This window comes from Notamacropus eugenii, chromosome 2 (assembly GCF_028372415.1).
Source record: "Notamacropus eugenii isolate mMacEug1 chromosome 2, mMacEug1.pri_v2, whole genome shotgun sequence".
Lineage (NCBI taxonomy): Eukaryota > Metazoa > Chordata > Mammalia > Diprotodontia > Macropodidae > Notamacropus > Notamacropus eugenii.
In genome coordinates this window covers 473,546,305-473,834,662 of record NC_092873.1, presented here as the reverse complement: position 1 = coordinate 473,834,662, position 288,358 = coordinate 473,546,305, and the positions used below count along the sequence as shown (strand labels likewise).

The 288,358-nt window shown below is 38.3% G+C and overlaps 2 protein-coding genes and 2 pseudogenes across 8 annotated transcripts; all 4 read left to right on the top strand.

The window, feature by feature from the left end:
- Positions 1 to 7,243: 7,243 nt before the first annotated feature.
- LOC140523192 (NEDD4-binding protein 1-like) lies at positions 7,244 to 7,965 on the top strand (annotated as a pseudogene).
- A 10,088-nt stretch (positions 7,966 to 18,053) lies between these two features.
- LOC140523191 (NEDD4-binding protein 1-like) lies at positions 18,054 to 20,293 on the top strand (annotated as a pseudogene).
- A 38,962-nt stretch (positions 20,294 to 59,255) lies between these two features.
- SUCO (SUN domain containing ossification factor) lies at positions 59,256 to 146,071 on the top strand. Of its 7 annotated transcripts, none has more exons than XR_011975662.1 (24): positions 59,256 to 59,736; positions 82,824 to 82,932; positions 84,779 to 84,889; positions 95,838 to 95,992; positions 97,652 to 97,828; positions 97,975 to 98,119; positions 101,688 to 101,796; positions 102,512 to 102,636; positions 104,303 to 104,370; positions 110,908 to 111,015; positions 112,004 to 112,109; positions 114,379 to 114,399; positions 114,670 to 114,725; positions 115,245 to 115,336; positions 117,455 to 117,520; positions 120,781 to 120,855; positions 123,124 to 123,208; positions 124,470 to 125,648; positions 129,220 to 129,307; positions 135,107 to 135,211; positions 137,006 to 137,160; positions 141,282 to 141,373; positions 142,250 to 142,335; positions 143,466 to 143,521. XR_011975662.1 is itself a non-coding variant. In XM_072648601.1 (24 exons), exons 1-24 carry the CDS (start codon positions 59,675 to 59,677, stop codon positions 144,428 to 144,430), a joined length of 3,789 nt encoding a protein of 1,262 aa, XP_072504702.1. In that variant the 5' UTR covers positions 59,256 to 59,674; the 3' UTR covers positions 144,431 to 146,071. The 7 variants fall into 7 exon arrangements, 5 of the variants coding, with proteins under 5 accessions (XP_072504702.1, XP_072504703.1, XP_072504704.1 ...); XR_011975663.1 differs by having other exon boundaries at positions 142,250 to 142,347; XM_072648601.1 differs by lacking the exon at positions 142,250 to 142,335 and adding an exon at positions 143,987 to 146,071.
- Positions 146,072 to 146,199: 128 nt separating this feature from the next.
- On the top strand, positions 146,200 to 175,615 carry FASLG (Fas ligand). The gene is made up of 8 exons (XM_072648606.1): positions 146,200 to 155,423; positions 156,057 to 156,232; positions 160,482 to 160,626; positions 166,003 to 166,139; positions 166,948 to 167,420; positions 168,062 to 168,107; positions 173,418 to 173,471; positions 174,851 to 175,615. The coding sequence occupies exons 5-8, from the start codon at positions 167,064 to 167,066 to the stop codon at positions 175,243 to 175,245; spliced, it is 852 nt and encodes a 283-aa protein (XP_072504707.1). The 5' UTR covers positions 146,200 to 155,423; positions 156,057 to 156,232; positions 160,482 to 160,626; positions 166,003 to 166,139; positions 166,948 to 167,063; the 3' UTR covers positions 175,246 to 175,615.
- The last annotated feature ends 112,743 nt before the right edge of the window (positions 175,616 to 288,358 follow it).

The following is a 288,358-nucleotide window of genomic DNA, read 5'->3' as shown; positions in this document are numbered from 1 at the left end:
TTTCAAACACAAGAATCAAGAGAAACATGAAAAAGTAAACAGGAAAGAGAAATCACAAGGGACTTACTAAAGTTGAACTGTTTCCATTCCTACATGGAAAGATAATATTTGTAGCTCTTGAAGCTTTTCTCAGTATTTGGGTCTATACATACACACACACACATATATATATACATGCATAGACACAGACATATATATATATACATATATATACATAGATACGGACACACACACACACACACACACATATATATAGACAGGGTGAGTTGAATACGAAGAGATGATATCTAAAAAAATAAAATTAAGGGGTGAGAAAGGAATATCTTGGGAAGAGAAAGGGAGAAATGGAATGGGGGAAATTATCTCTCATAAAAGAGGCAAGTAAAAGCTTTTTCAATGGAGGGGAAAAGGGAGGAGGTGAGAGGGAAGAAGTGAAATTTACTCTCATCACATTTGGCTTAAGGAAGGAATAACATGCACCCTCAATTTGGTATGAAAATCTATTTTACACTACAGGAATGTAGGGGAAAATGAGATTAGTGGGGTGGTGGGGGATGATAGACGGGAGGGCAAATGCGAGGAGGGAGCAATTAGAAGTAAACACTTTTGGGGAGAGACAAGGTCAAAAGAGGGAATAGAATAAATGGGGGGCAGGATAGGATGGAGGGAAATATAGGTAGTCTTACACAACATGACTATTATGGAAGTCATTTGCAAAACTACACATATATAGCCTATATTGAATTGCTTAACTTCTCAGTGGGTATGGGTGGGAAGGGAAGAAGGGAGAGAAGTTGGGAACTCAAAGTTTTAGGAAAAAATGTTGAGAATTGTTTTTGCGTACAACTGGGAAATAAGAAATACAGATAATGGGGTATAGCAATTTATCTTGCCCTACTAGACAAGAGAGAAGATGGGGATAAGGGAAGGGAGGGGTGTGATAGAAGGGAGGGCAGATTGGTGGAAGGGGTAATCAGAATGCAGGATGTTTTGGGGTCTAGGGAGGGAAGAGATGGGGAGAAAATTTGAAACTCAATATTTTGTGGAAAATAATGTTGAAAACTAAAAATAAATAAATAAACTTTAAAAAAATTCAGAAGGACTAAGAGTTACTTGATGGAACAAGGTCTCAGTTCCGCATCTGGGGCCCAGAGTAACAAATATAATCCCTCTTTCTGTATCCTAGTCTTTCAGATGCTTAAAGTTCTTATCATGCCCCCAATATCACTGCCAGTCTTTTTGTCCTCAAGGTAAACACTCTGTTCTTTTAACTGATCTTCAAGTTACATAGACACAAAGGCCCTCACCATTAGGGTTGTCTTCCAGTTTTATCAATATCTTTCCTAAAATATGGTCACCAGAGCAATGCTTCTTTTTTTTTTTTTTTTTTTGAAAAATCATTCCTTTCACAGTCTCAAAACAAATAAAGAAGCAAAAACCCATTTCATACACCTGTTATGCACTTAACATTTTTTTCTCCCAGAAAATAACCATATATTTCCCTGTAAGCATAATGCTGGTACCAAATAGCCTAAATAAATATGTTAAATAAAATTAAATAATTAAAATAAATAACTAAATAAATGTTGGGAGTTAAGAGACTCTGATCAGGTCATTTAACTTCTCACTTTAGGAGGTAATTCCCTAGAATATATATTTACTGAATCAAATACTGGTGGAGGGAGTTTCCACACTGGGATTCTGCTTTTTAAAAATAATATTTAATTTTTTTCCAATTACATGTAAAACAATTTTTAACATTCATTTTTTAAATATTTTGAGTTCTCAATTCTCTCCCTCTCTCTCTCCTCTCCACTGTCTCTGAGAGGATAAGTTATTTGATATAGATTATCCCTTCTTATGCCCTTAACAAGTTCTAGCTGATAGTAGTTATTTCTGTGAGAGCCTTGCCTCCTCTGCTGGACTCTAAGTTCCTTGGGGGACCTGATCTTTCCACTGGACCCAGATGGCTCAGGAAGAGAAAGTAAGGCTGGTGGCTTTGCACAGCCCTCCTTCACTTAAATCCAATTCACTTGCAAGTCATGGCATCATCTTCCTGATGTCATGGTCCTCTTTCAGAATGAAAGACAAACAGCAAGCAGCAGCAGCAAGTTCCTTGAGAGCAGGAATCATGTCAAAGTTATTTTTCTGTCTCTTCTACTCTGTATCAGTGTACTTTTTCTAAGGTACATTAAAATGCTTGCAGATTTTGCCTTGAATACTTCCTCAGAAACTGAGGCAAGGTGCTATTAGAAGATTGGCTCAAAGGTTAGGCAGTTGTAGAATTGAAAATAGGAAACGAATCTTCTGACTGTCCATCTCAGTACTGAATCATTTTGACTCTGGAGAGGGACATTTTGTAAGTATAATTGTTCACAGATTTTACCTTTTTATTCAATATGTGTTATTTGACAAGGAACTCGTTTTTCTGGACGTCCTGTCCAGGCTCAGTTACCCTCATTTTGAAAAGAAAACATGATTACAATGTTGTCTCTAGCTAGCTTGTCTTTGCTTGCTAAAAGGCCTGCCTTCATCTGGATTAATCATGATGTACTTACCTCCAGCAAGATGCTAAGTGAACTGTGGAAGGACAGCATTCAGCCCCACCCTCTCTGCTGACACAAGCCCTAGAGCCATTATTTATTTTTCATGACACAGCTGAGATGAGGGTTGTTCCTTTGGCATCACTGAACTTATAAGAGATACAGAATTTTTGGTTCAATTTAATTCAAAGAATGTTAGATGCCCACTATCTCCTAGGCACTTGCCTAAGGATACCAACATGAAATGAGACCTACTGCCTAGGAAGCTAGCAAACCTGGGAGTACATATATAATTAACATAAGTACATAAATAATAATAATATAATTACATATGATATAGAATATGTAAATATATAAAACACAAAAGAGTCATAATTGCATGGTAGATAAACTACTGGTCTCAAATCCTGCCTCTTGACATTTAACTAGTTGCAAGTCACTTGGCCCCTTTGAGACTCAGGCAACTCCCTAGAAGTTAACATACTAAGTCTACTTGTGACTTAGTGGACTACTTTTGTGATTTTTTTTTTTGCATAATTCCAAAACAGATGGACCAATATACACCTGTACCAGCAAAGCATGATTGTACCTGTTTTTTACATTCCCCAAAACATTTTCTCCTTACCTATTTGATAGTTGTGACATAATACTTTGTAACTATTTTAATTTACTTTTCTGATTATCAATAATTTTCATCAATTTATACAATGGTTATTTGTAGTTTATATAATTTCTTTAGAAAAATGCTTGTTCTTATTCTTTAACCACTTAGTTGTTGAGATCACTCTTAATCTCAATTTGTGTTCTATGTAAAGTTTGGTTGTTGTATTTTTATCAGAAATGTTTTGGGCAAATATTTTTTTCTGAGTCCATATCTTTTATTTTTATTTTTCTAGTTGCATTATTCTATTTATGTAATATTTTTACTTTTGTCTTTTATAATATTCCCTATACTGTGGTTGATTGTAAATTCATCCTTTTTCCACACTTTGAGAGATATAACTAACCTCTAACATTCTAAATTATACAACTTTTTATATTTAGCTCAATAATTTATTTGGAACTTATTTTGGTATATGGTATATGATGTTGATTTAGATCTCTTTTCTGCCAAACTGTTTCCATTTTTTCAGCATGAAGTAAGGGCCAAGTTGAAATTAGTGACATAATTGTTTTCATGATCCAAGTTGGCATCATTTATAACTTTTTCTAGCACTGTTCAGCAGCTTAGGGAAAGGAAGGAAAAAAAAGAAAATGATAGAAATGATTCAGGATTGAAAATGGTAGAATATGAATAGCCAAAATAAAGAAGGAAAGGAAATCAAAGATGGAGAACAATGAATTGGATAAGAAGGTAAAGGAAAGAAAGTGAGACTAGAACAGGGAGAATGGATTGAAGATCAGAGAGAGATGGGACTGTAGATCATGGGGGACAAAGAAGTTCAAGAGGAATGAGGCTGAAGAAGAAATGGAAGGATGGAAGTTTATGATCAGAAAGAGGAAATTTTGGAGTTCAAAATCATATTGGTGGTATAGTTTGGGGAATGGTTGAAGCTAAGATGTGACCATTGATATGAGTGACTGACATAGAATAAAAACAATTATCAGAGGAGTTGAGATTGAATTGGGAAGCCAAGGTATTTGAAGGGTCACTAATATGAAGAATCATGTCCCTAAGAATGAAGGAAATAGTTGGGGTGGAGAAAGATTGTGAATCAGATGCTAAATTCCTTGGGAGGGAGAGTCTAGAAGTGGCAGCAGTGTCCTAGGAGTATGTTCATTTCTCTTCCTGGCCTAGTGTGCCTTGGTTGGGAGTAAAAGGGGGTGGGCTTGGGAAGAAGGTAGGGTAGAGATATGAGAGCAGTCAGAACTCCCAGAGTTGCAAGGAATGAGATAGGCTCCTTGAGTTTAACAAGATGGAGAGAGTGTGAAAGCACAGAGTTCAAGGATGAAAGGGATTGTCAATCATTGCGGAAGGGTGATTCCAAAAGACATGGATGAAGGAGAGATCAAAAGAGGATATGGATTTACTGAACCAGACAGGACTGGAATTCAGAGAAGAGGTAGCAAGAGATGTGATTTTCAATCTTGGCAAATGATTCTGAATCACAAGAACTAGAGGATCAAGAAGTCCCCTGCTCACCAAAGGACTGGGAAGTCTAACTAATCAAACAACTTAGGTGATCAGAGGATGATAGGATGGTCTATGACAATAGCAGCTGGGAAGGCTAGTGGTACTAATTCTTGGCAATGTAGTGCAGGGGCAGTTACTTTACTTTCCATTGCTCTCCATCCTAATCTTGTAAAGGTTTAGAGGTAGAGCATAATAGGGAGGCATAGGGAGTAGTGGTGAAAGGGACCCTTAGTCCCAGGTAGCAAGTGATAGAGGCAGGTTTTTTTTCCCTATCCTGCTTCAGAAGACTGAAAGAAAGAAAAAATGTAAGAGACAGAATGGGAAGAAATACCAATAAGGCATTAGAACTTCTAAAATAGGATGATGACTAGAGTGAAGGAAAAGAGAATTGGATCATAGGAGCACAAGTTCAGTGCTGCTAGGAACTTTAGGGACTATCTAGGCCAATCCTCTAATTTTACAGATGAGAAGACTGAGACCCAACATCACCTAGGTGGTAAGTAGAAGAAATGGGATCTGAGCTTGCGTGGTGTTTTGGTGGGTTGAAGGTAGGGGTTTCAGAATTAATTCATCAATTACCAAGAATTAATTAAATGCTAGGAACTCTATTAAGTACTATGGATATAAGTACAAATTATAAAACAATCCCTATTCTCGCAAAGCTGCCACTCTGTGGTGCAGTAAGGGGGAGACAGCAAGTGCATATGTAAGTATATACAGAATAAACACAAGCTAGAGAGAGAAGGATACTAACAATTGGGACATGACAGCTTGGGAAAGGCTCTTCTGGAAGATAAAGTTTGAACTGTGTACTGAAGGAAGAGAGGGATTCTATGACCTAGAGGGGAGAAAGGAGTGCATTCTAGTCATGGAGGACATTAGAGGGTGAAAAGCCATATATGAGAAGTAGAGAGAAAGCTAGATTGACTGAATCATAGAGTACAGTATAAGAAGAATATTGCACGATGAGGTTAAAGATAAGTTAAAGCTAGGTTATGAAAGGGTTCAAAGGCTAAAAAGAGTTTATATTTTGTCCCAGAGGCAATAGTATATCACTGGAATTTATTAAGCAGTAAAACAACATGGTCAGATATGGGCTTAAGGAAAAGCTCTTTGGAAACTAGTTGTGTAGAAGTTACCATAGAATGGAGTGGGGAGTTTTCAAGATTTGAAGCAGGGAGACCAATTGCTGTTTTGATCATTGAGATGACAGGTTAAGGATCTGAACTAAAATAGTAGCTGTATGAATAGACAGAAGGGGTTAGATACAGGCAATGTTGTGGATATAGAAACAACAAAATTTGTCAAATGATGGGATATGTTGGGTGAGACCAAGCAAGACATCAAGGTTATGGATCAAGGCAAACAAGGGTATGGATCAAGGCAACCAAGCTTATGGATCTAGTAAACTTGAAGAATGGTGGTGCCTTCAACAAAGAGAGAGAAGTTTAGAAGAGGGTTGGATATGAAGAGAAAACTATATAAAAATTCATTTTTAGATATGTTGGGTTTAAGATGAATCCAGTTCATCCAATTTTAAATGTCCAAACTGATACAATAGTTGATGAGAGGAAGCTGGAGCTCAGGGGAGGTATTGAGTCTGGATATAGAAATTGATGAGTCATTTTCATAGAGGTGATAATTAAACCCAATGGGAGATTTATAAGGTCACCAAGAGAGAGTTGCAAAAGCATTGAAATGAGAGATGAAATGTTCTGTACATGGAACAGCAAGTAGTACAACTTGGTTAGCAAAAAGAGTATGTGAAGAAAATGAGGAATATTTGTATAAAACAAACTAGGAACCAATGGAAGCATAGTGGAAAATATTTGGATAAGGATCAAGGGAGGTAGAAACAGAAGGAGAAAATTATGAGTTTGAAAAGAGATCACAAATTGTTCAAAGAGGTTTATTATAGTAGTAATCATGGATTTCAAATATTTGAACATCTCCTAGAGTTTTCCTTTTGCTGAAAGTAGAACAGCTAATGAATACTTGACTGGGCTTAATTTTATTCTTCAAAAGGTGGTAGAAGCTGTGAGGGGGGATTGCTGGTCTGGATCTAATTTTCCATAACAAGGAGGAGCTGATTGTCAAGGAAGATGTAATAAGGAAGAAATGATCATTTCATTTTAAGATTATTATTGATAAGGAGGGGAAAACAGATATCTGCTGACGTATATTTTTTATTTATGGAAGGGCAGATTTCAAATACTTTAGGGAAAGGATTGACAAGATCACTTACCCTAAAATTTTGCAGGTCAGCCTGGCCTGAGAGAAAGTTTTAACAAATACAATTTTGATGGCATGAGCGTGAATTATTCCAATTAAAAAGAGAAGGGGAGAACAGCATCCTTGGATAAATGGGGAACTAACTTTTCAATCAACTTAAATGTTTAAAAGATATTTGGAGAATCTGAAAGCAAAGAGAAGTACGTAGGGATAAATACAAGAGTGGCATGGTTTCATAAGAGTTGTGTCACAATTAAAAATAGGCTGATGTGTCCATTCTGGATACTGGAGGTTGTGAAAACACTGTTGCTATAGTCAGAAGCGTGCACAGTGATTTGTGAAGCTCTTTGAAAATGATGAGTCTACCAAGCACTCAGAATGCAATTTAAACAATTTGATGAATCACATGAAGATATACAATGGACTTGTTGATTTTATCCAGTTCATTGAAGAAATAACCTCTAAAACTTATCCTTGTCAAGATTCATATGGAAAAGATAATGCTGATAATGATAATGTCATTGATCTAACAGATTGTACACTAGGATTTACCCACAATGGCATCCAAGAACTGAGCATGTATAATGACGGGCATGTTTTATAGGAGAATGAAAGCAAGCAAGCAGGGATCCCGGGTTCTGAGCTTATAATGTTTTCTGAATCCACAGTTCTTTTGGTTCCAATAAATGGCATAACTCCACAGGAAGAAACTATTTCTAAAGAGAAGATATATCACAAAAGGAGGTCTTCTGATACTGAAGAAAGACACATGAAGAAACAGTTTTATTTGAAAATATTTGAGAGGATAGACCTTCATCTGCTACTGAGAGATCAGCTGCAGGCATAATTATTAACCTGCTATCTGATTCTTCTGTGATCTCTAAAGATTTATGCATGACACTATTGAGGAAGTAGAAAATAATGTACTAGAAAATTTTTTTAATGATGGGATATTCCAAGAAAACTGTAGGAATTATTAAAGAGCACAGGCTATCTAAAGAACCATTTGTACTCTCAGAAGAAAGTGAGGGGGGTGGAGCCAAGATGACAGAGTAGAAAGATTCACATACGGGGGCTCTCCCTACACAGTCCATAAAATACCCATAGAGAGGGACTCTCAACAAATTTTGGAGCAGCAAAAGTGGAGAACAACAGAGTGGAGGAGATTTCCGTCCAGGGTGACCTGAAAGGCCCACTGGAAATGTTGGTTGCACAGCACCCAGAGCGGAGCCCAGCCCAGCCTTGGCCGCACTGCATGGCATGACTCTGGGATGAGGACACATGGGGGCAGAGTATCCAGTCACAGTAGCAGTGAATCCCCAGTCCCAGCAGCAGCGGTCCACAGATCCCTCAACCCACAGGTGCCAAAGGGCAGTGATGGGGGTTTTTTCAGCTGGCAGAGAAAGGAGAAGGGCCTTCCCATAGCTCTGGCAGCAGGCAGTGGCCACAGAGGCCACACAGCAGCCCATACAGCCACCTGCAACCATTGTTGGAGCATAAAAACCCCTGGGGGTGCTGAGGAGCTGAATATTATCTCAGCCCTGTGTAGAGGCCTTGAGGGAGCTGGTCTTTGTCTCGTACTGAATGGCAACCCTGCCCCCACAGCTTAACTGAAAATCAGTCCCCAGTGCTGACTTGGTGGAACTGGAGACCAGGTAGTTGTGGAGAGGTAACTGCTGAGATTATGGGCACAAAAATCTCTTCCTGCTCCCAGAACAGTGTACATACTTGATTGTGCCACCTTGGAGGAACTGAGATCTTACAGATTCCCAGAGTATACCCCACTTTTGACAAAGGACCCAAAAGTCAAGTAACTGGTTGGGAAAATGCCCCAAAAAAGGGGAAAAAAATAAGACTATAGAAGGTTACTTTCTTGGTGAACAGATATCTTCTCCCATCCTTTCAGATGAAGAAGAACAATGCTTACCATCAGGGAAAGACATAAAAGTCAAGGCTTCTGTATCTCAAATATCCAAAATAAATATTCAAGGGTCTCAGGCCATGGAAGAGCTCAAAAAGGATTTTGAAAATCAAATAAGAGAGGTGGAGGAAAAAGTGGGAAGAGAAATGAGAGAGATGCAAGAAAAGCATGAAAAGTGGGTCAACACCTTACTAAAGGAGACCCAAAAAATGCTGAAGAAAATAACACCTTGAAAAATAGGCTAACTCAATTGACAAAAGAGGTTCAAAAAGCCAACGAGGAGAAGAATGCTTTCAAAAGCAGAATTAGCCAAATGGAAAAGGAGGTTCAAAAGATCACTGAAGAAAACACTTCTTTAAAAATTAGAATGGGGGCGGAGCCAAGATGACGGAGTGAAAGCAATGACTCACCTAAGCTCCTGGAAAAACTCCTCTGGATATCTCTGGGGGGAGAGTCTGACCAGACTTTGGAGGTGTAGAATCCAGTGGGTGACGGACTTTGACGGATTCGGAGCCCAGGTTGGACTGGAGGGTCCACGGGAGGGATCTGTTCCGCGGGGGTAAGACCCTGGCGCACAGCGCAGCGCAGTCGGCACGGCAGGGCGGAGGGGACCTGAGGGGCCCGAGAGTGGCGGGTGAGATCAGCGGAGCAGGAGATAAGCCAGGCCGAGCCAATGAGAGCCGCTGAGCGCCAGATATCAGCGCAGCAGCCCTTGAAACCTTCAGCCTGAAGACTGGACTTCGGTGGGTCAACTACTTGAACTTCCAGGAGCTGGGATGGCGGAGTGATCAGTAAGTGCTCTGTCCTCCCCGCTGATGACCGTGAGGGAACCATAAAATTCTTCCCCAGATTAATCCTGGATCAGCGGGAACAGCAGAAGGGGGCGGGTGGTCTCATAACACCAGAGGCTGGAAAAGTGGCAAGGGGGGATTCTTCCTACTGTGGCGGAGGCGATCTGGAGGGACAGATGACCCAGGGCAGAGAAAATTCACACTGAGACCCAGGCAAGCCTCAGCGCTGGGAGACGAGCCCCAGGAGGGGCGGGAACTCGCATTAGCTTCTAGGCGTGCCCCAGCCCTCCAGGGGAAAAGGGAAGACAATAGGGAAGCTGGGATCACCATCCCCTGACCTTGCCTTTGCCTCAAGTCAGCTGAGGAGATCTCCTGAGACCAGACCACCCCTCCCACACACCTAACAAGCTAACGCCAGGGTTGATCTGGGAAACAACAACAACAAAAAAAAAACCTGCTTTTAGCCTAGACACACATCAACTCAACTTAAAAGATCTGTATCTTCTGACTGAAAGAACCAAAAGCTACAACACTCAGCCAACATCATGAATCGGAAAAAGCAGACGAAAAGTGAAAAAACCATAGAATCTTTCTATGGGGATAAGGACCAAAACACAAACACCAAAGAGGTCAGAGCTGAGAGTGTACTTCCATCTGAAACCTCAGATGGGACTATGAATTTCTCACAAGCACAACTAGATTACCTGGAACATCTGAAGAAGGATATAAAAGAAAAACTGGCCAATGATTTTAAAATTATAAAAAAAGAATTCACTGATGAGAACATCACTCTGAGAAAGAAAATTGAAGAAATGGAAAAGGAAGTTCAAAAATTAACTGGAGAGAATAATTCCCTAAAAGGAAGAGTTAATCAAACGGAAAAGGAAACCCAAAACCTAATTGGGAAAATTGATCAGATGGAAAAGGAAACCCAAAACCTCACTGGGAAAATTGGTCGAATGGAAAAAGAAGTACAAAAATTAAATGGAGAAAATAGCTCCTTAAAGGGAAAAATTGGTCAGATGGAAAAGGAGATGGAAAAGCTAACTGAAGAAAACACTACGATGAAGATTAGAATTGGGCAAGTAGAAACTAATGACTCAATGAGGCAACAAGAATCAGTCAAACAAAATCTAAAGAATGAAAAGATAGAAGAAAATGTAAAATATTTAATTGGAAAAACAACTGACCTGGAAAATAGATCCAGGAGAGAAAATTTAAGAATTATTGGCCTGCCAGAAACCCATGATGAAGAAAAGAGTCTGGACAATATCTTCCAGGAAATCATCAAGGAAAACTGCCCAGAAGTACTAGACTCAGAGGGCAAAAGAGTCATCGAAAGAATCCACCGTTCCCCCGAAAGGGATCCCAAACTCAAAACCCCAAGAAATATAGTTGCCAAATTCCAGAGCTATCAAGTGAAGGAGAAAATACTACAAGCAGCCAGAAAGAAACAATTCAAATATCAAGGACACACAGTCAGGATCACACAGGACCTTGCAGCTTCTACATTAAAAGATTGAAAGAATTGGAACCCAATATTCCATAAAGCAAAGGAGTTGGGACGTCAACCAAGGATCAACTACCCAGCAAAGTTCAGCATAACATTTCAGGCAAGGAGAAAGTCATTCAACGAAATAAGGGATTTCCAGAGCTTCCTGACCAAAACACCAGAACTCAATAGACAATTTGATCTTCAAATGCAGGTCTCCAGAGAATCATAAAAAGGTAAACAGAGGGGAAAAAACAAAAACAAAAACTTGCTACTCAATTAGGGCAAACTGTTTACCTCCCTATAAGGGAAGATGATACCTGTTAATCTTGAGAACTGTGCAGCTATTATGATAAAAGGGATATATGTAGAGGGAACGGGCATAAAGTAAATGATGTCATGTCAAAAATATGATTTAAGTATGAGAAGGGAATGTAATAGGAGGTGTGGAAAGGGGGAAGCAGAAAATGGCAAATTATATCACAGGAGGAAGTACAAAACTATAGTAGAGGGAAGGAGGGGAGGGAGATGAGCATTGTTTGAGAGGTACTCTCATCTGATTTGTTCAAAGGAGGGAACAATAATCTTAAGTAGATAATCCTAACAAGCTCTATAGGTAGTAGGAGGGGAAGGGGGAAGAAAGGGGAGGGTGGCTAAAAGGGAGGAAAGAAGCAATAAGAGTAAAGGGGAGTAAAAGGGAGGGGGGCTAAAAGAAGGAGGGGAAGGCTGCAGGAGGAGGGGGAGAAAAGTGAATACTATTGAGGAGGGGAAGGGAGACGGGAGAGCTAAAAGTACAAATGGTGGGAAAGAGGTTGGAGGGAAATACACAGATTGTAATCATAACTGTGAATGTGAATGGAATGAACTCTCCCATAAAACAGAGACGGATAGCAGAACGGATTAAAAGCCATAATCCAACAATATGCTGCTTACAAGAAACACATTTGAAATGGAGGGATACACATAGGATAAAGGTCAAAGGATGGAGCAGAATATATTGTGCTTCAGCTCATGTAAGAAAAGCAGGAGTAGCAATCCTAATCTCAGACAAAGCGAAAGCAGAAATAGATCTAATCAAAAGGGATAAGGATGGAAACTATATCCTGCTAAAAGGCACCATAGACAATGAAGCAATATCATTACTAAACATGTATGCTCCAAGTGGTATAGCATCCAGATTCTTAGAGGAGAGGTTGGGGGAGTTGAAGGAAGAAATTGATAGCAAAACTATACTAGTGGGGGACCTCAACCTCCCCCTCTCTGAACTCGATAAATCCAACCTCAAAATAAACAAGAAAGAGGTTAAGGAGGTAAATAAAACTCTTGATAAGGTAGATATGATAGATCTTTGGAGAAAATTAAATGGGAATAGAAAGGAATATACCTTTTTCTCAGCGGTACATGGAACATTTACAAAAATGGACCATGTACTAGGACATAAAAATCTCACAATCCAGTGCAGAAAGGTAGAGATAATCAATGCATCCTTTTCAGATCATAATGCATTAAAAATTACATGTAATAAAAGGCCATGGAAAGAGAAACCAAAAATCAATTGGAAACTAAATAATCTAATTCTAAAGAAGGGTTGGGTTAAAGAAGAAATCATAGAAACAATCAACAATTTCATTCAAGAGAATGACAATAGTGAGACAACATACCAAAACTTATGGGATACTGCAAAAGCAGTTATTAGGGGAAGTTTTATATCTTTGAATGCTTACATAAATAAAATAGAGAAAGAGGAGATCAATGATTTAGGCTTGCAGTTGAAAAAGCTAGAAAAAGAACAAATTGAAAATCCTCAAGTAAATACCAAATTAGAAATACTGAAAACCAAAGGAGAGATTAATCAAATTGAAATTAAGAAAACTATTGAATTAATAAATAAAACCAATAGTTGGTTTTATGAAAAAACTAATAAAATTGATAAACCTTTGGTCAATCTGATTAAAAAAAAGAAAGAAGAAAACCAAATTACTAATATTAAAAATGAAAGGGGTGAACTCACCTCCAATGAGGAGGAAATTAAAACAATAATTAGAAACTACTTTGCCCAACTTTATGCCCACAAATTCGATAATCTAAACGAGATGGATGAATATTTTAAAAAATACAAATTGCCCAGATTAACAGAAGAGGAAGTTGAATACTTAAACAACCCCATCTCAGAAAAAGAAATTGAACAAGCCATCAATGAACTCCCTAGGAAAAAATCTCCAGGGCCAGATGGATTCACAAGTGAATTCTATCAAACATTTAAAGAACAGTTAATTCCAATACTACATACACTATTTTTGAAAATTGGGGAAGAAGGAGTCCTCCCAAATTCTTTCTATGATACAAATATGGTTTTGATACCCAAACCAGGAAGAGACAAAACAGAGAAAGAAAATTATAGACCAATTTCCCTAATGAATATAGATGCAAAAATTTTAAATAAGATTTTAGCAAAACGAATACAGCATCTTATCACGAGATTAATACAATATGATCAGGTAGGATTCATACCAGGACTACAGGGCTGGTTCAATATTAGGAAAACTATTAGCATTATCGATCACATCAACAACAAAGCTAACAAAAACCACATGATTATCTCAATAGATGCAGAAAAAGCTTTTGACAAAATACAACATCCATTCCTACTAAAAACATTGGAGAACGTAGGAATAAAGGGAACTTTCCATAAAATAATAAGCAGTATCTATCTAAAACCTTCAGCAAGCATTATATGCAATGGGGATAAGCTAGATGCATTCCCAATAAGATCAGGGGTGAAACAAGGTTGTCCATTATCACCACTATTATTCAATATGGTACTAGAAATGTTAGCTGTAGCAATTAGACAAGATAAAGATATTCAAGGAATTAGAATAGCCAAAGAAGAAACTAAGTTATCACTCTTTGCAGATGATATGATGATTTACCTAGAGAATCCAAGAGATTCAAGTAAAAAATTACTTGAATTAATAAACAACTTTGGCAAAGTTGCAGGGTACAAAATAAACCCACACAAATCTTCTGCATTCCTATATATTAGCAACAAAGTCCAATAGCAAGAGATAGAAAGAGAAATCTCATTTAAAGCTAGGGTAGACAGTATAAAATACTTAGGAGTCTACCTGCCAAAACAAACCCAGGGATTATATGAACACAATTACAAGACACTTTTTGCACAAATAAAGTCAGATTTAAGTAAGTGGAAAAACATTAGTTGCTCATGGGTAGGCCGAGCTAATATAATAAAAATGACAATTCTACCCAAATTAATATACTTATTTAGTGCCATACCAATTAAACTATCAGACAATTACTTTCTAGAGCTGGATAAAATAATATCAAAATTCATTTGGAAAAACAAAAGGTCCAGAATATCAAAGGGACTAATGAAAAGAAATGCTTTGGAAGGTGGCCTAGCGCTACCAGATCTCAAACTCTACTATAAAGCAGCAATTATCAAAACCACTTGGTATTGGCTAAGAAACAGAAAAGTAGACAAGTGGAATAGACGTGGCACTCAAGATGTAGTAGGCAAGGAATATAGCAACCTTCTGTTTGATAAACTCAAGGACCCCAGCTTCTGGGATAAGAACTCATTGTTTGACAAAAATTGCTGGGAAAACTGGATAACAGTGTGGTGGAAATTAGGCATAGACCCATACCTGACACCGTACACAAGAATAAAGTCCAAATGGGTACATGATTTAGGTATAACGATTGATACCATGAATAAACTGGAGAAGCAAGCAATAGTGTATTTATCAGATCTATGGAGAAGGGAAGAATTCTTTACTAAAGGAGAGATAGAAAGCATTATGAAATGCAAAATGGATAACTTTGATTACATTAAACTGAGAAGTTTTTGCACAACCAAACCCAATGCAACCAAAATCCGGAGGGATGTAGTAAATTGGGAAAGAATTTTTACAGCTAAGCTTGGGGATAAAGGCCTCATTTCTAGAATATATAGAGAACTGACCCAAATGTATAATCATACAAGTCATTCCCCAATTGATAAATGGTCAAAGGATATGAACAGGCAATTTTCAGAGGAAGAAATTAAAGCTATCTATAATCATATGAAAAAATGCTCTAAATCACTATTGGTTAGAGAGATGCAAATCAAAACAACTCTGAGGTACCACATCACACCTATAAGATTGGCAAACATGACAGAACAAGAAAATGATAAATGCTGGAGAGGATGTGGGAGAGTTGGAACACTAATTCATTGTTGGTGGAGCTGCGAGCGCATCCAACCATTCTGGAGAGCAATTTGGAACTATGCCCAAAGGGCTACAAAAATGGGCATACCCTTTGACCCAGCAATATCGCTACTAGGACTATATCCCCAAGAGATCATAAAAATGGGAAAGGGTCCCACATGTACAAAAATATTTATAGCAGCACTCTATGTAGTTGCCAAAAACTGGAAGTCAAGGGGATGTCCATCAATTGGGGAATGGCTGAATAAATTATGGTATATGAATGTAATGGAGTACTATTGTGCCATAAGAAATGATGAACAAGAAGACTTCAGAGAGGCCTGGAAGGACTTATATGACCTGATGCTGAGTGAAAGGAGCAGAACCAGGAGAACTTTATGCACAGCAACGACCACAGTGTGTGAGAGTTTTTTCTCATAGACTTAGATTTTTGTAATAACACAAGAACTTCTTACAAAAAAAAAAAAATCCCAATGGTGGATCTCAAGGCAAAATGCCTTACACACTCAGAGAGAGAAATATGGAAGTCACTCACATAATGTAGCAGATCATGTTTGTGTATGTGTATGTGTTTGTGTATCATGTTCTGATTTGTTATATGATTTCTTTCATTTATCTTAGTCTGACTACATAGCATGACTATAGTGAAAATATACTCAATAGGAAAGCATATATAGAATCTATACAGAATTGTATGCAGTCGTGGGGAGGGAGGGGGGTAGTGGGGAGTAGGTGGGGGCGGATAAAATCGCAATTGTATGGCAGTAATTGTTAAACATTAAAAAATAAAAAAAAAATAAAAAAATTAGAATGGAACAGATGGAGGCTAATGACTTTATGAGAAACCAAGAAATCACAAAACAAAACCAAAAGAATGAAAAAATGGAAGATAATGTGAAATATCTCATTGGAAAAACAACTGACTTGGAAAATAGATCCAGGAGAAACAATTTAAAAATTATGGGACTACCTGAAAGCCATGATCAAAAAAAGAGCCTAGACATCATCTTTCATGAAATTATCAAGGAAAACTACCCTGAGATTCCAGAACCAGAGGGCAAAATAAGTATTCAAGGAATCCACCAATCACCACCTGAAAGAGATCCAAAAAGAGAAACTCCTAGGAACATTGTGGCCAAATGCCAGAGTTCCCAGGTCAAGGAGAAAATATTGCAAGCAGCTAGAAAGAAATAATTCAAGTATTGTGGAAATACAATCAGGATAACACAAGATCTAGCAGCTTCCACATTAAGGGATCAAAGGACATGGAATAGGATATTCCAGAAGTCAAAGGAACTAGGACTAAAACCAAGAATCACCTACCCAGCAAAACTGAGTATAACACTTCAGGGGGAAAATGGTCTTTCAATGAAATCGAGGACTTTCAAGCATTCTTGATGAAAACACCAGAGCTGAAAAGAAAATTTGACCTTCAAACATAAGAATGAAGAGAAGCATGAAAAGGTAAACAGCAAAGAGAAGTCATAAGGGACTTACTAATGTTGAACTGTTTACATTCCTACATGGAAAGACAATATTTGTAACTCTTGAAACTTTTCAGTATCTGGGTAGTTGGTGGGATTACACACACACACACACACACACACACACACACACACACACACACACATGCACACACACATACACACACACACAGAGTGCAGAGTGAATTGAACAGGATGGGATCACATCTTAAAAAAATGAAATTAAGGGATGAGAGAGAAGTATATTGAGAGGAGAAAGGGAGAAATGGAATGGGGCACATTATCTCTCATAAAAGAGGCAAGTAAATGACTTTTCAATAGAGGGAAAAGTGGGGAGGTGAGAGAAAAAACTTGAAGCTTACTCTCATCACATTCAACTAAAGGAAGAAATAAAATGCACACTCATTTTGGTATGAAAACCTATCTTACAATACAGGAGAGTGGGGGAGAAGGGGATAAGCAGGGTGGTGGGGGATGATGGAAAGAAGGGCAATGGGAGGAGGGAGTAATTAGAAGTCAACACTCTTGGGGAGGGACAGGGTCAAAAGAGAGAGCAGAAGAAATGGGGGGCAGGATAGGATGAAGGGAAATATAGTTAGTCTTACACAACACGACTATTATGGAAGTCATTTGCAAAACAACATAGATATGGCCTATATTGAATTGCTTGCCTTCCCAAAGGGAATGGGTGGGGAGGGAGGGAGGAGGAGAAGTTGAAACTCAAAGTTTTAGGAACAACTGTTGAGTGTTGTTCTTACAACTGGGAAATAAGAAATTTAGGTAATGGGGTATAGAAAGTTAACTTGCCCTACAGGACAAAAGAGAAGATGGGGATAAGGAAAGGGAGAGATGTTAGAAGGGAGAGCAGATTGGTGATAGAGGCAATTAGAATGCTTGGCATTTTGAGGTGGGGGGAGGGGAGAAATGGGGAGAAAATTTGGAATCCAAAATTTTGTGGAAATGAATGTTGAAAACAAATAAATGAATTTAATTTAAAAAAATAAATAAAATAATAATAAAAAAGAAGAAAGTGAAAAAGCTTTACTAAAAGACATTTTCCTTAGGATTTCAGTTATTGTCCTAATGGTCATTGTTTGCAATCATCAAGATGAATTTAAAGCAAATTTTTCTCCAAAAGAAACAAGGATCATATGGAGTAAAACATAGCAGAAAAATCTCAAGTCATCTCTGAGAATAAAAGAAAACCCAGGTACCTGAAAAGGCAAAATGAAAACTGTCAGTTCCATTCCAAAAGAAGAGAAAACAGAAAATTGGAATTCTACCCAGTCACATTCCCAACACAGATGTAGAAAAGGATGGCTCTTCACCTTCTGTTCCTCTTTAAAGAAGCTCTTGAATGGTGAGAGAGTACTTACAGAGGTGGATTTTGTTGCCAGAGGAACTCTGAGTCACTAGCCAAAAATACCAGTTATTCCTGAAAATATTTTGTATCAAAAAGTTGGATCGAAATTCCAAAGAATATTCTTAACCTTATATATGAAAACCAGCATGTTGAAACACTTCCCATATGGAGTCAAATAGCCAACCCCTCTCTCTGATGCCTTTTTTTTTTTAATCTACCCTAGCTACTGTCTTCAATTACTAGCATTAAGCTAGCAGGGTCATCCAATCATTGTACTGATTCCTCATTTACTAGTGTCCAAAGATTCTGGGATACTCTTAAAAATATCATTTGGGCTGGAATTTAAAAACGAACCAGGGAGATCAGATCCAAAGCACATTGTCATAGATGGGAACAATGTTACAATTGCCCATGATATGCGCAAGTGTTTTTACTGTTGAGAGACTGCAATAACCTTTGAATACTTTTGGAAACTTGGCCACAGAGACATTAGAGTGTTTGTTCCTCAGTGGAGAACAAGGCGTAATCCTTGTAACAATTGAAATTAAGATAAACTAAGAGATAAAGTTCTAAGCACAATCAATTTATTAGTTAGACTAGCAGTAACTAATAAACTGGGTCAATGATTTCTCTCGATGACCAAAGATCCTGAGTAAAGGCTGACAGGATCCTTTTTTATAACTATGAGTAAGATGACATGGCAAAATCTTGAGCAACACAAGGGTGTCTTGTTCTGATTGGCTAGCGATGACATAGTCAGAATTGTGATTACATCATTTGAACCCCCTTCTGAAAACCCCCTAACCACAGCCAAGACATCTGATGTGAGGCACAAAATAAATGTTCCCAGGCAATAGAAGTAGTCTTCGGGTAACAAGAGTTGCTATAATAGATGTTCAGGGAGAACTAGTATCTCTGGTGCGAAGACTTGTTGAGCTCTTTTCAGGATGACTCATCTACCTTTGGTATCCACCTTTCACCCAGCTCTCACCTGTGGTTTCAAGAAGCTGTAGCATGTGCAGTGGCCACAACCCAATAAAACTGTCTTTGGCAGTTGGGCTAAAGCAGACTGAGGTAAGCAATATTGATGAGTTAGAGGGATGTCTACCCCAAGCATGTGAAGACTTCCCCCAGTGGAATGGGTGGATCAGAACAATATGTTCCAATGGCCATAACAGTAGCTGAAGCAGGTGCTGTGGAAGTCTTAGAGCTTGGTCAGATGTCGAAGATGCCGTGGTCACCTGCTACATTCTAGGCCACTGCCAATCATCTTGACTTTTATCCTACTACTGGACTTCTATGACTGGAAGAGAGAGTAAAGCTGATGACTTTGTGCAACTCTTGCCTCGTTAAAATCCAATTCCTGTGCAAGTCAAGACATCATCCGGTGGTGTCATTGTGATGTCACTGGTCCTCTCCTAAAAGGAAGGACAAACAATGGTTCAAATTGATGAGATTTGACCTTTAGGTTAACCAAGTTTCTCCAGAAAGTGGGTGTAAAAGATGGAGGTAATTACAAGACAAAAGCTTAAACTTTAGGCAAGTTTCTCCAAGATGTGATTGGTGGGTGAGTTTACAAGGAAAAAGAGCCTCAAAAGTGAATATTAAATCTAGTTTGATTAAGTCTTAGCAAAAATAGAATTAAAATCAATTTTCAATTTTGCATTGTAGCATCAAAGAGCAGCACTTTTTAATTCAGTTCCAGGACCTCAGAATATTATCTTTTTACCCCAACATGGATGGTCTTTGCAGCAAGAATTTCTTCTCATGATGATAGGTTTCTGTTGTACCTAACTGACAAAACTGATGGAATCATTGTAACTAATAATAATTTCAGAGAATTTGTGACTAAATCAGTATCTTGGAGAGAAATTATTTTATAAAGGTTAATTCAGTATACATTTGTGGAGACATATTTATGGTTCTTGATGATCTTTTGGGAGGAAATAAGCCTAGATTAGAGGAATTTCTTCATAAAAATTCTTCCTTGGGAAAAAAAAATTTCCTTAGGGATTTTCTACCTCCCTCCAGAACTCTGCCAAGTGGAGGACTTCAAGAAATTGTTTTCGGGGTCCTTAATGCCATAGTGCCTATCACTATCTGACAACCCACAATAGGGATACAGTGAATTCTTCTAAGTGGGTTCCTCAGAAATCTGACCTCTCAGTACTACAACACCCAACCAAGACTGGTGATTCTATCACAGAGATCCCCAGAAGAAACCAAATATTTGAAAGAAGCCTCCTGAAGATATTCTTAGACTCTGAGCAAAGAAAGAAAATGGTTTAGATGCTGACAGCACATCTGTATCTGAGAGAATGGAATGTACTGTCAGTCATGATATTAAAGGTACAGTGGGGAAGTTTGCAATCACAGCTGACTGATAAAACCTTCAGGTAAATATACACATGTTGGGAATTAAAATAATTCAATCAATTTGCCACTAAAAACCCTATATGACCAAAACAGAATCAATATTTTGTATAAAAGAGATTTGTTTTCAAAACTGGCCTGTAGATAATAGGTGTGTGTGTGTGTGTGTGTGTGTGTGTGTGTGTGTGTATGCGTATTGTGAAATTACTCCTGAGATTACTGTCTGTTTTATATGAGTTACCTTACCAGGTAGATGTATTAGACACAGAGTAAGCCTGTTTGCTAAAAGGAGCCAGTCAGGAGTCTACAGTGAGCCAAAGTCTTCCTTGCTCCCAGATACCTTTGCTGGTATTCACTGCCTGATCTTGCTGAGTTGTGCCCCACCCCACCTCCCATTCCCTGCAAACTGGCCCAAACCAGCCTTGTGGTCAACCATTCATGCAAAACATCTTCGTTCTATGTCTACCTGTTCCTGGGAAAGATTGTCCATTCTTTTCCCCACCCCTCCCTTAACTTCCCCTTTGTGGTTTTCCAGTATAAATCTCCCCTGTCTCTCCTGGACTAGGGGCTCCTTTATATCTTATATGGGGGTGGGGGGAACCTCAGCACTAGTATCTGATTTTTCTTCTAATAAAACTTCTGCTTTCAACCCAACTTGGACTCCTTTGCATTTTGAGGAGTGGGTTTCACCCAGCTGACATTTCTAATGTCAGAAGTGGAATTCATCATGGTGAGAGGCTTCTTCATGACCACTGGAAAGGGTGATGGTGGTGGTGATCCAGGTGCTTTGGTACCAGCTCCAACATTTTGCTGTCCAGCCTACCATCTCCCCCTTGGGGGTCTGGTAAGTGCCTTCCTGCTTGAATCCTGAATTCCCATCTCTTTTGACTGAGTTCATTTATTAGGGAAAAAAGGGGTTTGCATACCTCAAGGGTATCAAGGTGGGGAAAGCCCTGGCAGGGGTAACGATGATCAACAACTGAGACTGAAAGGTCTCAGAGGTTAATGGACATAGGTGGAAAACCTGGCTTGGGCTCCACAGGGTGATGACCCTGGTTTATGCTGTGCAGGGTGGAGACACTGGGGTGAGCAACACAGGGAAGGTATACCACTGGTGAGGAACCAGTGAAGACCCTGCAGGCATAGACTGGTAAAAATCTGCAGGTTGAATGGAAGAGTCCCAGGTTTTACAACTTAGGAACTGATTTTCAAAAAGTCCCAGTCTTTAGTTCAGGTAGTCCACATTACTTGGCAAAAAAGGGGAAAATTCCAGAACAAAGTAAGATCTTGGCCAACTTCGCATGGGTAACCAAACTTCCTAAGACACTGAAGCAACCCCACCCCCACCCCAAAGGGATAGCAACTGGCTATATGTTTCTACATTATGGGCCCCAAATCTGCAGATATTTAACTAATTGTCAGAAACTGACCTAAGACAACCCATATCATCATTAGTCAACATAAGGTTCTTTTGATTAGGATAAAATGAATTACCCTAAGAAATGTTTTGATGAAGCTGGCAAGAAAAATAAAATATTCCAAGTGGTATGCTTTTAATAAATAGCTACTCAAAGATACCAAATGAGAAACCTCTTGTAACTTGGATTCCTTTAAGGAAACCTTAGAGTTAAAAAGAATGGGGAAAGAGCAGAAGAGAAGATTTGCACCCTCCAGAATGATAGTCAGAATTCTATTGCTCAATTAAAATGGTAAGTCAGGGATTTATGGGTGTGTAAAACCAAGTCACCTAAGATTTATCCACCCCTCCCTGAGAAAGATTCATCCTCCTCCCTCTCAGGATGAGAAAGGGAAGGTGACAGCCCTAATACAACAGTTCCCTTTTAAAATCAAGGAGGAGCCTGGGGTCAGTAGTCTGCCTTATTCCTCTTAGTTGAATTATGTGACTTCTAACATAAATTTGTAAGAGATTTAACTGGTAATTTGTGTTGGTCCTAACCTGGCTCAACATTATTACAAATTAAAGAAATTAAGAGTAGTCATTTAAAATGATCAGATGAACTTTTGGTTTTGCTGGGCAGCTTTAAGAGATGGTCTCTGGCCACCTCCTCCTAAAAGGGGTTACTTCTTTATATTCTATGTGTCTGTCTTATTATTTTGTCTGTATTTGTATCTTTGTAAAATGTAGGAAAATCTTTGTATTGTGTTGTGTTTGTGTTCTTTGTAGATTCTGTTACCTTGAAAGAAAACACAGCCAGCCAGAAAAACTACTAAGGTCTGTAACCAAAGAGTTAAGAACACTAAGAAAAATTAATGAACATTCATACTTGAAGCAATTGTCCCAGTAAGCAGGACTAACTTCCACTTTAGGCTTTCCATGGGAGATTAGTTTATAGGAATAGAAAAAATAAAGAAAAAAACTTCAAAACAGTTTTTTTCCTGTCATTGCAATACTGGTCACACTGGAATTACAGAAATAAAATCAGTAAATCAAAGTCTGTAGAACTGCTAAAAACATTTTTGTAGATTTTGGAGGTTTGGAGATGAATCATTAAAGAGTCTGAAGATTTATCTTTTTTAAAATTTAAATTAAAAAAAGCATTTTAGTTTAGGGGCAGCTAGGAGGTGTGGTGAATGGAGCACTAACCCTGGAGTCAGAAGAACCTGGATTCAAATCCAGCCTCAAACACTTGACACTTACTAGCTGTGTGACCTTGGACAAGTCACTTAACACAATTGCCTTGCCTTCCTACCTCCAAAAAAAATCAAACCAACAAACAAAAAAAACCATTTTTATTTAAAGTTTTGAGTTCCAAATTCTATCTCTTCCTCTCTTACCCCCTTTCTTAGATGGTAAGCAATCAGATATAGTTTAGATCTGTGCAATTATATAAAACATTTCCACGTTAGTCATTTTGTACAAGAAGACTCAGATAAAAGAAAGAAAATGAATGAAAGTGAAAAATAACATGTGTCAGTCTGTATTCAATCACTATCTGTTCTTTCTCTGGATATGGATAGTATGCTTCATCATTAGTCTTTTGGGATTGTCTTGGATCATTGCATTGTTGAGAATAGCTAAGTCATTCACAGTTCTTTGTTGAACAATATTGCTATTACTATGTACAACATTCTCTTCCTTCTGTTCACTATGCATTAGCTCATGTAAGTCTTTCCAAGTTTTTCTGAAACCATCCTTTGTATTTCCAGAGTACCAAAGGAACTAATAAAAAAGTGTGATGGAAGAAGCTTTCGTAGTATCAGATCTTAAACCCTATTATAAGACAGTAATCATCAAAACTATCTGGTGCTGGCTAAGAAATACAAAAGTAGCTTATAATTTTTTTTAAAGATTCTCATATCAGGTACATGATTTAGATAAGAACAGAAACAGCAAATGGTATGTAAACTGAAATTCTCTGAAGTTTCCATATTGGAGAACCAAACTTAAGTGATTGTACTCAATTGTACTGGCTTGTTACTAGCAGAATTATCTAGGATTTGGAACCAGAGAAGAGCTATCCTAAAGCTTTTGGTTCAAGAGAAGCTATCTAAGGACCAGATCACTACATGAGACATCTGGGACTCAAAATGTGCTGATTAAATAGACATGGGAATAGAGAATGGGTTACTAGGATACAAGGAGACTTGATCTTAGTTAATATTGGTGATAATTATTGTATTGCTTTAGTCTTTTGTTTCATGGTGTTTATATTTAAATTTTCTTGGTTGCCTTGGTGTCATGTAAATCTCCCTTCTCAAAACTAGTCCACTGTGAGCTCTCTCAGTAGTTTGTTCTGTAACCTGACATTAATGAAATCTGACAATGTAATTATGATCATGACTTTATGAAAAACTTTATTGCATTTTTTGAACTTATCCCTGTGTGACTGGGAAACTGGACTCTCTCTACCTGCTATTTAGAGACCCTTACAGTCACATCCAAAGACTGATGCAACAAGTTTTCTCACAATTGAACATCTCAAGCAACCCATGTATGTTATTTGAAAACTGGCCCTGTACTGATCAATCAATGATTGTATCTAAGGGCCGATACCAGGTCCTTCTGACTATTCTTATAGCTCCCAAATTTGAGGTAGTGGACTCCTGGATCATTTGAAGAGGGCTCCCATTCCCAAGTGGACTGCCAAGGGCCACTTCAAGTGGGTCATGAAGTAATCTGCATTTAGAGGAGACCACTCCCCCAAGACTCTGAACATGGGCTGAGTACCAGGCACTTTATTTGGGGTTTTCTTTTGTTCCTGATTTTTACTGTTTGTTTGTGCTTCACCATTTCACTGTCTTAGCTCCCCCTCTCCACCTGCTCCCTTTTTTCTTTCTTTCTGTCTTCTTCATTGCTAAAGGAAGGGAGGGAACCCAACATCCCCTCAAAAGTCTGTTTCAAGCCCTAGCAAAAACTGACTACCTCAGGTCTTGTTAGATTTGTGCAAAGGGAAACCACACAGGGTGGCTAAAGATCATGCCTCCTTGGTCAGCAGCAGGCCTGTGGCCACCTTGACCAAAACAGGAGAAGTGAAGTGACCCTGAGTTTAATATGTTTGTTTTCTGTGAGTTACCTTACCAGGCAGATGCACCGGACACAGAGAAAGCCTGTTTGCTGAAAGGAGCCAATCAGGAGCCTGCAGTGAGTCAAAATCTTGCTCATTCCCAGATACCCTTGCTGGTTTTTGCTGGCTGACTTTGCTGAGCTGCGCCCCACCCACCCCCACACCACGCAAACTGGCCCAAACCAGCCTTGTGGTGAACCGTTCATGCAAAATATCCTGCTTCTTTGTCCACTTGTTTCTGGGAAAGATTGTCCATTCTTTTCCCCAACGCCTCCCTGAATCTCCCCTCCTGGGCTGGGGCTCCTTTGTACTTTTCAGAGTGATTGTGGGGGTGGGGATGCGGGTGCCCAGACAATGGCACTAGTGTCTGATTTTCCTCCTAATAAAACTTTTCTGCTTTCAACCCAGCTTGGATTCCTCTGCATTTTGAGGGATGGTCTTCACCTGGTTGATTATATATAGATAGATAGATAGATAGATAGATAGATAGATAGATAGATAGATAGATAGATAGATAGATATATACATATATGTGTGTGTGTGTGTGTGTGTGTACGTGTATATGTATGGATATATGAATAAATTATACTGTTATTATAGCTTTAATATGAATATTTTCTGTGAAAGGAAAGGCTACAGTTTCTGCCTGTTTACACCTGTTTTGTAGCTTCATTTATTCCTGGTTTCATTTATTCTAGTATATTAATATTTTTATGTATTTTAAAAAATATTTCCCTCAGAGATGAAAATGTTGGTGAAATGTTACATAATTAGCCCTATTAAAATAAAGAGTAGGTTTCTTAAGGGAAAAAAATGCTTAATAGGGACTTAAAACCCAAGATAAAGAATAATGTAGAATAATAATGTTATTATGTAGATACATAATAATATATTTGTATATATGTATTATACATATATGTATAATATAATATATATGTATTATACATAATGATATATCTGTATTCTATCAATGAGTTCAAGTCATCAGTTCCAAATGGACTCTGTATATTCCAGGGTACTCAAATAATTTGTGAGTGTGATTCTTTAACCACTTTTGATTATCTTTCAAAATCATGGTGAATAGGAGAGCCACTATAGGACTTGAGAAAGGAAAATATTTTTTAAAATTTTAAGAAAATTTTAAGAAAAGGGAAGAGGGTAGAATCTTCAAACTCTAAGCCAGTGAGATTGACTTTGATTCCAAGTAAAATTCTAAAATAGATTATTACATGGATGATTTATGAACATTTAGAAAGGGAAGTAGTAATCATTAAGAGACATCATTGATTGAGCAAGAACAAGTCATGCCAGATTAACCTCATTTCATTATTCTTTAAACAGGGAGTGGGAGGCCACTTACAGCCTGTGCACATTACTTGGGTGTGAGTGACACTATGACATAGATGAATTTCAAGAGAAAGTCCCTAAGCTATGTTGAAAATAGGGTTACAGGCTTCATGGGAATTAGGGGATGCTGCTGAACAGCAGTCCTTGCCACATATGCAGCTAAAGTAGAAGAGTTTTTTTGTTTTAGGCATATTAAAAGACTTTTTTCTAGTGACAAGGGTCTCTGGCATTCCCAGTAGCAGAAAAGTCAACCACCTATGAAGCTTCCAGATTCTTCAGACCTGTCAGATTGTCAGCTACCCAATGGGTTACACCATCACCACTCAAATATCATCTTCATGGAGTCAAAAGGAAACAAAGGGAAGGTCTTGGCACTCAATCAAACAGAACCCAAACTTTCAACACATATCTTTGTCCTGGCTTTGATAAATGTATACTTATAAGTTAAGCAAATGTTTTTTTATACCCATTTGCCTCTGTTGGCGTAGTCCCACCATTCAATATCTGCCAAAATCTGCCAATATCCTTATCAATAAGATAAGGTTACCTACCAGACGACAAGATCAGGGGAGTGCATTTCAGCAACTCAATTGACTGAGACATGATATCCTGGTGGACAAAATGAAGAGATGTAGCCTGGTTGATAACACAAGTGAGTGGGTTCCAAACTAGTAAATGAGTGGATTAAGAGGAGTAATTAATAGATCAACTTAAGCCTGGAGGGAGGTCTCCAAACAGAATGCCCTAGAAATCTTCCTGGACTCCACTGTTCAGTTCAATATTTTTTTAATGGGGATGGGAGAGATTTCTTTAGTGTAGAGGACTACCTAGGAGAAATTGCCCTTTAATAATGCAGATTTGAAAGTGCTTTGCAATTTAGGGTTCTGAAGAGTTTCCTGGGGGCATTGAAAGGTCTGTTCAACATTTTATGAATGTCTTATATCTGAGGTGTCAAACTCTCTGTCCATAAACTGCCAGCCAAACTGCTGAACCAGATTAAAATGTAATTGGGAAATGTTTGACAAAATAAATTAAAACGTAATAGAGCACAGATAATGTTAATTATCTATTAACTTGCAGGGTTAACCACAGGTCTGCTGCTGAGATATGTTTCTATTTGAGTTTGACATCACTGATGCAGCTTATCAAGTGAAGTAATATTTGTAGAAGTGCTTACCATCAGCTGCCTGGCAAGTAGTAGGTGCTTAAAAAATGTTTGTCCCCTTCCCCTTCTCCCTAGATGAAGACATAGATTGAATACTTAGTCAATTTACAGATGACACAGAGCTGGGTGGGATGGATAGTTTAGTTGAGCAACAGTCAAAAAATCCAGACATTTTAGAAATCTGGGCCAAATCTAATAAGATTATATTTGACAGGGATAAATATGAAATCTCCATCGGGGATAAAAAGAAAGCTGTGAAACAGGAATAGGTGAGAGTGATGTCTGGATAACAGGTAATGTGAGAAATATTGGGGGATTTCAAACTCAGTATGAATCAGCATGCTGACATGACTAATAGGAATTCCTTAAGCTAAATGGGGCAGCTAGGTGGCACAGCGGAGAGAGGGTGGGACCTGGGGCATGGAAGACTCATCTTCTGATTTCAAATCTGGTCTCTGACACTTAATAGCTACGTGACCCTGGGCAAGTCACTTAACCCTGTTTGCCTGTTTCGTCAGCTATAAAAGGAGCTTGAGACGGAAATGGCAAACCACTCCAGTATCTTTGCCAAGAAAACCCCAAATGGGGTCACAAAGAGTAGTACACAACTAAAAGTGACCGAATTGAAAGCTAAATGAAAAGAAATGTAACCTCCATTTAGAGAGAGTAGAGCAAAGTGATTAGTTCCCTATTTCTACCGAGGGCACTATTATCCTCTTAGCGCCCAAGCTCACGAACCAGGTATCATTCATGACTCCTTGATCTGTCACCTGCCATACCCAATCTGTTGCCAGAGTCTGTTATCCTTCCTTCATAATATGTCTTGAATACACCCCTTCTGTCTTCCAACATTGCCACCTGTCCAGTGCAGACACTTAGCGCCTCATGCCTGGATTATTGCAATAGCCCACTAGTAAATTTGCCTTCCTTGAGTTTCTCCCCACTCCAATTCATTCTCCATTTACCTCTCGAGGTCATCTTCCTAAAGATCAAGTCTTATCTTGTCATTCCCCTACTCAATAAGCTTCAGTGGCTCCCTATCACCTCCAGGATTAAATGCAAAACCCTTGCAACAAATAAGCATAATGAAGTATAACAAATTTCCTAATTGGCCATATCTCCAAATATGTGTCACATTCTGTGTTATCACCCATTATCTCTCTCTCAAGACATAGTGATGATGACTGGAAAGGGTGTGAGACCTCCACAAAGACTGGGGTACCAGGGGCAGGTCATCTGGAGAAGAATTCATGAACTCAAGCATTGTTGAAGTCAAGGTAAAGATTTATTAAGTTTTTCAGGGGGCAAGAGTTCTTAGAGAACCTGCAACCTTAAAGGGATACAGAGAAAGTTTATATAGGATATTCTATAGCATCACTTGTGCCAAATATGCTAACCAGGTGTTTTGAGGTGGGATTAGGGAGTGGTTAAGGAGTGGTCAGTTCTTAAAGGAACATGCACATTTGGTATCTATTGCACAGGTATTTTACCCAAAATTTATTGGTAAATAGCCCAAGTGGGGGCTACCTGGAGGTGTGGTTTTAGGCCTGAAACATCACTAAGTCAACCAACCTGGTCAGTCAGGGCTGACCAGGAAAAATCAGGCTTCTCTCCAATGTTTTGTTAGACAAGATTAACATAAGGGAGTATAGGTATGTCTAAGTCTAAGATCCATATGATTGGTCAGTGAGTAGTTAATGTCGTTATGACCCAGGACACAACCAGTTCAGTACACAGCTGCTTCAAACTAATGAGTTCTGTAGATGCGCCTGGCTCCTATAGCAGGAAGGGAGGTAACAGTTGTTGCTAGGGCAGGCTGTGTCTTTGAGGGAGAAACTGCCTGAGATAGTATTTTGAGACTGCGGAGAAATGTGATTTTTAAAGAGAAACAGAATTTTAGAATTGGGGCCCAAGTACCATGCAACCAAGTAGCATTCTTTATCACGGGTCCTCTGGAACCACGATTCATCATTGTGTTGATCAGATTTCTTAAGTATTTCAAAACAACATTTATAGGGTTGTGAAGCAATATCTCATCTTTTCTTATTGCATAATATAATTCCATTATGCTATTTCCCACGTGATGGGCATTCCCTTAGTTTCTACATCTTTGTCTCCACAAAGTCTATCACTACCTTCATTTTTTTTTTAAAGTTTTCTATGATCGTATTAGCTTTTATAACTGCTTGTCACACTGTTAACTTCTCATCTAAATCATGTGAAAGAAGAAAATTGATGGTAACGAAGTAAAGATCATAAATGTAAATGATTCCCACTCTTTCTAGGAATTTGGCAAAGAAAGGGAAGGAGATAGAGTTTTCATCTATAATAGTGTTGAAATAAAGGTATATTTGTAGAGGGAAACATTAGAAAAAGAAGGACTGAAAATGAGAAAATGATGAATTAGCAAGGTCCTAGGCCACAAAGATAGGGAAACTGTGGCCTTGAGGCCACATGTGACACTCTAGGTCTTTAAGTGAGGCCCTTTGAATCTAGATTTCACAGAACAAATCCCCTTAATAAAGTGATTTCTTCTGCAAAACTTGGACTCAGTCAAAATGTTGCACCTAAGGACTCAAAAAGCCACAGCTTCTGCACCCTTTCTCCCTTCCCCCCCTTCTAGGGGGAAAGGAGATAATAAATGGAAGAGTTAGCTTAGGAAATGAGAGAGGATACCCCAGTCACCAAGAGAAAAGAGGAAAAGAAGAGAAAAGTGAATACTTGGAAGGTGTTTTACGTGTGGAGATGGGAAGTAAAGGAATCAGTCAGGTCTTAGCATAACGTAATAGAGAAGGTCTAGCTTTGAGATGCGTTCATACCCTGATGCTGAAACTTGTTACATGTATGACCTTGGAAAAATTATTTAATCTCCATGGCTTTTGGCTTCTTCAGCCACAAAATTAGGAGGCTTAGTTAGGTGATCCTGAAGGTCTTTACTAGTTGTAAGTCTAAGATCCAATGACTTTTTCAATAAAGTAATAGGGAATGTTTGAAAGAGAAGATGAGAGGTGAATTTGACTGTACAAGGAGAATAGAGAAGCTTTGAAATACAGTCACAATGTTGTTGAGTGTGATGGAATCAATGGGACATGAATATGGGAGTGGTAAAGTCAGGGGAAAAAGGTACAAGGGGTCAAGAGAGTCAGTGGTTGCATAGAGAATGGTTTTGAAATGGTTTAACATTGGATCAAGACAAGTCAGGAAGGAAGATAAAGCCAGAATAGGTGTGATAGATTGCACCCCCCCCCCCAAAATGTAGGGATAAAGAAAATATAGGTCCTGATGAGAGCAAAGAGATTTAAAAAGATGGGAGTGGGAGAGTCAGAAAGACAAGAATCTTGAAAGATAATAGAATCTGAAAGTTTGAGATCTTGGAGAAACAGAAGTTTTGAGATATATTGAAGTCTACAATGTGACTCCCAGTGAGCTGGTAAATTCAAATGGAGACAGAGGTCATGGGAGGTGAATAGGTCAAGAAACTGTGAGGCCAGGACACATGAAGGACTATCCAGATGAATGCTGAAATAATTGAGACTGATAGGTGATAGGATAGTGAGGCAGGCCATCAACCAGGTGGGATGGTTGACAACACTTCATTGACATTACAATGTCGGGGAAAAGTTGCAAAGTATCCTAGAGGTTGAGATGATGTTACAATTGGGAAGGATGAAATACAAAGAAAAGGAGGTTGTTTAGTGAAGATTCCAGAGCATAGCTTTAAATGTACCAGGAAAGACCAATGAAGATATCAACTCCATCCACCCACTGAAAGCCAGAGGGGAAATGAAAGAAATGACCTGCACTGATGAGAGTGGCAACAGAAATAAAATATTTAGAAGGAAGCCAAGTTTTAATTAATGAGATGTTGTGGAAAAGGAAGTAAGAACATAGGAAAGAAGAGATATTTATTTACAATAAAATGAGGCTTCTAAAAGCCAAAAGGGAAATGATATGTAGGAGAAATAGGGTGTAGAAAAGAGTTTCTGCCTACTGATCACAGAGACAACTGAGAAGCAAAAGGTAAAGGGATAAATTTGAGGGACAACATAGCTGAGTAGGGAGAGTTAATGGAGAAATTTATGGAATGAATCCACCCAAAGGTTCTAGTTAGAATAGTGATATTGAATGACCATATATGCTTTCACAGACGTCAGAGCCCAAATGAATTTTCCCCTAGCTTGGCGATCAAGTTCCTGTAGGAGAGAGAAAGTGTTCTCATCCAGAACACATATGAGAGGGAGGGAATGTATTTGAAAAAAAGTGAAAGCAAGCATTTCCTCCAACTTCTGGATGATCTGAGGATTTATAATATACAAACTTCAAGGCTAAGTTGTTTTTCATTAATGAGAGGGACTTGCAAGAGGAAAAGGAATAAATGTTTGTGATCATAGATTTAGAGCTGAAGAAAACCCTCAAATCCATTTAATCCATCCCCCTCATTTTACAGATGAGGAAACTGAGGTTGCTAGTGGTTAAGTGGCTTGCCCAGTGTCACACAGTGACAGAAGGGGGATTTGAATCCTGTGCTCTTTTCACTGTACCATAATACTTCTCAATGAGTACAAAATGAAGAAGTGATCATACATAAGCTATTGGCATAGTGAATAGAGCCCTAGTCCTGGAGTCAGGAAGATTTGAGTTCAAATCTGGCTTCAGATACTGACAAGTTGTATGACCAGGGTAAATCACTTAACCTCTCTTTATTTCAGTTTCCTTAACTCTAAAATGGGGGTAATAAAAGCATCTACCTCCCAGGGTTGTTGTGAGGATCAAGTGAGTTCATATTTGTAGAGTATTTAGCAGAGTCTCTGCTAGGTCCTTAATAAATGCTTGTTTTCTTCATTGTGCTAAAGAAGAGACCTGAACAATAAGTATACATAAAAAGCAGGCAATATAAGTTTGAGAAAAAGCTCTAGTAATACCGATTTACATCTTGTTGTGTGCAGAACAGTGTGCTTCATTTTTCTCTAACAATGATGATAATAGATAGATCATATGTATCTTTTAGGAGGGCATTTCTGAAGATTTATGTTGTTCTACCATGTCCGACTCTTTGTGACCCGCTTTGGGGTTTTCTTGACAAGAATACTGAAATGGTTTCCATTTCCTACTCCAGCTCATTTTTACAGATGAAGAAACTGAGGCAGAGTTAAGTGGCTTTCCCAGGGTCACACACTGTTAATAAGTGTCTGAAACTGTTTTTGAACTCAGATTTGCCTAACTCCGGACCCCATGCTTTACCTACTACACCAACCCAGCTGCCCTATTTTTGAAGATATTTTTTCAGAAAAGCCAAGAAATGGAAAGGCTACTATTGTCAAATAAGCAATGCTCCCACTTGTCATTGCTGATAAATACAAGACATTGGAGGAAGGAGTGGATGTAGACAAAACAATGGGTACAGTATTATTATTTCCAAAAATGTATTAATTTGGTAGAATTGACCATTAAGTTTCATTAATACTAATACAGATATATAAAAACAGAAACATCCTTCCATCATTAAATCAAATATGTATATATTCATATGATCATGGATTCAGAAGTAAAAGAAATCTTAAAAGTTCATCAAGCCTAATCCTATATTTCACAGGTAAGGAAACAGGTCCTGAGAGACTTAAGTGACTTGCCCAGAGTCTCAAAGCTAGTGTCTTAAAAAAGATTCAAACCCAAGTTTTCTACACTAATTTCCAAACTCTATCCATGATGCCACACTACTAGTCCATAGGTATCAGACTCAAATGAGGATGCAACTCAGCTAACTCCATGGATAATCAAAGCATCCATTAAGTACTCAGTGTTTCTGATACGTGTGCAATGAATGCCCAAAAGAAGTTCATTTCACTAGATTCTCTTTATGCTTAGCAGTATTATGAGATTAATTTCTTCATCTGTCATCTCTTCTAAGACCAGTGATGACAGGAAACTGGAGATAACTCTCTTTAAAGCTTTTCACCCATCCCATAGAATAGTCTCATTGTTCAGCCTCTCATGACTAGGATAGCTCTAGAAAGGAAATGGGAAGGAAAGAGAAATCCTTTCCATTCCCAAACTGCTGTCTCTTATCTCCACCACTCAATAACTCTTACAGTAGGCTCTAATTTCGCAAACTAAAGAGTGCACCAGCTCCATCACAAGTGACAGAGAAAACACCTCATTTTAGGTCTGCTAGAAACTCATGTGCTCATCTTTTTCTCCACATTGTGGATTGTGAACTTGCCCAAGCAAGCTGGCCAGCTTAGGGGAAAATATAACATACAAGAGACAGCACATTTAAAGTACAGGGTAAATGTGTTCAGGCTCATGGCAGGCACTACCACAGGAGGAATTTTAATTACTCGATGAATATCATGTCTAGTATGTGCTCAGAAAGAGCCCTAGCTTCAAAGAGGAGATGACGTACTACTGATATGATGCCTCAGGCACAAGTGTCATACTTGCTGGAGAAAACTTGCTCAGCTAACCTTGTAAGTGTGTGTGAGTTAGAGATAAGGGCCCCTCCTGCACACCTGGTTTTGGTCAATAAGACATTTGACAGCTCTCCAGACTGGGGCTTTCAGGATAACACAGAGGCTTCCTTGGAGAAGAAGAACAATGTGGAAAAATAGTATCTTGGAAAATGCTGAAGTAGATTTTTCTCAGAGTGAAAGAAACTAGCAACATAGTTTTCTTAACAGGGAGAGTTGTGTTGTATGGGCTTTTCGCACCTATTTTGAACTCTTGCTAATTTATAAGAGTTGATATGCTGGATCTTATCTCAGATTCTCTTTTGACTACAGTCAGCTGCATGATGGTATGCTTTCTGTCTGTATTGTATATGTTTACTGTCATGGTCTTTGTTGTTCAGTCTTTTCAATCATGTATGACTTTTTGTGATCCCATTTAGGGTTTTCTGGCAAAGATACTGGAGTGGTTTGCCATTTCCTTCTCTAGCTCATTTTAAAGATGAGGAAACTGAGGCAAACAGGGCTAAGTGACTTGCCCAGAGTTACACAGCTAGTAAGTGTCCAAGGTCATATTTGAACTCAGGTCTTCCTGACTCCAGACCCAATACTCTATCCACTGCCCTATATGGTATATATATGTTCCAAAAATGAGTGAACAAATGAACAAATGAATGAATTAAAGGCATTTATTAAGCACTTACTATGTGCTAAGCAAAACAAAGACAATCTCTTCTGTTGAGGAGTTTATATTCCATTGAAGGAGAAAATGCATACATTAATAGCAAAGGAGGGCCATTTTGGTCTAGAAAGTTACCAGAGTAGTGAGTGAAACCATAGGAGGAGCAGTCAGTTACTAAAATCAAATTTGATTACTATTTGGAGTGGCATCTCCCCATGTGGAGAGACTGGGGAGCCTGCTTCCAGGAGAGTTATAACAACCTATGATGGATATGCCTTGGAGAGACACTCAAGCATGTGTAGACATTCTGTAACCAGCTCTGGCCTGCTAACCAAGTGGGGAGAAGAAGCCTTTTTGATTACCTCTAGTTGTAGAATTAGAACCAAAAAGGACTAAGTTGGTCTAATTCTCTTCAGCTGTTCTCTCTTGGCTTGACTTGTTTGCTGAAGGTGTCTGATGAGATACAATGCTTTAAGAGGAGAGGTCCTCTTCCTTCTCAGGCTGAGGTATGGCCCCATGTCTTTCCCTCTGTCTTTTACATTTTAGGTGACAGAGCTTAATTTGGAGGGCCCCCATCTTGTGAGTTTCCAAAGATTAGGAGAAGGAACCTCAAGGAGACTGAGAGTCCTAGTCCATGACAGGTTTTTTTGGCCAGCCTAGTATTGATGCCCAGAGAAGCAAAGAGTTACCTGTGGGAGTGACTTTTGGGACTTAGTTCAGTAGTAGCTGAGACCAGGACTCTGGCATTATGCTAAATTTGGATGTGAATTTGGTGGGATCAATGTCTTTTAAAAACTGTGGTAAGACTGAATCTACTCTCCCTAAAGATAAAACTTGCGTGCGGGAGAGTTTACCACCACTTTCCCCACTCTCTCACAAGAGTATGTGTATAGGCAGAGAGAATATTTGTACTTTTGTACTTGCTATGACTTTGAAATAAATATACCTAGGTGAAAGCTAATTGAGGTGAAGTGGATTTTGGAACTGGGGCCTTCCTTGTTGGTGACTGACAGTGGAGAAATACAACCTATTGGGGCTCATGCTGATGGCATTAAAGGACATCTCTAACCCCTGGAACCATAAGAAAAGAGCTGGCTTTGGGAGAGTGAACCACAGCATATTCTCTATCTACTAAAAACATTCGATCACACACACACACACACACACACACACACACACACAAAATGCCAGGAATGATTATCCCCTAACTCTGTTTCCTCCTCTAACAAAGTATGAAAATGTTAGAAAAAGCTTCCTGGATCCTGGATGTTTGATTTCTTATGAAAAGTCAAATTAGCCAGAGGCTATTTCAGGCTTCCTTATCAACACAAGGCACATACTATATCATTTTTCAGCAGTTGTTTTTACATGACTGTGTGCCTTATTTCATATTTCATGCCTGATTTTACAGCTCTAGATAAGAAAGAGAGTAGATATTGTCTCCATTTAGCATATGAAAGTAGAAATAAAAATAAGGAAAAACTGTTGTCAAAGTTAAAAATGATCTAGAAACTATTTGATTATTGATGGCTATCTAGGAAGATGGATAATGCAACTGCATAAGCGATTTTTTAAAATCTCCTTTGAGTGAATATCTTACAGTCCTTACAATGAAGTTTTTCCTGAGAGCAAGTAGTGGAGTGTGGTTGTTGCTGTGTTCATCCTTCATTGCCAAAGAAGACCATGCCATCAGAGAGATGAAAACATGACTTGCACTTAACTTGTTTTTGAGTGAGAAAGCGCTGTGCAAGGTCACCAGCCTCACTTCTCCTCTGGAGCCATCTGAACCCAGTGACCAGATATTTATCAGGATGACTGGAGATGGCCCAGGGTAGTGGAATGTGGTAGTATAGTCTTCTATCATGAAAACAGAGATAGGAGGTATTACTGATAGAATGCTGGATCTGTTCTCAGGAAGACCTGGGTTGAAATCCCAACTCTGATACTTACTTAGCTATGGACGTGTTACATGGACATGTTACTTAACCTCTGAAGGTCTAATTTTCCCTGTCTATGAAATAGTGATAATGTTCCCTGTAGTATTTCACTCAGAGAACTGTTGTGAGGTTCAAATGATGTGACACCTGTAAGTGCTTTGCAAATTTTAAAACACTGTATGTCAGTTACTATTAGTAAGACTCAGGAATTTTAGATACTCTCTGCAAATGTGCTAGGCACTGAATTTATAACCTTGGATATAGCTATATTTCCCATTCTTACCTCTGAGTTCATGTATAAAATGGCAGCAATCTTCCTATACTTACAGTCATATACTATACCGCTACCCATAGTGCTGAAATCAAGCATGTATTAAAAGACCCAATATCTTTGCTTTCTTTCTTTTTTTAATGCAGACAGGAAGAAAGGAAATGCATTTCCTTTATTTGGCTGGGTTTACTAATCCTTGCAGATTTTTGAGATTAAGAAATACTGCCTGGCAAGTTCTTACCTCATCTAAAGGTGATTTTTGATTTCCTTGTTTTTTGGTGAATAACTCATCTTTGGGAATAAACTAGTCATCTTCTTCAACACTTCTGGAACCTGTAATTTCTTTAGGGTGGCACTCCTTTTACCAAAGAAGAATACAACCTTTCCATGACTCAACAGAAAGCCTTTAAATGGTCCTCCATTTATGCCAATCAATCAACAAGTATTAGTTAAATATCTGCTATGTTTCAGGCACTTTTCTAGGTGCTAGGAATAGAAAGACAAAAATTAAAGTCTCAGACCTCAAGGAGTTTACGTTCTACAGGGAATAGCATTAGGATGACATTAGGCTAATTGCAAGCATGGTAAAGCATGTGATGACTTGCCTTGAAAGCAGCATAAAGATAGCATTGAGAAATGCATAATCAAAAAGGAGGAGGCTCATTGAGGGAGAGAAAATGAAAGGCTACATAAGAACAATTCAAAGGCTACACTAGTATCAAGGTTTTTGCATCGGAAAGATGCTCTAGCAAGGATTTATGGAAAAACACGGACAAAATGAAGGAAGAGTTTGGGTCCTGGGGCTCTGGTCTACATTGAGATGGAGTCCTCAGGCAGACTAAATCACATATCTATCAATATAAAGAACCTGGATAGTTCTAGAGGGGATGACAAGATGGGAAAAGAAACTGACAAGCCAAGCAATCAGGAAAGGGAGATGCACATGGTTCTCTTGACAGGACCTACTGCTACCTTGATGCTCCATTTTCACTTCTGCAAAGTCTTGTTGGCTTTCCTATCACTCCCCTCAGCACCCTGTCATTCACTGTTATTGGCTGTCATTTCCACATTGGAAACTCATCCCAAACCCTTAGCAAAATGTCAGATTTGTGGAAATCATATCATATCATATTCACAGTTACATAATAGAGCATAAAGGTACACTTCACCAGCTCAATCCCTTTGCCTACTGCTTTTAGCTATTAATATCTTCTCCTAGAACTAGAAATCTGGGGCTCCAAATTCCCCAAAGATCTTAGAAGCTATGATTATTGTACACACAAGCAATGAAACATCTGTTGTATTAAGTCAGAAATCCAAATAATTGTATCTATTAACAATCGTTCCCTCTATATGCCATTCCCTTTAAATAAAATTTGAATAAAAAATGGCAATTCTAATCTTCACTTAGTTGAAAGAACAGATTTCCTATATACTTAAGTATATGTATTCTAACATTTTTGGATGGAACTAGCAAAAGTATGAAACTTACAGTGCTTTTATCATAAGCAGTCCTAAAGAGAATAATTAAAATATAAGGAATTAAAATATAAGGAAATGGATAATAAGAACGAATCTTATTATGACTACTACTTTTAAAAGATCTAGTTTAAGAACTATCATTTCCTGAATCTTGCTTATATCATCTGTACAATGACTCTCCTGTAATATAAAAACTCCAACACTCAATATTAGAAAACTATTCAAACTAATGCAGAGTAACATACACAATGACTACAATGATGTATGTAACTACTGGTGTACTACCTCCCTTGCATGTGGGGTGCCCAGAATAGTAACTCCAAGCTCAAGGTACTAAGGTACTATGGTGCTCAAGGTACTTATGTGGATAAACATCAGCTCCAAAAATAATAGCTGATAATTCCCCACCAACGTGTTTACTTTTTTTGTGTCGAAGGACACAGTTTATAAGAAAAAGCATAAAGTGACACCATACCAAGAAGATGGGAGATAGAAAATTCTTCCTATGAACCTAGGGGATAGCATTAGGATGCTGCTTTCCACAAAATAGTCACAACACCATTAGAGAAAGTGAATATGCACAGAGATTACAAAGTTCTAGCCTGTCAAGATCTTTTTGAGCCCTAAAGTTTGTTATCCAGTGTGATAACTATCAATTCACAAAGATATATTCATTGTTTACTTGTAACAGTAACTGTGATCAACTCTAGGGATACAAAGAAAGGTGAAAGCAGTCCCTTCCCTTCAGGAAGTCACATTATAATGTGGTTGTCTTTTATACCTCAGTGTCTTATGCAAATTTGATGTGTGCCTTTATCTAAGCCATTGATAAAAAATGTTAAATATCATAGCAACTTGCAGAGATCACTTACGTACTCAGGGGTACCTTTTGTAAATTAGGCTCTTTTGATCTTCGGGATGATTTGTACTGTATGTGGCATCCAGGTACCCCTTTGTAATCTTATTTCCTGCTATCGCCCTTTTATTTTGACTACTTTGAAATGAATTGTACTGAATAGAAGGGAAGGAGTTAGTCAGGGGGACCAGAACAAGATACAATTTTAACATCATTCCATGGTGTCTCCTCCAATACATTGCCCCACTCTGTCATCCCTAGTATATCACTTATTTTCACTTTCTCCTTGTCTACTGGTTCATTCCCTGCTACCTGCAAACATGCTCACGTCTCCCCCATTCTGAAAAAACCTTCACTTAATCCTTCCATCCCCACTATCATTCTATATCTTTTCTGCCTTTTGTAGCTAAACCAGAAAAGGCTCGCTACAATATGTCTCCACTTTTCTCAATTCCCACTCTTCTTAAATCCTTACAAGTTATCTCTGAACTTTTATCATTTCACTAAAACGGCTCTGTCCAAAGTTACCACTGATCTCTTAGTTGCCAAATCCAATGGCCTTTTCTCAGTCCACATTCTCCTTGACCTCTTTGCAGCCTTTGACACTATTGATTACTACCCTCTCCTCGATGCTTTTTTCTCTCTAGGTTTGCAGGATACCACTTTCTCCTGGCTCTCCTCCTACCTATCTGACTGCTCCTTCTCTGCCTCCTTTGCTAGATCCTCCTCCCTTTGAAGATTAAAATTATCATGAAAGTGACTAAAGAAATGCTCTGTTCTGTTTTTTCAATGCATTTGAGTAGATGGATGGATAATCGAAGTCTCTCATCTCTGCTGTCTCACAACTCTGTACCACGCTTGTGATTTAATGCTTGAACTTATCTATTTTACCTCTCTATGTGTTCTAAACAACAATACCAACCAAATGTCCACCGCAATGATATTGACCAAGCTGGGCCCCAGAGAAAAATTGAAAAAATGCATCTACCTTCTTCTCTTTATTCCAGAGGGGGTGGTATAGGTTAATGGGGCCAATTTCAAGAGCTGGAGAAGTGATCAGGTTCTTCTGTCCATTACCCCCATCCTGCTAAAAGGTGAAAACAAATCCAAACAATGCACTTGTGCTCCTGCTGAACATATTAAGGATGTGAATTGTAGCCAGTTCCTCTCAGATGAAAAGTGAATTCAGGGAGTATCAATGCTGCCAGGTTCTCATTGAGTGTTTCTAGATGCAAGGCACACTCCTTTGGGACTGGTAAATTTCTCATTTTCCATTAGCTTTCTCCATGTTGATATATGTACAAGAATTTCAGGATGAACAGTGTGATTTGAGGATGGATTACTCTTTACATATTCTTAAAAATTCAGGCATCCTAATTGGTCAGGCTTCACAGGCTTGTGATTGTAAATAGTCTTTTCTGACGGCTAATTGGTCAGGATGCACAAGTCTTGCTTATGGACAATTTTTTCTGCATTCATGGATTAATCTTTCAGGAAATTCAATCTGGGCACATATTCAAGGCACACATTGCTCTTAGATGTAGGCATGTTTGCTTATGGGGAAATCTATGATGTGATGGCTCTTATAATTAACCTAAAGATGATATACATTGTTTAGTCATGTCCAAATCTCCATGATCCCATGGAGCATGCTGTCCAGAGGGTTTTCTTGTCAAAGATAATGGAGTGGTTTGCCATTTTCTTATCCAGTGGATTAAAACAAACAGAGGTTAAGCAGATTGTACAGTTCACACAGCTAGTAAATGTCTGAGATCAGATTTGAACTCAGGTCTTTCTGACTCCATACCTAGCACCCTATCCACTGGGCCACCTGGCTGCCTCAATGATAACATACAGGAGGTGATATCAGGAAGGGAGTCATCTTAGGATAGTCAGTCTTCTCAGGTGGGATACTAATAAATATCTAAGGATATTTATCCTTAGATAAATGAGAATGATGTTGACAGAAGTAACTGTTTTCTTGGTGGATGGGAAGGAAATCTTTTGCAGATGTCATGAGAAAAGAAATAAAGGAAAATCTATTGAACTTTTAGCATGCAAACTTATGAAGCTACTGGTAAACATGTTCCAAAGATGACTGTTAATATGCAAGAGAGGTTGTAATAATTCATTCTTCATGCAAAAATTTTTTAAGGAGGATATTTCCCTAAATGGAGGCTGGATTTGTATTTTTAGTAGACAATAAATAACAGCAAAAAAAATATTTACAATGATAATAACAACGACTCAACCCTCAACTTACAAATTCAAATATAGTAGTGCTGGATCCATGACATGGGCAAAGGAAGACACTGACAAGTGAACAAGCCCCTCCAAGGCACTAGGAAAGTATGAGTGTGGAACGTTGCCGATGCTGCCACACATTGTTGATATGTAGGTTGATTTTACAATTTTGTTTTTATTCTTTGCTTGTACTTTTAAAATATTTGTCACAAGGGAAGATTTACTAGGTAAAGGAGCAGGGGAATGAAATATTTGGAAATAAATGTGTTGTCAAAACAAAAGGCATAGCAAAACAGTTTATAAAAGAAAAGTCTTAATTCACTCCACAGGTAGTTGCTACGTGCCTGGTATCACTCTAAGTGCTATGGGGAAAGCAAAGAAGATTAACATGTGATTCTTACCTTCAAGCAGCTTACAACCTAGTTAAAGCAACAAGACAAATGGGTGAAATGTTATGTGGGTAAAGAAAAGACTAGCTTCCAAGACCGGGGGCCACCTGGGTTGCAGGAATTTATTTAGACAGCTATGATCTGGAATGTCTCACTTTATACTTTCAGTCAAGAAGGTGATTTTCCTCTTTCTGGAGAGTAGAACAGCTGTGATTGGGCAACCACTTCTTTGTTCTCCTATCTTCAAGGGGATTTGGGGGCTAGACTTATATCTATTACATTTCAGGTAACCATGATAGAGTATACAATGCTTTTTGGGGGGGTTCAACTAGGTAGCACAGTAGATAGTGTTGGATCTGGAACTTGGAAGGAAAGGAAGCAAGCATTTATTAATACAAGCAAAAAGAAAGCTAATCCCTGCCTTTGAGGAGCCCGTATTCTAAGAGAAGTCAACATACAGAAGGGAGGATGAGTGGGGCAGTAGTGAAAGTTCCTAGTGTAGAGGAATGATTATGAAGTCCAGAAAGTCAGGAACAGGGCCAGGAGGGGTAGAAAAGCAAGCCAGCCTACGCCCCTCTACAAAATGAAGGTTCCAGAAGGTATTAACCAATGGGAGGAGAGCCTGACTTTTTGGAGGAATAATCCAGGATGAACCAGTGAACATTCCAGGATGAGAGAGCAGTAGAGACATGGTTTTGCATTCCAAGAACACCTGAGTTCAAATCATCCCTCAGACAGTTGCTATCTGTATGACTCTGGGCAAACCATGTAACTCCTTTCTGCCTTGGTGTCCTCATTTGTAAAATGGAGATAATTATAGTACCTACCTTCCAGGGTTTTCGTGAAAATAAAATGAAATAATATTTGTAAAATGCTTTGCAAACCCTAAAGGTTATATAAATGCACATCATTATCACATTGGTATGTTCCAGATGGAGAGTAGTCCCAACCCAGGCCAAAAAGATAATAATTAGTTTAATCTTAGCTGGTTTAGTTCAAAAGCTTGCTACACAAAAGACCATCATGGATACCAAGCAAACATATTTATTGAAACAAGTGGCAAAACATAAGGAAAGTCATATGGATTGATCTAGAAGTTAGACTGCAGAAGAGTAAAGAGGTCTCTGTGGCTCAGGAGCAGGATGACATCTTAACTTAGGACAATCTCTGTCAAGAAGTTCACTCCTAGATTAAAAAAAAAGGGGAGGGGTGTTGAGGGCCAGGATGGAGTGCAGTTGACAGGTTCAGGATACACCTTTGGGGAAACTGTTCTTTGAAACTGTGCTCATTATCATTCAGAATGACTCTCCCTGCCCCCCCACCATGTTGCTGTCTCCGTGAGACAAACTAGAGAACTACAGAATACAAGGGATATGTAAAATAGATGCCCTCTAGGCTAACAGCCTTTAAGACAATAAGACTGACCAAATAACTAGGACAGGAGACGATCAGAATGTCACGTAGATTTGCAGTTTTTGTCTATATATACCCTGACCCTCAGATCAATAAATGGAGTTGGTCTAAGTTCTCCTGCCTCCCATGTCTTTCTTCTTCACCACATCACCGAGCCATGCAGGGATGCAGGACGTCCGCTACAGAGGGGAAGGACCTATTTGTCCAAAAATATTTACAGCAGCTTTTTTTGTGGTGGCTAAGAATTAGAGATCAAAGAGATGCTTATCAATCAGATAATGACCGCACAAATTGTGGTATATGCTTGTGATAGAATATTGTTGTACTCTAAGAAATGACAGGCAGGATGGTATCAGAAAACCTGGAAATACTTCCATGAACTGAAGCACAGTGAAGTAAGCAGAACCAGGAGAACATTGTACACAATAACGGCAATATTGTATGAGGAAGAACTATGAATGACAACAATTCTCAGCAATATAATGATCCAAGACAATCTCGAAGGACTCATAATGAAAAATGCTATCCATCTCCAGAGAAAGAACAGATACTGTATGAATACAGACTGAAACATACTGTTTTTCTCTTCCTTCCTTCCTTCCCTTTTCTTCCCTTCCTTCCTTCTCTTCTTTTTTCAGTCATCAGAAGAAGTTCACTCCTAGCAGTATGTCAGAGTACAAGTGCTAGGAATGAAGGGACATGTGGGTTCCCATTTTCCAAGTCTACACCTTGCTTCTTTTCTTCTCCCTTTCTGTCCCTCCCTTCCTCCTCCTCCTTTTCCTTCTCTCTTTCTTTCCCTTCCCTTCTCTTTCCCTGTCTCTTCTTCTCCCTTTCCACAGAAATCCCTCTCTAATGAGAAGTCACATCTTCTTCTGTGTACAGTAGGATCTAGTATCCTTTGAGAGTCCTTCAGACAAACTAGATAAGAATTCAAGAGTTAAGTATTAAACAATAAAAAAATACCATCTCAAGGCTGTTGTTATTTGTCCTTTGTTCTTGAAAAGAATCCTGACATCAGGGAGGTGATGCCATGACATACAAGTGAATTGGATTTAAGCGAGTGAGGACTGTGCAAAGTCACCAGCTTCACTTTCTCCTCTGGAACCATCTGGATCCAGCGACAATATAGAGATCAGGACGACTGGAGATGGCCTTAGATGCAGATGAAGACCTTAGCCTTTTTAAAGCTAAAGTCTTTAACCGGTTTCAGTTTGACAAAGGCAACACCCATTCATTGATTAAGGCTAGGAAAGAAATGAGGCAGAGAATAACCTCTTTACCTAGTTAAAAAAATACACATTCATTTGGGCAGAGCAGAGAGAGAGAGAGAGAGAGAGAGAGAGAGAGAGAGAGAGAGAGAGAGAGAGAGGAAAGCAGGAAACAAAGGAAGAAAGGAAGAAGCTGTGTTGCCCAACTGGCCAATTCCAGTTGAGTCCCCATTAGGGCAGCTCTTGCTACTATTCACAGAGGTTGTTGCTGACCATTCTCTGCCTCATTCTTACCTAGCCTTAATCACTGAATGGGCTCTGCCTCAAACTGAGACCAAGGTCTCCCACTGCATTCAGGACCATCTCCAGTCCTTCTGATCTATATATTATCACCGACCCAGATGGCTCTGGAGGAGAAAGTGAGACTGGTGACTTTGCACAGCCCTCCCTCCTTTAAATCGAATTCACTTGCATGTCATGGCATCACCTCCCTGATGTCTTGGTCCTCTTTGAGAATGAAGGACATATAACCTCTGTGTGTAGAAAAAGGATCTACCTCACTGTGGACCCAGTTGTAATTGGACAATTGGATAACAGAGCTCTTTTCTTTTCCCTTCTTTTCTTTATCTTTTCTCTGTCCAAATAGGGTATTATACCCTTACCTGTGGGTACTCTGCCCAAAGGAATATAAATTTTGATCTCTGAAACTTCTTTTTCCTTAAAAACCATGTTTTAAACCCAAATTACTCTGGTTGTCATTGATTGGTCAATAATAGGTCCCAGGTCAAGCCTTGGTCATTGTTTGTGCCCTGATTGGTTTAGAGTGAATGTAAATAGCAACTGTTTCCATTTTGGCCAGAAGGCCTGAGGGTCTTCACCTCTCAAATTAATTTTTTTTTTTTTTGGACTAGGTAAAGAGGCCTTTCTCTGCCTCATTTCTTACCCAGCCTTAATCACTGAATGGCTGTTGCCTCAGTGAAGCTGAGACCTGTTAAAGACCTTAGCTTAAAAAATGCCAAGGTCTCCCACTGCATCTAGGGTCATCTCCAGTCATCCTGATCTATATCTTGCTACTGGACCCAGATGGCCCTGGAGGAGAAAGTGAGGCTAGTGACTTTGCACAGTCCTCCTTCACTTAAATCCAATTCACTTGAATGTCATAGCATTACTTCCCTGATGTCATGGTCCTTATCTCAGGGTAAAATATGACCAAATGCCAAATAAATTGTAGATGATAAGGGCTGATTTCAGTGTAGAAATGAGAGAGATCACTTTGAATTAGACTGGTTAAGCATAATTTTATGGAAAAGATAGCACTTGAGCTGGGCCTTAATTGATGGGGAGAATCTGTATAGACAGAAAGGAGGAAGAAAGACATTCTAGGTGGCTGAATACAGGGGTGAAAAAGCAATTGGATTATGAGTTGCACAGTCTGTCAATCTGCCATCATGCAAGCAATCTACCCCATGAAAAACCAGTATCCTCTCTCTCTCTCTCTCCCCCTCTCTTATTTCATAGTTTAATACAACAGGATTGGGCTATCCTTTCCCTTTCTCCAAAGTGTGTGACTAAAGTTGGTTTATCCATGTGAAAGATTATTTATTTAATTAATAGGTAGTCAGTGTGTCCTCTTGCCTCTGGGTCCCTTTGATCTAATTCCCATTTTTACTCTTTCTCCTACAATTAAATCTACTTTAACTAGCCTCCACTGGGAAAACTCTGATGAGTCAAAGTCTTTCTAACTCAGTCCCTATTTCAAATAGCAGGGAAAGGTCCCTTTGTCCTATAAAATCAAAGATTCCAAGTTGCTTCTCAATGGGTAACAAAGCCCACAGCCTCATCTAAGTAATGACTCTCACTTTATAGGCTAGAGCAGCCAATTATATTTATTAGTGTACTGTACCTGTGTGGGCATAGAGCTACCTGCTGACTGATACTCCATGGCACAGTAAACTCCAAGTTTCACTTAATCATAGAAATGTGAAGTTGCTGTATGGAAAATAAGGATAAAATAAAATCTACAGAATTCCTAGGGAAGACGTTAGAAGAAGAAATCATTAAATCAAGTGATGTAAAAGAAGTATGGTGATGATTGCTTTATAAAGCAGGAAGGCCATGAATGAGGGAGGCTGTGAAAAATTCTGAAGAGAACATACCTAGGAGATGAAGCCTGACTCATGATCTGCCCTAAGACAAATCACTTTACATAATTTGACAAGTGTTTATTAAGTGCTACATGTTTATGTTTGTCTGTGGGGAAGGCAAAGGATATACAAAAATTTTCTTTCCCTTAACAGCATGTATGGCCTTATTGGGAAAGTAACTGCAATGCAATCCAATCATTATTTATTAAGCACCTAATGTGTGCTAAGATCTGTGGATACAAAAGCAACATCAAAAACCGTCTCTGGCCTCAAGGAGCTGCATTCTATAATGATACACACATAGTATTTCAGTTTTCCAGACTGTACAATGGGAGACCATAAAATGGGTTATAGATTAATCAGAGACTGTAGGGCAATGGCATTAACAGAAGTTAGTAAAAATATAAGTGGGGGCACTTGGTCTTGATAGTTTTAAGTTTGTGTCCCTATTTCTGATAAGTTTGGCATCTAGAATCACAGATTTTTTGAGCTAAAAAGGATTATAAGACATCCATCTATTCAACCCCCTCATTTGGTAGATAAGATAGTGAAACAGCTTTGACTCAGTTTTGTGGCAAGAATTAGTATTAAAGGACCTAGGGGTGGGAGGAGGAAATAAGTTAAGGGTAGGTGCAAGTAACTAAAGGTAAAATGAAAACACAAAATAGCATGTAAGTGAAGGGGAAAACTAGGAGGAGATACTTGCTAATTGTGGTGTGCTCCTCCATAGGATAACAGCTACCATTTATACAGCACTTCATGTTTTCCACAGCATTTTACATAGTGTCCCCAAAGTCTTAGTGCATTAAAAATTTATACTACACTAGGACTTTTGGGATACCCTGTATTTTATTTAATTTGATCCTTTCAACAATCCTGTGAGGTATATGCAACTACGTATTTTACAAATGAGGATGCTGAGGCTGAAAAAGGTTTATGTGCCCAGAGTCACATACCTAGGAGGGATATCAAATAAGATTTTGAACTCAGGACTTCCAGTTAAAACTATAAGCAACTTAACCAACAATAGAAAAAGTCATGGTGGGTGTAAGTAGGATGCAGCATATGACCAACAGGTAAGCTGAACAAATCAATTCATGACCCTACTACACTTAGCTTTGATAGATTTATCAATTGAGAACACACATCTCAAATGAACCAATTGAAGGCATAATCTAGCTATACAAAACATTTGGACAGTTCCCACTGAATGAATTAGTAATAACAATAATAATAGCTAGCAGTTTTATAGCACTTTACAAATATTGTTTCATTTACTCCTCACAACAGTCCTGGTGCTATTCTTATCCCCTTTTTACCTATGAGGAAATTGAGGAAGACAGAGGTTAGGTGATTTGCCCAGGGTCACACAGCTGGGAGGTGTTTCAGGGTAAATTGGAATTCAGGTCTACTTGAGTTCAGCACTCTACCACTCTATCCACCAGGGCAACTAGGTGGTGCAGTGGAGAGAGCACCAGTGCAGGAATCAGGAGGACCTGAGTTCAAATCTCACCTCAGACACTTGACACTTACTAGCTGTGTGATCTTGGGCAAGTCACTTAACCCCAACTGCCTCATCCTGGGTCATCTCCAGTCATCCTGATGAATATTTGGTCACTGGATTCAGATGGCTCTGGAGGATAAATGAGGCTGGTGACCTGCACAGCCCTCCCTCACTCAAAGTCAAGTGCAAGTCATGTCATTATTTCTCTGATGGCATGGTCTTCTTTGGCAACGAAGGACAAACACATACTCTATCCACCATGCCACTAAGCCGACAGGAAATCTGTTTAGATTGGTTGAGGTACTTGGTCATTTCTTATGAGATTTATATAAAACTATCTGCCTAGTTTGGAATCAGAAATTCCAGCATCAGCTTCTTGATGGAAGCCTTTCAGTCAAACCCTGAGAAATAATCACTTGTTAGGGAGGAGACAAATCAGTGTTCCAGCCTTGGTCTTTATCTTGGTCTCAGTATTCTAACTCTTTGGCTAGAAGAGGAACTTTTGGGCTTTGAAGGGTTCAGAGGATTTTGGATTTCCCACTGGCATTGTATAGGAGTCCTTAGAATGGTGAATGGCACTGTCTTCATAGGAAGCTAAGAAGAGTCTGGACAAGAACGGGAAAAGTTCTCTAAGGAGTGAGCACAAAAGCAACACCATGCTTAAGGAGAACATCTGGAAGATTCCAACAAAGGAACTGGGTTATCCCTTTACCACACGGAATCTCTAAACTTGCAGGCTCTGTATGTACTTATGGGAAAGTATTTCACAGATTTTGAGGGGTTATTTTATAATAGTTTTAACATCATAGTGCTTTCTAAAGGTTGTCTGATTAATTTATGTCAATCAGTAATCACTAGGGGAAGCATACCAATGGGGGCATATGAGCACTGACACTACAAACAAAATCCCCAACTTTCCCAGGATATATTTCTAGGGAATTCGGAAGAGACTAGTAGCAGCTGCCCTCTGGGGAGCCAGCCCACCAGTGTGAGTGGGGTTTAGAACAGTCAACCCAGAGCCTGCCTAGGATATAGTTTTCCTCCCTTAAATTAGTCTTCCCTACACAAAATGTCACATGGGACAGAAATATGGTGACAATAGCTTTCCTAGGTGCTGTCACAATTGTCTCCAAATCAACCACAGAATCAAACAATATTGATCAAGTGCCTACTATGTGCTAGGAAACCTGAAAGGATTAAATGGTAGGAGGTCATTTTTTGATAGATGGAGTAAATGTTCATGTAATGTTTTTTCTTAATTAGTAAAAGAAATGAGGTGATTAACATATACATATTGAATAGGTTTCCATGATCAACTGCAATTATATTTTGAGGTTATGTCTCACCAAGTTCAAAGACTTGAGGATAAATAACTAAATGAAAACCAAATGAGCAGGATCAATTAGAATGAAAGTTCAATAAAAATCTATTTTGAATAGCTTCTTTCATAAGTGTTATAATGTTTTATACAATAAAAGATTTGCTAATGTCATTCCCATTTGACAAATGGAGTGGAGAAATGAGATACTTCCCTAATTAGCTGCCTTCAAGTAACATGGACTACAACATAGAAGACTTCATTATTAGACTTGTTTTGTTTGGCCCCAAGAAGATAGTGTGGTATATGAAATACTCTGGATTGAGAGGATGTGGACTCTAATCCTGACTTGGCTACTTAGCATTTTTGAGACCTTGGATGAGTTACTTAGCTTTTCTGGGCCCCAGTCTTCTCATCTTTGAAATGGGGAAGGGGGAGCCTAAATGGTCTCTGAGGTTCCTTCCAACTCTGAACTTCTATGATTGTGTGATAATACAATCTCCAAACCATCCAATTAGAGTACTTGTTAAGTTAAAGTTATTTAATTTAAAGTTTGTTAAATTAAAACATTTATTAAGTACTCACTATGTACCAGGCACTGTTCTAATTGCTGAGGATATAAAGAAAGGTAGAAGACAGTCTCTGCTCTCAAGGAACTCAAAGTCCAATAAGAGAGACAACATTCAAACAACTTTGTTCGAACAAGCTATAGATAGAATAAACTGGAAATAATCAAAAGAAGAAAGGACTAGTATTAGGGGGAATTAGGAAAGGCTTCTCATGGAAAGTGGGATTTTAACTGGGACTAGAAGGAACTCAGGGAAACCAGGATGCAAAGATGAAGAGAATATTCCAGGCAGGGGTAACAGTCAGTGAAAATGCCCAGTCTGGAGATGAAGCATCTTCTTTAAGGAACAGCAAAGAGGTCAGTGTCACTGAATTGCAGAGTACTCGAGGATGTCGATAGGGATGGGTAGGTGGAGTAAAACTGGAAAGGCATGAGGGGGCTGGGTTATGAAAGAATTGAATGACGAACAGGATTTTATATTAGATCCAGTGGTGAGAAGTGCCACTGGAGTCCAATGAATGGGGAGGGGGAATCACTCATTTTCTTTCCCCCTCTAATAGATCCATGACTTCATTTCCACCAAGGCAGACTACAGTCCTTAAATGTCTTTATTTCCTTTGCTTCAAGTCCAAGCTTTCTTCCCAACCTCACCTTAATATCATTGCCAGTTCCTCAGATAGTATTTCAGAAGGTGATAAGCCCATCGACTGGGTTCCACTATTGTCACCAACGCAAAAAGAATCAATATTTCTGTTCCATTTCACGTTTATGTTGTCCTCTTTCCACTTCCTTCTTCATTTAAATATCATTGGGATGATCAGGCTGAGATGGATTTCACACCAAGCTTTTGCAGGCTCTACTGAGATAATGTATGTAAAGATCTTTGATAACGTTAAAGCCAGTTATTATTTTTTCAACTGATTTTTATTGTTTTGTGATTAGATTTTAATTATCCACCATCTTTCTCAGTAATATTTTGCAATTGAGTTCTCATCTATGGTGTTATATCCTTAACTGTATTTCCCTTGGCTGTAATGTTTCTTCACTTGGCAAGATGAATTATTTGCAAGATTCAGTGCTTCCTCTTTAGGATTCCTTCTTATGAATACTACTTTGAGTCAGTTAAACTTCCCTAAAAATAGTTATGTTCCAAATCAATGCCTTTCTTGTGTCTATTTCCATTTTTTATTTATATCTCCCTCTCTCCCTTCCTTCTGCCCTCCCTCCCTTCCTCCTTTTTATTCCTTTCTTCCTTTCTCCCTCCCTTTCTCCCTCCTTGCCACCTCCATTCTTTCCTTCTTTCCAGATAAGCTACATTATCTTCACAGTAATCTTGCTTTCTTTTATTATGAGTAGTGCAAGGCAAGATGATCAAGTGTTCCATGAAGCCATATTTCTTGTTGCTTGTGATTGATCCTTGTGATTTGGCTCCAAATTCTTTATGCTGTGTGTCTAGATTTAAACTGAGGATGTCAATGTGGATATGGTTCAATCCATCAAAGTGGAGGATTGAGAGACCATAAGAGAGCAAAGTTCACAATTCACCTAAAAAAATAGAAATGTTGAGAGAAAAGGAATACTGCTGGAAATCCCAAAAGAAAATTTGTTTGTTTGTTTCTTTGTTTTCAGGTTAGAGTTGAAATTAATATAAGAGATGAACAAGCAAAAGAAGAGCTCTGACAAGACAAAAAAAATGCTATGTTCAAAAAATTAGAGGCCAAAATGTTAGGGGAAAATATACTCAAACAATACCAACAGAAGTAATAAAAACAAAATATTTTTTTCTCAAGATACAAGAAAACACCAAATATACATATGAAAGGATGACACAAAATTGATAAAAGTATTTCCCCTACTCAGCAAACCTTATCCTGCAATAAAGATTGAAGAAAAAAAAGTTTGACTGAAAACCAACCATCATATCAGCTGTTTCTGACAGTATATTTAACATATAATAGACATAATTCTTCATCTCTTCAATTTTTTAAATTAAATTAAAAATAAAAGCATTTATTTTCTCTCCCTTCCATCTCCACTTCCACAGAAAGAGAATAAAAATAAAGCCCTTATAACAACTATATTAGCCCATAGCATCCTCATGTCCCATTTTCCCTTCTCCTGTTTCTCTTCCCTTACATATTTCATTTTAAAGTCTTTTGATTAGATTTGCAATATACCAAGTAAAGGTATTTTTACCAAACTTTGATATTTCAGCCATAGTCCAAAAATCCTGATATCTAGGTACAACCTTAATACCACCTTCTTAGCTAACTGTTTGCTTCCCAGATCAGTTTTTTCTTCTACATCCCTTGCCTTCCATAAGCATCAATGAAGAAAAAACAAATCCTTTGTTCTGTGAAGTTTGAATTCAGTCAAAGATCTGCACTTGAGGACCTAGAGGTGCCACATGTGGCCTTGAGGCTACAGGTTCCCCACCCCTGGTCTAGGAGATATGATCAGGTTCCTTCTAATTTCTTATTGCTTTGTCATCCTCATTGAGGGGAAGGGTAACCCAAGAATTATATCTAAGGCTTGACTACTTTCCCACCACATGGCCCACAAAACACACATAACAGAGAGCAAAGTAACTTATTTATCCAAATCATAACAAAACAAAAAATCAGAAAAGGTATATTCAGGAGAATATATGCCAGACAATACAAAATGAAGGAGTTCTCCCATTGGGGAGATAACACAGCTCAACCAAGAGGCAGTGTCTTGGATCCCACCAAAGATGAAACACCCCAAAGTCTCTGCTGTAGCTAGTTGGGATAGGGACATAATGGAGACTGCTAGCTCTTCTCAAGTCTTCTCAGAGTCTTTTCCTTTATCAACCTAAAATAGGATTAGTCTCTTCCATATTCATTCTAGAAGCTAGAAGTCAGAAGCCCCTGAAGTGACTCTGCTTGAAGAGTAACTGACTACATGAAGCTTTAAAAGAGGACTCACGCTTGAAGATTCCTAATAAAGGCAGGAGCTCTAGTACTGTCCCCTTTCCCACCCCTCACATAGGGAGAAGGCATTCATCTCCACCAATAAGGAGAGAGACCTATGCCAGAGTTACAAATACAATGAAAACAGAGGAGTATTATCAACTGGAAGAATAAGGAAAGGACTTTAAGGGGGTATTGGTTAAGGTGAACTTAAAAGGAAATTAAAGATTCTAAGAAATGAAGTCTATATCTGCAATTTCATTGGTAGAGTTGTTGACATTGTTGTGTTTGTCCTTCATTCCTGAAGAGGACCATGCCATCAGAGAAATGATGACATGACTAATTCAGATATAGCTTATTGTCTTAAAGTGTTTCCTGGAATACAGAGTTAAGTGGCATGCCTAGGGTCACATAATTAGAAAGTATATAAGGCCATATTTGAAGACAGGTCTTCCTGACTCAATGTGTAAAGTAATATACAAAAATCTGGAAAGGTAGGTTACAGACACGTTAGGAAGGACTTTAAATATCAAATAGGAAAATTTAAATTTCATACTAGAGATAATAGGGAGTCACTGGAATTTCTTGTGTAGGAGAATGACATGGTTACATTTGTAACATTAGGAATACATTAGGAATATCACATTGGCAGATGGATGGGTGGTGGATTAGAGAAGGGAAATTAATAGGAAGTCTATTTCAATAGTCCCTGCAGAGGTGGTGAGACCATGAACTAAGGTGGTAGTCACATGAGTAGAGAGGAACAAAGAACTGTTATGGAGGCAGAATCACCAAAAAAAACCTTGGCAACTGTTAGAATAAGTGAATTGAGGGTAAGTGAGGTGTCAGGAATAACTCCATGAGTGCAAACCTGAGTGACTGGATAGATGGGATTATCCTCAACAGAAATATGAAAGTTAGGAAGAAAGGTAGATGTAGGTGCTAAAGACAATGACTTCTGTGTTTGGACCTAGTTTTGAACTGTCCATGAGACATTTGGGTAGAAATGTCCAGCAGGTAGTGGGCAATGTATTACATCTATAAGTTGACAGTTATCAAATTATCTGTCAGCTCTCTAGGGAAAAAATGTACACATGACATGCTTTTAAGTCTAATTTACCTTATTAAGATTTTCTCCATCACTTTCTTAAGCCTGGACAATCAACAAAATGACATATCAAGTTCTGATTTGTGTCTTTTGCTGATTACCAATGTATAAATGTTCATGTTAAAAATTTAACAATTGTTTTTCCTGAACAACTGGCTCCAGGACTTTCTCTCTCTCTCTCTCTCTCTGTCTCTCTCTCTCTGTCTCTCTCTCTGTCTGTCTCTCTGTATACTACAGCCTCTTTTGAGCTACAATCAGGCATCATGAGGCCTCACTGGAATTCGCTGTCTAAAACCGAACTCACTGTGTTTTGCTCCAAATCTGTTTTTCTCCCTCCCCAGCTTCCTGTGAGAGTTTGGATAGGGAGGTTGGGAACTTCTGGGTCCTCTCAGTGGGCTCCAACTGCATTTAGGAAGTGACTCCTGGCAATGACTCTAGCAATTACTGGAGATGGCCACTGGCTACAGGATGAGGCCAAGCCTTGCCCTGGTTTGCCAGAAGGCATGGTTGTGGAAGGAAATATTTGGACAGTTAAGTATTGAAGTAACAGTTAAATGTCTGTTCAGCAGTCTTGCAAACTGTTTCATGGATAAAGTCTTTGCAGTGGGCACCATGCAAATGTCCCATGAGAAAATGGAATGTCCCATGAGAATATAAAGGCCCGTTTGCCCATATGACAGAGAACAAAAAATAAAAATGCTCAGAAAAGGATGCTGAAACCAATAAAATGATTGTTCATCTTTTTATTCTTAACTTACACATTTTTGCTAAAAAAAGAAATTGTAAATAGGGAAAGTTTATAATTTGTTGAATCTTTAAAATTCTTATATCTATATTTGAATGTTTCTTTTTGGTGATGGCTGTCTATATGGTTCATTTCTTCTAGTGTGTCACCACGTTAGTCACTGGACAATCTCATGTTACAAGTACCAATAGTAAAGTTGTCTGCAGATGGCTTAAGAAAGATGTTTTTTATCTTTCTCTATGCCAGACTAGTCAGCCTTCATTCCACTCTTGGCTTTACTTCTGTTTTTTGGACAGTAACACCATGATGATGACTACTCCAGCACCTGGGACCTTCTAAAACATCTTTCATTCCCTTTAAACTTCTCTTCCTGTAACATTCCTCTTCCTTTTCTTCCCACACCCCAGCCCCACTCCCTACTTCTCCTATTTTCGAGCTCCTCCTGGGGCTGCCATTTTGAGGAAGAACTCTTGCTAGGCATCCTTTCTTCTGTTTCAGGTCTTTCTTCTTTTGAAGTTTCATACCATGCCCTTAATGTGGCCTCCATCCCTATCATTCACCTAAAATTCACCATTATTGCTATGGAAGTAGAAGGGGAAATATAGGTTTATATATATATATGTACATATATACATATATACACACATACATATATTATATGTGTGTATATATACATATTTTAATGATAATCACTAAATATATATACATGTGTGTATATATACATACATACATACATATATAATATTACTGCATCCGTAGAATTTGGCAGAGCTTGGACTGTGCTGGGATAGCATTAATATGGCATTAAGGTAGTATTATAGTAACTGCAGTGTTATTTCAGTATTGGTCCCAGAAGAGTGCTTCTCTCTCCCAGAAATCTTGTAGGCTAAGTGTTATTTTTCTTGTTCTACAAATGAAGAAACTGAGGATCAGGTTATAGGTGACATGCGTGGTCACACAGTTGGGAAGCTGAAGAGTTGGGACTTAAGCCCAGTTTCCTGATTTAGCCCAGGATCCCCAACAGTATTGCCATGTGACCATAATTTACCCCTCTCCAGTCCTACCCATCAAAGTTCTAGCCATCCCTCCAGCTTGAACTCAAATCATGCTTTTTTACATAACAAAGTCTTCTACAATCGCCGTGGTAGTAGGACTTAGTTAATCTCTCTTCTGAACTCTTAGGGAATTTGCCATCTATCCCTCTTATAGGACACTTATCTTGATTAAAGCTGGTAAGGTACAAAGTGGATAGAATTCAGGACTTAACAGTCGGGAAGACCTGAGTTCCAATCTGTGTGATCCTGGGCATGTCACTTAACTTTTGTCTGCCTCAGTTTCCTCATCTGCAAAATGGGGATGATAGCAAAGCCTACCTCCCAGGTTTGTTGTGAGGATGAAAAGAGACTGGTACAAATACTATCTAAATACTAGCTATTGTTATGATTATTATGACATCTTAGATGGCATTTATTCGGGAACAGCTTCCCTCTCCAACTTGACTGTAAATACTTGGTGGGCATCTCTTCCCCTCCCCGCCCTCAGTAAGCATCTCTTGAATGAATCAATGGCCAAATTTGCTCCAGGGTAATGAGAGCTCAGGAAAACCTAGTTGCTATCTGTATCTAGTCCCTCCATTATCTACATTAAGGGTGTTGGAACCTCACTTGGGTCAGGTATCTGTTCCAAATCATGCTCAATAGCTCCCATTTCCATTGAAACCCATCCAAACAAGATTAAAAAAAACAACCTGTGACATCATAGTTAGGCACAGGCCATTAAAACAAAAGGCAAAGTGAACAACAAAGAGCTAAGTCAAGCAGCAAATCTATCCATCCACACCACACACTTCTTAAGTTACCACTTCTCAAACCTAGAAGGAAATGCAAGAGATTTTACTTGTCTTCTTTATTGCCCACAATGCCTTGCCAGCCTTCAGCAAAGGGGTCTTAACTTGCATGTGGGATGAACCCTGGAATCCCATTGTCTGTAAAATAAGGCTATGCATTCCAGTGCTATAGCCTTAATTGCCTGGAAGGTATATTTGCTGAAGCACTACGTACTTGTTGCTTCCTCTCAGGAATGGAAGAGAAATTTTTCTTGTTACTGTTTCTACCACAACATAGGGAACCTCTGAGTCATATGTGGCTGAACCTCAGTTTCCCCATAGAGACTAGATGATTTCTAAAGTTCCTATTCACCCTAAATCTATGATATAATTTTGTTAATATTTAATATACAATATTTTAGGATGAAAATGCTGTTTATCCTTATACTTTCCCCAAAGGACTCTCATTTCTTTTACATGAAATGGTTTGGAAAATGTTGACCTAGTTAAAAACAGCAAAAAATAAAAATCCCCCTAACACTTTGTAGGGCTATTTCTATCCAAAGTGCCAGTATTAGTTATCATATGAATCTCTCCTTTGGGAAGCATTGATGACAAAACAACTAGGTGCTCTCCAAATTTACCTTCATACTTGCTAGTATTTAAGGAATTTAGATAGAGATAGGAGATAATCAAGTCCATCTCCCTTATTTTGCAGAGGGAATGAGATCCTGAGAATGTTTAGCTAGCTGAATTGCACAACTGAACCCAGGTCAGCTGTCTTGCTTAGGTTACAAAACTGATGGCCTATTCCATTCTACCACCTTTTTAATCACACTCTCAACTGTATCTTTACATTTAATTCAAAGCAATCCCTCTTTCATGTGCTTTAAATCTCCATCTTCTTCCACTGTCTATCTTACCTGTACCACTTCTCCACTTTTTTGTAGAACTACTTTCCATAAGATGTTAGGTCATGGAGCTCTTCTAGATTCTAAATTGCTTGAGAGCAGAGATTTTTTTAAACTTTCTTTGAATCTTCAGCACACCTGGCACATAGCAAGTACTTAATAAATAGCACATAGCTCTTAATAAATGCTAATTGACTGACTTCAGCTCCCAAGTTAGAGTTCTAAGGGAACTATTGGAGAATATATCTATTTCATTGACTCTTAAAGGTCCAAAGGGACCTTAAAAATATTCCTGTCTGTTTTACGCATGGAAATTGTCGCACCGAGTTGTCATTAACCACCCTAAAGTGAAGGTCCAGAAAAGAAAACTTAGGTCTTTTGATTTCTGAGTTTAGAGTTTTTTTTGACAACATCAAAGGGTGTTTCCAAAAGTGGGTGTGGATTTCCCCACAGAAAATACCCACCTCTTCAGGTGGGTGCCCTCAAGAAAAACAAAAAATTTCGGAGCAAGGCAGGGGTCCTTTTTAGCTCTCTTGGGAAATGACATCTCAGGACTCTCTTGTTTTACCAAGGAGGAAATTGACACTTTGGGGACTTAGGTGACTCCCCCAAGGTCACAGAATTCGAAAGCCGGAGTCCTCGGGACACGCAATCCAATACTCCCGTTCTCACTGTGCCACCCCGCAGAAAGGGGCTTGGAAGAAAAAAGGCCCCCTCTCTTCTAGCACCCCAACTTGGGGGGAGCGTCATTCCAGGGTCCCACGTCCAGGATCCCATGGATGATAACAGTTCCTCTACGGTCTCAGTAGAAAGCCAGAGAGAGAGGACAGAGAGCCAGAGAGAGACACACAGACAGAGACACAGAGAGACACACAGACAGTGGAGTGGAGTGGAGAAGGCCGTCTCCAAGGCCCCACAAGCTCCGGTCCAACCAGCAACCGAAACTCTCCGCAGTTGGACTGGGACTGGGATTGGGGAAATCCTCCTAGGGGGCAGGCGAAGGCAGGGGCTTTTCCATCTACCCAATCAGGATAGGACAGTCCCGTGTGACGTATGCCTCTGACAGCCAATCAAGTCTCAGCCCGATGGACTTGCCCTTCTGCGTACTTTAATTTTTAGAAATAAACAGTAATTAGCTTTTCGAGTTGAACTTGGTATTCCTGTTGATCTCACAGCTTCTTGTGAAATTTTAAAAAAAGATCAGAAATGTATTAGTAAAATGGAAATGATATCTGTCAAGTTCTTATTCTTTGGGGATGAAAGAATAAAAAGCGGGACGCCGAAACCGTGCATTCCAGCCGCTAGGAAATGGAGCGAAGGTGTGAAGGGTGAGGGGGAAGGCGAAAACTGCAACTTCCAGCAGGCCTTGCGCGGAATCCGAAAGGAAACGAGCGCCTGGTCCGAGGGTTCCGGGATTTCCTGAGGGTGAACCAATAAGAGGAGGCGACGGGGGGGGGAGGCGGAGCTACTGTTAACGTTTCCGACTCGGCTCTTTGTTCCCTCCCCCGCTCCGCCCCCTGTCTGGGCGGAGCGGTAGACGTAAGGAGGGGCGTGGCTTCTGCTGAAGGTGGTGGAGGTGGGAGGGAGGCGAGTGACGCGTCGGCTTCCAGCTCAGCGGCGCGTGAGGTGTCACGGCCGCGCTGGCGATTGGCTGCTGCGAGTGGCTTACGGAGCAGCCGTTGGTCGCGAGCAGCACGGAGCGAGACTCTGGGCGGGCGGGGGGGATATGGGGCAGCGGCGGCGGCGGCGGCGGCGGTGGCGGCGGTGGCGGCGGCTGGAGGAGGCGGGCGCGAGTGAGCTGGCCACCCGAGGCTCAGCAGCAGCAGCAGCCGCAGCCCCCCGGCGCCCCCAGCCCTGAGCAGCCCCTCACCCCGTGCCTGTCACTCCTCGGGAGAGGGCGGCGCGGGCGCAGCCCCCTCCCGCCTCTCCCCGCCGCTCGCGGCGTCGCCGCCCTCGGCACTCTCGGTCCCTTCCTCGGGCTCCTGCCCCTGCTCCTGCTCCGGCTGGGGCTCGGGCTCCTCCATCTTGGCCCCGGCAGCCGCGGCTGCGGGGACGATGTGCCGCCTTCCGGCCGGGGGAAGAAGGAGGAGAAGATGAAGAAGTACCGGCGGGCCTTGGCCCTGGTTTCCTGCCTCTTCCTCTGCTCCCTGGTCTGGTGAGTGGCCCCGGCCTCAGCTCTCTGCCGGCCAGTCCCCCGTGCCCGCGCCTCGGCGTGCCCCCGGAGCCCCCGAGCCGTCCGCTCCCTCAGAGCTGCCCCGGGTGCCCGGGGGCGGGCGTGTTGGGGCGGCGGGGGGTGGGGGGCAGGTCCCTGGGGAGCTCGCGTGTGCCCAGGGTGGCACTCCAGAACGGCACGCGCACGTTGCCGGGCTCCCCCATCCCGGGGCGCTTGATGGAGTTGGGAGGCCACTTCAGAAAGCGCCCTCCTGGCGCGTGGTTTCGGCCCTGGGCACGGTGCCTGGCACACAGCAGGCACCTCGTCGGTGGGTTGTGTTGACTGGACAGCACTGGGGACCCGAGGTCTGGAGAGCAGAGTGCTGCCGGCGTTAGCTGCGAGGCAGCCGGTGACTGACTGGAGAACCTTGGTTAGAGAGCTTTTCATTAGGTTCTTAAGAGCCTTTTGGGGGGATAGGAAGGGTCTGCGCCCAGTAGTCCCTCAGCTTCCTTTTTTGTGGCTTTACGTTTGCACGGGTTGTATCTGAAGGCTCGAAGTGTATTCAAGACTTGTTCTGGCTCCTGTTACTCATACTCCTTTCTGTGGTGTGTGTGTGTTTTGATCGAAGGAAGGAAACTTCCAGTTGTCGTCAGCTCATCCAGCCCCCTCAGTTTACAGCGGAGGAAGCAGAGACCCCAGGATTTTAAGTGACTTCCCCAGGGTCCTTGTTCCGTCGCTTTCCGCCCTGTCAGACTCTTCGTGACCCCATTTGGGGTTTTCTTGGCAAAGATGCTGGAGTGGTTTGTCATTTGCTTCTCCAGCTCATTTGATAGAGGAGGAAACTGAGGCACGCTGGGTTAAGTGACTTGTCCAGGGTCACACAGATTTGAATTCAGGAAGATGCGTCTTCCTCCAGGCCCAATGTTCCATCCGCTGTATCAGTAGCTACTCATGCCCAAGGTCACATAGGAATTAAATGGCAGAGCTGGGATACGAACCCAGCCACTTTGACCCTGTCCCCAGCACTTCCCCCCAATGTAATGTTGTGTTTGAATACTTCAGTGGGCCTGGGATCTCATTTCCCAGGAGGTGAAGATCACAACTCAGCCATAACCTTGTCACTGTAGAGCATCATTGGAAATATTGGTGATGGAAGATGAAATGAGGGATCTGGGCATCATTGAGGGGATTGTGCAGTTTCCCTAATAACAGTTTGCTGTTGCTTTTTTCCTCTTCAGTTCCCCACCCAGCTTTTACAGCTGTCCAGAACATTTTCACTAATAGATTTCATTCAGTGCTCTGCCAATCACAGAGCATCTCAATGTGGGCAATAGCCGTTATCTATCATCCACTTAGTGTTTTCTGTGTAGATTCTTAGACTGATCTCTTTAGAGTGACTACAGATCTTATTGAAAAATCTTATGGTAAGAAATGCTTTCACCTTTATTTTTGTGTTGCCATCACCTAGCATAGTGTCTAACACATAATAGGTGTTTAATAATGAATAAATGCCTGTTGATTTCTAGGGTTTTATGTACAGCACTTTATTTAAATGTTCTTGGAAGTTTTGTTCTGTGCTTTTACCCCTCCCCAGAGAATCCAGAATGAGAGAGGGAGAGAGAGAGAGAGAGAGATCGATTGATCTCGGTGAATGTGCAAGGTATTCCATAATATGTTTCTCAGTAATAATGTTAGGTAAAAATACCCCTACTTGGATTGTTTATTTTAAAAAAGCGTCATACGGTTTCCAAAAGACTCATGCATTTGTAAATTCCTAATATTATTTGGATTCTGAATATATTGAAGACTTAATGGGTACAGGAAGTAAAACATAAAGAAAAATTTTGGGGGGGAAAAAGGGGGATTCCAATTTAGAAGCTAAAGAAAGAGTAGGGAGTTACCTTCTACTCCAACCCTTCAATTATAATTTTTTCTTAAAGTTTTAGTTCTGTACCTAAAAGTGTGCACAAGGGGCATCACTTCCCATTTTAGATAGTAAATTGAATTCTCACTTAATAGCCAATCCAGTAATTTCATGGGCTTTGTTACCTAGTTTGTGGGTTGTATAGTTAGTCCCTTTATTTCCTAACAATTTGCTACTCATCACTACCTTCTAAAGTAGGTGCCTAGAAGAAGAGTTGAAATTCAATTATCAGTTTTGATACATGCTAATAGCTTCAAAGAAAAAAAGCTTGAATAGTGGAAAAAGTTATAAGTAGAAGCCAAGATGTTTCCAATCCCCTTCATATTTAAATTAATCATGCTGTCATTATCATGGATAATCTAGAGTTGAATAAAATCTTTTTTTTTTGCCCAATTTATTTCCCAAGTACACAAAAACTATGGTGCGAAAAGAGCTAGCTTGCTAGATAATGGGAGAAAGTTAGCCTAGTATTGCAGAGCCGACTGAGTTTTTCAATAGTGAAGTTATTCATATTTCTGAAGTTTCCATTCAGCTATAAAAGATAATAGGTTTGAATTAAAATTTAAGTGAAGAAATAAGAAATTTATTGGCATGAGTGAGGGGTACTGGATTTTAGTGTCTGAAGACTTGTGTTATTATAGGAAAATTACTTAGTTTTCTACTTGTCTCACAGTAATTGTTAGGAAGGAATTTTGTAAACCCACAAGGCATTATATAAATGTGAGCTGTTATGATAATCTAACTTTTTTTCCCTCTTTTTTTCTCTTATAGAAGGATATCGGGCCAGTTTTCTACAGTGACTTGAACTTTCCTAGGACTTGATTGATTACACTCAGAGAATCTTCTGTGTGTGTTTGTGTATGTGTGATCCTTGAAAATATTTTTGCCTTTCGATTTTTGTGTGTAAGTCAGTTAGTTGGTTGTTGAGCAAAATATATATATCACCTGCAATCTCATAGTGATTCCTTTTTTTTAATGGACTTGGTTAGGCTTTTTGAAAAGCCTAAGTTGATTATATCCCCAAATTTCAGTTATTTGCGTACTTCCTGCCTTTGGTAACTCCAATAAACTAACCAAACATCAAGATGTGAAATCATAGGGAAAAATAGCTAGAAAATTAAAACAAAAAATCTTTTTTTTAAAATGAATTTTTCTTGGCTTTAAAAAAAAACCCCAAATCAGCATAATTGTGACTAGGATGCCAAAAAAGAAGGATGTTGAAACTTTTTAAAAAATGCATCAAAGAAGACAAAAGGAAGATCAGATGGAAGCAAAGACAAACAGTACAGTTTTGGAAGTAACATATAGAATTTGTTATATAATTTAATAAAAGCAAGCAGTGTGTAATGGAGATTCCTACTTGCATGGAGAATCCTCTTTTTGTCTTCTAAGTATGTTTTGGTGTTTTAAGTTTGGAATAAGATTCTTTTATTTTTTTTTAAGAGTTTCTTTCTCTAGTCCTGGTGAAAGGTGTTAAGAGCCCAGACTAGATTGGTGGCTGTGTGAGTAAAGAGGAGATGGATGTGAGAGCTGTTGTAGAAGTAGAATGGACAAGACTTGGCAAATGATTGGTCTGACTGAATACTGGTTGAGGAAGAGTCAGGAGTGGAGCATGAATTGAAGATTGTGTATCTGAATAACTGGAAGGAGATGGTGTTCTACTTGACCACTTTCCAGGTTTCTTATAGTTTACTCTCCCTTTCACATAGTCTTTTGATCCAGGAGGCCGAATCATAATAGTACTGACCTTCTCACTGTTGCTTGAACTCATCACTCCATGTCTAGACTCAAGTGCATTTTCACTGGCTTTTGTCCACGTGTGGAAGGCCGTCCCTCATCTCCTTCATCTCCTGGCTTTCCTAACTTCCTTCAAGTCTCAGCTAAGATTCTTTCTTCTGTAAGAATCCTTTCTTGATTTCCCCCTTAGGGAAGGCACTAGCTTTCCTTCTGAGATTATGTGTAACACACGCACATACACACACACACAGACACACACACACACACCCCTTGTTTGTACATAGTTGTTTCCCCTGTTAGATTTTTCAGCCCTTTGAAGGTGAGTCTCTTTTGCTTTTCTTTCTATCCCCAGTGCTAGCATGGTGCCTGGCACATAGTGTGCACTTAAATGCTTCTTGACTTGACAATACCCGGGAAGTTTAAAACAGGAATTTTACTTTCGGAGAAAGGTCAGTGAGTCCAGTTTAGGTAATGTTAAGTTGAAGATACTTACTATCTAGTGGAAAATGGCCAACATGCAGTTGGTGATGTAGTACTACAGCTCAAAATAGGGACTAGGTAGGGCTGGATATGTAGATCCAATAGTATTCTTTATAGAGATTAATAATTGAACCAATGGGAGTTGATGAGCTCACCAAGAGAGAAGGAAAGGCTACCATTAAGCACCTACTTGTTGTTAGGCACTGTGCTAATAAATGTTGGAGATTAAAAAAAAAAGAGGCTCTTCTCCAGGAGAGCTCATAGTCTATTGAGGGAGACAATATGTAAACAAGTATGTACAAACAAGGTATATACAGGATAAGTGGAAAATTCAGCAGAGAAGTCACTAAAATTAAGGGAGAGAAGAAGGAACTGGGAAAAAGCTTCTTATAGAAGGTAATTTTAGTTGCACTGGAAAAGTAGTGGGGACAGGTTATTAAGGTTCAAAGGGTTTCAGACTTGTCAGGATTTTATATTTGATCCTGGAGCTAAGTAGAGTTTTTATGATTGGGGGGACATAGTGAGACCTATAATTTATGAAGATCACTTTGACAATTGAGTGACGGAAAGACTGCAATGAAGACAGACTTGTGACAGGGGGACCAATCAGCAGGCTCTTGAAGTAGACCAGGAAACAGGTAATGAGGGTGGTGGAAGTATCAGAAGAGAGAAGGGGTTATATGTGAGAGATTTTAAAAAGGTTCACCAAAATGGATATGAGGAGTGAGGGAGAGTGATGACTCAGGGATGCCATCTTGGTTGTGATCTTGTGACTGGAGGATAATGGTACCCTCAGTAGCAGTAGGGAAGTTAGGAAGAGGATGAGGGTTTGGTTGAGGGGAAAGAATGAATTCATTTTGAAAGTGTTGTGTTTGAGATGTCCATTATACAGTTGGAGATGGGAGACTGGAATTCAGCAGAGAGGTTAGCACTGGTTAAGTATATTTGAGAAGCATAGACATGATAATTGAATCCACTAGTGATCATGAGATCATCAACTGAAATAGTGTAGAGGCAAAAGAGAAGAGGACCCAAAACAGCCATGGTTATTGGGCATGACTTGGATGAAGATCAGTAAAGGAAACTGAGAAGGAACTGTCAGGAGAACCAGGACAGAGAAGAAAATTTAGAGGTAAAAGAGTAGCAAGAAGGGGTTGATTGACAGTGTTAAAGGCTCAAAGAAGACTGAATATTGAAAAAAGGTTATTGGATTTGGCAAATAAGAGATCCTTGGTCACTTTGGAGGACAGTTTCATTTGGGTGGTGAAGTTGGAAGAGTTTGCAGAAGACTGAGAATTGAGAGATATTCATTAATTGAAGAATGACTAAACAAATTGTAGTGTATGAATATGATGGAATACTATTACACCATAAAAAATTTTAAATGTTGCAAATTTAGAGAAACTCCTAGATGGCTTGAATGAACTGATGCAGAATGCAATAAAAGAACTGCAACAATTTGCACATTAACCAAAATATAAAGGAAAGCAGTATTGAAAGACTGTGAGAACTCTTACTCGTACAGCAATTGACCTTTCATGAACTTATAAGACTAATGATCAAGGTTGCCATTAGTTACTTGGCAGAAAGGTGATAGATTAGAGATATGTAGGAGACATATATTTTTAGATATGGCCAATGTGTTGATTTGTTTTGCTTGATTATTTTTGTTACAAGAAGAGGCTTCTATTTTGGGAGTGGAAGGTTTGAATTAGAGTTAGTGATAGTAATGCTAAAAAAAAAAAAGCATCAATAAAACATTTAAAAAGGACTCAGAACAGAAATTCAGAAAACTGTTTATTCAAGCTGGGTTACCTTGTCACTATTGTATTAAATATAATGTATGTGTTGTAAAAAAAATAAACTGTAACAGGTTTACAGTTTCATTATACAGCCTGTGCTCTTTGTATATTGAAATGTTCATGTTTAAGTTCATAATAAAAATAAAATGTAAATTTAAAAATTGTGAGAGGAGAAGGAGACAAAAAGGATTGATCCTTTTTCTAGAGTTTTGGTTGTAGAAAAGAGGAGGAATAGATTATATAGGATGATAGCTTGAGAACATGATAAAGTCTAGTGAGTATTTTTTTTTTTTTTTAAGAATGAAGGAAAACCAGGGAATGTTTGTAGGCAGTGGAGAATGAACCATTAAATGCATGTGTTTGTCCTTTATTGTCAAAGAAGACCATGCTGTCAGAGAAATAATGATATGACTTGCACTTGACCTTGTTTTGAGTGAGAGAGGGTTGTGCAGGTCACCAGCCTCACTTCTTCTCCAGAGCCATCTGAATCTAGTGACCAGATATTCATCAGGATGACTGGAAATGACCCAGAATGAGGCAGTTGGGGTTAAGTGACTTGCCCAAGGTCACACATCTAGTGAGTGTCAAGTGTCTGAGGTGAGATTTGAACTCAGGTCCTCCTGACTCCTGCACTGGTGCTCTATCCACTGTACCACCTAGCTGCCTGTAACCATTAGATAAGGGAGAGAATGAAGATTAAATGGAGAGGGGATGATTGTGTGTACATGGAGGGGTGGAGGTGGCCTAGGCAGGGTGTAGATTTTTAAAGGATTGTACAAGTTTTACTTATTGGCTGGGTTGCATAACCACAGTGCAGAGCTGCATGAAATGTTTTTGTGTCAATAGTAATAGTTTGACTTCCTATTTGATAGCTGACATTTATAGAGTGCTTTAGCATGTTTGAATTGCTTTACATTTCATAGCTACACCGAGGCAGTTGCTGTTACTTCCATTTTTCAGATGAGGAAACTGGCTATCAGAGGTGAAATGACTTTCCTGTGGTCACATGGTCAGTAATTGGAGCAAAGACTGGAACTCAGATTTTCTGATTTCACGTTCATTGCCTGAAGTCATCCTTAGCATGGTTCTTGTTATTAATGTACCTATTCACTTTGCACAAGGAGGGTAAGATTGGAAACTCACGGGATAATTGGGATAATTGTTCTAGAGCCGGAAGGAATCTTAGTGTCACGTGGTCCAACCTTTTCATTTTAGAGAGAAGAAAACTGAGGTCGGGGAGGACTGTGTCTTGCCTAAGATCATACAGGTAATAAGAAGGGTTTGAATGAACCAAGGTCACCTGACTCCAGGGTCAGTGTTCATGCATAGTATTACACTGGTTATCAAACTAGTAGTTTGTATTTCTATAACATGTTAAGGCTTGCAAAACACTTTACACACATTTGTTTTCAGTACCATTTTTTGGATCGCCATGTGTTATTTTTTAGGATCATAAGATTTAGAGTAGGTGGGGACCTTGGAGATCGTCTAGTCCCATCCACTCATTTTATAGATAATAGAGAAAGAAACTTTCTCCTCTCTTCCACACCTTAGAACAGATGTTAGTACATAAACTATAATTTTTCTTATGTGAGATGCTTGCTTATTAAGGGCATCATTAACAGGATAAGGAGAGATGATCATGTGTCCCATGAAAATGATGATTATTGTTATCTTTTTGTGCATGGGGGAAGAAAACTGAGCTTTCTCTTCTTCGAAAACCTTTGAATTCTTCTTACGTTTTAATTTTAAGTAAGCAGCAAACATTTGTTAACACCTGTGAGGTAGCAGACACTTTGCTATGTACTGGAGATAAAAAGACAAAAATGGTGGATCAGACAATACGTGCATATGTAAGTGTAGTGTGTATATTCTGGCCCCATTCCTTGAGTTAGGCCTGCTATATTGCCCCATATTGTGCCACAAGGGCACCCTGAGGATTTAGAGTGTTTCTGTTACCATCAGCTTAGGTCTTCAACCCCATTTGTTAGGCAAGCCATGACCAGCACTCCAGTTCTATTTAACCACTTAACATCAGGTAACTTTTAGGAAAGGATATTCAAGAAATATCTAGGTGGCACAGTGGAGACAGTGCTGGACCTGGAGTCAGGAAGTCATGTATTCATTAGCTGTGTGACCTTGGGCAAGTCACTTAACCCTTTTTGCCTCAGCTTCCTCATCTGTAAAATGAGCTGGAGAAGGAAATGACAAACTACTCCTGTATCTTTGCCAAGAAATTCCCAAATGAGGCTGTGAAGAATTGGACACACCTGAAAAATGGCTGAACACCAAAAATCCAGAAAGAAATATAGTAAGAATAATTATATAATACAAACATTTCCCCCATCGCCTCTGGGTCACATTCTCCTCCATACCACCTTGGTTGGGGGAAGGGGGAGAGGAGATAGTAGTTTTAAAATTTAGTTCAGTTCCTGCATAGCATCAGTCCCTCTAAGTTCCTGTTCAGATGAAGCATGACTGTCAGGTGAGTCCCTGAGTTGGGTTACTGGAAGATTCTTTCTTACTCCTCCAACTGAATAATCTGGCCTGGATTCTTATTCTTAGTTTTCTATAGCTTACTTTCTCAGTCAGGGTTGGGGACTTCATTCCTTTTACCTAGAATGGAAAAACAAACAAAGGCCAAGGCCTGAGCCTTTTTTCTTGAGGACCCTGGCTTTCAAGGCCTTTCTCTTTCTAAAATAGCCTCTCATGGGATGGGATCAATAGAAAGCTTTGTATTGTGTCATAACCCACTAGTATCATGGTTGTATTGCTAGAGTGGTCCCAAGAGGTTCCATAGCCCAGTGTCCTCATTTTATATGTGAGGAAACTGAGAGCCAGGAGGGTAAGTGACAAGCACCAAACAGATGGTGAAGAGGCAAAATTTGAACCCAAGGCCTCTGGCTTCAAAGTGGATACTCTTTTCATTGTATCCTTCTGTCTTAACTTCACATTGTCAATATGTATGGGATTCGGATCCTCCATAAATGGATTAACTTGGTGGTAATTGGACAGAGATAAAATTGAGCTCCAGCCACTAATGTTTCCAGATAGAACATTATGAGTATTAATACAGTTTCCTCCTTTATCTTTCTCTCCTCCATTGCCATGTGGAAGGACAAAGGGACTCTGCAAAACTAAGAATCATATTTTGGGTTTTTCTCTCTTTCATGGGTCACCATGGACAAAGTACTTGTCGGATATTCTGTTCTTTTGTAGTAATAATAGTAATACTCCTAATAGCAAGAACTTTGAATTTGGAGTCAGTTAGAAAGCATTTGTTAAACCCTTAATACCTGCCAGGTGCTGTGCTACACTCTGGGGATACAAAGAAAGGCTTCCTTAAGGAGTTTGCATTTTTTGTTTACTTTCAAAAATTGATTTTTATTATTTTTTTAAAATTGCATAGTTTACTGTTTTCCTTATTCTCCCAGAGAGCCATCCCTTATAACAAAACTTTTTTTTAAAGAAAAAGAAGTAACAGAAAAAATTAACAAAACTGATTAATACACAAAAAAATCTAACATTATGTGTTATGTGTTATGTTTCACACTTATGGACCTCTCAAAGGAGGGAAGGGAATGAGGTATCTTCCAGTAACTTGTCTTTAGGGCCACACGTGTTTTTTATAGTTTTGTTAACATTCATCTTTGATTGTTTTGTAGTGCCTTTACGTAAATGTAGACATTATACATATTGTTTTAATAGCTTTGTTTTTACCACTTTCCTTTAATTCTTGTTAAGGCACACCATGTGTCTTCACGTTCATCTTTTCTTGCAGCACAGTGATGGTCTTTTACATTCAGTAACCACAGTCTGTTTAGCCATTTTTCTTTAGGTGGACATCTGTTTTGTTTCCTTTTCTTTGCTACTACAAAAAGTACTGTCATAAATATTTTACCACTGTTGATCACCCTCTTCTGGATGCTTTCTCCTCATTAGGTTTTTGTGATACTGCTCTCTTGTGGTGCTCGTCCTATCTGACTGTGCGGTCTTAGTCTCCTGTTCTGGAGATTCGGCTTGCTTATAGCAGGTCTTCCCCCCAGGCCTCTTTCTCTTTTCTTCTGTACAATACTTGGTGACCATTTTCAAGTATTTTGGATTCAATGATCTTAGAAGATATTTCTCAGATCTATTTGTCCAGCCATAACGTTTCTCTGTTTCCAGTCTCTCATCTCCAGCTGTGTATTTGACATTTTGAACTGGATGTCTCAGACATCTTAAACTTAACATGTTCAAAACAGAATTTGTTATTTTTTCCCCCAACCCCATCCCTCTTCCTCCTAGACAGTTGGGTGCCCAACCTAGGTATCATCCTCAACTCCTGATTCTCATGCGTTCACATATTCAATCTTTTGCAAAGTCTTACCATTTAATTGATTTAGTATTTTGCATTTTACAGTCTCTATACATTTACAGCCTCTCTCTTGGCCCCTTCATCACTTCACATTACCTCACACCTGAATTTAGCCTTCTTCAAGTCCCCTTCTGTTCCAGTCAGCTGCCAAATTGAACTTTCTAAAGTTTAGGTCTGATCATATCACCCCAAATCAATAAACTCCAGTGGCTCCCTGTTACTTCTATGATGAAATATAATATCTTTTGTTTGGCTTTTAAAGCCCTTCGCAGTCTGGCCTCTTCCCACTTTTCCATTCTTCTTACGCAGTAATCCCCTCTACATATCTACCACACTGGCCTTTTTGTCTGTTCTTTACACTTGCTGCTCCACCTGTTGACTCTGCCTTCCCTTTTACCCTTTTGCATCTTGTTTGTGCATAATTGTTTTTATGTTGCCTCTCCTGTTAGAATTCAAGTTCCCTGAAGGCAGGAGCCTTGCTTTGCCTTTCTTTCTGCCCTTGGCCTTTAGCCCAGTACTTGCACAGTCCTCATATGCACTGAATCTTAGACTTACTTGTTGATTGATGGGCTGGTAGAGGCTTTTCTTTTTTGTCGTTGACCTTTGGATACGTGCCTAGCAGTAGACTCTCTGGGTCAAAGGGGATGATCATATTAGTCTCTTTATTTGCATAATTCTTGCAACAGTGTCCATCTTTCTATATTATCTCAAACCTTGACAATTCGCATCTTTTCTCATCTTTGTCAGGTCTGAGGTAAAACCTCAGGATTGTTCTGATTTGCTTTTTTCTTATTATTAGTGATCTGTAGAAGCTTAAAATGGGAGTCAGGAGGCATTGGGTTCTACCACGATGAAAGGGTTTTAGGAATGGTTCAAGTGACAAATTATATTTATCCTAGCCATGATGAGGCCTAGGATTTCTATGGAATAAGTAACTATTTAGGCTTTACTTAAAAATCATCAGATTTTCTGTTTAGTCCAAATCTACCTATTCCATTTGGCCCATTATGTTCTGTATTACTTATAAATCTTTTGGTTTCCAGTACAATATTTAAAGTATATCTTAACAGTATTAGATTCTAGTAAGCTATTTATGCAGTGTTTTTACTCCAGACTTAGAAATTATTCCATTGCTCCCCATCCCCCAATACTCAGCCTGTTTTATCACTTAAAGTTTATTTTCTACAGAGAAGAATCCTGTTTACTTATTGTATAATAGTAAGAAACAACAGCTTGTATTGATTTAGCACTTTACAGTTTAGAAAAGTACTTCAGTTTCCTCCTATATAAAGTAGGAATAGTAATACTTATAAAACGCCTTTGCAAAACTTGGAGGGAATTAATCTAGAGCAGAGACATCCTTAAGTAAAACCTAGACCTGTAAAACAGAGGAAACCTTCTGGATTGTATAGAAATAAAAATAGATATTTATTACCTAATTATGTTAAATCAGTAGGACAGTGAGTGATTACTTTTTTTTTGTTTTTTTATTCATTCATTCACTTATTTCTTTTCAGTTTTCAACATTTACTTTTATAAGATTTTGAGTTCTAAAGTTTATCCCTCTACTTCCCCTCCCTCTTCCCCCTCCCCAAGGCAGCATGCAATCTGATATAGACTATACATGTGCCATCATGTTAAACATATTTCTACATTAGTCATGTTGTAAAGAAGAATTACAATCAAAGGAAAAAACCATGAGAAAGAAGAAACAAAAGAAAAAGAGAATATAGTGTACTTTGATCTTCACTCAGATGTAGATAGCATTTTCCATCATGAGCTTTTTGAAATTGTTTTAGATCCTTTCATTCCCAAAAGGAGCTAAGTCTACCAAAGTTGGTCATCACACAGTATCACAATTGTGATGTTCTTCTGGTTCTGCTCACTTCACTCAGCATCAGTTTATGCAAGTCTTTCCAAGTTTTTTGGAAGTCCACCTGCTCATTATCTCTTATGGAACAAAAGTTTTCCATTACATTCATATAACACAATTTGTTCTGCCATTTCCCAATTGATGGGCATCCCCTCAATGTCCAATTCTTGGCCACCACAAAAAGAGCTTATGATATTTTTGTATATATGGATCCTTTCCCCATTTTTATGATCTCTTTGGGATACAGACCTAGAAGTGGTATTGCTAGATCAAAGGTTAATGCACAGTGTTATAGCACCTTTGGGCATAGTTCCAATGTGCTCTACAGAATGGTTGGATCAATTCACAACTCTACCAGCAGTTGCATTAGTGTTTCAATTTTCCCACATCTTCTCCAGTGTTTATCATTTTCCCTTTTTGTCATGCTAGTCAGTCTGATAGGTGTGATATACCTCAGAGTTGTTCTAATTTGCATTTCTCTAGGCAAATTGGAAACATTTTGAAGGAAAAAATTATTGGATTTGGTGATAAAGGGGAGGAGATAATTGTGCGATCAGTATAATGAATTGGGAATTAGGAGACCTAGGTTCTGGTCATCATAGTCATCTTCTGAGTTTCCTCTCTCCCTCCTCCTTGCCGTCCTCTTCCTCTGTAACTTCAAATTTTAGTGATATCTTTAACTTTGTATATCACAGTCATTTCTAGATACTTTTTCCTGCCCCCTGAATTGAACTCTGACAATGTATGGAACATTCTGACCTTTTCTGATTGATATTGATTAATTATGAAAATCTGAGAAAGCATTCAATCTCTTTTCCTTGGTTTCTTTATCTATAAAGTAAGGAAATGGGATTGGAACTAGATGATCTTTAATGTTTGTTTCAGTTCAATATTCCGGTGATTTTATACTTTAAGAGATGGAAAGGGATTAGTAAATGATGCCAGGGTTTCTAGCCTGTGAGACAACACAGAAAGAAATGTGGTAGGTAGGAAGGGGAACCAATGGAGATACTCTAGGAAATTTCTGTAGGAAATTTTGTACTCTGCAGGGTAGGTGAGAGTTAAGAACTAGTGATGTAAATTTGCAAGTCTTCTCCAGATTTGTGATAATTAAAGCCATGACAATATAAGCCTTTGCTGAGTATGAGAGAGTATAGAAAGATTAAAGCAGAATACCTATATTTAAGAAGTAGGGAGGAGAGGTTAGAAAAGAGGGGATGTAAAGGAGATGGAGGTGAGGGGATAAAAGTACGGTGTGATTTAGGCCTAGGTAGGAGTTTCAAGAAGACTTTAATAGTCATTACAAGTATTAAGTGTCTACTATGTGTTAAGAATTGCGTGGTAGGGATACAAGTACAAAGAATGAAACAATCCTGAGTCACTAAGAGTTTATATTCTAATAAATAGAGAAGTACATATACAAATAATTTATAGCATAAATATAAAGAAAAATATACAAATAAAGTTGAAGTAGTTAAATACAAAGTAGCTTGGAAAGGAGGGACCGAGCAATTGGGAGGATCAGGCAAGTTTTCATACAGTGTGATACTTGAACTTTATACTTAGAGGAAAAGAAAGACACTCCAATGTGCAAATGAATAAGTGAATGTGTTCTAGGCACATGGGAAGGCCAGGGCAATGTCTCAGAGATGGAGGGAGTCAAAGTGGAGATGAAATATTATGTCTAAGACCAGAGAAGGTCAGGAAAGAGAGGTAGGGGTCTGGTTCTGTAGGAGTTAAAAAAAGTTTATATTTATCCAAAAGGCAAAAAGAAACCACTGGAGTTCATTGAGTAGAGAGGGAATAAACGTTTATTAAGCACCTATTATATGCCAGACACTGTGATAAGCACTTTACAAATATTCTCTCTTTTGATCTTCACAGCAACCCTGAGAGGTAGGTGTTATTTCCCCCATTATATAGTTGAGGAAACTAAGATAGGTGACATGACTTGCCCAAGGGTCACACAGCTGGTAAGTTTCTGAGGCTGGATTTGGACCCAGATCTTCCTGACTCCAGGATCAATGCTCCATCTGCTGTGCCACACCACCTCACTAGAGGAGTGACATAGTGAAATGTATGCTTGCTAAAAATCATGGCAGCCATGTGGAGGATGAATTGGAATGAAGGTAGCCTTGAGGCAGGGAGACCAATTGCAAAAAATTGCAATTAGTGTTATAATCTAGGCTTGAACCATGACAGCATCTGTGCAAGTGAAGAGAAGGGATCAGATGGGAGAGAAGATGATTTTATTCAGAAATCTGATAATATTGTGTAAGTATGCTGATATGTACTTCTCTATGTAGATTTAACTGAAATTTTTTTAAGAATTCAGTTTTACTGATATTAGCTTAAATGTTTTTGTTATTTATACCTAGGAAAAGCCAATGGAGGCTTATTTTAACTATATAACTATTTATACTTTTTATTTTTTTCTTTTCCTTATTATCTGACTTATTTGAACAGCAGATATATATAATGCAGACAGCCAATGAAGCTATGATTTCAAGTTTTTCTTTTCTTTGTGGATTTTCAGTGGTTCATATTAAAAATAATTAATAACCAATACAAAAATTAATTAAAATATTAATACAAATACAAAGTCACTAAGAGATGAGACTGTTGTATATAAGTATCATATATAAGCATTAGTGGATTCTGAGAAAACACCATTGTAACCAAAACTTAAAGTGGGGAGGTTTAGTTTAGTACATGATTTATTAAATAACCTTTTATGTACAAGGCACTGTGCTAGAACTACGAAGAAAAATGTTCACGTGTAAAGGAGTTTCTATTCTCCTAGAGGAATTCAAAGTGTTGTAACTAGATAAGTAAAAAAAAAAAAAAAAGATAATTTTATGGAAGAAATAGTAGCAAAAAGTAGGACAAGAGTGGAGAACCTGTTGCATCTAGACCACGTGTGGCCTTTTCAGTTCATGTTTTACAAAACAAATCCTTTCATTAAGGGGATTTGTTCTGTGAAGTTCTGATTCAGTCAGAGGGGGGCCACGCTTGAGGACCTTGAGGCCACAGGTTCCCTCCACCTGGACCAGGACAACAGGAAATGCTCCATGGATGAATGAGTTGAGTTCTTGAAGGAATTTAGTATTCTAAAAAAGATGAATGAGGAGGGAGTACATTCTAATTGTGGGAATTCTATTTCCCACTTCCTGGGCAAGGACATGGAAGGAAGAAGTGAAATGCAGAGTTTAGGGGACCAGTTGGTCAGTTGTCAGTAGAGTATGTGAGAGTGAAGGGGCTAATAGGAAAAGTCTTGACATGGTAGACTAGAGACATTGTGAAAGGTTTTAAGTGCCTCACCCAGGAATTTGTATTTTTATCCTAAGGGCATTCCAGAGCCTTTGGAGAATTCTTTTTTTCATCAGGAAATGACATGGACAGATCTATTCTTTGGGAAGATTATCTTGATTTCTGAGAGGGGAGGGATCAGGGACCAGATACAGAGAATTCAGTTACTCTGTTGCAGTATCCCAGGTGTCAGTAAGTAATAAAGGTGGCATCTGTAATGGCTATGTGAATGGAGAGAAGGGAATGATTTAAAAAAAAAAATGTATCAGTGGACTTGTTCAGTCATTTTTTTTTTTCAGTCATGTCTAACTTTTCATGACCCCATTTGGGGTTGTCTTGGCAGAGATGGAGTGATTTGCCATTTCTTTCTCCAAGAACTGGACGTAGCGAAGTTAGTTGCATATGCAGAGTGAATGGGAGGGAAAAAGTCAAGGATGAAGCTGAGGTTGTGAACCTGGGTGACTGAAAGTATGGGTGGTAGGCTCAACAGAAAAAAGACAAATTTTGGAAGATAATCAGTTCTTTTTGGAAATGTTGAACCTATGGAGCATCTAGCTGGAGATGTTTGGCAGGCAGGTAGGTAGTAGTAAGGAACTAGATTTCAGTGGCAACTCTAGGGATGGATATGTAGATATGGGAGTCATCTGTAAGAGCTAATTGAATTTGTGAAAGCTGATGAAGTCATCAAGAGAGAAGGTATATTAGAAAAGAAAAAGGATTAGGGCACAGTCTTAGGGGACCCCATGGATAGGGAAAAGGATGAAGATGATGAGGAGTGGTCAGACAGGTAACCTGAAGGTCAGGAGAGAACACATCATGAAAATTGAGAGAGGTGAGAATTCAGAAAGAAGGAGAGAACTCAGAAAGGAGGAGAATTCAGTAGTCATTAAACATTTATTAAGTGGCTGTATGACAGGCAATAATGTTAAAGGTTGGGGGATACCGATAGAAAAAAAGAAGGATATTGCATGCCCTCATGGACCTTACAGTCTAATGGGGAAAGACAGTAACAAAAAAAAAATACTGAAAAGGGGTGTGGGTGGGGGTTAGATCCCAAATTGGGTGCTAGTGGAGAAGTCAGAGAAGTCTTAGAGTAGTGCGGCCAGATGAAATAGAAGGATGTTCAGGCTTTAGTACTTCTGCCGATTCTTCCCAGGTTGTACAGTGCTTTTGTATTCATCTTCTCTCTTCTAAGAGTGTTTGTGTGTATCTTCATCCAGTGATTCAGAATTACTGAGGGATCATCTTTCTTCTCGGTAAATACACACCTACCATAAGTATATTGCAAGCAGTTTCATCTTTTCTATGCTATTAGACAGTAAGACAAAGCAATACCACATCTGGGTCCCCCAACCCTTGCTGAGAAAAAGTGCACTGAACCATTTCAGAGGAAAAAGAATTTGGCTTCCTCTGAAGGGACAAGGATCTTGAGGCCATGGCATCCTTTTACAGGGGTAGGAATAAGGAAGGGCCAAAGAGGGATCAACCAGAAATATATCCAAACAATCCATTTTTATCAGGTAATCCAACCACTGGAAAAGAGAACCCTTCTCCTTTCCAGGGTAGCGTTGATTTGCCACAGACAAGTCTTGGGAGGTTGGATGCTTGGTAAAGGCAGTCAGATGCATAATGATGCCGTTATTCAGTAGTAGGTACAGAACCTCTTGCTCTTAGATGAGAGTGCCATTTTTCCATTTAAGGTTACTTGCATTAGAAATAGCTGCTTTGTCCTTAGTGAGGAAGATCATATGGTCCTATGCCCAGCACAGCATGGTATCACCACTCAAATGTCCAAATTGACACTGGACCCACTCTCCAACATCTGCTATTCTTGTAACAGTTCCAATTTGATTGTTTAGCTTATATTTCTGATGGTTACCGACATGTCCCACAAACAGCTGTGTAGTAGGAGGCATCGGCAGAATGCCTCCACTGGTCCTGACCCAAAAGGGAAGAGCTTTTGACTGTCTAGTCCTGTGCTTTCCAGGCCAAGACACTTAGCCAGACCTCTGGCCACTGCCCAGGAACTAATATAGTTGAAGATCTTCATCCCTCAAGGCTATCTCATATGGCCAGCTAGGTATCCTGGAGCTCAGCCAGTTGGAAGTGCCTGCCAGTACCCCTGCTCCCCAGGGTATCTGCTATTACTCGATTAGTGGCTGCTGAAGTCCAGTTGCAGATGCAGCCATCTGTCAGCCAGGCAAAATGACATTTCTAATGAGCCAAGTCCTTGGGGTTGGGAAGCCACTGATCCAGCAGAAGAGGCAGGGTTCTAAGCTCTGGCCTGGAGACCTCTAGCACAGTCACCACCTGTTTCTGAAGAGCACTACCACCAGAGGGACCCAGGCAAACATGATTTTTTATCTTCCTGTAGTATAGCCTGTTCTGGGCTCCACTTGTAAGATTCTGACTTGTGAGTGACCATGTAAATGATGGCCATCAGGATATCCAGGATATACGGGAAATGTGTATTCTTCCAAACCTAAAGAATCTAAGTCTCTGTGTTTCCTTACATTGTGGAGAAGCAAGTGTCAGTAGCTTATTCTGCTTGAAATTCTTTGGGTTTTCTCTACCCACTGTATTCTCCAAAATTCAACTGAGCAGGGTGGACTGTAGATTTTCTCAGAGCTGATTTCCTACCTCTCATCCCTCGCATGGGCTACTCTGATCTAGGACCTCTGCCATTGTGGTCTCACCTGGCCCAGTCAACACTATGTTATCACTGTAGTGGTGTATACTATATCCTTCAGAGAGTGAGGTTTCTGCCCACCATAATGTGGCCATATGAAGAATTTAGGTGGCCTTGGTGAAGAACGGTAAAAGTATGTTGGATTCTTTCACAGGTGAAAGCAAAACTCTTCCTGACTAGTCTCAGTCGCAGCTGTTGAGAAAAAAAAAGCGTTGGCAAAGTTGATATCCCTATACTACTTAACCTGGCCTGGGCAGCCTGATCCATAACACTGACCAGATCAAGAATATCTGTAGAGATAAGCATAGTGGCTTTGCTCAGCTTTATGTAGTCCACTGCAAACTGCCAGGTACCTTCCTCACTGGTAACAAAGAGCTTCTTCCATTTCTAGAAAATAATTATCTTTTCTTTCTATGGCAGGCTTTGGGGGTTGGGGATTGGAGAGGTCACCTAAGTCTAATCTATCAAACACATTTTCTTTAGAAAATTTACCTTCTCTGATCCCTATCTGCATGCTGGCTACAAGGGGAATTTATCTTTACTCCCCACCTTGGCCGCTGAAAAAGGGGAAAAGATCATTCCCCTTTTGGGGCTCCTGTATATCTCTGTAAAAGGAGTACTTAGCTTTCCCTCAGGTTTTGGAAGTCCATGGTAGAGACACTGTGAGCATTGGCTCCATTAGATCAGACTCTGTTGAGCCATTGCTTTTGGGACTCCTCAGATTTCCCTAAAACCACCTCAGCTCCTTGGTGGCAGGGAGTCATACCCTGGGTGGGAGCACCCCAATTTTTACTCCAAATCTTTTCTCCTCTCAACAACAAGAAGACTCATGGCTCTTCTTTCAGCAGAAACCAGAACCTTTGGGTCAGAGACCAAAGGGTGAGTTCCTGTCTGGGGCATCTAGCTACTGAATGCACCAATACAATTTTACATTTAGTCTTCCTATGCTGGCTGTCCAATTCATGCAGCACAGTCAACAACATTCAGGGAATTTTGGCCCTGCCATTTTCTTTGCCATTCTGGGTAGTCTCAGCCTCCTCCAGCACCCTCTGAACAAATCCCCCTTCCTGCCTGAGCTGGAGCCTGTTGCCAGTCCTACAAGAGAGGACTCCTTTTACATGACAGGGAGGATTTTGGTGACAGGGACCCAGGCACTGTCCTGTCATCTCCTTAGGCATCCTTGTATGGGGCTTTGCCCCCAATCCAACTGTGATGTGAAACATGAGCCTATCTCTTGTGCCACCCTGCCAAGACTCCTCCAAAGGTCGTAGATACAGCTCTAATAACAGCACCTTCTTAATTCATGTTCAGCATTGGTACAACATGAGGTACTTTCAGGTCACTGAACATTGAACAAAAGAGGCTTATTTTGCCCTAATACAGTAAAAATATGTAGCAAGGATAGAATGGCACTTAGCCCCACACATCTCCATCTGGAATTGTGTCTGGTCAGTAAGTCATCAGGGTATGGTGATTCCTGTGGCCATCAATTCTGAGAAGCCCCACCTGGATGGGACCTCTTGTGCCCCTAGGCTGGGAAGCTTGCCTCAGGGAAATTGGAACCCACTCAGGTTGGGGATGGGGGAAAGAAGCTGGAGCAAACTCTGATCCTATCACATATGGCATCATGTAATTCTATATTGCAATATCTCATCCCATTTGCAAATTTCTCTTAATTCCAGAAGAATTCTGCTTCTCAGTATAGCAATATATTTCTCAAAGTTCATAATTCTCTCGGTAAGGACAAGATTTTAAGTCCCATTGAAAGAAAAAAAAGTCTCCAGCACTTTTGGGTAGACTTTTAATAGTCTGAAGATGCCCAGATCTTGGAGGATCACTTGGAGTTTTAAGGATTGTGGAATATAATATAGCTCTTTATATAGTTGATTAAGCAGCAATTGAAGATTTTAAAGGTGAGAAAAGATAGTCAAAATACCTTAGGAGGGGCAGTTAGGTAGCAGTAGATAGAGCCCTAGACCTAGAGTTAGGAAGACCCCAGTTCAAATGCAGTCTCAGATACTTATTTGCAGTGTAACCCTGGATGAGCCTCTGTCTGCCTGTTTCCTCAGCTGTAAAATGGGGATAAGGCCTGATGATTGCTATCCAAGAATAGATGGCTTGTTGTATACAAGATAAATAAATGGTCCTAGCTCAGAGTATGGGGCAGAAGATATGGTTGGGAGGGAGAATACCTTTTAACCAGTAATCTTTACTGTTTTTGTTTATTAGCTTTTCTTTTATTTTTGTCTCTAATATGTAAGTAGAAATTGCTTTGGTAGTATTATTGAAGTTCTAAAATTATTTTTAAATAGATAGACAACATTAAGTTTAGAAGGCAAAATTCTTAAATTGATGTAGCCTCATATAATTGCCCCAAGTGAAAACTCCACTAACTTATGCTTGTGAGAGTGGGGGGTGGGAAAGGAGTGGAGAGGGCTGTATGTGGTAGAAAGTTGGATTATATTGACCTCTCAATACCCTTTCAATTTTAAGATTCTATGATTAAGTGGAAACTTAAAACAAGGTCCACAAAGTTACTTTGGCTTTATCAATCCAACCCAGAATTTAGGAGTTAGCTAAGTTTTAAAAATAAACCACATCAAAAAGTACTTGGCAAATGGTCAAAAACATTGATTCTTTTTTTCCTTCTTACTGCACCTACGTATGCCATGCAAGGGCATGGAAAGAAGAACAAAAGACTTTGTTGCTGCTGAATGAAGGTGGAGAAAAATCATGCATCTGTTCTGACGGGTCTGCTCTGAGCCTTCACTGCTGCTAGGCAGGTTTACAATACCTGCTATCAGCTCACTATCCAGTTCTCCACAACAGCTCTTCCAAACTTTTTTTATCCCTTCTTAAATCTCCCATGTCTACCCTCAGTGTGAGAACTTTGATTCATGTTTTACAGAAAAAATTGAGGCCATTTTATGTGAACTCTCTCTTACCCTATCACTCAGATGCCTTCTGCCACGTTCTCTTCCTTTATCCCTGTCTCACATGATGAATGAAGTAGCCTTACTCTTTACCAAGGCTGACCCTTCTATTTGTTCAAGGGAACCTATTACATCCTGCCTCCACCAACATATTGCCCCCTCTCTCATCCCATTCTGTCACTTATTTTCAGTCTCGTTTTGATTTGCACTTTAAATCATGAAAGTGGATTTTGTGATAGAACAGGTGGTTTTCATCAGTTATACGTTTCAGAAATTCATGGTATAGCATGTAGTGTGCATATATATATATATATATATATATATATATATATATATATAACGTATATCATTTTTAAATTTATGCTGTGGCTTGTACAGGGTTGAAATTTAATACATTTTGTTGAATTGTTAAACATGGAGTGGTTTAGAAGGATTGCCTCATCTTAGTCCTTATTAGGTTAATTTTTTTTCATCACCATTGTATTCTGTGCTCAGCTAGGGAGCTGCCCTAATACCTACCTCCCCTGAAGAGTGATTGAACAACAGTAAAATGAACAGTGAAGACTCACTGCATCATCTCTGTTCGTTTGCCTCGGTTGATGTCATAGTAATAAACACACTTTAAACCTCAAAGATAATGGTGTATTGTCATGTAGTAGATGAAACTTGATTACACTCTGGTAATACACGTGTATTTCTGGAAAAGTTTATGTGTTCATATAAAGTTGGTTCATTTATCTACAACAAATACTGATTCAAAGCTATGTTTGTGCAAGGTACTGTCTTCTGTTTCTGATAGGTGACACAACTGATGTACATGCCTTTTAGCAGTATTATTTTCAGATTAAATGTGCATAAATTCACATTATTTAGCAGTATTATTTCAGATTAAATATGTGTGAATATATTAGCTTTAGTCCATAAATACTTATTAAGCACCCACAGTTTACTGGGATTTGTGCTGGGTGGTGGAAAATGCAAAGACAAATGAAACTCTCTGCTTTCAGGGAGCCTCCATTCTGTCTGGGTAGATTGTGAAGGTTATACAAAATAAGCTCTAGGCAATTTTGGAGGGTTAGCATCTGTGAGGATCTTCAGGTCAGTTTTGAAGGAAAATAGAAATTTTGAGAGATGGAAGTGAAGAGAGGGTTCATTCCTAGAATACAGGAGAGCCTGTACAAAGGCGTGAGACAGCAGTAAGGGCACCAAATGTGAGGGGCAGCAAGGAGGCCAATTTGGCTGTAGGTTAGAGAGCATGAATTTCCATGCAGGTTTGACATAACACTGGACATAACTCACTAAACTCCAATTCTTTCCTATTATTTTTACCATCAAATACAAGCTCCTTTATAGTTCTTTACAACCTGGCCCCAACCCTTTCAGCTTAATTTTGCATTATTCCCCTTCAAATTCATGCAATACTAGTCTGAAATCTTGGTATTGGTTTTCTACCTGAAAATTTACTCCCTCTTCATCTCTGCCCTTCAAATCTCTTATTTCCCTCAAAACTTCACTCAAGAACTACTTTGTAAATAATACCATTACTGATCCCCTCCAGGTGCTAATATGTCCTTTCATCAAATATATTGGAGGAACTGATAGGTGCCCTTATTTCCCTCAATAGTTACTCTTCCATTTTGTTTTTTTATCCATACCTCCTAATATGGTGCTTAGGGCACAAAGAAGGTGCTCAATAAATGTGTCAGGATTGGTTGTTTGATTGAGTAATCTGTAATACTGGAGAGTAAGGTTGCGGCCAGATGATTAATAGAGAAATTTCTGTTTGACCCTGTGAAGTAATAGGGAACCCCTGGAGTTTTATTGAGCAGAGGAGTGACATGTTCAGGACTATCACTTTGGTACCTCAGGAGGATGAATTGGAGAGAAATGAGACAGGGAAACCAATTAATTGTCTTTATGAATTAAGATTTTAATTTTTTCTGCTGATCATGTTTCGAAGTATTTTTTTGTGGATTTATCTTACAGGTTTCCCAATTGGCGTGTGTCTGGTAAAGAGAGTTCTTCACCTTCTTCATATTACTCTCAAAATGACAATTGTGTACTTGAAAATGAAGATGAACATTTCCAGAAAAAGGTATAATAGATAAAGATAATATATGTTTTTTGAAATTTTTTTCTTTAAAAAAACTTTTTGAAAGTAAATTTTAAAAAATAAGTCATCTGTTTTTTTTGATTAGAGAATTTATATTTCTACTAACTTTAATCTGATTAATCAATTAAAGATTTTTGGTCTCATGGTTGCCAATCTATGGACTAAGGGGCACATTTAATGACTTGACTTAATAAATGTAATAAATATTCTACGTATTGAATCAGTTATGCTCGCATAGACTTTGATATTTCAGTGGATCTGTGACTTCCTCCATTGTGTGTGGGTACTCCTTATAACGATGGAGATTGAAGCTCATTCATGTCTACCGCTCTGGTACAACTCTTATCCACATCTTTCTGCAAATCTTTCATAGAGAATTTCCCCAATGTGATGAGGACTTTTCTCCAGTTCTCTTCATGTCATAGAAGTTTTGAATATGTACAGATGCAGCTATGGTTAATAAAATACAGATTCATTTAAAAGCAAAAAGTAAAGGCTATTAGGGTACTTTCTAAATTAGTAAAACTCTTCTCAGTTGGAGTCTTACAGTATTAAGGCCTTATAGTTTTAATAATAAAACCAGTGAAAGCCAAAGATTCAGTGCTCAAAGCACTGAAATGATATTTTTTCCCATTAAAATAAGCTTATTTAAGCATTCTTAACCATCCAGGGAGGTCTGTCTTAAGTAATTCCAGTTTAATAAACTTACTCAGATTTTAGGTTGAAGGTTTTTTTTCTTTTTTTAAGTCACTGTCTCCTGGGAATTCCTCAGTATCTCCTAGGTAAATAAGAACAAAGAACTGATTTTAGAAAAAAGTTTTCTTTGGGGGTGGGAGAGTGGTTTTTCATGTGATAAAGACTTTCAGTTAGTGTAATTATTACACATTTTAAAGTGGCATTTAAAAGGTTTTTTCTGTTCTAAAACCAGAATTTAAAAAAAGAATTACGACTCTTAATAGTAGTCATTTTTTCCTTATAAGTCACCATTTTTCTCTATAAGGCCTTCTTTTAGGGTTGTTGTGAGGATCAAATGAGATGTTTTTGTAGAGTGCTTAGAACTTAGCCTACAACATGGCTCTTTATTTCCTGCTTTCCTTGAAAATTGTACCATAAAATGGATCATATTTCCTCATGGAAATAGCATTGTGGAGAGCTTTGTTCTTGACCTGACTTGGTATCTGCTAAAATATATATAATTCATATATCGTAGAAACATACCAAGAACTGCAAACCTAATTTTAAAAGTAAAACCTCAATCCAGTCCTATAAAATGGGTATAAATAATGTTGAATACATTGTTTTTTTTCTAAAGGGCCTCAGTGAAACCACCCTTATGGTACACATAAAAAACACAATTGTGATAGATTTGATGTAGCATAGATATTTAAGATATAAAACTTAAATTGAATATCTAATAGTAGTACTTTCTTCCTTCAAATTTGAAAGAGCATTTTGAGGAGTGATTCAACTTGAGGGCTCTAGAGGAAAAAAAAATCTGCCAAAGGAAGTTGCTGTCTGATTCTTCCTTTTCTTCTAAATAGAGTAAAATGAAGGTAGGATAGTTGGTTCCAGTCTAGTAAATGAAAATATGCCTGGAAGTTGTGAAAGGAAAAGACAGATTTTTTTAAGATGAAGGCTGTTTAACAGTATAAAATGAGAAAGAAGATGTCGAAATGAATTAAAATAAACCAATAGAGCACAGTTTTTAGTGTTTGATTAAGAAAGAGAAGAAATGAAGTGTGGTATCGAAATAGTTAATGAAGATCTGTGTTAAGAACATTATCAAAACCAGTATTTTTTGATGTATTCTTTTTCTTTGATCATGTAGGAGGAAACTGAAAAGTCCATTAATACAGAATTGTTTGGAAATATAGACTCAACCATACCTAGTCCATCGGAACATGATACCTTAGTAGATGACTGCAGCATTGATGAACAGGTAGAAACTGCATCATCTTGATTTTGAGTGACCTCCTTTTCAAAGATTGCATCTAATTATAAACATTTTGTTTAGTCCCTAGATTTTATAATTACTGTGCTTTTACTGCATGGTAAGAGTTCACTACTAATATTGCTTTTTAAAAAAGTTGCAAAATAGGAGACTTTATCATGACAATGCTGTGAATTCTCCTGTACTTCATGGTAATATGTAAATAATATGCACTACCATATATTATTTACAATCTGTCCAAAATTTTTCATTTGGTATGATGTGTTCATTTGATATCCTTGACAAGGTCAATGCTAACGAGAACTAGGGATAATAAAATAGTGGGAGGCTCTTCTTGGTTGTGTCCTGGTGAGTAATGTGGAAAGCACTGGGCATACAAGGACCATACTAGAACAGTATTAGGGAAGATAATGTGTACATATATAGGTAATAGAAAGTGTATACCAAATAGATTCACGGTTGGTTCTGTGGAGTAGGTTAGCTGGGGCAGCAGAAAAGACCTCGTGTTGAAGGAAGCACTTGAGCTAGGTCCAGGCATGGGGACAGCCAGTACAAAGGTACTGAGATGAGAATATCAGTATTGCTTCCTTTGAGATAGGAATTGCGCTATCCCCTGATTGAAGACAAGACTTCTAAACTCCTTGGGACTTAGCAGCATTGTCTTCTGGGACACTGGGCATTTGTGGTCTCTGTGTAGATTTTGAACTTTCTAATCACAGTGAAATATGCTGTCTATCCATTGTAAATTACTTCTGCCAGGACTTAATTCTTAAATGGTTAACATAATCATTCCCACTTGTTCTCCCCATCCTAATGATATTGAAACCCTAACTATGAACAATGCTCATCTACCTACCACAGTTGTCCAATTTCCCATTCTCATCTCCCTCAGTATTGTCATCTCATTCTTTCACTACAGATCTGGCTACCCCTTCCAGGGTTCCCTCTTAAAACTCCCAATCAATAATTAACAGCCTTCTTTTTTTTTTGGACCTCTTCTCTTCTTTTATCCTTTCATGCTCCTTCCATCTTTTGGTACTCAGTAGGACCTTGTTCCCCACAAATGACTAACCTTTTTCAGCTTCCCTTACTAACCTTTCTAGTTCTGATTATACCATCTTTTATACCCTGACTCATTTATCTCCATGGGAGAGTCTCTCCATCTATTCCTCTCTCCTGTTTATTTATTTATTTGTTTTTAGCATTCTTTTAAAATTTGGAGACCTAAATTCTCTCCCTCCCTGCCACCCTTTCTTTCACTCATTAAGAACTTAAGCAGTATAATATCAATTACGAATGTGAAATCATGCCAAACATATTTTCTTATTAGCCATGTTTTCCCCAAAAAACAGGACAAATAAAGTGATAAAATTATACTTCAGTTTGCATTTAGGGTTCATCAGTTCTCTCTCTGCAGGTGGATAGCATTTTGTCATCTTGAGTCCTCTGGGATTGTCTTTGGGATCCTTGTACTAATCAGAGTAGCCACACCTTTCATAATTGATCATCATTACAACATTGTTGTTACTGTGCATAATTATCTCCTGGTTCTTTTTACTTCACTTTGCATCAGTTCATGTAGGTCTTGGCCGTGTTTTGCTTAAACCACTCTTTGCCCCCTCTCCCCATCACTTCTCAGTAGCATAATAGTACTCCGTCATAATCATATTCCATGCTTTGTTCCAGCCATTCTCCAATTGATGAACATCTTTTCTGTATCTGATTGTTTGCCCCCACAAAAGGAGCTGCTATAATTATTTTTGTACAAATAGATCCTTTTCCTTTTTCTTTGATCCCTTTGAGATACAGAGCTAGTAGTGGTGTTACTGGGTCAAAGGGTATGATATGGTTTTATAGCCCTTTGAGCATGGTTCCAGATTGTTTTTCAGAATGGTTGGACCATTTCAATACTCCACAGTTCATTAGTGTACCTATATTTCCCTCATCTCCTCTAACATTTGTCATTTCTTATAGGTACATGTGAGGTGGTACCCCAAGAGTTGTTTTAATTTGCATTTCTCTAATCAATAGTGGGGACAGTTAGGTAGTGCAGTGGATAGAGCACTGGGCTTGGAATCAGGAAGACTCATCTTCATGAGTTCAAATCTGACTTCAGAGACTCACTTAAGTGTGTGACCCTTAGCAAGTCACTTAACCCTGTTTGCCTCAGTTCATCTCAGTTGAACTGGACAAGGAAATGGCAAACCAACTCTTTGCCCAGAAAGCCCCAAAATGGGGTCATGAAGAGCCAAACATGACTGAAATGACTGAACGAGAATAACAAATCAACACTGATTTAGAGGATACTTTCAAAGGATTGTAGATATCTTTGATTTCTTCTGAAAACTTCCTGTTTGTGTCCTTGGACCGTTTATCAATTGGGGAATGGCTCTTATTTTTAATTTGACTCAGTTCTATGCTTAATTTATATTTCAGAAATAAGGTCTTACCAGAGAAACATGCTGTAAAAATTTTTGATATTACTTCGTTGTCTTTGCAACCATTTAGGGAATTGTAGTTTATATGATTATCTTTCAGTTAGTTCTATTTTCCCTTTAGTTTTTTCTGCATTCATGGTTGCTGTCTCTAGTAGGGAGTCTTTATTACCAATTGCAGAACCTCCCTCTACTTTCATCACTCAGTGACCTTTCCTCCTGTGAGGAATCCCAGTTGTCAACTCATCTAGATCTCAATGGCTGTTCTATCCAGACCCCTCCTCCCAGGACATCCTTCCTACTTTCTCACAATCTCACCTTCTACCCTAGTTCCTATTCTCATACGAGGGCCCTGAGTTAGGCTCATTTTCCAATTCCTCAATACACTCAGCTCTCAGGATCTGTTCCTCCCTTCTACTTCAGCTACACTCAGGAGTAGTAATACCCTTGCTCGTGCTATCACCCACGAATCTTCCACTTTGATGTTTATGAACACTGACATTTTTCTACCTGATCATACTCTTTTGTCATTCCATTTTTCCTATGCTTTATTGCTCTTCCAATTTTTGTCAACACAATGACTTAAAATTCTTTTACCCTCAGTACTTTCCCAGGCCTTGGGCAACCTCTGTTGTGGTTCTAGGCTTCCTTCCTTTCCAGTCTCATCCACTTGGTGAATCAGTTCAGTGCCTATCATCCTATGCTCCTCATCCTTTTGCAAGTCATACCCTGCTAAATCTCAGCCCAGGATTATTGTTACCAGCTGCTGCTTTTCTTTCTATTCATGTTGTCTTTAGTGGAACAAGAGAAGTCAAGAAACCATGCTGGCTGGGTCCAGTATAAATTTATTGTATCTCACCTGGGTTTTCACTGCAACAAGGCAATATTTCTACTCTTTCCAAATTGGTTCCCTGTCTTACTCTATGTAGTGACTGTGCGAAAATCTATGTAATGTCTTCAAGTCCTCCAAGACTTCCTTGGCCTCAGCTTTATCTCCCATTTCACACACACACACACACACACACACACACACACACACACACACACACACACACACACACACAGACACACACACACAGACACACACACAGACACAGACACACACACACAGACACACACACACACACACACACACACACACACACACACACACACACACACACACACACACACACACACACACACACACACACACACACACACACACACACACACACACACACACACACACACACACACCCCCCCCAAGGCCATTTGCTCAGAATTCCCTCTTCTCCTCTCATCTCTTTTCTGACATCGTACCTACTATCTTTTCCTTTAATCCACTTTCTGAAAAATTACCCTCCTCACCTTGCCAAAGCGAACCCCTTTATATGTTCCATTGATCCCATCCCCTCCTTTCTCTAGCATGCTGGTTTCCCATGTTTTTCCTTCCACAGACCCCTTTCAAAAACATGTGTAGTAAATCCTGGAGTAATCTCATACACTCTCTACATTGTCTTAGCCTGATTCCTTAAGTCCTCACAGCAAGTACAATGATAGCTTTTACCCCTAAAGTTTCCAAAAGAAAAATGTACTTTTATAAATTTATATTCTACCTGTAATTATGAAAAAATGACACAATATTGAATCAGTTTTGAAATTATTATTAATGTTTTATGTGGGGCATTCTAGAATTTAAAGAAGTACTCCAACAAGACCTCAAGTATGCTGTTATCTATAAGATTACATATTAAATTTCTTTATTTTACAAATTTTGTTAACTATAACATTTGTAATGAAATGAATTACAGTTTGGCAGGTTATTCATGTAATATAATCAGTGTTAGACTTTTTAATTTGAACAACAGTTTGTAACATATAGCTCATTTTAAATCTTGTTCTTCATTGGTTTTATTTCTGTGATTTGGAACAAGAATAAAATGAAATTGCATGATCATGCAAAAATGTGATAGAAAAAAGTAGGAGAATTTTACTAGCTCTCTACTGAGAGATGGGAATTCATTTTTAAATTTTTAGTTACCTAACCAAATGAGTCTCTATGTGATAAAATATTTACTTTTCTACTATCTAATGACAAGCACTGCATTAAATGATAACTACTTAAAAGTTGAATTTCACATACTGCATCATTTTCAACAATGTTTAATAAACTAACTTTTGTAAAGCAAGAATCTCTTCAGACATGATTTTGTTTTTCTCTCCCCTTGGCACACTGGCAACACTCATAGGAACTCTGGGAACAACTGACCAGTGTTGCCAACCAGTGCTTTGAAAGTCTGCCAGATAGAAAAATAGTAACATAAACAGAGGATAAGTATAAATCGGAAAACAGCCTTACTACTGCAGTAAGAAGCAGTAGAAGGTTTGTTTCTACACAGCATTTGTGATGGTCTGTGATAGTTCTAAGACGACTTGTAACGTGCATGCCGACCAGTCATGCCTTTCAAACAAGCCCAATGTGCTCCAAGAACTCAAATGTCAAACATCTTGATCACAGCTGCACTTAGAAGGTAGTGGAGAAGTGAGGGAGTTTTGGTGTGCAGTGTACGAAATGCAGATTAGAGTGTGTGAATGCATGCCCCTGACCACCTGTTGGGAGTCCGATGGTAATCAAATGTTGAGTCCTTTTTTGAAGTTGAGAGAGAATTGGATGACAGACTGAGGAGGTGTAAGAACACATTTCACTTACTCAGAAGTGGTCCGAATTTGGTGTAATTGCTGCACAAGCACCATTATTGTGCACACAGTCATAATTTCAAATGTCTAAAAATCAGATCTGTAATGCTCAAAACATGCACGTTTGTTTTCACAGAGGAAAATATATTTAGTTAAATGGGCAATTTATTTGCTACATAAAGTGCTATTAAAGAATTTTTAGCATGTACCTCTTGCACTGTCATTGTGAGTTGGAGTTTCTGAACAACTAAATGGGAACCCTGCTCTCAGATTGCCCCTCTCTCCTTATCTACTGCTTTTCCCCCCTAATACATATATACACGCCCAAAGCCTCCTCCATTCTTAGAAATTAGCAAAACCAAAAAACCTTAGTTCTTAACATTCCCTACCACCTATCGTCCTTTATGTCTTCTCCCCTTTTCAGCTAACTTTAGAAATGAATTTTTACTTGTTGTCTTTGTTTCCTCTCAAATCTCTGTAATCTGACTTTGATCATCATCATTCAATTTAAACTTCTTTCTCCAAAGTTACCACTGATTTCTTAATTACCAAACCTCACGACCTTAATCTTAATCCTTCTTGATTTCTTTGTAACATTTGACTATGCTGTCCAGTTTCTCCTCCTCCATGTACTTTTTCCTCTCTGGGCTTTCATGACGTAGCTCTCTATTGGTTATCCTCTTATATATCTCACCACTCATTGTCTTTTCATGAATCTTGAACTTTATCATGTCTGCTAACTTTGGATGTGTGCCAAGATTTTCTTGGGTTCTCTTCTCTCTCTTTCTCTTTTTTCTTTCTACATATTTTCTGTTGGTGATTTTGTTAGCTTCTTTGGGCTCAGTTTTCATTCCTAATTAGATGTCTTCCAGATCTGTATATTCAATTCTATTCCCTCTCCTAAGCTCAGGTCCTGTCTAATTAACTGCCTATTAAACATTTCAATCTGGATGTATGTCTAAAAAGAAACTCATTATCTTCCCCTCAAAGCCCACCTTTCTTCTCATCTTACCACTTACTCTTAAGATACTGCTATCCTTCCATTTACTCAAGTTGTCAGCCTCAATGTTATCCTCAGTTTTTCACTTTAATTACTCTTGATACTCTCATGTCCAGTCAGTTGCAAATGTGTGTTGTTTACATCTCCACATCTCTTTTCTACAATCCCTTCTCTCCATTTATATAGCCACCATCTTGTTGAGGCCTTCCTCACTTTTCACCTCAGTCATTACAATAACCTTCTAATTGTTCTTCCTGCTTCAAGTCTTTTGCTACTTCTATACATTCTCCATTGAGCCACCTAAGGGATTGTCTTGCAGCACAAACTGGAGTGTGTTACCTTCTAATCCCTTACCCCAACTCAGTAAACTCTAGTAACTTCCTATTACCCATAGGATCAAATATAGAGATTTTGTTTGGCATTTAATAACTTGGCTCCTTTCTGTCTTTATAATCTGCTTTAACATTCTCCCCATGCATATTTTATAGTGTAGCCATGCTTGCCTACTTTTATTTTCTCACATAAGCTCCATCTCCTTTCTACTTTCCTTTGCTCTGGCTGTTCCCCGTCCCAGGAATGTCTTTTCTCACCTCCACCACTCACCTCTATAGGTGCCTTCTTCTTTAGGAAGCCTGCCTTAGTCCAGTCCCCTCAGCTGTTAGTGCTTTTTTTCTCCAGGATTGCCTTATATCTACTCTGTATGTCTCCCCCATTAGAATGTAAGCTACTAGAAAGCAGGTGCTATTTTTAATGTGTATTCCCTGTGCTTAGCACAGTTTTTGCCGCATACTAATCACCAACACATGACTTTTAAAGAACAAAGTTGTTGGTACTGGTTGAATATCTTCTGCAAGTTAACCACTTGAGAGGTACATCAAAATTTCAGTGATCTTTGTGAGCACTCCCTCTAGTGGCGCAGATCAAAACACATGCAAACTTTCTAATCCTGTACAAACCTGTAAACCTCCACAGGAGGCAGGCTGTTCTGTACTCAGGACATTTTGCTGTTATCCTGACATCATGCTGTACTGGTATAGACCATAGAGTGGTTTCTTTTATGCCTTGTTTTCAAAGTCTGACAGGATCATTTGCTATCTCATTATCTTTATGCCATTTCATAGTTTATAATGTGCTGTAGCTTATTTTATGTCCATCATGAGTTGAGTACTCTCCTTTTTTTAACTTGCCATTCTGATTCCCTAAGAGAATGACTTAATCCATGATTTGCTGCCATATAACGTTATTGGAAAAATGTTAAGGAAGATGGGTTTTGGGAATAACCTTTCACAGTCATTTAAAGTACTACATGACTTCCCATATGCACTGTTGCCTGTTTTACTCCCATTTTATTCTGGGCCTCAATTTCTTAATTCTGACGGACCAGCTCATTTAGCATCGTGTTGTTGCATATCATCTAGACAACAGTTTTTCTAAATTCATTTAGTTTTTCCTCTCTGTGTGTGTGTATATGTATACACACACATATGCCTTTGGAGCTCTCTAAGGAAATTCTACAGTGTTCTGGAATTTGATAAAATTAGCTTAATGACATTCATAAACTGAAGTTACCTGGGAAACCTTATCATCTTCAGGAAATCTATCTTCCTTTTGTGCTATATACTGGACATTCTCCATGAGTACAAAAACTTTTGATGACTATATGTCCCTGGTTTTTTTGCCTCTACTGATCCTCAAAGGTATGAAATGATCTTACTTATCTTATTATTAATAGAGACACCTTGTTGGGAGACAAATTTTAATACTGCATTTTGCCCTACTGTTTTAAATGTTTCTTTAGAATCCACAAACAATAAGCACAATGGGATCTTATATTTTCTTTTACCTTTTACTTAGTAAGGGTGTCATGGTCTGAGGAATATCATCCATGTTATAGCTTGTTCTCCCTCCCATATTTTCACCATGTCTTGTCTCTTTGTGGTACAGAGCTGACCCTGATTCTTGGAAAATTCTCTATAGAGTCTTTCATGCTGAGACACTTCAATAATAGTGTCTCCTTCAGTACCACTATTAGTACACGTAAACTCATTGATATCATATTGAACACTAGGCAGTCCATTCTTTGACCAAGCCAACCCATGAAACAATGAAAAATACAGAATCATAGTTTTGAGTTGGGACTCTAGCTTATTCTTTAAAACCCTTCTGTATACCAAGACCTTCTGTAATGGGGAGTTCACTACTGTGGAGGTATCCCATCTATTCCATTTTTAGATAGCTCTACTCATTTGGAAGTTGTTTTTCCTTGAGCAAGTTTTGATTTCCTTTTGTACAACATTGCTCTCCTTGTGCTGTTGGGAGTTAAGAAGGCACTAATCCTCCTACATGATAGTCCATTAAATACTTGACAAGAGTTTTCATCGTTGTTGCTCCCAGTCCTGCCTCCTGCTTCCTGAAGTCTTTTTGACTTCTGTCAGGCAAACATCCCCATTTCCTTCAGCAAATAGATCCTCATAGGGAATGATTTCAAGGCTCTTCTTCATCATCTTTGTTGCCCTTCTGAATTTCGAGCAGATAATTGATCTTAAAATGTGGTGCTCAGAACATAATATCCAAATGTGTCCTAACCCAGGAATTGTCCAGCTATGAACTGTGAGCTAAATCTGGCCCATTGTCTGTGTATAGACCCTGAGCCAAGAATGGTTTGTTCATTTTTTAATACAATACTACTTTGTTTAAAAACATAAAAACTCTTCTTAATTCATGGGCCATATAAAAACAAGTGGTGAGCCAGACTTGGCCATTGGTAGTTTGCCTATTCCTGTTCTATCTAGCCCATGTAGTGTACAGTGGAACTTTCCTTAGTCCTGTACGGATGCTGTGATGTTTAATGCAATCTAAGATTATATTGCAGTTTCTTGGTTGTCATATCAGACTATTAATTCATATCTAGCTTGAAGTTATCTAAAGCTGTCACCATACTTAAAAGGACATTTGTGAAAAAGACAAAATTATTACAATAAGAATGGTGAGCAATTCAAAAAACAATCCCCCATCCTCTTCTTTTTTTAACATTCAGGGTAAGAACTATGAATTTACCATGCTTCTGTTTTACTGTTATGTAATATAAAGCATATGTGAGTAACTGAATTTTAAACTATCTTTTTCATTCATAAAAGCAGTCTTTGTATTGTAGTTAAAGATAATACATGTAAAGTTAGAAGACTTTTTAAAAAACCCATTTACAATCTTGTCAGGCAAGTTATTTGCCTTTTTTGATCATTATCTTTTCCATACTTAAAATGGACATAGTATTTGACTCAATCTCTCTCCCAGTACTATTGAGAGAACTCAACTAGGCTGGCTGCCACCTGTAAAGTGGAATAGATAAATTGGGGAAATTTATAAAGAAAATATTTGGAAAGATGAGAAGAAAAACCTCCCATATCAAGAAATTGTGTTTCTCTGTATGGCTTATCACCAACTAGATATGTATTTTCCTGAGATTTGTATGGATTTATGGAACAAGTCAGCTGTTAAAAGGTAATTAGGATATCATTCAGTGAAAAGGCTGTGAATTATTTAATAAAATTAACAAATATAACAAGGGAAGAAAGTTAAGGAAAGACTTTTAGATTCTGTCTTTTCCATAAAATTTAAGCCCTGCTTTTGGGTCTAATAAGTAATTTTAAAAATTCTAGCATTGGGAAGATCCATCTTGACAGTAGTTTGTGTGAAAAGAAATTTGAAGTTAATGTTATCTTAAATGTTTCAGGGATCCACAGTTTCATCATTATGACTATTTCCTCCATGAATTTAGAAAACAAACCCCTCAACACCTTGGTAGATAATTTTCATGAATTTCACTACCCCCATCCTCCCGTATCTGTTGGTTTGTTTACAAAAATAAGGAAAAATTACCTACTGCTTATCCCTCATATAATTGGGCCCCTGTAAACCAGTCCTCAATACAAGTTGGAGAATGTTTTTGAAGTCTTTCTAGCTTGGTGAGCCCTATCAAAACTTCTGTTCTACTCATATATCCTGTAAGATCCCTCAGTGAATTATCAGAGTAAGATTTTAGTAGAATAAAGCAAACAGCTTTCATATATGGAAGCATAATGTCTAAGTCATAGGATTGTAGATTTTGAACTGTAAGGTAACTTAAATGCCATTGAGTAATTTTTCAATTAAATACATTTTTTCAGTTAAGTATTTTTCTCTACCTCTCCCACCCCTCAAAAGCTCCTTTTACAAATGAGGAAATTGAGGCACAGTTTACGTAGAATATAACAGTTCTGTGATGTTCAGACGTTTTATATGCGGGCCATTATGTTCATTTTTGGGTGCTATGTTTTAAGGGATATATTGACAAATTAATATTCAAGCAGAGGACCATTATGCACTCTAATTAATTTGCAAATAACAATAGTTTATATAAGGGGATGAGTTGTAACACATCTGCTTCTCTGCCTCTCACCGTACTCACTCCCATTTTATTGTGCTTTGCGCAGAGAAGGCATTCAATAAATGTTGATTTGCTAAGACGAAACTCTTCACTATAGATTAAGGCAAAATTTTAAATGGGATAATTGGAAAAATAGGAATAGTGCAGGATTTTTTTTCTTATTAATTTACGCTTTGTGAATGTGAAAATGTGAAAATAAGTAGAATATGAAATTAAATACAAAGATTTAAATAGGCTGGTAAAGTGGAAAGGAAGAACGTTGTGGGGAAAAAATATTATTTGTGAATGTTGTCAGTCCAGAAAAAATTTTCCATAAAAACCTATTAAGGATAAATAAGCTGATAGTTAACATTGTGATTTTATATAAATATTAATAATTTTTTTTTTTAAAAACAGGATACACAGTCAAGGATTTTAAGTTCACCTGTAGTTGAGACACTCCCATCAGTTGACATCAATGGAGATTCTCCTAGTATAGCTGCAAATATTGAAAATGTTGAGAATATTTCCACCTCATCTACCTCAGAGATCACTCCAGTCTCAGAACCTAAGTATAACTAATTTTATTTTTTTCCTGCTTAACTAAAGATAGAATCATTTGGTTTTTTTTGATATGAAGCAACCTTATCCAAAATTTAATTTAGGCAAATAATGCCAATCTTTGTGCTTTATCTTTTGATTTTCTTATCATTTGAAAAGTTAGATATTCAAGTGAAAGTGAAGATGATAAATTCCCCAAAAGAAGTATATTTTTTAAGTATATTGAGTAATCCCTTTAATGTGGTTTTCTAGAATTTACAAATTATACACCTGTTCCATTAGATATTGTTGCTGAATTCCTATATGCTTTCAGTCTTACTCCAATACTACATATTTTCTATCTTATTTTGTCTTTAGGATGCATTAATCTTAATAAAGCGATAACATTTCCCCCCCTTTTTTCTGTATTTTGTATATATATTCTCTGTTATTTTTTCTGCACTTAAAAAAGTTACTATACTAGTAAGACCTAGTGGGGAAGAAAACAAAAATGTGTGCAAGATATGGTCCTAGACCTCAAGGAGCTTATGATTAGCTATACGGTGGCAGATAGTATTAGACTTGGGAGTCAGAGAAATCTGGGTTTGAAACTCTGCCTTTGACACTTATTAGCATGACCATGCTAATAACTTCTTATTATAAGCTTTCTTATCCACTAAATAGAGATAAAATAGCTATAGTAACTACCTCACAAGATCATTTTTAAGGATCAAATGAGATAATGTATGTCAGGTATTTTGCAAATTTGAAATGTTAGCTGTTTGTTATTGCTAGTGCATAGAGTGCTGGCTTGAGACATCTGGTTTTGAGTCCTGCCTCTATCACTTTTTGGCTGTGAGCCTTTGAGTGGCCTAGGCAACTTTCTAAGACTGTTAGTTTCACAGAAGATGTAGTCCTTCATGGAGAAAGAATGTCTCCTTATTTCTCTGTATATATCATTGAAATCACAGGTTTAGTCACCTGTTCCTATCTATGCCTCTCCTGTCCTGTTATCATCATCATCATCATCATCATCATCATCATCATCATCATCATTCTCATCATCAGACAACACACATATAATAAACATTTTTTTATGGAAGTAGTAAATGTAAAATCTTTTCCCACAAATAATAAAATATATTTGACTATCTTTTATTTCTTCCCAAGAAATCAAATGTTAGGGCTTCTGATATTTTAAAAATAAAAGTCTGAAATGTTATAAAAACTTTAGTGCTATTTTTAAAATGATAGATGATTTATCTTACTATAGCAACTTTAATACAGTAAAATTTTATTCATGTAGAAATAGAAACATAGGCAATCCAAAGTTAATTAATATACATAATATTGCTTATTGCCAATATGCTATCCATGGTAATTAAAGTATTTATAGTTTTTTTCTTTTAAAGTACTTGTTTGTGAATTTTGTAGGAAGGATTCTCCTAGTATAGCTGCAAACTAACCAGATTAAATTTTGAATCTTTAAATATGAATTAAAATAGGAAAATACATTTATTCTAGAAAGTGCTATGTTAATATACCTGAAAAATTGTTTGAATGAAGCATTTTACTTTCTCACAGCTCTTGCCTTTAGTTATGGCATTGTGCTAGAAATACTTGTATTTTTAAATAGTTTAGTCTTTTTCATTGATCAGAATGTTTTTGTTTTTATTTTTCCTTTGCTTCAGTGAAATAGAAAATTCCAGTGCTGATATCCCACTTGCTAGTTTGAGTGAAAGTGAACAATCTGAAACTGACTGTAGTATTGGTGGGAACCTTTATTCAGATTCCCAAGTTGAAAAACATGGGACTCTTGATTTAGACCAGCATGTTGAACATTCAGCCTTTGTCAGTTCACCAGAAAGGTGAGTATGGAAAGTTGTACCTAATTTGCATTTTTTGTTGTAAAAGACTCGATCATTTTAATACATTTATTTCATGGTTAGTTTGCAGTGTATATGATCCATTCAATATTTATCACTTAAAATTTGTTTTTCTTTCATATTTGTAGTCTTGTTGGTCAGCATATAGAAAATGTGTCCTCTTCACAAGACAAAGGAATGGTAACTAAATCAGAATTTGAATCAGTTGAACCAAATGAGCAGGATTCAGATCTTCAGAAATCTCCATTAAATGCTTCAGAGAAATTGAAAGAGGTAAAGTGAAATCTTTGTCATCTAATATATTGATGTCTGTCAGTCTTTTTAATCCTAGTCAATCTTTATAAACATCAAGTCACTATTTTTTGCCACATGTTCAATAAGGGGGAGTTGATTGACAGATCACTTAGGCCTCTGACTCTCAAGGATGATTTTGTTTATCCAGCTGTTTCAGCATTGTGGTATAGGTAGAGTTGTTTTAAAATGAACAATTCTGTCAAACAGTATCCTCCAGCTCCCTGTTAGCTTGAAGTTGAAACCCAGAACACCCTTTTAATATAATATCAAGAAAGAGGAATGTAGATATTGGTCAGGGATTATAACAAGTCACTTGTCTGCCCTTGGAATAAGCAAATCAATCCAGTGCTTTTAAAGATTCTTTAAGCAAAAATTTTCTAAAGGAAGTTATGAAACAAATTACCCCTGCTGCTGCCAGAGTGCAGCAATTGGTGGTTCCATCCATGATTAAAGGGCTCAAATAGCTCGAATAGTGCTCTATTTTTTCCTTGAAATAGTATCTTCATTTGGTTACAGTAGTTTAGACTTTTCTTCAAGTGATGGGCTCTTGGAAGATTAGAAGATGAGATTAGAAGAAGCATTAGGGCTGAGTAAGTAGATCTAGGAATCATTAACACAGAGATAATAATTAAGGAGAAGAAGCGCCAGGACTAAGTCTTGTGGGACAATCATGGTTAACAAGTGTGACTTGGATGTAGATCCAGTGAAGACGTCTGAGGAGGAGAAAGTAGTGTCACAAAAACCTAGAGAGATGAGTATTGAGAAGAGGGTGATTGACAAGTGTCAGAAGCTGCAGAGGTCAGTCAAAAAGGATGAGAATTTAGAAAAGGCCATGCAGTTTGGCAAGTGAGAGCTCTTTAGTAACATCAGAGGGAACAGTTTCTGTTGAGTAAGGAGATTGAAAGTCATACTGCAGAATTAAGACAGGAAAGAAGCGGAGGCTCATATTGTAGACACCCTTCTCAAGGAGTTTGTTCCCACTGAGAGATCAAGTACATAGTTTAGAGATTTTTGAGGTGTTGTTACTATTTTCCTGAAAGACTGGACAATTTATCGCTCTACCAAAAAGTGCACCAAATTCCTGTCTTTCCACGGCCCCTCCACGATTACTTTTTTCTTTGTCATTTTTACCAGTCTGCTAAGTATGAGGTGGAACCCGGTGTAAGATGATGTTGTCATTTAGATCTATGAAGACAGATGACAGAGGGCATATCGTCTTTATTTACTACCACTCCTGTAGGTGGTAACTACCAGAGCCTTGTACGTAGCACTTACTCAATAGATACTTGGGGAATTGGATTTCCTTGCCATTTTTTCTTAACTATCCACAAGTTAAGTACCACCTTTATCAGTGTAGAGAGATTATCTTTTTAATGGAATTGCTAACTGTATATGCACACACACACACACACACACACACACACACAGACACACTACTAGTATTAATAGGAAATATTTTTTTAAAATGTTTATTTTTCAAGCATTTATTATCCTTTCCTCCCTCTACCTTCCCCCATTTGAGCAATAATAAAGTCAAACTGCCTGGTTTTCTTGTTTGTCACAAGTTGTTAGAGGGAGTGGTGCCTTCCCCTTAGTTTTTTTTTTTAATTAACACCCTCCTCCCCCACCCCAGTAATTAGTCCTTCCGTGTTATTTTTTGGTTCCTGCTTTGTTTTCAGTGATAGAGTTACCCTTAGATTTAGCTACTCTGTTTCGGCACGAAGTGGCAAGGGGAGGGTTCCAGAGGACTAGAAACTTGACATCCTCCATCATTGCTGAGTTGTTGCTCTTTCTGATCAGGTGATTTGTGTTCTACTCAGATGACATAATGGTTTGTGTTTCTGACTTTTGACCTTCACCCAGATATTCTCCGTGATGTTTCCTACCTCTGGTTCTTTGATTTCTTCATTAGTGTTGTTTTTTTTGGTTTTTTTTGAGGGGGAGAAAGAATCCAAACCTATGATTTAATTGGTATATTTGAGGAATATACCTCTGCCTGTATATAGGCAACTGTTGTGTAACTTAGTCTTATAGAATTGCCAAGGCAATAGTAACTATACCTTCAGCAACTTGCCCAGTATCTCATAGGCAGTATGCTTTAGGGGTAGGTTTTGAACCTAGGGCTTTCTGACTCCACTTTCTCTCTAATCTATGCCACACTTTCTCTTAGTATATATACACTACTACTTAATAGACATCTAAGTACCATATAATATATAATGTCTTTGAACAGATAAAAATAATTGGATTGAATTAGCCAGATAGATTTGTAAATTTTTATGCTTATTTGGTTTTTAGTTGATTTTTGAAAAAGTAGAAATAAGTAGCTTTATATTAGTTGAATGAGGTCCATACTTTAGTCAACAACCAAATTTTCAAACTCTTAATCTCAATCTTTAACAAATAATCTTTTAAAGGAGTGAATTCATTTAATCATGGTAAGCACTCTTTATGTAGTCTTTTTCCCCTTCCACTGATCTCTACCTTTTCTGCTTTCTTTGAAAAAGAAAGAAAATGTAATAATAAATGTTTGGATTGTATTAATTGCTACTTTCTGAGTAAATGTGTTAGGATTACTGTTCTTTACTATTATAATAAACACAGTTGAAATATATAAAATTTTGTAAGATGGCAAACATAGATAACCTGTTGAGTTTTTTTATAATCCTGTGATCATCTTAATAATCCATAATAATCTAATACTAATTTCATTAGTATCCTTAGAACTCTAAAATTTAAGAGCTGTAAAGGGATGATAGAAGATAATTTTTCATAATTCTACAGGTTTTAAAACGGAAAAAGTTGAAGCACTACAGCTAGTTAGTGGCAGCTCCAGGACTATAATTCTGGTCTTATGATCCCCAGTTTTACTTTCTTTTTGTCATTTTCTGTTGTTTCTGACTATTTCACTCTTATTATTGAAATTTACCTGAAATTTTATAATGAAATTCTTTTATTAAGAAGGTGTCTACTGTCATAATTCCCCATTACTTTTAAATCCATCCAAGAGCCACCAGATATGATTTCATACAACCATATGATGATCTTATTTATTTTCTCAGCATTGAATGTATTAAAATTGTTGAAGTCTGAGGAATCTGCTCCTTGAAGAAGTAAAAAAATAAAATACTCACTTCAAAGAAAATAGTCTAGAGTGATTTGGTCAATTTGAACTAGTGAATTTGTTTCTTCATTGCTTTTTAAATAAAGTCTGACGTTGACAGCCTGGTCCTCAGGGTCATCTTCGTCTAACCTGCTTTTATAGCAACTAAATGCTGAGCTTCTTCATGTAGTTTGTCATCCTCTAGTCAAACTACTGCGCAAGCTAGCTCTTTTCTCAAAATACTTAGACAGCTTTTTTTTTTTTAATTTTGTGTGTATCTTTTAGTTCTGCCCACTAGGATTTAAGCTTGTGGAGGTCAGAGACTATGGTTTGGTTTTGTTTTGTTTTGATCTTAATATACCTAGCACTTATAAGAGTATACTATATTGAAGGCATTGAATACCTCTTGAAACACATTTAAAGTTGAATGGAATTTTTTTTCAGGGGTCAGATTACAGAAAGTTTGGAGATACTGACCCACCCAAAGACCCAGGAGACATTCCAACATTTGATGAATGGAAAAAAAAAGTTATGGAAGTAGAGAAAGAAAAAAGTAAGCAAGAGGTTTATTCCCTTTTTATGTGGAGACTATTTAAATATTCCTTATATTTTTTTCTCACAGTGATATAAAACAACTAGTATTTAAAGTAATCTTATCCTTAATGCTTTGCTTGTAGAAATCTTAATTTTGGAAATCCATAAGTACTTCTGAAGTAAAAAGTTCTAACTTAAAACAATTATTAAACTACAATTTATTGGGAAGAAAACTTTTAAGACTTTCAGAGATATTGGAAACATTTCAGCAGGAAATTTTTATAGAAAAAACACATTCAAACAATATTAAGCATTTTGTGTTTTACTGAAACCTTATTTGGGAGATGTTGAAATTTGAGACTGTGTATGAATTTGAGTCTTCTTTACTCCAGCATAGCACTTTCTCCTGTACTACCCAGCTTCCTCTATCATTGTTATATTCCCAGAATTTAGCACATTGTCATGTACATTATGGAGATATTTAATGAATGTCTGAATTGAATGAAATATGAATATTGCTAATTAACTAAAAAGAATGCTAGATGAATTTTAAAGCTGTGCAGATAGAATAATTTGGGTTGACCATATAAGCAGAAGGTTTTTGTTGTTTTCTTCTTTCCTGTTTCCAGTAATTTCTATTCTTAACTGACAGGTAGAGTTAATGTTTTTAGAGTTAATTAAGTATGGTGAGTTGTTCCCTCTCATAGATGCTCATAAACGATGTTTACCTACAGGTCAGTCAATGCATCCATCTTCCAATGGTGTTCAACATTCAACCAAGAAGGTCCAGAAAAACCGAAATAATTATGCATCAGTAGAATGTGGTGCCAAGATATTAGCAGCTAATCCAGAGGCCAAGGTAACCTGTTTACAATCTTAAATTTCTTCAACTGTTAGAAGGTAAAGTTTTTAGAGTAGTCAGAATAGTTGCATGGTTATTTGAAAGAAGTTTAAATTTGATTTGAGGTCCTGATAATGATATTCACTTCCTTTTCCATGTTTTTATTCCTGTCCTATATTCCAAGTCTCTATTGTCAGACCTAATCTTTTTTTTTCCTCTCCACTGTATATTTCATTCCTAGTCTCTGTCTGAGGTGCTAGTCCCATGGAATTTTATTGGTATTTTATAGGCATCTCAAACTGGACATGTCTAAAACAGAAAACACTCACCTTCACCTCTTCTGATCTTTGCTGTTTCTACCCAGGATGCCACTGTTCTTCCCTTTCCTGAAGTCCATAACCCCGGCACCCTTACATATACACTCATTCGTCAAATCTTGGTGCTTTCTACATCCCTGCTATCTTTCACATGCCTTCCCTTCTCACTAATCACACAAATCTCCCCTTAATTCTGGCTGTCAGCACTTTCTTCTGGATTTATGTAGTGCCCCCTAATTGGCCTCTTTGTCTCAAATCTCTCCCCATTCCACTTTGTCTTAACTGACACTCAAAATGAACTATTTGTAACAGTTGTTTTTAGCACAGTTCCTGGCACGTAGTTGGCCTATTGATTTTCCTTTTCCTTCCACATCCACCACTGAGCTCCCAAAGTGGTTTTCCTTAAGTGTCATTTCTCTTCTCGGTAGATTTCAGTAGCTCCCGTTTGGCTGTTAAAGAAAACTCTTCACAAGCTGCTCACTGCCTATCTCTTTTATTTCATCATTCTATGGTCTGTCTGTACAGTTGTGGCTTTGCTATCCTCATACACAGCACTCCATCTCCCATCTTTGTGCCTTTGCTCTGGATGACTCCCGTATTTGCCAAACCATACATTCCTTCCTCCCCCTGTCTTATAGAATTTTACTTGTACTTTTAGGGATTCCTTTCTGCATGAAGCTTTTCCAGATACCCTCTGACTGCTACTGTCTTCTCAGCCTAAACTACCTTGTATTCATTGCATGTACTTACTTTTACATGTTCACACTGTCCACTGAGATTGAATGTGAGCTTATCTTTTTTTTTTTTTTTTTTTTTTTGGTATTTGTATCCTCACCACCTAGAACAGTGATGACACAAGGTGCTTTATATTGTTGACTCATTTGAGTCTTGATTCATAATTAAATTTATACATAAGATAATTCTTTTTCCCATCAAAGTTCAGAATGAAATGGCCTTTTCTGTTTTCTTTGAGAATTATGATACTGAAAACTTTTTTTTTTTAACAATTTAGCAACAATGCCTCATGAGCCTTTAGTGATTTATTTTTTAAAACTGGAGGGGGCATTTAAACTGTAATCTTTAATGTCTTAAGGAAATGTGAAATGTTATTACTTTAAATAGATTTTGACCTTAAGTTTTAGGAACAAATATTGATGTGTTTCTTTTGAGGTATCTGTAACCCATGAGGTTAATTCAGTTTCAAATCATTATTTTTATACATTTTAATATGCCTTCTAAGGTTTAAGTACCTGAGGAATTGAAAATGTGGAAAAATTAAGAGATTTATAACTGTTCAAAAATAATTTTTTTTTTCCTTTTTTTGTCTGGTATTTTCCTTTTGTAATTATTATCTCCTCTTCACATAGAGCACATCTGCAATTCTGATAGAAAACATGGACTTATATATGCTGAATCCATGTAGCACTAAAATTTGGTAAGTTAAAGTCATAATTATATTTCTGTTTAAAAAAATTTCATAGTTGTAGACCTATCAACAGAGTTAGGCATCTCGGTGATCTCAAGGCTTATTCTGGCCAGCTATTTTACCTGGTTCCTGATCACATAGATCAAAAGAATGTAGTCCAATAAGCATAAAGAGAATTTTAGATGGACAAGCATTGCTATGCCAATTGAATGATCTTAGCTTATGTATAAAACTGTTACCAGCCTGTACTGTTCTTCTCCTGTTTATATAGTTTGTACTGCTGAAATGTTAACAATCCCACTGACCTTTTCTTTTTTTTTTTTTTTTTTTAACCTGAATGCATACATTAGGTATAATTTAAGAAGGGTGTCTCCTTTTCCCAGAGTAGGGAACTAGGTGTAGAATATTGCTTATGTCATTGTTTGGTTATCCTGAATTTCCTTTTCTTTCCTCTTTTAAAAATCCTTGTTGCAAGGGATATGTTTGGAAAGGAAGGCAAAATAGAAACAAGAGGACATTAATAAAGGTGCCAAGCCTAGAGGCCTGTATTGGGCTACCCGAGTCTTTCCTACCTCACCTCCGAGGTCTTCGGCTGGCCACGCCGGATGCACGTATGAGAGAAAGGACGTTCCAGAGTCGAACAGGGGATGAGCTTTATTACAGGGTCTGGGTTACAAATGCAGGGGGGTCTTCCTTAGGAGGAAGAGGGGGAGATTTCCTAAGGAGGCTAAGCTTAAGGGATTGGAAGTAGAAGTACAAGCGGGGAGAGAGGGGGAGGGGAGAGAGGAAAGAAAAGAAGCGGAGCCTACTGTCCTCTTTGGCTCCACACGTGCTAAGAGAGCTTTTAGGCTTCCTCAATCCTACTTAATCTTCAGCCACACAGTTTGCATCTCAATACCGTGCTGTTAGGTAACTAGGTGTGCTCCAATCCGGGACTACCTCGAGGGCAGGGAGACTCCACCCATCACGTATCTCCCGGGGAGAGGCGGAAATACCCGAGCTAGCCGAGCTAGCTCAGTCTGACCTTCTCGAACCCCCGCTGTTCATGGAGGGCCTCGTAAGACTCTAAGATTTAGAAGTCCCACTTTTACCCGCCCGAGACCGTCCACACGGAATTGAGCTTCCAATCCCAACATAAAGGTTTTTTTTTTAAAGAAAGGAAGTAAGAAAAATTTTAGCTAAAAACTGCTGATATAATTTGCAAGCATATTATCTTTTTATAAGACGTAACTGAGTGGTGTTTGCATATAGCTGAGTAAACTTCACTGATTTCTGGCAAAACTCCTAGAATAAAATATTAAAGGGATGGTTAACGAGCATCTAGAAAAGGAAACAGTAATCACAAAGAGTCAGGAAGTCTTGATCAAGAACACGTCATGCCAGATTAATCTTATTTCCCTTTTTAATACATAATCTACTTAGAATTTAGCAACCAACCTAAGGCCATCCTGGTAGACAAATTTGCACAGCAGTATAATTAGACAAATTATGCTTTGTGTGGTGTGGATGAAGGAACTAGGAATGTTTAGCCTGGAGGATAAAATAATATCTGAAGGACTGCTGTGTGGAAGAGAACTTATACCTTTTCTGATTGACCTCAGAGGACAAAATTTTGAGCCATAACGGTGTGAAGCTGGAGAGGCAGATTTAATCTTGATGTATGGAAAAAAATTTCCTAAGAATTCAGGCTATTTGAAATGACATAAAAATGGCCTTTAAACATATTGGGTTTCCCCTCACTGAAAATGTTAAAGCAAAATCTAAATATATAACCACTTTGTGGTTATTTGGTATGTTATGTATGGGGTTCAGAAGCTGGATAGATGAATGGCAAAGAAAAAAAAAGCAAAATAAGGACAGTTCAGTTCTGCTTTTCTACTGTTATTTGTTTTCACCCTATCCACTCCAGCCGTGGTCATGGGCTCTTTTTGGAGACGGGCCTTTTGTTGTCCATGGCATTCCTCATCATTGTAGGCATATTCTGAGTTTTAGATTCCTGAAATTCTTCATGCAGAAATTCCTTGGCAGTAAGGCAGTGAGACTACTGGACTTGGTGTCATTAAGTCCGGAGTTCAAATCCTGGCTCGGTCATTTAATAATCATATATGTAAAGAGCTTTTCAGATCTTAAAGTTCTATATGCTATACATGCTAGCTATTTATTATTATGGCACACTTTTTTATTCATCCTATATTAAATGCACATGCTTCTGTCTTCTTGAAATGTAGTTTTAAAATAAAATTTGGTAGGTGACTTCCATGTTCTTTTTCATTGATATCCGTAGACAAGTCCCATTTTCTTCCTCGTTGGAATTGTTTCTTTTTTGTCTTCAGAATTTTGTTCTTTTGATCTTCCATCTATCCTATGCTGACTTCCCTAGAAAAATATTAGGTTATGATATCCTACCTATACTTCCTTTCAGAACTTTGAAATCTGCCTTCCATAATTTTGAATTTCTTTCTGACTATTCTTGACTTTTCTTATCTCAGATTCTGAGATAGTCATGATTACATCAGTGACAATTTCTTCTTTTTGGTGTGAATCAGATCTTCAGTAGCAGTTTCACTCTTGGCCTTGCTGTTTTGAAGAATGAATTTATGTTTTCAGCTTTAAAGACCTCATCAGAGTCTCTTATTTTGTAATAGGTATAAATTATGGATGCCAGTCTGTTTGTTTCTGCATTCCTTTGTTTATTTAGAATGCATATGTAATTAGAATAAGCGGATAATAAGAGGTAATGTTTTCAGTTTCAGATGTCTCCCTGTTGCTGAGCATCATTGTTTGTACATAGTTGGCACTTAATAAGTGGTTATTAAAATGAAATTTCTGATATAAATTATTTTTGCTGTTAAGTTTTGCCTTCATTAGAGGAAACAGTTATGGGAAATATATCTTCATGTAATGAAAACTTAAATTTATTTTCAGCCTAGTTTTACTAAATTACTTTCCATAAAATTTTTTGCTGATTTTTTTTTTTAATGATCAGTTTAGCCGCTTCCCTTCTTATCCTCAGTGCATTAATTTTATTTGTACTGAAACATTTCAGTGTTGTGTAAATTTTCTTTTATCTTTTGTAATTGCCTTTTGTCTTTTTCGGTTAAGAATGGATCTACTCAAAGCTGTGAAAGTTATATGATCTGCTTCTCTTCTAAGTTTTTTATGTCATCATCTTTGATAGTAAGATCACATAGCCATTAAAAAAAACTTACGGAATATGGTGTTGGATATTGATCTAAGCCTAATTTCTTCCATGTTGCAATCTACCTTTCCTAGAATTACATTTTAAACAAGGCATTTTCATGTTTTCTAGTCTATTGAACACTGAGTGGTTGAGTTCTGTTGTTTCTCATTCTCTCTTCTGTAGTCTGTTGCATAGATCTTTTAAAAATTAGCACCAGATAATGTTTGTGGTTGTTGCTTTATTGTTTAGTTTTGAGTTCGGGAAGTGCTGTTCTTTCCTTCTTCATACCTTTTTCATTGTTTCCCCTTGGTAGTCTAGAGCTTTTATTTTTCCAAGCGAATTGTGTTACTATTTTAATGAATTCTGTAAATTATCCCTTTGATAATTTGGTATAGCCATAGAAGTGTAAATCAACTTCAGAAGTCGTCGTCATTTCTATTGTGTTGTGACGGCCGGCAATGAGCGCTGTGGTGCTCTTCCAGCTAGTTAGGTTGTTCTTTATTTCTTTACATTTTGTACTTTAAATTTTTAACACTTTGTAATTGGGTCTGTTTAAGTATTTTGTGTGCTCTGGTAGTTTGATTCCCAAATATTTTACACATTTTGCAATTGTTTTGAATGGGATTTCTCTTACTGCTAAGTCTCATTGGATTTTGTTATTACATAGAAATGCTATTGAGTTTTGAGGATTTTTATTTTGTAGCTTGCAACCTGACTGAAGATAGTTGAAAATCAGATGAACAAAGTAGCAATTGAACCACGTGAAATCACAATAAAATTTTAAAAAAATGAATGATCAGAATCAACTATGTTATATGCTAACAAAAAAATAGAGATATATTTAAAAATATAAACTACTCAAACCAAGAGAATACGAAAGAGAGCTCTTAAATCTCATTTTAAAAATAGAGCTAGCTGTAGTAGAACTACCAAAGGAAAAAACTCATTTTCTTTATGTTTTCACGGGAGAATTCTGCAAACTTTTAAAGAACAATTAGTACCATTACTATTCATATTCTCAAAAATTGAGAAAGCAAACACCCTGTCAGATTTCTTTTATGACATAAGTGTAGGTCCTGCTACCTAAACTAAAGAAGAATAAAGATAATAATATTAATGTATATTGATAATAATATTCGTGTATATTGATTAAAGGATCAAAATGAGTAAATTCTGTGCAGCCTACTGTGTTTTATCCAAGTAATCAGTCATTATGCAAGTTAGATTTATGCCAGGAATATAAGAATGGTTCACTATTAGGAAAACAATCAATATAATAATATTTAAAACAAAAATAAATCCAAAACCACATGGTTACCTAAATAGATTTAGGAAAATCTTTTAAACAATCATTTGTTCTTTAAAAAAACAACAGGGAATCTTTTTTTAATATAAAAATTATAACTGAAAGCAAGGATTGTATACAGTTGGTATATACTAGAAGCTTTCCCAGTAAACACAGGAGTAAAGCAAGAATGCCCATTGTCCCTACTCTTATTTGACATCATCCTGGAAATGCTACCAATATCAATAAAGAAAAGAAATTTACTGTAGGTAAAGAAGAGATAAAACTCTTCTTGTTGGTAATGTTAATAACATGGTGGCTTCTTGGAAAATCCTAGGGAATTAGCAAATGTACAAATTGAGACAATTACTTTTCTATGACATTATTTTGGTTCATTTGTGGGCTCAAGATAGAGCATAATTTAGTATCTTTTAATAAAAGTTCAATATGTCAGAATAGAAAAACATCAATCTTCTGTTTGTTTTTCCCTTATTTTTCCCTAGCTATCACAATTTTTTTGTTGTTTGTAAGTGACAGTATTATTCTTTGCTTAAATTTAGCTCCTGGTAGTCTCCAGCTTCATTATCTTTCCAGCACATTTCTTTCCGAAGAGCTCCCTGCTCCATTTTTTAAAAATTTAATTGTTTTCAACAAATTAAATGTATTTGTCATTGAAATTATTATTGAAATTTTAAAATGTTAATTCCTAAGACATTGTATTTTAAAGTCAGATTTTTAGCCATCATTGCTTATATTCATTAGCCGTGATTGAATTATGGGTTAACTGTTTGTTGTGGGGGGGAGGGGTGGTGTATCTTACTATACATGGATATATAGATCTGTTAAATTACCTAGACCTACATCAGGGATTCTTAACTTGGGATCTGTGAACTTGTTCTGAAAATATTTTGATATCTGTCCTGGCAATAGATTTCAGAGTATGCATGAATACGGTTTTTAAATAATTTGTTAGCTATATACTGACATAATTAGGCTTCTATATAACTGTCTTTATATTATTTTAGGCACTTAAACAGCATTATTTTCAGGTGTCCATAGGTTTCACCAGACTCTTGAAAGGACACGTTACCCAGGACTGAAGAATCTCTGCCTTAGAGAATTACATAAAGTTCTAAGAAATTGGCACTTATAGATTTCCTCAGCCAGAAAATGTTAGTGGTAGGGTTTGATCCTAGGTCTTCCTGGCTTTGTAGCTGGCTCTACTTGCATTCACCCACACTGCCACATCTATATGGTTATGGATTAAGACTTCCTAATGCTTTAAAAAAAATTCTGTATTCAGAAATACATCTGAGATTAAAAAAGCTTAAAAAACAAAAACAGAAGCACAGGCAGTTGTAGTTATTAACTGCCCTTCTCAAATGTTAGATGTTTAGGAGACGCACACACCTCCCTGATTCTTGTGTTTCACATTTTTCTGTAACTTTATTATAAGTTCTTGTGGGTAAAGACTATGCTTTATATTTATTATGTACCTCTTCTTGTCTGGCTAATTACTAATCATGTCGCAAGTAGTTAATACATCAGAAATACCATCCAGTTTTTGTTAAAACAGACAAGTATGGCAGAAATTTTCAAAATACCTTCCAAGCATTTCTTATATAGTGAAATTACATGCGTTTTTAGATAGATGGACTTTTAATCAGCATTTTTAAAAATAGATTGATGAAGTGTACTTAATCACAACTGTTTAAAAATTATTCTATAAATAACTGCACAAATTTAAATTTGTTTTAAGGAGCATTTTCTGGAGTTGATGCATATATTCAAGGAAAAAGAAATAGCAGCTTTTTTTTTTCTGTGAATAAATGGAATTCATAGAAAATGAGTTAAGGCTTTCAAGATAAAATCTTGTGAATTCACTGAAGTTGTTGATTAGCTCCCAAACTACTAATTCCCTCCCTACTGCTTTAGGTAGTGAAATGACTTGTTAATAAAAAGGCATTTTATTGTTTTTTAGTCTAAAGGAAAAATTCAAAACTTAAAGCTATTTTAATATTAATTGATTTGTGGTAATTGTAACAATCAAATGCAGGTAATATCTATGTTTTCTTTAAAGGTTTGTTATTGAACTCTGTGAGCCAATTCAAGTAAAGCAGTTTGACATTGCTAATTATGAATTATTTTCATCTACTCCTAAAGATTTTTTGGTGTCTATTAGTGACAGGTGAGTTCTTTTAAAACCTAAATCACCACTTTTTACGTTGTTTTCTATGTCCAGTGCCTCATTTTATAGAGGTTATTATTGATTCATTTTTCATAGTAAGATGTTATTTCTGAAGTTTTTTTAAATTGAATTTATGTTGATATAGTAGGAGATAAGTCTTTTGAATCCTTTAATAATGAAAACTATATTGGCAGTACAATTATCATCCCCAGTTTACCACTTTGGGAAGTTTTGAGTTTTAGCCTATTGCTTTTTTCTTGTAATCCTATACCCTTTCCAAACTTACATATGACTATGGTAGCTTTGTTTCTGCTCACCATTTCTCCCCTCTTCCCTTGTATTCTATATATAACACAGAAATCATCTACTCATTAATTTATGCTAATGTCATTTCAGTTTAATTCAGTAACCATTAAATACCTTCTGTGTACTGTGTATATACTGTACTGAGTACTGAGGATACAAATAAGAAAAGAAAGATAGTCTCTATGCTCAGCTCAAAGAGCTTACTATATAATGGAGGAACACCCCAAACAAAAGGAAGCAAATCTGGGGGCAGGTGGACACTAGGGTTTACCAAGGAGTCATCTTGTTCTGTGCAGTTGAAACCAGGCAGAGCTACAGAGGGAGAGCAATATGTACCGTGTTTTTTGGGTTATCTTCCATCATTGCCTTAATGTGCACAGCCCCTTAGAAATGACTCCAGATTTATCTTGTCCTCACCCTTGCAGCTGTTTGGTAAATTCACGCTGTCCAGAAATGATTTCCCCCTTCAAGAGGTGCTTCCTAGACTTTATTACAGGGTCTTCAGCAGTGATTACCATTTATATAGACAAAATCACTAAGGCAAAGAAATTGGCATTTTTATACTAAGCTAAATCAGTGTCAGCTTGAATAGAAAAACAAATTAGATAAAAACTTAATTTATAGCTTGTGATATAATATGCTAAATAATACCCCCATATGGATGAATGTGTTTGTTTTCCAGATATCCAACAAGCAAATGGATTAAACTTGGCACTTTTCATGGTAGAGATGAGAGGACTGTCCAGAGTTTCCCTTTAGATGAACAGATGTATGCGAAATATGTCAAGGTAATAGTTGGTAATAGAACATTGTACTTGGTAATGACTGTTCTCATTTAAAAAGTAAAATTCAGCTATGCAGGTATTAATCGTTTAATTGAAAAATTATTGTTCTTTGACTTGGATGTTTCATGGGGCAAACTGAAAGCTCAAATAAGTTCATTTTGTAAAATGGCAAATTAGTTTTTATTTTTTCCAAGGCTGCCTTTTTATAGTTGTACTTCCTATATCAACATCTGAAAGTAATTATCCAAAGAAATTTATTCTGTACCATTTCATAATGCTATTGTCTAAATTCTTCCCAATCTTATTTTTACATATTTTGCTGTTAATGATAAAGCAGATTTCTTTTCCTAATGTATTATAACCTGAAACATAGATTGTTATATTCAAAAGCAGTAAGATTTAAAAAAAAACCAACTATCTTTTTCTTCTACCTTAATTCTTTAGTTAATTGATTTGGAAGTCACTGGAACACTGTCCTATGCTAATTAATTAATGTATTTGTATTATAGATGATAATTTATTAGAAAGTAAAAATGTAGAGATTTCTGATGTACCACGAAGAAATGGTTGTAAAACTCTTGGTCTGGCCTTGTGTGTGCAAATTGAAATATGCTGTATGTGGAAATCCTGTAGAAATTTTGATGTTCAACTTTAAAGTTTTTTATTTAAATGTCTCTTTTCTACTCTCTCCTAGTTAAATAAGAAATTATAGTTAAAGTTAAATTTGAGATAACCTTGCCTTTCCCCCACTTTTCTGTCCATAGCTGCAAACTTTGAAATCACTGTCATGGCTAGTATAGTGACTTTTTTTGAATGGCAATTGCACTGATTACTTCTACTGTTCTTTTAGTAATTTCTAGCTAGCTGATGGTCTTCTAGGGGTTTTATCGTTTGCTTAGCATGTATTTAATTGGCATCTGCCAACGGGTAAACTTGTAGTATTCATAGTCTTAGCCTAAAAGCATTAAATTTTATTTTTCTTAACTTGCTTTTGATAATATTTTGTAGTAACAATTCAATAAAGGCAAAGTATTGACATGCTTGTTAGTTTATTTTCATTGCTTACATTATTAAATGTAGAAGTGCATTTTTAGCAGCATAAATACATTTTTATTTCAAAATTTACTGCCCAAGTTGATGAGTCCTTAAACAGATTATCCCCTTTTCATTATGGGAGGCTCGTGATTTTTTTTTTTTTTAATGTTTATTATTTTTGCAGAGTGGGCCATGCCAAGGTTTTTGAATAATTTGGTCTTCGTTGTCAGAACCAGGTTATCTCTGGCTCTTGTTCTGTATTGATCAGTTTCTCATACTGCATACTTGATGCAGTGGAAAGAGTGTTGTATTTGGACTCAGAGGATCTGGTTCCAAGTCCTACCCCTAATACAGTGTTACCCGGGGATAGTCACTTAATCTCTCTGTGCCTCAGTTTCCTTGTCTATAAAATGTGTTTGGCACTCATGCCCTGTGATCAAAAATCTACAATCTTAACATTATACTTAATTTTCTTTAACCCAATCCAAGACAAAACTTGGGAAATATACAAATTGTTCTTTTCAAACATTTTTTCTGTTGCAAATATAGTTTTACTATATATCTTCCAGTATCACCATATTTAAAACTATTAAATGATGTTTAAATACTTGCTATGCCTTATAAAAAAAAAAAAGTGTGTGTTACTTGCTTTGGCTTTGTCATTACTTTGCCTGAGACTATTTCTTTAAAGTAGGATGGCAAGCTGTAGATAATCTTTCATGTTAGGACAGTAACCTTCAAACACTACATCTACGTGTGTATACCTGTAGCTGATGTAGTAAAAGTAGCTGTTAAGAAACTGGTTATTTCATTCTTATATGCTATCAACTGATTAAAATACATTTTCACTCATGGGAAAATAAATTTTTGTGCATCTAATAAATATTAATGAGATTTACAAACTTTATATAATTTCAACAAACACAGTCTGGTCAGTTGCAATTATTTTAACTAAAGTAACCAAATGTTTGAGAATTATAAAACTAAATTTCTTTATTTTGATATGAGCATTAAGGTACATGTTAGATTATATTTTAAAATAGTAACGATAAAAATCAAGGTTCTAGTTTTAGGTTTTTTTTTTCAGAGTGCAAGAGTACTACAACTTTATCCATTATAGTACATTTCTTTCTGTACTTTCTCCATAAAATGTAATTTAAAAATATTTTAAGTTGCCTTTAGCATGTTATCTAGACTTTGTACTGATATCTTTTTCTTTTCCTTTCTCTTGCTTCAGATGTTCATCAAATACATAAAGGTTAGCGACCTTCTCTTTTGGAATGTTGAATGCATAGAGCTTGGTATATTGCGGCTCACCATCTTAATGCATGGCAAAAATAAAAGTTTCCAAGCCTCTGCCAGGCTTCTCTTTTTCCTCTCTCTCTCTTCCACTTTCTCTCTGGGAATGTAAAATTTTGTAAAATTTTTGTAAAATTATTGAAAGTGTAAAACTTGGATCTACATCTTGAATTGTAAATAAGGTTAAACATTTCTGGGTTTCCATTTTTTAAATGCTTTTATTCTTTAGGTGGAGTTGGTATCACACTTTGGATCAGAACACTTTTGTCCATTAAGCCTTATAAGGTAATGTAGTACAAATTGCATGGTTCTGGGAGAAAATAAACACTAGGGTTATTTCATAGAGTTTAAGGCCTTAAAAATATTTCACAATTTAAAAAAAATTCCAACATGTTTATTTTAACTGCATTATTTAAAGAGAGTTATTTCATGTTTGCATGTATAGATAGATACATGGCAACCTTGTTAACATGGAATTTTAAGAATTTCATTAAGTTGGAATCTTCACATTCATGTTAGGGTTAAGTTCATGTTTTTGTTGATTAAATATAATGTGGAAGAAATTTTAGTTGATTAGTTTATTAAAAATATTTTAATTATATTTCAAAGTATCTTGTATTTTTGCATGAATTTGAAATTGTAATCATAGAAAACCTTGTAAAAGCTTTTGATTGCCCGGAATATGTTCTTAAGCTAGCAAAATTTTATTGACATTGTTATGTGGTTAACATGTATATGTGCTTTTATGAGTATAAGCCTTTTCAGCTTTGTATTGAGAATCTCATTCTAAATTGCTGTTTCTAGGGTATTTGGCACCAGCATGGTGGAAGAATATGAAGAAATTGCTGATTCTCAATACCAGTCTGAAAGGCAAGAACTATTTGATGAGGACTATGGTAAGTAACCTACAGAGGTAAACAAGATATTTAAGCATTTTGCTTTTCCTTTAATACAGTATTTCCTTGTTATTTAAAAAAAAATTATTGAGTGATCCTGGTTTTGCAGTTTGGGAAAATAACCAAAATATGTGGCTTCAGTTTATTTTTGGCCATTTTTAACACTAGTGTATCGGTGTTTTGTTCAGTGGTTTTTTTCTCTTGTGCATTAAATGGTATCTGTTCTATTCCTTGACTTTAGTTCTAATTTCCCTTCTTGAGCTGTATGTGGGTATGTGTGTGTCAATGTATATGTATACATGTGTCTGAGGTATAGCCAGGTTAAGTGACATTCTCGTTGTCCCATGGCTAGTTAGATTGTTTTGAGTCAGGTCTTCTAACTGTAACCCCCAGGACCCTATCGACAATGCAGAGTCTGGAAACCTGAGTTTAATTGCAAATGTGCTCTTTGTATTATTTCAAATGTACCTTTGTAACTTTCGCCTAGTCACTTAACCTCGTTGGGTGGGCAGTATTTTGTTCACTTATATATGACATGTATAAATAAAAGGGAATTGATCTGCAAGATCCCTTTTAAATTTTGAGTTCTCTAATGTTATAAATGCTCCATTGTTTACAATCATCTCTATAAGATACCCTTAAATCTATATATCTAACTCTTTTCTTGATTTTGTCACTCATCTTCAACTATCTCTTGGACTTTTCAGACTAGATGAGTGTCAAACCCAACTCAATGTCTTCTACTACCAGCTTCTTTTTAAACTTCCCTATTTTTATTAAGGATATTAGCATCCTCCTTCTAGGAAGGAAGGAAACAAGTTATTTGTTAATTACCTACTATGTGCCAGGCACTGAACTAAACACTTTACAAATATTATCTCATTTGATCCTCACAACAAGAGGTAGGTGCTGTTATGATCCCCATTTTACAGATGAGGAAACTGAGGCAAACAGGTTAAGTGAGTTGCTCAAGATCACATAGCTAATAAGTGTCTGAGACTGTATTTGAATTAGGTCTTTCTGACTCCAGACCCAGCACTCTGTCCACTATATCACAGTTATTGTCACCCAGCTTTGCAGTCTCAGCATTGTCTTCTACTCCATACTTAACTTTATCCCACACCTCTCAGACCTTGTTCTTTCTGCCTCTTTATCTCTCCTACCAATCCCCTTTTGTCTCATTATATTGCTACTGCCTTAGTTCAGTCCCACATTACCCCCACTAGACTGTGAGATCCTTGAGAGCAGGGACTGTCTTTTGCCCCCCCCCCCCCTTTTTTTTTTTGTATTCCCAGTGCTTAGTACAGTGTCTGGAACGTAGTAGGTGCTTAATTAATTGGAGTGACTTTTCATCAGGACTATGGCAATGGTCTCCTAATGGTAGCCCAGCCTTAAGTCTGTACTCCATTCTAGATAGCTACAGAAGTGATTTTCCTAAAGTATATGTGTCTGACCATATTACTCCCTTATTTAATAAACTTTAATGACATCTTATTGCCTTTAGGATCAATATAACCTCCTCTCTGACTTTTAAAGCCCTTCACAAGTTAGCCCAAGCCTGCCATTCCAGCGTCATTATAAGAGCACACTGTAGAGTATAACCTTCTAACCCACTACACTCCAGCTAAACTTAGGTTCTTGCTGTTCCTTATCTATGACACTATCTCTCTCATTTCCATGACTTTCTGTTAGCTGTCACTCATGCCTGGAATGCCCATTCTCCCAATCTGCCCCTTAATCTTTTGTCCCCTTCAAAATTCAGCTCAGGTACTTAAGACATTTTGCATAAAAACCTTCCTGATATTTTCTTTCCCCTCTCTTCTCTCTCCAATGATGCTGTCCCCTCCTCCTGTCAATGTATTTTATTTTGTATATAGTTATACATCACATGATAGAATATTAGCTCTTTTAGGACAGGAACTATTTGATTTTTGTTTTTGTAGTCCTACAGTGCACCTAGCATTCTGTTGGCACATAGCAAAAAGTGCTTGATAAATAATTGTTGATTGATTTTCTCAGTGTGTGGGTATTCCCAATTATTTTATTTTTAGTTTTGTGTGTGACGATAGTTGTTGGTATGATGTAAATTTTATGATGGCAAACTTTTGTTTTAAACAGATTATCCTTTGGATTATAGTACTGGGGAGGACAAATCTTCAAAAAATCTTCTTGGTTCTGCTACAAGTAAGTATTTTTCCCCTGACACTTTGTAGTGCTTTCCAAATTCTTTCATTCTGTGACTCACTTGAAAATTTCTAACATTTGCTGTGACACCCTCTTGCTTTCCTTATATCCACGAAGGGGAAAAAATCCCAGACTATATATCTCAGAATGTTGAGGTGTCAGCATCTATAAAGGAAAATGACTGTGTTTAAGATGCAAGTAAAATACCATTTTACTAATTGAGTATTGTATGTACTCTGTTTTAGCCATAATTTTACATTGGTCAAATTGGAAATGAAGTGTCTTGTTCAAGGAACAGCAAGGAGACACAGGGTGTGTGTGTGGGGGTGGGGAGGCAGGGAAGGATATAGGGTGTAAAAAGACTAGAAAGTTGGGGAGTGGGATGTTATGAAGAATGATCCTGGAAGTGATAAGGAGCCACAGGACCCTGGAGTTTGAGTGTGTGAGTATGTGTGTTGGGATGGTGGCATGATGTGGTTAGAGTGGTACTTTATTTAGGAAGATCGTTTTGACAGCTAAGTGGAGGATGGACTGGAGAAGGTAGAAGCTGCTGTAAGTCATCCAGGTCTTTTTGAGACCTGAGATGAGTACTTACAAGTAATGAAATCTAGGAACCTTGGCAAGGGGTCAAAATCACCTTTCTGTCAGATAGGGACCTTGGTTCGTTGGGATGATGATGATAATGACAACGTCAGTGATGACTAAAATATAACACTTTGAAATTTGCAAAACTTTTTGTTGAAAACTTTGCCTGATAGTGTTTGTCATTATCCCCGCTTTAGATAGGAGGAAGGAAACTGAGATTGAGAGAGACTGTGATTTGCCAAGGGATACACGATGCACAAGCTAATAAGAGTCTGAAAAAGCATTTGAATTTAGTTCTTCCTAACTCCATGACCAGCACTGCATTCACTGCACCATTTAGCGGCCTCCTACTTTAATCCATATATTTATATTTTGGTATTAAATTATGTCAGCAGGAAGACCAAGCAGACAATATTGGGAGCATTACAAATCCCAGGTTTAAGCAGGGAAGCTAAATGTGGGGTGTAGACAAAGGAATCTGTTTTTCCCCAGAACCACAGAACTGTTGGAGATCTCCCATGATTCCTGTTATGCCAAGGGCATTTCTGTCAATTCTAGGTTGAGAGGCTAGATGAGTTCATGTCAATCTGTTGATCTTATTTCAGTATTAAAGACTCTCCATAACTTATGTATTAGGCTTTAGCATATATAATAATTGATCATCTTTGACCTTAAAAAGCCCCCAAATTACAGCTGGAGACAATTAATTTTTTACAAGTGCTAATAGAAGTATAGTTCTCAGAATAATTTGTGAGGCTCTTTGTATGCTTTCAATTACATATGACAATAGTAAATTAATTGTAAATAATGTCTTATGAGCATGTTAACTGGACCTTGTATCATTATCGAAATTTAGCAATAATCTGAACATGAAGCTTTGGATTCATAACCCATGAAAAATGTCTTAACTCTCTAGGTGTCCTTTGAGAAACTCTCCCTGAGTACAGTGAATAAGGTTGGCAGCTAGAGGTTCTGTAAAATGCTCAAAGATAATTTTTCAGATAATTCACCTTTAACTTGCCTTTCTCCTTCTACCTTTTAATTCTCTCTGTCATTCCCGCTCCCAAATCAAGAGAAAACCATGAATTCTACTATGAGTACTACTCCCTCCAGCCTTCCCTTCCACCCCTTCTTCCAACATAAGATTTTGGTAAATTTGCTGCATTTTGCCTATATGTGTTCTCTTGGAAGGTATTTGTGTTCTGATTTATCTTTGTGGTGTGAACCCTGGGTTTGTGAAAGCTGTGCAAATAGTGTTCTGTTAAGTTCTACCATGTTGAAAAGGCTCCAAATATGTTCCCAGAAATAGACTTGTCTGATCTGCAAGAACAAGTACAAGAGAGGCTCAAGACTTGCTGATGTATTATTTGGCAAATTACATGGCAAATCATAAAATGGAGAAAAGTTCAGAGTGGCCTTCATTTCTGTGTAGCCCTAGTGGAGGCAGAGCAACAAAAAAACAAGTGTTCTGAGAATCATATGATTTTAGAACATTAATAAACATTAAGGTAATTTGTTGGCACCTTAAGTGAAATCCTAATCCAATAATCAGATCATATCAGTAATCAAAATCATATCAATATTGACGTACTTACTGTAAATGAAACCAGAAGACAAAAGGTATTTGACTCTAAATGGACAGATGACTTGGAGAGCCTCATTGAAGAAACCGATAAAGGAGGTGGTAGAGACGGATTTTATCATTTATACAAAAGTAATTAAAACATCATTTTATGAAACACTTGATCCTTTTGTATTGCATGGTGAATATTTGCCAAAAGATGATTGTAAAGATAGTTACACTTTAGGCACCACCGTAAATTGTTGAAGAATGATAAAGTATTGCAAGTGTATCTGTGATGAACCCAAAGAGAAGTTCCTTGTTAAATCAGTGTGTCCTTTATAAGAAGATTAAGATAGCAGAGAAATTGCAGATTGAAGAAGAGGGAAAAAATTATGTTGGAAAACAGTTTAGGAGTAAGAAACAAGAGAGGCCAAGGGCTAAGCAGAGCTTGGATATCATGAACATTCTGCACAAGGAGAGAGTCTACTTGTCACCACATGGTAACCATGGAATAAAATAGCAAAGCAAAAAGGACAGAGAGAAAATGATTATACCAGAGTGAGTCCTTGAATCAGCTGCTTACAGCTGATGTTAGCTATGCCCACAACTTTGAAAATTAGAATCTGCATCAGGTAAGAAAGAGAAAATTAAAACAAGAACTTACAGCATGCAATTGAGCTATTGACAGTGGGATATTCTCTATTGAAGAACTGAAAATGGATATTAATGCATTACTAATCTCATTTCCTAAGGAAATCCAACCGAGCACAAATATTGCTCTCTTCTTCCACTCCTGTTTTAGAGGAGAATATGCAGGAGTTTACAGACATGTACCACATCAGATGAGAAAGGTGGTGTTGAGACTAGTTGGGATCTATCACAAATCAAAATAAAAATGTTGGGATTGGGCACACTATGATTATATAGTGTACACCTATTATATATTTTCACCTATTGATGAAAAAATTGTCCAGTGTCAAGTATTCTTTGAACTAAAGTTCTGCTGATTCTTGAATTAATGGAGATTTTTGTTGCTCTAGGATTTGAAAAGTTGTTTGATACAGTGACACTTCACAACTTTCCATAACTGACTTGGTTGCATTCTGTTTAGATGCCATTCTAAATATGGTGAATATTGCTGCAAATATTTTGGGAGCAAAAACTGAAGACCTTGCGGAGGCAGAAGGTACCTATCTACTCATTTTTTGAATCTCTTTTTCAAATGTGGCTTCTCAAATACTACCCATCCAATTGTTATTGTTCTACCTAACTAGGAAGACCAATTAATAAACTAGTTAGATTTTGAAAAGAAAAATATAAATAAGGTACTTAAGAATTTCCTTTTAGAGTGACTACAAGTTCTACATTTGTAGCAGGATGCTATTAGCAGAATTGTAATTCATTCTCTTATTAACACATACATAGGCACACAGCCACATACACACACAATACATATGTTCATCACTTTTATTTCTTTTATTAGAATTCATCAGTTACTTTAACTAGTCAAGAGAGTGTGATAGTGATAATTTAGATTCCTCAACTGTTGCTTAAACTGTTTCTCTATCTAATGGCCTACCCAGACAGTTTAGAAATAAGGCACCTGTTGTTATAGTCTGTTTAGGAATCATCAGTTACAAACAAACAGCTACCCCTTCTCTTAATTTTCTTGCCATTTAGGACCCTAGAACCCTCCACAATCAGGCACCAACTTATCTCTTCAGTGTTACTTCAAAAGGAATTACTTTTTAATCCCCAAATACATGTTGCATTATCACACTTTCTTCCCTTTTCCCAGCTTGTTCTTTCTCTGTGGCTTGAGGGCTTCTTCCTCCCTCTCCTCACCACTTGAATTCATATCTATTGTTAAACCCAATTCAGAAACTCCCCTCACATCTTTGAAGCTTTCCTTGAATCCTGTGGTTACTAACAATGATTTATAACTCTCTGATGCACTTAATAGTTTGTCTTATACCTATCTGCATTGCTGTCCCATCAGCTTACTAAGCTGTAAATTCCATGAGGGCTAAGTCATTGCTTAGCTTGTATCCTTTGTCAGAGCACAAAATAGCTATCTAATAGATGTTTGATAATTAAAACTCCCATGTGATTATTTCTTTGATGGACCATGATAAGTATTTTATGGGTATATCCTCTACTGATACAGGTTGCAGCTCTCACATAGCTTCTCCTGTGACTTTTAATCTGTATTTTTCCATAAATCCTCCATATGTGATCTATATAGTATTTGAGAGGTCTTCTTTCTGGTATCTCAGAGATAGCAGTGTTCTCTCCAGATTGTCTTTCTGCTGCTTTCCATTCTATAAAAACACCTACCTCCTTTTCCAAGCTATACATGTTGTTAATCATGGTCTTTTACCATTTTCCCTATATAAGTCTTTGGTGACCTGCATCAGCCTATGTGTCCACCATATTATGTCTTTTCCTTGCCCTTTACCTTATTTGTAATTTTTTTTTTTTATTTAACTTTTAACATTTATTTTCACAAAATTTTGGGTTACAAATTTTCTCCCCTTTTATCCCCTCCCCCCCGCCAAACCCAAGCATTCTAGTTGCCCCTGTGACCAATCTGCTCTCTCCTCTATCCTCCCTCCCTGCCCTTGTCTCTGTCTTCTCTTTTATCCTGTAGGGCCAGATAGCTTTCTTAACCCCTTAACCTGTATTTCTTATTTCCCAGTGGTAAGAACATTACAGTTGATCCTAACACTTTGAGTTCCAACTTCTTTAGCTCCCTCCCTCTCCACCCCTTCCCCTTGGAAGACAAGCAATTCAATATAGGCCAAATCTGTGTAGTTTTGCAAATGATTTCCATACTAGTTGTGTTGTATGGGACTAACTATATTTCCCTCCATCCTATCCTGTCCTTATTTGTAATTTTAAACTCTCCTGACAACATGGTATCTCATGTTAATTACTGCTAATGACAAGCCACAAGTTCATTTCTTTTTCTCCTTAAGTTCTTCAGCAGGATAGAAGGCATAGAAGGAAAGGTAGAACACTATTTGTCTTATGATATTGATCTTAATATTTACTCTTACCTTTTGCCTTAAAATGGGATGTGGAAAAAAAAGTGCATATACTGAAAAATAGCACCAGTTATGTGCCTTACTCTGTTTTTATGATTACCAGATTTAAGGGGGAAAATGTGATATATATTCATATATATACCTATATGGTATTTGTTTTAGTTTAAGTTCCAGTGACTTCAGTTTGCTAAATATCATTAAGTTTGACCATGCATTTTTGCTTTGGTTAAAGAAGCTGATAGCAGAATTATTTGAAGGACAATATGCTCTAGTAACAAACTTCTTCATTTTCTTTATCATTGCCCATTCATTCTTTATCATAAGAAAATAGAATGCGGTACAGCTTAAGAAAATATCCTACTTAATCAACTTTTCAATGTGGATGTATATAATTTCTTTTCAAATAGGAAATAAGAGTGTATCTGAGAATGGCCCAACCACAGCAGCCCCTCAGATGCTAGATCCAGAGCCGAGTCCCATTCCATCACCTGAGTAAGTTACAGTAGTACCTTAGAATGTTAAGCCCAGAAGCAGCAGGGTGTTAATTGAAGTTCTAATGATATAGAAAGTAAGTTATTACTAGTAAAAATTAATTTACATATATTTTATTCCCTAAAACATTAAGTGTAAGACTTGATTATCCCAAGCAAAACATAAAAGGGCAGGTAAATCTGTTACAGCAAGGTGAAAACAAACCAAAAAAAGACCCTTTTCACCACATTATAATGCCAGGTATGCATGATTTTGACTTTTTTTTTTAGTATTCTTAGTGCTTTTTTTTTCATTACTGTAAATTTGTTTCTTTTAAGACTAGTTATGATTATAGGTCAAAGGATTTGTTAAAGGGTCCAACTATAATGAGTCTAAATGTGTAAGTATTTATTAAGTGCATACCATGTGCCATGGGCCTATGTGGGATGTAAGAAAAGTAGAACCTCTGGTAGCTTATGATATTCTTAGTGTGCCATAGTTAACAAACAATTTATGCTTAATTTTGATACATTTTACTCTACAGACTCTTAAGTATTAAAGGAAATCAGAGTTGGAATATAGCATTATTTAATGATACTTTATGAGTTTTCTTTTGGAGTCATTATTGATCTTAAAACGGTTGGGGAGGAATAATGTTGGTCACAGCGTTTTGTCTCCTTTTTAAAACAATAGAAAACTATCCTAAAAATATTAAGATACCTCAAAATTTTACCTCCAAAATGATTTTGTTTTCCCTTTATATTCCCCCCCCTCTAATTATCTCTTGCAAATATTTCTCTTCTGTTGAAAAGGAATTGTCTTCTGTTTTTGTTCATTTTTTTTTTTGTCTGTAGGGATATTTGCATGAGAATATATGCAAAAATATTTTGAGGACTTGGGTGGGGGGATAGAGGTAGTCATTACAGGTAGGCCTCCTTTAGTCAAAGATTATGATTTAGTATGATATCATACTATTCTTAGTCACTTGAAAAATTATTTGCCAGAATTCTAGTAATTTAACTGTTCTGCAATATTATTCCATTTTATCCCTTTAATCAAGCAATGTCCCCAAATAAAAATGATGTATTAGTAATTTTTGAAAAAATAATTAGCTCTTTCCGATATTTGAACAACATTTGAAATATTGAACATGTTTTTATGGGGGAAAAGTTAACTTAAAATATTAATAGATATTTGAGTGCTTACTGCATGACAGATTTTTTTTTTTTAAACTCAAACCATGTTTTACCTTTAGATTTGTAATGGAGATGTTTATTCCTAGGTTTGTAACTGCTGAAGGTCATTTACCAGATACAGAGCCACCCTCCCTAGACTTTCCGAAAGAAGGCCCAATTGTGCAACTGGTCCAAGAAGAAGAGGAGGAGCCAAGCCCTTCAACTGTCACTCTTCTTGGGAATGATGAGCAAGAAGAAGAGTCCCCAGCATGGTCTGAGTTGGAGACTCAAGCATATTGCAGTGAACTAGCAACTGTGTGTTGTGTTTCCAGCTGTTCAGAGTATCTGCTGAAGTGGTGTTCCGTTAGAGTTGCTCTTTCTCGTCAACGCAGCAGAACTGTGGGGAGTAGAGAGGCATATTATCCTGTTACAGCCCAGCCACCATTACCACTGGCCCCTGAGTCATTAGAGGTTTCTGTGTCACAACCTCTGAGTGAGGAATTCGACAGTAAGATGATGGAGGGAGAAGCTGAAACTGCTGTGACACGTAACATAAGCAGTGTTTTCCACGAAGATCTGGTCAATCATACCAAGGATGCTATTGAACTAGAGCCCAGCCATCCTCCAACTGTGTCTCAATCAGTTCTTTTAGATGTGACTCCAGAAATCAAGTCATCTTCCAAAGCTGAGGTTCCTGACCCTATTAAGCATGAAGTGGGACAGACAGTATCACAACTCTTTGCTCAAGAAAGCATTGTTGAAGTTTATACAGAAACAGAAAAAAAGTCTGAGGGCAGTATTCCTATAGAAAAGCATTCTGTGATCCATGAGACCAGTATGGTGGGTGAACTTAGGGACAGTAGTGTTAGGGATGATGTAAACTCAATTCAAATGATCCTAAAGCCTTCAGAATCAATTGTGCTGCCTGAACACACGGCCTCTATGGCAGACGGTGAAGATGAGGAAGCCAAGGTGACTGCTGCTGACACACACAAGCACATTCCCCCTCCTGTTGTGGAGTCTTCTCCAGTCTCTGACATAAGAGATGAGGAACAAGCAGCAGAAGATGTACTTCTTGCTATCCCTGTGCATGGTGGTTTGCAGAGGACAGCTCCTGATTTTTATGCTGAGTTACAAAACTCAACAGATCTAGGGTATGCTAACGGAAACCTTGTGCATGGATCAAACCAAAAAGAGTCTGTATTCATGAGGCTTAACAACCGCATTAAAGCCCTAGAAGTCAACATGTCCCTCAGTGGCCGATACCTAGAGGAACTTAGCCAAAGGTAAGATTGTCATAGAAGGAGTAATTGAAGCAGTTGTACTTGAAGGGCAAGTTGAGTAGTGTTTTCCCTGAGGACTGGAATATGCTTAGGACATTCAAGAAAGAAAAAAAAATTGTAGGTCAGGATTGAATTAATTCTTGATATAATGGTACCAGTCAACATTTATCTACACAGTTTACTTACACATACACACACACAATGATGGATGAAAATGAAATAATTACCTTTTTTCTTGGTAAGTTTTAATTGTGGAACTTTAACCACAGCTGGTTAAACTTAAACTTATTCAAGGGTGTCAAGGTTGAGTTATTTCACTTCCTCTCATGTCTTACCTAACTTTGCATCACTTTGCTGCATGAATCTTAGAAGGACAGGAAGGAAAAGAAAAAGAATGGTAAAGCCCAAACTGACCAGTTTTCTTATTTTTCACTTATTTGGTGGGGAAGGCTCAAGTAAGATTTTTGGTTATTTTGAATAATTGAGTTGTTGATATAGAACTACCCTGTTGTTCTGTATGTTACTGAGCCTTCTGTGGATATGTGTTTCCATTATACATGTTGCAAGTGCTTTATGATTTTATTATCTTGAGTTTATCTTTGCAACAGAGATCAACACGGATCCCTTTTGGAACAGTGGTTTATTTCATTATTTACAAAGGTTTAAACTGTCTATTGCCTATTTGAGGGAAATTAATGCAAAGACAAATAACACGAGATAACCAGATTGCACTGGGAATACTTAGCTTTTTAAAATTTATATCTTTTTTATATCACCTGGATTTTTCTTCCCAACCTGAGAAGAAGAAAAGTTCATGAAAACTAACCATCATATCAGAAATGGCAGATATTAATGTGAAGGAGATGGATGCCTTTTGATATTTCTTCTTTGGGGACAGACTTGGTCATCAGTCATTGTGATTTTGCATCATTCAATTTCATTTATTTTATTGTTGTCGTTAGCCTTTTGTTTACTTTGATGTCATTGTATATGTTCCTTTTTTTGCTTACTTCACTTTTATCAGTTCCCATCTTCTCTATAGTCATAATTTCATCACAATAATATTCCACTACATTCATGTGCCATGCAATGTGTTTAGTCATTCCCCAGTCAGTGGACATTGGCATTATTTTCAGAACTTTGGATTTTAATTAATCTTGACTGTAGCTCTTGCTTCTTTGGGTAAAGAAGGCCCACAGAAGATAGGTCAGAAGGGCTCTATCTCACTAGAAGATGATACACAAGTGTGCAGGCAGTGATGGACAGAGGGTGCAACTCTCAGGCAAATACTTTCAGTAATATATTGTACAGTGAGAAAAGATAACCTTCCCTAAATTCCCTTTGTCTGTCTTTAGTGGGATGCTTTGAAATTAAAGAGGCTGAGTAGTGGATTTGGATTCAGGCAGCCCCATGACCAGTCTCACCTTTGTGGAGCCATAACTCATGAGATCTTCCCTTTTCCTCATCTCTGGAGTTAAGAACTGTATCCAGACCTGAGATCCAGCTTCTGTGAAAAACCGAGATTACTTTCCTCTGAGACCGACTGAGAGAGAACAAGCCACCTCTCTCTGTCTGCCCCTTCAGGTCTGCTGAAGCACCCATGGGCACAAGCTTGCCCACATGCACAGAGGCACACACACATATGACCTCTAATTTTCTTTTAAACTATAAAAAGCAGAATGCCATTCTTGCTTTCCCTTGTTAAGGATGTATACATACTCATTTTCCCTTCCTCACCTTGTCCCAGTGAACACTTTATGTAGGCAAGATCATTAACTGTACAGCACACCATCAGAGGCAACTCTGCATATCAATGGAAGATTTAGAAGAGTTTAATGAGGGAGTGAATCCCTTGTGGGGACTCTGAAGATTGCTCCCTGCTAGATTTTTGAGTACAGACTGACGTTACATTGTTTTCTTGGGCCTGCTCTCTTATGGCCTTTGGTAATGGTTATGTCAAGTTTTGAGCATGCACAGTACCTGACTCCCTCCCTTTAGGCTTAGCCCTCAACAGTTTCTTCTTACTGTTAATCAAATGGTTGAACATTCAGCTTTGTGGTCAGCTGTGTGGGGATTTCTTCTCAAAGAATGAGAACAGTGAGATCTTAGAAAAGTCTTGGTAATATTTTTTCAGTGCTCATTACATCCCACTTCTTCTGGGTCCAGCTACATTAATCGGATGAGACCTTCTAGGACATTATTATAGCTTCAGTGTGTCCTTTAGGAGTAATACTTATACAGGAAATACTTACATGCAGTAAGGGAAGTAGAGCAAATAGCTGTACAGGAGATGCAGTCAGCTAAGAACTCCAATGGAGAGCTCACTGGAGGGAGGATCAGGAGCACCTTAGTTGAAATTCTGCCTCACACACCTAGTAGCTGTATTAAACTTAAGCAAATCACATGACTTCTCTCAGCTTCACTTTCCTCACATAAAATGGGGATAATAACCATACCTGCCTCAGAGGATTGTTGTGAGGATAAAATGAGATAACATATATAGAGCACTTTGCAACCCTTAAAGTGCTATATAAATGCTAGCAATTAATTACAATGGCTTATCATTATGATCATTATATAATTTTCCCAATCATGGGAGATGAGCAAATTTAGCTCCCACCTTTCTTTGGAAAGACAGAGAACTATGGGTTCAGAATGTTGCAGTCTCTTTAGATATAACTTCAGGTTGATATAGGTTGATTTTACTTAACAATTTTTCTTTTCCTTGTAAAGAAGACCCACAAGATGGGTGCCAAGTATATAAAGAAATGACTGTTGATATAAAAGCAAATGGCATTAATAAAACATATAACCTTCTATGTGCACAGCATTGTTAGCATGCTAACATGGGATTCAAGGCAAAGCTGAATAATACCTTTTAAATGATAACAACTGTGACCATGCTATATTCCATAGTCACCTCCCTCCTCACCCCTGCTTGAGGTGGGGGATTGTTATTTTGTTGTTTTTTTTTTTTTTTAACAGAATTCATGATACATAATAGGTAGGTAAATGCTTGTTGACAGACACATGAAAATTTCAATTTAGTTTTGGACATGGCCAACATAGCCCTTTTCAGTGTTTGAAAAGATAATTTTGGACTAAAATGATCCGAGGAGACTTCATGGTGTTGGCAGTATCAGAGCTGGGCCTTAGCAGAAGGGTATGATTTTAGTAGACCAAGATAAGAAAAAATTATATTTATTGACACCCCAGTGGTTACTTCTGTGCTGTTTCTTGCCTCTTGTTTCCTGTTACTTGAACAATCCTTCTATCGTTCCAAAATCATCTTTCCTTTTCTCTCACCTGTTCAGCATACTCCACCTCCTCAAATAAACCTCCAACCACTAAGAAGTATGATGTTATCACTGTCACTAAATAACAGTATTCGATAGACCCCCAGAAGCCTTTTTCTTTATGTTTGTTGGTAGCTCTAGTGAAAACAAAGAGTTATCATTCATGGAGAAAGATCAAAGAAGGATTTGAAACTAGGAATGCAAAGTAGAGGTTATATATAATAATAAGTAAATTAGGGGAAAATGAAAATTAATTTAAAAGTGTATCTATTTCACAGGTATCGAAAACAAATGGAAGAAATGCAAAAGGCCTTTAATAAAACTATAATAAAGCTTCAGAACACTTCTCGAATAGCAGAGGAACAGGTAAGTAGAGAAAACTATGGTTTTTTCATTTAAGCTTCTCTTGAATTTTGATAAATATCTTCTTGCTAAAATCAGAGAAACAATTATTGGGACATTATATTTTCTGCTAGTTGAGGAACTCTAAAGACTTTTAGTTAATGTTTTTTTTCTTGGCATACTGTGGCCATCAGCATTAGGAATTCCCTTCGGTGTAATTTTTTCATAATCTTGATAAAGAACATTTGAAATAGGATTATGCCTAAAAATAGTTGGTTTGGGTCTTTTAAAATCATTATTATTTTCAATTTGATATCTCAGAAAACTGCTAGATGAGATAATAAAATTTTACTTGGGAAAACTTATGGAATAATGATGCAAATGAGTTTTGTCAAAGTATGTTTGGTAGTTAGCAAAGCAATTGAAATTTTCAAGGGCAGTTGTACCTATCATACAGTTATATTTAATTTTCTTCAGTAAAAGCATGCTATTATGGAAGTTAGGGTTTGTTTGGTTTTTTTAAACCTCTTCTAACTAGCTCAGTTTCCCTACCCATTTGTCTTACTTTCAGCCTACCTGATAGATTGCTGCCAATTAAATCTTCCCAGTGAATAAATCCATGCTTTTTAAATATTAAAGGCCTTTCCACAGATTACACTATGCCCAATCCTCACCTTTCCCTGCTTCCTTGCTTTATTCTCTCCCTGGATTGGCCTTTTTTTTTTTTTAAATTCAGTTTTTAATCTGATGAAATCCTAACAACATTTCAAGGTTCAGGTTAGATTTCTTTTCTACTGTAAACCCTTCCAAATGCCTCCCATCAACTCGAAAGAGGTCTTTCCTTCCTAAATCCCTACTGTACTTTTATACCTCTCCTTGGCACTTGCCATACTCTTCATTTCTTGGTGAGTTGCGTACCTCTTATCTATTCTTTGAGAGCAAGTTGAGTTCATTATATTTTTATGAGTAGCAATAAATGAGATAAAGCTGAAAAGGAATGCATATTCTCCTTTGACACACCCTTGCCTTGCATATTGTAGACCCTTTAGATGAATGAAAAATATTAATAGTCAGAACAAGTAGTTGGTACCTGACTAGGAAGAATTTCCTGCTAAGGCTACCTTGCTAGTCCTGAAGAAAGCCTGTTACAGGGAGACTGTTTCAGGGACTGTGATTTCTAATCTTTAGCTTTTATATCTAAGAATTATCTACAGCAGAGAACAGCTGATTGAGCAGAATCACTTACACAGTAATTGCTTGGCCATCTTAGTGTCCCTTTGCTTTTTCTTATTTAACTATTCCTGGACTCTAAATTTTTTCCTGGCCTTACCTAAAAAAAAAATAGTTAAGCTTAGTAAAAGTCAGTGATCTATCCCCTATATGCAGAAACACTGTGAAAACTTTATGTATTCATAAATTCCCACCCCTCCCCTCCTCCAGACTATTTGGTCCCACTAGTGCTGTTTGATGAACTTGATGCATTTTTTCACTCTTAATTTTAATTAAAAAATTGTGTGAGCTGGCAAAAAATATTTCAACCACTCCACATAAGAAAGCATAGAATTGTTTATAAATCTGTTCTCCCCAACTAGGTTATGTGCATCTGAAAAACAAGGTCCAGGGTTCTAAGCTTAACCTAAGCATTTTAAAGTACAATTTAACATGTTTTATTAACTGCCTAGTATGGTCTAGGCATAGGGAACATAGACCAAAATTAAACATTTCATTTTATATTATATGTGTTTCATTGAACATTTGGGTCATACATTAAGAGCTAAGAAACTCACCTGAATTCAGTCATTCAGGCCTTTAAGATCTTTCTGTGTTTTAGGCACTGGAGATACAAGTACAAATGAGAGGATGGTCAATAGGGCAAATTCATGGTGGAGACAAAGGTAGTAGCATCAGGGCCACAAATAGTGGAGTTACCACTGGCAAGATGAGCCACTTCATTTTCTGAAACTGAAGCAAAGGAGACAATGGGAGATGATATGTAGGTTATTGGAAATGTGAAATTGGAGAGGAGGGGGAGGTCATGACATATGGCCTCACTTTATTTTTCAGCTGAATATATGGGAAGGGAGGGTATGTAGGTGACTCCAGAGAAGAGATTTAGAACAGATTCTGTAGAGAAACAGAAAAGAGGAAAAGGATTGGCGTGAGAAATCACAGGATCAAAGATTTAAGAGTTGGAAAGGACTGGGACCTTACAAGGCCATCAAGTCCAACCCCCTCATTTTACAGATGAGGAAACAGGCACAGAGAGGATGTGAAATTGTCTCGCAGCTAGTAATTGTAAATCAAGACTTGAACCCAGGTCTTGGGGACTCCAGGTTCCCTAGCTATTACACCTTGCTACCTAGTTGAGTTAGGATAAAATAAAACTACCAATTCAGGAATGACTCTTATCCTAGTAATAGTCATTTCCTCTCTGTTAAAATACCCATTTTATTTTAGCATATTAATTAGCCCTTGTCATGTTCATGGCTTTTTAACCTATTTTTAGAGTATTCATGATGTGTAGGTGTGAGACTTTTCCATAGTTTACCAGTCTTGCATTTGGCTTCCTTACTCTTGAGTCATATTTCCCAGTATTTTTTTACTGATCTCACCTTTGTTTTGGTATTACCACATGAAAAGGATATTTTTATTTAATTTGGAAGATCTTCAAAGAATTTCTCTAGCTCTTTGTCCTTTGCAACAAATATGACATGTTAAAATTATTTTCCTGATTTTTTTTGTAGATAGTTACTTTATTATGCTACAGTGTGAGATGTCCAAATGCCCTATGAAATTGTTTCTTCCTGTCTTTGTAAATGTGATAAAGACAATTCCAAGAAAATTCTGTAAATGATCCCTTGTAGCTGCAATTTGCTTTTGTCTTAATAGTTTTATATATAGCAAGAATGTCAAGATTGATACAGTTTAGCTCTTTTAATAGTATGCATGCTAGAGACAAGAATCTTACTTTTAGAGTACTATTACTATGTTAATTTTTTTAAAAGTCTGAAAACTGTTTCTTAGTATTCTGTCCCCTTTTATACCATTGTCATTACAAAAACCAAAACATCTTGAGATGCTGAGAGTCATTTAAGTTTTTTTGTTTCATGGGTTTTCCTGGCCAAAGCCCTCATCAGTAAATGACCAGCCTATTGGTACTCTGGGTGTGATATCCTGCATTTTTTTCCCTCTGAACCAGTAGATCTTCCCAGCAGGCTGACTGGCTGAGCCAGGTAGCAGTCTGTTGTTGCCCAGTCCCAAACCTCGGTCAGACAAATACAAAGCTCAGATCAGGGCATTTTTAAATCCTTTACCATGGGTCAGATCACTTTGGAAGTGTTTAAAGCTTGCAGGTCCTCCAGTCATTCCATTATTAGCCATTTCTTAAGCACTCACTATGTGCCAGGCACTATGCTAAGTTCTGAGGTGTCTGTGAGATCCTATAACAACACAACACAACGGGACCAGCCCAAGTCTTCCTTATAGAAGTCTACAGCCAAGCCTTAACATGAAGTCTAAGGTCGAGTAGTAGATTGGAAGAATGAACAAACAGAAAAAGATTTCCACCATAAAAAGATGCTATGGTAACAGGGACACCCAAGATACAAAACTGGAAAGAGAGAATGAACCCAGAATATATGTGATCATAGCTGAAAGAAAAGCACAAATTTAGTGAGAATTCCTGAAAAAGGTGAAGCAAAAGTTTTAAAAAAGAGTTTAAAAATGTTTTTGTCATTGAAATGAGAATATTAGAGGGAAAAACTAGAAAATAAATAAGTACTATGGAAGAAAGATTGGAAAGAGTTAACAGTTTGGCACAACAAGTACGGCGAGCAAATAAAATCCCTGAAAAATTGAATAGACCACATAGAAGCCAAAGACTTCTTGAGACAACAACAAATATTAAAACAAAGTCAGAAGAGTAGAAGAAAAATAGAAGTAAATGTAATTTATCTCATAGCAAGAACAACTGATCTGAAAAACAAAAGAAATATTTAATATTCTCAATCTACCTAAATATCATGACTAAAACACGAGACTAGACAAGCATCGTATTTCAAGAAATCTTAAAACTACTCGGAGCCATTAGAAACAAGAGGACAAAGGAAATAGAAGGAATCTACCAGTTACTTCCTGAAAGAAACCTCCAAATGAAAACTCCCAGGAATATGATAGCCAAGATACAGAGCTTCCAGGTCAAAGAAAAAATACTGAAAGCAACCAGAGGAAAAGGAGCCATAGTCAGGATCACACATGTTTTAGCAGCCACCATTATGAAGAAACATAGAGCTTGGAATATGATAGTTCAGAGGGCAAAAAAATAAAAGATTTAAAGTCCAGAATTATTTAGCAAAACTAAGTTTAATCCTATGGGGGGGGAATGAAATAGTGAAATAGGAAATTTTAATGAAATAGTTAACTCCTAAGCATTTCTAGTGAAAACACCAGAGTCGTTTAGAACCTTGTCAGTTCAAACACAGGAGTTTAAGAGAGACATAAAAAAGGTAAACATAAATGAAAAATGATGAAAGACTGAACAGGGATACAAACTGCTTACATTCTAATTTGGGGAGATGTCAGGCATCTCTCCTGTGAATCTTGTTATCATTAGGGTGTCATAGAGGGAGTCTGATTAGAGAGAAGGCCTAGGGTTGGTTCTGATATGCCTTGATCTTAAAGAAAGTATGAAAGGAGAGAAAAAAACATTAGGAGGGGAGGGAAAATAATGTTTTTGGGAAAATTAACTTGCATAATCAAGGTACATCTATATAAATGAGTGAATAGGAGTGGGAACCACTGACACTTGAATCTTAATCTCATCTGGTCTCATCTGTCATCCATTTCTCATCATTCATACTCTCACTTTACATCTCAGCCAGTCAAGATTAATACACACAGTACAAAAATAAATTTCAGCAGGGAAATAGGGAAAGTGGAGAGTGGGGGAAAGGGGGATTAAAGGGAGAGTAAATTAAGAGGGTGATTAGTCCTAAGCAAAAACAAATCCTAAGGAAATGCAAAAATATTTATAGCCCTTGTTGAGGGAGCAAAATTTGGGAATCTGAGGAACAGCTCATAGATTGGGTAAGAGCTGAATGAATTAGGGTATATAAATGTGATGGAATACAATTGTGCTATAAGAAATGAAAGGAATAATTTCAGAGAAATAGTATGTTGGGAGGAAGAAAGTAGAATTACAGTGATTGAAAAAATATAATTTTTCAAAATTTGTGCAAAATGGTATTTGTAAGCAAGATTAAGACAAGTGTAGAGTTTAATAGAGGCTACTAAATTTTATTTTAAACAAATATATTTAAAGAATTTAAAATTCACTGGATTTCACTTGATTTTATAAATGGATGAATACTGCAAATTTAAGTTGATTGATAATTTTTTTAAAAATAGAAAAGATTATCTTTCCAGAGTATATGTTTCTGTGTATCTTTTGGGTTATTGTTTATTGTCTTTAATTCACAATTCACAGAATGTCTTAATTCTTGGTAAGTCTTCACTTTACAGAGTAGTGATACAGGTAGACGAAGCAGGTTTTTGTTTTTTTTTTTTATTGACCTGGTTCAGATTCTTGAAATTTGGTTCTTTTGAAAAATAACTCTGATCAGAGTCAAGATATTCAGTATTTCTTGCTATGTATGATTTATTTGCATTTATAATCGGTATAGCTAGAGTTTTGAAAACTATGAAAAGCTTGCATTATGACTTAAAGTTCCAATAGGGAAATTTAAAACAAAACACAGCCAGTTATACTCCCGTTGTATCTCCACAAATTTAACTCAGAACAAAAATGTCCGTTTCTTTCAACAGGATCAACGGCAAACTGAAGCTATCCAGTTGCTGCAAGCACAATTGACCAACATGACACAACTAGTTTCTAACTTATCAACAACAGTGGCAGAACTAAAACGTGAGGTAATTATTAATATGTTGAAATAGTCCATGCTGGAAAATTGTTGTAAAGATGAAAGTCAAAGAATCTAAGAACTTTCTCATAAATAGATTATCTGATGATTAACATAACCATAAGCCAGGATAGATGGTATTTTAAAATTTTAAATGCCTTTCTTTAGGCTTTTTCTCGTAGTCCCATAATGCAGATCTTAGCAAATATTTAGCTAACAAACTTAAAAGTATCCAGTTAATATTTCTCAAATGAACTTTTGAGTCTAACAAATAATGATTAAACTTAATTTCTAAAACAAAGAATATTTCATTTCTTTAACTTTACATGCCCCTCAATAATTCTAGACATCCAAAACAAGCCTTTTCTTTGTTTTGGGTAGACCCATCTATTTACTATTCAGTCTGTATTCAGTTTTTCATCAGCTGAACTCTCCTTCACCCTGTCCGTGTTGTGGTTAACCTGGGTTCCTCTCTGCTTCCTGCCTTGTCTTTTGCTTTTCTTGGCCTGCTGCACCCTTTACACATGCTGCTTGTCTCATAAAGAACTAACTTCAATCCCACCCTCTCTGAAACTTTCCCCTGCCCAGTACTCTCTCCCCCCACATTATCCAGCAGGTCCTTGTCTGGCTCTTTATCTGTCCTTATCAGAGGTTGCTGTTTCTTCATCTTTGTATCCCTGGTGCCAATCTCCTAAGCACCTTGTGCTTTAGCAAGTGTTTAATAAACTTTTGTTATATAGAAAGACTATGAAAAAAATTTTTGTTTGTTAATAAAATAACCCCCCTGCCCCCAAAAAAGAAAAAAAAAACAACCTAACCATCCAGTCTTTTTGACTGAAGACTTGAAGGTGATTCTGTGAAGAACTGCTTTGCTAATGCAGATCCCAGCATTCATCATCAGTTCCCAGCTTAAGAGAGTAGTCTGGGCATTAAGAGGCTGAGTGATTTGTTGGGGTCACAGAGCCGAACTCAGACCCAGCCCACCTTGATTCAGAGGCCAGTTTTGTACCCACCAAGCCACGATGTCTTTCCTTTTTTCTTCCTGTTTTTTTTTTTTTTTTAAAGAACATGCTACTTTTACTAAAAGTGAATTAAATTTCACTTAAACATAATTTATCACTTAATTGTTGGCCACCATTTTGTACACTGCTCAAGAACTAATAAAGTGTTTGTTTGATTTAGTTCATTGTGCTGGGATCTGGAAGACCTGAGTTTAAATCCTACCTCTGAGACATGGTTTGACCATAAGCAGTCACCTTGTGTCTGAGAGCCTTTACTTGTCTTTAGAATATGAATGCTAGCTGTAGGACACTTATCTCAGAGGGAACCCTGAGCCTTAGATGAAGTAATGTGGATATAAAATGACTTGTAAACTTGAACGTAGATTATATCTGTATTTTCGTGTGTGTGTGTGTGTGTGTGTGTGTAATTTTTCTTTACAACTAGACCACGTTGTATACATTTAACAACTAGGAATTATAGGTATGTAATTTTACCAGTTCTTTTTAAATGTTTCAATGTTTTAAGTGCTGAAGTACTAAAGGAGTACTTTGGAAAGTATATTTTCAGAGAAGTGCTTACCCTTCATCTTCAGTTTGATCACTGAAACAAATGGTTTTATTCATTCAGGTAACTAAGAAGTTTTACATGTAAATATATATTTTGTATATATGTAAAACTTCTTGGTGACCTTAACATACACACACACATACACGCGCGCACACACATACACACATATATGTTTTTTTCCTCTAGTGTGACTAAGTAATTTATCAGATATATTTTATTACTTTCTCCTCTGCAGGTCTCAGATCGACAAAGCTACCTTGTGATTTCTTTGGTTCTGTGTGTCATCTTGGGACTGATGCTTTGTATGCAGCGGTGTAGGAATCCTTCTCAGTTTGATGGAGATTATACTTCAAAACTTCCTAAGAACAATCATTATCCCAGCCCTAAAAGGTACAGTGGTTATTGTATCTCATTTTGTTTTTACTTTGCAATGTTTTACATACGTCTAAGACATTTATCCTTTCCTTTTTCCTCTCATAATAAGCATAGAGAAGGTGCTGGTCTTGGAGTCAGGAATACCTGGATTCAGATCCTGGCTCATAGAAACTTAGTAGGTTTGTTGTTGAAGGCAAGAGACATAGAATCTCTGTTGGGTTCCAGTTTCCTCATCTGTAACATGAAGGACTGGACTGATGGCCTTCTGAGTTCCCTTCCCTCTCTAGATGTATGATCCTGTAATCTAGTTTATTTCTCTCTTTTAACAATATTCTTATTTTCTTTCAAATATGAATTGAATGGCTTATTTGAATAGCAGTTTGAACAGTTAACTTTTGGGGGGAGTGGGGTAAACCTTTTTATTGTTCAGATAAATTGAAAGAGAAAAGTGGTCTTCTCTTACCCCTTTGAGGACCAGCAGATTTATTTGTCCCATTGTCAGTGCCAGTACTTTAGATGGCCCTATACTTGACTGCCTTAGCTTTATTGAGACAACCTCCTCTACATGATGAGCATTAGTGGTAAGACTAAAAAGTTAGTGGTTTGTTTTTTTTCTTAAGTCATCTATGTATATGTAACAATTGAGCATGGAAGTCAGAGCACTAGTACTGGCTGTAACCTCTGCCTGCCTCAGTTTCCTCATCCTCAAAATGGAAATAAAAATAGCATCTACTTCCTACAGTTGTTGTTAGAATTAAAGTGAGATAATATTTGTAAAGCGCTTTATAAACCCTAAAGCATCGTACAAGTGCTATCTTTCTGTCGTCATTGCTATTGTTTTTATATACTCTCAGCCACACTGGTTTTCGAAGGGGAATCAGAATATTCCTTGCTGCAGATAAGATTCTATTTCTCTTCCTGCACTTAATCTTTCTTTTGAAATCCTCAAAATTAAAATTTTCCACTCAATAATAATTATGTAGCTGTAGTAAAGTGATCTCTAAGTTATTCTTTCTCTTTTCTCAAGGAGCTCAGTACTTGCTTCATGGTTTTTCTCTCCTTCTTAATTTCTGCCCTTGTACTGGGAGACTTTAAGATTTATGTAGGTGTCCCTTAAACTCCCTAACTTCCTATTTTCTCTCCCTCTTTAATTCCCATGAGCTCCCCTTCACTGTACCTCACCCAATGAAGATGGTCACACACTAGATTTCACTGTTACCCATAAGTGTTTGTCTTCTCTAATTAGAAATTTTCTGACAGTTCCATTTGCCCACAACCTTTTATAATTCCATTTATCTCTATGGTTTTCATGCACTTATTTGTCATCCTCAGAGAGACTTCTGTTCCCTCCACCCCTCAATACTTTCTCACATCATTACCCCTGCTCCATTTTTACTTCCCTCCCTCTCCAGTCTCTAACTTTAAACCAGTTAGTCATTTCAGCTCTACACTGCCCTGTTGTCCTATCATCCTCCTCTTTACAAACCTCAGCCTTGAGTCATTTTCATCACCTACCCCCTCTGCTCTTATGAGTTGCTGGACAAAGCTAGAGGAAGTTCCACAAATATACTAAATAGATTCTTTACAAATTCATGTTACATAATCTCACAGGACCTTTACTGAAGCAAGATCATCCTTTTTCTTGCTCCCTAATTGATTCCCTATCTCACTACCTACCTATAGAAGTTTCTCTCTCTCTCTCTCAAAATATATATATGTATGCACATGTATATTCATATATATGAAAAAATTCAGCCCTTTATACATGAGCCACTCCTCCCCCATTCTCTTTATCGCAAAACCCCTTGATATCTCCCACTCTCTCCTTTTCCCTTCTCTGCCCTATATATATGTACTATCATCCTCTTCTGGCTTGTCCATGAAATTGCTTCTTCAGTCATCCCCCTTCTTGAATTCTGCCTATCAGTTAGTTTCTTCCCTCTTGCCTTCAGACATGCCCAAATATCTCCCACCTTTAAAAAACCTTCTCTAGATCCTACCATTCCCTCAAACTATTTCTCTGTATTTCTCTCTTTCCCATCTATGCTATTTCAAAAAGTTGAATCTTTGCTGCCTCCACATCTTCTCATTTACCAACCCTTTATAAATCTAGCTTTTGACCTTATAACTCTACAGAAACTGTTCTGTCCATAGTTACCAATAATTACTAAAATGCATTATCAGATGAACTTTTTTCTTGACCCATCCACAATATTTAGTACCCTGTCCTCTTGTATGATCTTTCTTAACTTTGTTTCATGACTCTACTGTCTTCTGGTTTACTTCCTAACTCAACTCTCTCTCATTCTTCTTTGCTGGCTCACTGTCTGCATCACACACCCCCAACAATGGATGTTCCCAAAGGTGTAGTCCTGGGTCCTTTTCTTTTGAGGAAAGATTCTCTCAGTAACCTCATCATCTCCTATAGATTTAAATATTACATCTGTACACATGACTTCCATGTCTCTGTCCATTCCAAATTTACCTCAAACTTCAATCTTGGCTTGCCAATTTCCTGTTACAGATTTCAAGCTGGATGTTGTGGAGACATTTTAAACTCAAGGTGTCTAAAATTGAATGTGTTATCTTCCCCACAGAAAACCTACTCTTCCAAGTTTCCTTATTTCTGTCAAGGCACTGCCATCCTTGCAGGGTCTCAGGTTTGCTGTTTTGCCATAATCCTGAACTCCTCACTCCTTCATTGCATATATACAACCAGCTACCAAATCTTGCTCTTTTTGCCTTACAACATCTCTCATATTCAGACCTTTCTCTCCACTCACACAGCTACCACCTTAGTCTGGACCCTCACATCTCTCTTTCATAGGTTGTTATTACAACAGCATTCTATTCGCTCTTCCTGACTTATGTCACTGATACAGTCCATCCCTACATACTGCAGCCACAGTAGATCTGTCCATGTTACTTCCTTATTGAACCAAATCTGGTTCATCCTGTTGCCTCTAAAGTAAAATGTAAACTCCTGTGTAGCTTTTAAAGCTTTGTGCAAAACTTCTTTAACCTCTCTTTTCACTCTTATCAGTTGTTATGTCCCCTGTTATACCTAGCAGTCCAGTGAAACTGACTTTTTCCTTGTTCCTCACTCATGACAGTACATCTCCCATCTTTAGGCCTTTGCACTGGCCATCCCTCATTCCTTGAATTCACTGCCTTCTTACCTCTTCCTAAGAGTCCCTCTCATCCTTTAAGATGAAACTCAGTCCCTCTCCTTTTTCTCTCTTTTTTTTTTTTTAACTATGACCAGGTGGGATTTATTTTTTTCTCCTCCAGATTTATTTATTTATTTGTTTTCAATTAGCAACAGTCACTTCCATAAGTCTTACATTTTTCTTCCCCTTCCTACCACCTCCCTCCCCAAGAAGGCACGCAATATTATAAGGGCTATACACATACATTCTATTAAACACATTTTCACATTAGTCATGTTGCATAGAAAAATTAAAATGAATGGGAGAAAGCATGAGTAAAACTAAACAAACCCTAACATCACGAAAGAGAAAACAGTCTGCTTCATTCTGCATTTTGCCTCGAGTCCTTTGGGAATGTTTTAGGTCCTTGCCTTGCTGTGAAGGCCCAGGCTGTCAGAAGCAGTCCTCACATACTGCAGCTGCTGCGTATAATGTTCTCCTGGTACTACCCACTTAACACCAGTGCACATCAGTCTCTCCAGGCTCTCTTCTGCATAAGGTCTTTTCTGAATTCTCTCCACCTGCTAATGTTCTGCCTCCCAAACTTGCTGTGCGTGTGTGCGTGGAGATATAACTATATTTATGTGTTTATATTTTATGTGTACTTATCTCCCTTTTTAGATAATATAAGCTAATTGAAAAAAGAGATGATTTCATTCTTTGTACTTCGACCCCCACTACCTAAGATGGTGCTGGGCACATAGTAGGTACTTGAAATTTTTTGGTTGGTTAATTTTAAAAGATTTAGTCACGGAAAGGATATTCAGATGTGGTTTTAAAAAACTTTAAATGTACACTGTTCCTGTGGCATTGACCTCATGAAATTTTTGTAGGATTCTAATTAGCCACTATCTAGCCCAAATATTTCAGAGTTATTTGTGATTTTCTGATTTCTTTGTACATGCTGATGATTCTTAACTTTTTTAGGTGTTTCTCCTCCTATGATGATCTGAATTTAAAAAGAAGAACCTCATTTCCCCTTATCAGATCTAAATCTCTTCAGTTAACTGGCAGAGAAGGTAGGCTGTGTGTGTGTGTGTGTGTGTGTGTGTGTGTGTGAAAAAATAGTTTTATATATATTACTGATATGTTTAAGAATCTACTATTTCTAAAGCAGAAAGATCATTAGACATAAAATTAGTTTCTAATTATGATGTATCACTGTCACATCATATTTCATAGCTTAATTATCTTCTCTGACTTTGTCCTGTAAATCCAGAGATTGAGTCAGGAGTTTACTGGCTCACCAGCAGATGTCATCTTTTAGCAGCTTCTAACACATACTTCTTTTGTAGATAGGCAGGTTTAAAATTTCAATAAATGTCATTTTCTTTTTTCCCCCCCAATTCAAATAGTATTTTATTTTTTCCAGTTACTTATAAAGAGTATAAAGAACAAAGTGTACCTAGCCAGGAGCCGAGGTTCTTAGGTTCTAATTGTGGCTTCCATTTAACTAGTCAGGTGATGTTGGCCAACCTATTTAACCTACTGAAACTTCTTTTTCCTCATCTGTAAATTTATTGGTCAGCATCTTATTGGTCCCTTCCAATCCAAAAGTCTATTATCTGTGATATAAATCTGGACGAGTTCTGTACCTTTTTATTGCTTCTTTTCCTGTCCTTCTCAAGGTTATATAAAAATATTAATTGATTATAGTCATGTTATAAATCAGTCCTCCTCGTATGTGCGCATAGCCTAGGTAATTATTAAACTAAATCAATACTTGCCAGACCTTAAAATATAATTTCTTTTGGGGGAAAATATATGAGGATGGACTTTTATGCTGTATCTTCTCTGTTTAATATTTGTGGTTGTTTTTAATAAGGCTTAAGTACTAATTTAGCAAATGCCTACTTTTTAAAATAAGTAGACCAGCTGTTTTTTTTTTCCTTCAGCTTCCAGAACAAAGAGTCAAAAGGGATTTCAGTAAGTCAGGAGAGTCTACTGGGCATTCTTCAGACTGAGAAACAACAGGGCAAAAGTCAGTCATAGGGTAGAATTTTACTTTTCTATTTGTATTTAAACACATATAACAGGATATATAATTAAGTTATGGGATAATCCCTTGTTTTGTGTATTTTAGGCTTTTTTTCTGAGGGTCACATTAGGTACCTTAAGGATGTGAAAGCCTTCCTGCTTGCCCACCTGAACTTAGAAATTGACCTTTTTTGCCATAATTCCAGAAGCAAGTGGAAAAAAATGATATTTATTCACCTTTATAGTGACATCTGTGGCAAATGATAATACTTATAAATTGAAAGATTATGTTTACAGCAAAAGTTGTGTCTGCTTTTTAGACATGATGTGGTTGAAATGGGAATGATAAACTTTCTAAAAAGTTTACATTATTCTGGAACCATTGGATGGAGATTATAATGGTATGGGCCCATCTTGCAATAATGACTTCTATCTCAGAAATATTTAAGCAGGGTAGGGAGGTGGCATAAGGTATAAAGAGTTGGGATTGGAGTCAAGATCTGAGTTTGAATCTTGCCTGTGAGACCCGGCCTAGACAGATCACTTCGATTTGCCTCAGTTTCCTTATCGGTACCATAGAGATAATATTAGCTCCTGCTTCCAAGAGTTGTTGTGAAGTTAAGATGAAATAATATTTATAAAGCACTTTGTAAACTTTGAAGTATTAGCATTAGTTTTATGGTAATTATTGTTGTTACTGTCAAGCAGGGACTAGATAGCCTGACAGGGATGTTGGAGGGGATTCCTAAATGATAAACTTTTCTAAGGAAACTTGCCAGGTCACAGCTAATGAGCAGTGTCTCTGACTCTGAGGAAACCTAAGTGCTTCCTGGTGTCATAGTACGGGTGCGCATTGAGCCACAGATTTCGAAATCGACTGAATTGGAAGCCTTATTTGAAGTTTTTCTTTAGCTCTTTTGTGTGCATGCATGTGTTTGTGTGTGTGTGTTAACAATTTTATGTTATTACAAATAATTTTTTTTTAAACTGTTATGAGCACAAGCAGTGAATTAGATTGCTAAAGATCTTACTAGGTCAAGGCTAAAAACCTTCCTACAATTGTTGTGCAAGATTAGTGACTAATTGCATCTTTGTTAGCTCTCATTTTTATATCTGCTCTTTTTCTCCTTGTAGTAGACCCAGATGATTTATACATCGTAGAACCACTGAAGTTCTCACCAGAAAAAAAGGTAATTTTGCATTTATGGAATACATTTAGTGTATTATGAGTTGGGAGATAAGAAATAGATTCGTATGGTCTTAGATATAAAAATAAGCCAGTTCAATACTACCCATCCCCTCACAAAAATGTGAAATGGAATCTTGTTTTATAGATGATAGACTATGAGAATTAATGTTATTAGTGTGGTTACCCAATCATTATTAATGACAGTTATTTAGCCAGAGATAGCAACTTGTTTAAAATCTGTTATTTTTAAAAGATTAGTGTTATACAAAGTTATACAAAGTTATACATGGTTAACAGTTTATATGCATTCTTGCTTTTCAAATCATTAAACATTTATTAAGTGCCTACTGTGTGCCAGGCACCAGAAGATGGCACTTATCCCACAGTGATTCAGTTCTTCCAGATAAACAACTACCTAATTTTTGAAATTCTAATGCCAGTTTTCTTTTGTGTGTATGTGTTGTAGAAGAAACGCTGCAAATATAAAACTGAAAAAATTGAGACTGTTAAGCCAGCTGACACATCGCATCCTATAGCCAATGGAGACATTAAAGGAAGGAAACCCTTTACGAACCAGAGAGATTTCTCTAATATGGGAGAGGTTTATCACTCTTCTTACAAGGGTCCTCCATCTGAAGGAAGCTCAGAGACCTCCTCACAGTCAGAAGAATCCTATTTCTGTGGCATTTCAGCTTGCACAAGTTTGTGTAATGGACAGACCCAAAAAACAAAAACTGAAAAGAGGGCTTTAAAACGAAGGCGATCTAGAGTTCAAGACCAAGGAAAGTTGATAAAAACACTCATTCAGACTAAGTCAGGTTCAATGCCGAGCCTGCACGACCTCATCAAAGGAAACAAGGAGATCACAGTGGGAACATTTGGTGTCACAGCAGTATCGGGACACATTTAAAACTAGCAGAATTTTTCATACTGGAGACTTTTGTTGTTCTCTGAAGAAGTCTGTGGTATTTGAAGGGGCTGGGGTGGGGGGGCGGGTTAGGGAGGCATTAAAAACTTACGGGAAAAGGATTCAGAAATGATGATTTCTGCCTTTTTAAGTAGATGGGATTGTGTCAATCTTGGTTAACGAGCTGCAGTTTTACAAGGCTAATCACTTCCTACCTGGACAACGGGAGGCATTTTATAAAGATGTTTTTTTCACAGGTTAATTACTGGGGCAAAGGTAATTTGGAAACCCAGTTCCTTGGCTAGAATAGGAATGAAAGCCTAATGCTCTTCCTTCAGCTTTGTTCCTGTTTCTTGCACCTTCCCATATTGATGTGCCTTGTGTCTATTTATAACGCCACTGGAAGATGAGAGAGAAAGAGAAACTTGTTTCTGTCCTCTGATTTCTTTGGTAACGTAAGCTCTTGTGAAGCTGTATACACTACATTGCTCTACAAGGGGCCTGTGCCTGAAGCTCAGCTTGTACATGTGTGTTTGAGCAGTGAAGACCAGATGAGATCTGCCTGGAAGATCTCTGTGTAGCAAACTCACCAAGGAATATGAAAGACTTGCAGGGCCAGAAAGCCTGTTCTCTGAGGGGGGTCGTGATGCTGTTAATGGTGTCTTCATTTACTTGATTTAGAATGAATTCCTTTATCCTTGGAAACTGAATGATATAAGCTTAAAGTGGACCACCTAGGACTTTGCAGATGACCATTATTCCCAAACTAATTCTTTATAGATTTACCTTAAGGATATTTAACTACCATTATGGGTACTCATTGGCTACATTTGAATTCTGACTGTTCACAATGAACACAAATCCTTTGAAACATGCAAAATTTGGTGAAATTGATTTGGCAAAGGAAAAAAAAGCAACTTGTGACCAGGAATAGCGTAAAATGATATTATCTTTGCAGAGTCCAAATGTAAACAGGCATGCCAGGGAGTTTGCCGATCCTTGTCTGAATGGTCAAGATTGAATGAATTATTCCATAATGTGTTTGCTTTAGTATTGGCTACAAATGTGCAGGGTGGGATGTTTGGATGTGTGTGTTTTTTGTCTGTTTTTGTACTTTTCTTTTTTAATTTTGGCAGCAGTTGTATACTTGGATTACACTTATTCCATAGGGGGTGTGAATGTGCAATGGTGAGTGAAGTTGGAGAAAGCATTTTCTTTTTCTTTTTTGTGTTGAGAGGTCTAACAGCATCACGTTCCTTGTAAGGCTGTTTTAACTTATTAAGCACTTTTAGTAGTATCCTTTTTTAAAACAGATCTGATGCCTTTTCTGGGTATTGTATGTAATGTGACTTATTTAAGGCCTTTAAATTTTTTTTTGCTGCTTTCATGTTAGTTTACCAGTACGTTCTGAGAGATGTAATTTTTGTTGGTCAGTCTGTACATTTAGCCATTCACAGCAAGAGGGCCTGAGTTTTATAATAATTACAGTGAATTGAGGTCCAAATTAGAATGAGGTAAGGATGGGAAAATATCATCTGAGTGCAGCATTCAACATTGTGGAAAGAAGATTTATGTAACTACAGAGCTGTAGTGCCATTAGAAACTGTGAATTTCCAAATAAATCTGAACACTTGTCTTTATTAATTTAATGTCTTTAATTTTTTTTTTAAGTTAAACACTCCCAACATTCATTCTACTAACTATTTATATGGATTGTATATAAATGCTTGGTACTAATTTGACTTAATAATTTCAGGTTTTCTATTATTAAGCTAACTTTCTGATTTTCTTTGATCCTTATGTAGTTCTTCTTTCTATACTGGCTTCTCTAGGGACATTTTAAACTCTACATATTTAAGGAGACAATAACTTTATTTAATTCTTAGATATGCTTTTTTTCTGTTATGTTAAATTTTTGGTTACGTGAGTTGAAAGATATTACTTGTTACCAAACATTTAAAATGTGAGAACAACAGAAGAAATTCCAGTAGTATATTATTTGAGTTATAAATCAACACACTCAAGTTTTCCTCTTTCTATGCTTGGTATTTCACTGCTCATAGGACTAGTAAAAGTCAGTGTTATCAATCTACTAGAAAGCCCTATGGGGAACTGGAAAGAGCACTGGCTCAAACAGAGTCAGAGGTCCTTACTTCACATCTAGCTTCCATCGCCATGTGACCTTCAACAGGTCACAGCCTCCCTGAACTTCAGTTCCTTTATAAAATGAAATTGACTTTGATGAATGTCTTCTGAGGACTCTTCTAGTTCTGAATTTATAATTCTGTTAGACTCTCAGAAGTCACTAATGATAAATCACTATTTTGCTTTTTGAAAGTCTATGTGGTTGAATTAGTTGTAAAGATTTAGCTGTACAGTTTTAACAAGTCAGCGCTAATGGCCCTAATAATTTTGGTGACTTTATGTTTCCCTAGTGACACAATCAGGTCATTTACAGGTAAGTGCACCTTGGGACTGGAGCTGAATACCAAACTAAATACCAAATACTGACAATGTTATTTAATTGCAGGTTCGTTTCTTGCCACAGCGAGGCACATGCACATTTAAGGATGCTGGGTTTTTACTTGTAATAGCAAGTCTTTGGGAGTTGCACCTTTTTAAAGGTTCATGCGAACAACCTGGTAGTTTTTTATAATTTCCTAAAGTACTCTGATATTGTTCAATAAAGTGTCAAGTAATCCCTATGGTATTTGAGGATTACAGAATGATTAAACAGCATGTACTGTTTCTTCTATTTTTTTTTTCTTACACTATATAAAGCAACTATACTTGCAGTTCTCAATAGATTAAGGAGATGGAGAATTCAAGAACCAGGACATTATAGGAATTCTAAAGAAATAAATTCTCAGTAATCTTATACTACATTCTCTTCCAGTAGGAAAGTGTGAGTATATTCGTACATCGATATATACATTCATAATACTTCTTAGATAGCATGATCCATTAACCATTAATGGGGGATAGCCTTTGAGGAGTCAATGTTTTACAGCATTTACATAAAACAGAAGAATTGTTCTTTCTTAAGGCCTTGAAGCGTAACTGAAAAAAGAGAAACTTAAAGATTCTGCTACTGTGGTCACCTGCCCACCCCTGCTTTAAACAAAATTAGTGGGAGAAACAGCCACCATCAATACCAAACACTAAGCTCCTTCTACAGAACTTTGAAAATATATCTAAAGTCAGTAGGAGGAGGGCTTGAGGGGTTTGATGACTTCTGCTTGGCTACAGGGAAATTTACTGAGAGAAGAAAAACAACTATCACTCATACTTACTTGTTTAGGGTTATTATTTAAGGAGAATGAGGCAGGAAAGAATAGGACCTCAGAGTTGAAAGACATATCATCAACTGTCTGTCCTTTCTCTATCAAGATATCTACCAAAAATCCCTCCAAACGATACTGGATAAGTGCCCATTTAGCTTTTGTTTGAAGACCTCCCATGAGGGAGAACCCACTTTTTCCCCAGAATGCCTTTTTCACTTTTGGATAACTTTTTAATGTAAACATTAATTTTCAAATTAAAAAGAATTTTTTTTTTTTAAGAAATTCTTACCTATATTTGCCTCCTTGAAGCTTGCCCTTTAGGACCAAACAAAGTAGGTCTAATCTCAGACAGTTATTCTGTTCCTCATTGACAGTTCAGGTTAAACATCTCCAGTTCCATCCATGATTCTCATATGACATAAACTTAAAACCCTTATACTGTTTTTCTTCCCCTGGTGCTTCACAATATTTACTAAAATGCAACACGCACAACTGAACTCTATATTAAGGCAGAAGATGGTAGGACTTTCACCTCTTAATTCTAGGAAGAGCCATGCCTTTCTCTAGATGCAATTTAATTTTACCTTTTGGTTGCCATGTTCCACTGTTGACTTATTGAATGTTCAGTCCACTGAAATACTTAGATCTTCAAACAAGTTTGCTGTCTGACCATCCACCTTGGCCCCCACCCTAATCTTGTTCCTAGGAACTCTCTCTCTCTCTCTCTCTCTCTCTCTCTCTCTCTCTCTCTCTCTCTCTCTCTCTCCCTCCCCCTCCCTCTCTCCCTCCCCCTCCCTCTCTCTCTCTCTCCCTCTTCCTCTCTCTCTCTCTCTCTCTCTCTCTCCCCCTCCCTCTCTCTCTCTCTCCCCCTCCCTCTCTCTCTCTCTCCCTCTTCCTCTCTCTCTCTCCATACACACACACACACACACACATACATATGTATGTATATATGTATATATGTATATACATATGGCATTGCATTTATATTCCTATTAAATTTCATTTACTATATTCAGCTCAGTATTCTAGCTTGTATACTTTCTTTTGAACCCTAACTTATTATCCAGTGTTAGTGAAACTTTAAGCTTTGTTTTTTGTATCTCTAAGCTTTTTTACTTTAAGCTTTGTATCATTTAATAAAGACCCCTTGTATGCCTTTATCCAAGTTATTGATAAAAATGTAAGTGTGCATGACCCTCTATCCTTAACAGAGGACTATGCACAAATCCCAGAGTCACTCCAATGGAAATCTTCCAAGTTAGTATCAAACTATTAGTGAGTACTCTTTAGGTTGTGCCATTTAATCAGTTCTTAATCCATCAAGTTGTACCTTCATTAAACCACATCTTTCCATTTTCTCCCGCCTCTCCTCCTCCTCCACAAAAATAGCTTGATAGACTTTTTCAAATATTTTATTAAAATCTAGGTAAACCTTATCAACAGCAGCACCTTGCTTTATTAATCTAGACTCCAAGAAATCTATTTTAAAAAATAAACTAAGTTTGGCACAATCCTTCTTGAGGAAGCTATGCTGGCCTTTTGTCATCCTTATCTAAATGTTCACTATCAGTGCGTTCCAGAGTTTTGTCAGAAATGTAGAAGTCAAGTTCTTTGGCTACAGTATGCAGGTTCCCATTTCCTTCCCTTTCTCAACAATTTGGACATTTGCCCTTGCCCCATCTCCTATTGTGCCATATTTTGCAGGTGTCACTGACCCTAGTCAACAGTTAGATATCAGTTTTTAGTCTTAGTCATTTGGAATAGGTGATTTGAACTCATAAAGGGCAACAACATTATCTCTTTCTTTCTCCACCCTTGGCTTTGATTTCAACTTCCTATTAGCATTTTTGTTCTGTGCCTTCCAGTCAGTTCAAGTAGATGCTTTGGCTCTTCTTTGATTCTCAGTTTTTCCTTATTATGACTGAGAATGACAATAACAAACCCTTTTTGCTGACCTTAGTTATCTATCAGCCTTAGCTCATTTTGACCTTTATTGAAAGATCAGAATTTCCAAGTTGGAAAGGACTTAAGCAATCAACACATCCAATCCCCACTACAATTTACATGGTTTGGTCATTCATCTTTGGCTTAAAGATTTCTCTTGAGGGGAAACCTTCAGCATCTCAAGATAGCCCCTTCCATTTTTTGAGCTTCTCTCATTGTTAGGAAGATATTCTTGCCATCCTAAATTTTTTCCCTTTGCAACTTCTACCCATTCATTGATCCTTATTTGGTCCTCTTGGGCCAAAGGGAACAAATCCTTCCTCATGATGGCCCTTCAATCACAGTTACTATGTTCACATTAGTCTTCTCTTTTAGTAGTTCAGTGCAGCCTATGGACCTCATATCAGCATCTTTTTAAATGCATAAATAAAATATGTAATATTATTAAGGAATTACATATTGAAGTAGATTTAACAGGTTTTGTGTTTTAAGTTCACAAACCCCAGGTCAAGAAACTGTTCTAGACATTACCAAGTTTATCAGTGTCCTGCCCAGAACAGCATAACACTCCAAATGTCTGATAAAAGGAGAATCACTTCCATATTCCAGGAAGCAGTGACGATCTTTCAATATCAAAATGCTGACCCTTTGAATGCACCAAAAGCACCAGCACTTTTTCAAAGTTTCATCCAACTCTCCCTACGAGATATCTTGTATTCGTGAAGTTGAGTTTTTTGAACTCTGGTTTATCTACATTTATCCCTGTTAAATTGCATCTTACTAGATTCAGCCTAATGATCTAGCCTGTCATGTCTTTTTGGATCCTTATTGTTATCTGTGTCAGGGGTGGGGAACCTGCAGCCCTCTAGGTAGGTCCTCTAGTGTAGCCCTTCGACTGAATCCGAACTTCACTGAACAAATCCCCTTAATAAAAAGATTTGTTCTGTGAAGTTTAGATTCAGTCATAGGAATGCACTTAAGGACCTAAAGAGCCACATGTGGCCTTGAGGCTGCAGGTTCCCTATAAACCATTCTGCTCTGCTCTATTTCATGTGCAAATTTGGTGAGTTTACTATTTATGACTTTATCTGAGTCATCAACAGGAAATGTTAAGTCAGCGAAGGGCCAAACATGGTATCTCAGAGATGCTTTTTTGACTTCCAAGCTGACATGGAATCGTTAATGACTTACTCTTTCTGAGTCTGGCTGGCAGATCAGTTCCAAATCCACTGGATTCTACGATCTAACCCACATCTCTTCATCTTTTACCCAAGAATAGTGTGATAGATTACCTTTACTTTGCTTAAATCTAGATAAACTATATGACTTTACCAGTTTAGTAACCGTTTCCAAAGTAGGAAGTAAGGTTAGTCTAGCATGAACTGTTGTTAATGAAGTGATGCTTACCCTTTGATCATGACTTTCTCTTCTGATGTTCTCTGACCCTTTCATTCATATGGTGTATTAAAGTTTTGCTAGAAATCAGCCAAACTCACCAATTCATAGTTTGTACACTCTAAGCTCTTTTTTTGTTTTTAAATCAGGACATTTGCCCTTCTCTCAGGCTGCAGGACATTTTTTAGGGATCATTGATAGTGATGCAGCCATCTCTTCTGCAAGTTATATCAGTCCTTGAAGATGTAGCTCACCTGAACTGAGTGAGCTGAACTCATCAAGACAGCTCCATGTTTTCTTTTATGATTTATAGTGTGTCAGAAAGTGCCTACAAATAGGAACTAAGCAGCTTTACCTTCTTGAAGTTTTCAGTTATTATGATCTTGTCTACCACCAGCATAGGTTACTTCTTTAATTCTCCCTTTTCCCCCAACAGTTTAAAAAAAACCAATAAGAAGCTCTTTTTGTTGTTCTGAATTGTGAGCTGCTCTGACCCTATTCATTCATGCGATGCTGTATTTAACCACTGTAACCTCTCCCTGCTTCTCCTCTATTTCTTTTTAAAAATCTCAAGTTTGTTGGTCACTGTACCATACATCCAGTCTTTTTGTGGTCAGTTCCCATTTTTCCCCTCATTAGAATGATTTCCCTTTGTATCCTTAGAATTGCGTTCTTCAGTTTTCTATCCTTCTTGTATAAACTCCTCTTGGAGAACTTTAGGTCATGAGAATCCTACCTGGCATGCTGAACCCTTTGAAATTTGCTTTCCCAAGATCCAAGGTATATGTCAAACTGTACCTGACTCCCCGCTCCTATCATTAAATTCTGAGATACAGTTCTCTCTTTCCCTATACTTCCCATTAGGTGTATCACAGCAACCAGTTTCTTCCTAATTAATGAGAATAAGGTCTCTAGGAGAGAACTTTTTTCCCTTGTTGATATTTCTACCTTTTGAAGAATGAAATTGCATTATGATTAAAGCAAGTTGGAATATTCTTATTAGTTCTACTTTGGAAGTGGGGGGAGAGAGGAAAGAGAGACAAGGCAAGTGTCTGAATTTATTGAATCCCCATTGTATAGCAGAACTCTGGGCTTCTGATTATTTCCTAAATTACTCATGTGTTCCCCCTTTCTGTTTGTAGGGTTTATATAGATATTCCAATGACAAAATCAATTCAGTTTCTGCCTCTTGATTTTCATCCAGATGCTCTCCATCCAAATGCTTCTCTCCTCTGGTTTCTGAATTTTCTTATGTATATGCCTTCTTCACATGCGATGGCACCCCTCCTCTTTTTGCTCATACTGTTTCTTTTGACCTAAAGTATACTGATGTAGAAACACATTCCAGCTCTCCTTTGTGTTTTGTCTTCCTTTTGAGAACATAAGATCCTTGAGAGTAGGAGGATTGTCTATTTTTCTTGTAATTGTATTCCCAGCCCTTAGCAGAGAGTCTAGCTTTCCAAAAGGTTATAGGTTCCCAAAGTGGGTAGTACTGCCCCCTGGGGACACTGGAACAATCTGAGGGAGTGGTAGTAGCCTCCAGTGCAATTGGGAGGAGGGGGGTGTTGGATAAAAATAAGGGGGCAGTGGAAGCATAAGGAAAGAAGAGAAGAAAATTTTGAAAAAACATGTATGTTTCATCTGTTGTATAACAGAGTTAAAGTCATGGTGATTACATTATTTTCTAAATAAACACACAAAATGCTAGTTAGAACCAGTCAGTGGTCAAGTCCACCAACAGGTGTTAAGCAAATGTTGGCAGACATGTGGGTGTGCCTTGCGCATTGTTGGGAAGTCCACCATGCATCAGCAGGAATATGGGTGTGTAGTTGTTTACAATACGATACTATACAGTTACATGATGCAATATGGCAGCATCAAAATTTCAATGCAGGAAAACCCCCACAAATTTACAATAAATTATTAAATTTAAGATGTCATTTTAAAATATTTTATATATTTTTTTGAAATAGTGCAAATTAAAAAAAAAAACTTTTAAAGGGCTAAAGAAAGTAGATTTCCAGGGGGACTTTGAATAATTTTTTTTTTTTTTGAAAAGGCAGTGGTAGGCCAAAAACGTTTGGGAACCCCTGGTCTAGCACATAGTAAGTGCCTAATAAATACTTCAGCCAGTGGTACCACACTACTGTAGGTCTCAGTGATACTTATGACATCCTTGCTTTGTTAGGATTAAAGTTAAGGCAGTTCACTTAGCTTCTATAAGTCTCAGTCTCTTCATCTATGCAATGAATGAGTTGCACTAGATAACCTTGAATTCATCCCTGAACTCATCCCTGAACTCCATGAAACTACACCTGCCCCTTTCATCCCTCTCCCTTTTCACCTTTTACCTTAAGATCAGTTATTATCTCAATAGTACCACTGCCTCAGGAGAGGACATGTTAATACCCTGATGGCAAGGTGGAAAATAGCTGAGGTGAAGATGAGTGTGCAAGAGTGTGTGACCATCTGTGTGTGGCTGATGTGGAACAGAGTTGGTAGTGGGAATTGAGTAAGGTTGAATGAAAACTATGGAATTTGGACTTTTGAGGAAATTATGCATACTGAAGTCCTATAGTTTGGGGGCAGGAATTGTGGAAAAATCATGAGGTGGGCACTGACACTGAGGAAGGAAGGCAAATATTGTTGTGCCTACTAGCTAATGGCCAACAGGATCTTGATTGGGTAACAAATTGGATAGCGCAAACTTCTAAAGAAGAAAGTGATGGTCTTCAATCTCTTGCCTATCTGTTTCTTTGCTGCTACCCTCAAGCAAGATCATGTCCACCACATCCTTATTAGCTATCATATTATATCTCTGTACTTGTTTGCAGCTAAACACGCTCTTGGAGAGCTCTCTTACAACTTCCTCTTTTCACTCATTTCAATCACCTTTTTGCAATTAACTTCAATGTCAGCTATGTCTCTCCAAAGTTACCAAATCTAAGCATCCTTTATCTCTTCGCAACATTTGATGCTGTTGAACACCTCCTAAAATACTCTCTCCTCTCTAGGTTTTCCTCGTACCTCTTTCTCCTGGTTTTTCTCCTACCTGTCCAACTCCTTCCCAGTCTCCTTTGCTGGATCTTCCTCAGACTTTGTGTTCCCCAAGGCTCTGTCCTGGGCCCTTCTCTCTTTTCTCTCTGTGCTGTCTTGCTTGGTGATCTCATCAGTTCCCATGAGTTTGGTTATAATCTCTATGATTCCCAGATCTTTATATCCTGCCACAGTCTCTACATTGAACTAGTCACACATCTTTAACTGTCTCTTGAACATCTCGAGTTGGATGTTCTATAGGCACCTTCATAGTTAAGATGTTCAGAAGCCAATATATTTTTCCTCTCCATTTCTACACTTCTCCGTTATTCTCAAGAGTACCATCATATTCCCCCTTACTCAGGCTTTCAACCTGAGTATCATCCTTGACTGCTCCCTCCCTCCACATATCTAGTCCATTGTCAAATCTTGTCATTTTTACTGACATCACCTCTCCTCTGGACTAGGTGACAGCTTTCAATTGATCTTGCTTCAGCTCTCCCTACTCCAATCCTTCTACCATTCAGCTGCCATGTGATTTTCTTGTGAAACATAGATCTAATCATAGTGCTCACTCTACACGTGTGTACATGTATGCCCACATGCATGCATACATATATAAGATGGAGCTTAGGGATATACAGGAGCATAAGGTAATCAGTAAACAGGACATATGTTTATGATATATAAGCATCAGCTACCCAAAGCTACTCATGACATAGGAATTGTTAGTCATTGTTCCATGACTGTCTAGTCCCCATACTTCTGCTCATGGAACTCCAGTAGTTCCCAGTTACCCCCAGGATTAACTATAAAATACTATTTGACATCTGGAGCTCTTTACAATCTGGCTCCTTCCTAGCCTTCTAGCTTCTCACATACCTTCCAGTCCAGTTATATTAGCCTACTTGTCCCTCAGCCAGGACACACCATCTTCTGTCTCTTTGACTTTGCTGTCCTCTCACTTCCTCCTCTCAGTTTCTCTGGTTCCTTTCAGGACTCAGCACAATTTGCATTTTCTGTAGGAGGCCTTCCCTGATCCCACCAGTTGCTAATAGCTTCCCCCTTTCAAATTACCTTTATCCTCTCTGTATCTTGTCTGTACCTAGTTATTTACATAGTCTTCCTCATTATTAGATTGTGAGTTCCATGAGGGCAGGAATTGTATTTTGATGTCTTTTGGGGTTTTGATTTTGTTTTTTGTTTTTTGTTTTTTTTGTATTCCTAGCACTTAGCAAAGGACCTGGCACATGTGAATGCACAATGACAGGACCAGAGACAGAGGAGTCAGAAAGTGCAGACCTGATCAGCCCCTAGCAGTGGCCCTCATTGAGAAGGTAGAAAAGGTGCTAACCAGCACTGGTAGAAGAAATCTTCTCACCTAGGAGTTCTCAAAACCAGAGAAATCCAGCCTCGATCCCTATCCCTTTGCTTGTGAAGTAGGTGACCCAACTGATATTAGATGCAATATCTGATCATTGATATGGTTTTGAATCTTCAGTGTGGTACCCTATTCATTATCCCATGTAGCTTGTCACATGAATCTTTGTCACATACTCAGAACATTCACACACATGCACACACACACACACACACACACACACACACACACACACACACAAAACTGGTGAGCTATAAAAGAAATGAGACTACTCCCTATAAGATGGAGCTTAGGGATATACAGGAGCATAAGGTAACCAGTCAGTAAACAGGATGTATGTTTATGATATATAAGCATCAGCTACCCAAAGCTACTCATGACATAGGAATTGTTAGTCATTGTTCCATGACTCTGTCTAGTCCCCATTGCCAGTTTCATTTCCCATGCTAGAGAAGTCTTGTGTGCTCAATTGCTCCACAATGGGGTCAAATCATTTTCTCAGATCTGATTGGGACTGGGCATCATGAGATATAGCCTCGTGAAACAAAATGACAGCTTAATTTCTGGGTTGTTTTTTTTTTTTTTTCAGGGCTACTTGTACACATGTTCCACTGCACCTTGGAACAGTTCAGACCACAAAATACTAAGAGCACATCAGCAAGCCATTCTCTTTGGAAATGCTGAGTTTCAAGCTGTGTCAGAGGAACTCAACTCAGCCAACCTAGAAGAAAAAACTGAGACCCAGCCATTGGATGGAATGCACAGGTGGTGAAGGAATTTGAAAGTCATTTCTTCAATTGCCCTCTCTATTAATGGTGGGGACAGATTGGGAGGAGGGGAAAGATCACTATTTTGTAAGCGAAGGGAACTGACTGCGCCCACAACCATTTCCTCTTTCTGCTGAGCAGGCTGAACCTGCTGGGTTTGTTAGAAAGCACGGAAGATTCCAGATGGCTAGATGGTAATAAAACATCAGTAGCTAGAGCCTGGCCACAAATCAGGTTCACAACTCCTTTTGAATTTCAAGGTGCTGTTCTCTGTTCAGTAGCTTCAAAACACTGTTTTAGCACCTTGAGAAAATTCTGTATGGCCTACAACAGAAGTGTTAAACAAGTAACTTGTCCTAAACAAGTAACCCCTGCTAGTAAAACCAAACCAGATTAAAATGTAATTGAGAAATATTTAACAAAGTAAACAAAAGTACAATAAAATAAAGATAGCATTACATTTTAAAAATTAGGTCAATATGCAGCCTGCAAGGATCCTTGTGTGTGGTTTAGTGGTCCATCCTTGCCACCATTTCTGTTAGAGTTTGACACCACTGGCCTAGATGACCCAGGAATCCCTTCCAACTATATACTTATGGTCCTGTGATCTGTGAAATGTTTGATGAATGAAAGCCAACTAAAAGAGAGAATTGACAACATTCCCTTGCATGGTCACTTTTAACAAGTTTAATTGATGCTTTTTGTTCTTTACATCACATAATCTGTTCTTTATAATACTGCCTTTTCTTCCCTTGTAATTCTCCCCCTATCCCTTGTAACAAAGCATCGTAACTGTACCAAGAACAATCATCACCAGTAGTCATTCCCTGGGTGACTCAATTCTAAGGGCAGTGAAAGTGTCATCAGTCTCTGGAATCAATATTGGCCATGACACTTAATCTGAATTCAACCAACTTGTGGTGTTTTCATTTGCATTAAAATCATTATATCATTTTTCTGGCTCTCATTCTTTCATACATACTTTCATTTCATAAAAGTATTCCAACATCTTTCTCACAGTCAACATTTCTTATGATGACATAATATTACCATGATATGTTCAGTCATTACCCACTTGAGGGCCACCCACTTTGTTTCCATGTTTTTGCTATTCATGGTTTTAAGTGGAGAATATTGGGTCCTTGTTACTCATCTGGAGGAAGGGGCATATTGTCTTCCATGCTAAACTGCCTCCTGAATAGGTCTCTCAGAAACTGTCAGTCTATGCTAGCACCTTAAGACAGGAACTTCAGAAATATTTTCTTATATAGTCTTGCCTCCCAGATCATTTGCCTATAGCTCAAGTTGTCTGTGGGCAAGCTCCCTGCTCATCTCCTCTGGTAGGATGGACTACTTCCTCTCTAACTCTTGATCCTTGGTTCACCAGTAGAGGAGGGAACAAATCAGCTGTTCACTGGAAACAGACAAGAGTGTACTGTTGAAAGCATTTTCTCTGCTTCTGAGTAAGCTGTCAGGGAGAGACAGGGAAGAAAAAGAAGCCACCCAAAAGGAAAAACATTGAAATTGGAACTAACATCAAAATGGGGAAATATGGAGCCTGTATATTAGAAGAGAAAGTGAGTCTGAAGAAGAAGCTCGAGTGGGTAGAACTAGGCATCTTCAAGGGGGTGTCTTGAAATTCAAAGCTGTTTCCTGAAGAATTGAGAAACATAGTGGGTGTTAGGGGGGAATAGTGGTTGGGAGGGGTTTCATATTCTCACATCACAACCTCAATGGAATGTTAGGTAGGTGGGGACAGACTATTTCTTAACTGTGGGCACTGCTATTTAACATTTTTATAGGACCTTTCTTCCCCCTAGAAAGCTAAGGGTTCAGACCCACTGTTTTTCTTTTTCCTCACCCCAGTGAAACCTTTCGTCCAGTTAGTGTGTTTGAAGCTAAATCTGAGTGTCCATTCATGCCTGCAGCAAATATTAAATGACTACTGCCATATGTAACTGTTTTACATGCAAAAATTTCATTTCCCCAACACAGTCTTTGAATGCTTATGTTATTGGCAATAGACTAACATGCCATACAAGCTGGTACTTTTTCTAGCTTTCTAGTAGAGACTAGCTGCTAGGTACATCTAATAGAGCTTATGTATAGTCTGCAGCTAAGTCCCATTTAGTGACAGTAATCCTCTGAAGTGGTCCTGTGTATCTGAATTTATAATGAGGTAAAATTTGAATACTTGATCCCAGCCCAATGGAAGTATGCAGTACAAATTAGAATGATTTGACCACTTCAGGGAATTCATTATTTCCACTAATCAGGCCATCTATATAGTATTGTTTGAGACCTGAATGTGGGCATTGTAGGAGAGAGTTCTTCCACTAAAAACACTAGTCAATCAACAAGCACATATTAGGCACTAGATATGTATAAGGTACTGACCTTACTGCTGGAGACAGAAAAAAAAGTTTTAAAAAGCCAACATTCCCTGTTCTCAACAATCTTACAGTCTTAATGGGGCAGACTGTGCAAATAACCGTGTATAAACAAGCTATAAACAGGATCCACTGAAACTAATCAACAAAGGGAAGGCATTAGAATTGAAGGGGATTGGGAAAGATGGCTCCTAGTAAATGGGAGATTTTAACTGGGACTTGAAGGAACTCCAGGAAGCCAGGAGGCAGAGATGAGGAATGAGAATATCCCCAGCACGGGGGACAGCTGGCAACAATTCCTGGAACTGGGAGATAGGAGTATCTTGTTTGAGGAATGGGAAGAAGGCTAGTGTTACTGGCTTGCAGAGCACATGATGGGTTGTAAGGCATAAGAAGGCTAGAAAGGTAGAAAGTGCCCAGATAATGAAGGGTTTTGAATGCCAGACAGGATTTTATATTTTATTACTGAGATAAGGAGCCACTGGAGTTTGAGTAGAGGAGTGGCATGGTCAGACCCAAACTTGAAGAAGATCGCTTTGTTGACTGAGTGGAAGTAGACCGGCATGGAGAGAAACTTGTGGCAGGGAGACCAGGCTATTCCAACAGTCCAGGCATGAGGTGATGAGAGCCTGTCCCAGGGTGGTTGGTGGTTTCAAAGGAGAGGAGGGGGCATATTAGAGAGATGTTACAAAGGCCTTGGCAAGTTATTGGATATAGGGGTTGAGAGGAAGTGGAGACAAGGATGGCACCTACATTACAAGTCTAACTTAGAGGATGGAGGTACCCCTGAAAGTAGGCTAGAGAGGGGAGGGTTTGGGAAATAATGACTTTAGTTTGGAACATGTTGAGGATGTTGAGGGCTCTAGGCATTTGGAGATGCTACTCAGCAAATAGTTTAAGGCTGGATAAGTAGATTTGAGAATCAACAGCAGACAGATGGTAATTAATTCCTAGGGAGCTGATGAAATCACCAAGTGAAATAGTATTGAGGGAGAAGAGAAGAGGACCCAGGACAGAGCCCTGTGGGACACCCATGATTAGAGAGGATCACCTGGATGAAGATACAACAATTTTCTAAGATTAATTACCTAGCAACAAAACAGGACATGAAAATGTTTTCTGAACTTGATTGAACTAGAATTACATCTTGGCTGAGCCCAAGGCCTATAATCCAATGTATGAGAAATCCTTGGGTTTTTTTTTTCTTTTTTTCTTTTTTTGAAAAAAAAAAAGACATTTATTTGCTTGGTATCTCCCCTATTAGATGATGAGTTCCTTGAGGATAGGGATTGCCTTTTGCTTTTTTTTCTTTACCTCAGTATTTAGTACAATACCTGACATATAGTAGACATTTATCAAATGTTTAATGACTGACTGAAATAGGCCTCCAAGGTGGAGGTGGGGGAGGAAATAGACATTTCAGAGCCCTGAAGATACTACTCTTGAGGCCAGTGACTTCTGTGATTATACTTCATAGCTCCTGCCACCAGGACCCTCTGTTAGAGGAGTCCTTTTGTGTTGTGAATCTGGCCACTTCCTCCATATCCTTCCCTCTGTTATTTCACTTGGGCTGCCCTTGAGTCTATGCTCAAAGCTAAAATGGAATTAACCCAAGCTTACCTGGGACCATTTGTACAGTGATATGATTGGCAGCCTTCTTCCATAATCTGTCATATTCCCAGAGTATCCTCTTCTTCTATCTCGAAGCTCTCAGGCTTCTTTCTTGCAGTTGGTAGATCCATTTTAGTGAGCACTGTGGCCTAGTTTGAATACCTACAGGGAAAGAATGAGTTGAGGTTTTTTCAGGACAGACCAGGAGATACATGGGCTAAACTGTGTGTCTTTGATTTCCTACAGATCATGGTGCCAGCAGCTGTGGAGAGTGGAGTAGAAGCAGAAATGTAAAGGGGCAACAGTGACCTCGGGTCCAAAAGTGGGGATGGTTTTGCTGCCCTCAGGTCCCTAGGGATGAGGATGATTTTATGGATCTAGATGAGCACAGGTGAGTGGGCAGGAGTGACAGAGAGATTAGATGGAATCAGCTAAACCTAGCGCTATGCTTAAGGTCCAGTTCCAAATTACATTTTATCAGACAAGGAAGCAACCTCAAAGATAAGTACCTTCACTGACTGAGTGGAATAAAAAGCATTGTCATGAGCATGGCTGAGTTCCAGGTGAATACCCACTTAATATCATCCCTAATACTGTCCATTCCAAAATGACATTATGATCTAGTCTTTCCCCTTCTTTCCAATGATTACCTGCCAAAATCCCTAAACTATTTCTATTCAAGTTCCCTCTACTCAAAATCCCTAGCTTACTTAGAGTTGGTTGGTTGTTGTCCGTTTTCAAAGAGGATCAAAATGACATCACCATAATAAAGTGAAGTTTCAGAGTGTCCGACTATGGCTGATCAGACCAATACGAGCTCAGAATGCTCTACTACAGGTTGGGATGAGTTTTTGGGGTAGATATCCCAAATTTGCACATCCTGAATTTACTTTGTGCTATCTCAATTCTGCTTTGCTCAAAGAGCACAGCACCCTTTCTGATGTGGGCATTCCATGATGAGTGGTCCTGAGCCAGTGTCTCCCATGTTGCACAGTCAAATCCAAAGTTCTTGAGAGAGACCTTGAGAGTGTCTTTGTATCACTTCTTCTGACCACCATGTGATCACCTGCCCCATGCAAGTTCTCCATAAAATAGTCTTTTTGGCAAGTGTACATTTTACATTTGAACAATGTGGCCAACCCATCGGAGTTGCACTCTCTGAAGCCTAGTTTGAATGCTTGGCAGTTCAGCTCAAGCAAGGACTTCAGTATCTGGTACCTTATCCTGCCAGGTGATCCTCAGAATCTTCCTAAGACAGTTCAAATGGAAGTGATTCAGTTTCTTGGCATGGTGCTAGTAGACTGTTCATGTTTCACAAGCATGCAACAATGAGATCAGCACAGCGGCTCTGTAGACCTTCAGTTTGCTAGTCAGTCTAATACCTCTTCTGTCCCAGACTTTTCTTTGGAGCCTCCCAAACACTGAGCTAGCTCTGGCAATGCATGCATCAACCTCACTGTCAGTGTGTACATCCCTGGAAAGTACACTCCCAAGGTAAGTGAACTTCACAGCATTCAAAACTTCCCCATTTGTTGTAACCGATGGTTCCACGTGTGGATGGTGTGGTGGTGGCTGATGGAGCACCTGTGTTTTCTTGGTGTTAATTATTAGGCCTAAATTAGCACAGGCAGCAGAGAATTGATCCATACTTTGTTGCATCTCAGCTTCAGAGGCTGCATTGAGTGCACAATCATCTGCAAACAGAAAAACATGCACCAACACTTCCTCCACTTTGGTCTTGGCTTGTAGCCTTTTCTAATTGAAGAACTTACCATCAGTAGGATAGTTGACCTTGATACTCTGTTCATCCTTATTGAAAGCATTTGACAACATGGTTGAAAACATCATGCTAAAAAGCATGGGAACAAACACACAGCCCTGTTTCACTCCATTGGTAACTGGGAAGGCACAAAAGCATTGTCCACTATCTAGAAGCCGGGGCAAACATGCTATCATGAAATTGACATACCATATTGATTAACTTCTCCAGGCAACCAAATTTTGATATAATTTTCCATAAGCCCTCATGACCAATAGTGTCAAAGGTCTTGGTCAGATCTACAAACAGATATACAAATCTGTTCTGCTCCTGGCATTTCTCCTGGCAGCAAACACCATATCAATTGTTCCTCGGTCCTTTCTGAAGCTGCACTGGCTCTCAGGTATATGACCATCTTCCAGGTGAGGGATTACTTAGAGTATAAACTTCTTGAAGGCAGGGACAGTCCCAATTTTGTGTTTATATCCTGGCCTTCCAGTCAGCCTTCCTAACTCCAGGTCATTCTCCCGGCTCATTCCATTCTTACCCTCAGCCCTAAAGGACAGTTTATGACTCTGGGACACTTGGCTTTGCACTGGGTGACCCCAGCATTCATTGGAAGTTCCCTGGAGGCATCATTTCTTTTGGCCTCCTGAGACTTCAGGACCAAATCAGAATAGGTTTACTTTGGGCCAAGACCATTTCATCCAATTTAGAGGATATAAAAAACCTTGGTTCAGTTCTAAAATACATCCCATCTTAATGTCTTGCAGAGTCCTGGGGAATTACCTTGGCTGGACTATCTGAAACTGCTGTAGAGTGTCCCATTCATATCTGAACTTGACTGCCAGGCTTGGCCTAGAGTGGGAGAACTAACTTCCATGATTATTCAACTACTCTTCTCCCTAATCAGTTCTCCAGAATCACACTCATTGCTCTTCAGTCCTACTCACACTCAGCTAAATTAAGATGGAGAAAATAATGAAACCATGCTGGTTTGGTCCACTGCAAATTTCTGTTACCTAATCTCAGTTGGGTCCCCACTGCAGCAAGGCAATTCTTTCATTCCTTAATTGACTATCCCACCCACTACAGTGGCTTTTTCAAATGTCATCATCCTCCCTCAAATCTCCCATGGCTCCCTTTCCCCCATGCTTTCAGCTGACAACCTCGGATCATGTATTTCCCTGAAAAAGTTGAGGTCATTTTACAGAGAGCTCCCTGGTCCCCCCCTCCTCATTGTCTCACCTACTCAGATGCTTCCTGTCACTATATCCTCCACACCTTCTTGCCAAGGCAACCCCCTCTGCTTGTACAAGTGTCCCCACTCTATAACACCTTCTCCAGCAGTATGCCCCCCTAACATCTCAGCTCTCACTTACCTGTAATCTCTCCCTGTCTACTGACTGCTTCCTTACTGACTACAAGCATGTTCATGTCTCTCCTTTACTTAAAAAACCCTCACCTGATCCGTCCATCCCTAGTATTTCATCTCATACCTCTCCTCCCTTTTGTGGCTCAACTCCTTAAGGAAGCTATCTATAACTGATGCCTCTACTTCCTTTCCTCTTACTCTTTTCGTAACTTTTGCACTCTGATCTCATCATTCAACCAAAACTGTTCCCTTCAAAGTTACCAATGGTCTCTTAATTGCCAAAATTAATGGACTTTTCTCAATTCTGATCCTTCTTGATCTCTCTATAGCCTTTGACACTGTCTTTTGTCATATTGTCTTTTCTCAGTTTTTAGGATACTATACTTTCTTGGCTCTATTTGACCATTTCTTCTTAGTTTACTTTGTTGGATCTTCATCTAGATCATGCCCCTTACCTGTGGGTGTTCCACAAGGTTCCATCTTGGACCCTTTTATCTTCTTCTATATTATTTCACTTGGTGATTTCAACTGTCATGAATACCATGGATTCAACTGTCATCTCTATGTAGATAATTCTCGTATTTATTTGTCTAGCCCTCACCTTTCTTTGCATCTTGAACTTCTCATCTCCAATCTCAAACTGTTTTTTTTTTCACATAAATCTAAAGATTAACATTTACAAAATTGAACTCCTTGTCTTTCCCTCCAAATTCTCCCCTCTTCCCAATTTCCTATAACTGTGGATAGTACAACCATACTCCTAGTCACTCAGGCTCAAAACCTATGTATTATCCTCAATTCCTCACTCTCTCAGTCCTCATATTCAATCAGTTTCTAAGTGCTATTACTTTTACCTCTGGATCATCTCTTATATACACCCACTTCTGTCCTCCAACATTGCCACCACCCTGGTGCGGGCCTCACCACCTTGCCTCATGCATGAACTGTTGCTCTAGCCCCCTGATTGGTCTTCCAGCCACATATTTCTTCCTGTTTCAGTCCATCCTCCACTAATTTGTGAAAGTGATCTCCCTTCAACGACTCACCTCCTTGCTCTTCCTTGAACATGATAATCTCCAGACTTCAAGCATATCTGCTGGCATTTTGCCATATCCGAAACCCTCTCCCTCTGTTTCTCCACCTCCTGGCTTCCCTAGATTCCTTCGGTTCCAGCTAGAACTCTACCTTTTGCAAGAATCCTTTCTTTCCCCCCCGTAGGGCAAGCATCTTGCCCCTGATATTTGTAATTTATGTAAGAATAGTGTTTGTTCACAGATGTTTGCGAGTAGTTTCCCCCATTAGTCTGTTAGAAATTTGAGAGCCGGGACTATTTTTTTTCCCTTTCTTTGTATTCTCTTTGTTCCCCTCACATGTGGTAAATATTTAATATATGCTAATTGACTGACTAATTTCATAACTTCTAGATAATAAAATGTCACTTGCCAAGTCAGCGATAAAATGTAGGTGACTACATATCTTTTCCCAATTCCTTTCCTGATCACTCTGTGATTAAGATGGTGGCTAAGAAGTTGGCGAGGGATCTAGCAAAATAGACCTTTTGTAACTGAGTCCCAGAGAAATTAAATGATTCAGCTACATAAAAAGTCAATTTCAGACCTAGATCTCTCTATCTGCTAGTTGGACTACATATCTTCTTTTATTTATAATGAGTTTTTCATACCTAATATAAAAAGAGACGGCAACTGATATTTACCCAAATGATGTAGAGGCAGCTAGGTGATGCAGTGGATAGAGCACCAATGCAGGAGTCAGGAGAACTGGAGTTCAAATCTCACCTCAGACACTTGACACTCACTAGCTGTGTGATCTTGGGCAAGTCACTTAACCCCAATTGCCTCATCCTGGGTCATCTCCAGTCATCCTGATCAATATCTGGTCACTAGATTCAGATGACTCTGGAGGAGAAGTGAGGCCGGTGACCTGCACAGCCCTCCCTCACTCAAAACAAAGTCAAGTGCAAGTCACGTCACTATTTCTCTGATGGTATGGTCTTTTCCGGCAATGAAGGACGAACACACACACAGTGGATAGAGCACAGGACCCAGAATCAGGAAGACTTGAGTCTAAATTCAGTCTGAGACAGTTACTAGCTCTCCATCACTTAATCTCTCTCAGCCTCAGTTTTTCCATCTGTAAAATGGGGACAATAATAATAGCTTATATTTTCCCAAGTTGCTTTCTAGACACGATGAAAAATGCTATCAAATGCTAGCTATTACTATTTTTATTACCAGAAATGGAAGCAATATCATATGGTTGCATAATGAAGATTTGCATGCTTAAGAGACCTTGAAATGAAGACTGCTCTCTAGGTATCTATGTAAATATCCCCAGCAAACCTCTTTTAAAGAAAAAGGAAAGAGTAAGTGACATGAAAAAATGACCTTGATATTTAAATTGGTCTTTAGGACATTTGATTTGCCCATAAACTATATATACATATATTTTAAAATATCTATTCTATGTATGTATATATCTATGTATTTCACACATAGGTGTGTATATGTATGTATTTTGTTGTTCAGTTGTTTCAGGTATGTCTGAGTCTCTGTCACCCCATTTGGGATTTTCTTGGCAAAGATACTGAAATAGTTTGCCATTTTCTTCTCTAGCTCTTTTACAGGATACAGTTAGTAAGCAGTGGGAGCAACTTGAGGCCATGCAGAGAAGAATTGGTCAAAGGAAGCAAGTATTTTTGACCTAGAGCAGAAAAGGGAGAGGGAGAGGTGATGTGGGAGCTCCCAGCCAGGTATGAACAGCTTCATGTACCAGCCTAAAAGTTAAATATACATCTGAGGGCTAAGTTAAGGAAAAATGGATTGTGTGCAAAGAGCCCATCACTACTGAGGTGAATGCTTTGAGGAATGAGGCTTCCTTTGATATGCACAGCAGTGAATGTCATTCCACTTATCCTGACATTCTCAAGGCTCCATAGCTCAGTGATCAAGTGTCCTGACTATCAGTCAGTGATGGGTAAAAAGAAACAGAGAAAAGTTAATGCTTGGGCAAATGAAATTTATGGTTAACACTTATAGAGAATGAAGACGATGTGTGCTCTTCTCATTGCTAGCATCCATGTAGGCATGTAAAATTATGCTTATGGCAAAATGACCAGATTTTAGCAGAAGGCAAACCTGGTCTATTTTGCTCTTGTGTCTGGTGGGGGTGGGGGTAGGGGGAATGAGCAAATCCTCCCCACCATGGGGAGTATAAGGTTAGAACTGGGATGTCCAGAGGTTCTCAGTGAATAATCCTGGCACACAACAGGTGCTTACTAAATGCTTGTTGACTTGAATTTGCTCCAGTAGGGTCTGAGGGCTAGGTCTAGCTGTCTCACTCACCCAGGGAGAGACAGCAGCCCAAAGCTTCTGAAAGTTTACGTCAGAAGATTGTGGGTGGAAACTCTCAGAGGTTTGCTCTGTGCTTCCTGAGGCTTCCTCAGAGAGCAAGTGTCTCAGAAAATCTGCACATGTTGAGAACAAGAGAGTGGCTTCCCTGGGCTGCTGCGGCTGTATAAAGATAGACCTGAGTTTTTTTCTTTCATACAACCCCCGCAGGAATCCCTGATCTGCTAAACACTTACTTCTACTGAAGGAGGATTGGTCCTTCCAAAGAACAAGAGAATAGTGCTTTCCACGCCAGGAGAACCAAACCCTGCCACTACTTGTCTGCCATGCAGCAGAACCTGAATTATCTTTACCCTCAGATCTACTGGGTGGACAGCAGTGCCGGTCCTCCCTGTGCTACTCCATTAACAGCTCTTCCCTGTGCACCCCCTGTGCCTGGAAGGACTGGTCTGAGGAGGCCACCACCACCACCACCACCGCCACCACCACCATCTCCACCACTGCCACATGCACCCCTTTCACATCCACCTCCTCTACCCTGTTCATCTCTGAAGAAGAGGACTGACAACATAGGTCTCTATCTTCTTCTGATCTTTTTTATGGTTCTGGTGGCCCTGGCTGGACTGGGAATGGGAATGTTTCAGCTCTTTCACCTGCAGAAGGAGTTAGCCAAACTCAGAGAGGTAAGTAAGCCTGAGCTCATTCTGAGGTGGATTGTTACATATTAGAGTGAGTGTGTGTGAGATAACTCTGGTAGTCACTCCACAAAGTGCTTTCTGGTCCTTTTTTTGGTTTCTGTGAAGTGGATAGTACCAGTCACCTCATCCTACAAACAGAGAGTATGGAAGGGGCAAAGTGAGGCTTGAGGTGTGGAAGTTCTGGGCTCAGTAAGATGATTTCTGAGATCCCTCCCAGCTCTGAACTTAGCTATTCTTTGCTAACAAAGTAGATCAAGGGCCACATTGGAAGCAGAGATTCCAACAAAAAAGCAGCTGTGTCTGCCTCTCTCTTGTCAGTTTAGAAAGAGTAGAAACAAGACCCATGAATGTGAATGTAGGAGCTTTTGATTTCAATGGATCAAGGATATTTTCAAACCTAGTCATGTGAATCCTTAGTGTTCAGTCATTCTAGTTTTTCTAATCTGTTTTTTAAATGCTAAAACTGAGGCACAAAGAATGTTTGACCTTCTTGGAGTCAATGGTAGTTAGGAAGAGGATCTGAGGTTTGTTGGGGTCTTTGTCTAGGACTTTAAAGTCATTACAATGAGACCTCCTTTATTCACTAGACTAAATGCATCTTACAGTCGTATATTTTCTTTTGCCAGTCTACCAGCGATGGGCAGGTAGTTTCATCTCCTGAGCAGCAAACAGGTGAGTCATATTTATACATGTGTATAAGGTACCCCATGTAAATCCTAGGCAAGCAACCAAATTTATGAAATACCTCCTATTTCCATCCCTTTCCTTTCTGTTCTCTGTGATGTGTTCACTGAATACATACTCCATATTTCTAACTGGTCATTATGATTATTTTAGCTGCCTCCTATGACTAGACTACGTATTTGTAATCTTGAATATCTCTGCAAATGGAAGCAATAAATAACTAGAATAAGACAAAAGTATAGAAAATTCAGAACACACTTGACTTTGGGATGCATGCACCTATGCATGATCCCAGTCTGCATTTTCTTTTGACTTAATAGTTGTAGCTATTAATACATATATATATATACATGCATTAATATTATATTATATATTATATTACATTATATTATATTATATATATATAAAATAGCTGGATGTTGGAAGAGGTACAGGAGAACTCCCTCCTTTCTACAAGGACAATTAAGATTTGACTATGTTAGAGGCAATTGTACCTTTCTCTCATAATCTATGTTCAGATTAGTTGATAGTTACTAGATCTTTGATGGATCCATGACTGAATACTTTGATCAGTCTGTAGGTAGGTCCCCAAACCGTCCATGCTTTGTCATCATGTACTTTCCTAGAAATCTTCCAAATAATACTTATGTTAGCACTTAGAGGCCACTTGGTTCTTTTAGTGTCTTGGGGATATCAATGTACTTCTTGAGAAACCTGTCTGTTTCTTTCACTCTTACTCTGTGATTGGCTCACCTCCATTTCCAGGTGTAAAGCCATTTACTAATGTCTTTTATGCCATGTCCTGTACCCATACTTTTGCTAATATGCTACTTATTAGTTTGGTGACACACCATCTTATCAGTTGGTCGAGTTAAACTGAATTTTTTAGTCTTCTAGTCTTAATAATTGCAAATGTTTTGTGGTAGGAGACCTGGCTTATTTATATATTAGTAAAACAGGAGTATGAGGGAGTTGGGAAGAAAGTAAGAAGTACAATAATTCAATATAATTCAACAAATATCTCTGAACTAGGTGCTAGGGAAGACTAAAACATCTGAAAAACATGGCCCCATGGAGTGGTGTCATGGTGCCGTGGAAAGAACATTGCTTTTAGACTGAGAGAACTTAGGTTCAAATTCTGATTGTACCATTAACTACTCAAGTGAGCTTGTGCAAATTACTTCATCACTATGGGCCTCAGTTTCCTCATCTGTAACAAGATGGTAGTGCAGTAGATACCCTCCAAGGCCATCTCCAACTCAGAAACTATGATCCTATGATCTCTGTTCTCAAAGAGATTGTATTCTAACGAGGAAGATAAGATAGGTGCACATGTGTGAAGCACAGAAAAGAGTGAAACAAGGATTTTGTATTGCATCGAACTCAATTCTTTAGTCCTCTTAGTTTCATGCGCCCATTCCTAAAATGCTTTATGAAATTTGAACTTTGTTTCCTTTATTGCTACTGCTAATCACTCACATCCTACTTTGATGCCTCATAGTGATGTAGAAGTGATCCTTAGTTCTCTAAACCAATGGAACATGGCATATCGCAGCTAGAAAGGATTCAGATATGGGCCCTATAATGGATTGTATGTCTCTCATCTGAAGATCAGCCTCACCAGGAATGGAGAGGCTTGTAACAGGAGTAATAAGATGGTTTTGGCCACAGAAGCTTATAAAGTACTGTCTACAAAAGCATGGAAGGCCTATGTGAGATCTGGATTGAAAAGGAGGGACACAACCGTGAATCTTTTTTTTTTCTTTTCCTAAGTGGCCAAGTAGCTGTCAGAACAAGAATGGTTTTATTGGGAAATAAAACATGAGGTTAACTCTGAAGCTCAGAGCTATAACTCTTAGCCAGAAGAAGTAAATTTTCCTTGGCTCTTGAGTGTTAGAAATAATGAGTCATTTATTTGTTCATTGGATTACCTTCTTACATGAAGGGGGAAGGTAAATGAACTGCCCTCATGCAGAGTCTCACATTGGGGCTGGATCAGGGAGCTGACACTGAGGTTGACCCAGATCATAACTTTAGAGTTGGAAGAACCTTAGAGGTCATCACATCTACCCATTTTACAGATGAAACTGAGCCCCTGAGAACTTAATTGACGTGTCCAAGATCACAGAGCTAATAAGAGGCAGAGATGGATTTAGGATCCAGTTTTTCTGACTTATAGTCCATTACTATTTCTATGTATTATCTCCTATAACAAGAAAACCTATTCAATCAGTAAATAACATTTACTAAGCATCTGTTATTTATGCCAGGCACTGTGCTAAGTGCTGAGGATACAAGGAAAGGCAAAAACCATTCCCTGCTCTCAAGTTGTTTACAATCTAATGGGGGTTGGAGAATGGGGAGACAACATGAAAACAACTATTTACAAACAAGATACAGATAGGATAAACTGGAGGTAATCAACAAAGGGATAATACTAGCAATAAGGGAGATCAGAAAAGTCTTCTTGTTCTTTTGAGAAAATTTTCTTTACTGAAGACCAACCGAAGAAAGGAGAAAATGAAACCTAAAAGAAAGAACCAAAAAAACCCCAGAAAAAAACCCCAGTGCTTCAAACAAGGGGGCAGCTAGGTGGCGTGGTAGATAGAGTGCTGGACCTGGAGTCAGGAAGATTCATCTTTCCGAGTTCACATCTGGCCTCAGACACTTCCTAGCTGTGTGACCTTGGGCACGTCACTTAACCCTGTTTGCCTCAGTTTCCTCATTTGTAAAACAAATTGGAGAAGGAAATGGCAAAACAGTCCAGTCTTTGCCAAAAAAACTCCAAATGGAAAGAAATGAAAGAAAAAAATGAAAGGTTAGACATGACTGGAATGACTAAACAACAGCAAACAAAATCTTCAAATGAACAAAAAGAAAACAAGACAAAAAGACTATGGCAAAGCGAAGCTTTAGCAATGCCTGGAACGTATTTCTAAATGTGCTTGGGAACCAAGCCAGACCTTGAGAGGGTCCACGAAAAGGGCATCAGTTTGATCAAATAAGATGACATCTTTAGGATGCTTCATGTCATATGTAGCAATAGGTAAATGAGCTTCTAATATTAGAGTTAATACTTCACTAATGACTTTTGACCTCAAAAAGATGTATGATTCCATCAGCCTAGCTACTTCTTCTACCACTATTAAATAAAACCTCTCTGTTACTTAGTAGATGGTCTTTGAAAACTGCAGTGTCTGAAAAATATGTCATCCCCTGGCCAGCTTCATCTGGTCCTCCGATGAAACACACAGAGTATCTATCATAGGACCTGTGTTTGAAGCTGTGCAAGCAAGATAGAGAACCTCATGGGAACTGTACTTTTCAGGTCTAGTCTGGGGAAAACCTGGACCACCTCCAGGATGCAATGAAGCACTGATATGGATACTTCTGTTTGCCTCATTTCCTCAACTGTAAAATGGGGATAAGGATAGTACATGTCTCCCAGAGTTGTAATGAGGATCAAATAAGATAATATTTATGAAGTACCTAATAAGATCCATCCTTCCCTCCTCTTCCTAAGCAACCTCCTTCCCTGCAAAGGAATCATTATAAAGGAGGGAGGAGAAAGCCAAAACATCTTCTCTCTCCCATCTTCCTCCCTCTAGAGGAGAAATGTTATTGCTGATATCAGTTATAAGAAGGCAGCTGGGTGGCACAGTGGATAAAGTGCCAGAGCCTGGAAGACCAGAGTTCAAATCCAACCTCGTTAATTAATTAATTAACTTAATTACTGTATAATCCTCAACAAGTCATTTAACCTCTATCTGCCTCTGCTTCCTTATCTGTAAAGTGGATATAACAATAGTATTTACCTCCCAGGATTAGTGAGGATTAAATGAGATTATTTGGTATAATTACTAATCATTGGTTCTGGCTATGAATATCATTAAGATGTTTGACAATTTGAAATGACCAGCTCTACTCCTCAACCCTCATCACCTGCTTGGTGTAAATTTCTTGTGTATAGATTAGGTGGTCAGACATTTCAGCATGTCACTGATAATCTTGGTTTTTTAATTCCTGTTGAGGTTAACAAGAGTATAGGACCCTAAGTAAATTGAGAAATACTTCAGATTTGTAAATCACCATGATTCATGTATGCTGGTGATATAATCATCCATCTAATTAGACTGCAAGACTTAGCTTTGGGGTTTGGAGGCAGGGACCTAAGGAAAGCACCCTCTAGTCCATTGAGTACAGATTATATGAATTTCATTAAGGAACCTACCTTTAGGATTCCTTTGGCCCCCTCCCATCCAACCCTAGCCACTAGGGTCCCACAGCCTCTGCAGTTTTGCTGTCCTTTCATCTTTCCACAATCTAGCCTTTTCTGTACTCTCTCCCCATTTTTCTCTTTCATTGACTGGTTAGAAATGTCATTGCTTTTAACTAAAATGAATTATTGATTTATCCCATTTTCTTCATGCATAGCATCTTTCAAGATCTAACCTCTCCTTTAAAAAATAATAATAATTGCCATATAATTAATAATAACAATACTAAAATGAATATTAATAATAGTAATAATAAAATGCTCTTTAAGATTTACAAAGTGCTTTAGAAATATCTCAACATAGCTTTACTACAACCCAGGGAAGCCGGTACTATCCTCCTTTTACTGGTGAGGAAGTTAAGTGATTTAGCCCAGGTCACACAGCTAGGAAGTGCCTGGGGCAAGATTTGAACTGTCAGTGCTAAGACTGGAGGAACATGAGAGTGGTTGTGGGAAGACTGACTAGGTAGCTGTTGAGATTGTCTAGTTGGTGTTAATGAGGGCCATGTGAGGGTAATGAATGGTATTGAGAATAGAAAAGAAAGAACTCATTCGAGAGATCTAGTCATACCATTCCTTTCCTCAACAACCTTCAGTAACTCTCTATTGCCATTCCAGTAAAACCGAAACCACTCTGCCTGCTGTTCAAAGCCCTCCACCATCTGGTGTCACCATCTCTTCCCTGCTTCCTACTTAATCATAGTTGTGATTTATTTTTTAACTTTCCCAATGTTCTACTCTATTTTCAATGTCACCAACATGATCTCAGTCATCCCCTTCCAACTATGGCATCCTTTTCCTCCTGATCTATACAGTTCTCCCATACAATTTGATATATTAATATATAGCTGTCTGTTGCTGAAATACCATGCCCCTGAGAGTCACGTATTCTGATATCTGCCTCGTGTGTGTTCTAAATTGCTTCCTTTCATGTGGTGATTCCCTCCTTATATTTGTACTGGTGAAGTAATTTGCATCTCGTTCTTCATGAACTTTTTTTTCTTTTAAAAAAAATAATACAGGTTATCGCAACATACTTGAAAAGAAGGAACTAAAGAAAGCAGCCCATCTAACAGGTTGGTAATGGGCGCAGGATGGGCAGAGGGAACCACTGGCAAAAAGGAGAGACTTCTTAAGCAAACTAGTTAGAGAGGAGAGTGATTGGAGATACCTCCCAAACTTCTAAGGCTCCATGGCCTGACTGACTAGCCCACGGAATTGGTTGTACATAATGTTGAAAAGTTCTGATGTCTCATTACTATAAAGCCACAGAAATGGTTTTAGTTTCCAATGATGTTCTTTTGGAAGTCATGATTAATCATTTCTTCTATAGAATGAGAAAGAACCTTAAATGTCTAATCTTAGGTGTCTAGTCACTGACTTTGGGGTGTACATTGCAAAGGTGGGGGCATAATCAATGACCTAGCATGGCAGTTCTGAATCTACTACTGCATCTGGGAGTAGAAATGGGGTAAATGCAAACATGGTGGAAGTGGGAGGGATGTGTTCCTTGAACCTCTAGTAACAGAGTCATTGACAGGATACAAATGATTTGCTATCAGTACAGAGATCCTAGAATATATCATTTCTACAATTTACCACATCCATAATAGATAAGGATATCTTACAAGGTAATGTACTGCCTGCCTTTGAAAGTCTTCAAATCAAGTCTGCATGACTCTGTATTAAAGATGGCATATGTTATAGAGGTAGCAAGGGCCAGGGGATTTGGAGTCAGAGAACACGGGTTCAAATTCTGGCTCCACTGTAGGATCTCAGGCAAGTAACATACATCTCTGGTGTTTTGTTCTTTCATATGTAAAATGAAGGAGCTGAATACATGACCTCTGAGGTTCCTTTCAACTTTCACTCTCAGATCCTATGCTGCAGAGGGGATCTCTAAATTGGATGGGAGCCTGAACTACCTGAGTCTAAGGGCCTTAACCAACTTCAATAGTCTATGATTAAGGAATCTGGCCATCTCTTAGATCAGTTTATAGACACTATGATATCCTAATGAAGTTGGCAGAGGAGTGATATCATTACTTCTGATTCATAGACTAGAACCCTGAATCACAGAGATGAATCAATACACATAGTCGAGGTCACAAAGGAAGTTAGTGAATCAAAGAACTGAATCTATTGTTATACCCTATGTAGTACCATTGATTCATAAACTCATAGAGCTGGAGGGGATCTTAAAGATCATCCTGTTCAGTTTCCTCCTTTTACAGATGAAGGAACTGAGACTCACACAGCTAGGGAATGGCAAAGCTGGAATTCAGACCCAGGTCTCCTGAGTCCAAGTCCCATGTTCTTTCTACTATACCAAGCTATGTCTCTATTTCTAAGTGATTCTGAAAATGACTTTTGCTATAGCCAGGACATACAAAGTTGTGGTATGGAAGCAAATGTGCTCAGATATGTGACATTTAAAGCTCTTCTTTGATTCTAGGCAAGCCTAAATCACGAGGCATCCCACTTGAATGGGAGGATACCTATGGAATCACCCTTGTTTCTGGAGTCAAATACAAGGACCGGGGTCTGGTGATCAATGACACTGGCCTTTATTTTGTCTACTCCAAGGTGTACTTCAGGGGCCAACTCTGTGACAACCAGCCCCTGGAACACATACTTTATAAAAGGAACCCCAGCTACCCCCAACACTTGGTACTGATGGAAGAAAGGAAGATGAACTACTGTACTAGCCAGCAGATGTGGGCTCAAAGCAGCTACTTGGGTGCTGTGTTCAACCTCACCAGTGCTGACAGCTTGTATGTCAATGTTTCTAAATTTTCACTGGTCAGTTTTGAGGAATCCAAGACATTTTTTGGCTTATACAAACTCTAGGGCTCCTCTCAAGAAAAGAGGATGGGAACTGCTTCATGATGGTGTCCAGTCCGTTATAGCACTGAGGACATTGCCTTGAGAAGAAGCTCCATGAGAGTAGGGAGCCCGCCTGGAGTCAAGGGATGATGCACAATCCACAAGAGAATCGTTGGGTCTCATCCAAGGTTCATGAGCCAGTGGAGGCCATTGGGTGTGGGTGAGGGTATAGAAGCAAGTGGTCACCAAGAATATTCTGAAAAATCTTGAGTTGTCTTGTGGCTTTGAAACTTGTAAAAAGCACCTTTTAAACTTATCTTCCATGGATATGTTCACTACCTCAGGGGAAGTTGGTCCTCAGCTGAATATTCCTGAATGTGAATGGCAAGGAATGGGTGGGTGGGGGGGGTGTGGGTGTGGGTGTGTGTGGGTGTGTGTGGGTGTGTGTGTGTAGGTGTGCACATATGCATATGAAAGTGTCCCTGCCATATTAGAGCATCTATAATTCTAGATATATCTACAGGAGCATAAGTTTTTCCTTGACAAGGAGGACAAGAATTCCTGTGCAAAGAATCACCTTTCATTCCACCTACAAAGGATGTCAGTGCAATTGTTGCTGTGTGTTTACAAGTATATATGCCAGTTCCAGCACTATAAAGATTAATTTTCTCTGATGAGGACTTAACTGGGTTTTCTCTAAGCAGAGACATTTGAGAATTCTGAGTTCTGATAAATAATTATCAGAAAAGTTTGGGAAAGATTAAGTAGTGAATGCTTGAAATTTCTGAAGGAGCTAATTTTATTATTAAGGTGTTTACAACAGGACAATGTTTTGTAGTCCTCAGAAAGTTCTAATTAATGTAAGCTATTTGTCCTGTGTCCACAATATTTATATATAATATGTGCATATTTTTCTATTAAGAAATACTTATAATAAAAATCTGTTTTAGTATAATTATGGCCTGTGGAATGTTGGTATTTTGAAGTGAGTAGAAAATAGATTTTACTCAGGAGACAAAGCTCTTCCAATCTGTCGGTCCTTTATAGTTCACTATTCCTTAGAGTAATTTATTATTATTTTTTTAAGTCTAGGTCTCCTTATCACTTCCAGATTGGAAGTGAAAGGTCTAATCACAGATTGATTTCTTCTTCACAAGAACTTTGGCCTGTTCAGTTTCACATCTGGTTCAGTGGCAACCTGGTAGCCCCCTTCTCCCAGGGACTGACTAACTTGATACCAGATTTAGTGCGGTCACCTGACTGGTTTAGCCTACTGAAACTCAAAGATACATTAGTCTCATCCTCCTAGGTAGCTGAGATAATGGATCATAGGACTGTATTTCATTTGGACATTGATGAAGCTCTGTCACTGTAGAGTTCAATAAAATTCTTCATTGTTTTATCATTTTCATTAAAAAAAATTCATCAGTTGTATTTCTCTTGCTGAGACATTCCTATCGAGAAGTTTACAAAATATCAAATCATGTTTTCCCCAATTGTGTTTCAATAACATATTTTACTTTGTAACCAGTGAACATTTTCAGTTATGTTTCTTGCTTCATACATTCAAAATGCATAATAGGAAGAGTTTAGTTTCCCAGTTAATTAATCAGAAAGATCTTAAAGATCTTCAGACCGGGGTGATTCCCATTGGATCATCTGCAAGTGGAACAATTCTAAGCTACTTTACATATGCTTCACAGAACATCCTTTTGACCATATAAGTGTCTGTGGGTAGCACTAACATTTCTCCTATTGAATGACTTTTTCGCCTTATCAATTCTGTAAGTAGTCTTATAGAAGTTTGGAAGCAATCCTAAGTTACTGGTCTGTAATTTGCTGGGTAGTTTTTTTCCATTCTCTAGGCTTTTAGAACCTCTCAGGTTTTTCATGATCCTTTTCTTTAAAAAAAATTGATGCTTTTTTGGTTGGTTTTTCCATATTACTATCACTTCCTGATAATTCTGTAGAAACCTCTCACCTCTGCCTCTCCATCCTACTCCCATCAATCGACTTCTCCTTTGTAACAACCTTCCTATTGAAAGAAGGGAGAGATATGCTACGTCATCATTACTCTTTTGGAGCTAAGACTGGTTGATCTGAATTTTTATGACTTCTAATATTCTCCTTTTACATTACTTGGACTATGGTCCCTGTTTATATTGTCTCTTGATTCTCCTTATGTCCTTTTCCATCATATACATTTTTGTTCTTATGTCTTCCCAAGTTTCTCTGGATTCCTCATAATCATCATTCCTGATACTACAATGATTTCATTAAACAGAATGGTTTCATCAAAAACTGGTCATACTAGACTATTTCCCCCTGTTGCTTGACAAAACATTTCATTTTATCCTTGTAGTTTTCCACAAGGGAAGATGAACAATAGACAATAGTAAAACTGAGTAGATTCAAAACTTAGTTGAGAGGCTAGTCCCAAAGAACAATCATTTGTGGTCAGACAATCATATTGGAATGAAGTCTCTCTTGGTCCAAGTTTAATAATAATTTCACTGTCATTGTTCCAAATTACTTTCCAGAACATTTAGATTAATTCACAGCTCTGTCAGCAATGCATTAGTGTACTTGTCTTCTCATTAGTCCTCTGAATGGATTGTTTCCATCCTTTGTCATCTTTGCCAGTTATTTGGGTGTGAAATGAAACTTCACAGTAGTTTTTTTTAATTGGTTCTTTTATTATTAAAAGTTCCTTTGGACTTTTATAATGGACTTTTTCCTTTATATTTCAAATATCATTGCAAAGACTCATCAGTCACATTTGGCAGTTCTTTCTGAACCCTGGAATTTCATCTGGGCCTGTTGACTATGTCTCATTACATCTAGCTAAGTGTTCTCTCACCGTTTCCCATTCCTGTCTCAAGAACTAAGTCCCTTTGATCAGTGTTTGTACTTTATTTTCCTCAAAAATCATTTTCCTTGTCAGACAGTACAGAAATAAAGTAGGAACTGAGCAACTTTAGATTTTCTTTAAAATATAATTCTTTTTTATTTTTATTTTTTTAATTTACTTATTTAACTTTTAACATTCATTTTCACAAAATTTTGGGTTCCAAATTTTCTCCCCATTTGTCCCCTCCCCCCACCCCAAAACACTGAGCATTCTAATTGCCCCTATCACCAATCTGCCCTCTCTTCTATCATCCCTCCCTTCCTTTGTCCCCATCTTCTCTTTTGTCCTGTAGGGCCAGATAACTTTCTATACCCCTTTACCTGTATTTCTATTTCCTAGTAGCAAGAACAGTACTCGACAGTTGTTCCTAAAACTTTGAGTTCCAACTTCTCTTCCTCCCTCCCTCCCCACCCATTCCCTTTGGGAAGGCAAGCAATTCAGTATAGGCCATATCTGTGTAGTTTTGCAAATGACTTCCATAATAGTCGTGTTGTGTAAGACTAACGATATTTCCCTCCATCCTATCCTGCCCCCCATTGCTTCTATTCTCTCTTTTGATCCTGTCCCTCCCCAAGAGTGTTGGCTTCAAATTGCTCCCTCCTCCCATTGCCCTCCCTTCCATCATCCCCCCCATGCTGCTTATCCCCTTTTCCGCCACTTTCCTGTATTGTAAGATAGGTTTTCATACCAAAATGAGTGTGCATTTTATTCCTTCCTTTAGTGGAATGTGATGAGAGTAAACTTCATGCTTTTCTCTCACCTCTCCTCTTTTTCCCTCCACTAAAAAGTCTTTTGCCTGCCTCTTTTATGAGAGATAATTTGCCCCATTCCATTTCTCCCTTTCTCCTCCCAATATATTTCTCTCTCACCACTTAAGTTCATTTTTTTAAGATATGATTCCATCCTATTCAATTCACTCTGTGCTGTGTGTGTGTGTGTGTGTGTGTGTGTGTGTGTGTGTGTGTGTGTGTAATCCCACCAACTACCCAGATACTGAAAAGTTTCAAGAGTTACAAGTATTGTCTTTCCATGTAGGAATATAAACAGTTCAACTTTAGTAAGCCCCTTATGACTTCTCTTTGCTGTTTACCTTTTCATGCTTCTCTTCATTCTTATGTCTGAAAGTCAAATTTTCTTTTCAGCTCTGGTGTTTTCATCAAGAATGCTTGAAAGTCCTCGATTTCATTGAAAGACCATTTTTCCCCTGAAGTATTCTACTCAGTTTTGCTGTGTAGGTGATTCTTGGTTTTAGTCCTAGGTCCTTTGACTTCTGGAATATCATATTCCATGCCCTTCAATCCCTTAATGTAGAAGCTGCTAGATCTTGTGTTATCCTGATTGTATTTCCACGATACTTGACTTGTTTCTTTCTAGCTGCTTGCAATATTTTCTCCTTGATCAGGGAACTCTGGAATTCGGCCACAATGTTCCTAGGAGTTTCTCTTTTTGGATCTCTTTCAGGTGGTGATTGGTAGATTCCTTGAATACTTATTTTGCCCTCTGGTTCTGGAATATCAGAGCAGTTTTCCTTGATAATTTCATGAAAGATGATGTCTAGACTCTTTTTTTGATCATGGCTTTCAGGTAGTCCCATAATTTTTAAGTTGTTTCTCCTGGATCTATTTTCCAGGTCAGTTGTTTTTCCAATGAGATATTTCACATTATCTTCCATTTTTTCATTCTTTTGGTTTTGTTTTGTGATTTCTTGGTTTCTCATAAAGTCATTAGCGTCCATCTGTTCCATTCCAATTTTTTAAGAAGTGTTTTCTTCAGTGATCTTTTGAACCTCCTTTTCCATTTGGCTAATTCTGCGTTTGAAAGCATTCTTTTCCTCATTGGCTTTTTGAACCTCTTTTGCCAATTGAGTTAGCCTATTTTTCAAGGTGTTATTTTCTTCAGCATTTTTTTGGGTCTCTTTTAGCAAGGTGTTGACCTGCTTTTCATGCTTTTCTTTCATCTCTCTCATTTCTCTTCCCAGTTTTTCCTCCACCTCTCTAACTTGATTTTCAAATCCTTTTTGAGGTCTTCCATGGCCTAAGCCCATTGAATATTTATTCTGGATGTGTGGGATACAGAAGCTGACACTTAAATTGAACTGGGAAGGTCACTAATTGGAGAAGAGGAGGAAGAGCATTCCAGGCATGGGGAACAAGTAGAGACAATTTCTGAAGCCAAGAGAGGGAGCGTCCTTTTAAGGGAACATCAAGAAGGCCAGTGTCATTTGCTTGAAGAGTACACATTGGGGAAGGTATGAGAAGACTGGAAAGGTAGGAAGGGGCCAGTTTATGAAGGACTTTGAATGCCAAACAGAGAATTTGATACTCCTTCCTGGAGGTAATAGGGAACCACTGGAATTTACTGAGTAAAGGGACAGAAGAGTGACATTGTTGGACCCAATAAGTCATTTTAGCAACTGAATGAATAGAGGATGAGTTGGAGTGGGGAGAGTCTTGAGGCAAGCAAACCCGTTGGCCGGATATTGCAGTGGTCTAGGTGTGAGGTGAAGAGAGCCTGAACCAGGGTGTGGTAGTGTCACAGGAGAAAAGGGGGTATATATTTGAGAAATGTTGCCAAGGTGAAATCAATACACCTTGGCAACAGATTAGATGTAGGGGGTAGGAGATAAGAGTCTAGGAAAACTTCCTGGTTTCGCAATCTGAAGGACTGGGAAGATGGTGTTGCTTTCTACAGTAGTAGGGAAGGTAGAATAGAATAGAAAGGGTTTAAGGGGAAAGATAATGAGTTCTATTTTAGACATGTTGAGTTTAATTTGTCTACTGAACATCTTACAAAATACACAATGTCTATTATGACATTTGAAAGGCAGTTGGATATACAAGATTAGAGGTCAGCAAAAAGGTTGAGCCTGGCAGGATAGGTAGATTTGAGAATCATCTGCTTAGATGGTAATTAAATCCATGGCAGCTCATGAGATCACCAAGTGAAGCAGCATAAAGAGAAGAGAGGTCAGCACCCTGAGGGACCTCTACGGTAGTTAGAGAGCATAATCTGAAAGGATCTGGCAAAGGAGATGATCCAAGGGACAGGTTAATCCTGTAGTATTCTGCCTGGGTCAGATCACACCTGGAATATTGTATTCAGATTGGAATAACATGTAGTAGGATGAACTGATAAGCTCCTAGAGGAAAGTACTAGAATGATGACAGGTCTGTAGACTGCCAAAAAAGAACCAGATGACCTAGAGATGGGAAGATTTATGGGTCTCACGAAAACTTTAACTATTTGAAGGGATTAGAATTGTTCTGTTTTAATAGCAATAGCTAACTTTTACGTAAGCATTGTTAGGCTTGCAAAGCACTTACATTATCTCATTTGAGCTTCACAACAACCTTCAAAGTAGGTGTTTCCTTGTTAAAGGTCTTAAATTGAAGCTGGAATGACTACTTGCTGGGTTAGATGGAGAAGTGATCCAGTATGGGTTGAATAAGATGGTCTCTTCCAGTTTTCACTAGAGAGATAATTCTTTGGAAGTAAAGGTATAAGATGCCAGAAGACAGGAAAGAAACTCAAAATGTACTTCAGTAGTCCTCATTAACACCACCAGCACTCCAGTTACCAAGAGTGTAGAGAGGGAAAAGTAGTGGGGAAGCTGTCTCAAATCTTTCTCCATTCAGCAGTCAAATTGATCTTTTCATAAGTACAGGTCTAACCTTGTCACCCTTCTATTCAGTAAACTCCAGTGACTCCTTCATACTTCCAGGATCAAATATTAAATCCTCTGTTTGGCAGAGCTAAGGAGCCCTTTGCCATCTGCCCCCTCCCCTCCCCCCAACCTTTCCAGTCTATGTATTCCTTGCTTTTCCCCATACTCTGAACCAGTGACACTGGTCTTATTCTTCCCACACAACATTCCATCTCTCAACTCCAGGCATTTTCACTGGCTGCTCTCCTGCCAACTCTCTCTCTGTCTCTCTCTCTTTCTCTCTCTCCCCCCCTCTCTCTTTTCTCTCTCTCTCTCTCTCTCTCCTCTCTCTTCTCTTCTCTTCTCTTCTCTTCTCTTCTCTTCTCTTCTCTTCTCTTCTCTTCTCTCTCTCCTGCCTTCTCTCTCTCCTGCCTTCTCCATCTTCCTTCAAGTCTCAGCTAAAGTCCTGTCTTCTGCATGAAACCTTTCCTAGGGGTTAAATGGCTGTCACTTAGGTGACATAAGTTGCAGAGGCAAGATTTGAACCCAAGTCCTTTGACTCTAAATCCACTATATCACACTGCTTTCTTGTCCTTCTGAAGAGAAAGCTTCAGCAAAGGCACCCAAGGGTGCCCTGAAGCATCTTCTCTCACTCCAACAGTGCTACAAAGGCAGAGAACATACCATGCTATCCAGACTACTCAAATTTGCTTTTTACCCTGCTTCTTCTCTCTATTCTTTCTTCCTTTTATTCTTATTATTGCAAAGCAATAAATAAATAAGTGGAATAGTGAAAGAAGGCCACTGCTGTTTTAGCAATTTGTATTTTATAAGAAAAACCAAAAAGGAACACATACCCAAAATTAACCCCACCAAAAAACCCACCTTCTTTTCTAGCCCCCAATAGCGGTAACCTTGTGTTTTCTAAAGTAGGCTTTGACTTAACCACAACTGTGTACGAAGAGGAAATTTGATGTGAGCAGTTGCTATGTGTGTGGGGGTATGGAGTGGGGAGGGTGTATATCTGTGTGTGTGTGTGTGTGTGTGTGTGTGTGTGTGTGTGTGTGTACGTGAATGAGAGAGAAAGACAGAGACAAATACAGAGATAGAGAGGCAGACAGAAACAGAGAGACAGAAAGAGACTGAAGTTTAGAAGTTAAGGTGGGAGAGAGAAATGAATATAGCTAGATAGGAAATTATCTCCTAGAAATACCATGACCCTTGGTCTAATGAATACTTCTATCTAATGAGGAATGTATGGTATTATCTTTATTCAATATATTATATAGACCTTGGGACTAGTTAAGCCAATCCTATTCCTTTTTTATTTCTTTCTTTTCTGACAAGGGGTTTGGTTCACTCTAAAGCAGGACCAAGATGATCACGAAAGAATAGCATCACAACTCCATTATCTCTAGGGTCCATAGGTCTAGGAACGTACTGAGGCTGGTTTAGCTCATGCTGGGTGCAAAGGTCCTTCATAGCCCCTCCATAGGGGACCAGGATGGACCTGAATTCATGGGATTCATCCAAAATAAGTGCTCTGAATCTTTTTGTGTGTCATGTGTGGACTTTTTTGGCAATCTAGTGAAGACTTTAGACCCCTTCTTAGAATAATGTTTTTAAATGCATAAAAATACACTGGATCACAAGGGAAACAGATTAGATTGAAATGCAATTGCAAAAAATATTTCTTTTAAAAACTTCATGGACCCCCAATCTAGAAGCTGATCAACCTGGAATCTGCAGCCTCGAGGCCACATGTAGCCTTCTAGGTCCATGGGGATATCCTTTTGACTGAGTCCAAGTTTACAGAACAAATCCTATTATTAAGGGAAAAAAGGGGGGAAGGGAAGGCAGCAAAACTGAGAGAGTCAGAAGCAGAGCTCAGAGGGAAATGAAGGATGGCCAACTTGGCTTTTCTAAAATGGAGGTCTTGATGAGAACTCAACAATAAGAGAAGGGAGTTGGCGTAAGACTGAGTGGTGGAGAGATGTTCCAGGGTAAGAAGGGACCCTTGGTCTTTGTAATGGAGGGTGGGGCTGAAGAGGGTTATCTAAAAGAGGACTGGCACTGAGTCAGGAAGAAGTTAGCACAGAGTGTCTGGCTCTCCCTGATTCCCTTGTCAATCCTCTTTGACACAAGGTCCCCATTCAATCCCTCTTATGGGGGTAGTTGAACAAAACTAGCAGAAAGAGTAATAATAGCTAGTGTTCATACAGTGCTTTAAGATCTGTAAAGCACTTTGTATACATAATCTCATTTAATCTTTACACTGTCTTAAAATATACGGTCTTCCTATATGACAAAGGGATTTTATGAATAATTAAATTAACTTTTAAAAAGTGTTAAACCCTGGGAGAGAGAGCTCAAGCCTGGACACTTGGATTTTAACTAGCACCAAGTTCAGCCCTTTGTTTTGTAAAGCCTCAAGGTTCAGAAGTTGTTGGTGCTTACCCATGAACTTGAACAAGAGAAAATGAGGCTTCTCTTATTCTTTTTCTTCTTTTCTTCCCCTCCTTTAAAAACAGTTGTTTTGTTTTGTTTTGTTTTATTTTAACATGGAATGACTCTCTAGCAGGGGATAGGGGAAGGGATGGGGCACTAGGGCCAGGAATTAGGGCAATGTAGAAAACAAGATACCATTAAAAAGAACTCATGAGACCCACTGGCAAGGGCCAGGGTGGAGATCTAAGGCCATGAATGCCCAAAGGTGTGTCTCCAATTATATCTATTTAACTGAATTTAATTAGAAATCATCCAGGAGTGGGAACCTATGGCCCTCTAGGTCCTCAAGTGCAGTTCTTTGACTGGATCTAAACTTCACAGAACAAATTCCCTTAATAAAAGGATTTGTTCTGTAAAACTGGTACTTGGTCAAAAGGCTTCCCCCAAGGACTTAGAAGGCCATATGTGGCCTTGAGGCCATATGTTCCCCATCACTGTTTTTATTCCTATGTAATATAGGAATCTTGTTGCTCAGTCCTGTCTGCCTCCTTGTGATCCCATTTGGAGTTTCCTCAGCAAAGATACTGGAGTGGTTTGCCATTTCGTTCTCCAGCTCATTTTGTAGATAAGGAAACTGAGGCGCAGAGTTAAGTGACTTGCCCAGGCTCACACAGCTAGTAGGAGTTTGAGGCCAGATTTGAACTCAAGAAGTCTTCCCAACTTTAGGCTTGGTGCTCTATCTGGGCCTGAAGTCGGGAGGATCTGAGTTCAAATTCAGCCTTGGACACTAGTAGGTCCCTTCACCCTATTTGCCTCAGTTTTCTCATCTGGAAAGTGAACTGGAGAAGAAAATGGCAAACCACTCTAGTATCTTTGCTAAGAAAAGCCCAAATAGGGTCGGGCCACAACGAGTCGGATGTGACTGAAACAACTGAACAACAACAAATGCATCTTATATAATTTTCCCTGCCTGAGTTCAGAGAATAAGCCTTCCACAAAGGGCCCAGTGTGAACGATACGCCAAAGGAGGAGGAGGCTGCTGCTGCTGTGTGAATGTTTCTGATTTCTTGAGTTTGTTTTTTTTTTTTTCTAGATAGAATTTCTGTTCATTTCTTGTGGGGAAGAGGTTCACTATGAAGGGTAGGGTGGAGTAAAGGCCAGGGTCGAAGACTAAGGTCTCTCTGGTTTCTCATCTCAAGACTGCGACTGTGGTGAGTGGAGCAATCTGCTCCCCTAGAAGCCACTCATTTATTTTTGAAACTTAGGGCTTTAGCATACAAAGGTTTCATCCAACTGGGTGTCCAGGCCTTGAGTTTTCCCCTCTTAGGGACAGTTTAAAATATTTTTTTAAATTGACTTAATTATTCATTTTTGTGATACAGAGGTCGCAATAAAGATTATAGGATTACAGTTTTGTAAAACTACTCAGGTCACCATAAAATCACACAAATTGGACATGATCCTAGTGGTCATTCATTTCAACCTACTGTTCTATGCAGGAGTGTCCTTTACATTGTCTTGACTAGTCATCTGGCCTCTTTTTGGTAATTCCCATCACAAAGAGTTAACTTTTTTTCAGGGAAGATCATTCAATCATGGGACACTTCTGATTGTTGGAAAAATCTTCCTTCTGTTGATCCACATGTGGATGACCAGGGCAGAGTACATTGGTCAGGATTACATTCCTCATTTTGGAGACAATATTTCCATTAATGTAGCCTAAGAGTACATTAAATTTTGGGGCTTCTATATGTCAATCTGAAGACATATTGAATTTGAAGACGACTAAAATCTCTAGATATTTTTCCATGAACTTGTGTCTAGTAATGACACCTCCATGCAGTACATTTCTGTTGACTTTTTGGTGTCAAATATAGGAATTTTGCATAACATTTCATCTAATTAGATTTAGTCTATAATTTTAGCCTAACAAGATCTTTTTTTTAATCTATTTATGTTGTTCAGTGCATTATTGGCTTTACTCACAAAATATACCTTTAGTGATTCATTCTAGAATTTTGCCAGGAATAGACACCAAGTTCTCTGGTCTATACTTTGAAGATTCCACCTTTTCCTTTTTAGAAAATCAGGATATCGTGGATTCATCTCCAGTGTTAGGCATGACTAATGCATAATGTTTTCAGGTTGTAAAGGGCATCACATACATGATCTCACTTGATCCTCTCAGTAACCCCATGACAGAGGTCTTATATCTCCTACCCAGGTCCTATAACACTTCTCCTATTCTGTTTTATCAAAATACCATTGACATCTCAGTGTCAGTATTGATTTGTTACTAGGCCCTACTTGACGGAAGTGACCCCATGTTTGGCCACTGATCCATCTGTCTAGGTACTGGGAAGTTAGCATGACTCCTAAAAATACCCAATTCCTTCAACTGATGGCATTGTCTTAAGATCCTTGACCATCCTGGTCATCTATATCCGGCGGCTGTTTCCAAACATCCTGATCTTGCCGCTAGACCCAGACAACTCCGGAGGAGAAAGTGAGGCTGGTGACTTTGCATTGTCCTGCCTGGCTTAAATCCAATTCACTTGCAAGTCATGGCAACATCTTCCTGATGTCATGGTCCTCTTTGAGAATGAAGAACAAACAACGACTGCTACCTAAATCCTTTCTAGTTTCTCCATATCCTTTCTAAAATGTGCCCAGAAGTAAACACGATTCTTGGGAGAGTGGGGGTGGGAGGAGGATTGTAGGGAATTCCCATTTAAGGAACACAGTAAGTCTATCACAACTTCTTTCCTCCCACCCCCACCTCTAGCCCTGTCCTATGTTCTAGGCACTATGCAGACTGAGACCAAAGTAGCACTACCCTTCCTGCTGTTTACTACCATAACGAGCTTGTAGCACCCAACAAAGATTTTTTTCAGTTTAGCTAATAGTTATCTATGCCTTCCCCATTTAATGAAGATTATTTTTTGAACTCGTTTGAACATAGTCACACACACATTTGGATTCTCTATAGTTGAATATGCAATGTACTCAATAATTTATGGAAATTGTTAGTTAATAGAGGGAAAAACAGGAAAATTGTGTTCATTTAAAAGTATAAGATTTTATATTTTTCTCTACTAAATTTTACTTTGCTAGAGTGAGCTTGAGCCTCTCAAGTTATTTTTGAATCTTGACTGTCACTCTGTTAGGATCCCCAGTATCACACTAGATCATGTACAAATTTAATAACCATTTACTCTTTTATTCAGTCATTGATAAAAAACTTTGAATGTTTTAGGGGCAAGAATAAGTTGTGGGAGTTGCTGACCTCAAACCTATTTTGGTCTGGCAATTCAATTAGTTTTGAATATCTCTAATTGCACTATCTCCTTGCCCATCTCTCTCCAACTTGCCACAAGTCTTCATTTCAGAAATGTTTTGCTGAAATTTAACTAATTGAGATCTACAATTGAGTTACTAGTTTCTTATGTCCTCGTTATTGTTCAGTTGTTCAATCATATCGACTCTTCAAGACTCCATTGGCTATAGCATGCCAGCCCCTTTCATGCTCCACTACCTCCCAAAGTCTGTCCAAGCTCACGTTTGTTGCTTCCGTGACACTATCTATCCATCTCACCCTCTACCATCTCCTTTACCTTTTGCCTTCATTTTTCCCCAACATCAGGGTTTCTTCCAATGAGTCCTGTCTCCTCATTATGTGGCCAAATTATTTAAGCTTCAGTATTTGTCTTTCCAGAGAATAGTCTGAATTCATTTCTTTAAGTATTGACTGATTTGATCTTCTTGCTGCACAACAGGCTCCTATTCCCTTTTTAAAAATAGTAATACCATTCATAATTTTTTTCTGGTCTTATGGTTTCATCCACTATCTTGAGAGTCTCATTAAATTAAAAAGCATTTATTCAGTGTTTACTACACCAGGCACTGTGATAAATGCAATCAAACACAATCAGAAAGAGAACCATCATTCCGTTAAGGAACTTACATTCTAACAGGAGAAGGTGGCACAAGAAAGGGAACTAAAAATGGGGAGAGGGGGTCATGAAGGTACCTGGCACAAAAACTATAGAGAAAATCAGGAAGGAGAGTCACGAGTGTCGCCTAGAGTAGGATGAAGATATCAATGGTCTGGATGGCCTCTTTAAAATTGAAGCTCCATTTTAAAGCCCCTTAAAATGATCCTTCCTTCAATTGGCTGGTTCCTCCCAGACCCTTTCTTTAAAGAACACCCAGAATGAGCAGAATCAAGAGAACATTGTTTACAGTAACAACAATATTGTCTTAAGAACAATTTTAAGTGAAAATGTCATTTTGATTATTATAAATACCCAAATTTACTACAAAAGACATATGAAGGAAGACACTATTTGCATACAGACAAAGAACCAATAAATAGAAGTATGTGTAGAATGGTGTACACACACACACACATACATATATGTGTATACACACATACCTACACATATACATATATGTGTATACATATATATATGTATGTGTGTATGTATATATATAATACATATATAAATGTACATATGAAAATATACATTTATATATGCCTAATGGTAGCCATCTTTAGGTTGGAGGGCCAGAGGAAAGGGAAGATAAAAACGAGAAAAAAGAAAGCTCCATAATAACTTTATTATATCTTTAAAAGGGATAGCAAGTTCAACATAATAGATTAGCAACTTTATGTACAATCATCTTTTTTTCTATTCTATGTTATGGAAATGCTTGTTTTATTTCATAAGTTCAGAATAAAATAAACATAATTTTTCTTAAAAAAGAGGTTAACCCACACACAAATAAATAAAGAACACCCAGGCCACCCATTCTTCATCTTGAGAATTTAGTCCTGAGTACCCTCAAAATTGTATTCCCTCTAGCTCAGACCTCCTGCATATAAACTTGGTCTGTATCAGTCACTCATTTAATCTTTGAACTCTGGTTCCATTTCCATTTGTTTATATGGCACACTGAGGACTTTGTTCTTAGAGTCTAAACATGTTGGCTCTGCTTTCATTGATGTAGAAAACAGTTATTGTAAACAACAAATCTTTTCCATTTTTCATCTTTTTTTCTGTACTTAATTTAATCCTTATACACAGTCAGTATGATCTGGTTTATGGAATAATCCTCCTTCAGATCTTCCACCATCTTCCTCCATAAGTAGTTATATTCTTATATACAAAATGGGATTGACCCCAGCTGCTATATTTCTCCGCTTGGCAAGGAAAACAAGCTATTACAGGTTGAGACAATTTCTAGGCTATTCCGGTTTCCTGGAATTTGATTTACATAGTTAAGCTTCTATAGGAATTGGTCAGGTTGACTATGTCGATATATTTTGCTTTATTCATATCATATTTTTTATTTTTGGTATTAACCACTTTTTAAAACATATCAGATTGGGCCTATTTTAACTGCATATCATGTTTTCTTCTCATCTTTTCCTATATTGTTATTTAGTTTGCCTTTGATCTTTGCTTTAACAAATCAATGATCTGACTATACAAGGACAGCTGATTTTGAAATGACTCTTACATTGGTATCTACTCATTTCCTATCTGTAAAGGTATAGTCAATTTTATTTTTGTGATATTATGCAGTGGTTGCCATATTCATGGTAACAACAACTGCTCTGTAGTGATTTCAAATTTACGAAGCACTTGTCTCCTAACGTTCCTGTAAGGAAAAGAGGTGACCTTTAATGAGGGCAGGAAATTTTGTATTTCCCTCAAGCGTCTAGCACAGTAGTTAATAAAATTTAGTTAATAAATTTATAAATAAAGTTAATAAAATTTCTGTTGAAATTTTTTTGCATCAAACACACTTTTAACAATTATCTCTTTATCTCAGAAAGACAACATTTTATTGTGAAAAGAACATTGGATCTGGAGTCAAGGTTCCTGGGGTTTACTCCCTGGCTGTACTACTTACTGTCTATGTTACTTTGGATGAGTCATTAGACTTCCTGTGGTCTTGATTTCCTCACCTGCCAAATGGAAATAATGTCACACTAGCCTAGTATCCTCAGTTGTTGTGAGGAGAGTGCATTGTAAACCTGAAAGTGCTGTCCAAGTGTGGGCTTTATTATGGTGGTTGTCTTTAGCCTTTGTGAAACTATCCTTACAACTTGATACATATTCTTTCCTAGTTGTTACTCCTAGTTATTACTATTTCATCTTGATTCCTACCCTAGGACTGCAAACATTAAAAATTAATTTAAATTTAAATTAAAAATCAATTTAACATATTTAGCTTTGAAGTAGGTCTTCCTTATTCCTCCAATCTAGGATGACAAAGTTGTTACTTGTTACTTTTACAACTACTAATATTGATACTAGTACTACTGCTTCTACTACTATGATTACTATTCTCATTACTACTAAGACTACTACTATTAGTAAAGTACCATTATTAGGACAATTACATCTACTATGATTGCTACTACTGTTGCTATTACTTCTATTACTACTACTACTGATAATAAAAACTGACTCTTCTTTAAGGTTCACAAAGCACTTTACAAATATCTCATTTGATCGTCACAACAACTCTGGGAAGCAAGTGCTATTATTACCTCCATTTTACAGATGAGGAAACTGAGGCAGACAGTGGTTAAGTGACTTGCCTAGGGTCACACAGCTAGTACACATATGAGTTCAGATTAATAATCAATAATCAATCAAAAATATTGATTAAGTGATAACCATATTCTAGGAAGTGTTTTGGAGGACTGGAGATAAGTACAAAAGGGGGAAAGGTTACATTTAAAAGATCCTGCCAGAATATCTCACATTAGTTCAACTCTTGACAATTCCCCTTACCTAGTTCCTGGAGGCTACTTGGCTCCACACTTTAACTTCTCTTTGGTACCCCAAGATATGAAAAATTCTGAGGGAAGTATAGGTGGCAGGCAGTGACAGAATTGTGCATGTGTGCATATGTGCATGTGTGTGTAAACATTGCAGGGACCTAAGTGGGAAAAGTGAGCAAAGTGCTTCGAATAAGAATAGTGCTGAGTTCAAATCCTGATTCCGGCACTTAGTAGCAATGTGAACCTAAATCCCTTAATCTTTCTCAGCCTCACTTTTCTCATCTATAAAATAGGGATGGTAATAACACCCACCTTCCAAGGTTGTTGTAAAGAGTAAATGAAATAAAATTTGCAAAGTACTTTGAAAACCTTAAAGCATCATCTAAACGTTAACTATCATTAATAAGTACATTTGCCTCCTTGCTAAATAATACTTATTTTTATCCTTTTTGCTAAATACTTTGATTTGACTTCATCGAAACTCTTATTTCTTTGTGAATTATTAGCAACCAAGGGGATCTCCCCTCCTCCACCACTGGTTGCCACAGAAGAATTAGGAAGGTCTGGCTGTTCTAGCCTGGGCCTTTTTTAAACAATAAAACCACTTCAAAGATGAGTATATAAAGTACCTACAGTACCAGATTCAGGTGTCTCCATGAGTGCCGTGCTTTACCTAACATACAAGATGGGAATTCTTGCCAAGGAAAGAGAGCTGATCGTTAGACGTGAAGTTCCACAAATCAGTGTCTTTAAAATTTTTCTCAGTTGGGGTTGTTTCGGACGATGCAAGGTTATTATTTCTTTCTCATGCACTCTATTCTCATCTCACACGCTAACTGGTTGAAAGGAGCTGATTTCCTGGAAGAAGACATTCTTAAAGTTGGTTTTGGGTAGGAAATGGGGGACCCCAAGAGGCAAAGGAAGGGGATGTAGATGTTCATCCTCACCTAATTCAATCTTGATGGTTTTAGTAATACAGAAAATTACCTATGCTGGTATTCTTGTCAAACAAAACCTATTTGTGGTGCAGATCACTGAGGAAGGAGCTCTGATCTGACCTAGATACTGAAAACCGAGTGACAGAGGTGTTAAACAGAATTCTAAAGTGTGAGCAGCAGAAGTCAGTCATTTTCAAACCTTCCTACATCACTGAGGTTTGGGTTGGGAGGGTATCAGAAGAGTGAAGAAGTATATTGACTTCTAAGAAGTACTAGAGATCTATGAACATTCCCTCAACTCTTTTCAAAAGGTCATAGCCTTAGAAGTGGAACGAACCTTAGAGACTACCTAGTCCAATCCTTTCATTTTACACCTGAGGAAACTAAGGTCAGCTTGCCAAGTGGTCCTTACCATCACAAATCACTGTAGGGGCTTGAGGTCCATTCAAAAGAGTTTCACAACTCTTTATGGCCTGTTTTCAGCAGCTTCTCAAATATTATTAGCTGAATTGATAGATCAGATCCTTCTAAACTTTCTGATGGAGCTGTGGAAGAATCTTTTCTGGCATGTAGAGGTATGTGCAAGCTGGTTTGATTCAGTTTTGAAGGAAAGGGACTGCTGAGTGAGCCAGTCATCGATTCTGCAGCCATCTTCATATCTGCTTTGTTTCTACTCTTAGAAATTTGTATTATATAATCTGAATCAGGCACTAACTGTAGGAAGGCAATCTTTTTATATCTCCCTAAGTGATTCACTGAGGCAGCTAGGTAGTGCCATAGTGCACAGAGTGCTGGGCTTGGAGTCGAGAAGACCTGAGTTCAAATGTGACCTCAGACACTTCCTAGCTATGTGACCTTGGGCAAGTCACTTAATCTCTGTTTGCTTAATATACTAGAGAAGAAAATGGAAAACCCCTCCAGCATGTTTGCCAAGAAAATTCCATGGGTCATGAAGAATCAGACATGACTGAACAATAATTGGTTCACTATTCCACTCATCACACTTTTTCTTTTTTTTATTTACAAAAAGGTTTTTTTGTTACATTTTGAGTTCTGAGTTTTCTCCCTCCCTCTGATATATAGCTTTGAATCAATCTTCCCTGTCCAGTCCCAATGTCAAAAATGTATATCTTTGAATAATGATGATATTAACCAAGAAAAAAAAAAACTTAGCTTGCCTAGAGATGGTGGTTAGGGGTAGAAGGTGGAGTAGGATTGGGGTGGACATGGATGTGGAGTATGGTATTAGACTTAACTAAGCCCACTTGTATAGGTAAGAAAGCAATCATTTCTGCCCAAAAGCCTAATCCATATCTATGATATCCCTTCATAATATTTTGAATACCTAGGCCAAGAGGAATGTGCTACCAACTCAAAGTACTTACCTGGAGAGCAGAATCAGGAGGAAAACAAGCCTTGAGCACTGATGTACATAAAAGTCTTGTCTCTGGAAGGGGATTAGAAGAGCATGAGCATGAACCTGGTGGTGACTGATCAACAGGAATACACCAAGCCTACCCAACCAGAATCCAGAAGGCTTCCATGGCAGCCAAGGAAATATGGGAGAATTATTTCTCAGTGTCTGGCTTCCTTACCTGAATTTATTTAGATCAGCATTAGATTTTTGAGAACAAGTCACTTAAGTAGGTGATTGACCTGGAAGAAATGAAGAATTCTAGAACTTCTCCATGCTTTCTCTAAGGATATCTGTAGAGAGAGCATTTTGGTCACCTTCCAATGAACATACTGAGACATTGAGGTCAAAGCAAGAAGACTGATGGAGAAATATTTGCGCTTTCTAATACATGCCTGTAATATCACTAAGAATGATAACACAAGCTTTATTCCATATATGTTGAGGCTTGGGTCAGAATCAAGGCTTTGTTTTGAGGTCTCTGAGAATAGGGCATATATGGACTGAGACATCACTTGATTAAGAGACTAGTCCAGGGAGGTCTACCTAGCTATGGTATTAGGAATTAGTGGTGTATAATTCTCAAGCTTGGGAACTGCAACTAGGGTGTTATAGAACCACAGACCTACATGTGAAAGGTACCTCAAACCCCCTTATCTTGTGGATGAGGATAGTGTCCTGCTATAAAAATCTTGTTTTTCAGGAAAAAAACAAGATATTATACAGGTGGAGACCCATGTCATACCAAGACATGGGTGAGAGACTAGGTACTCTACCAGTCTGTCTACAACATAGCCCCAGAAGATGGCTGAGCAACTGCAAAGACAGTACATTATCACCACTTATTTACCTCTCCTGGGAAGATAAAAAAATGGAATATGGAAGAATTAACAAAGACACAAAATGATCCCTCCAACAGCTGTGGCTAGATCCTTGGCAACAGAAGGACTCACTTGGGAAGTATATGGATCAAAATCTTCATAAAGAGGAAGCCAAATATGGTTATACTCTTGGGAAAGATCTAGGATGCTAAGATTGCTCCAGCCTAAGAGAAATCTAGATAGGGACAAGGGATAAATTTAGAGTTTGCTCTGCTCATGAAGCCTAGGAAGAATTAATAGCATGCAAATACTAGAGAATATGGTAGTTTTTACTATATGTTATCCTGTTATGTGATATAACATAAATATATGTGATCCATGCACACAGTCTACTTTAAATGTAAGACAATGAGTATGACCAATAGATTTTGCAAAAAAAACTGTATCTGCATACACATGCACATATAGATATTGATATAGATATATGTTCTGCATCTGTATACACTACATATGTGCATCTGGTACCATTTAAAGTAACTATGAATTTTTAAACTGACGGGTAGGATTGTAATGGTCATGGCCCAGGAGGAGTCAGGCAAGCCCTTCCTTCCAGCTGAGGCCTCATATACAGGCATTCCCAGTGGGTATAAGTTCAGAAAGCAGTGAGCAAGAAAAAAGGGCTTTCCTGAATTTCAGTCACCCTGTGTCTCTTACACTTTATTTTCCATAACACCTTTACATCTTCTTATCTGAGACTCATAAAAATATTGTGAACATAGGTAATGTATTTCACATTTTGAATATGAGAAAACTGAGGATCAGAGAAATTGAGTATGTTGCTCAAGGTCACACAGTTCATGACAGAAAGAAAAACCTGAATCCAGGTCTTTCTGATTCTAAGTACAATGAAGGTACCGACCTTCACCCTCCCACTCCATGACACCATGCTGATACCCTTTTCTCTCTATCCCATTCTTCTCTTTCCCAGCCCTACCCCTATCATTTTGCCTTTTCTCCCAAAATTCTTCTCAATAACCATCATTGTATTCTATTTTCCAAGTTTCTGAGTACCAAAGTGTGAGTCTCCATTTAAATATTAAATCCCACAGGGTTTACAACCCTGTCTGCCTCCTGTTGTCACATGGAATTATGGGATCACAGAATCACAGGTATCTTGGTTACTATGGTAAAAGAATCACTTTTTTTCTAGTGCTATGAGGTTTTTCTGCTCATTTGATATGCTTTTCAATGAAATCACATCCTGTCTCTTTCAGTTAACAGTATGTTACATGCCGGTTGTAACAGCTATTCATGCATTATACTGGTCCTAACCCAGAGCACCACAATGATGAGTCACAGCCGTGGTCATCATCAGAATCTTCCACAGGGGGAAAAACTCATGGAAAATTTGATCATGATGAAAAGAAAGAAAGAAAAGAGAGTTACCTGCATACAATATAGTTTTATAGTTCTTCTCACTTCTTATCTCAAAAATCACAAAATTTGGATTCAAGTGTTCTATCCTTTAGGTCATTATATAATTTTGGGCATACTATTTAACCTTTATGAAGATCAGCTAAATTAACTGTAAAGTTTGAATTTATGATATATATATTCTGCCTTATTTGATCATTATGAGAATGATGTGATTTAAGATGAAATGAGATAATGTATTTAAAAGTTTTGTATATTGTAAAGCCCTATGGAAGTATTAGCTATGATGATGAAGATGAAGCTGTCTAAAGCTCTTTGGAATTATAACATTAGAATGGGAGGAGAACTAGTTCTGGAGTTCAGGGAGCCCTGCCTACCTCCTGTGTGACCTTGGGCAAAGCACTCATCATCCCTGGACTTGGTTTCCTCTTAAGTAAGTGGGAAATGGTGGAGTTAATGACATCTGGGTTTTGTTCTAGCTTTTGATCAGTGATCCTATTATCCCAAGTGCTATTTAGGGAACTTGATACAATTAAAACTTCACTCTACCCCATACCTAAAGTACCTGTGGGATCTCAGATAAGTCAGTTCATCTCTCCAGGTCTCAATTTCTTTATCTGAAAGATGAAGTGATTGGAATGAATGACCTCTGAAGTCTCTTCTGACTCTAAATTAATCCTATGATCTTGTAGTGAGAGGGATTTTTAAAAAATGCCTCATAAACTCATGAAATCCAAACAAAAGTGCATCATTGACTGTTTTCACTAAGTCATGGTACTCACTTTTCAATCCAGCAACTTTGTAAAGAGTCTTATACCACCTGTTCTTACTGTGCCAACTCAGGAAATACCTATTTTTGAAAGGTAATTAAGTATGACTGATAATCAATGGGATACTAATACTAAGATACTAAAAGTGACACTATACTGTTAATCAGGTAGGGAGACAGAGAAGGTCTGTGAAAATTTTTTATGTTGCAACCCCTCTCCCCTAAATGTTGGTAGCTATTGTTCATATTTATAAAGCTATGAATTTGGGGGGGGGGGGACAGCTATTTCCCTGTGGCAAGAAAGAGGGGACTGAAAGGAACATTTCTATGTCTACTTCTACCATGAAATTATTGGTAGTAAATATAACAACATGTTCTCATTGGGATAGCCACAGCCTCCCCATCTTTTCTAGCCCCCTCCAACGTGAAAAATAATAAATTCCAACTGTATCATTTCTGGTAAAACACAATACTTTTCTATGTGTTGACTTCAGGGTGGCAGTTGTAAAAGATGAGGTGTTTTCCGATACTATTTTGCATCTTTACCCACCAGATTGGCACTTTTAGGGGGACTTCCTTGGGGCTTCTATCAGTTTTGTTCTTTGAAACATTTGCAAAAGAAAAAAAACATTTTCTAGCCCCTGCCCCAGAAGCCTAGCATGCCCTCCCTTCCCTCCTTATGTCTAAACCCTCCTTGACTTAGTTTAAGATCTTATTTTTGGAGTTTTGTCTGACCTGGTCCCTGGCTCCATCTTAGAATTTTTGTGACCTAATATTCTGTCCTATTGTAGAGGTACTAGGGATGGTATTACTTTTTTCACCCATAGACTTACTTATATTTCAGCTTTTATATTTTGATTTCACTGCTCTCTGCCTGACCAGTCTTGTTTTAGGCAAGGAATAGGTGGATGGGAAATTTCAGGTTGAGTGGGTAGAGCCATTGGTTGTTTCATGGAGTATCCATCTGACTCTACTGATTCTTCCCTCTACTTGGGATGAGGTCAGAAGCATGAATAGAGGCCTAGGAGCCAGTAAGATACCATTGTGCTCATGGAGTCTGGTGCCATAGGGATAGAAAGGATGGTTGATCCTCCTAGGGAGGTAGTTGGGAATTCCTGAAGCACTGGGGATAGAGAAGCCAATTTTCTTCATACAATAACAAACAACTAGGTTGACAAAAATAGAGAATAAGAGGGTCCAGAGGGTTAAAAAAAAGTATCTTTAATAGCAGGTAGGATTAATATGTCAAGGTCAAAATGAAGGCCAGGAAAATTGGATAACTTGCAGGTTACAATCAGCAAATAGAGCATGAGGATAGTGCATATTCTTCAATTGTCTAAATGAGATGAATTTACCTCTTCCATTTTCCTCCTGTTTTTGCTACCTCATGGCAATGGAAAACAGTTGAGTATGAGAAAAAAGTTAACATATTTCTCTAAGTCCAACTGATTTCCTCCTAACTTTATATTCTTGAGCAGAGTTCCCTCACTTCATAAACTCTTCTTCTTGATTCCTGCTCCAATATCCATTTCAAAGATCTCATCCCTATTTCTTAATCTACACTAAGATAGTGTGTGTGAATGTATATGTGTGTGTATATGTGTATATATATATATGTATGTATATACATTTGTATGTGCAAAATCACTGCAAAATTACATGTAGGATGTTCACATGAGTTATTTGAATGTGTAGATGAAGTTCATGAGTTGTATAGGTGACAACAATCTGAGGCCTCGACAGACTTTGTAGAGAGAATGAGAGTTAAAGATAGGACCACCCATGCTAGAGTGAGGGTGGGAAGGAGGGGCAATGCAGGGGCACCGCCGAGAATGAATCCTCTTCTCTCTGTTCTCTGAGGCTGGTATCAGGCTAGAATGATATCCATCTGCCACATTTCAAATCTGCTGAGTTTAGAGGCACAAAAAGTTCTGGACAAAACAGGCAATGGGGAGAGGGTAGCAATTACTTTACATTTGCCTGCTTAGTTTTTTCTCACCAAACACTAATTACACGAAAGACTGTAACAAACAGCAAAATTATCAGATAAACTCATTTATTCAAGCAAATGGAAACATTAGAAGTTATACAGATTAGAACATACCAAAGAAGGTATAACACTGAATGAGCTCTACAGTGAGGAGTGAGGTAAGCATTCACTTCAAACCAGGAGAGAAAGAAAAAAATCTTACCCCAAGGACAGTTCTAGTAGCTTCTAGAATTTCAAATAAGTCTTGACACATTAAGGGCTTGGCTTGTCATGCATATCTGCTGTTCCAAAGTCCTCTCACTTCTCCTTGGGGTGTCCCTCTAAAGAAGTCCTACAACCAGCTCAATAATTCCCTTATGATGGAATGCAACATTGAGCTCGGAATTTTCTCCATGAATCAGGAGTTGCATCTCTCTCTAGGTACCGTTCACAATACCTGACTGTTTGTTCTACTGTGTTCTGGACACAAAGACAAAAATCAAATAGTGTCTCCTTTCCAGAAGTTTGCATTCTATTGAAAAAATATGTACATCTATAGGATATATGGAATAAATATCAAATAAATACAGTGTAGTTTAGACAGGGTACCACTAGTTGTGGGAGTGCAGTGGACAGGAAACACTTTGTGTTAGAAGGTAGTGCTTGAGCTGAGCTCTGAAGGCAGCAAGGGATTCTATGAGGCAAAGGTGAGAAGGTGTACCTTCAATAGCTACTATACACTTGTAAAGGGAGTTAGCTCCCCATCCTAATGATATCACTAGCCTGGGGAAGAGATGCAAAATAAAGCAATACAATATGATAAGAAAACTTAAAGAAATTGGAAGACGACCTTTTCCTTTTCTACATGATCTTGGGTAAGACATTTAGCTTTTTTTTTTTTGAGCCATTTATAAAATTGGGATAAATGTACTTATATCATCTACTTTACAGAGTTTATGTGGGGAAATGATTTTTGAACAACTTAGAATGCAAACTCATTTGTTAGTCTATTAGAATCTATTTTTTGTATCTGTTTCCCAAGACCTCATAAGGTACAGAGCCCTAAACACAGACCTAGACGATATAAATTACTGACCTGGACTTCTCTCTCTTTCTCTCTCTGTTTTCATGTAGGAAAGATCGCAAACTCTTTATTCTGAAGGGAGTGGTAAAAATGGACCTTATGAGCTCCTTATATTTCATTCCTTCATTAGCTCCTGACTTTTGGATGAGATACATTTTCAGACTTCTAGATCACTCTGCAACTCTTGGAGGTTTTCCGTTTGTTATTCTCCAAGGCTGCTTAGTTCCATCTCCCATCTCTCTCCAGATCACAGAGGAGTACTTAGCATGTTCTCTCTCTTCATTTTTTGGGAAAAGTTCCTTAATCTGTTGATCGACAGCTGCCAACACAGCCTCATTCCCATTGGCTCACAGGCATTATAAGAAAGGAGGCTGCTGTCTTGGTAAAGCAATTAGGTTGACATCCTCACCCACCTTTAGAGGTCTTTTCACTTTGCAGGGGACTAAAGAAGTCAAAGTGAGGAAAATCCCTCTCTCCTTATGGCGTGGTATCATTTCTGCAACTTAGCCTTTGAGAATTTCTTTGAGAATTGCCTGAGGTTACCGGGTTAAGTTACTTACCCAAGGTTATATAACCAGGATGCATCAGAAGCAACACTTGAACCCAGATGTTCTTGACTCTGGGGCTTCACTTTACTATGCCATGCACCTCTCATTTTAGGAAACGGAAAATGAGTCTTTCTTCTAAAAAAAATTTGGGCTTCCTCGTGTGATGTTCTCTCTCTGTTTCATTTTATGAAACCTTATTGTGCTAATTTCTAATAGTTTGAGATTGCTGTCAGCAGCAAGGACAGCATCATTTCCTCAGAGGTTTGTTTTTGTCTTTTTATTTCCTGTCTAAGTTCATAAAATAAATTCTTTTACCTGTTAACTAACACAGTGAACACCTCTTTTTTTTTTTCACATGCCACAAGTTTCCTGTCATCTATCAGAATCACAAAATCAACCACATAAAAATGCTCTCATATTTAGGGGGCTTGGAACCTTTTCTTAAGCGTGTAAGGGGAGACAACAGAATTAAAAATAAAGTCGAACAAGATTCAGTCCCCAAAGCTCTTCCTTCCTGTAATTTCTTCTTGTCATTTATGTACAAGGGCTAAAGTAGAATGAATTATTTTGCAGGAGGAAGGAAGATGAATGAAAAGCAATTTTATTTCTCATCCTGAGGTGCTTCTACAATGCTTACACATTGTTTGTATTAAACATTTATTTAGTCCAGTTGGACTAGGACCTGTACATGAAGGGGATTGAGTGAAATTATTCCAGAAAGAGAGGTTGAATCTTGATTGTGGAGGGTTTTAAATGCCAAACAGAGGAATTCACATGTTTATCTTGGAGGCAGTGGAGTTACTTAAGATTATTGGGCGCATTCTTTCATTACATCTATTTGGGTCCCAGAGAAGTGATGCTCAAAGCTCATCTCTGATATTCATGGATGGTTTCTTAAGTAAATAGAATTCCTTCTGCCTTTCCCTCCTTGACATTAGAATTTTCTCTTTGAAACTTAGTTTGAATTTTTCAGGGAAGAAGAACAAACCACTTCCCCCAAATAATGCCTGTCTTTTACACATAACCATTATTTGGGCTTTACCATAGATAGCACTGGTTTAGTGAGCTCTGCTGTCTTCCCTATGTCTTTAATGAATTATGAATGGTTGGAAGATGAATCTTTATCACTTATTTGGGTTGTTTGGTGATTTCTGAAAAATGAGTTTTATAGGCATCGGGGCTGTCCAGAATCATTTATCTGCTTTGTTATTAGCATTAACCAGTAGATACTTTGTAGAAAAACACAGAAACAGAAAAAATAAATGAACAGAAAGAGAGGCTTCACTGCTATGAATATGAACTATCAGGAAGAAGAAAGGGAAAAGAATACTCGAGATTCTAGAATAAAAGGATAATATTAGAACAACAAAAAGTCCTCAGAAATAAAAAAACTACCACATGAACAACAAGAGTCAAAGGAAAATATTGGGAAGGAAGTTAGAAATTTTGAAGAATTTGAAAAGACAAGAAAATGAAAAAATAGAGGAAAGAAATTCTAATGAGGAAAAACCTTGAAGACTTTTTGAAACAAAAGTGGGAAACCTTAAAAAAAAGCAGTGGACATTTTTTAAAAAGTGGAAAATACAACACAAAAATACACATAATGAATGACAAATATCGGAGCACAATAAAAGAACAGCAATATTGAAAGAATGTGTGTGGTTTCTAAAAACCAAAGCTAATGACCTTGAAACAGCTCAGAAACACAATTTGAGAATCATTGTCTTTCCAGGAAAGATCATTAAGCAAACACTGTAAATATTATATTTCAGGGAAATCATTTTATAACATTGGTTGGATGGGTTTGGAAAATGTATAGATTGGGGGTTCTTAAGTTTTTTGTTCATTTAGCACCCTATTTAGCAATAGGGTGAAGCCTATGGACCTCTTCTCAGAATCATGATTTTAAATGGTTACAATAAACAAGAATTATCAGAGTATGTTACACACACACACACACATACACACAAACACACAAACAAAACAACAACACCACGTTCCCAAACCTACAAGCTAAGACCATTGCTATAGAACACGAGAATCAACAGGACATTGTTAGAGAGTTTAAATTATGCAGAAATAGTTTAAATTATGTGGAAATAGTTAACCAAATTCTAGCGTTTCAGTGCTAAACAAAGTCTTGTAAGTATCCCCCAAAGAGGCAACTTATATATTAAGAAAATTCAGTACAAATAAACATTATGTACAAGAAATAAAAGTATGGAATTGGTAAAGAAAAATGGATTATACCTCAAGATAACGTATTCTACAAACTTGTCTTTTCCCATATGGTAGCTAATATTTATATAGCACTTTTTATTTTTAATTTTAAATTATTTTTTTTAATTTTTATTTTATTTATTTTATTTTATTTTATTTTTTTAATTTTTAATTTTAATTTTAATTTTAAAATATTTTTTCCAGTTACATGTAAAACTAATTTTTTTACATTTGTTTTTTTTTTAAATTTTGAATTCCAAATTCTCCCCCTCCTTTTCTTTCCTCCCCACTCCTTGAGAAGGCAAGCAATTTGATATAGATTGTACATGTGCAGTTATGCAAAGCATATTTCCACATAAGACATGTTGTGAAAGAAAACACACACACATCTGCCTCCAAAAAAATACCCAGAAAAATAAAGTTTAAAAACAGTATGCTTCAATCTACGTTCAGATTCCATTAGTTTTTTCTCTGGCTGTAGATAGCATCTTTCATCATAAGCTCTTTAAAATCATCTTGGATCATTGTATTACTGAGTCATTCACAGTTAGTCATCATGCAATATTGCTGTTATTAGCTAATATAGCATTAACTAATTATTAGCTAATTAGCATTAACTAACATCTAGTAGATAATTTCCAGAATAACAAGCACAGAAAAAGAAGAAATAAACAAAAAAAAGCTAATTAGCTAATACTGAGTTAATGCCAATAACTGTTCTGCATCAGTTCATGTAAATCTTTCCAGGATTTTCTGAAAACATCCTGCTCATCATTTCTTACAGCACAATAATATTCCATCACAATCATATTCTACAACTTGTTCAGCCTTTCCCCAAATGATGGGCATCCTCTCAATCTCTAATTTTTTTTTGCCACTACAAAAAGAGCTGCTATAAATATTTTTTATATAGGTTCTTTTACTTTAAAAAAAATCTCTTTGGGATACAGACCCAGTAGTGCTAATGCTGCATCAAAGAGTATGCACAGTTTTATAGCCCTTCGGGTAACTGCTTTCCAGAATGGTTGGATCAGTTCACAATGCCACCAACAGTATATTGGTGTTCTAATTTTTTTCCCAACATTTATCATTTTCCTTTCTGTCATAATGATTAATCTGATCATTGTGAGGCAATACTTCACTTTTGTTTTCATCTGTATTTCTCTAATCAATAGAAATTTAGAACATATTTTTCATATAACTATGGATAGCTTTGATTTCTTCTGAAAACTGCCTTCTCATATTCTTTGACTATCAATTAGGGAATGACTTGTATTCTTATAAATTTGACTCTGTTCTCTATATATTTGAAAAATGAGGTCTTTATCAGAGAAACTTACTGTAAATTTCTTCCCCCCCACAAGATTCTGGTTTTTAATCTACTCTGCTATCTGCTTTCACTTTATGGGTGACTATTCCATTCACAGTCACAGTTTTTTATTACTGTGTATCTCCCTACCTGCAATTTTTTAAGAATTATTTTCTTTTTTTTTTTCAGAGAAGGAATTACGTTTTCCTTTATTTATTTATTTTTTAATTTTATTAACTTTACTTAATTTTGGTGTTCTGCAATCATTACCATATAACTTAGATTTTTTTCCCCTTAACTCCCCCCTCCCTCCCCTACGTGGCATACAATTTTACATGGGTTCTATACATATATTTCTATTAAATACATTTTCTCTATAGTCATGCTCTGTAGAAGAATTAAACTGAATGGGAGAAATCATAAAACAAACCAAAACATAATACAAAAGAAAATGATCTGCTACATCCTGTGATTGAATTCCATAGTTCTTTCTCTGGGTGTGGAAGGCATTTTGCCTTAAAAGATCATTGGGAATTTTTTTAAGTCCTTGCATTGCAATGAAGTTCCATGTCTACCAGAAAAAAACTCTCACACACTGTGGTCATTGCTATGCACAAAGTTCTCCTGGTTCTGCTCCTTTTGCTCAGCATTAATCATATAAGTCTTTCTAGGCCTCTCTGAAGTTTTCCTGTTCATCATTTCTTATAGCACAATAAGAATTATTTTCTTCAGAGAGTTTTTTTAACCTCTTTTTCCATTTGACCAATTTTACTTTTTAAGGAGCTATTCTCATCAGTGAATTTTTGTACCTCCTTTTCCATGTGGTCCATTTTGCTTTTTAAGGAGTTCTCTTCATTGGATTTTTGTGCATCTTTTACCATTTGGCCAATTCTCTTTTTTCTCCCTTAGATGTTATTTTCATCAGTATTTTTTGTGCCTCCTTTACCAACTTGTTGATTCTCTTCTCATAATTTTCTTGTATGTTTCTCATTTCTTTTCCCAATTTTTCCTCCACCTCTCTTATTTGATTTTTAAAATGTCTTTTGACCTCTTCCTAGAATTCTTTTTTGGGCTTGTGACCAATTCACTTTTCTTTTTGAGGCTTTGCATGTGGCTATTTGACTTTGATTTCTTCTTCTGAGTTTGTGCCTTAATCTTCCCTGTTACTATAGTAACTTTCTATGGACAATTTCTTTGTTGTTGTTGTTGTTTGCTCACTTTCTCCATCTTATTGTTTGATTTTTTAGGCAGAAGTCAAGTTAGTCCTTCTGCTGAAAAGAAAGGTAGAAGGGCACAGGAGGTTTGAGAATAATTTTTGAGTAGTGTAAGTGCAAGCAAAGTTGGATTTTTTTGTTGTTTTTTCTTGAGTTCAGTTTTCTAGGCTCAGGCTAAATTGTAAACATCCAAAGGATAACCTCGGTAATTCACGGCTGTGCTGTCACATGGGTTGTGATGCCTTCTGACTCTGAACCTATTAGTTGAAAACTATACTGAAAAGTTGGTATTTTGCTTTGGGGACTCACTCATGAGAAGGACTTTTTGATTCCCTGGATGGGACTCTGAGTAGCCCCTTCCCCCCTCCCCCCACTACTCAGATGTTGGTGCTTTTCCAGTCTGGTGGCTGTATTACTTTGTTCAGACTATTGGAGCCCTGTCTATTGAATATCTGTGGTAATTTCTCTGCTTGTATTTTCTATACTCACTTCTTTCTATTTATCTGTGATTAAAGTAAGATTGTTAACCCCTTTAAAGTTGTCTTTCCTTTAGAAAAGCAGATCAAAGAATCTGTGCTAGCTGCCCACTCTATGTGCTAGCGTGGTTGCTAATACAAGTAGCTATTATGTATAGTGTGATAGAGAGTTAATCAGGAAAGATAAAAATGATTGCATACAGCAGTGAGGGCTCAGTTGAGATTAAATGACATAAATTTGTAATGAACATGGTTGGTTTAATTATATGATTTTCTCCAGGTGCGTTTAGTGACATGGTAGGGAGAGCAGAGATAATAGATGGTGGAAGTAACCACAGTTGGGGTTGGGCAAGATGTAGCTGGTGACAGGACAAAGGGAAAAAAAAAGACCAAAGGTTATTCAAGGGTAGTTGACAGTGTATTATCCAGAGTAGAAATGATAAGACTCAGAGGAAAAGAGGAGAGTCTAGAGATCTTGATAAGGAATGAGATAGAAGGACAGATTGAAGGACAGGAGCTTGTGGCCAAGGAAGAGTTTAGAGTTCTGAATCACAGAGATGAAAAAATTATTGGTGATGGCTGAGGTGAAGTGAAAATGGAGGTCATGGAAGTTTAAAAGGTTAATGACTCTTCAGGTGATGGTGTTTGAAGAGACATTGTTATGCATGAAGAAGTACCCAAGTCTGAGATCCAGGAATGGAGAGGAGACTGATTGTGAGTTAGGTACTGAACTTCTTGAAAAAAGTGATCTGGAACTCATTAATGCCTGAAGCAAGGATTTGGACTGGGTGATAGAGATGGATAGAGTAAACCTTAAAGGAGAAGAAGTCATTTTGCAGTGTTGACATAGGGAAAGTCTAAGTGAAGATTAAGGAGAAGGCCTACTTCCCCTCCTCATCCCAGGCTTCAGGGGCCAGAAGAAGCAGCACCTAGTACAGGAGAGGGTGGCTAGACATGCAAAGCAGTGTCTTCTGCTTTGGACAGATAAATACAAGAAGATAGAACTTATTTTTTCAATAATTCAAATATCTGTAATTTTTGTTAGCATGGCAGCTCCTTCCACTGGGACAGACTAAACTCTGACAACTCTGTTGTCATGGCTAAAAAGTTTGTCACCCTGCCATCAACTCCAGGCTTAACTAAGGTATCATCAAAAGCAATCCAACACAAATGATTATTCAACCCTACTTGAAGACTTTTCTGGCTTGCTAGAACCTGCTTACCAAGCTTTCATATGACAATGGCTGGCTCTTCTCAAAGTTTAAGTGCCCACACTTGGAGGAACTGGTGGGATGGCCACTTCCTTCAAGATGTTTTTGAGAGAGCAGGCCTTGATTATTTGAATGATCCAGCATGGTTGCCCTGTGTGAAGGTGGGTGAGGAAACAAGGTTGTTAATGTGAACTCCATGACCCAGGTGATGTGTGCAGATGTGTTGGCCAGACCCTGGGGGAGGGAGGAGTCAGGTTGCAGTGACTCACCACAAGCCTTCATGAGATTGGAGATAGTGATTCACTTTTTCCATACAGGAATGAGGGGTTCCCAGAGACAGTAAGGAAGCCAACTGAGTGAGATTTGAGGCTGTGGGGACAATGAGGAAAAGAAACTTTAATAATAATGAAGATGTGTTATGGGCTTTTTTTTTTTTTTGAGTTAAACCCCCCACAATACAGAGACTTGTCCTCATAGAACCAAGGTAGAGAGCTGGCCTCTTAGGGAAAGAGTCAAGAAGCTAAGTGTGAGGAGAGTTAAAGGGCCAGATCTCAGAGGACAGCAAATAATCAGTCTGATGAGCACTATCTGATAAAAATTATGACTGAGAAGAGTGATTCTCAAACTTTTTGACTTCAAGTGTCCTTTAAGACTCATTGAGATCATCAAAGAGCTTCTGTTTAAGTGGGTTATATCTACTAGAATTTAAGTATTAGTGCTGAGATCAGGGAACCATAATGTTGAGGTTTGGGGTGCTTGGGACCCCAAAATACCAGCACTGTCAGAATGAATTTGACCCAAGCCTTCATTCAGCCCAAGTAAACAACATTTATTAAAGATTCACCATATTGGGTTGACTCTTTAGAAACCTCACCATTTGTAACGCTTGCATTAACAAGTGGGCCAGATAGAATCTGAGTCAGATGGAATCTGAACACCTTTATGGAGACAAGAAAGATATTATATACAGAAAGACTGTGGGAGAGATCTGGGGGTGGTCTAGTAGTCTGGGGTATTGGGAGGAGGGGATTAGGGAGGATCTTGAGGAGGAGTCTAAGGAGGACCCACCTCACTGGGGTGATTAGAGGTCAGAACCAAGACAGGGGGATTTTGATGTGATCAAGGGGAGGTAATAGACTATGGAGGGCTAGGGTAGGAAGCAGATAGGGCCGCAGACAATGGAAGGATAGGCCACTTTATAGGATCAAGGATGCAAATGCAGCCAGAGACAATCTGGAGGCAACAGACAATGGAGGGCTAGGCTAGGTTAAAGGTAACAGATTTGGGCATGATTGAGTGGGAATATTCAAAGAGAGTTCAAGGGGGTTCCCAGAGTCTGTACCTCATCATTAGAAATTTAATATTTAAAATTACAATATTAGAAATTAAAACAGATAATTTAAAAATATTTAACTCATTTTAAAATAACAATAATTAACTTAGAGTATGTTATATAAATATTATTTTTATGAAGAATATGTTTTAGGGTGGCATTGTTTTTATATATTTTTGCAAATTTCTTTAATGTCTGGTTTATCATCTGGTAGTGATTTCCCTTGGGGAGTATCATATACTGAACCGCCAAAGTTCTCTAGATGGGGACAATGAGCCAGAGAAGTGAGAAGCCATCAAGGTTAGCACTAGGGAAGTTAAATTACTTCCCTCAGGTCACACAGGTACCAAGCATCAGAGTTGAGATTTGAACTTGGGTCCCCAGACTCCAGGTTTAGTGTTCCTGCACTGCTCTCAAAAGCGTATCTGAGTAAAGGAAGAGGCCTGTGACTCAAGAGTTTTATGGGATCCAATCCCAAAGACTTTGAGATGTCAGAGTCCTAACTTCCTTTTTAAAAGAATTCATGATTTTACCAGCAAGGGTCCTTATGAACCTTCTCCTTTTCTTAGTAGATGGTTTCAGGAGTAGTAAGACACAAGAAATCCATCCACTGATGGCCAGAATTTCATGTGAAGAGCTTCCCTGAGCTTAGCTACAAAGGATTTCTAGATTTGGAGTTAGCAATACCCAAGTTTAAATTCTGCCTCAATGTTTACTATTAAGGTAATTCTGGGCAAGTCACTTAACTCTTCTGAGTCTGTTTCCTCACGTATAAAATGGGGATGATTATAATAGCACCTGCCTCACATGACTGTTGTGAAAATTAAATGAGATAGTGGATGATATAGAAAGCTCTTTTCCAACCTTAAAGTGCCTTATAAATGTGAGCTATTATTTTTACTACTGAAATTAACTAGATTTTGATCTCACACAAACTCTATTCATTGCTGGGACAGTACTCAAAGCTTTGCCAAATTAGTAGAAGCTTCTAGGACATGCACTCCATTGTTACAGATGTTGAGAGGCTATACACCACACTGAGGTGTTAATAGTATCTTTCCTCTAACTTATCTCTAACTTATTCTGTGTATTTTTTTGTGTATATTCTGTACCTTATTTGTACAGAGCTTTTTGCATGCTGCATGTTTGCATCCCTTTCTTTGTATCTCTGTGTTTATCTGTAGTATCTCTTTGTATCTTTGCGTTTAGCCATGTTTGTGTTGTCCTTTGTGCTCAGAGGATCATGATGACATCACTATACTAGAGTAAAGTTACAGTATGTCTGACTGTGGCTGATTGGACTAATGTGAGCTTGGAATGTTCTACCCCAGGTTGGGCATAAATTCGTCCATATAAACATTTGGGGTGGATTCTCTAAATTTGCGCTGATTCTGAGTTATTTCAATTCTGCTTTGCTTATAGAACACAGCACCTTCTCTGATGTGGGCAGGCTGGCACATAGTAGATGCTTACTAAATCCTTGTTGACTGAGGATATAGGACTTTTAGGAAGGACATAAGCTGGAGACTGTCCAGTAGTAGCAAACAGGATGATGAAGAGTCTCAGGTTTATACCATATGAGGACTGATTGAGTAAATGGGATGTTTAACCTAGAGAAAACTCAGGGAGAACTTGATAGCTGACTGAGCATCTGAAAAGCTTCCATGTAGAAGAGGGATTGTGCTTTTCTTGAACCCATGTAGTAGAACTGGGAGTGAGACACAGATGTTTCAGAGCGGCATGTTTTGTCTTTATATAAGATTGACCTTCCTAGCAATGAGCACTACCCCAAAACGGAATGAACCACCTTGGAGTGTAGTTGGTTCCTTTTCTTTGGAGGTCTTCAAGTAGTTACCAGTCAATAAACATTTCTTAAACACCTATTATGTGTCAAGTACTCAAGCAGTCAGCTAGGCAATAAACATTTCTTAAACACCTACTATGTGCCAGGTGAAAATTCAAGCAATCAGCCAGTTAACAAACACTTCTTAAATACCTACTATGTGCCAGGCACTATGCTAAATGCTGGGGAAGAGAAACAAAAGAGAGTTTCCCCTCTCGGTGTGCTCACAGTCTATTCAGGGAGACAACATATAAATAATTAGATGCGAACAAGATATATAAAGCATAAATTGGAGGTACTCACTAGAAGGGAAGCGCTAGAACTAAGGGGGATTGGGACAGGCTTCCAGTAGAAGATAGAATTGTGTCACAAAAACTTAGAGAAAAGAATATTAAGAAGAGGATGGCTGATAATGTGAAAAGCCACAGAGAGATCAAGAAGGATGAGGACTGAGGAAAAAAACATTAGATTAAACAATTAAGAGATTAACAATAACTTTGGGAGGGCAGTTAGGTGGCATAGTGGATAGAGTATTAGTCTTGGAGTCAGGAGGACCCGAGTTCAAACCCAGCCTCAGACACCAGCTGTGTGACCCTAGGCATGTCACTTAACCCTCTTTGCCTTAGTTTCCTGATCTGTAAAAGGAGAAGGACATGGCAAACCTCTGCAATACCTTTGCCAAAAAAATCCCAAATAGGGTCATGGAGAGTCAGACATGACTGAAAGGACTCAACAACCAAGTATCTCGGGAAGTTTGGTTCAGTGATGAGGTTAGGAGTTAGATGGGAGAGAGTTATGCATAAAGTGTGAGGCATCTACTATAGACAGCTTTTACAAGGTGTTGAAGCCAGAAAACAGGCCTGAAACCAGTAGGTGAGCTAGAGTGATGCCTACCCCAAGCATATGAAGACATCCTCCAGTGGAACAGATGGATGGGAACACTTTGTTCCCACAGCCACTGTGGCGTGCTGAAAGTTTCCTCAGATATGGAAGATGCCAAGGTCATCCTCTGCATCCCAGGTTTTGACTTTTGTTCTGCCACTGGACTTCAATGACTCAGGAAGAGAGAGTGAGACTGATAACTGTGCAGCTTTCTCTCACTTAAATCCATTCATGAGCAAGTCTAGACATCATAGGCCCATTCTGAAAATGAGGAACAAAGAATAGCCACAAAAGGTAGCAGAGATATGGGATGAGAGCTAGAGGGAATGGATGGGATGAGAGAGGGTTCCTTCAAAAAGAAGGAACCAGGAGATAAAGAGAGATTTAAGGGTTCTTTTCTCTTTACTGAAATGGTAGTCTTTATATATCTTGCTGGGCAAACCTTGTTACTTATATGCCCTTAACCAAGATCCAAGGAAAGTTATCTTTTCCAAGGATGTAGCTTCAGCATGGTGAGACATGGAGCAGCCAGCCACTTTGAGTCAACTCCAGTGATAAATGTGGCAGATCACCCTTCCCCCAAGCTCCAGTTTGTGCTGTATGCATCTCTACATGTATTTTCAAGGCATATAAATGCCTAGGTTAGCAGAAACATCCCTTCTCTCATCTCTCCCACCCTCAGCACCCAAGCTCAAGAAGCAACATACAGCTAAAAAGGCCAGTCATGAATATGGAAACTACCCATTAGACCCAAGAGGGTCTTGAGACACAATTTTTTTTTTTCAAATGCATCAAAGTCTCTGCAGGTATCTTTGTCTCATCTGGTTATGCATCCTGCTCGACAAAAGTCAAAATGTCACCTTCAGGGGGTTGCCTGATCAAACAAAAAGTAAAAGTTGACAAATAAAGGGAAAGGGTGATAAGGCCCATCTGCTGTGGAAATCTGTGCTCAGCAGAACTGCGAAGGGGAAACACCTGCACCTTGGGAAAGATCAAAAACTGTTTGTTTGCAACCAGCTGAACCAGATCTCTTATCACTCAGAAAGCTGTGGGGCAGGCAACCCCCTGGGATGGCCTTTACCTCCCACTCTTAGAAGCAATTTTACCTGAGAATAACCTATTGGTTTTTCTTATGCCCTATAAAGAAGGGGGTTTTAACCTAGAATGTATGAGTATCTATATCTATCTATCTATCTGTCTATCTATCTATATGTGTGTGTGTGTATGTATGTATGTATGCATATATGTGTGTTTGTTTTTCAACCTAATTTGTTTTCTTTGTAATTTTAGGCACTGCTATCTCGTGGGATTTCTAGCTGGCCAGTAAAAATAAACTTGTGAGAGTATCCATTTGAATGACTGTCCTGTGTTTCAGTTTCGCACCTACCAAAGTGTAGAATTGGAATTTTCTGGAGATATTCTTTCAGCACCATTCAACTTTATTCACTCTCTCACTTCTAAATTCTTGATTTCATCCATTTCTTGTTAACTTCCATAGCCTTTTTTTTTTTTTTTTTTTTTTGAGACTAGATTGGGATATTTCACCCAGATTGGAAGACAATGATTGCTCATGGGTTCAATTTCACTGCAGGTCAGTGTATAGGACCTTGAACCTGTTAGATTTCTGACTGGGGTCAATTCACTCCTCCTTAGTCAGTCATTTATTAAGTGCCCACTATGGGCCAGGCAGTGTGTTCCTTAGACAGTCTGTTGACCTATCGCTCCCAGCGGCCAAACAAAGTAGGGTGGACACCCAGCTAGTTCAGCCTGCTATAGTTCAGAATTCCTGACCTCAGCAAAACCAGCAGGCTCCACCTCCCCAGTAGCTGGTATTAAAAAAATTACATTAGAGGAAACTAGGTGCCACAGTGAGAAGAGCATGGGACATATTCAGAAAGAACTGAATGAAAATCCAACTTCAAGTACTTACTGGCTATGTAACTTGACAAGATACTACCTCCGTCTGTCTCAATTTTCTCATTTGTAAAGTGAAGAACAGTGTTTATATTCAGTGTTGTGATGTTAAAATGAGGTAATATTTTAAAAATATATTGCAAATCTTTTTAAATGTAATATTTTATTTTCCCCAATTGCATGTTAAAACAATTTTTAACATTTGGTTTTGAGATTTTTGAGTTCCAAATTCTTTCTATCTTCCTTCCCTCCCCCCAACTTGAGAAGGCAAGCAATTTTAGATAGATTATATATGTGTAGTCATGCAAAACATATTTCCATATTAGACATGTTGCAAAAGAAAACACAGACCAAAAGGAAAAAAAAACCAGGAAAAATAAAGTTTAAAAAAGTATGTTTCAATTTGCATTTAGACTCCATCAATTTTGTCTCTGCAGGTAGACAGTATTTTTCATCATAAGCCCTTCAGAACTGTTTTGGATCATTGTATTGCTAAGAATAGCTAAAGTCATTCATAGCTGATCACATAGTATTGCTGTCACTATGTACAACGTTCTCCTGGTTCTGCTTACTTCACTTTGCATCAATTCATGCAAGTCTTTCCAAGTTTTTCTGAAATCCTTCTGTTTGTCATTTCTTATAGCACAATAATATTCCATCACAATCATATGCCACAGCTTCTTTAGTCATTCCCCAATTAATGGGCATCCTCTCAATTTCTAATTCTTAGCTACCACAAAAAGAGCTGCTATAAATATTTTTGTACAAATAGATCCTCCCCCTTACCTCCCCGTTTTTGATGTCTTTGGAATATACATCTAGCAGTGGTATACTTTGCAAATTTTAAAGCACTTTAAAAATGAATTGGAAGAGAGGGCCTCTCTTATGGAATAGGTGACCTTCCCACTCAGAGGTCCTGAAGATAAAACAGATCGATTTGAATTGAATTTTTAAAAATATTTCTTTAAATTCAAACAAAGATAGCTGGCATTGGGTGGAGAGCAGCCATGGTGCTCTCTTTCCTGGCAGGACACATTATGATTCTACAGGTATATTGATGGAACATCAGTTTGCCACCTTCAAAGTATGCTTGATAGATAGTTCACAACATAGAGAAACCTCCTTACCAAAAGATTCTTAATCATTTCCAGGCAGTTGCAAAGCAAGAAAGCCACTTTAAAAAGGCTTTTTTTTTTTATACCACACTTCTTTTCCAATATTAGCGCCCACCGTAGAACCTCCCCTTAGAAGAAAAAGAAACAGTTAAGCAACTCAGGAACCCTCCCCCCTCCCCCCAGACTAGTAATTTGCATAAAAGAAAATCATCCCTGCGATATCTTTGAAGCAGACAATGGCTCCTGAGCAAGTTTCCCCCACCTATGAAGATTATTAGCAATCACTCTGCAATTCACAATTTTAGAGTTGCCTGAGTTAATGGAGGGTTAAAGGATTTTCCCAGAATTATGCAGTAATAACTCAAACTCTGAGACCAGCACCCTATCCACTATGCAACATTCCCTCTTGCCTTACACAGTAGGCTATTAATAAATGTTTGTCAAATTGAATTGCAGTGGAAGTGATCAGATCTGGAGCATATGTGATATTTTGCACCATGAATCCCTCACCTACCAAGAAGAAGGAAGTGTATTTCACCATCTGTCCTGCAGGGGCATCATTGGTCATTGTACTCGATATGAGTTCAGTTTTCTCTTAGTGTTGTTTTCATTTCTATTATTTTAGGTAACGTAATTTGTTCTCTTTATTCTGCATCAGTTCCTACAAACCTCCCCAGGTTTCTCTTAAACCCTGCTGTTTGCCATTTAATACAGCACAATACTATTCCCTTAACTTAATACACCACAATTTGCTCAGTTTGCCTCCAGGAAAACTGCTTTTCACTTTTTTTTTGTGGAAAGCAGCCATCCAATTTGCATCAGAAGCAATCCATTGAAAGATGTTCCAGTATGTTTCTTGATAACTGTGGTAAATAAATTGATATTCTCTTAGTGTGTGTGTTCATCCTTCATTGTTGAAGAAGACCATGCCATCAGAGAAATAATGAGATGACTTGCACTTGACTTTGTTTTGAGCGAGGGAGGGCTGACCTCACTCTGACACTGACACACTGATCTCAGACACTTGACATTCACTAGCTGTGTGACCTTGGGCAAGTCACTTAACCCTAATTGCCTCATCCTGTGTCATCTCCAGTCATCCTGATGAATATCTGGTCACTGGATTCAGATGGCTCTGGAGGAGAGGTGAGGCTGGTGACCTGCAGGACGAACACACTCATGAATGTGATAAATAAATACCCAAGATCTGCAAGGATAACCTGCACTGGGGATATGCCTGAAGAAGAAAGAATAAGTCTGAAGATCTGCCTAAAAGCCTAGTTGTCAGGCTGCTAGGTGTCACCATAGAGCATAGAGCCTAGGACTAGAATTAGGACGACCTAAGTTCAAATTTGACCTCAGACACTTACTAGCTTTGTGAGACTGACCAAATCATTTAACCTCTGTTTACCTCAGTTTCCTGTAAAATGAGGTTAATAATGTTACCCAGCTCCCAGGGTTATTGTGAGGAACAAATGAAATAGTAGCTGTTAAGCATTTAGCACAGCGCCTGGCACCCAGCACATGCTACATAAATTGTTGTTTACTACTACTACTACTACTACTACTACCACCAGCTGAATGACCTTGAGTGAATCACTTAATCACCTACCACTAACTTCTGTCTCTGCCTCAGTTATTTTAACTACAAAACAGTAAAAATATCTCTTATCTTCCAGGGTTATTTTAAAGAAAAAATGAGATCGTGTTGGTAAAGTGCTGAGAACAGTGCCTGACAAAAAGTAAGTATATATAAATGTTAACTATTATTATTATCACCAGTTGTGTGAGCTTGGGTAAGCCATTTAACTTCTGCCTGCCTCAATTTCCTTATCCATAAAATGGGGATAATATTGGCCCTATTTCCCAGTGTTGTTGTGAATATCTAATGAAATACTAACTGTAAAGAGCTTAGCACAGTGCCTGGAACATAGCAAACACTATTTAGGTCACAGCCATCATCACAACCACTACAGCCTCTAGTTGAGCGACCCTGTGCGAATCACCTAACCATTTAACCTCTGTCTGCCTTAGTTTTTTTAGTTATAAAATAGGACAATAACATCACCTACCTTCCTGGGTTGTTTCAAAGAAAAAATGATAGACCATGTGTCTAACTTAGTCATGTTCCTTCTTATTAGAGTCTAGGTCTGTTGAGCTACTTCCCTTCTAGGTTTTGAGGCAATCTTTTCTTTTTTTATTCCAAGTTCTGTCATATCTGAAGGTGAGTAATGGTGTCTTTCTACCTTTTTCCACCAGACAAGTCAGTTTTCTATCAAGGGGTTCCTGCCCTATTAACATAGAGAAAGCTACTTTCACAATCTACTTCTTGGGGCTCACTTTCCTGAAGTCAGATGAGCCAGAAAAGGGGGAATTATAACTTGTGTTTTCCTTCATTTTCGAAGAGGACCATGACATCAGGGGGATGATGATATGATTTGCAGTTGACTTCGATTTGAGTGAGGCAGGGCTGTGCAAGGTCACTAGCTTCACTTTCTCCTCCAGATCCATCTGGATTCAGTGACCAGATATTCATCAGAATGACTGGTGATGGCCCAGGATGCAATGGGAGACTCTACCCTGGTCCTTGTAGGCTAAGGACTTTTCAGATACTCACTTAAAGTGAGTTAATGCCCATTTGGTGGGTAGGCCTCTTTAAGAAGTGAATCTAGAAATGGCCCCATTAATTAGGAAAAAAGAAAAAAAATCAAGCTGGGAGGGGAAGACCCTTTAGGGTTGCTGTTCCAAAGAGAAACAGTTACCATTGACATTCATTCTAAGGCAGCAGGGCCCAAAATACAGCCATTAAGTGGAGCCTGGAAAGTGACCTATTGGTCCAATCTATGAGCTTCAGAGTGAACTGGGTTTAAGATTTTGTGAAAGAAGACAGAAAGAAAGAGAGAAAGAGAGAAAGAGAGAGCGAGAGGGAGAAAGGGAGAGGAAGGAAGGAAGGAAGGAAGGAAGGAAGGAAGGAAGGAAGGAAGGAAGGAAGGAAGGAATCTAGCCAGTAAACCCCAAGTTAGCTAGGTAGCTTCTGGCCATCAAAATTTACCTTCCTTTGGAGAGGAGAAGGAGAGGGAGAGGACAAGCTGAGTTACCCAACTAGCTGGGTCCCCAACTAGGCAGATCGGTCTACTCACAGGTTGTGTTTGTCCTTCGTTTTGCAAGAGGACCATGAGAGCAAGGAATGGCTGTATTTTGGGCCCCCTGGCTTAGAGTGAATGTAACTGTTTCTCTTTGGAACAGCAACCCTAAGCATCTTCTTCTCCCAACTTGATTTTTTTCTTTATTTTCTACTTAAAGGGGCCATCCTTTGACTCACTTTAACTGTCAGCAAAAGATGGCCAAGCAAATGAGAGTTTCTCCATTGAAAAGGGAGAGAATGGTAGAGACATGAACAGTGGAAACAGTTGGAAGAAGATAAGGACAATTTATTTTTTATTGATGATGGAAATTCCCTACTCTTAGGATGGTAGATATCTATGTATCATATCATTAGTCTGAGATGACAGTTTGGTTAGGATGGCTCTAGGATGAGAGAGAGAAAAACTCATTTATCTGCCATTGTGGTGAAGTCTTTGGAATTTTCCTTTCTGTATTAGGTGAGAAGGAAAAGATGCCCTTCTTCTCCATCACCCACAGATACCCATACTGTGATGAACACTTCGTGGTGTGACATTTAATTAAACCACACATTAGCCTGATGTTTTTCTAGTTTAGCTTGTTAACAGGCTAGGGAAAAAAAAAACCCTCAAACATAAAGAAACACAACTGGCTTCTCTTGCAAATCGCTCATCCCATTTCATTCTTCAGAAGTTAGGAAAACTGAAAATGAAATGAGTCCATCAGGATCCCATCATATGTTAAAGACTATTCCTGCATATAGATTCATTAGAAACTGGTATAGGTGTGAGGATAGTTAAGGAGGGAGCTTTGCAGTCTTTTTCATTTATTCACTCTTTTAATGAGCATTTGTGTGCCAGGCACTGAGCTTGTAACTGAAGACACAAAGACTAAAGAGTCCCTGCCCTCAAGGGCCTTGGATTCTAGTGGAGCTGGATTGACTTCAGAAGTGAAAGCAAAAACAGAGAGATCAGTGTTGACTTTTTTGGGGGAAGAATAGGGGTTTGTTGGGGCAGAATCAGTTACTTCTTGTCTGATCAGCTCCAGCCAACAAAATAGACCCAATCACATCTTGTTGATTAGGAACGAGTTTTCTTTTTATTAAAAGGTAAGATCCTTCTGATTCAAAGGTGACCTATCCTTTGGAGGAGGTGGGGGGGCACCTCCATTGACCTTTAGATCTTTCAGAACTTGAAATAAAGCAGATGAGGTAGTGTCTCCATTTGTAAGGACTAGTCAGGGGTGTTGAACCTGAGGCCTCGAGGTCACATGTGGTCCTCTAGGTCCTCAAGTGCTGCCCCTTGACTGAATCCAAATTTCACAGGATTTAAGTTTGCATTCAGTCAAAGGGCCACATTTGAGGACCTACAGGGCCATCTGTGGCCTCAAGGCCACAGGTTTCCCACCCCTGGACTACCTCCTCAACAGGAGCAGGTGTTTTATTTCTTTTTTTCTCTCTACTCATAAATTCAATAGCATTTGTTTAAACAATTCCAGTTTTATCTGGCTGGCCTCTAACTTTATTTTCTTAGTCAGGAAAGGTTATATTTAGAGAGACCAAACTCTAAACCAAAAGAAAACTTTCCCTGACTGCTAAAATAAAATTAGATGAATACCAGATGAGACTTTGGGCTCATTTGAACAAATGTTATCTCATCCATGAAAGGAGAGAAAAGAGAAAAGGTAATATGTTATACATAACACAAAGTTACGAAAAGGGCAACACTGATCTCTCCCATTTTTTCATATCTGAGGTCAGTATCTGATGACTATAAAGTTCCTTCTACTTCCCTGTCACCCACACAAGCAGTGATGTATTAAACCCGGGAGCTTGAGGCCTACCTCCACTAACCACCTAGATTATCTTTTTTTCATAAACTCCTACGCAGGTGGAATAACCCTGTCACATGAAAGGCATTTAGGCTGAAAGAGAGAAATCTTCCTGGGGAAATACTTGTACCCTAGCGATTCTGCATATTTCAGAAAGAATTTGATTCTTTTTCTCATATACCCACTCACTGTCCAGTTTTTCTCATTTTTTTTCCTAGAACTATCCCAATATAGGAAAGTAACTGTACAGCCCAGAGAAAACCATTTAACCTGAATGATCGGATCACTTACCCTGACAGATAGCATGGCATAGGGGATTCAATCAATCAGCAAACATTTGTGAAACATCTACTAGGCATCTTTCATGTAGCAAAGTGGCATGGGAGATAGTGTGCTGGACCTAGAGTCAGAAACACCTGACTTCAAATCTGGTCTTAGACACTTAACTGGCTGTATGACTCTGGTCAAGTCATCTCACAGTCATGCTGTTTCCTCATCAGGAAAAGGGAGATAATAGCACTCATAATATAATATAACATAACAGCACTCAGCCTCTAGGTTGTTGTGAGGACCAAGTGAGCCAATATTTGGAAAGTGCTTTGCAAATCTTAAAGGATTATATAAATGAGAGTTATTTTGTGTCAGGCAGGATTCTAGGTGTTGGGTAAGTAAAGGCGGAAAACCAAGTATTCAATCAATAAGCATCCATTAGCACCTGAAATGTGCCAAACTCGGGGGACGAAATACAAAGAAGAAAAGAATTCTTGCCCTTAAGGAAATTATAGTCTATCAGGAAAGAAAACATGTGTATATAACTGTATACCAAATAAATACAAATTATCATATATCACAGAACATATGATATTATATATATATATATATACATTACATATATGTGTCTTTCAGCAGAATATGTTGGGAGAATCAAAGCCTTCATGTACAAATGTCAACTGACCTAAACTTTGAAGGAAACTAGGGATGGAGTTATACCCCTAAAGTCAGGAAAGCTTCGGATTAAATCTTTCCCATGACTAGCTACGTGGTCATGGGCCAGTCATGTAACTGCTCTCAGTCACCATTGAGATAAGGTATGAAAAGTATTTTGCAAACCCTAAAGCACTTTTATAAAAGTCCTTTATTATTTTTGTTTCTGAAACCATGTAAATCTGCCGGTTCTTTAGAGATGCCCAGGCTTGCCCGTTTTCCAACTAGGTAAATTCTTGGCTTTACTCTGGCACTGCTTTTCAGACACTAACAGATGATATTATTCCAGTTTAAACAACCTCCAGAAGGAAGGACTGTCAGGGCTGACATTTCAGGAAGAGACTTTGGAAAGCTATCATGATTGGTCCTTGTGTTGGTCCAGTGATAGAATGCTAGGCTTCGAGTCAGGAGGACCCGAGTTTCAATGTGACCTCAGATACTATTTATGTGACTTTGGACAGTTAACCTCTATTTATCTCAGTTTCCTTGATTGTAAATTGAGGATTATAATAGTACCTACCTCCCAGGGTTGTTTTGAAGAACATTTCTAAGAAGTACTTAGCATGCTGCCTGATATATATATATACACACACACACACACACACACACACATACACATGCTTTTTCCTTTCCCCTTCCCCTGCTTTTTTCTTCTTCTACCTAATCATCACAGGTAGATGAATGTCTATCTTATTCCTAAAGCTCTCCAAGGAAGGACATTTTGCAGTCATCCTCTCCTCTCCATCCCCACACCTAGGCAGGTACATTTCACCTCTGTGTCAGAATCTCTACTTTCCTTTAAGACTGGGTTTATTTGACACTTTTGACATGAGGCCTTTCTGGATACCCTCAGCTGTTAGTGACACATCCCTTCATATCTATTTTGTATATTCATATAGAAATATAGAATGAGTGGCGTCAAAGTCAGAGAGACCTGGATTGTAGGAAGGTAGTTATACTGGATGGAGAGTTGAACCTGAAGTCAGGAAGGCAAGTTCAAATCTAGCCTCAAGACACTTATTAGTTGTGTCATTCTATTTTGTTGTTCAGTTGTGTCCAATTCTTTGTGACCCCTCATGGGGGTCTCTTGGCAAAGATAACAGAATGGTTTGCCATTTCCCTTTCCAGATCTTTTTACAGTTGAAGAAACTGAGGCAAACAGGGTTAAGTGACTTGCCAGAGTCACAACTAGTAAATTCTTGAGGTTGAATTTTAACTCACAAAGATGAGTCTTCCTGATTCCAAACCCAATGTTCTATCTACTGCACCACCTTGCTGCCCCTGATGCTATTATTAGCCCTATTATATAGTTGAGGAAACTTAGACAAAAGACTTGTTCAGGGTCTGAGGTCAAATTTGAACTGAGGTCTTCCTGACTCTAGGCCTAACAATATATAGACTATTCTGTCAATTGCCCTGATGGTTAGTTTCTAGGGCTAGGAGGAGCACTCAGGACTCTTAGCTCCAAACCTTCTTCTTCTTCTACTAGGTCAGCAGTTACAAACCTTTCTGTGTAAGAAGGGCCCTTTTGAACATTAAATTTAATAGTATTTGTATTATTATTATCAGTTGATGGAAAAATACATGTTGCTGAAAAGTTATAAATTCAGTAGTGTTTTAAAATTAATTTGTTATTCACAATGATTTTAAAAATGTATACATACTATATATGTATATATAATTATATACAAATATGATATTATATATATTTATGCATACATACATATAAGATAGACTTTATTATACATACATAATATATACATACACACAAGCACATATATATGTATATATATACATATATATGTGTATATATGTATGTGTATGTATGTACACACACATACACACACACATATGGGACAGATAGATGGTGCAGTAGATAGAGTGCCAGGCCTGGAGTCAGAAAGACCTGAGTTCAAATCCAGTCTCAGACACTTACTTCCTATGTAATCTTAGGCAAGTGACTCAACCCAATTTGCCTCAGTTTCCTCATTTGTAAAATGACCTGTAGAAGAAAATGGCAAACTACTCTAGTATTTTTGCCAAGAAAATCCCAAATGGGATCGTATGGAATCAGACACAACTGAAAAATGACTTAACAATAACATACAAACATCATATGTAATATAGATATATGTGTACGCACAATATAATATCTATAATATATGTATATATAATTAAATACATCATACATATCTATAACATATAAAATGCATACAAATATGTATATGAATATACAAAAACACATATGCACTGTTGATAGACTTCTTTGGTGTGTAGAAGGTAAGCTTATTTATTCTATAGCACTAAATAATGAAATAGGTTTTTTATAATAACCTGGGGAAACTGGATCCACAGGTCAGAAAACATCCCATCATTCCCCACCACCACTCTTCTTAGCTCTTCAACCTTTGGGGAATATTTAGCTTCTATTTTCAGTTATGTCCAACTCTTCATGACCCAAGTTGGGGTTTTCTCTGCACAAACTTTGATAGTAAGTGACATGAAGCCGTCAGAGATCAGTGCACGTTCCTTAAGTACAGAAGATTAGCACCTGACCTTGTATTCCAAACCCCAAATAAAACAGGCAGCTCTAACACAAGAAGTTCTGTCTTAATTCTGTCCTAATTCCTTTCTTTAAGCAAGTTAAGTGACTATTGCCATTTATATTTTGGGATGAACTTTGAGATATGATCATTCTGCTGAAAGAGATCTTGAGAATTCATTGAATGAACTTGGAAGGTGAACCACAAAGGTATCTTGGTGGCAAAGGGGCTGAAGCCTTGGACCTGGAGTCAGAAAATCTGAGGTCATCTGGTCTCAGATTCTTACTAACTGTGTGACCCTGGACAAGTCACTGATCTTCTCTTACCCTCTTTCAAATGGGGACAATAACAGAACCTACCTCATAGGGCTGTTATGAGGTCCAAATGAAATCACATGTAAATTAGTTTGTAAACTTTAAAGTGTTATATAATTGCTAGTTATTATTGTCAGTTCACTTAAGTCATTCCACATTTCTTTAAATCCCTCATATTTTTCATTTCTTCTAGCACCATAATTTTCCATCATGCTGATATTGTGCTATTTGATTAGCCATTCCACAATAAACTGGACCCCTTTTTGTTTCTAGTTTTCTATTACCCCAAAATTGTTACTAATAATATTTCAGTACACATGGTTCCTTTCTTTGGATGTCTTCAACATTAATTATATACCTAACAGTGTGTCACAGTCACCTCTAGCTTTGGTCACAAAAATTATTGTTCAAGTGGTTTTTGCTTGTTGTTGTTGTTTGTCCTTCTTTCTAGAAGACCATAACATCAGGGAGGTGATGCCATGACATGCAAGTGAATTGGATTTAAGTGAGGCAGGACTGGGCAAAGTCACCAGCCTCACTTTCTCCTCCAGAGCCATCTGGGTCTAGTGGCCAGATATAAATCAGGATGACTAGAGATGGCCCTCAGCTTTTGCTTGCCCTATAATTTAAGAATGAACTCAATTTAACACAATAGCTATCCTTCATGTGAATCTCTTACTGCTTAACATGATCAAGTTGCCAGTGTGGAATACTATCAATAGTTATATTTATATCCCCATCAAAAAGTCAAACAATAATCATTTATTAAGCATCTACTATCTCAAGTAATAAGTTCTAGGCATATAAAGTAATCAGAAATGTCCCTTCCCTCAGGGAATTTATAATCTAGCCAAAGGAGACAGCATATACATAGGTAGATATAAATAAAATATATGCCAACTGATTTGAGGAGAAAGAGCTGTTGGAAAGGCCTCATGTGAAAGGCAATGACTGAGCTGAGTCTTGAAGGAAATGAGGAATTCAGAAAGATGGAGGTGAGGAACATTCCAGACGTGGGTGACAATCAGTAGGAAGGTAGGGAGATGGATTGTCAAGGAGGAAGAAAGGCAGAAAGGCCATCTGACTAAAAGTGTTTATGGAATAGAGGAATGTGAAGTAAGCAAAGAAATATAGGTTAGGGCCAGGTTATAAAGAGTTTTACATAGTTCTTATCATTGCCCTTCCTCTTGGCATAAACCATGGTATTAGTTAATGCTTTACCTTTCATCTTCCTCCATCTTTTTCTCAATAGGGTTTTCCTCTTCCCTTGCCCTTATTTTCTCTGTCATGTGGTTGGAAAATAGTGGGGGAAACTCTCATTGTTTTGCTCCTCTCAGGAAGATCTGTTCTAAAGACAAAACAACAAAGAAAGCCAACATGATGTTTGAAAGATACAGGGACCTATTTTGAATGGCAAATGAGAAAACAACGTCACAAAAGCTAGCGTTAAGAGCTCAGCTGCTAGGGTATCCCTTTTCAGCTTGGTTAAACATTAGCCTGAGGTTTGTTTGGCAAGAGTGGAAAAGTGGAGAAGACTAAAGAAAGGCAGACAGAAAAGGTCAGAGAAATAGCAAATGAGGGGTAATTTAAATAATTAATTTGAAGCAGGGAGCCAAAACATTTCCATAGTCACCGAAGTATTTGGCTTCTAAGAGATAAGAACATGTTTTCTTACTTCAAGAATATATTTACAGAGGAATTTCCCAGTGGATGGTACCCCCAGAGCTGGCAATTTTTTTCAGGGTCTTTCTAATGGAACATCTGTCGGTGGATCCTGAGGGTCCAAGTATGATAAATATTCTTGAATATTAAAAATATTATGGAGGTTCCTTTTAGACATGGTTCTTAGATGGTATATTTGAATTCCACTCAGAAACTTTAGGAAATGTTTTCTTCCTCAAATCCTCCCTGCTCCCCCCCTCCCACAATGTACCTAAAAGGAGTTTAACAATAAGCAAAATATGTTCTATTATAGACAAGTTGCAGTGTTCTCAAAATCCCCAGATGTTTCATGGTGTTCTAATGTCACTTATAGTCCATGGATGACTAGAGTTTTAAGAGTGCTGGTCAAGCCTCTTCCCCTCACTCTGTAGTTCAACTATGTGCCCAGAGATCCAGCCCAACGTGGGAGGATGGTTATGTTTCCTCATACACTGACACCCTCTCTCACTTCCTTTGGAGCTCATCTTCTCTGAACTAGAGAAGAAGTAAAGGCGCTAATTTGCAAACAGGGTGACTGACAGAGAACTGGTTCCTGTAAAACGATTTCAGGCAAGGACTTGGAGAATAACCTTTTAGCAACCTTTGTCAACATTTACATGCAGTAGCAAGTGGTTTGAACCTACATCCTTTGATTACAAATCCAGCACTGGACCTGAGAAGCAGTGTGACTCGGTGGAAACAGTGCTCAATTTGCAGTCAAAGAACCTACCTAAGCTTGGATTCTGGCTTTACCACTTAGTACTGTATGATCTCTGATGAGTTTCTTTCCCTCTCTGGGACTCAGTTTCTTTATCTGTAAAATGAAGGGATTGACCTAGATAACTTATACTAAATATAAGTCTCATCCAGCTCTAAATCTGTGATTGTATGAAAATGATGAACAGCATTATGTTGCAAACTGTACCTGTTACTGTATTTGCTATGATTTTACACTACGTGGTCATCAATGATTGTTACTAGACAGATCTTTCTGGCCTGTCATCAGAACTCTCCATCATGGCTGTTTCAGTAGGAACAATAGGAAACCCTGAGTGAAGAAACTTCAGTAACTACAGATACAGTTGTGTGTGAAACATTTGAATAATCCAAACTAGAAGCCAAGTAGTTCAAACCTTTGGACTCCTGGGAACCTTCAGCAGCAGCTTGGTAACATTTTCCTTGATGGGGCAAACTCTGATTTCAGGCTGTTTATTTTACCATAGAAAATGGACTTTTTGCAGTTAGGTGAGGTTATTTAAGGAAGACTTCATGGAGGAGGTATTTTTTGAACAGGCTTTCAAATTAGATTTACTGAGGAGTTAAGGGCAAATCCTGACTGTTGGCTACACAAAATCATCTGAGCATCGTTGAGGGCATCAGCATATAATCAGGCTTCTTTTTATTGCAGCACCTGTCCTTCATCCTCTTCTATCCTTCCTCATCTGGCCCCAGATTGCTGACCTCTGTTTTAAAGAAACCCTAAAAGGGCTGACATATAGAAATGTCAGGCTCAGGAGGGAACTGAAAGACAGTGTCTCCTAGACATAGCTAAGTGGCCCAAAGGATAGAGCACTGGGCGTGGGGTCAAGAACACCTCAGTTCAAAGTTAGCCTCTCTACTTACTAGCTATGTGACCCTGGGCAAGTCACTTAACCTCTGTCTGCCTCAGTTTCCTCAATTGTAAAGTAAGAATAACAAGAGCATCTACTTTCCAGAATTGTTATAAGGATCAAAAGACATAATATTTTTAAAATATTTAATATAGTTCCTAAAACATAGGTCTTTAATAAATTCTTGTTTCCTTTCCCATGACCTTTAGCGAACTAACAGTATCCAGACATCAACATTGCAGTGGTGCTTTCCACTTTCAGCTCTAATCTCAATTCATTACACATGTATAAATCACAATTCTTTGAGTCTGTCATTTTCCTATTAATAAAAATAACAGCTAATGTTTATATAGCACTTACTATGTGCCAGGCAATGTTCTAAGAACTTTATAATATGGGAGGTCGGTGCTATTATTATCTCCATTTTACAGCTGAGGCAAACAGAATGCCTTAGCCACTGTCACACAGCTGGTTAAGTGCCCAAGGCTGGATTTGAACTCCAGTCTTCCTGACTCCAGACCAAGTACTCTATCCACTGTGCACCGCTGACCTGCCCCAAAAGAAGGAATGAATGCTTAAAGCAGCTGTGGGTGACACTCTACTACTTTCCCCTATATAGTTCTCTTTCCTCTTCTGGCTCTTCTTTTTTCCTTCTTAATCTCCTAACTTTTCCTCATTTTTAACTTTTTATGCCTATACCATCTGCCTACTAGTGACATCTAGTGGCACCCACAGACTTGGCTTAACCTGAGCCATGCGATAGAGCAAAATCTGACTAAGTTTAGATGTCCAACGATCCAGTTAAACTAGACCAAATACTGCCTAACCTTTCCTATTTCTCACACTCAGAGGTAGGATGTTAGGACATCATCAGAAATGTCTAAATAGAAAGCACTCAGATTCAGTTAGCTATACGGGAGTTGAAGAGGCACTAGATGATTATAATAGGGTCACAGTTTAGAACTAGAAGAGGTCATTAGGCTAGCTCCTTCATTTTTATAAATGAAGACACAGGGGCACCAGAGAAATTAAATTACATGACTTTTTTTCTAATTAATTAATTTTTAGTTTTCCATTGTTAATGTTATACCAGTAGTAAATGACAAAGCTGGGATTTGAACGTAAGTCCTCTCACTACATGGGCAGCTAGGTAGTGCCATATTGCACAGAGTGCTGGCCCTGGAGTTGGAAGGACCTTACTTAGACACTTACTTGTTGTATGACCATGAGTAAGTCACTTAACCCTGTTTGCCTGAGTTTCTTCATCTTAGAAAGAGCTAGAGAAGGAAATGGCAAATGATTATCTGCCAAGAAAACCCCAAATGGGGAAATGAAGAGTCAGAAATGATTGAAAATGATTGAACTACCACTCACCACTTCTGACTACAAATACCCTAAGTCCCAGTGGTTTTCAATAAGGAGAATTTTAACATTTTTTGGCAACAAAAGATCCCTTGGGTCCATAGGGACTCTTTCCCTCTCTCACTGAGGCTCCTGACTCTGGGATCATATGAGATCTGGTTCAAGTCTTAATAGAAGCCTAACCTATCCAAAAAGAGAAACTCCTGAGAATATTGTAGCCAAATTCCAGAGTTCCCAGGTCAAGGAGAACATATTGCAAGCAACTAGAAAGAAACAATTTGAGTGTTGTGGAAATACAATCAGGATAACACAGGATCTGGCAGCTTCTACATTAAGGGATTGAAGGGTTTGGAATATGATATTCCAGAAGTCAAAGGAACTAGGATTAAAACCAAGAATCACCTACCCAGAAAAATTGAGTATAATACTTCAGGGGAAAAACTGGTCATTCAATGGTATAGAGGACTTCCAAGCATTTTTGATGAAAAGACTAGACCTGAAAAGAAAATTTGCCTTTCAAACAGAAGAATCAAGAGAAGCATGAAAAGGTAAACAGGAAAGAGAAATCATAAAGGACTTTCTAAAGCTGAACTGTTTACATTCCTAGATGGAAAGATAATATTTGGAATTCTTGAGACTTTTCTCAGTATTTGGATAGTTGGAGGGATTATACACATACACATGTGTATATATATATATATAGGGGGAGAGAGAGAGAAAGAGAGAGAGAGTGCTATATGGGTGTACATATATATATATATATATATATATATATACACACACACATATATATATACATATAGAGAGAGAGAGCACAGGGTGAGTTGAATAAGAAGGAATGATATCTAATAAATAAAATTAAGGGGTGAGAGAGGAATATATTGGGAGGAGAAAGGGAGAAATGGAATGGGGCAAGAAAAAGCTTTTTCAATGGAGGAGAAAAGAGAGGAGGTAAGAGGGAAAAAGTGGAACTTACTGTCTTCACATTTGGCTTAAGGAGGGAATAACATGCTCACTCAATTTGGTATGAAAATCTATATTACACTAGAAAATAGAGGAGAAGGGGACAAGTGGGGTAGGGGGATGATAGAAGGGAGGGCAAATGGGAGAAGGGAGTAATTAGAAATAAACACTTTTGGGGAGGGACAAGGTCAAAAGAGAGAATAGAATAAATGGGGAGCAGGATAGGATGGAGGGAAATATAGTTAGTCTTACACAACATGACTATTATGGAAGTCTTGTGCAAAACTACACATATACAGCTTATAATGAATTGCCTGCCTTCTCAGTGGGGATGGGTGGGGAGGGAGGAAGGGAGAGAAGTTGGAACTCAAGGTATTTGGAATGAATGTTGAGAAACATTTTTGCATACAACTGGGAAGTAAGAAATACAAGTAATGGGGTATAGAAATCTATTTTGCCCTACCAGAAAAGAGAGAAGATGGAGATAAGGGAAGGAAGGGGTGTGAAAAAAGGGAGGGCATATTGAGGGAAGAGGTAATCAGAATGTAAGGTGTTATGGGGTGGGGGAGGGAAGAGATGGAGAAAAAATTTGGAACTCAAAATTTTGTGGGAATGAATAATGAAAACTAAAAATAAATAAATATATAACATTTAAAATCTAAAAAAAAACAAAAAAACAAAAGAGTAGCCTGACCTGTAAAGAGAAGGGTAGGTTCTTTGTCATTGTCTCTGGCGCTGTCTTTTTGCCATGTCTTCCAGAAACTACCAGGAAAAGCCCCTGGGAAGGGAACCCCTTAAAGCTTAGATTTGACTCATATCTAGATTCTCTTCAAAAAGGGAATCAAAAGTAATGTAGATCTGGTATAGGACAGCTATTTATTTTCTTCACATGAAAGAAATGTTTGCAATGCAAAAGATTTAAAAATGTGCATTGCATTGACAAAGACTTCAACATGAAACAGTAACCCCTAAATCCTATTACATTTTCCTGGAAGGTTGATACTTAAAATATCAAAACTTGAAACATTGTTTGGGATTACTGAGCAACCGTTTTATCTTGGTTCTGCACTATATGATATTAATAAAGGAAACAACAACAATAATGACTAATAGTTTTTATGTTGTGCCTACTGTGTGCCAGGCACTATGCTAAGCTCTTTAAACATATCATATCATTTTATGCTCACAACAACCCTGGGAAATAAGTGCTATTATTATCCCCACTTTACAGTTGAGAGAATTGAGGTCAAACAGAGACTAAGTGACTTGTTTAAGATCATACAGCTAGAAAGCATCTGAGGATGTATTGGAAAAAACAAAAAACAAACCCAACTTTCTGATAGTGCACGTCTTCTGGAAAGCCAAGCCAGGCACTAGGCTCATAGTTCCATCAGTATTCATCTTCTTCGAGAAAATGTCACAGAAAACTCTTCACATTGCCAGTCATCTCTGACTGAGGGATCCAGGAATTCTGGACTCCTGGATAACTACTTCTGGGAAGTCCATCTTTCAGTCACCTACACTCAGAGAAAGAACAGTAAAGCAGGAGAAGCAGCCAAGGACCTAAGACTCAGGTCCAAGCTTAGCTAGATGAACATATGCTCTAGCTGCCTTGTGTAAACTGGGGGAGGAGAGCCCCACTCCACCCCCTACATGTCTAAGGAACAGCTGTCTGAAACTACAGCTCAGGAGAGAGGAAAAAGAGAGTCAAGGTGGAAATTGTCTCTTCCTTTAAAATTCTGCCGATAGAATGGTTCTTCCCAGTTTGGTGGTCAATCAATCTTTTGATGCAATACCCCTTCCCTCTCTTCTGTCATGGGTACCAAAGGATTACTGCATTTTCTATAAATGCCAAATCTTTCATTGTAGAGAACTGTGTGTCCTCAGCAGTGTCTGGGGGCTCAGTGCATGCTCCATAGGAGGTGGCCCATTCACACAATTCCCACCCTTGCCCCATCTCTCCTAGCGTATATTAACAATCACCCTTCTCTTGCGCCAGCCTGGGATTATTAACTACTTATTTAAAAAGTGAGTGTGCAGTGCGAAGCAGTACAAGGACGGTGTGGATAAGTTCACTCTCACCTGCATTTCATCTTCACCTACATCATTGACTTGGAAGTAAAGTCAGATTCTCAGACCCACCATGTTCTCAGGAATCATAATTCAAAGACACTAAAAATGCACTCCCATTCTAATGTGAAAGATAGCGATCTGGAAAGATTACAAAATCTGAGGCTTGAAAAATCACATGCTTCATGGTATTTCCATTGGATTGGGGTCAGGGCAACACTCTCATTTTACTTACACATTTGGAAACTCAGACCACGAGAGGTGAATTGAATTGACAGAAGTTACCTGCTACTTAAAGTGGCAAGGTCAAGATTAGGAAATGCAGGTGATTTATAACAGAAGAGAGACGATGACACCACAGTCATCACCAGTAGGAATGACTTGCCAATGACTCCTCAGTAACCTCTTTTAAAAGTCCTTTGGCATAGCTGAAGCACTACAAAGTTTGAAGAACCTGCAAAAATATGATGAGGAACCATGAGGACAATGGTTATGTTCTGAGAATGTCAGCATTCCAACTGCAACTGTCTTATTGTTTGCGTCTCCCTTCCCTACTCCTTTGTTTAGCAAAGGAGACTTTTATGTAATAAGTACTTTAATAAGTCTTAGTTGAATGAAAGAATGAATGTTATTTGCATATTGATGGGATTGAAGCATCCCTCAGATCATGTATTTGAGCTTTTGATATAATTCTAGCAAAAGGCCACTAGATGGCAGTATAAACCAATGAATGGCAATGTGGGTCATTCCCTATGGGAGGGTTCTTTCCACTGTGCTGAATTTTTTGTTTTTGTTTTTGCAAGGACTTTCAGCCATATGTCGGTTCATTTCAAGTGAGCTCAATTCAACAAACATTTATTGAGGTCTACTATGTGCAAAGCATTGACATGCTAATTACTGGAGATAGAAAGATACAAAATAAGTCTCTTCCCTTAGTGATCTTGTGGCAAGATATGAAGGATGCTATAAGTAGGATGTTATAAGCACTAGTCTAAACCAGTAGTTCTAAAAAGTATAGTTCAGGGATTGAGGGGGGTCCTCAAGACCCTTTCTTGGGGTCTGCTAGATCAAAGTGATTTTCATAATCATATTAGCTAGATGAGCATATGCTCTAGCTGCCCCACTTGATATATATATGTATATATATATACATATATATGTATATATACATATATATATGTATATATATATACATATATATATCATCTCTCCTGGTTCTAGGGGATCTTGAGAGGTTTGGGGAATGCTTCTTTTTCTATTTCCATCAGCTCTTAATCTTCACCTCCCCCTACCTATTTTGTCATTGACCCATTTTTAGGGGGATAATAACTTGCTCTTGAGTTTCATTTAATGATTTAGAATTGATTAGTTTTTACAAAGGGATATTTACTTCAAAGCTATATTAACGGTAAACATCTAACATTTTCTCCTTATACCTCAGAGGCATAATATCCCTAAATTACCTTAGTTTAGATTGGAGGGAGGTCTGTCTATGTTCGTCCTTCATTTTCAAAGAAGACCATGATATCAGAGAAATGATGACATGACTTGCACTTTACTTTGTTTTGAGTGGAGGAGGGCTGTGCAAGGTCACCAGCCTCATTTTCTCCTCCTGAGCTATCTGGATCCAGTGACCAGATATTCATTAGGATGACTGGAGATGGCTCCCAGAGGGAGGTGATGATTCGACCAATAATTTAGCTTAGTTCCATTATAGCACTGATCTCGCCAGATTCATGTCCAGATGCTGCATGACTGCCCAGCGGGTCCTCCTACTTCTTCTTCTGAAGGTTATTTCAAAAGATCAATGCTTCAGGCATTGATGCTGGGCTAGCAACAATACCCATCCTTGATTCCAACTCCTGGATTCCTGTGGGTCATACTCCCAACCAAGGTTGAAGACTGCACTGCCTCCACTTATAACAGAAAAGAATGAACAAAAAGTCTAAGGGAACCCTGTTTTTCAGGACCATATATCCTCAGAGCAGGGAGGAGTCCCTAAGACCTTCCTCTTTACTCCATAGTCTTACTGGATACTTGGAGTTAAAGTATTACCAAGCTCCCCAGAATGCAAATAGAACAAAAAAAGGGCTGAAGTTGACTCAGATTTTGCTAAAGATACCAACATTCCAGTCATAGAGTCAACCAAAAGGACCCTTCCCAACCACTTGGTTAGCTGGCCAGAACAAGCCATAGACTGCTCATACATGCTCCATAGTCTCTCCAAGACATTTTCTTGAAATATCATTAAGATTCTCCTAGAAGCCATCTTCCCACCATTCTCCACATGGGGAAATGTCACCTGAGCTAACCAAATGGGATTTGCAAATGCATTGGACCCCCACTGCATACATCTATATGTTTAGCTTATTGGCCTACATTTCACAGAATCCTTTCTCATCTTTCTTTTTTTTTAAAATCTGGATAATAATTGTTTTCCAATACTCCCTACTGACTCTCTTTTTTTCCTCTCCCTTTCCAAAATCACTAGTTAGCATGTACACCAGCCTCTTCTTTCAGTGACCTTGGATTTAACTCATCTGGTTACTTAAAGCCAATAAGGGTGACTAGGTGCTCTGTTATAACTACCTCCCTTCCTCTTAGTTAAATTGGGTATCAGTTCCCTATTATATACATACATATATATGCATACACACCTCTTATCCTTTTAAGTTCAAAGATAGTTCTTCTGGGCAGATAAAGTAGAAGTGAAATTAAAGGTTGGGTAACTCTACCTTTTAAGATGTAGCTTGGTGATACAGCAGATAGAGTGCTGGACCTGGAGTCAGAAAGAGCTGAATTCAGATTTGACCTCAGATACTTAATAGCTGTATGATCCTGGGCAAGTCATTTAACTTCTGTCTGGGTCATCTGTAAAATGAGGACAATAATTGCACTCCCCGCTGGAGTTGTGAAGATCACATGAGATATTTGTAAGTTACTTTGCAAACCTTAAGTGTATAAAGGCTAGCTGCTGTTATTGTGATTGCTTTTTATTATTTTCTTTTTTCTTTATCTCTTTATTATTTTCTCCTTTATCTCTTTTTACCTTCCTAGCCACCTCTTGCTTCTCTGATCTTTTTCCATAATATAGCTTAAAAAACAAGCAAGGGAACAAACAAACACATCCTTATCTTTTGTTTTTCACCTTCTCTGACAAGCTCAGTTCACACTAGGCTTCAGAACTCCTGAATCCCTTCTGTTATCACTATACTGTGGTTTTTTTTCATGGAGCCTCATTTACCCTGTATTTCTTCCATCTTTCATGTACGTTGTTTTATAAATTTAAGTTGCTGATGACTTCGTATTGTCCAAGGTATTCTTTTTAGGCAACTTCTTGTTTTCTCCTTCATCAGAATTGTGTTTGTTTTTTAGAATGTAATTCTTAAGTTTCCTGCCCCTTCTAGGATGACTTCTCCTCTAGAATTAAATTAATGGAATTTTAATTATGCTTTATTCGAACTCTTCAAAATTTGCTTTTCTAAACTTTAGGCTACATTGCTAAATTTTACTGATCTCTCATCCTCTATTGCAAATTCTAAGCAGTCATTTACCCCCAATGTTTCCACAATTTCTACTGAAATGACCAGTTCTTCCTTGTGGCTGAGAATCATGCCACTGTTTACTTTTCGAAGGACAAAATTATTATTAATATAAGCTAAGAAATTGTTAACCTTTTTTTGGTGAGAACACGACTTTAATGAACCAATCAATCTCTCCCTGATTGTATATAGGCCTCATAAGGTACTATTCAGTCCTTTACCCAATCAGTATAGCCTAGCTGTCACAATTAGCTAAAATGTCTTTGATCGCTTGAAGGAGGTATCCAAGCTTTGCTCATACCTAGCTCTGATTGCTTGATTCATTAAAGGATGGGAGTGAGTTCAATCAGGGATTGAGGTCAGAAAGGTTGTGATTTGCTTTTGGTCGCACACATGAGGTAGGATTTGAATCCAGATTTTTCCGACTTTGCATTCAGTACTATTTTCACTGTGCCAAGCTGCTGTTCTACAGATGAATGTAAGCAGAGGCTCAAGTATATTTGCATAACACGATCCTTATTGGTGGCTATTGACAACTAGCTATTCTTTGCTTGGGTGAGGAGCAGAGTTGGTGAGAGTCTGGAAGAAGGGAAAGTTTGGTCTGCTTTTCTCTGGCTTTTAGAGAAAAAGCACAGGGTTCCAGATTCTTAAGGGAGTGGTCCCTGAAAGGGGAGAAAGACTAAATCCAGAAGGTACATTGAGAGAGCTGATGAGTTTTCTCAGCTCTGTGTTATTCTGCTGGGGTTTTGTGGATGTTGCTTTCCAGAAAAGACCAGTCAGAATCAAATGGAAGACAAGCGTCCTTTAAAAAAAATAGAAGACCCATGAGGAACTCACAATTTGGAGAAGAGGGCTTGAATGGCAGGATATTCTGGTGTGAGAAGGCCACAAGGGCTAAGTGAAGTTTCAGAGCAAGAAGGCAACTGAAGTATAGGGGTGATTATTGACTGAGAGCATATTGTTAACTTTTCTGAATCTCAGTTTCTTCATCAACAAAATGGGGATAATTATACTGTCCTATTCATCTTACAGGGTTGGCTGTGCTTTGTATGAATTATCATATTCTTCCACAAGCATTCAAATGTGGGAACAATTCTGTCTGTGTTCTGATCGATGGAACTGCTGGGATCAATTGTTACACGGCTTAAATGGTGACTTTGTGTGTGATTTCATTGTCCTTTTTCTTGGGGGAAGTAGTGGGGACTTGTTTTACATTTCTTCATTCTCCTCCTTATGCCCACTTTCTTTCAGGTAGCCAATGTTTTTGTGTATGCCTCCTTCCTCCTTCATGCTACGCTTTTGTTCTTTGTTCTTAGAGAGGACCGGGACATCAGGGAGATGATGACATGACTTGGAGGTGACTTTGATTTGAGTGAGGGAGGGCTGTGCAACATCACCGGCTTCCCTTTCTCCTCCAGAGTCATCTGGGTCCAGTGGTCACATATTCATCAGGTTGACTGGAGATGGCCCATGTTGCAGTGGGAGACCCTGGCCCTTTAAGGCTAAGGTCTTTCAGGTTCTCACTTTAAGTGAGGCAATACTCATTCAGTGAATAGACTTCTTTAATAAGTGAGTCAAGGGATGCCCCCTTTAATTAAAAAAAAGAAAAAAATCAAAAGTGGGAGAGGAACACCCTCAGGGTTGTTGGCCAAAAGAGAAGCAGTTACTTACATTCACTCTGAGGCAGGAAGGCCCAAAAAATATCCATGAAGTGTTGCTTGGGCACCGTTTGGTTACCAGCCTAGGAGCTCCAGAGTGAAATGGTTTTAAGGTGAAGGAAGGAAGGAAGGAAGCAAGGAAGGAAGGAAGGAAAGAAGGAAGGAAGGAAGATAGAAAGACAGCTATGAGAGGATGACCTAATCTAAGGCTTTAATATTAAGGTATTAATCTCAGTTCTGGTGTCAACCTTGTGGAGAAGGGATTTTTTTTTAGCCCTTGCAGTCATGTCTGACTCTTTGTGACCCCATTTGGGGTTTTCTTGGCAAAGATATTGGAGTAGTTTTCTACTTCCTTCCCCAGCTCATTTTTCGGGGGCGGAGCCAAGATGGCAGAGTAGAAAGACGCATATACACATAGTTCCGAACCCACAACCCATAGAACATCAGTAAAAAGGAACTCACGGTGAATTCTGGAGTAGTAGAGGCCACAGCACAGTGGAGCAAAGGAGATTTCTCTTCCAGAGGGACCTGCAAACCTCTCGCCAAAGGTCCGTTGCGCTGCGGACACAGAGCCCAGCCCAGCCCTGCCGCAGCCGTGGCACGGAGAGGAGCAGATCTGAGCGGGCTTCAGGGATGAGATGTCCAGCGGCCACGCGGGTCCCTCCACCCACAGGTGACGGGGGTCAGTGAGAGGGTCTTCTTGGCGGGTTGAGAGGGGAGTGGGGTGCCCCCATAACTCAGGCCCCCTCGGGAGGCAGTAGCTGACGCAGCAGCAGACCAGGGCTCCCCAAGCAGGCAGGAGCCTGGATCCATTGTTGAAGGTCTCTGCATAAACCCCCTGAGGGAAATGAGCCCGAGAGGCGGCCCTGCCCTGACCTGAGTACCTGAACTTAATCTCACACTGAATAGCAGCCCCGCCCCTGCGGAAGCCATGAAGCTGGGAAGCAGCATTTGAATCTCAGACCCCAAGCTCTGGCTGGGAGGATCAGGAGGCAAGGTGGGTGTGAGGAGAATATTCAGAGGTCAAGTCACTGTCTGGGAAAATGCCCAGAAAAGGGAAAAGAAATAAGACTATAGAAGGTTACTTTCTTGGTGAACAGGCATCTCCTCCCTTCCCTTCTGATGAGGAAGAACAATGCTTACCAACAGGCAAAGACATAGAAGTCAAGGCCTCTGTATCCCAAACATCCAGACTAAATATTCTGTGGGCTCAGGCCATGGAAGAGTTCAAAAAGGATTTTGAAAATCAACTTAGAGAGGTAGAGGAAAAGCTGGGAAGAGAAATGAGAGATATGCAGTCAAAGCATGAACAGCAGGTCAGCACCCTGCTAAAGGAGACCCAAAAAAATGCTGAAGAAAATAACACCTTGAAAAACAGGCTAACTCAATTGGCAAAAGAGGTTCAAAAAGCCAATGAGGAGAAGAATGCTTTCAAAAGCAGAATTAGCCAAATGGAAAAGGACATTCAAAAGCTCACTGAAGAAAATAGTTCTTTCAAAATTAGAATGGAACAGATGGAGGCTAATGACTTTATGAGAAACCAAGAAATCACAAAACAAAACCAAAAGAATGAAAAAATGGAAGATAATGTGAAATATCTCATTGGAAAAACAACTGACCTGGAAAATAGATCCAGGAGAGACAATTTAAAAATTATGGGCCTACCTGAAAGCCATGATCAAAAAAAGAGCCTAGACATCATCTTTCATGAAATTATCAAGGAAAACTGCCCTGATATTCTAGAACCAGAGGGCAAAATAAATATTGAAAGAATCCACCGATCACCACCTGAAAAAGATCCAAAAAGAGAAACTCCTAGGAATATTGTAGCCAAATTCCAGAATTCCCAGGTCAAGGAGAAAATATTGCAAGCAGCTAGAAAGAAACAACTCAAGTACTGTGGAAATACAATCAGGATAACACAAGATCTAGCAGCTTCTACATTAAGGGATTGAAGGGCATGGAATAGGATATTCCAGAAGTCAAAGGAACTAGGACTAAAACCAAGAATCAGCTACCCAGCAAAACTGAGTATAGTATTCCAGGGGAAAAAATGGTCTTTCAATGAAATTGAGGATTTTCAAGCATTCTTGATGAAAAGACCAGAGCTGAAAAGAAAATTTGGCTTTCAAACACAAGAATGAAGAGAAACATGAAAAGGTAAACAGCAACGAGAAGTCATAAGGGACTTACTAAAGTTGAACTGTTTACATTCCTACATGGAAAGACAATATTTGTAACTCTTGAAACTTTTCAGTATCTGGGTACTGGGTGGGATTACACACCCAGCTCATTTTTCCAGATGGGGAAATTGAGGCAAAATGCCCAGGGTCACACAGCTAGTAAGTGTCTGACACCAGATTTGAACTCAGGAAGACAAATCTTCCTGATTCCAGTTCTGGTTCTCTATACCCTGCTCCCACTAGAGGGGATATTTACATTTTAAACCTCATTTCTACCTGTGGATTGGAAAGCTTTGTCCCTTGCTGTGGGAATTTATAGCTTCAGCACAACAAGTGGTGTGTGTGTGTGTGTGTGTGTGTGTGTGTGTGTGTGTGTGTGTGTGTGTGGTGATAACCTTGGAGGCAGAGCATCCTCACATGCATCCTGAAAATCACAACATATCCTACTCTAAGGTCTACAATTTATCACTAAACAACTTGTTTGTGCTCCTAATTCTCTGACAGCCAGATATCAGGGGAGTAAAGAAGTGGAGGGCAGCTTCTAGAGAGCTGTGTGATTCTCTTACAGTTACACTTGATGGCAGTAAAGAATCACAGAGATAACTTGCTCCCATGCTCTAGTGACCCTGGCTCTTCTCATTGGCCAGCCTGCAGGTGGATGCTGTTTGGAAGGGGGAGAAGACTGGGAAGGATGGGTAAATGGATGGCTTAGTGCAAAACTCTCCTATCTCCCAGAAGAAATGGCAGCAACAACAATAAATGTCCCACAAATCCCTGACTCGAATTCAAATATCAGCTCTGCAAGTCATCATCTCTATGGGCTTAATTTCTTCCTCAGGGGTCTTGTCCAAATCTATATTCTATAACATTATGACTGGCAAGGCAGTAGTGTCTCTGTTTGAAATTATCCATTTAGAGTTAGAAGGGATCTTAAGAGTTATACCACTCTCTTGCCCTATTTTCTAGATAAAGAAACTGAAACAGAGGTTAAATGAATTACCCAAGGTCTTATGGGTAAAATCAAAAAAGCAGAGCCAGGGTATGAACTGATATACTTTTACTCCAGTTATGTTAGTTCCCTTGTATCAAACTGATTCATTGGTAAATTAGGGTGGGTTTTTTTTTTTTTTAGGAGACAAACAAAGCTAGATGACTTGACTAGGATCACACAGTAAGTATCTGAGGCCAGATTTGAACTGAGGTCCTCTTGACTTCAGGGTCTTCAGGGGCTCTATCCACTGTACTACCTAGCTTTCCCTTGAGTGGACAATTTTTTAAATTCTTTTCTTTAAAATTAAATTACTTTATTTGTTTTCAGTGTTCTACAATCTCTTTCATATATCTTAGATTTTTTTCCCCTCTCTCCCCTTTATTCCATCCTCCCTCCCTACTCCTTCCCTGAGATGTCATACAATCTTATATAGGTTCTACTCGTACATTCCTATTAAATATACGTTGCATAGAAGAATTAAAATGAATGTGAGAAACCATAAAACAAAATGAAACGCAATACAAAAGATAATAGTCTGTTTCTATCTGCCATCCAATTCCATAGTTCTTTCTCTGGATGTGGAAGGCGTTTTGCCTCAAGAGTCCATTGGAAATTTTTTAAGTCCATGCATTTCAATGAAGTACTAAGTCTACCAGAAAAATTCCTCTCACGCTATGGTAGTTGCTGTGTACCAAGTTCTCCTGGTTCTGCTCCTTTCATTCAGCATCAGTTCATATAAGTCTTTCCAGGCTTCTCTAAAGTCTTTCTGTTCATTGTTTCTCATCTCATAGCACAATAGTATTCCATTACATTCATATACCCCAACTTGTTCAGCCATTCCCCAATTGATGGTCATCCCCTTGATTTCCAGTTTTTGGCCACCACAAAGAGAGCTGCTATAAATACTTCTGTACATGTGGAACCCTTTCTCATTTCTATCATCTCTTTGGGATAGAATCCCAGAAGCGATATTGCTGGGTCAAAGGGTATGCACATTTTTGGTAGCCCTTTGGGCATAGCTGCAAATTGCTCTCCAGAATGGTTGGATCAGCTCACAGCTCCACCAACAATGAATTAGTGTTCCAACTCTCCCACATCTTCTCCAACATTTATCATCTTCCTCTTTTGTTATGTTAGCCAATCTGATAGGTGTGATGTGGTACCTCAGAGCTGTTTTGATTTATATCTCTCTAATCAATAGTGACTTAGAGCATTTTTTCATATGATCGTAGATAGCTTTAATTTGTTCCTTTGAAAATTCCCTGTTCATATCCTTTGACCATTTATCAACTGGGGAATGAGTTGTATTCTTGCACATTTGACTCAGTTCTCTATATAGTTTTGAAATGAGACCTTTATCACAGATACTAGTTGCAAAAATTCTTTCCCAGTTTTCTGCTTCCCCCCTAATCTTGGTTGCATTGGGTTTGTTTGTGCAAAAACTTTTCAATTTAATGTAATCAAAATTATCCATTTTGCACTTCATAATATTCTCTATCTCTTGTTGGGTCATAAATTTCTCCATTGTTTGGATGGACAATTTAAAGAAAGATAAATTCCCCCGCCACTTGATTTGTAAATCACCATAGGACTGTGGTTGATTAGTGAGTCCTTCAGGCTGGAGAAATCCCCAGCAGGGGAACGTTAATGGAAAGTATTCTCTTGGTGACCTAAGTTCTGTGAGTTCTATTCAAATGAAGGGCAGGACCCAGTTTCACTATGAGGAGAGCTGAAAGGCCCCATCTACAGGAAATAGCCCTCCCTTGCCCATCACAGTGCCTAAAATTCCATTCCCACCATCATGGTCGAATGTTTGGGATTTGGCTTTGTCTACCTAGAGGACGGTACTCTATGAAAGGCAAATGATCTTATCTGAGACGGAGGCACCCACAACATTAATCACTGTTAATAGATATAAATTTAGATCCATCCAAAGGTGGAATAAGCTGTTCTAAGCCCAGTTAAATATGAATATCCATTGCTACACATGTATTCTTATGAAGGTGGATGACCAATTATTGAGAATATTGCAGAAGGGACCGAAATACAGGTACAAGTCAGACTATGTGACCTCTGAAAATAAAATCAGATTAGCTGATTTTGTGACTCATCAGTTTGCTATTCATCACCTGACAGTGAGTAAAACTCCAGGTTGAATGGGATATCATCACTGTTATCACCACCACCACTATTATCATTATTATATTTATAGAATGCTTTAAGGTATGAAAACCGATTTACATATATTCTGATATTTAATTATTACAAAAATCTTATAAAGCCGGTGTTATTAGGATCCCCCATTTTATCAATAGGGAAACTGAGATGAAGATGTTAAGTGACTTGCCCAGGATCACACATCTAATATCTATTTAAGGTTGGATTTGAGCTCAGGCTTTCCTGACTCCAAGTTTTACACTTTGTCCCTTGTACCACCTTACTTCCATGTGGAATTGGCTACATTTAAATGTAAGGAGAACTTGCTTATTCTTGTTCTGGATAGGGGTACAAGAGTAGAAGAGGAGGGGCAACTCAGTAGACACCTTTGTAAAATAGGGACCAGCAAGAAGTAATGAGATTCTTGGATGGATAAAGCACACAGGATGATAATATGGGGAGAGAGTAGCAGAGATAGGAGTGTTCTGCTAGACCTGCAACTAAGGGTATGCAAGAGTGTTTACCAACCAGCTCTCCCCAAAATGTATAATACAATTCACTTTCAAGCTTAATCTGCATTAAACTACTCTCCATGACTATCTGAAGTCTAAACAATCAACAAAACAATAAATCATGCCCTGATTTATAGCATTTACTTATTTCTGAAGTATAAATTGACATTTAAATGTCAATCGAAATTAACAATTGCCCTCACCACCTCCTGTGAGTTGGCAGTAGCTACCCACCATCCTGGTGCCTTAAAGTCTTCTACCAGCTTGGGCTCTACAGGCACAACTATCTCTCATCTTCCTCCAGGCCACCATGCCCTGAGTTCTAAATTCATGAGGCCCCTCTCTCTGAGCCTTCCTTTCCCCACCTTCACATTCCTTTACTCTTATCCAAGGTTGGAAGTCTGAGATCATTAGCTATATAGTTGACAGAATGTATTCTCTGTCCCATTCCACTCCTCCCAGTTTGTACTGGTGAAGGCTGCCCTCTACAATAACCACCTCCCCCACCCTCTACCTAAACTTTCTACCACTTTAAGAATTCCCACTAACAGTCCTTGGGGGTGGTGGATAACAAAACAAGAGCTAGAAATGCTAAAAAGAGAGATCTGAAACCACCATGGACAAAACTCATCTGCTTAATAACTTTCCCTGGGGATGGCCCTGATCAGATGTGATGGTAGGCTGGAAAGGTGAACACTCGAGTGTTTTCTTGTGAATTCTGATGTTGTTCTGTCATCATCTTCTGCTCCCTCTATAGTTGGGGATTGGTTCAGCCCCACTGCCTTCTCCGTTCCTGTTAAGCAGCTGATAACCCTTGATGTGGTTTTTGTGGTTATACAGTGCTCAGCCTAGCTCCTGTGGACGTGGCATATTTTCAATTTTTGACTATGCGTCTCTCTCACACACGCTTTCCTCTTGGGTGTAAAAGGAGCCTGGTTCTAGGACTCCATGACTAGAAAGGAAAAATGCCAGAGAGTGCTGGCCTATTTTCCTATGGGGAATATTGCTGGGCTTTGCTGGCAGTGTCATCAAAGGCTCATTAAGCTGCTTTGCCTTAATATGGAGAAGTATTGATTTTTAGCACTTTAGCCAGTCTTCATCTGAGTTCAGTTCAGAGACTTGCAGAATCTCATACCTGAACAAAAATCTCCTCTGTAACATACCAGACTGTAGCTCAGATTGGACCTGGGGCAAATTCAGATAGTCTGAGGTTACCTTCCCTCTGTTGCATAGTATGCATTTTGCGTATAGCTATTTGTTATCCTGGTGGCTCTCCTTCTTAGAATATAAGCTCCTTGAGAGCAGGAACTACTTTTTCTTTCTTTCTTTCTTTTTTTAAATACTTAGTGCTTGAGGCAGCTAGGTGGCACAGTAGATGGAACACTGGTCTTGGAGTCAGGACTACAAGTTCAAACACAACCTCAAACACTACCAGGGTGGCGCTGGGCAAATCACTTAACCTCTGTTTGCCTTAATCTGCTGGAGAAGGAAATGGCAAACCACTCTAGCAAGAAAACCTCATGGTCAGTATTGGTGAGCCATTTCCTTGATGGTGTGGTAAGTATGTCCTTGCACCAGATCACCACTTCTTAAAGTATCCCAGTCAAGCTTCTCATTTTAGTACCAGCTCACTTTCTCACCTGCTCTACCTCCCTACAAGTTGCTTGAGCCTCCAAGGCTCCCATGTAGGTTCCTTCTATCCCCCTCACCCATGCTTTCCAGTTCTTCTTCATGCTTTGTTCTATTTTCTTCAAATCCTTGAGAAAAGTGACCATTTTATTTTCGATTGTTTTTTTTAAAATTCTCAGTGCTTAAAAAGGTGCCTGATATATAGTAAATATTTAATAAATGTTTTGTTTGTTTGTTTAATCTGTCTCATCTCTACTTATTCAAGTGATTTTGAAAATCCAAATGTAGCACTCTACATTTATCCCTATGAAATTTCATCTTTCTCCTCTTTGTACTACTTTTGGGTTGGGTTTTAATAAAAATCTATCAGAACCTCACAATAATATTGGCTTCTGTGTGTCATACCATAGGACAGCCTTATTGGTAAGACTGCCTTATGAAAAGAGAACCTACAGTAACTTTCCTTGAACTGAGTCCAAAAAAGAGGAAGTGGTTCTTTCCATGAATTCCATTCTATTAATTGCTCAACAAGTATAAATTAGGTACTATGTGAATAACATATAAGTTCTGTATAGGATATGATGAAATTAAAAGACATGCTATTTGCCTTCAAGAAACTTAAGATCTGGATGTAAAATATCCTGTAATTAGAAAACAATTAGAGACTACATTTAATCAAAAATAAAGATATTTGCTTTTATTTCATAGGACTTAATTTGGAAACCATTACCACTGGTTATTTCTTAGGTAGCATGACTCCAATTTGGATAGCAGTTGCCAACAAATTGATATTAGTGTCTGTTAAGATAGTGTGGGGCTAATGTGTTATTAAATAGGATATGACTGATAACTTAGAATTTAACATGTAATTCACCTAATTACATCTTTTCTATACAAATATAATTATTAATAAAATAATTATAAACTTCTAATTGCCTAAGTTAATATATTAATTTGAAAGAAAATAACATTTGAAGCTAGATTTAAATAAATATATCCCATAGGCACAGATTCCATCTTTTAAACCTTATTATCTTCAGTTATAGATTAGCTCAGTTCTGGGTTTATTTTTTATTTTTGATGCTTTCAATGAGTTAGGACTTTTCAATTAAATTCAATATAGAATAATATCTATGATATGCAATAAACCTTGCTAGGTCCTGCATGAGATACAATAATGAAAAACTATATAGAGTTGGGTGTGGTGGTGTACTGCTGAAATTCCTGTTACAGTGGATAACAAATTACTTGAACTCAGGAATTCTGAGTTGGAGTAGGACTAAAGTCTACCTAGTGTATACATGAGGTCTGCTATCAATATGGTGAGCCTCAGGAGCTGAGGAATCCCTAGGTTACCTAAGAAAATACAGCTAGGTGCAAAAACAGAACAAGTCAAAATCTTTCATGCTGAGCAGCAGTGAGATCAGGCCTATGAATAGTGCCTAGGTCCAGGACAGTTTCTTGTGTGTTATAAAGGAGACTATAGTAACAAGTTTATCTATCTACAGGTGAGCTATTGAAATCCTTCATGATTGCTTATCTAGCCGATACCTCTTGAGCATAAGTTGACTAGCCCAATATATCCTATGATCTATATAATTCTGTGATCGTACGCATTAGAACTATCCAAAAGTGGGATAGGTTTCTTTAATAGGCAGTAAATTTCCTATCACCATGGGTCTTTAAATGAAGTAGCCATGTGTCAGGCAAGTTGTAGAGATGATTTCTGTCTAAATATGGACAGGTCCTTTAAATTCTGAGACTCTCATTCTCTAAGGATATTTGCTGAATAAAATTTCCTGTTCTCAGTATATGAGAGGTAAGAAAGCATCAGAGGAAACTGATATATTTCTGACTCTCTGTCTTTCTCTGTCTATCTGTCTCTCTCTCTCCCCTCTCGACTCCCTAGGGGAGTGAGGAAAACTCATCTTACTGAGTTCAAATCTGGCCTTAGACTTTACTAGCCATGTGACCCTGGACAAGTCACTTAACTCTGTTTACCTCAGTTTCCTCATCTGTATAATGAGGTGCAGAAGGAAATGGCAAACCACTCCTGTATCTTTGCCAAGAAAACCCAAAATGGGGTCACAAAGAGTTAGATTTGGCTGAAACAACTTAACAACAACAAAAACAGCCCAGGACTTAGAGAAACAGAAGAGTATTACTTTATATCTGTAACTTCACATCTATGATCTTATGTTGTCTTCAAAACAATCCTGAAATTGTCAGTGAGTCAGATATTAGCCCTATTTTACAGATGAGTAGGCTAGGTAAGATACAGGTAAAGGTGACTTCTCCTAAAGTCAGTACCAGCTAGTTCTGCAAGAAAGTTTTGAGGTCTTTGGGCATTTTTTTCTCCTTAAAAAGTATTCTTGTAATGGACAGATTTGCAGTTTTGGGTGGACTGATTTCTCTTCCTGTCTGGAATTGGCGTTTCTCATTCCAAGTGACAAACCTCATGCATCTCTAACTGGTGCCATATGAAACATGATTTAATTCTTTCCGAGTTTTTGTAATACCATCTTATTGCCACTAAGGATCTAGAGTTTCATAATTACATTGTTGCCAAGTTAAATTTGGAGTTTTTAATAGTGTATCTCTGGGCATATCACTTCCCTGCTATAGAAACTTCACTGAGTTCTCCTTGCATTTTCGGATAAAACAGAAACTTCTTTATTCAGCATTCAAAGCTTTTTAGAATATGACTCCAGCCTATTTTCTAAGGCTTATTACACATTAATCTCCTTTCTGTACTCTGTGTTCCAGTCAGGTTGTCCTACGTGGAGTTACATATCTTGTCTCTCTGTGTCTGATCACTACTTCATTCTATGTGCTGTTTCCCTCTTTTATCGGGCAGCTAAATACAGCATTGGGCCTGTGGTCAGGAAGTCCTGAGTTCAAACTCTGCTTCAGGCTATGTGATACTGGATTATGTGATACTGGGAAAGTCACTAACCTGGATTGCCTCAAAAAAAAAAAAAAAAAGGAGAAGAAGAAGCGAAAGAGAAAAACCAAAGTGAGAAGGTCTTAGATTTAGAACTGGAAGGAACCTTTATAGGTCATCAAATCATTTTAGAGAAGTAACTGAGACTCAGAGAGGTTGTTACTTGCTCAGGGCCACACAGCTAGTGTTGAGGCAGGATTCAAACCCAGGCTTTCCTGACTCCACGTCCCGTAGTAGAAAGAATATCTAGGAATAAAAGTAATCAACAGTGTCAGTTACTTTAGAGAATCAAAAAGGATTAGGGACTTCATACTGAGGAGGAAGAGTCCAAAAGGCTTAGTAGAAGGAAGTTAGCATGAAGAACCAAGGCAAGTAATTTTTTTTTAATTAAAAAAATTAATTTAAAATTTAAAAAATTTTAAAAAGTAATTTAAAATGATCAATTAGTAAAATCAATGAATGGAATGGATTGATGGGTGGGGCAAATGAATCAAATAGATCAGGCTGAAAGAAAGGTGGATATAGTTGTGGAGTTGTTGGTGAGAAAATGAAAAGGAAGTTAATGGAGACAGTTAAGTTATTAGTGGGTAATGATCAGCTAAAAAATTTTAGCCAGATCCTTGAGGTTGAGATGTAAACACCCATGAATATATTTTTAAGGATCTCAACCATTGTCAGAGTAGGGAAAATTGGGCAGTGACTTACATTGAATGTGCTATTTTCCATCTTCTCATTGGTATTAGTGCAGTGCCCCTGGAACCACTGAGGGCCATGGATGCTTACAGAATCAAAGATGGGCTAGACACAGGTCTGGAGTTCTACAAAGTGGTCTGCAGAAAACTACACCATGCTTAAGGGACCTATCTTGAAGACTCTAGCACAAAAGCTTCTAAGATGTATAAAAAATTCTTGCATTTAATTTTTCAGTCACCCTCTTAGCAAATAGCATAGCCTAGCTTGGAATCTGACTCCTAACCACTGCATACCCTGTGTATCTTCTGCTTGTTCTCTACCCTTCAGAGAGAAGAGAAGAGGAGGGTACTTTGCCATTCTAAACAGCCTTCTCCTGATTGGTCACCATGAGTCTCTTGCTTGGTCACTAGCCTCCCTTAGAAGAATAGATACATTCTAGTGTCTGGCTACTGTGGTGAAGAGAGAGGGTGCCATGTTAGCACATATCTTGCCTGCTTTCCAGTCTTTTGTTGTCCTGATCTGTATCTTACCACTGAATCTAGATGGCTGGGCAGGAGAAAGTGGGAAGAGGAAAAGCTCACTTCCAAAACATGAGCTCCCTCTTTCCTCCCTCCCTATCTCACACCACCCAGATGCCTTCTACCACTATCTCCTTCATCATCACTGTCTTACTTAATGAGGACCCCCTTCTTGTCTCCAAGATGAACCACTCTGCATGCATAAAGGATCCCACTGCATCTTGTTTTCTTGTTGCTCTATCATCCCCACTCTCTCACTAATCTTTAATCTCTTCCAGTAACTTGGTTGATTCCCTACTACCTCTATGTTTATATCTACCCCCATCCTCAAAAAACCCTGTCTTGATTCATTCATCTCCACTAGCTATTGTCCCATATTTTAAAAACACTATATTGGGTGAAAAAGGAGATCAAAGAAGGTAGAAGACCTTTGCTTGGGAGATGTTTAATTCTTACATTGCTTCTGTTTTTTTCTGCTATGGAGAATGATATTTACGTTTGAAATAACAGCAGAAATTACTAAAGGGAGTGAATAACCAAGACAAGAGATAACAAAAGAACACTTAGTAGCCCTTGAATATGTTGCCCAATAACTTCTTAATTTAAGTGAGTAATAATTTTATCTTTCAAATGAGGGAGATGAAATGCATAATCGTGCACTAAAAACTGGTCACTTTCAGTGATATTTGGAAGATCCTTGAAAAGACACCACGAGATTGGAGAAGGGTAAATGTCTTGAATTTCAAAGAAGAAAGACAACTGAACCTGTAAACAATAGGCCAGTGAATTTGACCATGATTCCTGGGAAATTTCTAGTATGGATTATGCAAATAAATGGTTGGCAAAAATCTAAAAAGGGAAGATGTGGCTTAATCAAGAGCAGATCATGACGTATTTGCTTTAGAATTTTGGTTTTCTTTTTTTTTATTTCTAATGTGTGCATGCATCCATGAGAGAGAGGGAGAGAGAGAGGTGAAAAGAAGAGAGGGAGTTAGAGATAAGGTAACCAAAAAGAAAAGTCATTGGAGCACTTTTTTTTTGGAAAGTGCATAGAAGGGAACAGAAAGATTAGAAACAATAAAGAACATGAAGAAAAACTTTGAAAGTTACATATTGAATATCTTAAATATTTAAAAAGAACAGAAACCTATACATAATTTCATGTATGTACGTTTCTTTTTTTCCTACTATATGGAAGAAATACTCATTTTATTATGTATTTTAAGTTCAAAATAAAAATCTAGAATACAAAAAAATTAAAAATTATAATAATAAAAAAGAGCAGATCATTCCAGACTAACCTAATTTTTTTCTTTTCTTTCTTTTTTCTTTTTACATGGTTGTTAAACCATTGGATAAAGAGAGTGTTATGAAACAGGTTACTTTGATTTTAGCACAGCTCTTATTCTTGTGGAGAAGTTGGGAGATCTATGGAATCTAAGTGAATTCAGGCCTAGTTGGATACAGGACTCCAAGGGTATTTGTTAATGGTTTAATGTTAATGTGGCAGAAGGTCTGTAATGGAAAACCCAAGGATTTGTGCTTAGCCCTATGCTGTTTAATTATTTCTTTCAATTGGACAGGAAGATATCACCAAGTGGAGAGGGACAGTAAATATAGTGATTAAATGAATCAAGATTCAAAAAGTTCTTGATAGGGGACATTTTTGGGATGAATCTAAGAAGATGAAATTCAATAGGTAAATTCTTATACTTGGGTATAGAAAACTGTCTTCATAAGTACAATATGGGGGGGGGGGATTAAAAAAAAAACTTAAGGGGATTTTAGTCAACCAGTCAGTGAATATTTCTTACATGCTATATAAAAGGAATTATAATATGCTCCAGATACAAAAAGAGGCAAAAGACAGTTTCTGACTTTCAAGAGTTCATATTCTAATGGGGGAGACCACAAAAACCAAAAACCAAAACAATGTACAAACTATATAAAGGATAAATAGGAAATAATTAACAGAGGGAGGGTACTGGAAATAAGAAGGGTTGGGAAAGAAGATGGGATTGTAGAAGATAGGATTTTAATATTTAAAGCAATCAAGAGAAACCAGTAGACAAAGATGAGGAGGGAGAGCCTTCCAGGAATGGTGCATAGCCAAAGAAAATTCCTGGAGTTGAGACATGGGATGTCTTGTTTGCAGAAGAGCTTGGAGACCAGGTTGGATTGAAAAGCACATAGTGGAAGTGAAGTGTAAGAGATGAAAGTGGAATTTGAGTCAGAAATATTATGCAACAGCCAAAAAACCCTCAACCAAACCCATGATGCAATCATGAGTTTCATTAGAGGGGGGATAGATTTTAGGAATGGTTAGGTGATAGTCTTACTGTACTTTGCCCTTCTCAGACCTAATCTGAGTATTGTGTTGAATTCTGGGTGCCATGGTTTTAAGAAGAAAACTGATCAACTAAATAGCATCCAGTGGAGGGCAACTGGGATAAATGAGGAGCTTGAGTATGTGCCATACAGGGATCAGATGAAAGAACTGGGGACTTTTAGCCTGAAAAAAAGAAGACCATGAGGACAATGAGAACTGTATTCATGTATGTGAATGTCATGTGAAAAAAAGGTAAAGTCAGACATTCTCTCCAGCTGCAGAGAACAGAATGAGGAGAATTTGCAAAGAGGTCAGCGTAGGCTAGATGTCTGGATAAAACAAACAAACAAGCCAACTTTCTAACAATTAGAATTGTCCAAAATAGAATGGACTGCCTCAAGAGGGAGTGGGTTTCCCTCCATCTCTCCCAACCTATCCTACCTTGAAGTCTTCTAGCTAGATGGCCCTTTGCTGGGTGTATTATAGTGAGGATTTCTTTCATATATAAGTTGGACTAAGGTTCCTTCCAATTCCCCAATATCTTCCATATATAGTACTTTTGATAGGAGGCAGGGTAACTCCATAGGCTTGTGACTCCCCAGTGTAAGGAAATCCTGGTGTGAGAATAGGCACCTTGTCTGTAACTGATAGTCTTTGTAACTTGCCTTTGAAGCTACAATGTTAAATGATTTTCCCAATGTCACATAGCTAATGTGTGACACTCAATCAGAGAGAGGAGTTCAACTCAGGTCTTCATGGATCTAAAGCTTGTTTGATACATAGATACCATGTCAGGTTGTCCTCTTCAAAAATGAAGGACAAACACAAACTTTGAGTAGTCTGAGATAGTCTGAATGTGGACCCACCTAACTGGGTAACTCAGTTCATCCTCTTCCAGCTTATCCTCTCCCTCTCCCTCTCCCTTTCCTTCTCCTCTCCAAGGGAAGATAAATTTTGATGGCTAGAAACTGCCCAGTTAACTTGGGATTTACTAGCTAGATTCCTTCCTTCCTTCCTTCCTTCCTTCCTTCCTTCCTTCCTTCCTTCCTTCCTTCCTTCCTTCCTTCCTTCCTCCCTTCCTTCCTTCCTTCTTCCTCAAAGACCAAACAATAGGTCCTTGTCCAAGTACACGTAATGGCTATATTTCGGGCCCTCCAGGCTCAGAGTGAATGTCAATAACTGTTTCTCTTTTGACCAGTAACCCTGAGGGTCCTCCCCTCCCAGTTTGATTTTTTTTAAATTAAAGGGGCCATCCTTTGACTCACTTCTTTAAGAGGTCTGTTTACTGAATGGGCATTACCTCACTCAAAGTGAGAATTTGAAAAGGCCTTAGCCTAAAAGGACCAGGTTCTCCAGAGTCTCTCATTGTATCCTGGGTCATCTCCAGTCATCCTGATGTATATCTGGCCACTGGACTGTAGAAGCAAGCACCCTGACATATCCAGGATGGCCTGCTAGCACAGGTTCTTAGATCTGCTTTTCTAAAAGGAGAGCAACTTTTGAGGGGTAACAATCTACTTTAATTACACTCACTAACAGAGAAAATACAAGCTGAGAAATAAAGACCGACAGACAGGACTTCTAACTGTCTGACCATAAGCAATGCTTACATCACAGATCAACAGACAGATCCGACTGTCTGACCGTTACATACATACATAGTTACCAGAGAGACAAGTATCAACATCTGGGTTTTCAAAGTCAGGGAGAGGGGGGCTCCTTAACAGCTACCCAGAGTCTCATCTGTCACACAAACCTTCTTCCAAAGAGTAGGCGCCCAAAGCAAAACCTCACCTCAGAGTATATATGCACTTTTCAAAACCACAGGGCATCATGACCCTTGTGAATTAGTACCTCATTAATTAACAAAAGGTGTGTGCCTGCCTACAAAACAAGTCTCCCTTAATCAAGCTTCCCTTAATGGGCTTCACCTGAGGCTTATTAATGGGTTGGGGTGAGGGGGTGAAGATCTTTAAGTTGTATTACATAGATCCAGATGGCTTTGGAGGAGAAAATGAGGTTGGTGACTTTGCACCATCCTCCTTCACTTAAATCCAAGTGAACTGCAAGTCATGTTATCATTCCCTGATGTCATGGTCTTCTTAGAAAATGAGGGACAAACACAAGTCTCTCCTTGGGTTTTGCTTTATCCCTTTCAAGTAAAAGAGCTGACAGGTTCTCAAAATGCTCAATATGAATTACCTCCTTTGAGAGACACAACAATCTTCTCAGGAAGGTGCTCAAAGTATTATCCTCTTTTGGGGCCAGAGAGAGAGAGAGTCAGGCTCAGACAAGTTAAGTGACTTGTCCATGGCTGTGTAAGTGCTGGAGGCAAGTCTGCATACCAGGCTGATCCTAACTCTGTTTCAACAATGTGACTTTTCTCTCCAAACGTTGGCTTTTATGATCTCTCTTAGAAAACCCTAGTGAAGGAGGATGAGAAACTGGAGCATGGAGAAGGTAAATGATTTGGCTAATGCAGACAAGCCAGGACTAGAACCTGTGTCTTCTGCCTCATATCCCCATTATCTTTTTTATTACACTGTGTGAAACTGTATTCCAGTGAACTTTTCCATGACTATATGAATGAAGAAAATATTTTTAGGTACTTGCTATGCACACAGCACTGTGCTAAGTACAAATAGAAAAGATAGTCTCTACTCTTGGGGAGCTCACATTCAAATAGGATATAAGAGAGATGGAAAGACCCATGGTCCCTAGGGTAAAGTGGCAAAGAAGATGATAATGTCTCTTCTCTAATATCATTTTCACTGATATAGGCAATAAAAGACAAGCACAATGTAGTGTAGAAAGCCCCAGATTTATAGAGGATCTGGGTTTGAATTTCTGCTTGGCTCTTTCCTACCTGTGTGATTTGGGCAGGTTAATTCAATATTCAGTTTTCTTCTCTACAAATGATAGGGTTGGACTACATGACCTCTAAAGTCTCATCTGGATTTACAGCCTGTGAACTTTAGATAGAAAGAAAAACTTAATAATAGCCCTTTGGAAATAATTGCCAAGGAGATAGTCTTCACCACTTGTCCATGAAAAACTATTCATTTCCCAAGAAATAACCTTCAGAAATGACTTGCAGGAATAACCCTTTGGTGTACCTTGCTTAGGCCGGGTGAAAAGCTTGGTTGAGAAATAGAAAACCAGATGGAAACCCAACTCCTATTCTTCATGATGGCCTTTAAGATGTAACCATGAAACTCACATGATTCTGAGTTCCCATCAGCACATTTCCTGCTCTTGTCTGACGTTTGTGGTGAGGATTCTAGTGGGAGGTCTTTGGCACCAGCGCCTTGTCAGACTATTTATTATTTTTTTCCCATTCTCTGGTGGGCTTAACAAGTAAAAACTGAAGTCAGCAGTAAAACCACAGCAGCGACCTTCACTCTAGTCACACATGTTATTCATCACCATGAACCCTCCCACACATAGCCCCCTTTTGCTGCTGGAGGTGCTAATGATGTTCAGCTTTGAAGAGGCCTGAACTTTTTGGCATTCTGCTAGACACTGTGGGGTTTCCGGGATTTTCATCCTAAAAATGAATCTGTGGAACGTGTAATCAAGTACAGTGCTGTCAACAGTAGAACCTATGACCTATGTTATACTCTAGAGATAAACAAAGACCTTCTTCAGAAGAACGTGGTGACTTCACAAATGAAGTGAAACTTGTAACAGCTGAAATGAAATTAATGAAGTTGATTAACTTATTAATATTTGTTAATTTATTAAGTTCATTAATGAAGTTAATCAATTAACTGATGTGGGATGGCACTTTTAGGAGAAAAGGCCAGATGTCAATGTAGTAGAAAAGGTATTGGTCTGTGAGCCAGGAGATCTGAGTTCTGTTTGGTCGCAGATCTGCCACCTGTGGGACCTATAGAGAAGTCACAGCTCTTCTGTAGACAGAATTTCGATATCTGCAAAATGAAGAAGTTGGTTTAGATGCTTTTGAAAGTACCTTTCAGCTCTGTTCTATGATTCTGTGTTTCCATGACAAGAAAACATGCCAATAACAGGTACTTAGTTTATAAATAACATTAGTTACTGTGGCCAGTGCAAAAATCAAACCCAGATTCTTAACTGTTTCTATATCTCCTTCAGCTGTTGGTGAAATGGAACATTGGATTTGGAGTTCAAAGACCTGGATTCACATTTTGTCTCTGTCACTGAATACTTGTGTGATCTTGGGCAAATCACTTTATTTATTACTCATCCTTAGCTACAAATTGAAAGGATCAGATAAGATGCTTTTAAAGTCCACAACCTTGTATGATGACTTTTTATTATCATAAAGGTATAATATTACAATGACTTTTTATTATCACAAAGGTGTAATAATACCTTTATAATAATATAGGATTTTCAATTTAATCTTTACTTGGCAATTATGCTCACTTAACTGTATTTAGTAAGGCAAGAAAATGGACTAATATTTTTAAAAATGGTTTTTAACAATCAGGATTATAATAGGAACAGATAAAGCCTGTGAATCATAAAATTGGCTATAAGACACCCATCTCCATGTTTTCTGTTTAATTGTTATTTTATTGTATTAGTTCATATATTGTTTGAGATTCTTTTACTAGGAGGGGAAAAAACTTGGCCTTGGGAGAATAGCTTAGGTGGGTTTGTGAAAGAGAAGATAATCATTTATAGGTACAAAAATATAAGAAATATACATAAGTACATAAACATGCATAAGTACAATCTGTTACCTCATTGATCAATATTTTCTATGTCTAAAACTGGAGAATCAGAGTAGATGATCCCTGAGACCATTGCCAGTTATCAGTCTTACAATTCCAAACTCCATCTGTATTTACATTATTTCCTTTTTTGTCCTTCTTCCTTACTTTACTGTGAAGATTATCTTCTGCCACTATTTTACTTCTTTAGTGGCCAATATTTTCCTTTTTATTTCAATATCTTATTGTAATAGTCTTCTTTTTTGCCCCAATTCCAGAAAGTCTGAATTAAAAGGAAAACAAAGTCATAAAATGAAAAATAAATAATTAATCAGATTAATAACATTAATTAATATGTATATAATTGATATAATAATAAATTGGTAGGTTGATTGTTGTCCTTTGTTCTCAAGGAGGACCAAAATGACATTACATGCTAGAGTCAAGTTTCAATGTGTCCGACTGTGGCTGATCAGACCAATACAAGCTCAGAATGCTCTACCACAGGTCCGGCACAAATACTCCATGTGAACATTTGGGGTGGATATTTCAAATTTCCTTATCCTGCATTTCCTTTGAGCTGTCTTCATTCTGCTTTGCTCATGCAGCGAAGACATAAAGGAAAAATTATTTGTGAAATCTCTATCATCCTAGTAGTCCATGGAACCTATTATATTATTATGAAAGAGAAAGGAGGAGACATTGTTAGTTTTCCTTTACAGAAGAGGTTAAATGAGCTGACATTTCAGCTATGGGACTGGAATTCAGATATCCTGATCCCATGCCAGGGCTTTCTTAGCGTGCCCCTTTAAAAAAAGCTCTTTAGCAATGAGAGTATAAGCTGGGTTTGCAATGTTGCTTCAAGAACATCTCTCATTTCCTCTTTTTTGCTCTGGATTTTAGTCCCCACCTTTGCATTTGTTTTCTAGGAGACACAGAGAGATAGACAGATGAACAGACATAGACAAAGATGCAGAGAGACAGAGAATCAGAAGGAGACTAATGAAGAGGAGAGAGAGATGGAAAAAGGATATTAAAAACCATAAAAAGTACGTTCTCAAATAACCTATTGACAATTTAGCTTAGTGTAACAAGACACAGACCCATAAAACATGTAATCTATTATGTGATGCTTGTAATATGTATGTAGTCCAGCAATTTAGATAGGCAAAAAAAGATCGGTGTTCTGGAGTGGCTAAGGAAGGCTTCATTAGGCAGGAGAAGACTTAATTTAGTGCTTGAAGGATAGGCAAGATATCTGCAAAGGTAAGAAGAAGGTATTTGAGAAAAGGAGAAAAACATGAACAGAAGGTACTTGGAAGAGGGTACATACATACATGACATTTTGAGGAGACAATGAGGAGTACAGCGCTTATGTTGAAGAGGGCCTGAAGAGCTACTAACTTTTCCTAGAGATGGGGTCAGCCTTCTCTTCACTTTCCAATGCCCCTTTCAGATCAGCAAACAAGATCAAAGGAAATAATGTGTGCAAAGTGCTTTGCAAAACTTAAAATGGTCTATACATGTTAGTTACCATCATCAGCATCATCAAACTACTACGTTCCCTCAGATTCCAGTGTAAGTCCATGTTGTCCCTCTTCAAATCTCAATATGACTTTTGCCCACCAGCCTTTCATATTCAATTCTACTTCCCTAGGTAACTGATGTACCTGGCTTATATTATTTTCCCTTACCCTAGCCTTCTCTCGACCTTCATGGTGACCCATTGAGTTCTGTGTTTAATTCACACTTCTTTAGCTTTTTCAAATCCAAAGAACATCATCTTCCTTCCACATGAGCCATGGGGTCTTGTGTGGTTGCATTCCTTTTCAGATATCTCAAACTTGGTATGGTCAATGTTCCAGTTAAAACTTCCTCATCTTCTCTCTTGCTCTTTGCATCTATGGTGCCAAATGCCTGTCCCTTCTGGGATTTATGATTGATATAACCTTCCTTATTTTGTTCAATTTGCTCCTCTCAATATTATCGAACTCCATGCCCATGCCACACTTCATGGTTAACTGCTTTAAAAAATTATTGACATCTTTTATTTTTACATCCCCTGTATTTCCCAATGTGTGATTTCCTCTCTTGTCCCTAGAAAGCCATTCCTCATAACAAAGAAGTTAAAAAAAAGAAATAAAAATCAATACAGAAAAACTAACCAACATATTGGAAAAAGTCTGAAATCACATATGTTCTACACCCATGGTCTCCTACCTTATCAAAGAAGTGAGGGAAATGCCTTCTTATTTTTTCTCTTTGGGGCCAAATTTAGTCATTATAATTTCACAGAATTCATTTTCAATTGTTTTGTTATTGTTACCTTTCTACTTAGATTGTTGTAGTCGTTGTGTCTGTTGTTCTCCTGATTCTGCTTATTTCAACTTCCATCTGTTCATAGAATTCTTTTTGTTTTTATTAATTTATTTAACTTTTAACATTCATTTTCACAAAATTTTGGGTTCCACATTTTCTCCCCTTTTGTCCCCTCCCCCCACCCCAAAACACTGAGCGTTCTAATTGCCCCTGTCTGCCAATCTGCCCTCCCTCCCTCCCCACCCCTTCCCTCTGGAAGGCAAGCAATTCAATATAGGCCAGATCTGTGTAGTTTTGAAAATGACTTCCATAATAGTAGTGTTGTGTAAGAACTAATTATATTTCCCTCCATCCTATCCTGTCCCCCCTTACTTCTGTTCTCTCTTTTGATCCTGAACCTCCCCATGAGTGTTGACCTCAAATTGCTCCCTCCTCCCCATGCCCTCCCTTCCATCATCCCCCCCACCCTGCTTATCCCCTTATCCCCCACTTTCCTGTATTGTAAGATAGGTTTTCATACCAAAATGACTGTGCATTTTATTCCTTCCTTTAGTGGAATGTGATGGGAGTAAACTTCATGTTTTTCTCTCACCTCCCCTCTTTTTCCCTCCACTAATGAGTCTTTTGCTTGCCTCTTTTATGAGAGATAATTTGCCCCATTCTATTTCTCCCTTTCTCCTCCCAATATATTTCTCTCTCACTGCTTGATTTCATTTTTTTTTTAAGATATGATCCCCTCCTCTTCAGTTCACTCTGTGCATTCTGTCTCTATGTGTGTGTGCGTGTGCATGTGCATGTGTGTGTGTGTTATCCCACCCTGTACCCAGATGCTGAATAGTTTCAAGAGTTACAAATATTGTCTTTCCATGTAGGAATGTAAACAGTTCAACTTTTGTAAAGTCCCTTATGACTTCTCTTTGCTGTTTACTTTTTCATGCTTCTCTTCATTCTTGTGTTTGAAAGTCAAATTTTCTTTTCAGCTCTGGTCTTTTCATCAAGAATGCTTGAAAGTCCTCTATTTCATTGAAAGACCAATTTTTCTCCTGAAGTATTATACTCAGTTTTGCTGGGTAGCTGATTCTTGGTTTTAGTCCTAGTTCCTTTGACTTCTGGAATATCCTATCCACGCCCTTCGATCCCTTAATGTGGAAGCTGCTAGATCTTGTGTTATCCTGATTATATTTCCACAATACTTGAATTGTTTCTTTCTAGCTGCTTGCAATATTTTCTCCTTAATCTGGGAACTCTGGAATTTGGCCACAATGTTCCTAGGAGTTTCTCTTTTTGGATCTTTATCAGGTGGTGATCGGTGGATTCTTTCAATATTTATTTTGCCCTCTGGTTCTAGAATCTCAGGGCAGTTTTCCTTGATAATTTCATGAAAGATGATGTCTAGGCTCTTTTTTTGATCATGGCTTTCAGGTAGGCCCATAATTTTTAAATTGTCTCTCCTGGATCTCTTCTCCAGGTCAGTTGTTTTTCCAATGAGATATTTCACATTATCTTCCATTTTTCCATTCTTTTGGTTTTGTTTTGTGATTTCTTGGTTTCTCGTAAAGTCATTAGCCTCCATCTGTTCCATTCTAATTTTGAAAGAATTATTTTCTTCAGTGAGCTTTTGAATGTCCTTTTCCATTTGGCTAATTCTGCTTTTGAAAGCATTCTTCTCCTCATTGGCTTCTTGAACCTCTTTTGCCAATTGAGTTAGCCTATTTTTCAAGGTGTTATTTTCTTCAGCATTTTTTTGGGTCTCCTTTAGCAGGGAGCTGATCTGCTGTTCATGCTTTGACTGCATGTCTCTCATTTCTCTTCCCAGCTTTTCTTCCACCTCTCTAACTTGATTTTCTATGAGCCCTTCTATGGCCTGAGCCCATTGAGTGGGCTGGGATATAGAGGTCTTGACTTCTGTGTCTTTGCCTGATGGTAAGCATTGTTCTTCCTCATCAGAAAGAAAGGGAGGAAATGCCTGTTCCCCAAGAAAGTAACCTTCTATAGTCTTATTTCTTTTCCTTTTTCTGGGCATTTTCCCAGCCAGTGATTTGACTTCTGAATATTCTCTTCACACCCACTTCGCCTCCGGATCCTCCCAGCCAGAGCTTGGGGTTTGAGATTCAAATGCTGCTTGCCAGCCTCAGGGCTTTTGGAGGGAGCAGGGCTGCTATTCAGTGTGTGATTAAGTTCAGGTGCTCAGGTGAGGGCAGGGCCACCTCACGGGCTCAGTTCCCTCAGGGGGTTTATGTGGAGACCTTCAACAATGGATCCTGGCTCCTGCCTGCTTGGGGAGCCCTGGTCTGCTCCCTTCTCCGCTGTTGCCTCCCACGGGGGCCTGAGTTATGGGGGCACCCCACTCCCCTCTCGACCCGCCAAAGAGACCCTCTCACCGACCCCTGTCACCTGTGGGTGGAGGGACCCGCATAGCCGCTGGAGATTCCATCCCTGAAGCCCGCTTGGATCTTTTCCTCTCGGTGCCCTGGCCGGGGCAGGGCTGTACTCTGCTCCCAGTCTCAGCACCCAGTCCGTGGCACGAAGGACCTTTTGCGAGAGGTTTGCAGGTCTCTCTGGAACAGAAATCTCCCTCGCTCCAATGTTCTGTGGCCTCTGGGTGCAGAATTCGCAGTGAGTTACTTTTTTGTAGATGTTCTATGGGTTGTGGGTTCGGAGCTATGTGTATGTGCGTCTTTCTACTCCGCCATCTTGGCTCCGCCCTCGTGTCCATAGAATTCTTTGTGTAAGTCAAATTATTTCTTACAAAGCAGTAATATTACATTATATCCATGTATCACAATTTATTTAGCCATTCTCCAGTTGAAGAAGGATACTTCCCAATTCTTTGCTACCACTAAAAGTATCACTATAAATGTTTTTGGCATTGATGAAAACATAACAAGCTATAGCTCTTCATTTAGGACTTTGCGAATGCAGTAGAGTGACTAGTCCAGGAATCTGAAATATTATTTCCAGCTTAGGCTATTTCTCTGTTTTAACAATGATTCCTGGTCAAACAAGGCCATAGATAATCTAAAGCAGTTATGGACTTTACATCTTCTTTGGTTCCCCTTTAGTTCTATTATATTCTGCATTTGGTTTTTTTATGGGCTGTTAACTGTGTTAATTTGGTACTCTTGGGAATATATAAAGGTCTCTCTTTGAATCTTTCTCTTTAAAGAGATAAATCTAGTTGGGATTCCAGATTCAGTCTTTCTTTGTCTATGATTATAGAATAAATTCCCTTTCTGTTCCTGAGATAATTTTCTTATTAGGAGAATTATTATTTTTTTGTAATAATATATATGATATATATACTCATTATATTGTGTGATATAGGAAGAGAGTGTGAGAGAGAAAAGAAGAAGAAGCAGAAGAAGAAGAAGGAGAAGGAGAAGAAGGAGGAGGAGAAGGAGAAGAAGAAGAAGGAGAAGGAGAAGAAGAAGAAGAAGAAGAAGAAGAAGAAGAAGAAGAAGAAGGAGGAGGAGGAGGAGGAGGAGGAGGATGAGGAAGAGGAGGAGAAGGAGAAGGAGAAGGAGAAGGAGAAGAAGAAGAAGAAGAAGAAGAAGAAGAAGAAGAAGAAGATGGGAGAGGATAGGGTGAGAGACAGAGAGAGAGAGACACACACACACATACACACACAGAAATAGAGACAGAGAGACAGAGAGAAGGAGAGAGAGAGAGGGAGAAGGAGAAGGAGGGGAGAGAAAGTGAATGTCTTCCTTTGGTCATTGTTCTTGGAGTATAAGCCTAGCAGTGGGATCTCTGGGTAAAAGTGGGCACTGGTAAAAAGAGTGCTCCCTTTTTTAGTATAATTCCAAATCTTTCCCAAGAATATCTGGTTGAATTCACGGCTCCATTATAATCTTAACCACTCATTCTGCCTTTACTCTCCATCCTTTTATCTTTTGTCACTTGTTCTTTGTTGCATCCAGCCCTGGATCACCCCATTCTTCCAGTAACATTTTTGCTTATTTCTGCCAAAGAGCAGTAATGATCTGAGTAGATCTCTCCTCCTTGTCACAACCAAACCCCTAGAAAGAGCTATTTGTTGCCTCTAGTCTTATATTATTGCTACTTGTTCTCATTTTTAATCTTTTCTATCAAAATGTAAGCTTATTGAGGACAGGGACTACATTTTATGTACATCTTTGTATCCCTATATCAACTGGTTTTGCATCTTCCATGTAGTAGGTAGTCAAAAATATATATTGAAGCCAAGTATGTTAGTGCACACCTCTAATCCCAGCTACTGGGGACACTGAGGCTGGCAGATCTCTTGAGCTCAGTTCTTCTAAGCTGCAGGGGGCTATGCCAATCTGGTGCCCATACCAAGTTTGACATCAATGTGGATCCTCCAGGAGTGAGATTTGCTAAGTTACGTAAGAAAGGGTAAAGCAGCTGAATTAGAAATGGTACAGGTCAGAGTTCTTGTGACAGGTACTAGAATTAGTCCCATAAGTAGCCCCTTCTTGCTGTTTGTCCTTCATTCTTGAAGAGGATCATGACATCAGGAAGGTGATGCCATGGCATGCACATGAATTGGATTTAAGTGAGGGAGGGCTGTGCAAAGTCACCAGCCTCACTTTCATTTCTGGAGCCATCTGGGTTCAGTGGCCAGATACAGATTAGGGCAACTAGAGATGTCCCAGAATGCAGTAGGGAACCCTGACTTTTTCAGGTTAAGGTCTTTAACAGGTCTAAGTTTGACTGAGACAATGCTCATTCAGTGATTAAGGCTTAGTAAGAAATGAGGCAGAGAATAGCTTCTTTAAAAAAAAATAGATCTGCAGGGAAGACCCTTAAGGTTTCTAACCAAAACAGAAATAATTGCTATTTGCATTTTTTCCTGAGCCAACCAGGGCTCGAACAATGACCAAGTAGGGCTTGGCCTGGAAAAAGAAAGGAATGAAGGAAGAAGGAAGGAAGGAAAACAGAAAGAAAGAGAGAAAGAGAGAGAGAGTGAGTGAGAGAGAGACAGAGAGAGAGAGAAAGAAAGAGAGAGAGAGAGAAAGAAAGAGAGAGAGAGAGAGAGAAAGAAAGGAAAGAAAGAAAGAAAGAAAGAAAGAAAGAAAGAAAGAAAGAAAGAAAGAAAGAAAGAAAAAAGTAAAGCAGTAGCTTCACTTTCAGCTTGAATGAGATAAGGAGATTCCCATCCTATGTGCATAGAAGTTTCTCTCTGTGTCTCTCTTTAAGTCTCTCTCTCTCTCTCTCTCTCTCTCTCTCTCTCTCTCTCTCTGTGCCTCTCCTCCCCCCTCTGCCTCTCTTTCTCCTCTCTGTCTGTCTCTCTCTTTCTCTCTCTCCATCTCTACCTCCATCTATATCCATTTTTATATCATTTATTAATGCACATATGTATATGCATACATATGTTGAATGATTAAATTGATTAATGATTAATGATTAATTTTGCTACATATGTCCCTCTATGCAGATGATAAAATCTGAGATTTTTCTCTGAATCCATGAAATAGGTTTCTTATGCCAGAATTAAATTCTTGCTTGAAATTTTCAGTCTGTGAGTTATTTCACTTGATCTCTTTAGGAGTGAAATGATCACAATATTCTTTGACTTTGACCAGTTTTGATCAAGCCTGCCTGTGACCAAGGACATCTTGAATCAAGGGTGCCATCTGGTTAGATGACATCTGTACAAGAGTTGGTTTTTAAAAAAAGACAGTTTGACATCCCTTTAAATTTAGTTTTTTTTATGTCGTAAATTTCATTATTCTCTGCATTGATGTGAAAGGTCTCTAGAAACTAAGAGTTTTACAAAAATGGAGCTGAAACTGAAAAAAAGAGTTGACCTAAATCCCTTCAAACCAAGATCCCTCTTACATTTTTTTCTGGTACCCATGAAGGGTTTGAGGGAGGTTGGTGACAACAATTGTTTTTATGCAACTGTTTGGTTTCGACTGTGACCTTTATCATGTACCTGTTCTTGGGGTTTGTATCATCTAAATGGAAGAAACCAAGGTGGGGGAGTAAAGGAAACATTATAGGGGAACCTGAAGGCTGGACTCAGACTTGGTACTTTAAGGAAAAGCAAGAAATTAAAATTATTAGATCATTCCTGTTGCTATAGTCAGAAAATGAAAAATTCTCTCATATTTGCAACTGAGAAATTTCCATTGACTCTGGCCAAATTTGTCAACAGCCCTTCCCTGCTTCCAGTCATGTTTGTAACTCTTCACTTCCTATGCCATAAGGTCAAGATGACATACATGCCTGACTATAGAACACACATGCAGAATTCTTTAAATTCTCTTTTTTTCTCCTAAAACAATTGTTTCCAGGAACCACCTCCTTCCCACTCCTTAATTTAAAACATGATTTTTAGAAACTTGAGGGGAAGTTTGAAAGTCAGCTAAGTGTTTGGTAAGGCTTCTCCTTTTGACTGGCTTGAAAATCACTAGATTCAGTTGGATCCGTTCAACAAATATTTATTAAAAGCCTACCACACCCAATGAAGCACAATAACGAGCATCTAGATTAAAATTCTACTTGCTTAATACCCACTTGAGCTCAGGTAAGTCACTTAATTTCCCTCCTCCTCGGTTTCTATTTATAAGTAAGGGGGTTGTTGCCAAGGACCGTTCCAGCTCTAGATCATAGACTTAAGAGGGGCACCGGGAATACGAAGACCAAAATTGTTCCAGTCCCTGATCTTGAAGAGTTTCTATTGTTGGAGGGTGGTGAGGTAAGTATATATAGCCAGAGAAATAAATCCAACATAATATCAAGAATGAGAGAGCATTTATAAGAGGGGAGGCATCAAGAAAGGTCTTAAGTGAGAGGCATCATGCCAGTTGTGCTTTGAAGGGATTCTAAATAGTAAAGGTGAAGAGGGAGTATACTCTAGACAAGTACAAAGACTTTGAGGTGGAGGCTGGAATGTCCTTTATGGGGGACAGCCAGTAGGACAGTGTGGCTGGAAGGTAGACTGTAGTAAGGGCAATAATATGTGATAAATCAGAAAGAAAAGCTGGTAGGAGCCACATTGTAGAAGACTGTTAATGGGCTGATGATTTTATATTTTCTTCTAGAGACATTAAGTAGCCACTGAAGTTTATTAAATAAGGAAGTAACATGGTCACATGAAATATCTGATTGGCAGCTATGTAGATGTGAGAACTATTCTTCTCTTTGTTGTTGATTTTTTTTATATGATGTTGGGGATATTGTTTAAATTTTAAAGTTTCTCTCCAATGAAATAATTCCTGTTTCCTACCTGCTTCCTAGAGGCGTCGTGAGGACTAATTAGATTTTTTCAAATTAAGAAAGTACTCTGTGATATCACTTTATCATCATTGATATCTCCTTCAACTTGACCCACTTATTAAGTGCCTACTAGTTAAGAGCATGACTCTAGGCACTGGAGAAGCCAGATCGCATAAGACATAGTCCATCTCTGTCTTGTGGAGCTCACAGTCTGGTAGAGGGTCTTAATGTATTCACAAATACACATATTACAAATGTAAGGATCAATACTTCCTTAGACAAACATCAGCATTAACAAATTCAGTACCACTCAGAGAATTTTAATGTGTAGGTATTTAATGTGTAGGTATTTGTTAAGAGCAAAATATTTGACTACAGCATGACTTGATTGTACTCAGGCTGACTTTTCATTTGGCAAGAGTTTGGTTTTCTTTTGAAATTCATTTGCCTTCACACAATAGCTGGGCAGAGACACAGAGTTGTCAAAGGAAGAATCTTGACCCTTTTCCAAAAGGGAAAACCGAGCAAATGAAAAAAAATTCTTCCCCCACCCTTTCCTTCTGGTTCGTAATTCCTTGGCCCCCGGTGAATCCACCATGGCACTTGAGGAGGTACACAGTTTTTGGTGAAAGTTGGGGAATTCCTTGGGTCTTTCCATTAAGTACAATTTCTGAAGAAAAGCTTGTCCTTTGTACCTGACTCAAAGACATGCTTTTAAAACTCTGGAAAGTTATACCCCAACTCTAGAGTAGAACTTGGGAGGAAACCTCTTAAATAAAGGTTAAATATAGCTGATGTCTCTTCAAAAAGAGATGGACAGAATCCCATGTAGAAAAGTTATTCAATATATGCAGTGGTGGATTTAAAATATAAGCTAGTTCTTCTTCACCAAATAAATGCTTAAGACAGAAAAGGATGTGTCCCCACACATTAACATGTAATGTGTAACCCATCACCTCTATTAGAGTCAATCAGGAGGTAGGAGAGACTCCTGGCAAACTTGCAAAACTGCTGAAAACGTCCTTACACTTACCACAGGTCTTACTATCTTAACATCAACTCACGGTCCATATCTTCTGGTCAGATACGCATGGTCCTTACACACAAATAGACATCTAAATGCAGATGCAGATTCAGATATAGCTAGATACTGAAATAGCTACAGATACAAGATAGGTAAAGATGTGAGTATAGGCACAGATAAAGATATATAGGCATATAGAGATATGTAGGCTTAGAGATGTCTTACCTTTCTCTTGGAAAGGAATGCTTAAAAACTTTGTGATGGCAAATACATTTTGTTCACAAGTGATTAACTGACTAACGGTAGGTATCTTTAGGATGGGGGAAGGGAGAGGGAAGGAAAAAACACATGTGTGATCATTTTGTTATATATTTGAAAGGAATAACTAGTTGTGTATAGTAGCTTTGTAGTTTCATGTGCAATCATCTTTTTATTGTACTATGTTATGGCAATGCTTGTATTATCCCATAAATATGAAAAAAAGACAAGCAACTAGCTACCTTTTTAATTCCTTCACCATTCAGGAGATGTAGGGGCTCTAGGGAGTCTGGTATAGCAGAGAGAACACTGGAGTTGTAAAACCTTCTACTTCCTTTTAGTGAAACTTTGGGTAAATCATTTTACCTCAGTTTTTTGATTTTTAAAATGAAGGGCTTACTGGAACAATGTAGACAGATTCCCCCTCTCTTGCCTTTCCTCCCAGGGAGGAAGATGTGGATAGAGGCGGTTAAAATAATATTGATAGCAACTAGCATTTATTTAGCACTTTGAGGTTTGTAAAGCAAAGTCCTTTACAAATATTATATTATTGGATCCTCAGAACAAACTTGGGAGATAGGTGTTATTATTATTCTCATGTTACAGGTGGGGAAGCTGAGGCAGACAGTGATTAGGTGACTTGCCTAATGTTGAACAGCTAGTTCTGAGACCAGATTTGAGCTCAGGACTTCCTGATGCCAGGTCAAGTACTCTGCCCACTGTACCAATTCACTGCCTGTTAGAATGATTGATCAGTCCCATAAGTTAGCACTAAATGAATTTTGTTAACTACTGTTTTTATCCTTAGCAAGCCTATTTGTGACCCATATATACAAAATACATACATACACATACATCTATACATACACATGCATATATACATACATAGAGATATACACATACATACATATGCATGTGAATATAGGTACATACATGTACATACATACATATCAATACCTATATATATGTCTGAAGGCTGCTTGTCTTCAGTGAGCACATTTATAAAGGTTTCTTGTGAGATCCAGATCACGTCTGGGCCAGGGCTGAAGTCTCATGAAGTTTGCTCTGTCTCACCTTTCAAGACCTTTAGAATCAGATGAAATAAAATCCAGGCTAAGGGCAAGCATGCTGGGCAAATGTATCTTCAGCATCCTTTGTCTACTAGTTTGGCCTATGTACCATCCATAAACGTGCCATAGTTGGAGTAAGTGGAATCATCTCTGTTCCTTGAAATTCAGGTAGAATCTGAATAATTTATCTCCAGTTCCATTCAATGATTTATGAATAAGAGACAGTGAGACTGTAGTTATGGCATAAGAGGCAGAAAGAGAGATGTATAGAGTTGGAATAAAACTTTTTAAAATCCGCATTCCAAGAGTTAATCAGTATTCTCCAAGTATAAACTCGCTGTAGGCAGTTAGTACTGTGGTTCAAGTCTTTCACCTATTTATCAGCTTGATATTATTTCCCACTCTCCAAAGGGCATTTCAGAGTTGGGACATCTGAGTCAAAAAAAAAAAATAATAAGTGAAAAGGAATTTTAGTTAATTGATTAATTTAGGTTCAGACTTTTAATTCCATCAGTGTTGATAGCTCCCGGGGGTGGAAGCTACTTCCACTACCATGGATCAGCCACTGGCCTGTATGTAATTTATCATCTAAGAGGATTGTTTGAGTCCCTGAGAAGTTAAATGACCTGTCCCTCATCTTACTGATAGCATGTGTAGGAGACAGGATTTGAACCTAGGCCTTCCTGATTTTCAGGCTGGCACTTGATTTACTGCCTGTCTGGGGGAGGAAATAAAGGTAGAAAATCAAGAAGTGAAAACTTTCAAGGAAGTATCCTTAACATTTTAATTTACAGAATTCCTGAAGAGAAAGAGAGACTTAGAAAGTTATGGAGGATCTTGGAATTCACTCAGTTCAGTAGCTGTATTTTATAGAAGATCGTGTTGAGACAGGATGGCTTGTCCAGAATATATGTACCCAGTGAGAGGCAGAACTAGGACTATAATCCACATCACCTCACTCCTAGGTATGTGCCCTTTCCATTATCCTATGCCAACTGCATAAATCATGTGGGTTGGGCATATAGAAGGCACTCAATAAAATACTTGGTGTTTAATAGGTTGACTAATAGAAAGACTTATGGCTCTATTAAATTCATTCTCTGAACTTATAATATTGATTTTTTGGTATGGTTAACCTGAAGTACTACCTTGTGACATCCCCTATTTTTATCTATTGCATCCCTTATTGATGCATTTATTTATTCATTTATCTGTTTATCTATTTTTTAATTCATCTACTGATCTTTCATCCATTTATTTACCTGTTCTTTCATTTACTTATTTGTTCATTCACTCATCTATGTATGTGTGAATGTATTATGTACGTATGTATGTATACACATGTACACATTCATTTATGTATGTGTATCTCTCTACATATACATACACACATATTTGTACATATATATCTCTAGATCTACATATATCTCTATCTATCCATCCATTTCTATCTATCTGTCTGTCTATCTATCTATCATCTATCTATTTATCTATCTGTCATCTATCTATCTATCTATCCCTGTGATTTCCTTGGTATTAGGGAACTCTCAAGAAACCCTCTCCACTGATCAATTCAGCAACTTTTCTGTCACTTAGAGAGGTGCCTGGGAATACCAGAGAGGTAAAAGTTATGAAACCTTTGGATTTCTCACCGGATTGCAATCCAGACTAATTAATTATCATGGCCCAGACAACTCTAGATCCTGGAAGATTCCTTCAGTTCTACCCAAGGGCATATTTCTGGGAACAGCACAAGTGATATCCATTTCATTCCCAGAACATCTAACTTTGAGGCATGCTTTCTTTAATCAATACATGTGGTTTGATATGCCTCAGGGGAAATCTAAGGCTTTGGGAGACAGAAATTCAAGTTGCTCATGAGAAAACTGGGCTTTCATGTATATTCATTCATACAACAAGTATTTATTATATGCCTACCGTGTACAACACATGATTCTAAATGAGATCCAAGGATAAAGAAGGCAGGGTCTTAGAGAGCCCTTGTAGAGTTAGAGCTCACCACCAGTAAAAGCATCTTTGATTTGGTGCGTGGGCAGTAGATGAAAAGTGTGTCACCTTGGTTTTGATCTGAGTAAACTGTCTCAATGGAGCAGTTGCTAGGAATTGAATACGCTTAAGACCGTTGATTTCAGCCCCATTGGATGGCTTGCTCAATGCCTGCTGCAGCCTCACTAGAATTGATCTTGTTTATGTAAGAATTTTGATTAAACACCCACAGACTCACAAGGTCTTTGATTGTGTGCCGGGCAGGATATCTCCTTTTCACCCACATCTCCCCTCTTTGCGGCCCACAACCTAGTGCACTGGATAGAGAAATGTCTCTTGTTCTCAGGCCCTTGGGGCCCTGTATTTCTCAGGTGAAGCAGCCACACTTGAATCTGAGTTTTGATGTCTTGACTTACTGAACAGACCTTATTCTATTCATATATGTTATATGTTCCCACAGAGCATGCACATATGTTTCATGGTGTGGAGCTCATAGGAAAAGGTCCTCACGGTACATGTGTATGTGTGTGTCAAGGAACTTCTAAACCTGGTCAAGTCAGCTGCAGCAGAATAAGCATCAAACACTTTGGAAGGTTATTATTTAAGTGTTTTAATTGGTTCTGCCTTCATCCAACAGGTGCAGGAGGAAGGAATTCAAAGTCTCTTTCCATTGGTACTGGACTTTCTCTGTCTCAACCCTATCTGAGCCTTCCTGAGTAAACAAAGTCCTGGTAGATGGCCATTTAGGGTGTCTATTTTTTTAAATGATGACTTAAAGTACCATAGGAACAAATGTAAGTTCAAAATGCTAACTGCTTTGACCAGAAGCCAAGACAGGGACAGAAAGCGTTCTCCCTCCTCCCTCCTCCATCCTTCCTTTCACTGCATCAAAGGGAAAATGGGACTCAGTAGAGAATGAGTGGTAAATGGGGCTCTGGGTTGTTGTATCGCCCATCACTGTTCCTCTCCCCTGCTCCTCCCCTTGCTCCCTCTCTCCTCTGTCTCTTCCCTCTCTCTGTCTTCGTCTCTCTGTCTTTGTCTATTTCCTTCTTTTCTCTCTCTTTGTCTCTGCCTCTCTTTGTGTCTATCTCTCTCTCCTGTCTCTCTGCCTCTGTCTCTCTGTCTCTAACTCTATGTCTTGATCTCTCTCTCTCTCTCTCTCTCTCTCTCTCTCTCTCTCTCTCTCTCTCTCTCTCTCTCTCTCTCTCTCTCTCCTCTCTTTGTCTCTCTCTGTCTCTGTCTTTGTCTCTCTCTCCCCTCTCTGTCTGTCTCTCTCCTTTCTCTGTCTCCCTGTTTCAACCTTTCTCTCTCTGTCTCAGCCTCTCTGTATCTGTCTGTCTCTCATTGTCTGTCTCTGTCTCTCACTGTCTATCTCTGTCTCTCTCTCTCTGTCTGTCTTTCTGTCAGTCTCTTCTTTTTCTGTCTCCCTCTGTTTCAGTCTCTTTCTCTCTCTGTCTCAGTCTCTCTGTATCTCTCTGTCTCTGTCTCTCTCTGTCTCTCTCTCTCTCTCTGTCTCTGTCTCTCTCTCTCACACACACACGTCTAAAACTTCTTTCCAGATGTTTCTCAGCTCTCCCTTGCCTTGTTATTCCTACTCTAATTCTTCCACGTTGAAAAGGTACGTGAGATGATAGTCACATGGGAACATCTTTCCAAATTTAAATCCCTTTTTAAAATGTCACTTTTCTCTTCCTAGGACTGACCGCAAAGAGAAAGGTAGATAAAAGAAGACCCGAGTTCAAATCCTATGTTAGACTTCCTAGCTGTGTGATCCTGGGCAAGTTACTTAGTTGCTGTTTGACTCAGTTTCCTCATCTGTAAAATGGAGAAAATAATAGCGTCCATCTCCTGGGGTTATTGTGGGGATCAACTGAGATAATCCATGTAAAATGCTTTGAAAACCTTAAAATCCCATACTAATATTAGCTGTAATTCTTACTCATCACCTCTCACTTGGAGTGTTTTAAAAATCTCTTAATGGGTCTCCCAGACTTCAGCTGTTCTCTTTGTTTCATCCTTAAATTGATACTCCTAAATCAAAATTCTGACCATTTTACTCTATTACTCAAGAAACTTCTATGTTCCCTCTCATTAGTAGGTCTTAACCTGGGGTCTCTGGTCTCATTTTTTAGAAAAAAAAATTGATAATGAGTTTTAATATAATTAGTTTCTTTTGTAATTCTACATATTTTACATCATGCATTTAAAAATATTGTTCTGAGAAGGGGTCCACATGATACAAAAAAAGTTAAGAATCCTTGCTCTAAAATAAAATAGGAGTTCCAGGGGTTCCTAGAACCACTGGTTAGGTGATTTTCTTTTTAATGCCTACATGAAGTTTTAAAAAGCCAGAAGGAAACTTTAAACATAATTTAGACTCCTCTCAATTCTCCTTTCTAAGAATGAAACAGTGAGAGTAGGAGTTAGGGAGACCAAATAGGAGACTTACCATGGTTCAGGTAAGACGTGATAAGAACTTGAATAAGAATAATATGTTACCACTGGTCAGTCCGGTCTAATGACCCCATCTGGGGATTTTCTTAACAAAGATACCAGAATGGTTTGCCATTTCCTTCTCTAGACCATTTTATAGGTGAGAAAACTGAGGCAAATAAGGGTAAATGTCTTGTCTGGGGTAACACAGCTATTAAGTGTCTAAGGTCAAATTTGAACTCAGGTCTTCTTGATTCCAGGCCCAGTGCTCTATCCACTGTGCTACTAGCTGCCCTTAGTATCAGAATAATAGCAATCATTTATGTATCATTTTAAGATTTTGAATGCATTTTACATGCATTATCTCAATTGATCCTAGCAACAACCCTGGGAGGTGGATGCTGTTATTATCCCAACCCTTTATTGACAGAAGCATGGAGAGGCTGAGGAAGAGGTTAAATTGCTAAGGGGGTGCTCACGGACATGAGCTCAGAAAACAGTCAGACAAACGGGGGTGGGATCTGAGGGAGCTCCCTCCCTCAACCTCATCATCGCTTAGGGAGTGGGGTGGGGTCACTTCAGTGCCTAACGTTATCAATACCCTCCAATCTGGTGTCCAGTGCAACACCTGGTCCCACTGCTGCCCTGGCCTGACTTCACATCTTCACCTTCAGATGCCTGTCAAAGCAGACCATAGCTCTCCAGAATCTCTATCTATATATGTATGCATATGTGTATAGTATACAGCAAGTGTATGTATATATATGGTATACATACACTGTATAAATGGTATAAGCATATACAGTATATACACTATATATAGTATATATGGTATACTGTGCTATATAAACATACAGTATCTATACTATACAAACACGAATGCATACTGTATATATGGTATATACATACGTATACTATACAAACATATGTCATATATAGATATACTGTATGTATATGATATATGCTTATACAGTATATGTGCCGTATGGCCAACTAGTGTGTCAGGACGTTGATGTTAGTGATTCTGTCTCACTCACATTGCTATTTCCAGTATCTTACTGGTATCCTACATTAGTAAGAACAAGATAAATGATGATGGTGAAAAAAAACAGGTATCGTGTCCGGAGGCGAGCCTCCAAGAGATCTTTCGGCCAATACCGCCTCGTATTCTCTGCTGCTGGACCTGGAGCCAGGACCAGAATTTGAATTCCAGTTCAGCTACGTGCTGCGTGCTGGACATCACTAAGCTCTCATCCCTCTTAGACTGCACTCCAGACTGCCTCTTCCATACCTGCCCCGGACTGTATCCTCCCCTCCAACTCCAACCTTTTAAGCTTCCTTTGAAGTATTATCTTCTCCCATTAGAATGTAAATTCCTTGGAATCGGTGACGGTTTCTTTTCTCCTCTTGCATTTGGAGTCTCAGAGGTTTAGCACAAAACAAGGGCTTCATCCATGCTTATTGACTGACTGCCTTAGCTTCTTTTGGCCTCACTTTCCTCACTTGTAATACGAGCGGGTTGGGCTAGCTGACCTCTGGAGTCACTTCCAGCTCTGTCTAGGATCCTGCAATCCCCAGGAGTCTGTTCTTTGGCCTGTTGTCTGCACCAAATGCTGCGGCCTAGACAGATTCTTTCATGTTGAGTCACTAGCTAACGTCCACGCTAACGGCAGGTCATTCAGAGAGGAAGAAATGATGTTATTACAGTGTGAGAAATTTCAGCAGACAAACTGTATGTAAGCAGCAAAATGACAGGTACACAACAGAGTCATGGAAGTCAACTTTATGCCTTGGCAGGCATATGCCTGCGGACAGGGGTTCTTTACCTGGTACCCTGGAAGGATTTTTTAAAAAATGTTTTTTAACTGTATTTTAATATAATTGTTTTTTTAAACCGTGTGTGTGTGTGTGTGTGTGTGTGTGTGTGTGTGTGTGTGTGTGTGTGTGTAACACGAAAATGATTAAGAATCCTTTGCCATAAAGATTGCCTTACTTCCAAATTTCTTGGCTCCCATTCCCCATCCTGCTCAACTCTTCTCAGTCCCAATTCACTTCTCTTGGTTGCTAAGAAATCTTCTGTTTCTTAGGTTTTAATCCTGCTTCCTCCCTCCCCTTCTCTAGCATACACTCTCTAGCATAGGTAAAGCACTTTGCAAACCTTAAAACACTATATAAAAGCTAGCTGTTATTATTCTTTCACATTCATTCCTGCTCCCATTCATCTTCTGCCCTCTACTTACCCAACTACCACCCAGGCTCAGGCCCACATCACCTCATACCTAGACTATTGTACTAGCATGTTAATTGGTCTTCTTTCCTCAAGTGTCTCCTTGTTTCAGCACATCCTCTAGCCATGGTGACCTTCCCAAAGTATGGGTCTGACCATGTCACACTCCTTCCTCTCCACTCAATAAACTCCAATGGTTTGCTGTTATTTCCAGGATCAAATATAAAATCTGTTTGACTTCCAAAGTGTCTCACAACCTGGCCTCTTCCACTTTTCCTGTTGTCTTATGATTTGTTCCACTCCGTGTACTCTGCATTGTGGAAACTGTGACCTCCTTACAATTCTTCAAATACCTCTGGACATTTCATTTCTGGCCTCTGGACATTCTCACTGTCTGTCCTCCTTGTCTGAAATACTCTATGTCCTGAGGATCATCTCCAGTCATCCTGATCAATATTTGACCACAGGACCCAGATGTCTCAGGAAGAGAAAGTGACTCTGGTGACTTTGCACAGTCCTCCCTCACTTAAATCCAATTCACTTGCAAGTTAGGGCATCATCTTCCTGATGCTATGGTCCTCTTCGAGAATGAAGGACAAGCAACACCACTCTCTAGCCCATCTAGACATTATCCTTTGATCCCTCCTGCCTCTTCCTCTATGGAAATTATTTTGTTATTTTCTAACTTCTTCCCTGATTATCCAGTGGATTCCCCTAGTCTCCTTTAAAACTCAATCCAAACACCATCCCTTATGTTGTGGGACCTTCGATCACATTCCCATTTCTTTAAAAAATTTTTTTTCTAATTACATGTAAAAACAATTGACATTCTTTTTTCAAAAAAAATTGAGTTCTAAATTCTCTCCTTTCCTGCCTACCATCACACCGCCCTCTCCTCCTCTGCATTGAGAAAGCAAGCAGCTTGATATAGGTTATACATGTCTAGTCATGCAAAACATATTTCCATATTAGTCATGTTGTGAAAGAAAACACGGACCAAAAAAAAAAAACACCACCCATAAAAAAAGCAAAAAAAAAAAAAAAAAGCATGCTTTGATCTGCATTCAGACTCCATTAGTTCTTTCTCTGGAGGTGGTTAGAAATTTTCATTAGAAGTCCTTTGAAATTGACTTGGATCTCCATATCACTCAGTCATTCACAATTGATCGTTTTATAATATTGCTGTTATTGTGTCCAATATTCTCCTGGTTCTACTCATTTCACTTTGCATCAGTTCATGTAACTGTCTAGCTTTTTCTGAAAGCATCTTGCTTATCATTTCTTATAGCACACTAGTATTCCATCACAATCATACCATAACTTGTTCAGCCATTCCCCAATGAATGAAGCATTGTCTCAATTTCCAGTTCTTTGCCACCACAAGAATAGCTGCTATAAATATTTTTGTACATTTAGGTCCTCCTGACTCCAAGACCAGCACTCTGTTCAATGAACCATCTATCTACTTGTCAATGGCTAGTGGTTTTATTTATTTTACATATCTTTTCTATATTCTCAGCATGTGTTGGCTAGTGAGAGTCAACTGTTAAATTTTCAGTGTACATATTTGCACCTGGAAATTGGCAAACATAGAAATCAAGGCTTGATTTATTGTTTTTTAAGTTGTCTAGGGACTTAAGAGAGTGATAGAATGAGAATAAGAAAAGAGTTAATAAAGAAATTTAAACTTACAAGTGTGGCATGTGCACATTTTTTTCCTCACAGAGAGCTAGCTGTTAAACACTGATCAGCATGTCCTTTTGTGCACAATAACCTTCTTGAGGGCACAGATTGTTTCAAGTCTTTGTGTCTCCAATAGTGAACATGGGTATTTGGTGCTTAATAGATGCTTGCTGACTTGATTTGCCTTATTGATTGATTGGTCTTCTTCTCTTCTCTTATTTCTTTTCTCAGCTGTCTTCTTTTATTTATTTTTGGGTGAATTTATTTCATCTTTCACATTTCTCTGGTTCTAGCTAACCTAAACACCAGCTTATTTATTTTCTTCTCATTTGTTTCCTTCCAGCAAATCAGATGATACAATTCAAATTGAAAGGGACTCTAAAGATCATTTACTTTTACCCATTGATTTTCACAAGTAAAGAAACTGAGTCCAAGGTGATTTAAGTGACTGATCTAAGCTCACATCCTCCGATTTTAAGTCCAGTACTTTTCCCCCAACACCATGCCCTAAGTCACACATATGAATGGGGCAGACTTTATGGTAATGTAATTTTGTCTACTGCAAAACCAAAAATGAAGTATACAAGATCATTATGTAAATGAGAATGTTATAACAAATGTTCTCAATTACATAAGGCAGCCTCCTACTTCCTCTTTTTTCATGCTGCCTTATTCTCTTAGAAAAACACCCCAAATCTACCTTGATCTCCATGCAGAGCTGCAGTAACACTAAGTGATTGGTGGCTTGTTTATTTCCCAACACTCTCTACAAGAACACGGCTTGTCGCACTTGATTTTTTATCCCAACATTAGAATGAGAGAAGGGACAACAAAGGCATCTCCCATAGAGATCTAGATGCTGACTTCAGAGTTTACCATAATTTCACTTTAGAGTAGAAAATCACCCTGTACTGTTTCATCAAAAATATTTTTCTCTTATGAAAGAAATTTAAGGGGAGAGACCCATGCTCAATCAGTAAGGATTTTGGTGAGGTTTTAGAAGCTGGGCTTTTTCATTTTCATTTTGAAATCTGAAAATTATTATGCACTACATATGCCACTGCAATTTTTCATTTCCTTATCTCTGTGCATTTTAACACATATCCACAAGATGTCACTTTTCTTCAACAAAGCAAATGCTAGTTGTAGAACCTAGCAATCGCAGGAAGTGAGTTTTGATGTAAAGAACCACCTTTAAAAAATTGATTTCTAGATGTTCAATTACTTTAAAGTAAACATTTTCTTCCCATATTAAATTTATATACATAAATAATGATAGTGTGTAGTGTAGTGGAAAAATGTGTTATCCTTGATTCAGGAAGACAGTTTCAGATTCCCCTTTTACTCTGCTCACTGTGAGACTATTGGTGCAAGTCTGTTAATCTGTCAGAGCCTCAGTTTCTAAATATGTAAAATGGGGACAAAAATACCTCTAGTTTTTACTTCATGCTTCAGACAGTTGAAATTATACATATGCATGTGTGTGTACACATATATGTATGTATATAATATCACTTTATAAAATGTATATAATGTCTATATATATCATTTTATACATATAATACATTATATACTTATATACTAAATGTATATAACATCACTTTATAAACCTTAACGTGCTATATAAATATGTATTGTGTGTGGCTCAAATGAGATAATTTATGTAGAGTGCTTTGGAAATTTCATATAAATGAAAGTTACTAGTATGTAACTATGATGAAACAACATTGATTCCATCAGAATCCCTTGAAAGCCAAGGGAAAGGTGATGTTACTAATGTAAGCATTCTCTCCAGTAATGCTGGGCACCATGACTGCTCTTCTTGTGAGACTCTTGCTTCTGTTTCTCCAAAAATTTGCCATGAAGCATGGGGGGAGGGCCTTCCTCAAGTTCTCTTGATGATGAGATGCAGTCTGTGGCTGTCTAGGGATATCTGTTGATCTCACAGTGTGACTCAGTCATCTTCTCTTTCAATCATGTGTTTGTGTGATGACTTCCTCATAATGCTATGTTTGTGGTGTGTTGCATCCTGCTCATGGCCAACATATTCATCTCTATTTCCCTTTGAGTGATCCTCAACTGAGTACTAATGGCACTTCACTTACAATCCAGACACTATTACCCTAGACAACATTGTTATTAAAAAGATGGGTCTTTGTTTCAAGGGGATGTTTAGGGCTGTGACTTTAATGGCCCCAAGTAACTGTAGTAATATCAAAGATATGGAGTGGTTTAACTGGAAGATTTTCAATTTTATTAGCAAACCCCTTCTTTCAAAGAAGATAGAATATGAGTGATGGAAAGAGAGTATTGGGGGAAGACAGTGGGGATTATGACAACAAAATTTCAGCTTCTTTGAGTGATCCCTAAATTTAAAAGATGACTATCATATTGCTGCCCTATGGAAGCAGCAGAGATATATGCTACATGTATGTATTTATTTTTAAAGAGGCAAAGGAAAAGTATATGATTATGAACTTATGCAAATGTACATGTAGTGTGAATGCATCATTTCTGAATTAAAGACAAGTCTTCACACAATAGGATATACATACACAGACATACAAATACAAATATCTTTGCTGCTTCCATAGGGCAGCAATTTGACTTCTGCTATATACACACACGCATGTATACGTACCTATGTAGGTACGTATACATGCGTGTGTGTATATATATTTCTTCGTTGCATTTCATTTGCAAGATTGCTACTAGGGGAGAGACACTCTATGATTTTAGGTCAGGTGACTGGAATGAATTTGGGTTCATTTCCTTGACTGTACTTAGCCTGTAGTAAGTTGAGAATTATCTGCAGTCAGGGTGGATTTGAGGATAGTGTGGAGAGTACAGAATCAGAATTCTGGGAGAAGATACTAACTTGGAGGCATGTCAGTATTAAATAAATACAATAATGTTGGAAAGAATCAATAGTCTGAGGGCTTATCTGAAGAGCCAAATAAACAAATACCAAGCAAAATGAAACTGATTAAGCTTGGAAGAATTTAGGAATAATTAAAAAGGGGGTGGTTCCAAATAGAAATTACCCAGATGGTCCATCTCAAAGAAGGATCATAGGGTTGGATCCTGAAAAGACCAAGATGGTCATTTAGCTCAACCTTTTCATTTTGCATATGAGACAAGAAGTAAAACCTAGGGAGGTTAAGAGATTTACCAAGGTCACACTGGGTGGGGCCGCTAGTAGGACATCTGGGCAAAGAGTCAGGGAGATCTGAATTTAAATCTGACATTTGCCACTTACTAGCTGTGTAACCCCAGGAAAGTCATTTAGCCCCTGTTTGCCACAGCTGTAAAATGGGAATGATAAAAGCACTTTTCTTACAGAGCGGTTGTGAGGATCAAATGAGATAATATTTATAAAGCATTTGGCACAGCACTATATAGATGTTAGCTATTATTAGAAAGTGGTAGATTTGATACTTCAGCTTCAGTCCTCTCCACTACCAATCAACACTCTTTCTCTTGTTTTTATCATCCTTGAAGTTAAAAATAACTGAGTCACACAAAGGCAAGAGGAAGGGGAAGGATTATTTAAGCAGAAGCGTAGGAAAAGAATGAATCCCAGAGTATGTGATTATGAACTTATGCAAATGTACATGTAGCATGAATGCGCCATTGTTGAATTAAAGACAAGTCTTCACATGATAGGAATAATGAATCACAATTAAAGGATGTGGGCTCCAGTGCCAAGTAGAGTGTGCATTGGGCATTCTATGTATGTGTATCTATCTATATCGAGAGACAGAGGGGATGACAGACAGAGAGGGAGGGAAGGAAGTGGGGAGAGAGCAGGGGAGGGGGGAAAGAAAGAAAGAAAAGAAAGAAGGAAAGAAAGGAAGGAAGAATGAAAGAAAAAAAGAAAGAATAAAAGGAAGGAAGGAAAGAAAGAAGAGTTGGGAATGTCTTCTGGATGTACAATTAGATATGGACCTATTTGGTCATTTGGCAATCTTTATATTCAGTCCTAGAGTGAATCTAACCTATATAGATATTCTGTGTAGTTGTGCTGCTTTCAACCTTTCCACGCTTTCTACAACCTGGGCGATTTTTTTTTGCACCTTCTTGAGCTCTTTCAGCATCTCATGAGTCCCCGCCCCTTTGATGTCAGTACTTGACCCAATCGTGTATCTTGTATGATATTCCCCCATGTCACTTTTTGTGCACAAATTATTATTGATAACATGCTGCAGCTTAGTTATACTCACCACGTTGGACACTCTGCATTGCCTTTTTGGGCAAAGAGTGAAACCTTTCCATGAAGGCCTGACTCAGGAAGTTTCTGCAGTTTCTCCAGCTTCATTCCTATTTAGTTCTTCCTTCCAACCCACTCATTTCTTAGAATAAGCCTTTTGCCTCTCAGACTGATACAAAGCACCATCCTGAAGGAGAACCCCTCTCTTCCAGATCTTCTCTGCAACAGCGACACTGGTTAAGTGTTTTGATGTAGAAATACTTCTCTTCTGAGATGCAACTACTTGCAGTGAGTAACTTAAAGAGTTCTAGATGCTAACAAAAAGTATAATTAGGGATAATATGTTCACAGATGCCAGATTATGGTAATAGTATGCTTACTGGAACTGAGATGAGAACTTTTGAAAGAAAGATAATTTCCCCTTAGAAAATAGTGAGTCCTATAGATAAACCAAAGCCTTAGAAAGGTTTCAAAGAAAGGAATCCCAAGCTGGCAGGACTGGCAAATGTACTCTGTTGGGTTATTTCCCAGTCTTTTCCTCAAAGAATTACTGCAAAAGTAAGGGAGTTTGCCTTTGATCTCCCTCGTTTTCAAGTTCTTTATGACTACAATTCTTAGAAATAATTAAAATAGAACGCAGACAATATTTGTTAATTTTAGTGAGGAAGGGAGGTAGACATAAAAAGAGAAAGAAGTAATCTCAGGGGGAAAATATTAACATTCAAGGTGATCTGGAAAGGTCACTTCTAGGTGAGATTTGAGCTGAATAAATAAGTAAGTAGAGGCAGCTAGATGGCTCAGTGGATAGAGTGCTGGACCTGGAGTCAGAAAGACCTGAGTTCAAATCTGGCCTTAGACACTCACTAGCTGTGAAATCCTAGGCAAGTCCCTTAATCTCTGTCTGCCTTAATCTACTGGAGAAGGAAAAGGCAAACCATTCCAGCATCTTTGCCAAGAAAACCCCAAGAACAGTGTAGTCCATGGAGCCACGCCTAACAATAGCCATAAAGTAAGTAAACCAGAGAGGTCAGGAGGTAGAGGTGAATCAGAAAAAGCATTCAGGGGAGGGTACAGCTGGGGGCACAGGTGGGGGATCATGCTGGAGAAACAGATCAATAGTAGGTATATATCATTGAATACATGGAGGAAAGTAAGGTGTAAGAAGACTGGAAATGTAACAAGTAGCCAAGCTGTGAAGACCTTTAAATGTTAAATGGAATATTATGTTTGCTACTAAAAATAATAGAGAGACACTGCAGTTAATTAAGTACGAGAGTGACATGGTCAGACACATACTTTAGGAAGATCACTTCGATAGCTGAGTGGAGAATAAACTAGAGTGAGGAAAGTATGCAAGAGATTTGGTAAGAATTGACTTTAAAGGCCACTGGACCTCCTGGAGAGGAAGGGCATGGTCAAGGATGGTTGTGAAGTTTTGATGAGATGTGAGCAGCTTTGGTGTTAGATGAAAAATTCCCCACTGTTTTCTCAGAACCTTGGGCTTTTCATTCATTGCAAACCTCTTGTTTGTGGTAGCAGTGGTGGTAATAGTCTTGGGTTTAAGGAAGGACTTGGCTCTCTGGAGGGTTTCTGATGAGCTAAAGAGAAGGCTGCCATCTAAATGCTCACCTGGGAGGTGCTTCCTGGAGGGGTTTTCCATAGCTGAAGAAGGAATCAAGTAGAGTATGAAGGAACCCAGCCCTAGAGAGATAAAGTCCCTAATGATCTGTGAAGATTAAAGGGGGATTTAGACAACTAGCTGACTCACTGTGTCTAGTTGAATCTGTTCATTTATGGGCGAAAGGCTAAGGATTCTTAAGGTGCAGAGTAGAACATCCCTCAGAAACCCAAGGATGAGCTATTATATTTGGATCACTCCCTTCTGCCTGTCTAATTCTACAACTCCACTGTTCCATACACGAGGTTTCAGGGCACATATTTTGTCATTGAATGAAATTTGCAGGGTAAAATAAGGAAAGAAAGAGGATTTTACCTTGACCTCTTTTCTCCCAGTGGCGATAGAAGAGGTCTGAAAAAACCTCTTGTGACACAGAGCTGCTCCCTTGGTTTTGGAAATGGTCAAGAATCATAAGAGCACAAAATATAAGAAGGGAAATGGATGAATTCCTGACACCACCATGGTGGTAGATACATAAATTTATGACTTCATTATTTGGTTAGAGTTGTTTGGTACAGGTCTGTGGTTTCATTAATGTAGAGAATTCCTAGTGTGGAAATTCCTTTCAATGATCATTTCTTCCCTTTCCCCTAACTATACTAAAGGTTTTTTTTTTAAATAGAAAATAATTTTTTAAATTACGTAGTATCTTTTATATATATGTATATATATATATACACACACTGTATAGCAATCTATAGTGTATGTATAGATAGATACAGAGAAACAATGATAAGCACATACACGTTCATATATACATTTATATGTGCACATTTGGTCTGAACCTGTGATCAGTGATGGGGAATTCTTAATGCTGATCATTATGTTATTATTGTTATTTCATTATGTTGATATTAATGTCCTTCCATTAATGCTGACCATCATCTCTCCGGAACTAATAATTTTAGAGACTTGCCTGGGGTTTTAAAAAGTTGAGTGACTTGCCTATGGTCAGACAGATTGCACGTGCCAGAGGCTGGACTTGAGCCCAGATCATTCTGACTCCCAAATCTTTTCCAATACATGTTGCTTCTCATAGTCACACAAAGTTGCAAACATTTGCATTTTTCCTGACTTGCTGAATTTTTATGGATAATAACATTCAGCTATTTGGGAGAGGGTATGATGGGATAAAGGTGGATGGAGTTGAAGGCGATAATAGCTAGCTTTATGCGGTGCTTACTGCATGCCAGGTATCCTATACATATTATCTCATTCAATCTTCACAACCACCCTGGGAGGTAGGTGCTATTTTTAGCCTCATTTTACAGTTCAGGGAACAGAGGTAAATAATGGTTTTTCAACTTGCTCAAGGTCACATAGCTAGAAAGTATATTACTATATTCAAATTCAGATCTTCCCGACTCCAGGCCCTGTGTGCCATCCTCCGCCCTACCTAGCTGCTGGTCTTTTGGAAGGGATTCATATGCAGTAATGGTTCTCAAGCTTTTTGGTCTTGTGATTCATTTACATTCTTAAAAAGTATTGAGAAAACCCAAAGAACTTTTGTTTATGTATATTTACGTTTATGTATTAACCATACTAGAAATTAAAATGTCTTAGTATTCTAATGAACATACTTCTGAGCTCATAAAAGGGACTTCCAGAGCTCTCCAGACCATACTTGAAGAATCATTGATATAGAAGGTATGTTAAGATCTGTGTCCTGGGGACCAAGTTTAGGAAATTCCCTCAGTGACAGTGGGTGCCACCAGATGGGAATTCCAAGATACATTTCTCATCATTTGTTTCTGGTTGTTTCCAGGTTACATTCACATTCTTTCCTACTCAACATATGAAAGAAAGAATCCAAGTGTGCCCAAGTTCTTTTATACATAGAATTTACATGAGATATACTTTTAACTCTCTTTTCACTTTACCACCATGACTCAGTGGTCTTCTTAACTTGGAACTTCCCTTTGCATCTGGGGGATGTCTCAACCTGGAACATCCCTCCTCCCATGCTAGCCCCCTTCTCACTTTGGTGAGTTTCCTATATGGTCCTTCCACTTGGGGGACAAGCCCAGGCCATCCATGCTTCATTCTGGTAAGGACAGAGTTCTAACTCTGTGGACTTCACTACCATGACTCAGCTGCCTCCTCACTCTGGAACTTCCCTGGGCACCTGGGGGCCATCTTGCCATAGAATATCCCCCTACCATACCAATCCTCTTCTCCTATTGGTGACTTCCTTCTAGGGCCTCTGTTTTGGTGACAGTCTGAGAATAGCTGTGCTTCATTTACCTCCTGGCTATGATCTTGACTTTCTTTGTACTCTGTCACCATGTCCCTACAGGACACTCCTTCTGTTTTTTAGCTTTCTTTTATGTATTGTCTTTTCTCATTAGAGCCTAAGCTCTTTGAGGCCTGGAACTGTCTTGTTTTCTCCTTGTATTTGTATCCTTGATGCTTAGCATAGTGCATTTAGCTCACTAAATAAATGCTTGTTGACTATTCTTTTATAGTACAAATTTTTTTTTTTTAGTATTTTTTGGGGGGGCAAATGGATGAAAAACTCATAGACTCTATTCAACCTTCCAGACAACCCGAAAGTATAAGAGACATGTGCAGACAGTGTGATAAAGTGTGGCAAGTGAAAGAACTCAGAGTGCAGGTATCAGTTTTGGTCCATTATATTTTGGCTCACAATATATTAGCAAACTGCTTTATGTAAGAACACCATGGGGTTTCTTGGTGGTACTTAAGTGATTGCTTTCCACCTTTCATTTCATTCTCTCTTTCTCTCTTTCATTCCCTCTTACAACAAGCTGGCCAGAGGCTGCATCCTGGAGTTCCTCCACCATGGCTGGCTTTTCATCCTGAAACCCTATTCCAACCCTGGAATTCACACCTTGGCCCCTCCTTCTGATTTGATGGTTTCTCCCAGAACTTCCATTTTAAGAGGGGCCCCACCCATTCTCACCCATGTGTGTTTTCTCTGGATACTGCACTCCAGATTTCTATCATAGGTACCTTTGTCTCCTCCAACCCCATTTCAGCTACCTTTTCTAAAATTGCGGTTGTCTTGCCCCATCAGAATGGGGCAGAGACTGTCTTTCTGCTTTTATTTCTATTCCCAGACTTGTTGTTCAGTTGTGTCTAGCTCATCTTACAGATGAGGAAATTGAGGCAAATAGGGTCAAGTGACTTGCCCACTTACTTGCCCACTAAGTGTCTGAGGCTGGATTTGCTCTCAGGAAGATGAATCTTCCTGAATCCAGACCTAGAACTCTCTCCACTGTACCAGCTAGCTGGTCATTCCAGCCTTGGTGCTTAATAAATTGCTTAATAGGTGTGTTCATCCTTTGTTGCCGAAGAAGACCATGCCATCAGAGAAATCATGGCATGACTTGCACTTGACTTTGTTTTGAGTGAGGGAGGGCTGTGCAGGTCACCAGCTTCACTTCTCCTCCAGAGCCATCTGAATCCAGTGACCAGATATTCATCAGGATAACTGGAGATGACCCAGGATGTGGCAATTGGGGTTAAGTGACTTGCTCAAGGTCACACAGCTAGTGAGTGTCCAGTGTCTGAGGTGAGATCTGAACTCTGGTCCTCCTGACTCCTGCGCTGGTGCTCTATCCACTGTACCACCTAGCTTGTTGACTGACTTTTTCGCTCTCCTACCTTCATCACTATTCCCTTTCCTTCCTCCTTCCCAACTCCTTTTCTTTTTCCTTTCTTATTTTTCCTTCTGTTCCTCAAGGAGTGCTTCACCCTGTTTGTGGCACTTATGGCTAGAAAGTTCAAGCTGGTAAATGGTTTTCTAGACAATTTCTAAGGAAATCAGTCAGGCCCATAAACCTGTTAGATAGATTTCTGTTGCCATCCTCATCTTTTAGATGTAACATGGGGTGATAGATGCTGTTTGTGGCAGAGTTTCTTCCTTCATCGAGTTGCTGCTGAAAGATTAGATCACCCAAGTCAGGACAAACAAGTGTCATCCTTCAAATAGAAACCAGCATAGGTTCTAGAAAATAAAAGTTGACTATGATCACTCTATCCCATTGTCCTGAGGGCAGAAGGGGTGCCAGTGTAGATTCCTGGCCCATTTACTGTCAAACTTCCCCACAGGGAATGTGAAAGATCAAGCAGGCGACTTCCCTCAGAGATTATAAATTGCTCTAGAGAGGAACTCTGGCTACGTCTGAGTTTACAAATTAAATACTATATACAGTTCCTGAGGTCCCATGGGAGCTCATTAAATATTTTTGGATAATGACTCAACATATCCCAACCTGACTTCATCATCTTTCTCTCTAAACTTGACTCCTGTCAACTTCCTTCTTTCTCTTGAGGGCATCTGCTATCTTCTCAGGTTCAGAACTCCTAGGGATCCTTTTCAATCCTTCCCTCTATCACCTTCTACCCCTTATTCGTTCAGTTACTTTTAGTATTGTTGGTTACCTACCTCCTCAATATAGTTTATATCCATCTTTTTGTCTCCATTTACACAAGCCACCATAGTTCAAGCTCTTTGTCTCTCTTCTAACACCCCTTTTGTAGATTGTTGTAAAAGTCTATCTTAAGAGATCTCTCAACCTCCCAGTCTCTCCCTGTCCAATCCATCCTTTGCAGTTTCCCGAATAATCTTTCCAAATTGCTGATCTTATTGGGGCATCACCCTACTCAAAAATCTCCAATGGCTCCCACTAATCCAAAGCATAAAATTCAGGCTAATTAGCTTAATTGATCCATTTCTCACTAACCTGGAAAAGAGAAGATTTATGAGAAATTTAACAGATGACTGTCAACAATTATTCAAAGAGCTGCCCCACCGGAGAGCATTAAATTTGTTTTTTTCTGGAGGGCAAGACTAGGAGTGGCTATTGAGGTAGAAGATAAAAAAAGGTGTTTGGGCTTGTGGCAAAGAAAAACTGAACAATTCAAGTTGTCTAAAAGAGGAACTGACAGACGAGGTAAATCGTGGATTATCCTTCACTGGGAGTCTTTGAACAAAGAGGGCATTCTTTTTTAGATGTAGTTTGCCCTAGACAGCTTCCAAGGTTCCTTCCAATTCTGAGATCTAATAATTCTGTGATATTTCAAGTCTTCCATATTCTGGCTCTATGTTACCTTTCCAAAATTATTTTACTTTACTCTGCATTCATACAATATTCCAGCCACTGGTCCAGCTATTTCTCCAACTTGACATGCTGTCTGCCAGCCCTAGGAAATGGTTACAGGCTTTTCCTCACCTGTATTTAAAAGATATTCCTTCCTTTACCTTTCAAAATTCTTCTTTTCCTTCAAGACAGCTCAGATTCCATTTCCTCTAGAAAGTCTCCCAGTTAAAAATGCTTTGTCTTTCCTCAAATTTTCTACAGGACTTTGATAGAATCTCTCTTTTGTCCTTATTATAGTCTATTTTACATTATTCTTGTCTCTTTACCTAGTAGAATGTAATATTCTTGAAAGCAAGAATTGTGTCATTTTTATCCTTGTATCATCAGCACCTAGTACAGTGTCTGTAGTGGTAGGAGCTAAACAAAACAAAACCAAACCCCTCAAACATTGTTGAATTGGATTAAATATTAGTGACACTGACAATCAATGATGTTAAGTCCCAGAGAAGAAACCTTTTCATTTGTCATACAAGTATTTCTGTCTTCCTATGGGACTACATTTTTACGAAGTTTGGACAATCATTTAGGTTCTTTTTAGACCAACCAAGCTTTGGTAGAATCTGCTCAGCTGGAAACTCTTGGCAGTTTCTCTCTGTCTGTCTGTCTCTCTGTCTGTCTGTCTCTCTGTCTGTCTGTCTGTCTGTGTCTGTCTGTCTGTCTGTCTGTCTGTCTCTCTCTCTCTCTCTCTCTGTCTCTCTCTCTCATTTGAGGACCTCAGTATGTTTGGAGCGGCTCCTCAACAGAATGACCTCCTGATGATGAATATTTTTGTCATACCATCTCTGGAAGATCATCTACTATGTCATAGAAAGTTTGCTCTGTGTCAGTAGAGGGAATGCCTGTGTTGAAAAATAAAAAATCCCCAAATACTGGTAGTATCTTTAGTATACATTAGGTAGGAACTTAACACATATATATTTAATAGAACTGAACTGCTGTCCTAGGATACCATCCCACCACCTAATAGTCAATACATAATAATCAGTCAGTAAACATTTATTAAGTGCCTAATTTGTGCCTGTCATTGAGCTGAGTGTTGAGGACATAAAGATGAAAGTCATTTAACATTTTTATAAGAACATATATATAGTGTGTGTGTATATGTGTGTGTGTGTGTGTGTGTATACAAAAGAATATACAATCCCTGTCAGAACCAAACTCCTTGAAAAAGATGTCTACTTATGTTGCTTTCATTTTCTCTTTCCTCATTCACTTCTCAGTTCTTTGCTGTCTGGTTTTCCATCTCGTTACTCAACGGAAATTGTTCTCTCCAAAGTTACCAATGACCTTTTAATTTTCAAATCTGACCTTTTATCAGCCTTTATCCTTCTTACGGTCTCTTCTGTATTTGACACGGTTGACCATCTTACCCTCCTAGATACTATTCTCAGCGTTTTTGGTTCTTCTCCTCCCTATCTGACCACTTTTGCTCATTCTCCTTTACCTGTTTCATCATGGATATCATGCCCCTTAACTTTGATTTGTTTCCTAAGTCTTTGTCCTGGACTCTGCTCTTTTCTCTCTCTAAACTCTCTAATTTGGTAACCTTATCAACCCCGTGAGTCTCTCTCTCTTCCTATATATATATATATATGTACATATACATATATATATATATGTATATGTACATATGTGTATATTAATGAATAAATAAATGCACGAATGAATACAAAATAAGTTAACGAATAAATAAATAAATATGTATGCTTCTCTCTACTTACCTGGACTACTGCAATACCTTCCTAAACTGACACCCTGCCTCAAGTTTCTTCCCTTTCTAGTCCATCTTACATACATATGCCAAAGTGATTTTCCTAAAGTACAGGTATAACTTTCCTGCTCATTAGATTCGAATGACTCCCATTGCCTCTAGGATCCTACATCAGTGTCTTGTAGGAGCTTTAAAAAAATTCTAACTCTGTTTTGTTTTTATATCACCTATATTTTCTAATATAACTGACTGATTGATTTCAAACAAGTATGATATTATGTGCAATATTAATCACCATTTATCTCCTACCTCTTCAAAGAATCAGAAGGGAGGCATCCTCTCTTATATTATCTCGGCCGTATTTGGTCATCACAATTTCAGTCTTAAGTTTTCATTGTTCTATTGCTTTCCTTTACATTTATATAATTTGTTGTATGTATTATTTTCCTGGTTCTGCTTACTTTGTATCAATTCATGGAAACCTTTCCATGCTTTGTTACTTTCATTATATTTACTATTCCTTATAGCACCCGTAAGAAATATGATACATTCATGTACAATTTTTTTTTTTTGCTTTTCCAGTTATGGTTATTTGTTTAATTTATGATTCTTTGTTACCACAAAAAAATGCTAATATAAATTTTTTGTTTTATGAGGTTAATTGTGTGTGTGTAGTTAATCTTCTTGGGATATGTACCTAGAAGTGGCATCTCTGAGTCAAAGGATATTGACATTTTCGTGACTCTTTTTGAATAATTACAAATTGATTTCCCAAATATTTTGACAAATCTATAGCTCCAACAATAATGAATTAGTGTACTCCTCAAACATTAACTCTTCTTATCTTTTGTTATTTTTTTTTTGCTGGGTGTGTAAGATGAAACCTGAGTTGTTTTGATTTGATATTATTAGTAATTTATAAATTCATTTATATGATTGTTAGTAATTTACAATTCTTTTGAGAATTACTTGTTCATATCTTTTGATCACTTACCCATTGGAGAATGGCTTTTGGTGTTTATATATTTTTCCAAGGTGTCTAAATGTTGAATATCAGATCCATTTTTGAGATATATACAATTTTTTTCCCCAATCAACTGCTTTCTTTATTATCCTAGTTATATTTTGTTCACAAAATTTTTCAATTTCATATAATTGAAATTACTTATTTTAGTTTTTAAAATCATCCCTATCCCTTTTTTGGTTAAGAATTTTACCTCTGTCTCTAACTATGAAAAGTTTATACTTTACTTCTCTTCTGAGTTTTAATGGTATGACTTTTAATATTGATGCCACTTTGAATTTATTGCTAACATCTATAGCAATACTTTGGTATACATGTAATTTCTTCCAGAATGCTTTTCAGTTACTCAGTAATTGTAAAATGTGGAGTTCTTTTCTGAGTGCTTTACATTTTCACACTAATTCAATAATGGCTTATTGTATTCATTTATTTTTAATTTTTCCTTGCCTAACCTGTTCCATTGGTCTATTTTCCTATTTTTTTAAACCAATACCAAATTATTTTTAATAA

Excerpts from the sequence above, each read along its gene's own strand:
- FASLG (XM_072648606.1), top strand. The coding sequence starts at position 167,064 with ATGCAGCAGAACCTGAATTATCTTTACCCTCAGATCTACTGGGTGGAC. Across the intron at positions 168,108-173,417 it reads ATCTCCTGAGCAGCAAACAG|GTTATCGCAACATACTTGAA; the intron begins GTGAGTCATATT and ends AAAATAATACAG. Across the intron at positions 173,472-174,850 it reads GAAAGCAGCCCATCTAACAG|GCAAGCCTAAATCACGAGGC; the intron begins GTTGGTAATGGG and ends CTTTGATTCTAG.
- SUCO (XM_072648601.1), top strand. The coding sequence starts at position 59,675 with ATGAAGAAGTACCGGCGGGCCTTGGCCCTGGTTTCCTGCCTCTTCCTC. Across the intron at positions 59,737-82,823 it reads TTCCTCTGCTCCCTGGTCTG|GTTTCCCAATTGGCGTGTGT; the intron begins GTGAGTGGCCCC and ends TTTATCTTACAG. Across the intron at positions 95,993-97,651 it reads ACTCCAGTCTCAGAACCTAA|TGAAATAGAAAATTCCAGTG; the intron begins GTATAACTAATT and ends CCTTTGCTTCAG.